This window comes from Bombina bombina, chromosome 6, assembly GCF_027579735.1.
Source record: "Bombina bombina isolate aBomBom1 chromosome 6, aBomBom1.pri, whole genome shotgun sequence".
NCBI lineage: Eukaryota > Metazoa > Chordata > Amphibia > Anura > Bombinatoridae > Bombina > Bombina bombina.
The window spans coordinates 405094276-405382633 of NC_069504.1; positions in this window are offsets into that span (position 1 = coordinate 405094276).

Genomic DNA, 288358 nt, shown 5'->3' on the forward strand with positions numbered 1-288358 from the left:
AATATAGATTAATGTAATATAGGACATATAAAAACAGACTGGGAACAGAAAATTATTAAAAGATACATATATAGATCATGTAGTGTATTATGATATATATATGTGTCCTTATATCTGTGTTAAATTAAGGTGTTCAGATCAAAAGAACTATTAAGTCCTTGTGGATATAGGGTTCTAAAGCAAAAAATGAGTTCTGCTTCTATTTTTAAGAAATATTTTTTCCATATTTACTCCCCTTATATTAGGATGGATTTTTAGGATGCCCCAGAAGTTGAAACATTTTATGTCACCTAAATGTATATCTGTAAAATGTTGATATAGTGCAGTCTTATTTGTTTTGTGTTCTATATTCCAGATGTGTTCTCTGATCTTGTCTCTCAGAATTAGGCTCGTTTGTCCTATATATAATAAATCACAGGAACATTTTATACAATATATAACATTAGAATCACTGCACTTAATAATTTCTTTAATCGAAAAGGTGTTTTGTTTATTTTACTGCTTGATTTACATGATTTACAGGTATGGCACGGGAAAAAAAACTTGTTAGGTTCTTGTTATCTAGGTCAATATCAATTAAACTGCTCTTTGATTTTTTAAACTCACTAGGGGACAGATAACTTTTTAATTTTTTTGCTCTTTAAAAAATAAGATTGGGATGTTTTTTGACTTTTTTTCCCAAAATGGGATCTTGTTGGATGTAGTGCCAATGTTTATTTAGAATGTTTTTTATTTCTTTATGTTGGTAACTATATTCTGTAATAAATGGAACTGTAATAGAGTCATCTTTAGATAAAGAGTTGGTGTTAAAAGACTTATTCAGATTTCTTATTTTATTAGGTCTATCTTTATTAAGTAGGGTTTTTCTATCAATAGTTCTTATTGCATCTTTAGTTTCCAAAACTTTTTTTAAATTATAACCCTTCTCTTTACACCGATTGACCAATACATCTGACTGTGAGGCCTAGCTATCAAGCTCCGAACGGAGCTTGAAGGGCCGTGTTTCTGGCGAGTCTTCCGACTTATGAAGCTCTGATGATGCGGACAGGAATCGCCCGAATTCAATCCGATCGAATACGATCGGGTTGATTGACACTCCCCTGCTGGCGGCCGATTGCTGGTGCAATGCTGAATACAGAGAGCGTATTGCTCTCCCCATTCAGCGAGGTCTTGTGGACCTGATCTGCACTGTCGGATCAGGTCTGCAAGACCTTTAATAAATTGGCCTCTCTATGTCATAAGATTCAATATCAGTACAGTTTTTTCTCACTCTCAAAAATTGACTTTTAGGAATATTGGATTTCCATCTGTTGGTGACAGCTGTTATAGTGAATGTAGTTATTTGAGTCAATCGGTTTAAAGTAAGTTCTTGTTTTTAGTTGATTGTTATCAATTTCTATTTCTATATCCAAAAAATGTATTAATCTAGTGCTCATTTCGTGTGAAAAAGTTAATCCTAAATTATTCATATTCAGACAAAATGCAAGGATTTCTGGATCTCCCTTCCAGATCAGGAAGACGTCATCTATATAGCTTTTATAGAGCACAAGGTTTGCTCCCCATTGATCTCAAGTGAAGAAATTCTCTTAAACAAACATAAAAAAAAATAAAGAGATTTGCATAATCTACCATGGCAATATCTGATATTATTCAATCATAGGCACCATTTATTTTTGTCTTGTGAATGTTCAGTATATTTTTCTGCTATTTTTAAATAAAGGTCTAAAAAAAAGAAGAGGACAAAGAAGATGAGACTGTTTGTGAGAGGAGTTGAACAGAGGATAGAAAAAAGCAGAGTGGGGAGTTAGAAGATAGGTTTAAAGAGAAAACTGTGTAAATATTAGAGATGTGTGTGAGAGCATGGAATGAGTAGTAATGGTGGTATTATTATGAAAAGGTATATATAAGATTTAAAAAAAAAATGCAAAGGAATCAATTCCAAGTAGCAGTGTAATAAGTTCTTGTTCTGAAACTAGACCTACAGAAGGAGTTTTGAATATGCACCAGCATTCCTAGCTCTAATCTAGTCAGATAAACTTTGGATATTAAAAGAGACAAACAGCAGAAGGAGCCTCATGGTGTAGCAATAAAATGTACAAAACGAGAACAAGACCAAATTACAAATGGAAACTCACAAACGTTGCAGCACTTTCACATGCCGGATAAGACAGGCAGAGCACTACCAGTGGACCAACTCATTGATCTCCTTGTAACTGGATCATGAATTATACAGTAGGCTCCATGTGATTGTTAAACAATTGTATTAATCCATGACAAGGGTACCCAAGACAGAGGTGTCAATAAACTCGATCGGGTTAATTGTGGCGATTCCTGTCCGCCTGCTCAGAGCAGGTGGACAGGGTTATGGAGCAGCGGTCTTTAGACAGCTGCTTCATAACTGCTGTTTCTGGCGAGTCTGAAGACTCGCCAGGAACACAGGCCTACAAGCTCCATACGGAGCTTGATAAATGGGCCTCATAGGGTCTACCCTTGTAAACAATACTGTGCAACTGCAACATATTTCTCAGCTGTTCATCAAATCATCAGGCATATATACAACTGAGCATATGGGTTCTTTAAACGTCTATTACAATATATCAGTAAAATGTAAACATCATTAAGGCCGAAATGCTGCTCTGAGCTTAACACACACATACACATAATAAACCCTTGTAACTTTAATAAGTCTATAACTCTAATAAAAACTACTACTTATAATGATTTACATGAACAAATCACACAGTACCTAATCACCTAACTATGTAAAAATACTGCTTATCTGTTTGCACGTCAAGTGTGCACCAACTGTACTGTACACAGTCACAATTTTAATCTCTATCCCTATTAAAATAAAACTGCTTAAAACCATATACATCATGTGAACACAAATCACATATTGCTTCAGCCCCTAAAATACTGAAAACTATACTTATATGACAAATAAAAAGCATCTGCTCTTTATTACAAATATTCATTGTGGTGCATTTTTTTAAAAAACTTTTTATTGACCAACAAAAGGTACATTCACAGTGGCGGCTCGTGGTTTATTCAAATGGGGATTCACAATACATGAACTGTGGTTAAATACCACCTAGCAAGTATTTTATAATTAATGCATGATATAAATGGAGCTTGTGAAACGAATAAAAGAAAATGATTTGTTTTGTTCTTAGAACTTTCTATTTTAGTTGATGCTATTTAGATGGTTGGAGCAGTGCAGGTGGTGGGTGACTATAAAGGTATCATGGAAGAGGGGACCCTGCCCCTGCAATGCAGCAGAGTAGCATGTCCATCTATTTGTTGCTTACATGACAGTTATATATATGTATATATCTTTTTTGTTAAGGCAAATAAGGTTGGGGAGAGTTAGAAAGTAGAAGAGAGAAGAGAGAAAAGTACTCAGCATTACAAATGTTTCTGACAGTCTATAACCTCCAGGAGCAAAGAGGTTAAAAAAAAAGCCTTTGTTCTGCTGTGAGCTGGAGGGTGGGAGCAATGACGATAAACAGACCCTCTTACATGGTTCAGTTAGTTGTAGAAAAAGCTGCACACAGTGTGCCTTCTGAAGCATGAGGCTAAGCACCGCACTAGGAAGGGAGAAGGGGGAGCTGCTACTAATAACCCATGTGCCGACATTCAGAAGAGTTATACACAAACATAGCATGAGACTAAGCACAGCGCTGGGGAGGGAGAAGGCGGAGCAGGGAGCTGCTACTAATAATTCACAACTTATTCAGCTAAGAGCTGGAAAAGGAAAGAGTACAAATATAGCACTCATAATGTTTGATTTATGTTATTCTAGTAAGCAAAGTATGGACAAATTAATAAATTTGTCCATACTTTGCTTACTAGAATAACATAAATCAAATGTTATGAGTGCTATATTTGTACTCCCTCTTTTTCCAGCTCTTAGTTGAATAAGTTGTGAATTTCAAAGCCAAGTACAAGCACCGTAGTACAGAATATATTTTGATTACCCTCCTCCTCCTCCTGACTGGCGTCCTCACTCACTGTCAGCTGAGCCACACAGGGCAAGTTTAGGCTAGAGTTCCCGCACAGTAAAAGAGCAGCAGTAAGTGGAAATAATAGTATAGCGCACCCTACAGTTCCCAATTTGCACCTCCCACACACACAGGTCTCAGTGTGCGAGTGTCACGTGACATAACAGCTTGCTCTCACTCGCACACTGAGAGCTATGCGATTAGCAAGGCTATGGGCTGGGTTTTGGGAGGCGCTGCAGGCACTGCTGACAGAAATGGGAAAGTGCTTTTCCCTATACTTCTATCTATCACACATGCAGTGCTGTGCGATAGCAGTAAACATGGAAATTTTTTATTTTTTTTACAAAACTGCAGTGGAGCCTGGATTAAAAATGATGTAATTAGATTTATTAAGCCAATAAGATTTATTTATTTATTTGTTAATCTTTTTATTTTTTTATTTCTTATTCTTTGGGGGGCTCTGGGGGTTCAGGGCTCTGTGGGGGTTCACGTGCGGCTGTGATCCTGTGGAGAAGCCTCCACTGTACATTCATACAATAGTACAGGGTAAAGCAAAACATAAGAGACATTGTCAAAATCTGTAAACATTGTTACAATAATTACAAGGCAAAATATAATAAAGAGCAAAGTATCCCAAAGTAAAATCAGCAAGACAAACATCTTTTATCTAAATTTATTTGAAAATTCATTACAAGTCTGTTATTGTGGGTTAAGACTTTAATACCCAAAAGTAATTACAGGTATACCTCACTTTACAGCGCTTCACTTTGCAGCACTTCGCTAATACAGCACTTTGTGGAGCTGAAGTTGAACCTCCAAGGAATTTGAAACTGCTGTAATCTTCATGAGATTGCGAGAAAAGTGACTGGCCCCCTTTTGTAATGCAAAGTTCACTCTGTTTACAGCATTACAGTGCAATCTGTGTTTCAGTGTTATAGTCTGGCAAATTTTACTACAGTAATTGTCACTATTTTACAGGTACAGTATTTATTAAATACTGTGCTGTGCTAGTGTTAAAGGGCCATTAAAGGGACAAGAAACCCAATTTTTTTTCTTTCATGATTTAGAAAAAGCGTGTAATTTTAAACTTTCTAATTGACTTTTATTATCTAATTTGCGTCATTCTCTTGATATACTTTGCTGAAAAGCATATCTAGATAGGCTCAGTAGCTGCTGATTGGTTGCTGAACATAGATGCCTTGTGTGATTGGCTCACACACGTATAAAAAATGTTATATATAGCCTGTATAACAAATGTCCCATATATACCTATTGTTGGAGTTTTTACTGTTATGGTGAAAACTAAACAACATAACAGAACAGAGAGAAAAAAAGAAGAAAAAAAAGACCCCCTCAAGGTTCTAAATCTCTCCCCCTCCAATCTCACAATACTGTATTACAGAATATTTTTCCACTCCACAGGATACCAATCGGTTGCTAGGATTGCTAGGATAAATTCTATTGAATGTCTCATAGGGTAGAGGGTTTGTATTTGAAATGTTAATGGGAAGGATATGAGAAACCTATCCCATTTATCTAGGAAATGTTTAACTTTGCTCTCAGGGGGGATTAAAGCATTGTATTGCTCCACCGATATTTGGAATCTAATTTCCTTTAAAAAAGCTTTGATACTGGGGCTATACTTATCCTTCCAAGATTTAAGGATGAGTTATCTAGCAATTAGAATAGCTGTATTAATTATCTTTCTGTTCTGGATGCTCACACTGTTACACACAAAAAAAAAAAATTGATATTTATTCAGGATAATTTTAGTGTCTAGAAATGTATTCAACCAGAATCCTATTCGGGACCATAGTTTTTGAAGCTTAGCACATTTCCAGAAACATTGAAGAAGATCCACTTCCTATGAGTGGCATCTAGAGCATGAAATTCTATCAGTAGGATTCCATTTTGACCTCATAAGAGGAGTAATGTATACTCTGTTTATTAATTTCATATGTGCCTACTTCCAGTTCATTGATGTTGTATATTTGTTAATTCTAGTGAAGACATCTTTGAAATAATGTAATTGCAAGTTTTCTAAGTCAATAGCCCATTTAGAGAATAGCGTACTCATAACCTTTTTACCCTGGTTTGATATATATGTTTTGTAAAGGAGGGCAGTGAAGTGTACACCTGATTTATATAGTTTGATTATCATATCCAGTACTCCCAGAAAGAGCGTTTCTTTTCTACAGATCTTCTTGGCTGAGAGAAAATGAAGATATGCAAATAAATCTTTTTTTCTCAGACCAAAATCTTGAGCTAGATGTTCAAATAGTTTAATCCAATTTGTTTCTTCATTCAGGAGTTGAATCAGAAACCTGAGACCCTTCTGAGCCCACTTGTGAAAAAGTCTGGAGTCTAATCAGGGCTCAAATTCTGGGTTCCCTTGAATGGGCAGGAGGGTAGAAAATGAGTTATCTATATTAAGCCCTGTACACATTTTATTCCAGGCCTTTACTGTATTAAGAAAGGTAAACTGAGGAATATTAATTTTTAGACGGTCAATTTTGGGAATGTGCAAAAGTGCTTTAAGAGAATACATATTTTCTCTTCCACTTGGGAGCTTGTAATATAGTCCACCCCTGTTAAAAAATCTAGTGCAATTTTGGCCATACTTGACCAATTGTATACTTTAATCTCAGGCAGTGCCATGCCTCCATCCTCTTTAGCATGGGACAGCCTATAGGTAGAGATACTCGGTTTTCCTTTACCTCCAAAAAAATTCGAACAATATGAATTTTTTTTTAATATCTTTACTATGAATGAACACTGGTATATTCTATATAAGAATGTTTTTTTAGGGAATAGTATTATTTTAATCAGATAAGTTTTGGCAGAGAGAGACAGAGGGAGTCTCGACCAGTCACTTAGAGAGGATAATATATTTACCATAACTGGGGGTAGTTCAATTCATACTATCGGTTAGGGTCTTTAGCGAGCACTATTCAGAGATACTTTATCTTCTGTGTTGCTAAAGAAAAAAGGTTTTGCAGTGAGGCTAAAAAGCTATTCTTATGTTTAATAATCCATAATAGTTCTGACATATTGGAATTAATTTTGTATCCTGTAAAGGAGCTATGTTTCCAAGATCTCTAATAATTTTGGTATGGAGACCTTTGCATTTCTCATGTATAATAAAATGTCATCCGCATGCAGAGATGGTACATGGTCCCTGACCCCGATTGAGACTTCTGCTAGTCTATTTCTGCAAGATACTGCCAAAGGTTCTAGGGAGATATTGAATAAAGGTGGAGAAAATGGACAACCCTGTCTGAAGATATATGTTTGGTGAATTAATATTGTTTAAAGTAAGGGAAGATGCAGGATTTCAATAGATTAATTTAATAAAGCTTAAGGAGTGTTTTTCGAGGGAGGTAAACAGGTGATCCCATGAAATTGAATCAAACGCCTTTTTGGCATCTAAGTAATCAACTTGAAAACCCCTGCTTTCTGATTTTTACCTTCCTGTTTATGGAATTTCTTCCAATAGTACTCTATAAGCCTCAAGACTGTTCTTATATTTTTCATTGATGTTTTCCCCTGCATGAAGCCCGTCTGGTCATGATGTATAAGAGGGTCTAGGACTTTTTTATGGTGATTCGCTATAATAGAAGCAAGAAGTTTATTGTCAACATTAAGGAGAGAGATAGAGCGATAGGAATCCATTGACTCAGGATCCTTCTCCTTTTTTAAGATTAAGACTATCACCTAGATTCCGAGTTTTGCGTTCGTGTTTAAACGCTGAAAAAATGGTAATTTCAGCGTTAAAACAGCACTGCAGCCATTACAAGTCTTGTCAGTATAGCTGTACCACAAGCCTTTCAGCCTGTAACGCAACATCAGTCCCGCACACGTAAAAAAAAATATTTTTTCATGGGACTTTCATAGCACTGCCATTACAAGTTTTGAGGTGAGGCTAAAAAGTTTGCGTTGCAGCCTACACCGACAAGATCCGTACCGCCATCTGAGAGCAGTAGTTATGAGTTTTAGGCTACAAAACTGTTACATAAAACTCATAACTAAACTGTCGCAAAGTACACTAACACCCATAAACTACCTATTAACCCCTAAATCGAGGCCCTCCCGCATCGTAGAAACTATACTACATTTATTAAACCCTAATCTGCTGCTTCCGACATCGCTGTCACTAATGAAAATTATTAACTCCTATTCCGCCATTCCCCGACATCGACACCACTATACTAAACTTATTAACCACTAAACCGCCGCCCTCCCACATCACAAACACTATTTAAATATTATTAACCCCTAATCTGCCGTCCACCCACATCGCCCCACTATACTAAAGTTATTAACCCCTAATTCCGCCGCCACTATAATAAACCTATTAACCCCTAAAACAAAATCCCCCAACAACAAAATATACTAAATAAACTTATTAAACCCTAAACCAAAAGCCCCCCACATCGCAATAAACTAATTTAAACTAGTAACCCCTAAACCTAATGCCCCCTAACTTCATTTTAAAATTACAATTTCCTTATCGTATATTAAATTAAAACTTACCTGTCAAATTTAAAAAACTAAGTTTAAACTAACAATTAAACTAATATGACTTACTTCCGGTGGGCGGGCCGTAAGAACGGACGCATGGAGATTGAGCTCCGGGATCGTTCCATCTATAACAGTGGATTCTGTCAACCAAGCCCGATCCGATATCAACCTTGAGCAATGCAGACGTGTACTAACTCGGTAAAGAACGAGGAGGGAGCGAGAAACCTGTTCCACCACCGGAGGGTAAAGTTATTAACAGCGCGATTATAGCGCAGCGTGGCCTACTCACGGGGCCGACAAATAATACAGCACAGCAAGTTTGGGTGCCGGGCAGGAACCCTAAATTACTTTTTTAAGTAGCGGATGGTCCATAGCTACTAAAGCGGCATTAGAAAAAGTTACAGACCGCGCCATTAGCCACCGCCATGTGGCTTTTCAGTTTCAAGCTGCGAAAATGTAACAGCCGAAAATAGGCAGTAAATGGTCACTGGGCACTCATAAGCTTGCAAAAATATAAGCAAAAGTACTAAGACATTCCAACAATGCTAATATCTAAAATGCATAAGAGAGACATTGAATGAGTGCAGTAAGATGACAAGGTATCTCCCTCACCTGACGCAATTCAAACAGGCCTGGTGGTATAGGAAGTAGTGGGCCATACACATGAAACACAGAGGACCTATGTGGGGTGTATCCATTCAATAACAAGTATATAACGTTTACACCATTAAAGCTACGGTCACCCTAAAAGAGACTGGCAAACATAAAGAGAGTGTTATGGGGATGTGGTGAGGCCATCTTTTTCTTTCTAATTATAACATAGAAAAGAGTAGCGGTGACTCACTAAGTAAACAGCAACCTATTATACGGAAGAATTATATTTAGAGCACACAGATTGGTTCAACCCTGGGGTTTTTTTCTGTACGAATTCACTGCATGCAGTGGTATTATTGTAGCTTTCAAAAGGCTACAAGTACTATGGCGGCCAGAAATAAACAAACTGATAGAAAAACTAAACATCAGGCAGAGCTGCAGGCAGCGGCGGGAGGTGGTGAGGCTGAGCAAGATATCATAAACCCAGACCCACATCCTATAGTTACACAGCTCTCGGCCTTATTTCTGCCAAAGATGGAGCAGTTACAGACCGGCCTAGATGCAATGGCGGCAGATCTGAGGCAGATGGCCAACAGAATCACCAGAACAGAACATCGTGTGGCAGGGGTGGAAGATCTGCAAAGATCACAAGCTACAAGCATTACATCGCTGCAAAAACAAAACACAATATTGTCAGAGAAAATAGATGATCTAAATAAATCACAAAGTAACAACCTCCGTATAGTGGGGCTCCCAGAAACGGTTGCCAGTTCCACCCTCATAGACTTTGCAGAAAAAATACTGCCTGAGATACTAAAACTACCAAGTACCTCGCTCCCATTTTGTGTGGAAAGAGCACACAGGGTGGGGATTCCAGGTGGAAACAGAGATCAGACAAAATTCCCGAGACAAGTAATGATCAAGTATTTAAATTTTCAACACAAGGTTGCTATCCTTAGAGCATACAGACAGAATGGTCCTATACAGTTCGAGGGAAGGAAATTACTGATCTTTCAGGATTATTCCATTGAAGTCACCAGGAGAAGACGAGAATTTGCACCATATTGCAAAACACCCATAGAAAGAGGAAGACAAGTATCATTGTTGTACCCAGCGAAGTTGAGGATCCACACACCAACAGGACATAAACTCTTTGATTCTACCAGACAGCTGCAGAAATTCCTGGAGGAAGAAGAGAAAGATCAAGCTGCAAAAGAAAATGCTCCTGATTCAATATATGAGAGTCTGAGATTCATTCTCGTAGCACCCCTTGGGGAGCGGTGATTTTGTTCTTTAAGTGACAACTTGTTGGAATGGGGAGTTCATTCTCAGTACATTACACCTATCATCTGTATAAGGGTTGTGGACATATAGCCCTTGGGGTAAGGGTGAGAATCCTCGATACATATCTGAAATAATAGGAGATAAAGGGAATTTTATATCGTGTGTAAAAATAGAGGTTGGGGCCTAGCTATGATTGTTATGATTGTTACAAAATTTGTTCTAATAATTATCTCATAGGTGAGGGAGATATAGGTTAAAAGCTGTCAGTATCCTTAGATACTCAAAAACAGGAGAAAATGTTGGCTTTGTTGGATATGTTAACCTTATTATTTTTTTGTATTGTGTATTATAATTTTGTTAGTTATATTTTTGTTTTTGAACATGCTGTACAAGTAATTTTATGTAACAGTACATTTATATTGTGTGGACATTACAAGGTGAAATATGACAAGCACTTAATTCGTTATGTCGACACTGTTTTTAACCAAATGCTCACTATTGCAGATAAGAATGAGACAATTTACCATAAGACTGGTCTGATTGGGACTACTAATGACATTACGATACGATATAAGAAATACAAACACGGTAAGATACTTCTTTCTCAAAAATGTGTAAAGTTATGGAGCATCTAAATATTATTGCATGGAATGTGGGGGGCATTACGTCTCCCATCAAATGCAAAGCAATTCTAAAACACCTTAGAACTATTAAAGCAGACATAGCTATATTAGAGGAGACTCACTTATCTCAGGTAGAACACTGAAAGCTGAGGCAGGGTTGGGTGGCAGAGGTAGTTTATACCCCATATGAACTACGAAGAGCTAGGGGAATAGCTGTGCTTTTTAGAAAAGGCCTCCCATAGAAAATTATCAATACAGTAATAGATGCAGAGGGGCGTTTCATCATTCTGCAACTTAAGATACACAAATTTACTCTAGTGCTGTGTGGAATATATGGGCCACCAAACCGGAAGCAGGAGTTCTGGACCATGATACACAATAAACTGCTACCATTCATACACCTTCCACTGGCGATGGGGGGAGACTTTAACATCGCTCCGCAGACACCCCTAGATAGATTTAAATATCCCGCATGGCAGGGAACTACCCCAGGCAACACCAGTTATGCAAAAATAGAGGCCCGCATTATGACTAAACTCCGAAACACATTGGGACTTAGAGATATCTGGAGAGATAGGAACCCAGAGGAAAAAAACTATACTTGCGTATCCACCTCGAAGCATACCTTATCTCGAATAGATTACTTCTTAATATCTACATCATTGATACCAAAAGTGGAGAACACAAAAATATTAGATATAACTTTGTCAGATCACATGTCTATCCTGATGAGTATGTATGTATGTGTATGTATGTATGTGTATGTATATATATATATATATATGTATGTATGTATATGTATGTGTATGTATATATATATATATATATATATGTGTATGTGTGTGTATATATATATATATTATATATATTATGTTATATGGGTAATTTGAATCTCACATATTAAGCATATTGAGGGTAACTTTAAATCTTGTATCAAATGTTTATAAAGCAGCATTCCACAAGTTTCTTTTTGTATAAGTTGTAACATATGTTTCTAATATAAGTTCCTCTCTACAAATGGATATGGGCATATTCTGTTATGTGCTATAACAACATTCTTATTTCCTGTGGGCCCCTTATGCAGATGTGAAGTTAACTACGTTTTTTATATATTTCCTGTGACCTCATGTATGACGTATACATTCCTATAAATTCTTTGTGTGTTCTTCAAATAAACGGGACTTTTGTGAAAACACTCAGTTGCATGTGTGTGTGATTTCAGTGGTCACCCCAGGGCCCTGAAGAAAACGTGTGCCGCACCCTTATCAGCCAGAGCAGAGCTAAGGAACAAAAGAAGTGACCCTACAAAACTGGCGTCAGAAGTGGGATGAAACAGGGAACTCTCAGAAGGTAAGCTGAACAAAGAGTCTTTTTATTCTGACCTTTTTTCTCTTACCACGAGACCCCTTAAGTTTCATTTTACATAGGAATAGTTGGGGAATATATATATATGTGAATCTTTGGTAGATTCTAAAAGAGGAATAGTAGATTTTTTTGGTAAAAATCAGGTTAAATATATATATGAATCTTTGGTAGATTCTAATCAAATCTTAAAAAAAAATAAAAAAATAAAAAATAAAAAGGGAATAAGATTTCTTTGGTAGAAATCAGGTTATATAAAGTCTGGCTGAAGGGTTAAAACACACGTTTTCTTACTGCTTGCTTTTGAAATATTGATGTAGGCTAACATTGCTTTAAAGTTAAAAGATAAATACTGTATTGTTTATATGAATTCTTATGCTGCTTGTTTTTAAATATGCTGTATGGCAAAATACTGTTTATTTGTATAAAGTGTTAAGGAAGTAAAATACTGCTTATTGTTTAAAGTATTAAGAAAGTAAACTGTTGCTTATATGTATTGCTGTTTCTGAATGTTAGTTAAAATGCTACATTTTTTCTGGTGAAGGGTGACCTTTGACCTAGAGATAATTAATGCCAGAAACTACTGAAAGAATCAGCATAGTGATATTTTTTTTTTCTTTCTCTTGTTGTAAACTTAAGCATTAAGCACAATAACTGGTAACGGAGTACAACCATTCTAGTTAATGTGGTTTATGCAAAAAGATTCAATAATTAATTGCTCTTAAAGGTAAAGGTATTGTATTTTTTATTTTTATTATTTTTTATTATTTATTTATTTTTTTTGTATTGTATTATATTTTGTTGTAAATGTTTTAAAAGATAAGTTAGGAGTTGAGAATGGGCAAATCCCAGTCTAAACAATTTCCATCACCTAGGTAAGGAGAAACATTTAAAGATTATGTGAGAAAATATAGCAGAATGGACAGAAGCTATGAGAAGCTCTGATCCATTCCCCAGAGAGGGGGATAATGATACATTTCATATGAATATGGTAAAAGGGTTGTGTCTAGGTGATGAAGAGGCATTTCCATGGTATAAATATGGATTATATGAAAAAGGGTGGGGAAAATTGGCTGACTGTTGCTCCATACTGGCGATATATTGATATAGATGGGAATAAAAAGAAGGGTAAAAGTGAGAAGCAAAAACAGAAAGCATATTCACCCCCCCTGCCCCATATAATGCCCCTCACCTACCTTTGCCATCATATAACAGACTATATCCTAGCCTCCCATCCCCTAGTGACATAGATCTAGAGACTATTGCTATTGCCTCTGCTCAGGTACCCCAGGAATGGACCTTGCCAGGACCTTCTGTAACTCCCAGATACCAGGTCACTAAACCCCCAATTATGCCCAAACCCCCGATTAAGGTTGAACCAGTAACACCTTCCTACCCCCCTACAATAACCCCACAATATAAAAGAGGGAATGAAGAAGTAGAGGAGGAGGAGGCAGCTGTACCAGAAGCTAGTATGCCATTTCTTACTGTGGGAGACCAATTAATTATTAAACCTTTGTCCCCGGGTGAATTAAGGGAAATTACCAAGGGAGCCCCAAACCCCCGTCAACATCCATCAGCTTGTATTATGTATTTTAAAAGAATGTTACAAGGACAAAACATGACACAGACAGATATAAGAATTATTATTGATGCACTTCTAGACTATGACCCTGAATCAGGTTGGGAGTGGGGTAATGTAAAGAGTATTAGTAAATTGAGTCGAGATCCAACAATTAACTATGCCCTAAACACACGTGAAGGACTTGATGAAATGTGGACAGAATTAAGTATAGAAATGCATAGAATATGGAAGGATAAACAAAGTATGTCAATTGCACTAGCGTGCAAACAGAATACAAAGGAAACAGTAGTAGAATTTGTTAAGCGTTTTTATAAATGCTGGAAGGAAGAGGCTGGAATGGAATCAGGAGATGCAATGGGCTCTCTGAAGGTCCAGACTTGCATTAGTAATATGCAACCTCAGCTTTCTTTGTTGGTGAAACAACTTGTCTCTGATTGGCCAGAGTTGACTCCAGCAGAATTCTTGAAAAGAATTCATGAAAAAGAAGGGGCAGGTTGTTTTGACATCAGGAAATTAGAGGGAAAAAACGCTGCTTTTTATCAAAAGCAGAGTTTACAACATTGTGATCCATTCCAGGCCAGGGAAAGGGATAATACAGGGAGTAATAGAATGTATGTGAGAGGTAGAGGGAGAGCTAGAGGAAGAGCTAGAGGGAATTATACTTCAAACAGAACACATTGTTTTAACTGTGGGGAACAGGGACATTGGAAAAATGAATGCCCAAAACCCCCTAATAATTCTGCCCCCCCTTACAATCCCCGACAGTATAACAGACAGCCTTACATAGCCCCTGCACCCATGGAGGAACCCAAACACAACATACAATGGCCATAGGGGTGCCTAGAAGGTAGCACTCCAATTTTTCCAGTGGTGTCAGCAAGTTATCATGAGCAACCGTACTTAGTCCTAGAAGTAGAGGGAGAACCCCTACCATTTCTAGTAGACACAGGAGCTACATGCTCTGCCTTATGCTCAGATATGTATGATGGCATTACTGGAAAATCTGAACCTTCTCTAGGGATTAATGGAGTGCTGACTCAGACTCGCATCACACCGCCACTTGAAGTTAGGGTACCCTGTACTGGCCAACAACTTTTGCACCCATTTCGTATTATAACTGGGTGTCCCCTTAACCTTTTGGGTCGTGATCTTATGGGTCCCCTTGGTTTGAAAGTAGCTGTCACTAGACAGGGTGGGTTAGACGTGAGTCTAGGGTCCACTAACCTGTGTTTTTTTAATGACATATTGACAGATGTCCCATCCTCTGTTTGGGCATCTTCAAAACTTGACGTTGGTTTAGTTCAGTGTACCCCATATAAAGCCAGATTAAAACCTAATACTACTCCAGTGTTTATTAAACAATATCCATTGTCTAGAGAAAAGAAAGAAGGGATAAGACCCATGATAGAGGAATTCCTTAAACAAGGAATCCTCCGTCCAGTAGTTTCTCCCTATAATACCCCCATAAATCCGATCCCAAAGAAAGACAATGAATATAGGTTAGTACAAGACCTAAGGGCAATTAATGAAATAGTAATCCCAATTGCCCCAATTGTCCCAGATGTTACAACCTTACTCACAGCCATTCCACATGATGCCTGTATATTTACAGTCATTGATTTAGCTAACGCATTTTTTTCAGTCCGATTGGACCCTGAGACACAGCTACTTATGGCTTTTTATTATGATGGGCGTCAGCTTACCTGGACACGCCCCCCTCAAGGCTATGTGGCCTCACCTGCGGTCTACTCGCTGGTGCTCCAACGTACTTTGCGGTCATGGACTCCCAGCCACGGTTCCGTCCTCCTTCAGTACGTCGATGACCTACTGTTGTGTAGTCCTAACCAGGAGGCTAATACAGTAGATACAATAAGTCTGTTAAAACACCTTGCTGCTGAAGGTCATAAAATAGCAAAACATAAGCTACAAGTAGGAGTGACAAAAGTGGATTACCTTGGTTTTGTGCTTTCCCAAGGCCACCGGTCCATTAGTCCCAAACGAATCCAAGCGATTCAACAGATCCCAAAGCCAGTTACTAGAAAGGACATGCTCACCTTTCTAGGTATGATTAATTATTGCAGACAATGGATTCCTGAGTGCTCCCATCATGATTCCATTCTAAGGCAAGCCACAAAAGGGGATAGCCCTGAACATATACAATGGACCACAGACATGACTAAATCCTACATAGCTCTGAAGACTAGCATTATTAGTGCCCCTGCTTTAGGACTACCTGATTATTGTAAACCATTTCACTTGTATGCGAGGGACAACTGTAAAACCATGGCTGCTGTCTTTGCCCAAGAGCATGGTGGAGGCAATATGCGTCCTGTAGCTTTCTTTTCCAAAGTAGTTCCAATACCGGTACTAGGGATGCCGGCGTGTCTCCGAGCATTGGCGGCTTGCGCCATGGCTGTAGAGATGGTTGAAACAATCACATTAGGCCATCCAATAGTACTACACACTAGTCACCAAGTTTTACATCTTGTAAAAAATGTCACTACCCAACACATGACTTCTCAAAGACTTTCTGGTTATCAATGTATATTACTGAATAATACAAATCTGACTATTAAATATAGTAGTGTATCCTCAGGGCCAACTCAAATACTTAGTGCCTTACTTACAGGATCACCAGACTTTCCAACAGATCATGATTGTATAGAGGTAATACACCACATTACCACACCAAGACCTGACTTGATGGATAAACCTTTTGACCATGCTGATAATGTGTTTGTTGATGGTTCTTGTTCCCGACCTAGTGATGGTATTTATAAGACAGGCTATGTCGTTGTGCAACTACCAGACATTGTTCTAGATGCAGGCCCCATTCCTTATCCTTGTGCACAAGCTGCAGAATTAATAGCACTTACAAAAGCATGTAAATTGTTTGAAAATAAATCTGTTAACATTTACACTGACTCTCGCTATGCTTTTGGGGTTGTGCACGATTTTGGTATGATATGGAAACAACGTGGTTTTGTTTCAGCAGATGGCAAGACCATCTCTCATACAGACCTGATTAATGAACTTTTAGAGGCCATACAACTCCCAAAGGACATAGCGATCATACATTGCCGTGCACATACATACAAGCCTGACCCTATTTCCTTGGGTAATGCACTTGCAGATAAAATTGCTAAAGAGGCTGCTTATGTTTCTCATACACCCGGATCCACCATCCGTATGTATGCTGTTTTAGCCCCACCTTCATGTCCTACAGACCATATGCTTCTTGAACTCCAGGGACATGCCACTCCTAGTGACATATCTTTCTGGACTACTAATGGGTTAGCTTTAGATGAGAATGGTTTGTTTTCTAAAGAGGGGAAGGTGGGCATACCGGAAAGCAGTGCACCACTCTTTATAGCACAAGCCCATGGTGTTGGACACCTAGGTATAAAACCAACAACTAACTTGTTGAAGCAATCTTTCTACATTAGAGGTATAGGTGATCATTGCAAGGCATCTATTAATAGATGTGTATATTGCTTACAGACCAATGCAACCATCCCCAATAAAGCCCAGCATGACCACTTACCCCCACCTACAGCCCCATTCACACATCTACAAATTGATTTTACACATATTCCAAAAACTGGCACTAAACAATTATATCTGCTTGTAATAGTTGACCAATTTTCTAAGTGGCCAGAAGCTTTTGTTACCCAGAGGGAAGATGCAAAAACAGTCGCTAAAATTTTAGCCACTGAAATAATTCCCAGATTTGGTTGTCCGCTTCAGATTAATTCTGATAACGGTCCAGCGTTCATTAGTAAAATCACACATGAGTTAGTAGAATGGTTACAGATTAATTGGAACTTTCACATTCCCTACCATCCTCAAAGCTCAGGGATTGTAGAAAGAATGAATCGCAATATCAAGGAAAAACTTTTAAAGGCAACAGCAGGTACATGGGTTAAATGGCAAAACTATTTACCTGCGATTTTAGCAGAAATCAGAATGACCCCAAATAGGACAACCAGGTTGTCTCCATTTGAGGTCCTAATGGGTAGACCATTCCCAACTCCATGGGTAAAAGGCCCACTTATCATTAAAAATGGTGATTTAGATTGTATTAAGGAACAATATGTAAAACAATTGATTGATAAATTGAATGGCATCTATGGTGATGTGTCTTCCCATTTACCTCTTCCCTCACAGGAACCAACCCATCCTTTCAAGCCTGGAGATCTGGTCTGCATTCGCCAGCTGAATAAAGCAAAGAAAGGAGGTTTCCCGTTCAGCAAGCCAGTCACTGTGATCGCTGTAACCAGGACTGCCGTACTGACTGATGACAAGGACATCTGGATACACGCTTCACGAGTGAAACTCTGTCCAAAGAGAGGAGAAGCGGGTGACAAGCTATCGGTCACCCCTCACAAAGGAGAAGTGGGTGATAAGGTATCGATCACTCCTCACAAAGACCAGGATGACGATCTCAATCATGGATCCAAGACATTTCTGCAAGATCTTCCTTTTCCTAATGGGGATATTGATCTTTGTGTATATCCCAATAGTATTAATAACAGCATGTTATTACTCACTTGAAGATGCTGAACACTTTACACTTATTTGTTTACTATTATTAACATTGTTTAACTGTTACATGTCTTGTACTTTACGAAAGAAAATATCAGGTATGATACAAGATGCAGAAAAAGTTCAACTGCAAAATTTAATTAGAGGTAGACCCAGATAGTTTATATTGTAGGAACATTACAGATTATGTGATCACGATGTGATCAAAGAGGGGAATGATGAGTATGTATGTATGTGTATGTATGTATGTGTATGTATATATATATATATATATGTATGTATGTATATGTATGTGTATGTATATATATATATATATATATATATATATATATATATATGTGTATGTGTGTGTATATATATATATATATTATATATATTATGTTATATGGGTAATTTGAATCTCACATATTAAGCATATTGAGGGTAACTTTAAATCTTGTATCAAATGTTTATAAAGCAGCATTCCACAAGTTTCTTTTTGTATAAGTTGTAACATATGTTTCTAATATAAGTTCCTCTCTACAAATGGATATGGGCATATTCTGTTATGTGCTATAACAACATTCTTATTTCCTGTGGGCCCCTTATGCAGATGTGAAGTTAACTACGTTTTTTATATATTTCCTGTGACCTCATGTATGACGTATACATTCCTATAAATTCTTTGTGTGTTCTTCAAATAAACGGGACTTTTGTGAAAACACTCAGTTGCATGTGTGTGTGATTTCAGTGGTCACCCCAGGGCCCTGAAGAAAACGTGTGCCACACCCTTATCAGCCAGAGCAGAGCTAAGGAACAAAAGAAGTGACCCTACATATCCAGCTACATATAAACCTGAAGATACCAGGGTAGAAGGGAAATATCTGGAGATTCCCAGCGTACCTATACAAGGATGCTAGTTTTCATACCTTCCTGAACAAGGAATGGCAATATTATAGTGAGGCAAATCACACCCATAGGAGTCAGCCGATGCTATTTTGGGAGGCTGCAAAAGCGGTCCTGAGAGGTACAGTCACGTCTTATACGATAAAATTGAAAAAACAATATAAAGCAAAGGCAGACCTCCTCCTACGTCAGCTTAAAACTGCATATAATAAATATCTGAGGTGCCCCACATTACAAAATAGGAAAAGTTATTATACAGTCAAACAACAAAGAGATACCTATCTTTTAGACAATTCCCTACGAATTTTGAATAAAGCTTCAGGCCTTTTTTATCGACATGGTAACAAGACAGGTAGATATTTGGCAGCATTAACAAAAATTTTAAGACCTAACAATTTGATAACTAGTATAAAAGTGGGAGACTCCATAGAGAAAGACAATGATATGATAGCACAAGCCTTCAGGGAATATTACCAAACCCTCTATAACTCCACAGACATAGATATAGACATCAGAGAACAATTCTGGTCAGATTTACAATTACCCCGCCTATCTGATGCTGATTTCGAGATACTGAATTTACCCATAACCAAGGAAGAAATAAATATTAAAAGTTCTCCACAAGGGAAAATGCCAGGTTCTGATGGACTGCCAGGAGAATTTTATAAGATCTTACTCCCTAATGTTGTGGAAGATCTAGAAACACTATATAATGGCATACTGGCCGGTAAAATTGATATATCAAAGAGATTTGTAGAAGCTAACATAACTTTGATAGCTAAGCCAGGAAGAGACCCAACTCTGAGAGAGTCGTACAGATCTATATCGCTACTAAATAGCGACTATAAAATTCTGACCAAAATTCTAGCAAACAGGTTAACCAGAATCTTACAATCCCTTATACACAAAGACCAGACAGGGTTTGTCAAAGGCCGTTCCTCTGTCTCTAATATTAGAAAGCTTCAGATGATACTTTCCCATTATTGGGTTAATTATAACAAACTAGAAGTACCTTCTCCGCTTCCTGAGGCATGCCTTCTAGCCGTAGATGCAGAGAAGGCTTTTGATAAAGTCTTATGAGAACATCTATTTTACGCACTAGAGAAATTTGGAATCCGGGGAAATTTTCTGACCCCTTCAAACTAGGTAGAGGAACTAGACAGGGTTGCCCTCTATCACCACTTTTGTTTGACCTAGCATTAGAGCCATTGGCTGTAAAGATTAGAAAGACTGTACAGGGCCTTAGGATAGGGAACAAAAAAATAAATATGTCTCTGTATGCGGATGACATGATTTTAGTTGTCCCCAACCCGAGAGAAAATCTCCCATCTCTAGTCTCTTTGATAGAAAAATTTGGGGAAATCTCAGGTTATCAGATAAAAAATAGCAAGTCAGAGATTTTGTGGCTGAATCCCAAGTGGAGAGTGAAACTGCCTAACTTTCAATTTAAAATAGTAAAAGAAAGTTTTAAATACTTGGGGATTCAGTTGGGTATTAATCCACATAAATGGTATGATCTCAATTTTAGGCAACTGATTGGATCCATTGTATCTCAATTAAAATATTGGAGTGGCCTGTCTTTATCTCTATCAGGTAGGATCAGTTTGATTAAAATGTCCATCTTCCCTAGGATTTTGTATACTCTGCAGATGCTGCCACTTATGCTGACAAAAGTCGCATCTTAATACCCTTAATGGGGCGATCCTAGCTTTCGTCTGGAACAAAAAAAAACACAGGGTAAGCTTACAAAAACTAACAGCTACAAGAGGACAGGGAGGGTTCGGATTACCCAACATAAAAATGTATAACTGGGCTATGTCTGGAAAGATAGTGCTAGACTGGTTGATGGGAGATGGTTGTTTTACACATCCACAATTGGAACAGGCATTGATAGCCCCTATGTCGTTGGAAATGTTACCACATCTAACTAGAATGCAGGCAGAAAAGACAGTGGGTCTACACTTACCCCTTATTGAGCCATTGAGAGCCTGGCAAAAAATATTTAAATGGTTAAACATAGATTATTCATACTCTAAACATCTTCCCTTAAGAGGGAACCCTAACTTTATAGTGGGTTATTCTACCAGGCCTTTTCTGTTATGGTACGAAAGGGGCCAAAAGACAGTTAGTCAGATCTTAAAAATGGGAATGAGGGAAATTAAGTCATTTCAAGAGCTGCAGAGAGAATTTGATATACCTACTACGCATCACTATGCATACCTACAAACCAAGCATTATATCAATCAGATACTTAGAGATTCACAGTCTTTGGCGGGAAACCCAGGTTTAGAGGCTACTGTATCACTATTCAAAAATGGTACACATTCTATCTCTTTGTTTTACAGAACGTTACTATATGATATTGAGAAACATACTATAGACGAAATGGTTTCAAGATGATCAGCCACTCTCGACAGCGTGGTTACAGACCAGACGTTCATTGATAGCTTTAGGGAGATTAGCAGTGCCACCCTGGCCACAGATCTTAGGGAAGCACATACCAAAATGCTCCACCAGACTTACCTAATACCGAAGGTCCTTAGGAAATGGAATGTGGCAGTACACAATATATGCCCAAAATGGCAATTCCCAGATCCGGATATACTTCATTTTATATTCAGCTGTACACATATTAAAAAATACTGGGCTCAGATAGCATACTGGATTAAGGTCCTTACATCACATAACATTCTACTGAGAGAGGAACAAATCGTATTCCTTCGGCTAGATAATAATCCAGCAATATTAAAACGATTTATTGTTAATGTAATTATTTTGGCTAAAAACTAATCCTGAAGTATTGGCCCTCAAATAAAACTCTGAAATGAAATGAGTTGAAAAATCTCATCCTCTCACAACTCACTAAAGAAAAATGGGACACCTTAGAAGATCCAAATAAAAGAATAGCTAAATTTATTAAAAAGTGGGAACCTTTTATAATCTTGCTTGCCCGAGAGACACAGAAACAGATTATTTATCCACTTAGAAACACTATTTATATTTTAGAAAGACAGCTCACAGGACATTGGACTGACGGTAATGTGAGGTGAGGAACAAGGATACTCTGCTATAGATTGTAAACCATAAAACAACAGAGTGATGCATTAGGTATGATTAAGATTAAGATTGTTTATATAAATATTACAGTTGGAATGCCTAATTACAGCATGTTCGTTCTTCCCCTCCCCCCTTTTTTCTTTCCTTTCCTTATGTGTTGGTTTAATTAGGTTTTAGTTTAATTGAAGTTAATTGTGTTTATTATAAAAATGGCTCGGAAGAACGGATATAAATGGACTACATAGATTCTTGGTGTTTTTGGGCAGGAATGTATGGACTGTGAAACGAGTCTAATATTCTCGCAATTGTGGACTTTGAAATTTGCATCTTAGACCAATTGTTAATTACTTCAATGTATTTGTTTGTTCTGAAAAGCCGTAATAAAGAAAGATTATAAAAAAAAACAATTAAAACTAATATAACTATATAACTAATATTATACTAACTACCAATTAAATAAAACTAAAATACACATTAAAAATATCCTAACACTACTATAAAAATTAGAAACTATCTAATAAAAAAGGACTAAATTATAAAAAATAACAAACACTAAATTACGAAAAATAAAAAATGAAATTTTCAAAAATAAAAAATAATTACACCTAATCTAATAACCCTATCAAAATAAAAAAGCCCACCCAAAATAGAAGAAACCCTAGCCTAAAATAAACTACCAATATCCCTTAAAAGGGCCTTTTGTAGGGCATTGCCCTAAGTTAAACAGCTCTTTTACCTGTAAAAAAAAATACAAAGAGCCCCCCAACAGTAAAATCCACCACCCAACCAACCCTCTACATTAAAAAGCCTAACTCTGTCAAAAACCTAAGATAGCCATTGTCCTGAAAAGGGCATTTAGATCTTTTGCATTGCCCTGAAAAGGGCATTTAGCTCTTTTATGAAAAGCTCAAACCATAAACTAAAAAAAAAAACACCCCAAAAACTAACCCATGAAGATCCACTTACATTTTTTTAAGTCCCGCTTGAACGATCTTCATCCAGGCGGCGAGAAGTCTTCATCCAGACGTCCTCTTCTATCTTCATCCAGGCGGCGAAGTCCAAATCTAGGTGGAGAGAAGTCTTCATCCAGGCGGCCTCTTCTATCTCCATCCATCCTGAAGACATCCGGCGCGGAGCATCCTCTTCATACGGTCGCCGCCGTATACTGAATCTTCAATGCAAGGTACGCGATTTAAAATGGCATCCCTTGCATTCCTATTGGCTAATTTGATTTTGGAAATTCAAATCAGCCAATAGGATGAGAGCTACTGAAATTCTATTGGCTGATTTGAACGGCCAATAGAATTTCAAAAGCTCTCATCCTATTGGCTGTTTTGAACAGCCAATAGGATTTCAGTAGCTCTCATCCTATTGGCTGATTTGAATTTCCAAAATTTGGCTTTTCATAAAAGAGCTAATTGCCCTTTTCAGGGCAATGCAAAAGAGCTAAATGCCCTGCCCATACAAATGCCCTTTACAGGGCAATGGTTAGCTTAGGGTTTTTTTTAGGTTTTTAAGATATTTTTTTTTATTTTGTGGGCTTGGGGGTGGGGGTTTGTAATGTTAGTGGGACTTTGTATTTTTTTTTTCAGGTAAAAGAGCTGTTTAACTTAGGCCAATGCCTTACAAAAGGCACTTTTAAGGGCTATTGGTAGTTTATTTTAGATTATGTTTTTTTATTTTGGGGTGTTTTTTTTTTTTTTTTAAATGGGTATTATAATAGGAATAATTTTTATTATTTTTGATAATTTGTTTGTTATTTTGTGTAATGTATTTTTTTTAGTTTTGGGGTGGGTTTTAATTTTAGATTAGGGCTTGGGCATTTCATAAAAGAGCTAAATGCCCTTTTAAGGGCAGGAAAAAGAGCTAAATGCCCTTTCAAGGTCAATGCCCCAATTTATTTTCAGGGCAATGGGTAGATTAGGTTTTACTTTATTTTTATTGTGTGGGTTTGGGGGGTTGTATACTGTTAGGGGGTGTTTGTTTTGTAGCAAAAGAGCTGTTAACTTTGGCACAATGCCCTACAAAAGGGCTGCATTACGGAGCTTTTCTTTCTGCAATCACAGGTGTTCGGCTTTTTTCTCCCCATTGATGTCTATGGAGAATGCATGCATGAGCACGTCAAAACAGCGTTTGAATTGTGTGCGGTATGCAGCTTAAAACCACCATATCGCACGTACAAGCCGGCTGTTTGAAAACTTGTAATGGCTGCGCTATAGAGGGTTAAATAAGGCAACTTTTGTTAATTTCCCTATAGCGCGCATAACTTGTAATCTAGCTTTGTGTTAGATAGTGTAAAAAAATTAGATGACATCTCATTTTGTATATAATATTTATTATATGAAGATGAAAAAGTGGGTGTAATATGATCTGCTAGGATCTTATAGAACTCCGTTGGTAGCTGATCTGGATCTGGGCCTTTCAAGTTAGCAGAGCTCTTAATCACATGTAACATTTCATTCTGCTGAATTTCTCTATTCAGCTCTAATAGAAAATCTGTAGAGATCTTAGGGAGATTTAGTGAACACCAAAAAGCTTCCTTGTTAGTTAGAGATATTTGGTCCTGAGCGTATATCTTTTGAAAATACCAGAAAAATAATCATGGGTCTCTTTGGTATTAGTCAACTGCTGGTCACCAACTCTAATTACCTCAATAAGATTATTTTTTTCCTACCTTTCACAATATTATCCAAGAATTTGGAAGACTTGGGGCCATATTTGTTAAAAGTAGCTTTATTTTTTATCTCTGCTTTAACCATCTGCTGACTGAGAAAGGTTTCTCTTTCCAATTTAGCTTTTTGATATTCCTTGCAATTATCCTTGTTCTGATGTTGTATATACGTTATATATTTATTTCTAAGTTGATTTGCCAAATGGAGTTCTCTAGCTTTCCAATATCTTTTTTTTTTACCATATAGGCCTTAATTTCTCCTCTGAGCACTGCCTTGGCAGTCTCCCAGAATATCTCTGGTTTAGATTCATACTCCTGGTTGAAGTGTTTAAACTCTAGCCATTTGCCGGTCAGCCAATTCCTAAACCCTGTATCGTTTAGCAAAAATGTAGGGGAAAAAAAAGTTCCTACCGCCTTTTTCATGGGCCTTCTTAACTTTAATTGTCAATGTAATTGGTGCATGGTTCAAAATCAGTACCTCCTTGATATTGGCCTTAGTCTCATAGCGAGCCATACAGTCCCCAATTAAAAACACATCTATCCTAGAGAATGTAGGGTAGGATTTGGATTCACACGTATACTGTTTGGAGTCTGGGTTCTGTATTCACCAGATATTTTTAAGTTTTAATTTCTTAGTGAAATTTTGAAAAAAATTGGTTTCTCTATTATACCTATTAAGATTCTTTTTTCGGAGCCTATCTAGCAGTGGGTGGGCAGATACATTAAGGTATCCGGGCAATATCAAATTATCATCTACATATTGTAGCAGTTTCATATACAGTGTGTCCCAGAAATCCAATTGAAGAGTATTAGGGGCATAAATGTTACAAAGAATCAGACGGGTGTCTTGTACTAAAACTTCTAAAATTAAAAATCTCCATCTCTTTTGAAAGTGTTTGGTAATCTAATTTTTTATTAAAGAGACAAGCTACTCCTCTTTTTCTCTTGTATGCGGAGGAGGTGATCACTTCTCCAATCCAACCAAACTTAAGGATCCATCTCTCTTAAGTTAAGATGAGTCTTCTCTATCATAGCTATGTCTGGAGAGAGATACTTCAAATGATTAATATTTTTTTTCCTTTTGATTGGAGAGGAGATCCACCCCACATTTCAAGAGGTTAAGTCAATTGTGTCCTTCATAGCTTAAACTGGAGAATGGGAAAAAAACATAAAAACCATGGAGAGAGAAAGAAGGAAATAAAATGAAAAAACAAACAAACTCTAAAACAAACCAATCCAGACCCTCCATCTCTATCTAAATGGACTGATATGGTCAAAATAAATATATATTTTTTTAATCTATCTTGCTTTGATCATATTTGTTTTTAATATAATTTTTAATCTGCTGATGCTGCTCTGTTGATTGTCTTTGCGATGAAGTCTCTAGCATCCTGTGGTTTTTGTAGAACCAAAACCTTAGAGTCATACCATATTTTAAGTTTTGCTGGGTAGATAATAGATACTTGAATCTCCGGTTTTATAAGTTGGGTGCAATACGGGGCCATCTATTTTAGTTTATTTAAAGTGTCTGCTGAATAATCTTGGAAAATGACAATATGATTCCCCTTGATTGTAAGTGTATTTGTTTTACTATAAATATTAAGAATTAGGACTTTATCCTGAAAGTTCAGACCTCTAAAAATTATTGGTCTTTTAAGATTTGTTGTGTCATTCTGTGCTCTGATAGAACCCAGTCTATGGGCTTTTTCAATAGGAATAGGTATTTTATCAATAGGTAAACCTAGGGCCTGAGGGAGTATGTACAAGGCAAAGTATAATAGGTCATTATATTCTACAGTTTCAGGGAGGCCAAGGATTTCTAGGTTATTCCTACGCGATCTGTCTTCCAGATCATCTAAACGTTTTTAAATATGTTGAAGCTAGACTTGTGCATGGTCGAAAAATTTGTTTCTGTTCGGTTCGGATCGATTCGGATTTTTTTCAAATATCGGTTCGGATCTATTCGAATTCAGAAAAATTTGAATGAATTCATTTCGGATTTGTTTCGGATTCATTCGGATTCAAATAAATTCGGCTGGATTCGGTTCGGAAATTCGGAATTTTGGTATGTGTTAGGTGGGATGTGCTGTGTATTAGACTAGTATTATGTACTGTATATTAGGTGTAACCCATAGCAGAGTGATATAACCTAATATACTGTACAATACTAGTGTAATCCATGGCCATCTGAATTTACCGAATAAATCCAAACTAATTCGGAATTTATTCGGTAGATTCGGTACTACCGTAATTTGGAAATTCGAATTGATCCGAATCTCCAAATTTAACAAATTCATCCGAATTTTGGATTCGGAACGAATCGAAATGCACATGTCTAGTTGAAGCTTATCTTCTTGTTCTTTAATCACCTCCTGCTGAATATCATTAGTAACTTCGAGATCTGACACTCTGCCTTCTACTTCAGAGATTCTAATAGTAAATTGTTTTAGCTCAGCTGAAAGACTAATTATATCTTTTTTAATACCGTCAAATTGGGGAAGAACAATTTCTGATTAGTTATGTCGTGAACCTAAAAATTTCGGTTCGCGAATGGCGGACTCGAACTTCCGCAAATGTTTGCAAACGGGCAAACTGGGCTAACCGCCATTGACTTCAGTAGGCAGGCAAATTTTAAAACCAACAGGGACTCTTTCTGGCCACAATAGTGATGGAAAAGTTGTTTCAAGGGGACTAACACCTGGACTGTGGCATGCCGGAGGGGGATCAATGGCAAAACTCCCATGGAAAATTACATAGTTGATGCAGAGTCTGGTTTTAAGCCATAAAGGGCATAAATCACCTAACATTCCTAAATTGTTTGGAATAACGTGCTTTAAAACATCAAGTATGATGTTGTATTGATCAGGTAGTATAAGGGTTATGCCCGCTTCACAGTGACAGACCAAACTCCCCGTGTAACGCACTGCAAACAACCGCAAACAGTCCATCTGCACAACCACAAGATAGATAGATTTGATAGATAGATACATAGATTACATAGATCAATAGATGCAATATACATTTGATACATACGATTGATAGTTAGATAGATTTGATAGATAAATAGATAGACTTGATAAATATATAATTTCAAAGACAGAGAATTACAAGACGTGTGGTCTGAGACCCATGGTAAGGTTCCCAGAGGCAGTCGCGGCGCCAGAGGAGGTGTATATGGCATGGATTTTAGGAACCGGGAGATGGAAAAAGATGCTTGGTCGGTCCTCCTACTTCAAATTTGGGGCACTGCGCGTGCAATCTACTGTGCCACCAGATATGAGTGGTGTGTTAAGTAGTACTATTCCTATCAGTTTAATCCCTGTTATGTGCCTTTTTTTTTGTTTGGTTTTTGAAGCCACAGTGCAGCACCAGAGGCCAGAAAAATTAGGCATGTACACATGCCTGAAAAATTAGGTATTGTTGCTGTAGCAGCGGCCAGAAAAATTGATGTTTGTTTCCCAGGCAGAAAGTGCCCTAAAACATTGCGGCTTGAACCCTAGTTGGTGGCGGATAAGTCACGCAAGTCATCCGGCATTCAGAGATAAAATACAGCAGCGTGTGGACCATTTTTTGCCCAAGGCAGCTCATCTCATCAGGCCTTTTTTACTCTAATGTATCGCCCAATGTCAGTCCCTTTGGGATCCATACCTCATTCATTTTAATAAAGGTGAGGTAATCAAGACTTTTTTGACCTAGGCGTCTTCTCTTCTCAGTGACAATACCTCCTGCTGCACTGAAGGTCCTTTCTGACAGGGCACTTGAAGTGGGGCAGGCCAGAAGTTTGATTGCAAATTGGGATAGCTCAGGCCACAGGTCAAGCCTGCACACCCAGTAGTCAAGGGGTTCATCGCTACTCAGAGTGTCAAGATCCGCAGTTAATGCGAGGTAGTCTGCTACCTGTCGGTTGAGTTCTTCTCTGAGGCTGGATCCCGAAGGGCTGTGGCGATGCATAGGAGTTAAAAAGGTCTGCATGTCCTCCATCAACAACACGTCTGGAAAGCGTCCTGTCCTTGCCGGCGTGGTCGTGGGAGGAGGAGTATTACTTTCATCTCTTCCCCTGTTAGATTCCCGTTGTGCTGTGACATCACCCTTATGTGTAAAGCATACTTTTTATTTTATTTTTGAACTGCTCCATCCTTTCCGACTTGTGGGAATTTGGTAACATTTCAGTCACTTTATGCTTATACCGGGGGTCTAGTAACGTGGACACCCAGTACAGTTCGTTCTCCTTCAGCTTTTTTTATACGAGTGTCCCTCAACAGGCACGACAGCATGAAAGACCCCATTTGCACAAGGTTGGATGCCGAGCAAATCATGTCCCGTTCCTCATCCTCACTGATCTCACTGAAGGTATCTTCTTCCCCCCAGCCACGTACCACACCACGGGTACCAGATAGGTGACAACAACGAGCACCCTTGGATGCCTGTTGTGCTTGGTTTTCCTACTCCTTCTCGAAGCCACATTCCTCCTCTGACTCCTCTTCCTCACAATCCTCTTCCTGCGTTGCCGCTGGTCCAGCAAGCGATGCTGATAAGGCTGTTTCTGGTGGTGATGGAGACCACAACTCTTCCTCTTCACGCTCATCTACGGCCTGATCCAGCACTCTTCGCAGGGCATGCCCCAGGAAGAAAAAAAATGGTATGATGTAACTGATGGCGCCTTTGGTGCGACTGACAAGGTTTGTCACCTCCTCAAAAGGACGCATGAGCCTACAGGCATTGCGCATGAGCGTCCAGTAACGTGGCAAAAAAATCCCCAGCTCCCCAGAGGCTGTCCTAGCACCCTGGTTATACAAATACTCGTTAACAGCTTTTTCTTGTTGGAGCAGGCGGTCGAACATTAGGAGTGTTGAATTCCAACGTGTCGGGCTGTCGCAAATCAAGCGCCTCACTGGCAGGTTGTTTCGCCGCTGGATATCTGACAAGTGGCCAAGTAGGAATGCCGTATCCGGGATGTGGAATAGTACCTGGGGAGCTGGGGGGGTGCCTTTGATGTGGAGTAAGACGAAGCAGCAGAAGAGGACTCAGCCGAGGAGGTTATGGAAGAGGATGGAGTAGGAGGAGTAGAGGAGGTGGCAGCAGGCCTGCCTGCAAGTCGTGGCGGTGTCACCAACTCCTCTATAGGGCCACGCATTCCATGCTTGGCAGCCGTCAGCAGGTTTACCCAATGTAGGTGATATACCTGCCCTGACCATGCTTTGCAGACCAGCTATCAGTGGTCAGATGGACCCTTGCCCCAACGCTGTGTGCCAGACATGCCATTACTTCCTTTCGCACAATCGAGGACAATCGAGGACAGGTTGGGGATTGCCTTTTGTGCAAAGAAATTTCGCCCGGGTACCTTCCACTGCGGTGTCCCAATAGCTACAAATTTTTTGAACGCCTCAGACTCCACCAGCTTGTATGGTAAAAGCTGGCGGGCTAAGAGTTCAGACAAGCCAGCAGTCAGACGCAGGGCAAGGGGGTGACTTGGTGACATTGGCTTCTTACGCTCAAACATGTCCTTGACAAACACCTGACTGTGGGCAGATGAGCAGAAACTGCTCCAGAAGAGAGACAGATTGGCGGATGGTTGAGAGGGGGCAAGGAGCACAGCAGTGGTTGACGTGGCTGAAGATGCTGGACCAGGAGGAGGATGGCAGCTTTGAGTTTGTGTGCTGCTTGTCCTCATGTGTTCATCCCATAGGCGTTTGTGATGTGAGATCATATGCCTTCACAAAGTAGTTGTACCTAGGTGGGTGTTGGACTTCCCACGACTCAGTTTCTTTTGGCACAGGTTGCAAATGGCATTGCTGTTGTCAGAGGCAGACACATAAAAAAATGCCACACTGCTGAGCTCTGCGATGACGGCATTCTGGTGGTGGCAACAGCATGCGTTGATTGCTGTCTGGCTGACCCCGGGTGCCGATGCATGCTGTCTGACTGTGCCACTAGCTCCTTGCGACGACCTCCCCCTGCTTCCAACTCATCTCCTCCTCCTGCTCCTCTCTGTCTCCCCATCTGAACTTTCCACCTGTTCTTCTTCTCTTCTACCGGGCGCCCACGTGACATCCACGGACGCATCGTTATCATCAACCCCTTCACTTGTATCTGACAACTCAACAACGGAAGCAACGGCGGATACAACATCATCATCATCATCACACCGTGCGTCGTCCATGTCTGTAATGCTGCCTGACTGAGACATATCACAGTTATCTACATCCTCTGTCAATGATGGTTGCGCATCACTCATTTCTTCACACTGAGGTGTACATAACTCCTCTGACAGATCAAGTGAGGCGGCTGTGGTGCTAGTGTCAGTGGTGGCGGCAGGCGGGCAAGTGGTAAGTTGAGAGGTGCCCGAAGCTAAGCTAGAGGAGGAGGATGGTGCGTCAAGGTTACGAGCAGAAGCTGTAGAAGATTGGGTGTCCTGTGTTATAAAGTCAACTATTTCATCAGAACTTTTCGTGTTCATGGTACGTGGCCTAACATTGGGCATTATTCTATGGCCAAATGGAATCACAGCACCACGACGGCCCCTGCGGGTTGGCCTGCCTCTGCCTGTCATTTTTTTTTAATTAGTGCTACTATGCGTGCAAGCTACTGTGAGTGGGCACAGTATACGCTGTGAGCCTGACACAAAAAAGCAGACTGATGTTTCAAAGTCAAAATAGTTTTTTTATTTTTAAATGTACACTTACACTACTATTAAACAAGATATGAGTGGTGGCACTGGGCAAGTGAGCACAGTATACGCTGTGAGCTTGACACACACGCTGGCAGTGGCAGGCTGGCCTGGCAACTGCAATTAGATTACACTAGCAGACTGATGTAAAAGTTTTGTTTTAAAAAATTTACACTACTGTTACACCAGATATGACTGGTGGTGGCACTGAGGAAGAAGGCACAGTGTATGCTGTGAGCCTGACACACAGGCTGGCAGTGGCAGGCTGGCCTGGAAACTGAAATTAGATTACACTAGCAGACTGATGTAAAAGTTTTTTAAAAAAAAATTACACTAATGTTACAACAGATATGACTGGTGGTGCCACTGAGCAAGTAGGCACAGTATATGCTGTGAGCCTGACACACAGGCTGGCAGTGGCAGGCTGGCCTGGCAACTGAAATTAGATTACACTAGCAGACTGATGTAAAAGTTTTTTTTTTTAATTTACACTAATATTACACCAGATATGACTGGTGGCACTGAGCAAGTAGGCACAGTATATGCTGTGAGCCTGACACACAGGCTGGCAGTGGCAGGCTGGCCTGGCAACTGAAATTAGATTACACTAGCAGACTGATGTAAAAGTTTTTTTTTTAAATTTACACTAATGTTACAACAGATATGACTGGTGGAGGCACTGAGCAAGTAGGCACAGTATATGCTGTGAGCCTGACACACAGGCTGGCAGTGCCAGGCAGGCAACTGCTATTAGATTACAAAGAAAAAAACAAACAAAAAAAACGACTGATGTAGCCCTAAAAAGGGCTTTTTGGGGTGCTGTCCTTACAGCAGAGATCAGATGAGTCCTTCTGGACTGTAGTGTACACTGAATACACTAGTCTAGCTATCAATTTCCCTATAAAATCAGGAGCAGCTACACTATCCCTCCTCTCACTAAGAATGCAGGATCAGAATAAATCTAAAATGGCTGCTGCCCAGGAGCTGGGAGAGTCTGGGAGGGAGTCTCTGCTGCTGATTGGCTGTAATGTGTCTGCAGACTGTGAGATACAGGGTCAAAGTTTACTCAATGATGACGAATAGGGGGCGGACGGAACATCGCATATGTTCGCCCACCGCGGCGAACGTGAACAAGCTATGTTCGCTGGGAACTGTTCTCTGGCAAACTATTTGCGACATCACTATTTCTGATATTTGTTTCACAAGATTATTTGTATCTATCTGTAGTGTAGATTGAGGGTTATGATCAGTGTGCCCTTCTAAAGCTAGGTCTAGGCTGTTACGTGCTTTTCTGTCTTTATATTTGGGAGGCATTATTGGTGATTTAAGTTTATTAAAATGGAAATATTTATCCATATATATCGAAAGTGATAAATCCTGCAATAAACAGTGCGAATGTGTCTATATAACAGAACTGAAACAAAACAAAAAAAAAAGTGTCAATGCATCATTATCTGTACAACCAGATAAGAGTGAATATATCTTGTAGCTTTACCTAGAATATTTTAGTGATCCAGTGAAAAAATTATATAATTTAAAAAAAAATGTTTTAAAGAATTAAAAAGTGTTACAAATATCTTGTGTTTGTGAGTAAAAAGCTTCCCAGTTAACACAAAAACATATATCTTTGGACACGCGGCTAAGCCTAGAATAGAATATATATAATGGAGGAACGGTGCAATGTTTAGCATCACAAAATAGTAAATATTTCACAAATAAAGCATCTTAAAAAAATGTAATCAGTGAAAGTGCCCCTGTTTTGAAGACAAATTGTATTTACTGTGCATTACTGTGAATTTTAAATCACAGTTGTTGTCATCTATCTAAATCTTGTATCTAAATGACAACAACTGTGATTTAAAATTCACTAGTGAGCAGAACAGCACACATATACATTTTCTTGACATCACATTATCAAGCACAAATGAACACACTATTGAGACTAGTATTTACAGGAAGCCAACAGCTGGGAATACTATTTTCAAATTTAATTCATGTCACCCAAGACATGATGTTAAGGGTATCCCTAAAGGAGAGTACACAAGAATCAAAAGGAACTACAGCAATGAGGATGAGTATCAGATTAAATCACAAGAAGCGACAAGGAGATTTATTGATAGGGGCTATAGTGAGAAAATCTTACAGGAGGCAAAAAGTAGTGTAGATTCAATACCAAGACAAGATTTACTTAAATACAAAAATAAGCAGAGAGAAACATCTTATAACAAAAAGATCAAATTCATCACAACGTATAGTCTAGAGTACAATAAGGTATGTAACATTGTCAGAGATTCTATACCTATCCTTTATTCCGATTCTATTCTGAAAGAGATCCTAAAAGAGGGATGTGATTTTATCTCTAAACGAGTTAAGACATTGGGTCATTTTCTTTCTCCCTCAGATGTGAAATCTAAAAAACCATCAACCTGGCTAAAGCAAAGAAAAGGTTTCTTTAAGTGTAGGCTCCCAATTTGAACCACCTGTGAATATGTTAAAGAAGGTAAAGATTTTAAATCTACTGTCACCAACAAAACATATTAGATATACCACTATATCAATTGTTCAACTACTCATGTGGTCTACCTTCTTACATGTAAGATTTGTCAACAACAGTACACAGGGAAGACCAAAAGACCACTAAAAGAGAGATTTTTGGAGCACCTACGCTCTATAGAGGATGAGCATTCAGATACACTGATATTAAAACATTTTAAAATGTTACATAATGCAGATTCAACAGCTCTGACTATACAGGGAATTGATTTTATTCCCCGATGGAGACGAGGGGATGACAGAGAGATGTCGCTCAACAAAAGGGAAGTCATGTGGATGTTTAATCTACAGACCACCCATCCTCATGGGCTGAACATGAGAAGAGATTTAAATCTGTTCACCAAATAATAAACACTTTACTAAGGGTTTCTTTCTCAACATGCTTAAACAAGAAATTTTAGAATTGGGATAATTTCATATACATGTCTCTTGTCAGAGGCTCATTTTTAAAACTTTTTTCTCCACCTTATAAATATAATTAACTATTGAGTGTAGATGAGATTAAAACACTGTATAATTATGTTTCCCATAGACACTTACACTTAAAATGCTTAATTAGATTGATAAGGACTTTATAATCTAAAGGTATGTTTCTTGTCATAGGCTCATTTGAAACTTATACCAATATTTGCTCATATTTAAGCCATTTCTCTATCTTAAGTATATAATGAGAAGCATTTATTGATTATCCACGAAAATATACATGTCTTTTTCTTTATGTCCTCATATCAGGAGTATGCATAAGGCTATATACATCATGTCTCTAAGTTGTATTCAATTATATCATCTATAAAATTTTGCATGTATTTCTATTACATAAATTTTATGTATATGTAACAAAGGTTTCTTGTCATAGGCTCCCTTACTATGAACAGCAATTTACAAGTTTATACACATGTAATGTTACTTTAAGAGGAGAACAGAAAGGTGCATCAATTAGCAGTGATCAAGTGCGTGAAGCACGAAACATTTGCTGTTTTTTGCACAACTGTGCTGACCACTTTTTACAATTTTTGTATGCTTTTAATCATGTTGGAATAAAGCTGAACTTTTAACTTTTTTTCTGGGCTTGGAGCGCTGTTTTTGTTCCCTCTTTGGATCTCCTGTGATTAAGTGTGTGTGTGCAGACACACAGGGAACTATGGTTGCCGCCTGGAATCTACTATAAAAGATAGAGTTATCCCACTGTGGAAACTAACTTTATACCCTCTCTCTATTTTGTGCCTAACTTACACCTTTTTAAGAATCATCTAACTACCCCAAGGGCGCTCCGTTGTGCAGGTTTGTTTTTCACCGCTGACTTAAGCAGCGCTCGTATTGAAGTGCGGTATGGAGCACAATTTTGCTCTACGCTCACTTCTTGCCTTTTAACGGCGGGTTTGTAAAAAACCCATAATACCAGCGCTGTAGGTAAGTGAGCATTGAAAAAAACTGCTTCTTAGCACCGCACAGCTTATAACGCAAAACTCATAATCTAGGCAATAGGTAGGTAAGAAAAAAAAGTTAGATTTCTCTTACTGGTTTGTGGATAATGTAGTGATGAATATAAATAGTATATCTACCAGGGCTTGAAAGAAAATACTATTCTTAAGAAAAAAGCTAAAACAAGAGGTTAACCTAGTTTGGGTTAGTAAGAATCCTCAGAAGCTCAACAATGAATAAAATATAGTTGTTGTTGTATATTTATACAAATGTTCTGTTTATAGATTCATTCATGGGGGCAGATTTATCAAGCTCTCTAAATTTGTCTGCCTGCTCTGAGGCAGCGGTCAGAAATCAAACCCGATTGAATATGATTGGATTGATTGACACCCTCTGCTAGCAGCCGATTGGCCGCAAATCTGCAGGGGGCGGCATTGCAACAGCAGTTCACAAGATCTGCTAGTGCAATGAAAAACAGTGATCAAGTGCGGTGGTCCCGCATGAAACGCGTCTGCACTTTGCTGCCTTTTTTATGACCATTCTTTTGTTTTGCTGAATGGTCATACGCTTTTGTCCTTCTTTTAGTTTTTAGTGCACTTATTTATTTATTTATTAATAAACGTTTTTGGTCCATACATTTTACTTTGTTGGATAATTTCTTCTCAGTTAGCCGGAACCTTTGTTTGATTAAAATGCTGACAGCGCATTTATCGATGTGCAGCGGACATGATACGCTACATCGTATCATGTACGCTTGCACATTAATAAATATACCCCATGGTATACTCAGAATCTCAGAAAAATATATTGTTTTAGTTTTATTAGTTTTTTTTAAATGTTGCTTTCTTTAGTGCTATCTGGGTACTGTGTAATTAAGTATTCATATTTGTGGTGATAAAATGTAATGCAATGTTATGGTAGTCCAAATATATTAGTCTCCTGGTAAAATGAGTATCTATTTTTAAACAATGTACACTTTTGAATGCTGATACCTTTAGACCTATTCAATTCTGGTTTAAACTGAGTCTGTCATATAAAATGAATTAACATTTATGTGACACTATAAAAGTGCTGTGTATGACATTCCACTGTCACTGCATTGTATACTAAAAGCAATTTTACAGCATAGTGACAGAGGCTTGACGTAAGTTCTTCTGTCTTTCAAACTTGGTTAGTGGAAAATATTAGATTACAGAAGCCTAATCAACTCTTATAACTAAAGTGTCCAACCTTTTTAAATTAGGGCGTACAATGGAATATCTATCTATCTATCATCTATCTATCATCAATCTCTATATATCTATCTCTGTCTATGGGGCCTATTTATTAAGTGTCGGGCGGACATGATCCTCTATAGCGGATCATGTCCGCCCGACATCGAAAAATGCAGACAGCATACACTGTCGGCATGTATCATTGCACAAGCATTTCATGTGAAATGCTTGTGCAATGCGGTTCCCTGCACATTAACGGCCGATCGGGATGATTGCTGTCCACCACCTCAGAGGTGACGGTGAGTTAAGGAGCAGCAGAAAATCACACAAAATATCACAGGAAAGGTGGTTGAAAATGAAAAAAAAAAACTATGACACCCTCATTTAAAAAACAATTCACTTTTTTTGTTTTAGAATTTCATGGGAGCAAAACATTTGCAAAAGCAAAAGTAAAACAATGAATAACTGATACAATTGAGATAATGGGGCCTATATATCAAAGGTCTGGTGGACCTGATCTGACAGTGCGGATCAGGTCCGCCAGACCTTGCTGAATGCGGAGAGCAATACGCTCTCCATATTCAGCATTGCACCAGCAGCTCTTGTGAGCTGCTGGTGCAACGCTGCCCCCTGCAGATTCACGGCCAATCGGCCGCCAGCAGGGAGGTGTCAATCAACCCAATCGTACTCGATCGGGTTGAATTCCGGCGATCTCTGTCTGCCTGCTCAGAGCAGGCGGACAGGGTTATGGAGCAGCGGTCTTTAGACCATCCGGAGCTTGATAAATGGGCCCCAATGACTCCTAGTTTTTTTCTTTTTCACTCACCCATTAGTATCAATTCATGATGCTTGCATATAACTTTATGCCATTTTATAATTTACATTTTAAATGACAAAATATTTAATTGCAATCATAAATCGCCGGAAACAGGAGTTAAGAAGCAGCGGTCTTAAGACCGCTGGTCCTTAACTCGTCTGCCACCTCTGAGGTGGCAAACAGCAATCCGCCTGATCACATACGATTGGGTTGATTGATACCTCCTGCTGATTGGCCGTGAATCTGCAGGGGGCAGCAATGCACAAGCTGTTCACCAGATCTGCTTGCGTAATGTAAAATGCTGACTGCGAATGCAGTCGACATTTAGCGATGCAGGGCGGACATGATTCGCTATAGCGAAACATGTCCGCCCGGGTATGATAAATCTACCCCATGAAATGTATTTAGTGTTTAGTGTCCCTTTAACCCCTTAAGGACCACAACACTTTTCCATTTTCTGACCGTTTGGGACCAAGGCTATTTTTACATTTTTGCGGTGTTTGTGTTTAGCTGTAATTTTCCTCTTACTCTTTTACTGTACCCACACATATTATATACCGTTTTTCCTCACTATTAAATGGTCTTTCTAAAGATACCATTATTTTCATCACATCATATAATTTACTATACAAAAATTATAAAATATGATAAAAAATTGAAAAAACCCCACACTTTTTCAAACTTTGACCCCCAAAATTTGTACACATCTACAACCACTAAAAGACAACCAAAACAACCAAAATTTTGTCCTGAGTTTAGAAATACCCAATGTTTACATGTTATTTGCTTTTTTTGCAAGTTATAGGGCAATAAATACAAGTAGCACTTTGCTATTTCCAAACCATTATTTTTTTTCAAAATTAGCGATAGTTATGTTGTAACACTGATATCTGTCAAGAATCCCTGAATATCCCTTGACATGTATATATATTTTTAGTAAACAACCCAAAGTATTGATTTAAGCTCATTTTGGTATATTTCATGCCACCATTTTACCGCCAAATGCGATCAAATAAATAAAATCGTTCACTTTTTCACAAACTTTTTCATAAACTTTAGGTTTCTCACTGAAATTATTTACAAACAGCTTGTGCAATTATGGCACAAATGTTTTTAAATGCTTTTCTCGAAACCCCTTTGTTCAGAAATAGCAAACTTATATGGCTTTGGCATTGCTTTTTGGTATTTAGAAGGCCGCTAAATGCCACTGTGCACCACACTTGTATTATGCCCAGCAGTGAAGGGGTTAATAAGGGAGCATGTAGGGAGCTTGTAGGGCTAATTTTAGCTTTAGTGTAGTGTAGTAGACAACCAAAAGTATTGATCTAGGCCCATCTTGGTATATTTCATGCCACCATTTCACTGCAAAATGCGATCAAATAAAAAAAATTGTTATATTTTTCTCAATTTTAGGTTTCTCACTGAAGTTATTTGCAAACAGCTTGTGCAATTATGGCACAAATGGTTGTAAAACCTTCTCTGGGATCCCCTTTATTCTGAAATAGCAGGCATATATGGCTTTGGCATTGCTTTCTGGTAATAGGAAGGCCTCTAAATGCCTCTGCTCTCCACACTTGTATTATGTCCAGCAGTGACAGGGATAATTAGGTAGCTTGTAGGGTTAATTTTAGCTTTAGTGTAGAGATCAGCCTCCTACCTGACACATCCCCCCCTGATCCCTCCCTGACCCCCCTCAAACAGCTCTCTTCCCTCCCCCACCTCCTCACCACCTTCTTAAGTACTGGCAAAAAGTCTTGTATAAAATAATAGGTGGCACAAATTAATTTCTGTTCCTAAATATGTCCAATTAAAAATATATATATATATTTATACGTAATCCAATGTAATTTAGCGTTATTCATCTATCATAAAAATATATTTTGATATCTTTGTAGCATATACGATGTTGCTTAAAATTATAAAACACAAGATGTATATATATGTTTGTATCAAATCAATATTTATTATTACACACTTGGGTAATTACCCGTTGAATTTTATATCAATGTATATTAAAACAGATAAAAATATGTGACATACTGAAACAATATAAAACAAACACCGGTGTCTTACCTAAGCATATCTAATGCTAAATATCTAAAAAAGGTTTATAATTATAATGAAGATACTAATAATCACATTGATATACAATGTATCAATCCTATAAGTAATCAGGCTTGGTAAGTGAAGTAACCACAAATTGTAATCCAATCTTATGGACTGATGGATATGTCTTATTGTGATGTTATCAAGTGGGCTTACATGTATATATGTTTAGAGCTCATTATTATGCTATATTATTATGCTCATTATTATGCTATATTAGTGTGTCGATAAGTTCAAATAGTTTCCAAGTGATAAAACACATATGACTTGTGTGAATCTTCAGCCTAAGTGGCCTAATAGTACCTTAAGCGGATAGGAAGTAATACCGCTCTCCTCGCTGTCGGTTCAAAACCATTCAACAGCGCGCTGTTGTCAAGATGTCCTCTTGTCCTGTGGGTGAACTGGATTCTCCAGTTACCTTGTCGGACTGCTGGAATTATAACTGTCAAGTTACCAGATGGCTTCTTCATCCTTTCTAAGTCACAGGGCTCGATCTTTGTTCTCCTCCTGTGTCAGAGATAGATCCTCCACACATCCTGAGTAAGAGTATGTTTGCCCGCTCCGTATCCCGGGTATATAGCCTTCTTCCCTTCTGTTAGACCAGCAATTGGCTGGTGCGATTATCAGGTTCTTCGAGTTTCAGCTTACAGCCTTTTTCAAGATAAGAAAGTCTGCCAGTACTAAAATTAAAAGCATTTTTTTTTTTTTCAAATTGTTTTTTCCCAATTGATTCTGCAGTGTTGGATCCCCTCTTAGCCCCCAACCTCCCTAATCCCCCCTCCCCCATACAGCTCTGTAACCCTCCCCCTCTACCTATTTGCCACCATCTTGGGTACTGGTAGCTGTCTGCCAGTACCCAGTTTTCCCCCCAAAAGTGTTTTATTTTTTTTATTTCAATAAGATATTTTCTGTAGTGTAGCTGCCCCACTCAATATCCTACTTCCCTCCCCCTCCCTGATCCCTTGCCAAACATCCCAGCTAGCCCCATCATCGCCATCCAGAAAATGATGTGCAAATGTTAAACACAGGAACAGGAACCAGGGAAATCTATGGGCCGCTTACCTCCCTGCTGCTACTCCCACCCACCAACGATCAGCACCATCAATGCTTCTCTCTGTATCGGTGGCTAAAAAAAGGTATTACAGTGATGCCTCAATACCGAGGCATCACTGCAACACCTTGAAAGCAGTTGGAAGTGATCACGATCGCTTCCACCGCTTGAAACCCCTGAGGAGGTACAGGGTACGTCCTTGGTCACTAACTGACTGTTTATGTATGACGTACTCTGTACGTCCTTGGTCGTTAAGGGGTTAAATGAACAGCAAAATTAATCATTCATGATTCAGACAGAGCATATAATTTTAAACATCTTTCCAATTAACATATCAAACTTGCTTTGTTCTGCTAATGGCTTTTTGGCTCTTTTTCTGGCCTAAATGCCCACTTTTTGATTTTACATGACCCCAATGGCATGTTTTTGGTTCTTTCCTGTACTTCCAAATGTGTTTTCAGATCCTTGTTAAAAGCCCTATATTTCATGTGGGCTGAAAAGTTAACACTTTTTGAGGGCACATTTGACTTTTCAAATTTGACACCTCAAGGCACTTTACAAGTCCTTCGAAGGGCATTTTGGACATCTTGAAAACTATTTCATGGCTATTTAGAAGCAGTTTATTATCTTGCACATGTGCAAAACACTTTAAAATGTCCATAGGAGACATTGTAGTGGTGTATTAACTACATGGTATTGATTCATTAAAGATTAATTAATTCTTATTGAAGAGGCTATATATAATGGGCAGGGCAAAAAATAAATATTGTAAACAAAAATGCATGTCCCATTTAAAAGTGACCATATAGCTGTAGAAAAATTGTGCACAATCTGCCCATCATGAAAACCTGCAATATGCATTCAGATGGTTTATCAGTGGTGCTAATGGAAATGGATTACAATATATTCCTATGGGATTAAATTAAAAAATAAAAACATGTCATTTGTAGATGTTTGTATCCTGATGTGACTATTAAAGTATGCCCATTGTGTCAAAATAGATATTCATTCGTATGGTAATTAGTGTTGAGAATGGATTTGGATAACAATAGGTTAATGTAAATGCAAATGAGTATTTCCTTTACACAGTGAACAGAGGAGTTACATGAATAGAGCTTTACAGTAACCCAAAGTGGTGTGAATGAGCTAGTATTTCAATCAGTTCCGGCTGACCTTCTAGTTTCTATTTTGAGAACAGGTACTTCATATATAGGGGGGTAGTTATCAAGCCGTCTACTTTTCTGGCTTCGCCGGCCCAATACTCCCGCCTAAGCTCGCCTACCTTCGCCGCTGCGGACCTGAAAAAATACGCCTAAGTTATCAAATAAAGCTGTCAAAAAGCAGCGGGGCGATGAGCAGCGGACTGTGACAGTTATCACTCATCCGATCTCGCTGCCCTTCGGATTTTTCCCAGCTTTATTGTTAGCCTGTCACTAAGCACTCACACTAAACTACACTGCTCTACCCCCTATACCGGCGCCCCCGGAGCCTCCCGCAACTCAATAAAGTTACTAACCCCTAAACCGCCGCTCCTAGACCCCGCCGCAACTCTTATAAATGTATTAACCCCTAAACCGCTGCTCCTAGACCCTGCCGCAACTCTTATAAATGTATTAACCCCTAAACCGCCGCTCCCGGACACTGCTGCCACCTACAGTATACCTAGTAACCCCTATCCTGCCCCCCCTATACCGTCGCCCTCTATAATAAAATTATTAACCCCTATCCTGCTGATCCCGCACCTCTCCGCAACTAAATAAATAGTTTAACCCCTAAACCGCCGCTCCATGAACCCGCCGCAACCTATATTAAACCTATTAACCCCTATCCTGCCCCCCCTACACCGTCGCCACCTATAATAAATTTATTAACCCCTAATCTGCCCCCCCTACACCGTCGCCACCTATAATAAATTTATTAACCCATATCCTGCCCCCCACTACGCCGCCGCCACTGTCATAAAATTATTAACCCCTAAACCTAAGTCTAACCCTAACCCTAACGCCCCCCTAACTCAAATATTAATTAAATAAATCTAAATAAATTAACTCTTATTAAGTAAATGAATCCTATTTAAAACTAAATACTTACCTTTAAAATAAACCCTAATATAGCTACAATATAAATAATAATTATATTCTAGCTATCTTAGGATTTATTTTTATTTTACAGGTACCTTTCAATTTATTTTAACCATGTACAATAACTATTAAATAGTTATTAACTATTTAATAGCTTACCTAGCTAAAATAAAGATAAATGTACCTGTGAAATAAATCCTAACCTAAGTTACAATTACACCTAACACTACACTATACTTTAATAAATTATTCCTATTTAAAAATAAATACTTACCTGTAAAATAAATCCTAAGATAGCTACAATATAATTAATAATTATATTATAGCTATCTTAGGATTTATATTTATTTTACAGGTAACTTTGTATTTATTTTAGCTAGTTAGAATAGTTATTAAATAGTTATTAACTATTTAATAACTACATAGCTAAAAGAAATACAAAATTACCTGTAAAATAAATCCTAACTTAAGTTACAATTAAACCTAATACTACACTATCATTAAATTAATTAAATAAATTAACTACAAATAACTACAATTAAATACAATTACATAAACTAACTAAAGTACAAAAAATAAAAAAAGCTAAGTTACAAAAAATAAAAAAATAAGTTACAAACATGTTACAAATATTACAACAATTTTAAGCTACTTACACCTAATCTAAGCCCCCTAATAAAATAACAAACCCCCCCAAAATAAAAAAATGCCCTACCCTATTCTAAATTAAATAAATTTCAAAGCTCTTTTACCTTACCAGCCCTTAAAAGGGCCATTTGTGGGGGCATGCCCCAAAGAAAACAGCTCTTTTGCCTGTAAAAGAAAAATACAACCCCCCCCAACATTAAAACCCACCACCCACATACCCCTAATCTAACCCAAACCCCCCTTACAAAAACCTAACACTAATCCCCTGAAGATCATCCTACCTTGAGTCGTCTTCACTCAGCCGAGCCACCGATGGAACTGAAGAGGACATCCGGAGCGGAAGAAGTTAATCCTCCAAGCGGCGCTTTTTTTATTTTGGGGGGGGTTTGTTATTTTATTAGGGGGCTTAGATTAGGTGTAAGTAGCTTAAAATTGTTGTAATATTTGTAACATGTTTGTAACTTATTTTTTTATTTTTTGTAACTTAGCTTTTTTTATTTTTTGTACTTTAGTTAGTTTATGTAATTGTATTTAATTGTAGTTATTTGTAGTTAATTTATTTAATTAATTTAATGATAGTGTAGTATTAGGTTTAATTGTAACTTAAGTTAGGATTTATTTTACAGGTAAGTATTTATTTTTAAATAGGAATAATTTATTAAAGTATAGTGTAGTGTTAGGTGTAATTGTAACTTAGGTTAGGATTTATTTCACAGGTACATTTCTCTTTATTTTAGCTAGGTAAGCTATTAAATAGTTAATAACTATTTAATAGTTATTGTACATGGTTAAAATAAATTGAAAGGTACCTGTAAAATAAAAATAAATCCTAAGATAGCTAGAATATAATTATTATTTATATTGTAGCTATATTAGGGTTTATTTTAAAGGTAAGTATTTAGTTTTAAATAGGATTCATTTACTTAATAAGAGTTAATTTATTTAGATTTATTTAATTAATATTTAAGTTAGGGGGGGCGTTAGGGTTAGGGTTAGACTTAGGTTTAGGGGTTAATAATTTTATGACAGTGGCGGCGGCGTAGTGGGGGGCAGGATAGGGATTAATACATTTATTATAGGTGGCGACGGTGTAGGGGGGGCAGGATAGGGGTTAATACATTTAATATAGGTTGCGGCGGGTTCAGGGAGCGGCGGTTTAGGGGTTAATACATTTATTATAGTTGCGGTGGGCTCCGGGAGCGGCGGTTTAGGGGTTAATATGTATAGAGTAGCTTGCGGTGGGCTCCGGGAGCGGCGGTTTAGGGGGTAATAACTTTATTTAGTTGCGGCGGTGTAGGGGGGGTCAGATTAGTGGTGTTTAGACTCGGGGTACATGTTAGGGTGTTAGGTGTAGACAGCTCCCATAGAAATCAATGGGATGTCTGTCAGCAGCGAACTTGTACTTTCGCTATGGTCAGACTCCCATTGATTCCTATGGGATCCGCCGCCTCCAGGGGTGGCGGATTGAAAACCAGGTACGCTGGGCCGTAAAGTGCCGAGCGTACCTGCTAGTTTTTTGATAGCTAGCAAAAGTAGTGAGAATGTGCCGCACTTGTGTGCGGAACATCTGGAGTGACGTAAGAATCGATCTGTGTCGGACTGAGTCCGGCGGATCGATGCTTACGTCACAAAATTCTACTTTTGCCGGTCTCAAGCCTTTGATAACTAAGGCGAATCAGCCTCGCCACAAATACGCTGCGGAATTCCAGCGTATTTGAGGTTGACGGCTTGATAACTAGGCCCCAAAGCCTTTTCAGGAGCTTTACTGTTGAAAGGCGTTAACGGTTGCAGGCTTTTAATGAACAAATTGATTTTGTATTGTGACCACCCGAGAAATTTGACAACCAATTCAGCTGGAAAGCCAAAAGCCAATTTGGGAACAAATTACCAATAGATTGTAATAAAGTCCTTTATTTTATGTAACCTTGCTAGGCTGTTAGGAGTTTACAAATGTTCACAAGTTTTTAACATTTTATGGGAGACAGTAGTGTTTGCAACCATATAACATTGCTATGAACATTGTTGCAAACCCTGGCAGTCAGATGGCTAAAGACACATGCACACTCTTAAGATCACCTAGTATTACTATTTAAAAAAGACATAATACCCATATGCTAAATCACTTGAAAGTGGTGCAGCATAACTGTTTAAAGCTGACTAGAAAATATTAACTGAATATCTCTGTATAAAAAAGGAAGATATTTTACCTCAAAATTTTCTTCAGCTCACCAAAGTAAGTGCTTTGTGATCCAAAGCTACTCTTTTTACTGCCACCTGCATGTTGAAAAAACAAAAACAAAAAATCAGTGCCGATGTCACACTTTGCTTTACTGTGATCTCATGGGATTTCACAGAAATATTGTGAAATTTCAAAGTAAACTTCTTTAAACTGAGGAGGGAAATAACATTTTTGTGTCTGTATATGCCATAATGTACGCTCCTTTGCAACCTGATTGGATGTTTAAAGTCCCAATAGCTTGTGGCTTCTGAAGAAATTTTGAAGTGAAATATGTATTATTTTTATACAGAGATCATCATGTGATTTTTTATAGTCAACATTTTAGAGATATAGGGCTCTATGTAACAAGCTCCTTATGGAGCTTGATGGCCCCTGTTTCTGGCAGTTATGGAGCAGCGGTCACAAATACCGCTGCTCCATAACCTGTCCGCCTGCTCTGAGCAGGCGGACACACATTGCCGGAAATCAACCCGATCGAGTACGATCGGGTTGATTGATACCCCCTGCTGGCAGCCGATTGGCTGCAAGTCTGCAGGGGGCGGCGTTGCACCAGCAGCTCTTGTGAGCTGCTGGTGCAATGCTGAAAACGGAGAGCGTATTGCTCGCCGTATTCAGCGATGTCTGTCGGACCTGATCCGCACTGTCGGATCAGGTCCATAGTATGCTGCATCACTTTCAAGTGCTTTAATATTTGAATATCATGTCTTTTTAGCAAATAATACCAAGAAAACTAATCAAAATTGATCATACAAATACATTGCAAAGATATTTAAAATGTCAAGGTTTATTCAATCCATTTAAATTTAATTTTGACCTAACCCCTTAAGGACCGGGCATTTCAGACAAAGAGGCTAATTTAACAAATGTCTGTCGGACCTGATCCAACAGTGCGGATCAGGTCCGACAGACATCCCTGAATGCGGAGAGCAATATGCTCTCCATATTCAGCATTGCACCAGCAACTCACAAGAGCTGTAGACTCGCGGCCAATGGGCCGCCAGCAGGGGGGTGTCAATCAACCCGATCATACTCGATCAAGCTGAATTGTGGCGATTCCTGTCCGCCACATCAGAGCAGGTGGACAGGGTTATGGAGCAGCGGTCTTTAGAAACACGGGCATTCAAGCTCCTTTCGGAGCTTGATAGATAGGCCCAAAAAACCTCCCTAAAAGACCAGAGCATTTTTAGCATTTTTGTCATCACTACATTTAAACAGAAATAAAGCCTTTTTTATATTTACCTATGAAAACTATATATATTTTTTTTTAGCAGACAACCCAAAGTATTGATCTAGGTAGATTTTATTTCATGCCACCATTTCACCGCAAAATGTGATTAAATAAAAATAAACGTTAACTTTTTCACAATTTTTGGTTTCTCACTGAAATTATTTACAAACAGCTTGTGCAATTATGGCACAAATGGTTTTAAATGCTTCTCTGGGATCCCCTTTGTTCAGAAATAGCAGACACATATGACTTTGGCGTTGCTTTTTGCTAATTAGAAGGCCGCTAAATGCTGCTGCGCACCACACTTGCATTATGCCCAGTAGTGAAGGGGTTAATTAGGTAGCTTGTAGGGTTATTTTTAGCTTTAGTGTAGAGATCAGCCTCCCACCTGACATATCCCACCCCCTGATCCCTCCATGACCCCCCTCAAAAAGCTCTATTCCCTCCGCCACCTTACAATTGTTACCGCCATCTTAAGTACTGGCAGAAAATCTGCCAGTATGATATAAAAGCCTTTTTTTTATTAATATTTTTTTTAAATATATTTTCTGCAGTGTAGGTGCCCCCTAACCCCCCAACCTCCCTGATCTCCCTCAAAAAAGCTCTCCAACACTGTCTGCCAGTACCCAGTTTGCTGCAAAATTGGCAATTAAAAAAAATAAATAAAATATAAGTCTAATTTTTCCTGTAGTGTATCTGCCCCCCACTCAATACACTACCCCTCCCCCTCCCAGATCTCTTTCTGTTAACAGATCCCACATGGAATTCTCCTCATTGCCCCTACTCCCTCCTCCCTCCTCACCCTAAATGATGCAGTTTTTTTATTTATTTTGGGCTTCCTTGTAATGTGGCTGAGCAGTCCCACCTACTGCCGCCCTCTTCCCGCCTCCTCCAGTGATGGGCCGCCCACCCGTCTCCCTCATCACACTCCCTCCCACCAATTATCAGCACCTCCTCTGTGCAATGCAGAGAGGGCCACATTTTTTTACCATCCGAAAACATTTAGGGGCCGAATTATCATTGTGTGAGCGGACATGATCCGATATTGCAAATCATGTCACTGCACATCGATAAATGCCGATAGCACACGCTCTCCGCATTTATCATTGCACCAGCAGTTCTGGTGAACTGCAGATTTGCAGCCAATCGGCCGCTAGCCGGGGGTGTCAATCAACCCAATCATATTCGATTGGGTTGATTTCTGTCCGCCGCCTCAGAGTTGGAAGACAAGTTATGGAGCAGCTTTTTTTTTGACCGCTGCTTCATAACTTGTGTTTTCAGCGAGCCTGAAGGCTCGTCAAAAACACGGGGCATCAAGCTCCGTACGGAGTTTGATAAATATGCCCCTTAATGTGAACAGCTTAAAGGGACAGTCTACACCAGAATTTTTATTGTTTTAAAAGATAGATAATCCCTTTATTACCCATTTCCCAGTTTTGCATAACCAACACAGTTATATTAATATACTTTTAACCGTTGTGATTATCTTGTATATAAGCCTCTGCAAACTGCCCCTTTTTTCAGTTCTTTTGACAGACTTGCAGTCTAGCCAATCAGTGCCTGCTCCCAGATAACTTCACGTGCATGAGCACAGTGTTATCTATATGAAATATGTGAACTAACACCCTCTAGTGGTGAAAAACTGTTAAAATGCAATCTGAAAGATGTGGGCTTCAAGGTCTAAGAAATTAGCATATGAACCTCCTAGGTTAAGCTTTCAACTAAGAATACCAAGAGAACAAAGCAAAATTGGTGATAAAAGTAAATTGGAAAATTGTTTAAAAGGACATGCTCTATCTGAATCATGAAAGTTTATTTTGGCCTAGACTGTCCCTTTAATGTAAAAAGAGCTTAATATACCAAATTGTGCCTAAAAATCAATTAAAAAAAAAATCAATTGCCTTGAAACTTGGCGCAACCTCTGTTTCACTATCCAAGGCTATCCTAGATGTTTCATGGATTTTGGTTTCCTACAAGGTTTTTTTGGGGAACTTAATAAGGCTTAATGTACAAAAATGAACTTAGATGTTAACCAAATTCCCCTAAACCTCGCATAATACAATAATCTATTTATTCAAACATATTCTGAAAAATTCAAGACAATTGGTAAAACATACCAAAAGATATTTACAATTAACATTTTTTTTTACGATCCTAAAACATTTAATGTGAGCAGCTTAATGTAAAAAGAGCTTAATGTACCAAAATGTGCCTAAACATCATTTGCCTTGAAACTTTGCAAAACCTCAGTTTTTCACTATCCAAGCCTATCTTAGAAGTTTAATGGATGTTGGTATAGCACAATGCAAATGAGTGACATTACACTTTTTTGGGGGGAGCTTAATGCGGTTTAACATACAAAAAAGAACTTAGATGTTAACCAATTTCCACCAAACTTCACAATACAATAATCTATCCATTCAAACATATTCTGAAAATTTCAAGACAATTGGTAAAACATGCCAAAAGATATTCACATTTAACTATTTTTTTTACAATCCTAAAACATTTAGGGCCAGATTTACCAAGCAGTGGATGCTGCTGAATCTGCCCAAAGTTTCAGGTCCACCTGAAACTTAAAAAAATGTTAAAAAGTATCGGTCCTAAGATCGCTGCTCCTTAACTTGTCCGCCATTTTAAAGGTGGCGGACTGCAATCATACCGATCCAATACGATCTGGATGATTGACACCCCCTGCTGATTGGCCGCAAATGTGCAGGGGCGTGGAATTACAAGCATTACTTGTGAAATGCTTGTGCAATGTTAAATGCAGACAGTGTATGCTGTCGGCATTTGTTGATGCTGGGCGGACATGATTCACTACAGTGAATCATGTCTACTTGGCAAATGTTAAATAGACCCCTGTATGTGAACTGCTTAATGTAAAAAGAGCTTAATATAGTGCCTAAATATCAATCAATTGCCTTGAAACTTGACACAACCTCAGTTTTTCTTTATCCAAGCCTATCCTAGAATTTTAATGGATTTTGGTTTCCCACAAGGCAAATGAGTTACATTAAGCTTGTTTTTTGGGGAGCTTAATGTGGCTTAACATAGAAAAATGAACTTAGATGTTAACCAATTTCCTCAAAACCTCACATAATACAATAATATGTGTAGGTAGGTGGCGGTGACGTTGGGGGCGGCAGATTAGGGGTTAATAAATATAATATAGGGGTCGGCGGTGTAAGGGGCAGCAGATTAGGGGTACATAGGGATAACGTATGTGACGGCGGTTTACGGAGCGGCAGATTAGGGGTTTAGAAAAATATGCAGGGGTCAGTGATAGCGGGGGAGGCAGATTAGGGGGTGATAAGTGTAAGGCTAGGGGTGTGTAGACTCGGGGAACATTTTAGGGTGTTAGGTGCAGACTTAGAAGCTGTTTCCCCATAGGAAACAATGGGGCTGCATTAGGAACTGAACGCTGCTTTTTTTCAGGTGTTAGTTTTTTTTTCAGCTCATTGTTTCCTATGGGGGTATTGTGCACGAGCACGTTTTTGAAGCTGGCCGCGTCCGTAAGCACCGTTGGTATTTAGAGTTGCAGTGGTGGTAAATATGCTCTACGCTCCCTTTTTGGAGCCTAATGCAGCCCTTCTGTGAACTCTAAATACCAGCGGTATTTAAAAGGTGCGGGGGGGGGGGAAGCACGCGTAGCTAACGCACCCCTTTGGCCGCAGAACTCTAAATCTAGCAGTTAGATATTAACCAATTTCCACTAAACTTCACACAATACAATAATCTATATATTCAAACATATTCTAAACATTTCAAGACAATTGGTAAAGCATACCAAAAGATATTCACATTTAACTATTTTTTTAACAATCCCAAAACATTTAGGGGTAGATTTAACAATGGGCTGTAGCGAATCATGTCCGGTCGACCTCGCTACATGCCAACAGCATATGCTGTCAGCATTTAACATTGCACAAGCATTTCTGGTGAAAGGCTTGTACAAATCCACCCCATGCTCACTGGCGGCCAATCGTCCGCTAACAGGGGCTATCAATCATCCCGATCGTATCATATATACACAGGATTTTTTTTTATTGTTGAGGCACATCAAAATTCGTAGCAAAATTGTTCACCAAAAATCATATTTTATAAAAAAAAAAAAATTACATGTAAATTACACAAAAATAAATTGTATTAAATATGCACAGAATACATCATCATTTAAATACACTGAATGTGCAAAAAACACAAAGAAATACAAAATGCAAAGCATAATTGTTGTTGTTTTATTGTAAAATTGTCTGAACATGGGCGTTCTGTGGGCGTACATTAAATTTTCTCTTAAATCTCGGCATAATTATCTAAACATATGCATCCTACTGATCTCAATGTTTTTTTCTCGCAAACTAAAAGTTGGCAAGGTTGTGAATACACAAAAAATACTTAATACCATAGCAGAAAAACACTTGCATACTCAAATAGAGGCGATTGTAAGATGCTATACGCAGAAAGCAGAGCAATGTGTTTATTTTTTGATGCTGGATTTAATTTTTAAGTGATTTCTCTCTCACTGCCAATTTGGTCCCCTACACAGCGGTTTCCCTTTCCAGGGAGCTCCTCGTGACTTGTGTTAAAAATCATGTCAGAACCGGGGAAGTTTTGATACTGCAATAATATTACTAGACAAAGTGTTGGTAATGTTTTGTTTAGTTTATTGCACAGTGATAATAGTAGGATTGCATATTGTTTGCATAAATTGTATTTGCAAGATAAAGAGATATATATACCTTTAAGAATGTCTTGGTGCAAGGTTAGTTTCTGTTCAGTTGGAATACGAGTTAGAAAAGAATATTGCTATGTAATACAATAAGCAATTTATCAGTGCAGGATAGTATTAGAGTATTAGAAAATGTTTATATTAGCTGAAATGGTGCACTAGCAAATAAGCACTTAGATTACGAGTTTTAGGCTAGAGGCTATGCGGTGCTAACGAGCAGTTTTGTCTCACCGCTCACTTACCTACAGCGCTGGTATTACGAGTTTTCAGAAACCCGTCATTAAAAGACAAGAAGTGAGCGTTGAGCAAACTTTTGCTCATTACCACTCTCCGATACCAGCGGTGCTTAAGTCAGCGGTGAGCTGGTGTAACGTGCTTGTGCACGATTTCCCCATAGGTATCAAACGGGGAGAGCCAGCTGAAAAAAAGTCTAACACCTGCAAAAAAGCAGCGTAAAACTTAGTAAAGCAGCCCCATTGATTCCTATGGGGAAATAAACATGAACCCGAGTCTAAACACTCCTAATCTTACACTTAATAACCCCTTATTTCCGCCCCTGACATAGCCGCCACCTGCATTATACTTATTAACCCCTAATCTGCCGCTCCGGACAACCCCGCCACCTACATTATACTTATGAACCCCTAATCTGCTGCCCCCAACATTGCCTCCACCTACATTATATTTATTAACCCCTAATCTGCCACCCCCAATGTCGCCGCCACCTACCTACACTTATTAACCACTAATCTGCCGCCCCCAACATCGCTGCCACTATAATAAATATATTAACTCCTAAACGGCCTCACTCCCGCCTCGCAAACATTAGTTAAATATTATTAACCCCTAATCTGCCGTCCCTAACATCACTGCCACCTTCCTACATTTATTACCCCTAATCTGCCGCCCCCAACGTCGCTGCCACTATATTAAAGTTATTAACCCCTAAACCTAACACCCACTAACTAAAATATAATTTAAATAAATCTAAATAAATATTCCTATCATTAACTAAATAATTCCTATTTAAAACTAAATACTTACCTGTAAATTAAACCCTAAGCTAGCTACAATATAACTAATAGTTACATTGTATCTACCTTAGGATTTATTTTTATTTTACAAGCAAGTTTGTATTTATTTTAACTAGGTACAATAGTTATTAAATAGTTATTAACTATTTAATAACTACCTAGCTAAAATAAATACAAATTTACCTGAAAAAAAACCCTAACCTAAGTTAACTAACACCTAACACTACACTATAATTAAATAAATTAAATAAATTAAATACAATTACCTAAATTAAATTAAATTAGCTAAAGTACAACAAAAAAACAAACACTAAATTATAGAAAATAATAAACAAATTACAGAAATTTAAACTAATTACACCAAACCTAATAGCCCTATTAAAATAAAAAATAAATAAAAAAAAAATAAAAAAAAACCCTAGCCTAAACTAAACTACCAATAGCCCTTAAAGGGGCCTTTTGCGGGGCATTGACCCAAAGTAATCAGCTCTTTTACCTGTAAAAAAAAATACAAACACCCCCCCAACAGTAAAACCCACCACCCACACAACTACCCCCCCAAATCAAATACTATCTAAAAAAACCTAAGCTCCCCATTGCCCTGAAAAGGGCATTTGGATGGGCATTGCCCTTAAAAGGGCAGTTAGCTCTTTTGCTGCCCAAACCCTAATCTAAAAAATAAAACCCACCCAATAAACCCTTAAAAAAACCTAAGACTAACCCCCTGAAGATCGACTTACCGGGAGACGTCTTTATCCAAGCCGGGTGAAGTGGTTCTCCAAATGGGCAGAAGTCTTCATCCAAACCGGGCAGAAGTGGTCCTCCAGACGGGCAGAAGTCTTCATCCAGATGGCATCTTCTATCTTCATCCATCCGGTGCGGAGCGGGTCCATCTTCAAGACATCCGACGCAAAGCATCCTCTTCTGGCGACGACTAAAACAGAATGAAGGTACCTTTAAGTGACGTCATCCAAGATGGAGTCCCTTAGATTCCGATTGGATGATAGAATTCTATCAGCCAATCGGAATTAAGGTAGAAAAAATCCTATTGGCTGATGCAATCAGCAAATAGGATTGAAGTTCAATCCTATTTGCTGATGCAATCAGCTAATAGTATTGAGCCTGCATTCTATTGGCTGTTCCAATCAGCCAATAGAATGCAAGCTCAATCCTATTGGCTGATTGGATCAGCCAATAAGATTGAACTTCAATCCTATTGGCTGATTGCATCAGCCAATAGGATTTTTTCAACCTTAATTCCGATTGGCTGATAGAATTCTATCAGCCAATCGGAATCTAAGGGACGCCATCCTGGATGATGTCACTTAAAGGAAACTTCATTCTGTTTTAGTCGTTGCCAGAAGAGGATTCTCCGCGTCGGAAGTCTTGAAGATGGACCCGCTCCTCGCCGGATGGATGAAGATAGAAGATGCCGTCTGGATGAAGACTTCTGCCCATCTTGTGTACCACTTCTGCCCAGCTTGAATGAAGACTTCTGCCCGTCTGGAGGACCACTTCGCTCGGCTTGGATGAAGACTTCTCCAGGTAAGTCGATCTTCAGGGGGTTAGTGTTAGGTGTTTTTAAGGGTGTATTGGGTGGGTTTTATTTTTTAGATTAGGGTTTGGGCGGCAAAAGAGCTAACTGCCCTTTTAAGAGCAATGCCCATCCAAATGCCCTTTTCAGGGCAATGGGGAGCTTAGTTTTTTTAGATAGTATTTTATTTGGGAGGTTGGTTGTGTGGGTGGTGGGTTTTACTGTTGGGGGGGTTGTTTGTATTTTTTTTACAGGTACAAGAGCTGATTACTTTGGGGCAATGCCCCGCAAAAGGCCCTTTTGGGGGGGAAGCACGCGTAGCTAACACACCCCTTTGGCCGCAGAACTCTAAATCTAGCAGTTAGATATTAACCAATTTCCACTAAACTTCACACAATACAATAATCTATATATTCAAACATATTCTAAACATTTCAAGACAATTGGTAAAGCATACCAAAAGATATTCACATTTAACTATTTTTTTAACAATCCCAAAACATTTAGGGGTAGATTTAACAATGGGCTGTAGCGAATCATGTCCGGTCGACCTCGCTACATGCCAACAGCATATGCTGTCAGCATTTAACATTGCACAAGCATTTCTGGTGAAAGGCTTGTACAAATCCACCCCATGCTCACTGGCGGCCAATCATCCGCTAACAGGGGCTATCAATCATCCCGATCGTATCATATATACACAGGATTTTTTTTTATTGTTGAGGCACATCAAAATTCGTAGCAAAATTGTTCACCAAAAATCATATTTTATAAAAAAAAAAAAATTACATGTAAATTACACAAAAATAAATTGTATTAAATATGCACAGAATACATCATCATTTAAATACACTGAATGTGCAAAAAACACAAAGAAATACAAAATGCAAAGCATAATTGTTGTTGTTTTATTGTAAAATTGTCTGAACATGGGCGTTCTGTGGGCGTACATTAAATTTTCTCTTAAATCTCGGCATAATTATCTAAACATATGCATCCTACTGATCTCACTGTTTTTTTCTCGCAAACTAAAAGTTGGCAAGGTTGTGAATACACAAAAAATACTTAATACCATAGCAGAAAAACACTTGCATACTCAAATAGAGGCGATTGTAAGATGCTATACGCAGAAAGCAGAGCAATGTGTTTATTTTTTGATGCTGGATTTAATTTTTAAGTGATTTCTCTCTCACTGCCAATTTGGTCCCCTACACAGCGGTTTCCCTTTCCAGGGAGCTCCTCGTGACTTGTGTTAAAAATCATGTCAGAACCGGGGAAGTTTTGATACTGCAATAATATTACTAGACAAAGTGTTGGTAATGTTTTGTTTAGTTTATTGCACAGTGATAATAGTAGGATTGCATATTGTTTGCATAAATTGTATTTGCAAGATAAAGAGATATATATACCTTTAAGAATGTCTTGGTGCAAGGTTAGTTTCTGTTCAGTTGGAATACGAGTTAGAAAAGAATATTGCTATGTAATACAATAAGCAATTTATCAGTGCAGGATAGTATTAGAGTATTAGAAAATGTTTATATTAGCTGAAATGGTGCACTAGCAAATAAGCACTTAGATTACGAGTTTTAGGTTAGAGGCTATGCGGTGCTAACGAGCAGTTTTGTCTCACCGCTCACTTACCTACAGCGCTGGTATTACGAGTTTTCAGAAACCCGTCATTAAAAGACAAGAAGTGAGCGTTGAGCAAACTTTTGCTCATTACCACTCTCCGATACCAGCGGTGCTTAAGTCAGCGGTGAGCTGGTGTAAGGTGCTTGTGCACGATTTCCCCATAGGTATCAAACGGGGAGAGCCAGCTGAAAAAAAGTCTAACACCTGCAAAAAAGCAGCGTAAAACTTAGTAAAGCAGCCCCATTGATTCCTATGGGGAAATAAACATGAACCCGAGTCTAAACACTCCTAATCTTACACTTAATAACCCCTAATTTCCGCCCCTGACATAGCCGCCACCTGCATTATACTTATTAACCCCTAATCTGCCGCTCCGGACAACCCCGCCACCTACATTATACTTATGAACCCCTAATCTGCTGCCCCCAACATTGCCTCCACCTACATTATATTTATTAACCCCTAATCTCCTACCCCCAATGTCGCCGCCACCTACCTACACTTATTAACCACTAATCTGCCGCCCCCAACATCGCTGCCACTATAATAAATATATTAACTCCTAAACGGCCTCACTCCCGCCTCGCAAACATTAGTTAAATATTATTAACCCCTAATCTGCCGTCCCTAACATCACTGCCACCTTCCTACATTTATTACCCCTAATCTGCCGCCCCCAACGTCGCTGCCACTATATTAAAGTTATTAACCCCTAAACCTAACACCCACTAACTAAAATATAATTTAAATAAATCTAAATAAATATTCCTATCATTAACTAAATAATTCCTATTTAAAACTAAATACTTACCTGTAAATTAAACCCTAAGCTAGCTACAATATAACTAATAGTTACATTGTATCTACCTTAGGATTTATTTTTATTTTACAAGCAAGTTTGTATTTATTTTAACTAGGTACAATAGTTATTAAATAGTTATTAACTATTTAATAACTACCTAGCTAAAATAAATACAAATTTACCTGAAAAAAAAACCCTAACCTAAGTTAACTAACACCTAACACTACACTATAATTAAATAAATTAAATAAATTAAATACAATTACCTAAATTAAATTAAATTAGCTAAAGTACAACAAAAAAACAAACACTAAATTATAGAAAATAATAAACAAATTACAGAAATTTAAACTAATTACACCAAACCTAATAGCCCTATTAAAATAAAAAATAAATAAAAAAAAAATAAAAAAAACCCTAGCCTAAACTAAACTACCAATAGCCCTTAAAGGGGCCTTTTGTGGGGCATTGACCCAAAGTAATCAGCTCTTTTACCTGTAAAAAAAAATACAAACACCCCCCCCAACAGTAAAACCCACCACCCACACAACTACCCCCCCCAAATCAAATACTATCTAAAAAAACCTAAGCTCCCCATTGCCCTGAAAAGGGCATTTGGATGGGCATTGCCCTTAAAAGGGCAGTTAGCTCTTTTGCTGCCCAAACCCTAATCTAAAAAATAAAACCCACCCAATAAACCCTTAAAAAAACCTAAGACTAACCCCCTGAAGATCGACTTACCGGGAGACGTCTTTATCCAAGCCGGGTGAAGTGGTTCTCCAAATGGGCAGAAGTCTTCATCCAAACCGGGCAGAAGTGGTCCTCCAGACGGGCAGAAGTCTTCATCCAGATGGCATCTTCTATCTTCATCCATCCGGTGCGGAGCGGGTCCATCTTCAAGACATCCGACGCAAAGCATCCTCTTCTGGCGACGACTAAAACAGAATGAAGGTACCTTTAAGTGACGTCATCCAAGATGGAGTCCCTTAGATTCCGATTGGATGATAGAATTCTATCAGCCAATCGGAATTAAGGTAGAAAAAAATCCTATTGGCTGATGCAATCAGCAAATAGGATTGAAGTTCAATCCTATTTGCTGATGCAATCAGCTAATAGTATTGAGCCTGCATTCTATTGGCTGTTCCAATCAGCCAATAGAATGCAAGCTCAATCCTATTGGCTGATTGGATCAGCCAATAAGATTGAACTTCAATCCTATTGGCTGATTGCATCAGCCAATAGGATTTTTTCAACCTTAATTCCGATTGGCTGATAGAATTCTATCAGCCAATCGGAATCTAAGGGACGCCATCCTGGATGATGTCACTTAAAGGAAACTTCATTCTGTTTTAGTCGTTGCCAGAAGAGGATTCTCCGCGTCGGAAGTCTTGAAGATGGACCCGCTCCTCGCCGGATGGATGAAGATAGAAGATGCCGTCTGGATGAAGACTTCTGCCCATCTTGTGTACCACTTCTGCCCAGCTTGAATGAAGACTTCTGCCCGTCTGGAGGACCACTTCGCTCGGCTTGGATGAAGACTTCTCCAGGTAAGTCGATCTTCAGGGGGTTAGTGTTAGGTGTTTTTAAGGGTGTATTGGGTGGGTTTTATTTTTTAGATTAGGGTTTGGGCGGCAAAAGAGCTAACTGCCCTTTTAAGAGCAATACCCATCCAAATGCCCTTTTCAGGGCAATGGGGAGCTTAGTTTTTTTAGATAGTATTTTATTTGGGCGGTTGGTTGTGTGGGTGGTGGGTTTTACTGTTGGGGGGGGTTGTTTGTATTTTTTTTACAGGTACAAGAGCTGATTACTTTGGGGCAATGCCCCGCAAAAGGCCCTTTTAAGGCCTCTTGGTAGTTAGTTTAGGCTAGGTTTTTTTTGGGGGGGGGGGCTTTTTTATTTTAATTGGGCTATTAGATTAGGTGTAATTAGTTTAAATTTCTGTAATTTGTTTATTATTTTCTGTAATTTAGTGTTTGTTTGTTTTTGTACTTTAGCTAATTTAATTTAATTTAGATAATTGTATTTAATTTAGTTAATTTATTTAATTATAGTGTAGTTTTAGGTGTTAGTGTAACTTAGGTTAGGTTTTATTTTACAGGTAAATTTGTATTTATTTTAGCTAGGTAGTTATTAAATAGTTCATAACTATTTAATAACTATTCTACCTAGTTAAAATAAATACAAACTTGCCTGTAAAATAAAAATAAACCCTAAGCTAGCTACAAAGTAACTATTGTAGCTATCTTAGGTTTTATTTTACAGGTAAGTATTTAGTTTTAAAAAGGAATAATTTAGTTAATGATAGGAATATTTATTTAGATTTATTTAAATTATATTTTAATTAGTGGGTGTTAGGTTTAGGGTTAGACTTAGGTTTAGGGGTTAAAAATTTTATATATAGTGGCGGCAACGTTGGGGACGGAAGATTAGGAGTTAATAAAAGTAGGTAGGTGGCGGCAATGTTAGGGACGGCAGATTAGGGGTTAATAATATTTAACTAATTTTTGCAAGGCAGGAGTGCGGCGGTTTAGGGGTTAATATGTTATAGTGGCAGCGATGTTGGGGGCGGCAGATTAGGGGTTAATAAAATTTATTATAGTGTTTGCGAGTCGGGAGTACGGCGGTTTAGGAGTTAATACATTTATTATAGTGGATGCGATGTCTGGTCGGCAGATTAGGGGTTAATAATTGTAGGTAGGTGGTGGCGACATTGGGGGCGGCAGATTAGGGGTTAATAAATATAATGTAGGTGTCAGTGATGTTGAGGTTAGCAGATTAGGGGTTCATAAATATAATGTAGGTGGCGGTGGGTTCCGGAGCAGCAGATTAGGGGTTAAAATTTTTGTTTTAGTGTTTTCGATGCGGGAGGGCTTCGGTTTAGGGGTTAATAGGTCGTTTATGGGTGTTAGTGTACTTTTTAGCACTTTAGTTATGAGTTTTATGTTACGGCGTTGTACCATAAAACTCTTAACTACTGACTTTTAAATGCGTTAGGGATCTTGACAGGGTAGGGTGTACCGCTCACTTTTTGGACTCCCAGGACAGACTCGTAATACCGGCGCTACGGAAGTCCCATAGAAAAAAGTATTTTTGAAGTTTACGTAAGTCGTTTTGCTGTAAGGCCAAAGAAGTGTGCGGTGACCCTAAACCTTCAAGACTCTTAATACCAGCGGGCGTAAAAAAGCAGTGTTAGGACCTCTTAACGCTGCTTTTTTACCCTAATGCACAACTCGTAATCTAGCCAAAGGAATTTTATGCTGAAGTCTTAAAAATGATGGTGTAACAAATAAAATAACTAAAAATAGAAACAAGAAACAAGTTCTGTGCTCACACTTTCCATTATAACATTGGTAATACCATGATATTATCAGTAAAGGCCAGAGTAATCAAAGCTTAAAGAGATGGTAAATTCACTATCTTTACTACACAATATTTTAAAGTTTAATCAGCAAATTATACAGATATACTCACATTTCTTAGTAAAACAATATTTAAGTCAGAAATTAATAACCTATATTATTTATAGCGTTACCTTGTCCTTCTCCACCTCCAAGACAAAGACCTTTTTTTTCTGAAATTTGACTGGAAAATGTTGCAGCCAATAGGATATGGATCATACTCCCTATGCATTTTTTCATCAGCACACTCCCGAACAACTGATTTGAGGGCTCAGACTTAGCAATACACACTGCGCAAGTGTAGTTCTGCAAGTGTAGTTCAGGCGGCAAGGGACAAGATAATTCTTGAAATAAAATATGTTATTTATTCTGTCTCAAATATAGTTTTACTAAGAAATGAGAGTATACATGTATTATTTGTTGATTAAACGTTAAAATACTGAATTCTTGTTTTTAATTTTACAATATTTGTGTACTTGAGGGAGCACTTATCTCTTGCCATTTTCTATAGGCTTCAGCTTGAGTGAGGGCAATGAAGACCAACCTCTTTGCACATGGGGCAGCAGGTCAATATTTCAGAGGCCTTAGGGGCCACATAAATATGTATGGCTATTAAAACCCACAAATAGTCTCAATAAAGGCTGGATTAATTTTAGAAAATATACAACTCTGTCAAAGGAAACGTTTGAAAGAAATGCATTAAATGTGGAAAAAAAGTGTTAAGCAGAAAGTGAGGGGAGAGTGAAAGATTGGGAGGGGTAGACTGAAATAGCAATAAAGAAGGAGAGGAATAGAGATCAATAGAGACAGGAGGTAGAAAGAGAGATAGAGAGGGGAAGGGAGAGAAATATAAGGAGGGGGAGGCAGAGAGACATAGGGAGGGGAAGCTAGAGATAGAAAGAGATAAGGTGGAGAAAGTAGAGAAAGATAAGAAGGGGAAGTTAGAGAGAGGGAGACATATAGGGAGGATGGTAGAGAGGGAGAGAGAGATAAGGAACAGGAGGTAGAGAGAGAGAGATTAATAAAGAGGAAAAAAGAGAAAGACAGAAATAGAAGCAGAAGGTAAAAAGAAAGAGAGATAGGGGAAGTTAGAGATATAGCAGGAGGAAGGTAAAGAGAGTGGGATATAATAAGAAAGAAAGGGGAAATGGGGAGAGTTAAGGGCATATAGAGAAAGATAGGGAAGATGATGAGGGAAAATTTAAGGAAGAGAATACAGTAGCAAAAAAGTGACAAAACAAAGCAACGTGAAAGAGAAGAGTGAGTAGAGGGGATAGAAAGAAAGTATGGGGAGAAGGGAGAGATGCAGGAGAAAGTGGAGATATACTGTAGATTAAAAATGGGAAAGACAGATGGAAGGGAGTGACATATGGGAGGGAGAGGGGATAGACAGATGGGAGGGAGAGTATAGACAGAGAAAGAGAAGAGGTAAAGAAAGAGGGAGTTAGGGAGAGAGTAGATATACTTAGGAGGATGAGTCCATGAAAGACAAATTCCTGGGATGTACTTTAAATAAATTATACATTTCAGAATATAGAAAAAAACAAACATTATCCAGGCTTTAAATATCAGCTTTACTTCATTTGATGTTTTTGGATTTGCCCCATCTTAGAAAGTAAAGCTGATAATTAACGCCTGGAGTATACAATTTTCAATATTTTGAGATACACACACACAACTATATGTGTGTGCTTTGGGTTAGCTCCTAAACCTATAACAAATTATGTATACACCTGGCCATAACACTTATAAGACCTCAGTGGACATCCTATTCCAAAACCATGGGTATTAATATTATTATGGAGCTACCCCCCTCCACCCTTTGAAGCTAAAACCGCTGCTACTGTTCTGGGGAATCTTTCTACAAGGTTTTGGAGTGTGTCTGTGGGAATTTGTGCCCATTCAGCCAAAAGAGCATTTGTGAGGTCAGACACTGAGGTTAGACAATAAATTCTTGCTCCCTATCAGTGTTTCAGTTGATCCTAAAGTGGTTCAATGTTACACAAGCTTCTCCATACAAAACACAAGTTACACAAGCTTCGCCATACAAAACACATAAAACCATATCTTAATGGACTTCACCTTGTGCACAGGGTCACAGACATTCTGGAATAGGAAAAGACCTTCCCCAAACTGTTACCACAAAGTTGGAAGCTCCAAATTGTCTAAAATCTTTTGTATCCTGCAGCACTAAGAAGACCTTTCATTGGAACTAAGGGGCCTAGCCCAAACCCTGAAAAACAGACACAGACCATTATCCCTCCTCCATCAAATTTTTCAGTAGGCACCAGGCATGTAGGTAGTGTTCTTCCATTCTTCCACCAGACTGTCAGATATTGAAGCATGATTCATCAATTCAGAGAACATGTTTCCTCTTCTCAAACTCTAGTGGTGTTGCGCTTTACACCACTTCAGCCAACATTTGGTATTGAACATGTTGATGTGAGGCTTGTAGGCAGTTTCTCAGTCATGGAAACCCATTTAATGAAGCTCCCAATGCCCCTTGTGCTGATGTTGCTTCCAGAAGCATTTTGGAATTCTGTAGTAAAAGATGCCACAGATGAGTTTACATGCTAAGCACTTTAGCATGCAGTCCCCCGCATTATGAGTTTGCGTGGTCTACCACTCTGTGGTAATTAATAACAGTTGACCTGAGCAGAAATTTCATTAAATAAATTGGCAAAGGTGGTATGCTATGAGAGTGCCATGTTAAAAGTCACTGACCTCTTCAGTACAACCCATTATACTTCTAATGCATGTCTATGGAGATTTCATGGCTATATGCTGGATGTTATGAACCTGTTAGCAATGGGTGTGTCTGAAACACCACATACTTTTGGCCTTATAGGGGCCCATTTATAAAGATCCGGATGGAGCTTGAGGGCCCATGTTTCTGGCGAGCCTGCAGGCTCTCCAGAAACACCAGATATGAAGACGCTGCTTCATAACCCTGTCCGCCTGCTCTGAGCAGGCGGACAGACATCATCGCAATTCAACTCGATTGAGTATGATCAGGTTGATTGACACCCCCTGCTGGCAGCCGATTGGCCGCGATTCTGCAGGGGGCGGCATTGCACCAGCAGCTCACAAGAGCTGCTGGTGTAATGCTGAATGCGGAGAGCGTATTGCTCTCTGCATTCAGTGAGGTTTGTCGGACCTGATCCGCAATGTTGGATCAGGTCCAACAGACTTTTGTTTAATATGCCCCATAATGCATATATTTAAAATTGTTGCAAATTTATCATAGAAATACCTTGAACAAAACAAAGGGATTTATTTGTTCAGCATCTACAAAAAGGGAAAAAGCCAGGCAGCATGATCTTAAATTTACAGTAAACTCATGTATTGGTCACTGGCAGTGAACTCCTTAATGATGGAGATGTTTGCTGCACGAACACTCCTCACCCTGCCCCAATCAGCTTTGCAGCACAATTTTTCTAAATGCTGTACAAATAATTTCATGATAATGATTGAGTTCAAGTGTTTCAACACAACACCTATTGCTAACAGGAACATACAATCCATTCATTGGCAATTAAGTGTCCATAGACAAATAATGGCAGTTCAAATGGTTATACTGAAGACTTCAGGGACTTTTAATGTGGTACTGTCAAAGGATGTCGCCTTTGCCACAAGTAAATTCATAAAATATCTACCATACTTCCCTAGGTTCTTCCACACCTTAGTGCTTATCCTGGTGCTGGCAGGTGGAGGCGGGCTGCATGAATTGTTAAGTGTCCTTTTAAATGCTAACTTAAAATGAAAAAAATGAGGGATGATGATGAATGTAAAGACACAAAAGGTCAGCTTTTGTAAAGTATAATGGCCTGATCAGAACGTCCTCAGTTCAGACATAGAAAACCTTGCCAACCTGAGCATAATCTAAAAAAGGGCTGCTCCTGCAAGTTGTGAGATGCCTCTCATACGCCTAGATTTAGAGTTTTGTTGGTAACGACCCGCGTAGCTAACGCATGCTTTTTTTCTCCCGCACCTTTTAAATACCTGGTATTTAGAGTTCACAGAATGGCTGTGTTAGGCTCCAAAAAGGGAGGAATTTACTGCCACTGCAACTCTCAATACCAGCGGTGCTTACGGACGCGGTCAGCTTCAAAAACGTGCTCGTGCACGATTCCCCCATAGGAAACAATGGGGCAGTTTGAGCTGAAAAAAAACCAAACACCTGCAAAAAAGCAGCGTTCAGCTCCAAACGCAGCCTTATTGTTTCCTATGGGGAAACACTTCCTAAGTCTGCACCTAACACCCTAACATGAACCCCGAGTCTAAACACCCCTAATCTTACACTTATTAACCCCTAATCTGCCGCCCCCGCTATCGGTGACCCCTGCATATTATTATTAACCCCTAATCTGCCGCTCCGTACACTGCCGCAACCTACATTATACCTATGTACCCCTAATCTGCTGCCCCTAACACCGCCGACCCCTATATTATATTTATTAACCCCTAATCTGCCGCCCCCAACGTCGCCGCCACCTACCTACAATTATTAACCCCTAATCTGCCCACCGGACCTCACCGCTACTCTAATAAATGTATTAACCCCTAAAGCTAAGTCTAACCCTAACACTAACACCCCCCTAAGTTCAATATAATTTAAATCTAACAAAATAAATTAAATAAATCAATCCTATTTATAGCTAAATACTTACCTGTAAAATAAATCCTAATATAGCTACAATATAAATTATAATTATATTGTAGATATTTTAGGATTACTATTTATTTTGCAGGCAACTTTGTAATTATTTTAACTAGGTACAATAGCTATTAAATCGTTAATAACTATTTAATAGTTACCTAGTTAAAATAATTACAAAATTACCTGTAAAATAAATCCTAACCTAAGTTACAATCAAACCTAACACTACACTATCAATAAATAAATTAAATAAAATACCTACAAGTATCTACAATTAAACCTAACACTACACTATCAATAAATTAATTAAATACAATACCTACAAATAAATACAATTAAATAAACTAACTAAAGTACAAAAAATAAAAAAGAACTAAGCTACAAAAAAAAAAAATATTTACAAACATTAGAAAAATATTACAACAATTTTAAACTAATTACACCTACTCTAAGCCCCCTAATAAAATAACGAAGACCCCCAAAATAAAAAAATGCCCTACCCTATTCTAAAATTAAAATAGAAAGGCTCTTTTACCTTACCAGCCCTAAAAAGGGCCTTTTGCGGGGCATGCCCCAAATAATTCAGCTCTTTTTCCTGTAAAAAAAAAAAACATACAATACCCCCCCCAACATTACAACCCACCACCCACATACCCCTAATCTAACCCAAACCCCCCTTAAATAAACCTAACACTAAGCCCCTGAAGATCTTCCTACCTTGTCTTCACCATGCCAGGTATCACCGATCGCTCCAGGGTCCGAAGTCTTCATCCAAGCCCAAGCGGGGGCTGGAGATCCATCATCCGGCTGAAGTCTTATATCGAGTGGCGGCTGAAGAGGTCCAGAAGAGGCTCCAAAGTCTTCATCCTATCCGGGCAGAAGAGTAGATCCGGACCGGCAACCATCTTCTTCCAAGCGGTGACAAGCAGCATCCATCTTGAAGACCTCCGGCGCGGATCCATCCTCTTCTTGTGACGTCCTAAGTCCGAATGAAGGTTCCTTTAAATGACGTAATCCAAGATGGCATCCCTCGAATTCTGATTGGCTGATAGGATTCTATCAGCCAATCGGAATTAAGGTAGGAAAAATCTGATTGGCTGATGGAATCAGCCAATCAGATTCAAGTTCAATCCGATTGGCTGATCCGATCAGCCAATCAGATTGAGCTTGCATTCTATTGGCTGATCGGAACAGCCAATAGAATGTGAGCTCAATCTGATTGGCTGATCGGATCAGCCAATCGGATTGAACTTGAATCTGATTGGCTGATTCCATCAGCCAATCAGAATTTTACTACCTTAATTCCGATTGGCTGATAGAATCCTATCAGCCAATCGGAATTCGAGGGACGCCATCTTGGATGACGTCCCTTAAAGGAACCTTCATTCGTCGTTCAGTCGTCGGAAGAAGAGGATGGATCCGCGCCGTAGGTCTTCAAGATGGAGCCAGTCGTCATTGGATGGAAGAACATAGAAGATGCGGCTTGGATGAAGATGTTTGCCGGTCCGGATCGACTCTTCTGCCCAGATAGGATGAAGACTTCTGCCCGAAGATGGAATTCTTTAGCCGCCGCTTGGATCCAGACTTCAGCCAGAGGATGGACGTCACTCTTCAGCCCCTGCTTGGGCTTGGATGAAGATTTCGGGGGATCTTCTGGACCGATCGGGACCCGGTGTGGTGAAGACAAGGTAGGAAGATCTTCAGGGGCTTAATGTTAGGTTTATTTAAGGGGGGTTTGGGTTAGATTAGGGGTATGTGGGTGGTGGGTTGTAATGTTTGGGGGGGTATTGTATGTTTTTTTTCCAGACAAAAGAGCTGAATTCTTTGGGGCATGCCCCGCAAAAGGCCCTTTTCAGGGCTGGTAAGGTAAAAGAGCTTTTCTATTTTAATTTTAGAATAGGGTAGGGCATTTTTTTATTTTGGGAGGCTTTGTTATTTTATTAGGGGGCTTAGAGTAGGTGTAATTAGTTTAAAATTGTTGTAATATTTTTCTAATGTTTGTAAATATTTTTTTATTTTTTTTAACTTAGTTCTTTTTTATTTTTTGTACTTTAGTTAGCTTATTTAATTGTATTTATTTGTAGGTATTGTATTTAATTAATTTATTGATAGTGTAGTGTTAGGTTTAATTGTAGATAATTGTAGGTATTTTATTTAATTAATTTATTGATAGTGTAGTGTTAGGTTTAATTGTAACTTAGGTTAGGATTTATTTTACAGGTAATTTTGTAATTATTTTAACTAGGTAGCTATTAAATAGTTATTAACTATTTAATAGCTATTGTACCTGGTTAAAATAAATACAAAGTTGCCTGTAAAATAAATATTAAATCTAAAATAGCTACAATTTAATTATAATTTATATTGTAGCTATATTAGGATTTATTTTACAGGTAAGTATTTAGTTTTAAATAGGAATAATTTATTTAATAAGAGTTAATTTATTGCGTTAGATTTACATTATATTTAACTTAGGGGGGTGTTAGGGTTAGAATTAGCTTTAGGGGTTAAAAAATTTATTAGAGTAGTGTTCAGGTCCGGTCAGCAGATTAGGGGTTAATACTTGAAGTTAGGTGTCAGCAATGTTAGGGAGGGCAGATTAGGGGTTAATACTATTTATTATAGGGTTATTGAGGCGGGAGTGAGGCGGATTAGGGTTTAATACATTTATTATAGTGGCGGTGAGGTCCGGTCGACAGATTAGGGGATAATAATTGTAGGTAGGTGGAGGCAACATTAGGGGCGGCAGATTAGGGGTTAATAAATATAGGGGTCGACGGTGTTAGGGGCAGCAGATTAGGGTACATAGGGATAACGTAGCTGGCGGCGGTGTGCGTTTGGCAGATTAGGGGTTAAAAAATTTAAATAGAGTGGCGGCGATGTGGGGGGGCCTCGGTTTAGGGGTACATAGGTAGTTTATGGGTGTTAATGTACTTTAGAGCACAGTAGTTAAGAGCTTTATAAACCGGAGTTAGCCCAAAAAGCTCTTAACTACTGACTTTTTTCTGCGGCTGGAGTTTTGTCGTTAGATTTCTAACGCTCACTTCAACCAAGACTCTAAATACCGTAGTTAGAAAGATTGCATTGAAAAGATAGGATACGTAAATGGCATAGGGGGATCTGCGGTATTGAAAAGTCGCGGCTGGAAAGTGAGAGTTAGACCCTTTCCTGACTGACTCTAAATACCAGCGGTAGCCCAAAACCAGCGTTAGGAGCCTCTAACTCTGGTTTTGATGGCTAACGCCAAACTCTAAATCTAGCCGAAATTAATTGAACTGACTGAGTTACAAGATGCTTCCCATAGAAATCAATGGAATTTGCTGGAAAGCAGACTACCATGGGGGAGAAGGAGCTACACTTTAAAAATTAAATCTTGCTGCCAATACAAATAAGATGTATCTGCTTTCAGCAATAGTATCTTACAATAACCTCTTTCTACAGATGTTTGTGTTTTTCTATGAGGATAATAAGTGTTTTGCATATTTTGATATGATCTTGCCACCTTTAAGTTTTTAGGGAAAAACAGTGAGAACAGCAGGGGGAAATGTTTAGAGAATATGCTAGACCTTGCTGATACATTTTTAGCTACACCCATGGAACACCCCTCATCAGATCACTAGCAGTGGGCTCCTTAAATAGTTTTCTTGTGTGTCATTTCAAATTTAAATTTTTCCATACTTTTTTTTTCTAATAATAGCTTTGTTGTAATTAATAATGTAAGTGAACAAAACAATTTTTCACTGCATATTTTTTTTTAATGTTTCATTTATTAGTTTTATTTGAATATGAAAATAAGCTCTATTATAATATATTTATTGACTTCACATTCTTAAAATCAGGAAACGTCCTTTGTGAGATGCACTATTCTCAAAAAAAATTGTCTTTTAAGAATTATCACAGGGGCTTCAAAATTCTGACGATATTTCTTAGATAATTTCACAAGCTCAGAGAGCTTTAGATAATTGGGCCCTAAGCCTGTAAGATAATATTTATAATTTTTATACCCTTGTTTTTAAAAAAAAAACAAATTTCATTAAAGAAAATGATAGCCTTATATTAATGTAAAGTGGAAATTTAGGGGTAGATTTATCATAGTGCGAGCGGACATGATACGATGTAGCGTATCATGTCCTCTGCACATCGATAAATGCTGACAGCATAAGCTGTCGGCATTTATCATTGCACCAGCAGTTCTTCTGATCTGCTGGTGCAATGTCGCCCCCTGCAGATTCGCGGCCAATCAGCCGCTAGCAAGGGGCGTTAATCAACCCGATCATATTCAGTCGGGTTGATTTCTGTCCACGGCCCCTGAAGGCTCGCGTGGAATCAGAGGCATCAAGCTCCATACGGAACTTGATAAATCGGCCCCAGAGTGTCTTTGCATGTATTTACTTAGCTTATGAACTACATTTTTAATTCTCTGAAATCCATTGAAAAAAGATTTAAGAACAAAATAAAAGGAAAATAATTAAGCCAACAATAAGAACGAATGACAGCTTTTGCCTTTTCTATTGCAACAATTACATTGTCAGGAGATACTTATCATGTACTTAACAGTTTACATATCCATTTAATTTGAAGTCTTCTAACAACTATTTAGAGAATAATACATGCTAACATTGTTAGTCACATGATGGTCTTCTTTCTGTAATTGTTACTTTCAAAGTTATTATGTAACAATAACATGAAAGCATAATAGGTGCATGGAAGGTAGACAATTAAATATCAGCCTTTATTCAGATTTTTTTTTAGCAAGGTTAATTTGTTATTCAGGATAAAGATAAGTATTTATCTGGCATTCATTTTAGTTTCTTTTGCAGTATGTTTTCTTAGATGTGTTAATGTACCATTTAACATATGGTAAAGCTATACACATTAAAGGGACATTAAACACTTTGAGATGGTAATATAAAATGATAAATCATATATATATATATATATATATATATATATATATATATATATATATATATATATATATATATATATATATAAACAAATCTGCAATATACTTTCATTATGTATTTTGTACTCTTTGCCTGTAATTCTATTCTGAAATTGTGAGCTTTTCAGTTCCTGTTAGAAATGGAAGTGCAGAACACTGTTAAATCCAGCACAACCATTGGCTGCACACTCTAGTGACCTATGTATAACTGTCTCTAATTGGCCACAGCAGAGAAGGTAACACAAGTTACAACATGGCAGCTCCCAGTGTTTTATAGACACTAAAACTTTACACTTATTTTGTCACTTTTTAAACAACTAATGAAACTTTAAAAAATACATCTACATGTTACTCATGGACTAATCTTTTCTTTGAATGCATCATTCTATCTAGCATGTATTTAGTGTTTAATGTTCCTTTAATATACATATATTATTTATGTATGTACATAACCACAATAAAAAACAATTTTTGATATCCACAATTTGATATCTTCCATTTCAAGAGTAAAGGGACAGAAACCCCAAAATGTTGCTTTCATGATTCAGACAGAACACACAGCTTTATACAACTTTCCAATTTACTTCTTTTATCAAATTTTCTTTGTTTTCTAGTTATCCTTTATTGAAAAGCAGGTAAGTAAGCTCAGACGTGTGCACATGTATCTGCAGCAATAAATGGCAGCAGTTTTGCTACAATGTTATACTTTAGCAAGAGCACTAGATGGCAGCACTATTTCCTGTCATGTAGTGCTTCAGACATGTAAATTTGATAATAGAAATAAATTGGGAACTTTTTTAAATTGTATTCTCTGAGGCCCATTTATCAAGCTCCGTACGGAGCTTGAGGGCCTGTGTTTCTGGCGAGTCTGTAAAAACTGCTGATCCATAACCTGTCCGCCTGCTCTGATGAGGCGGACAGGAATCGCCACAAAACAACCCGATCGAGTACTATCGGGTTGATTGACGCCTCCCTGCTGGCGGCCCATTCGCCGTGAGTCTGCAGGGGGCGGCATAACACCAGCAACTCTTGTGAGCTGCTGGTGCAATGCTGAATACGGAGAGCGTATTGCTCTCCGCATTCAGCGATGTCTGTCGGACCTGATCCGCACTGTCAGATCAGGTCCGACAGACATATGATAATTTGGCCTCTATATCTGTTTAATAAATGAAAAAAATGGGTTTCATGTCCCTTTAAAGCAACAAAGTGTCTAACAGTCAAATCTTCAGTATTTAAAGGGACAGGCTAGTCAAAATTAAAGTTTCAGTATTCAGATAGGGCATGCAATTTTAAACAACTTTCCAATTTACTTTTATCATCAAATTTGCTTTGTTCCCTTGGTGATATTTTTGAAAAGCTAAACCTAGGTAGGCTCAAACAGATTTCTAAAACTGTTGAAAACATCCTCTTAGCTCAGAGCATTTTGAAAGTTTTTCACAGTTAGACAGTACTAGTACTAGTTCATGTGTGTCATGCGTGTCATATAGATAGCATTGTACTCACTCCTGTGGAGTTATTTAGCAGTCTGCACTGATTGGCTAAGCTGCATGTCTGTCAAAAGAGGTAAGGGGCAGTCTGCAGAGGCTTAGATACAAGGTAATCACAGAGGTGATATGTGTATTAATATAACAGTGTTAGTTATGCAAAACTGGGGAATGGGTAATAAAGAGATTATCTTTTTAAACAATACAAATTCTGGAGTAGACTGTTCCTTTGAGTGACCCAACTGGAAAACTTCTGTAGTCCAATTCCCTGTTTTAAGGTATACTAATTCATCGTGAAAGTATTTTTAAGTTTAATAGCCCCCAAGAAAAAAAAGTGTGAAAAAGCAGAAACAGCTATAATTATGAGACACAGGATTTTTTCAACTGCTACAAAATATACAGATAAAAAGAAACAACTACAATATCATTTTAAATCTATGTTTGAAAGCATATATCACAGTGTGTTCTAATATTTATGTTTGCTGATTTATTTCACATTTAAATTTTATTAATTCACATTGATTTACCTACAAATGCTTGAATTCCTATGAGGCACACAGAACACTTTTAAACAACTTTGATAAATAGATAATATTTTAAGAGCATAATTTAATATAACATTGTTGTACTTTCAGGTTCCTAGTATCAATACTTTTAGTTTCACATCTGCTTTCAGATTCAACGTTCTAAGCATTTGGGACCTGATACTTAATAACGTTGCTTACAATACTGGGAACCTCTAGTCTATAACCCATGTGGTACGGCCATTGGAATATGGGGACATTATGGGCTCCATTTATGAAGCAGCAGTTGCTGCTTTGGAGTCCCATCCTTTCAGGCTCGCCTGAAATGGAATTTAAAGGGACATGAAACCCAATTTGTTTTCTTTCATGATTTAGAAAGAGCATGCAATTTTAAACAACTTTCTAATTTATTTCTATTATCTAATTTGCTTCGTTCTCTTGATATTCTTTGCTGAAAGGCATATCTAGATAGGCTCAGTAGCTGCTGATTGGTGACTGCACATAGATGCCTCGTGATTGGCTCACCCATTTGCATTGCTATTTCTTCAACAAAGGATATCTAAAAAAAGGAAGCAAATTAGATTATAGAAGTAAATTTGAATGTTGTTTAAAATTGTATTCTCTACATGAATCATGAAAGAAAAATGTGGTGTTTAGTGTCCCTTTAAGAAGCAGCGGTCATAAGACCTCTGTTCCTTAACCTGTCCACCACTTTATAGGTGGCTAATGGAAATCACCCCAAAACCATACAATTGGGATTATTGACTGTCTCCGCTAGTGGCCGATTGGCCACCAGTGAGCAGGGTGTGGCATTGCACAAGCATTTCACTAAGCTGTCGGCATTTAGTGATGTCAATCAGACATGATACCCTATAGTAAATATACCTCTAAAAGTGTACAGTGTTTACCCCATAGTCTGACTCTGGTTATATAAAATGGTCATCATATTGAATGATTCCCATGAGGTGACAGCTCAAATAAATAGAATTGGCAACAAACATCTGAAGTTATAGGCATTGTTTAGTTTTCATCAGGCTTATGCCATATTTTAGCTTGGAATAGGTGGTGCTGGACATGATCTACTTGTAACCTCTTTTTTCTCTAATTTAATTTTTTAGATTACCGTACACTAGACCAATCCCTAATATATTCTTAACGGGATTTGTCTACAACCTTCTGACAATTTATATTAAACCTCTGAGCAGGAACTTTTATTTTAAATATATATATGTATATATATATATATATATATACTGTATATATATGTATATATATATATATATATATATATATATATATATATATTCGAAATTAAAGTAAGCACTCACTGGTCTTAGGACAACAAAGTCAACAACAAGTCTTTTTTATTGCGTGCTGTGATGTTTCGGGACCATGCACTGTCCCTTCTTCTGACAGTGTTACAGAGAAAAATGCAGCCTTATATAGGCCCTAAACAAACTCCCACAGACCACAAACCAATCAAAGGTCCTGTTACATACACACACCCCTATTAGCAAAAATGACAGATAAACACCTCCCCCGTGAGAATATAAAACTAGCGTGTGATATAAAACACTATATATAGAATACAAAGTATATTCCTCCTATCATTGGGTTCCAAAATCCTAGCCACAAATTGAACGATATGCCAAAGGTATCGTAAAATGAGGATTGTAGAGAAAACCGACCTCCTAAAAACGGAATCACTAGTCCAATCACAGCAACCACCTGATTGTCCAATGGCCATCTCTCATAGATATGATGCGGACAAACTCTGGCCATCAGTCACTACTTGAAAATAGTACCACGCTAGATCACCACTTCAGATCAAGGCACCACTATGTGAGACATAACAGATATGATTGCCAATTCAATATCAAACACTGCATCCTTTGCGGAGATAGGATCTACCTTAATCAGGGAATAGTGTGCGCTCATGTTCATGATCGTATCTTCCGTAGTTACCAAGACCATCCCCCATAGGGTAGTATCCGAGATCACATGTTCAATCCTAGCCATTTCCTGCATAATAACAAATATGTAAAATTAGTTCAGTCACTTTAACCCTTTAGCTGTGTGGAAACTGCTCCAGGATTACTGCAAAAATCCTCCAGATAATTTAGAACAAAAATAGCAGCAGCACCACTTTACCTTATCAACAAAATCTCTTTATTTCCACGTGATGGGAGCAAGATAAAACAGAAAACTGTTTCGGGCTATACACCCTTAGTCATGTTCATTTAATGTTAACAAAGCTTCATCACCTTAATTACCTACAGACAGGTAAAACCACACCTCTTTCACTTGATATCTAATTAAACAACTCCTGTTTGGTTCTACTGACTGTGCAATGTCACCACACTGACCTCTAGTGGTTTAACCCTATACCAATACAAACAATTCATTTTTCATTATTACATTTTCTAAAAACAAAAATACAGATGCAGTTGCAAAGATATTAATTACAGAATACAAAAGAGAGTGTTCAAAGAAAAAACTTGCATAAAATTTTATAGTATTTTTTACTTCTTTTCAAAGAAATACACTTAGATCTTATTCCCTATTCATTCCATTGGGGAATAATGTATCTAATTTATTAATCCAAAATGCCTCATGTTTTTGTAAGAGCAATTCTCTATTGCCCCCTCATCTAGGACTTTGTATGTGATCTATTATTTAAAACCACAGTTGTGCAATCGTATGATTTTTACTCAAAAAATGATGAGCCACTGACGCATTTAATTTTTTTGTTCTAATGTTGGATTTGTGCTGAACAATTCTATCCCTGGCCCTCTGTATCATCTCTCCAATATAAATTAACCCACAGGGACACTTAATTAAATAGATCACAAAATTTGCATTACATTTATAGTAACCTTTAATCCTAAATTTCTGTCCCATAAGGGGATGAATAAATGAATCTCCATTTATCATATTGTTACAACTAGAACAATTTAAGCAAGGGTAACAACCATTATTTTCTGAGGTAATAAATCCCAATTTAGATTTCTTCTTAGTGCCAACATCTGCTTTAATTAATCTATCCCTTAAACTAGGAAGTCTCGTACATGCTGGCATAGGGGGCTGTTGAAACGCCAAAACCTCTGAGTTGCATTTCCTAAGGACATGCCAATGTTTTCGAATAACCTTTTGTATTACTGTACTGTGGGCACTGAATTCTGAAACAAACACCATCCTGTCAGGATCCTTTCTCTTTTGAAAATTTTCATTATTGACCCTGTCCTTTGGTGATTGTAACACTTTATCAATGGTTTCTTGAATCATACTGTAAGGATACCCTCGCTCCACAAACCTAGAACCCATCTCCTTTAACCTCTTCAAAGCCAGAGTTTCATCTTTAAAAATACGCTTAACTCTAAGCATCTGGCTATAGGCTAATGATCTTACCAAAGCAGGTGCATGGGCACTAGTAAAATGTAAAATACTATTCCTATCTGTGTCTTTCCTGCATAAATCTGTTTTTAACAGGGAACCGTCTTTATACACTTTAGTATCAAGGAAATTAATAGATTCCTCACTCCAGGATATGGTAAATTTAATACACCTTGATGCTGCATTTAGTTCCAATACAAACTGATGCAGGGAGCCAAAGTCGCCCCACCAAATGCCAAATATATTGTCTATGTAACGAACACCAGGTTGCGCCACACTGAAGAAAAAGCTCATTCTCATATACAAATTTTTCGTCGAATATACTCATAAAAATATTGGCATAGGTTGGTGCGACGTTGGACCCCATAGCCGTACCCTGTTTTTGTACAAAATAGGAATCTTCAAAAAGAAAATAGTTGCAATATAATATAATCTCCATCAACTCAATTATAAATTGTTGTTGCATAATTGTAAATCTATTACTTCTTGCTATAACATATTTGATAGTATCTAGACCACTAGTGTGGGGTATGGCAGCATAAAGACTTACAATATCTAAGCTGTACAAAATACATTTATCCATATTACAGGGCAAACTCTCCATCTTAGTCAAAAAATCGTTAATATCTTTAATAAAAGACATTGCGTGTGGTACAAATGGTCTCAAGAGTTTGTCTAGGTAAATAAATATATTGGTGAAAATAGAATCAGTGCTCGCTACTATAGGGCTTCTTGGTGGGGCCCCCAAATTTTTGTGGACTTTTGGGAGTGTATAAAACACTGGAATGATATACTCATCTTTGATAAGAAAATTTCTAGTCTCACTGTCAATAAGCCCGTTCTGAAAAGCTCTCTGTACACATCTATTTACCTAGACATACTCTTGAGACCATATGTAGCACAAGCAATGTCTTTTATTAAAGATATTAATGATTTTTTGACTAAGATGGAGAGTTTGTCTAGGTAATATGGATAAATGTATTTTATACAGCTTAGATATTGTAAGTCTTTATACCGCCATACTAGTGGTCTAGATACTATCAAGTATGTTATAGCAAGAAGTAATATATTTACAATTATGCAACAACAATTTATAATTGAGTTGATGGAGATTATATTATATTGCAACTATTTTCTTTTTGAAGATTCCTATTTTGTACAAAAACAGGGTACGGCTATGGGGTCCAACGTCGCCCCAACCTATGCCAATATTTTTATGAGTATATTCAAAGAAAATTTTGTATATGAGAATGAGCTGTTTCTTCTGTGTGGCGCCACCTGGCAGCGTTACATAGACAATATATTTGGCATTTGGTGGGGCAACGTTGGCTCCCTGCATCAGTTTGTATTGGAACTTAATGCAGCATCAAGGTGTATTAAATTTACCATATCCTGGAGTGAGGAATCTATTAATTTCCTTGATACTAAAGTGTATAAAGACGGTTCACTCCCTAGTTTAAGGGATAGATTAATTAAAGCAGATGTTGGCAATAGGAAGAAATCTAAATAATGGTTGTTACCCTTGTTTAAATTGTTCTAGTTGTAACAATATGATAAAAGGAGATTAATTTATTCATCCCCTTACGGGACAGATATTTAGGATTAAAGGTTACTATAATTGTAATGCAAATTTTGTGATCTATTTAATTAAGTGTCCCTGTGGGTTAATTTATATTGGAGAGATGACACAGAGGGCCAGGGATAGGATTGTTCAGCACAAATCCAACATTAGAACAAAAAAATTGAATGCGCCAGTGGCTCATCATTTTTTGAGTAAAAATCATACGATTGCACAACTGTGATTTCAAATAATAGATCACATACAAAGTCCTAGATGAGGGGGCAAAAGAGAATTGCTCCTACAAAAACATGAGGCGTTTTGGATTAATAAATTAGATACATTATAAACCAATGGAATGAATAGGGAGTTGGATCTAAGTGTATTTCTTTGAAAAGAAGTAAAAAATACTATAAAATTTTATGCAAGCTTTTTCTTTGAACACTCTCTTTTGTATTCTGTAATTAATATCTTTGCAACTGCATCTGTATTTTTGTTTTTAGAAAATGTAATAATGAAAAATGAATTGTTTGTATTGGTATAGGGTTAAACCACTAGAGGTCAGTAGAACCAAACAGGAGTTGTTTAATTAGATATCAAGTGAAAGAGTTGTGGTTTTACTTGTCTGTAGTATTTAAGGTGATAAAGCTTTGTTAACATTAAATGAACATGACTAAGGGTGTATAGCCCAAAACGTTGTTCTGTTGTATCTTGCTCCCATCATGTGGAAATAAAAAGACTTTGTTGATAAGGTAAAATGGTGCTGCTGCTATTTTTGTTCTGCATAATAACAAACCCACATGTCTAGAGAATGTAAATAAACAACAAAGAACACGCTGCTCACGCAAATGCAGGAGAGAGCCACCTGTGCACTCCAAACACCAGTCCAACCCTGCTGCACATACGACCATATGTTCCATCACCACACATGTCCAGAAAACATAAATAAACAATAGAGAACACGCTGTTCTTGCAAATGTAGGAGAGAGCCACCTGTTCATTCCAAATACCAATCCAACCCTGCTGTATATCAGAACATATGTTCCCTCACCCCTTATACTGCAGACCATCAAAACGCCTGAAGATCTACCTTAACCAGGGAATCATATGCACACATATTTATTATCATATCTCCTGTTCTTACCAAGACACACCCTCATAGGTTAGTGTCAGTGATCCCTTGGTCAATCCTAGCCAATCCGTGCATAATAACCACCACATATGTCTAGAGAATATAAAAAACAATAGCAAACAATAGAAAACACTGCCAGCCTGTGAGTACATTGCGACCTCTAGGACTCAGTGTCCTTAGTTCATAAATCCACCTGGATACCTTCTGCAGCAAAAGTTTTGCTCTATCACCTCATCTTCTCAAATGTGGAACATGACCAATAATCCTGAATTTCAGTACATTCACACAATGCCCTGCCTCCAAAAAATGGCATGCAACTGGCTGATCCGATACCCCTTTCCTAATGGCTGTCCGAATGCTGGACCGATGGTTCGCCATCCTTATTCGCACATCATCAATCGTTTTCCCGGTATAGAATTTGCCACACGGGCAATTGAGAATATAAATCACAAATTTAGTTGTGCAAGTGAGGAAAAACTTTATCTCATATTTCTTCTTCCTATCAGGATGATTGAAATGAGAGCCAGTCAACATTCCATTACAGGTACCGCAACTAGGGCAACGATAACACCCCTTCCTGTCTGATTTTAACCAGTTCTGTTGAGCAGAGTTGGAACAGATATCTGTTTTCATCAATTCATCCCTCAAGCTGCGACCACATCTATAACCAATCCTCGTTTCCTTGAATGGAAGGGCCATGTCCATCTCCAGCAATTTCCATTCATTATTTACTGCCTGAGATATAAAATGGCACTCGGGGGGAAAAAGTGGTGATGAAAGTGAGTTGGGTATGGTGACTTGGTTCCTCATGTCAATTAGGAGTTTTTTCTTATATCCTCTGTCAAGGAAACGTCCAGTCATCTCATCTAATTGTTTAGTGCACAACTCACTATTTGTGTTATTCCGAATAAACCTTTGATATTGTGCTTTCGGAATGTTGTTGATCAAAAAGGGTTGATGACAACTTCGAGCATTTAACAGTGAGTTCCGATTGGTGTCTTTGTGGAACAGTGTTTGTAACTGCCTTGATGTCAGCTGCTTGGGGAATAACTGTATAAAGGCTCGATACGTTGAGTGTCACCAGCAGGTCAGAGGTACATATATTATCCAGTTTGGTAATCCGCTTGATGAAATCGTTTTAATCCTGAATGTAGGAGCCCATAGCATATAGGGGTGTGTGTATGTAACAGGACCTTTGATTGGTTTGTGGTCTGTGAGAGTGTGTTTAGGGCCTATATAAGGCTGCATTTTTCTCTGTAACACTGTCAGAAGAAGGGACTGTGCTTGGTCCCGAAACGTCACAGCATGCAATAAAAAATACTTTTTGGTGACTTTGTTGTCCTAAGACCAGTGAGTGCTTACTTTCATTTATATTATTACTACACTGTGAGCACCCTGGCAGTCGGCTGGAGATAGTGGGAGTGCATACACACGTTGTTTTCTAAAGATTTTTTTGTGCAGTGCACCCACATAGGAGTTGTCAATTGTACCCAGACATTTTTCTCCTTCTGCTCTACATACACTTTTGTGTTTCACCATATGACAGACAGTGTCAGCGGTGAAGAGGAGGTTATCATTACAACAAGATCTTAAATAAGTGTGCGTTTGATCTCATGCTTTTAGTCATTAGAGAAGTGGGCTGACTCCTTCAGCAGGTGAAAAGTGAGATACACTCCTTTGAACAAGACAAAATGGTGATTCTTACATCAGACCCTAACACTGATTGGATAACAAAACTTTTGACTCAAGTCAAGGCATAGAAACAAGAATGAATTGCCTTTAAAATAGGAAGTTACATACTGTGGCACAGGACTACATGTACAAATCCACCTACAGATGGATGATGGCACCTGAAGATAGGAGAGTGTCTAGACCCAGACGCGATAGGACATTTAGAAAAAAGGTGATCACAACAGTGGACATCAGTTCAGGTGATAGCTCTGATCCTGTAACCAGTATGGGCACAGAAAATATCCATACACATGGAGTGACTATGAGATCTAGGGTCAATCGTGGACATTGGAATACCTCAGAAAGTGGGATGGCATCATTACCACCATTGTCTACACATCCAGCTAGTGGCCATTTTTTAGGCCGGGGCACAGGCCACATTGAGTGACCTGCTGGTGACACTCAACGTATCGAGCCTTTATACAGTTATTCCCCAAGCAGCTGGCATCAAGGCAGTTACAAACACTCTACAGAGAGCAGCCTATATAGGACCATCTGAGGAGGTCCTAATTACTCTTCTCACGATCTGTATGACTGAACATTTCTTTTTGTTTAACAGCACATTTTATCAACAGATCTCAGGGACGGCGATGGGGTTAAATGTGGCCCCATCGTTAGCCAACCTCTATATGGTTGAATATGAAAAGACACTGATGCAGGTATATGACAATGGGAACATCAAATAATCAAATGATGATCTGTTCCTGATCTGGGGTGATGAAGAAGCTAATTTTAACAAGTGGATAGAAGTTCTCAATAAACTGGACAGCACTATCTGGTTTACTCACACTACAGATATCAATACAGTTGACTATCTAGATGTCAGGATCTTCAAAACTGATGAAGGCCTGGGGACAACTTTGTTCCGCAAAGACACCAATCGGAACTCACTGTTACATGCTCGAAGTTGTCACCAACCTTTTTTGATCAGCAACATTCCGAAAGCACAATATCAAAAGATTATTCGGAATAACACAAATAGTGAGTTGTGCACAAAACAATTAGATGAGATGACTGGACGTTTCCTGGACAGAGGATATAAGAAAAAAACTGACATGAGGAACCAAGTCACCATACCCTCGACAGGATGGACAAACAACTCACTTTTGTCTCCAGCAATGGAAATTGCTGGAGATGGACATGGCCCTTAAATTCAAGGGATGGCAAGTACCGAGGATTGGTTATAGACGTGGCCGCAGACCTGGTTAAAATCAGACAGGAAGGGGTGTTATCGTTGCCCTAGCTGCGGTACATTAATGGAATGTTGACTGGCTCTCATTTCAATCATCCTGATAGGAAGAAGAAATATGAGATAATGTTTTTCCTTACTTGCACAACTAAATTTGTGATTTATCTTCTCAATTGCCCATGTGGCAAATTCTATACTGGGAAAACGATTGATGATGTGCGAATAAGGATGGCGAACCATCGGTCCAGCATTCGGACAGCCATTAAGAAAGGGGTATCGGATCAGCTAGTTGCACGCCATTTTCTGTGAATGAACTGAGATTTAGGATTATTGATCATGTTCCACGTTTGAGAAGAGGAGGTTATAGAGCAAAACTTTTGCTGCAGAAGGAATCCAGGTGGATTTATGAACTGGGGACACTGAGTCCTAGAGGCCTCAATGTACACACAGGCTGGCAGTGTTTTCTAAAGATTTGATGAGGATCTATCTTCCATCGATAAATAATTTAAATCATGGGGGGGCATCCCCCCATACCATATTTATTATATATATGCAGTACTTGACCAGTTAATTCTGATCAGTGCCTATGAGAGTCCATGATCCACTAAGGGGGAGTCTGTTTTCTCAAATGGTGTCTTAATTAATTGTTGTTTGGCAAGATATTATCTATGGCTATGTGTTTCTTTTTATGGCTCTGTCTAACATATTGTGCTATATTTTGTTTTTAAATCTTGATTTAAGTTTTTAGGTCACTATATTCTTATGTTCCTGTCTCTTCTTCGGGGCCCAAAGTCCAGAGTCACATCTAATGACGGTTCCAACATATATATTCAAAGATGGCTGGTTGTACATACAACACTTGGGGTTGAGATTACATTGGCTTGTGGATATAGGTTTGTCACTGGGTGGTGCCAGTTGGCTATCCCGTAATGGGGTGGATTCTCAATTAAAAGAGATCTGTGTTGAGATATTTAAAGATACTCCTACTAAGTTGTCAGTGTCCCTAGAGTGTACCACTTATGGGTTTGGTTGAATTGGATCCACGGTAGTAACTCTTTAGTCGGCTAGATTCACACATTTTTTAGATCATACCACTTTGCACACCCAGGAGGATTTAACTTACTTGGCCATATGCTCTAGTACAGGGCAAGATTTGCTATTTGAGGGTAATAACATTTCATAATACTATGTATATACTTTGATGTGACTTCGGTGTTTGGGGATCTCTGTAATTTGATTTGGCATAATAATTATGTGTATGCGAGAAGTGAATACTTGCTGTTTCAGTTCAGGCGTGTTGATGCTCTGCATTATAAGGGGTGATGGTACATATGATCTGACATGCAGCAGGGTTGGAATGTATAGGTGACTCTCTCCTGTTTTTTGCATGAACAGCGTGTTCTTTATTGTTTATTTACGTTCTCTAGACATGTGTGGTAATGGAACAGACGATCGTATGTACAGTGGGGTTGAACTGGTATTTGGAATGAACAAGTGGCTCCTGCATTTGCTTGAACAGTGTGTTTGCTATTGTTTATTTATATTCTCTAGACATGTTCGGTGGTTATTATGCACGAATTGTCTAGGATTGACAAAGTGATCACTGACACTACCCTATGAGGGTGTGTCTCGGTAAGTACAGGAGATATGATCATAAATATGGTTAAGGTAGATCTTAAGGCGTTTTGATGGTCTGCAGTATAAGGGGTGAGGGAACATATTTTCTGATATACAGCAGGGTTGGATTGGTATTTTTAATGAACAGGTGGTGCTCTCCTGCATTTGGGAGAACAGTGTGTTCTCTATTGTTTATTTACTATTCTGGACATGTGTGGTGATGGAACATATGGTCGTATATGCAGCAGGGTTGGACTGGTGTTTGGAGTGCACAGGTGGCTCTCTCCTGCATTTGCGTGAGCAGCGTGTTCTTTGTTGTTTATTTACATTCTCTAGACATGTGGGTTTGTTATTATGCAGGGATTGGCTAGGATTGAACATGTGATCTTGGATACTACCCTATGGGGGTGGGTCTTGGTAACTACGGGAGATACAATCATGAAAATGAGCACACACTATTCCCTGGTTAAGGTAGATCCTATCTCTGCAATGGATGCGGTGTTTGATATTGAATTGGTAATCGTATCTGTGATGTCTCACATAGTGGTGCCTTGATCTGAAGTGGTGATGTAGCATGGTACTATTTTCAAGTAGTGACTGATGGCCAGAGTTTGTCCGCATCATATCTATGAGAGATGGCCATTGGACAACCAGGTGGTTACTGTGATTGGACAAGTGATTCCATTTTTAGGAGGTCGGTTTTCTCTGTAATCCTCATTTTACGATACCTTTGGCATATCGTTCAATTTGTGGCTGGGATTTTGGAACCCGATGATAGGAGGAATATATTTTGTATTTTACATATAGTATTTATTTTAACACATGCTAGTTTTATATTCTCACTGGGGAGGTGTTTATCTGTCATTTTTGCTAATAGGGGGGTGTGTATGTAACAGGACCTGTGGGAGTGTGTTTAGGGCCTATATAAGGCTGCATTTTTCTCTGTAACACTGTCAGAAGAAGGGGCTGTGCTTGGTCCCGATACATCACAGCACACAATAAAAAATACTTTTTGGTGACTTTGTTGTCCTAAGACCAGTGAGTACTTACTTTCATTTTGATTATTACTACACTGAGAGCACCCTGGCAGTCGACTGGAGATAGTGGGAGTGCATACACACGTTGTTGTTTTATATATATATATGCAACATTACTGTATTTCATAAACCAAATATAAATGTGTTCTTGTCTATTTTAAGTTGAACATAATATATAAATTGTTGCCGATGGATGAGATCATTACCCACATTCACAATTATATAGCAATTTTACAAACAATTGCTGTATTAAAAGATATGTATTAAAATATATTAATGCAAATGTAAATTTTATTATATAAGCAAGTAATAAAAAACAGTTTCTCTATAATTAAGGTCACAATGTGAACTCCATTAGAATATGCTTTTAACTAAAATTAATTATGCTATTGGCACACACTGTTAAAGAACATTGATAGCAGTTATCAACTAGTATTAACAGGGTTCAGGTAATCACTAATAGCATAATTAACTCAGTGGTAAATAACAGCTAACAGCATTAATTAATGAGTGGTAGGAGCTATTTTAAGAATTATGTTCATATACATGTGAGCAATGTGCAACAGATGAAACATTTAAAAAGTGTAAGTTTATTTGGGTACAGGAAGAAAAAAGCTATTGGTTGTGGGACAATGGTAACAGCTGATTCTTGTTTCAGTCCCTGAATTTTCCTTTTATCTTGATTAATGTTGGGAACAAGGGCAGAGGTAGGAAAAGGATTACTTGTTGGTCTGGAAAATTGTCAATGGTAATCAGATGTCTGTCCCACCTAGGTGTTTGAAGGTAGGCTGAAAATTACACAGAAGCCAGCTCACTCAGTCTGAAGTTACTGAGTCTTAAGTCTGAAGCCATTCATTGTGAAGATATCATTCACTATAGCTTAGATTCTAAAGTTGGCATAAATCATGAGGCCAGCACTACAAATGACACTGTTTATAGTGTTACAGTTTACCTGAATTGACATGGCTACAGAAAGGGTATAGTTGTCACACTCATAGGATTGGGTTCAGGAGTCTGGAGCTTATGCATTGAAGTGACAGACTTAGTCCCATCATGAGCAAGGGGCCAGTGGTATGGGATTATTAATGGAACTATATATTTTAGGCATAGCTGAAGAAACAGACAGTCAATGCAAGTTTATAGTACAGGACAATTAAGGATTGGATAATGGAAGCCGGATAGGCAAGCAGGTGCATCCACTGCAGGGCTGGAATCAGAGATAATGACCCTGAAAGGGCCAGGAACAGGAATTCTCACTTGATGCCAAAGACTGGAATGCCCACTTGAGGCCGAAGTCCGAAACAGGATACAGAAGCTGGGTGGGCACCCACTGCATAGTTTGAGTAAAATTGCTTGATAGTCGTATGTGGAAGATACACTCTGCAGAATTTGGGTAAAGGAACTGCAGACAGGAACTTGACAGACATCCTTTAAAGAGCTTGGATGCAGTAGCTGGAGACTGGAACTTGGCAGATACCCTCTGCAGAGCTTGGAATCAGGAACTGGAGACTGTAACTTGGCAGATAACATCTATAGAGCTAGGCTACAGGAACTGGATACAGGAACTTGACAGACACCCTCTGTAGAGCTTGGGCATAGTAACTGGATACAGGATCTTGACAAATACCCTCTGCAGAGCTTGGTTGCAGTAGCTGGAGACTGGCACTTGGCAGATACCCTCTGTAGAGCTAGAGATCAGGAACTGGATATAGGAACTGGAAAGACATCTTCTGCAGAACTTGGGTGCAGTATCTGAATACTGGTACTTTGCAAGTGCCATCTGCAGGGCTAGGACTGAAACAGGATATCAGTGCTTGACAGGCACCCTCTTCAGGACTTGAGTACAGGAGCAGGATACCAGAGATGGCTAGATAGTGACACAGGATAACAGTTAGCTGTCACAGGCTGGTAAAGACAGAATAGCCAGGAGACAAGCCGGGAGTCAGATACCTGAGAGCAGTCTGATAAGTCACGAAATACAGGGAGAATCCATTAGAGTACTCAGGAGTGAAAGACAAGTTTGGTGTACCAGAATAGCAGCCTGATCTTTCATAAAACAAAAGCGAAATCCAAGTGAGAATCTAGGAGGCAAGCTAAATTCAGGAACAAGAGGAAAAAAGCAAACTGGAACTCAGGCAAGGTCAGAGGCACTAACAGACAGGTAGAACCACAATATCAGGGCAGGGAGTGGTATGCAAGGCTGCCTTTTATAGCAGTGCTGATGAGGTAACTGCCTGCAACTGGCAGGCAGGTAGGGCTAAAGAACACAACCAGTACAGGCAACAGGTCTCCCAAAGCATCAGGCAAGCTTAATCCCTCTGGTGACACAGAAACTGAGCTACTTGCTGCAAATGAGGAGTCCTAGGTTCATTCCCGGGCAGGGCAATGACAATAGGTGCAGGAACCTATAAATTGTTTATGAAACTAAATATTCTTTTTTGAATATTCTGATTTTCAAGATTTCTGGTTTGATCTTGCACTTGCTGAATCATGATTTATCAAAAAGCTGAAAACAAACTGCAACACACTACCACTGTGTTGACTCTAGGGGGTGCAAAAATACCCAGAAGGGTGATATATGTATAGAATAGGGAGAAAGATCACTAATTCCCACAATCTAAATATATACTAACATATATATGTATATGTGTATATATATATGTATCAATATTAAATGATAACATACATTTTTTTTTAAAAACTTCAAAAAAATATAAAATATTAAAGAAAATAAAACAATCTGTAAAATAATATAAGCAAAAAAAGAACAATAATAAGCAATAAAGTCCAAATAGACACAAAAAATATAATGATCAAGACCACTAGAGGTCTTAATAGTTCTTATCTGTATCTGAAACTTTTCTTCAATAATTGTGAGTCAATCTCTATATGATGGTAGTCCCAAAGGAGGCAGATGATGATCTGTGAATCACACCCAATGTTGGAGTCTGCTGCTTTGTCAGGTAAACAGGATCTGGATACAAATATTCTCTGTGAAGTAAATCACAAAAACAAAGGCGCCTCCTAGTGTGATATAGTATGAGCAAACAGGTAATGTAGTAGTTGAAATGGTACTCATAAATGAAGCAGCACTCAGTTGTGCTAAATCAGGCAGACTGGGATCTTACAGTGTCCCAGCTCACTGTTACTGCCAGATAACTAGTAACTCCTTTGTCCAACAGGACCGAAATAAGCTCAGACTCTCAAGGTGAAGTAATAAAACCACAATTTAATGGCAAATAAAAATCAAAGTGTCGGCAATAACACTTAATATTAAAACAAATAAGCAAAAGGTTTCTCAGTCTGCTGTCTGTTTCATCAGGCTTCTGTTCAAACAATGAGAGTACTGGCTTAAATACATACAAGAGACCCTCCCTAATTAATTATCATACAAACAATTAACCAATTACAATTCATTGTCATACTAACAATAGACCAATCCAAATTCATTTCCCATTTACACCTATTCAGGTGTATATGTGAATAATTAATATACACCTAGATTTAGAGTTTTGCGGCCAAAGGGGTGCATTAGCTACGCGTCTTTTTTATAGCGCTTCTAAACAACGCTGGTATTGAGAGTTCTCTGAAGGGCTGCGTTAGGCTCTAAAAAGGGAGCGTAAAGGCATTTTTACCGCCACTTCAACTCTCAATACCAGCGGTGCTTACGGTAGCGGTAAGCTGGAAAAGCATGCTCGTGCACGATTCCCCCATAGGAAACAATAGGGCAGTTTGGGCTAAAAAAAAAACTAACACCTGCAAGAAAGCAGCGTTAAGTTCCTAACGCAGCCCCATTGTTTCCTATGGGGAAACATTTTCTAAGTCTGCACCTAACACCCTAACATGTACCCCGAGTCTAAACACCCCTATCCTTACACTTATTAACACCTAATCTGCCGCCCCTACTATCGCTGACACCCGGAATTATATTATTAACCCCTAATCTGCTGCTCCGGACACCTCCGCAACCTACATTATACCTATGTACCCCTAATCTGCTGCCTCTAACATTGTTGACACCTATATTATATTTATTAACCCCTAATCTGCCCCCCAACATTGCCGCTACCTTACCTACACTTATTAACCCCTAATCTGCTGACCGGACCTCGCTGCTACTCTAATAAATGTATTGACCCCTAAAGCTAAGTCTAACCCTAACCCTAACACCCGCCTAAGTTAATTATAATTTTATTCTAACAAAATAAATTAACTCTTATTAAATAAAGTATTCCTATTTAAAGATAAATACTTAACTGTAAAATAAACCCTAATATAGCTACAATATAACGAATAATTATATTTTAGCTATTTTAGGATTTATATTTATTTAACAGGCAACTTTGTATTTATTTTAACTAGGTACAATAGCTATTAAATAGTTATGTACTATTTAATAGCTACCTAGTTAAAATAATTACAAAATTACCTGTAAAATAAATTCTAACCTAAGTTACAATTAAACCTAACACTACACTATCAATAAATTAATTAAATAAATGAACTACAATTACATACAATTGGGGGGCGGAGCCAACTGCAGTGCTGGCCGGACGTGTCTTGGTGTAGCTCCCGGGCCCAAGATCCTAATTCAGGGGTCTATTCATGTATCACAGCATCCCTTTATTACCTAAACCTATGTGGATGGACCCAGGAACTGTTATCTTGCTCCTATTTACTTCTTAAGGACCCGGTGAGACTGCACTGAGTAACTGTGGCTGGCCTATACTGAGGTTCTATGAGGGGGAGCCGCCATATTGAGAACACTATTCTTTGGCCTTCTGACCATTTATCTAGCATGGCAATCGAAACTATACTTCCCACAGTTTCCTCCCCAGCTCGCAACATGAGAATATCGGCCTGCTTTTTAGAGAAGCTGCGGCTCTTACTTGAGCATCATCACGCTTCCTTGGCTGACAAGCTACATGCTGCACCTAGCAAAGATGGCGGTTACCAACTTCGGCAGCCCGACATCACTTAGCCTGTCCTGCTTGAATGTGGCGGGGGTGTCGCTAAGGGGCCCTGGCGCTCAACCCTGCCTGTAACACAGCTACGGTGGATCGGGATAGCGGCACAGCAAAAGAGCCAGGTCATCTTGGTTATCCAGAGGCTAGAAGGGAAGTAAATTCTAATGCGGCTATGGATGCCCCCCCACATACTAGTACAATCCCACCTGAAGCTCTTGCACCGGTCTTGGTGTCAGGACATGGCAGTGGGTCCCTGAAGCTACACAGTGCACCTCTAGATACAGTTCTAACATCTCCGCATGCTCTCCTCCATGCCTTGGGACAACTCTCACCGACTCCATTACAGTATGGCGCAACACTCTACATAATCCACTCCCTTTGGGACCCTGGTGGTAAGCCACAAGCTGTGAGGGTTTACATATATGCTAGCAGATGTCCATACCTGTGAATACATGCTTAAAGTGGAGAAGGCTAACTATCAACAAGCTCACGGCTCCTGGAGAGGTGTAAGAGACATAACACAAATAGCCCAGAATACCGAGGATCCTGCCATCACACTGGACTCTAAGGGCAAGGCATAGTTTTTGCTAATCATCTTTCCGTCTATGTCCCATAAGAAACACTTGTAGTGATAGGGAATAAAGAGACACTCTTTTTCAGTATGGCGAAAACTGGCTCTATCTGGGGACCCTGGCTTTAAGATGTGTTTCTTACAAACGGTACGGAATGTTGCAGATAGGAATTCAATCTGCCTAATGCTTTAATGTTTGCACTGCTGGCTCTCCCCATGGTAATTTACTTAAGAGATTTCAAGACATTCACTGCACTGTCTATGTGTTTAATTTCTAAGATTTCCCTTTACAGAGTTACAACTGTACTGTTTCACAATGTCTATTTAGAGATTGCATTGAGTCTATATGTTAAGCTACATATGAACCCCCATTATAGTCAATACACAGCTGTATCTTGGTTTACTGTAGCAGCCTGTATCGATACTCATTTATTTTATATTAGTGATGTAATAGATGTTTACTACCGTTTGCAAAATCTAGTCATCGTGGGAGCACACTGTACAGTCCACTTAAGAATATAGATTTTTGATCTAGTTATAGCTCTACTGATATGGGGATCATACATGTCTTTATACTTTAGCCTGTTTTAGTATGTAGCCTACACGAAACTAAGACACTGTTGTGGCCTAGCCATTTAAGTATTTGCCATATTAAGTTTTTGTGTTATGTCGTGTTGTATTTACTCTATCTTTTATCACTTGCAAGGAAGCCTTGTTCAGCTTATGTACCGTTTTATTTGCACCTACCTGGATGCTAATAGAATCTAGATTCAATGTTATTTTTATATGTCTATCCTAGAAGCTATATTTTATTTGGACATAGACATACCTATTCCTTATTTTTGCACTTATAGGGATGTTCTCCCATATCTAGCTTGTTGGTATTTAATGCGCTTCAATTCAAGTCCCATAAAACTATCCATTATTTACTTAGGTCAGCAGGACTGATCACTCATACTAGTCAGCTGAGTATGTACCCATCATACACACCCTGTCTTCTTTAAATATTAATCTTCGAAGTGTGTATGTTACTAGACCTAATGTTTCATTCCACTCCTGTATTAAACCTCTTGGCTAGCACCAATGAAATTGTTGTGTGGGGTTGGGCTGCCAGTGGCCGGGGCAGCAAAACCCTCTTTTCCACCGTCTTAGCCCATTATAACTACTGAATTAATAGATGCCAATCTCTAAAACGTGCTCGCTGTCTATTTATGTTATTTATTATACTCTAACTCCCACCTCCCCCCCATTCCCCCCCCCCCCCATAATAAGCCTCCCAATTTAGGAGAATTCACTATGCGGTTTTTCTTTCCCATACCGCACCATAAATTTCATACCATAACTCACTTCAATTTTACAGATCCATTCACTTTCCCACTTTCCTCCCCTATTGTAAGCATAGAAGGTGTCTTGATATTAGGTGAGGAAACTCATTTTGCTTAGAATATGTAAAAAACATAAAACAGAGGTTCTCCAACAAGGGCCCATGAGTGGTCCTGGCACATTAATGCCTACCTGCTTTTTACTATGTTACCGCTCCTTTAAGGTCCATAAATGACCGCCTATATCCTATAGTAGGCATTTTGTTTGAGTAGAGTTTATTTCTTATATTTAATGAGTGATGTGTTACTTAACTGTTGTGAATACTCATATAACCTTGTTTTGACAGCTTACTCTGTAATCGTATGCTCTTCTTTTTCTTATGTGTTGATAAGAATTAACTGTTTGTTTTGAATAAGAACCTCAATAAAAATTTATAAAACAATTACATACAATTAAATAAACTAAACTAAATTACCAAAAAACAAACAAACACTATTTTATTACAAAAAATAAAAAAAGATTACAAGAATTTTAAGCTAATTACACCTACTCTAAGCCCCCTAATAAAATAACAAAGCCCCCCAAAATAAAAAAAGTTCCCTACCCTAATCTAAATTGAAAAGTTAACAGCTCTATTACCTTACCAGCCCTTAAAATGGCTTTTTGTGGGGCATGCCCCAAAGAAATCAGCTATTTTGCCTGTAAAAAAAAAACACAATACCACCCCACAACATTACAACCCACCACCCACATACCCCTACTCTAACCCAAACCCCCTTTAAATAAACCTAACACTACCCCCCTGAAGATCTCCCTACCTTGAGCCGTGTTCACCCAGCCGGGCACGATGGACCAAAAGAAGACATCCAGAGCGGCAGAAGTATTCATCCTATCCGTGCAGAAGAGGACATCCGGACCGGCAGAGATCTTCATCCAAGCGGCATCTTCTATCTTCATCCATCCGACGAGGAGCAGCTCCATCTTCAAGACCTCCGGCGCGGAACATCCTTCTTCAACGACAAATACCCGACGAATGAAGGTTCCTTTAAGTGACATCATCCAAGATGATTGAATCAGCCAATCAGATTCAAGTTCAATCGGATTGGCTGATCTAATCAGCCAATCAGATTGAGCTCGCATTCTATTGGCTGTTCTGATCAGCCAATAGAATGAGCGCTCTATCTGATTGGCTGATTGACTAATGCATTAGTGACCACCAACCTACTGCTTATCTTAAGTGTGCTGTACATAGTATTTGGATGAAGGCGCTGATACCTGTCTTTTAACTGGTTTTCAAGAATAAAGAAAAAGATTTTACTACTGCACAGAGTGCCGAGTAATCCTTCATTCACCTTGTATCTATATCTATTAAATAGTACATAACTATTTAATAGCTATTGTACCTAGTTAAAATAAATACAAAGTTGCCTGTAAAATAATTATAAATCCTAAAATAGCTACAATATAATTATTCATTATATTGTAGCTATATTAGGGTTTATTTTACAGTTAAGTATTTAGCTTTAAATAGGAATACTTTATTTAATAAGAGTTAATTTATTTTGTTAGAATAAAATTATATTTAACTTAGGGGGGTGTTAGGGTTAGGGTTAGACTTAGCTTTAGGGGTTAATACATTTATTAGAGTAGCGGCGAGGTCTGGTCGGCAGATTAGGGGTTAATAAGTGTAGGTAAGGTAGCGGCGAAGTTGGGGGGGCAGATTAGGGGTTAATAAATATTATGTAGGTGTCGGCGATGTTAGGGGCAGCAGATTAGGGGTTCATAGGGATAATGTAGGTGGCGGCAATGTGCGGTCAGCAGATTAGGGGTTAAAAAAATGATTATAGTGGCGGCGATGTGGGGGGACCTCGGTTTAGGGGTACATAGGTAGTTTATGGGTGTTAGTGTACTTTAGAGCACAATAGTTAAGAGCTTTATGAACCGGCGTTAGCCCAGAAAGCTCTTAACTACTGACTTTTTTCTGCGGCTGGAGTCTTGTCGGTAGAGGGTCTACTGCTCACTTCAGCCAAGACTCTAAATACCGGCGTTAGGAAGATCCTATTGAAAAGATAGGCTACACAATTGGCGTAAGGGGATCTGCAGTATGGAAAAGTCACGGCTGGAAAGTGAGAGTTAGACCCTTTCCTGCCTGACTCTAAATACCAGCGGGCGGTAAAAAGCAGCGTTAGGACCCCTTAACGCTGCTTTTGACAGCTACCGCAGAACTCTAACTCTAGGCCAGAGCTTTCCAGACTTTTTATGTTGGCGACACACTTTTTAGACCTACATCATTTCGCGACACAGTAATTCAGTTGTACTGGCAAACAGGAGGTTTAACTGTTTTAAGAGATACGGACATGTACATAAATGGTATAATAATGAAATGTATTTACAAGTAACAGTAAGTATGTGCAAGAATTAAAAAAAGTTTAATAACACCAACAGCTACTTACTATTTTAATGGGATGTATGAGGTTAATGGGATGAACACAATTTCAGAATATTTGGTGGAATATTAGATAAAGACACTCGCATTTCATCATCAAGCATTTTTAAGCTTCCCCTTCCTATCCATATATCAAGAGCAGGAGCAGCAATGCACTACTGGGAGCTAGTTTCAAATAAAAAACCTCTGACTTCAGCTCAGCGTTTAAGCTGCCGCCCTCAGAGCTTGGTGAGTCCAATTAACTACTGCCCGCGCTGCAAGCACACTGCTGTCCCACTCACTGACTACACATGCAGTCACGAGCCAATTAAGGAGACTACACGTGCAGTCAGGAGCCAATGTGCCGCCAATGGGAATAGTTTCAGTTTCCACTGAGCTGCGCCAGTAGGTTAAGATGATCTGTGACCCCCTAGGTATCAATCACGTGTCAACCATGTGATATGCGAAGCAGGCAGGCGGAAAGTCAGAAACCAAAAAAAAAATGTAAAAAAAAATTAAATTTAAAAAAATTTGTGCTGAAGCAGGGACACACCTACACACTGCTGCCGACACACTAGTGTGTCCCGACACACAGTTTGGAAAGCACTGGTTAATATAGTGCATTCTGTCTGGCTAAACGATATGTAAAGTGTTAGACTAGTGGTACTAGTGTGTTGAAATGAAATAAATGAATTTTTATATAATATAACTAAATTAATTGAAAGGTGTATTGAATTACATCATAAAGGGGATATATAACTGTAAAAATTGTGTATTGAAATAATATCTCAAGGGGATATATAACTGTAAAAATTAGTGTATTGAAATAATGAAATAATAAAACGTGCAACTATGTGAAAAAATAAAGTTATTTGTATCTAATGCTCTCAATAGTGAACATATGTATAAATGTATATATATATATAAAAGGGAAAGATATATTGGTAACTATAGTGATTATAGTGGTGTGTTGAAAATTTTATGAACAAATACATAGTGATATTGTAATTTAAACTATGTGTAATAATAATATAATATAACCAAAGATTGGTGGTAAGCATCTAGTTTGCCAATGTGTATATCATGAGATATAACACTATATGAAATATGATATAGGGACCTAAAAATGAGTGTCTCATACAACCACCAATCAATCATACTATCAACACTCATGAATGCACTAAGTGAAGAAATACACGTGAATACACACTATCTATACTATCTGACAAATACAACTCTATTAGTAATTACACTAAATCAAATAACAGGCACACACATGGGCACTAATACTAGGAAGAGGCACACAGCAACACACACCATTTGTACTAACTCACATATCCATCACCACTCATAATTACACTAAAACCTTAGTCAGGCACATGCATGAAAAGCCCATTCATATATGCATACAGACTATCCTATTCATATATACTAAAATAACACAATACATATAAATCAAGTACACATTCTCTCAATAGATGTAATCTTGAAGAATAATATTATTAAATAGGTGGAACTATATATACTAATAAGGTAATAACTTCATCCGACTAGGCTAGTGTGTATACTCTATATAACAATAGACCTATCTGATCGCGTGTACCTGTAACATGCTAACCTATAAATGAGCAAACCAACAAAAGTAAATATACAATAAATATACAAACTGATGAAACTATCTGAAAGAGATTAACCGTAGGTGATAAATCAACTATATGAATCTAATGCTATAGATACATTATGATGTAAGTGATGAGTGTGTTATATGATATTATCTCATTATATATATATGTACCTTGATAAGCTCAAATTGGCCTTCTAGGCGGTGCATGTAAATATGGTAATAATATAACAGTTGTTCACAAGATGTACAATAATCAAAAATTAACTAAAATATACATAATTAGAATGCAGACATATCAATATTTCCATTTAAACCAGCTGGACATAGTGTGTTAAATTTATAAATCCAGTATGTCTCTCTCTGACAAAGATTTTTAAACCTATTAGTGCCTGGTTTATACTTGATCCTTTCCAGTGGTGTGATATGAAATCGACATTTATTGCCCACTTGGCATTGATTATGGTGTCTGGATACACTATGTTTTATACTTTTTGTTGACTATATTTCTATAGTGCTCCCCCCATCTACTTCTGACCTTTCTTATGGTCTTACCTAAGTACTGGGCCCCACATTCACAAGTGAGCAAATATATAACATAATTGGAGCCACAATCCAATCTTTCCTTAAGTTGGTAAGTGTATCCTGAAGTTGAGGAAGTAACGCTAGTAGTCCCATGGGTCACATATTTGCACATATTACAACGTTTTTTGCCACATCTATAGGATCCTTTTTTCCCATGACTATTGTTAACAACAGAGCTTATTTTAGATATTCTTTTTGACATTATTACTTTGCTTGGGGCTATTTTTGTTTAATAGTAGGTGCTCTTCTAAAAGTTATACTGGGTGTCTCATCTAATAGTCCTTTTAGGGTTGGGCCTTTTTTGAGAAGGTACCAGTGTTTGTTTAATATTTTCTTTATTACCTTATAATTAGAATTACAATTAGTAATGAATGAGGTTGTTTTCTTTTTATTGATTTTGTCAGGGTCCCCCTTTTTGGGTGGGGGATTCAATATATCTTCTCTCTCTAGCTCTCATATGACCCTCTTCTATAACTGAAAGTGGGTATCCTTTTTCAATTAATCTATTTTTCAAAATCAATGATTGTTCATCATATGTATCTAGATTAGAACAATTACGTTTTATGCGCCTGAATTGGCTATATGGAATATTCCTCTTCCAACTACCCAGATGGTTACTTTGGTAGTCTAAAAAGTTGTTGCTATCTACTAACTTGAAATAAGTTTTAGATTGAACCATATTATTGATGTCCCATGGCAGGACAATATCCAAATATTCAATTTCATCCGGATTTATTTTATGGGTGAAAGAATTATTGTTAAGTGTTTCAGCAAGGTACTTAGCTGAATACATAGACCCTTTCCATATGATGATTAGGTCATCTATGTATCTGCCATAGAAGACCAGGTTTGACTCCCATCGATCGCCATAGATATAAATATCTTCAAAACGTCCCATCACTAAGTTGGCGAAACTGGAAGCAAACCTGGTTCCCATGGCAGTACCTTTAGTTTGTATTTAGAAACAATCCAAATATTTAAAATAATTATGCTTCAATATAAATTCTATCAATTCTATGATGTATTCTTTCTGTATTCCTGGCATATATATATATCCTCATTCAGATATTGGGATACATAATGGACCCCTATTTCATGTGATATGTTAGAGTACAGTGCATTCACATCGCACGTCATCCATAAGTATTGTTCTCCTTTTTTAATTTAGGTCTGTAGTATCTCTTATATAAGAGGGAAGTTGTTTAACATATTTCTGCAAATAGAAATCAATATAAGCTGATAAATGGTCTGTAATGCTGTTCATGCCTGCTATAAAAGGCCTTCCGGGAGGCGTTTGTAAATCCTTATGGATTTTGGGCAAGTGATAAATACAGGGAGTGCAGAATTATTAGGCAAGTTGTATTTTTGAGGGTTAATTTTATTGTTGAAAAACAACCATGTTCTCAATGAACCCAAAAAACTCATTAATATCAAAGCTGAATATTTTTGGAAGTAGTTTTTAGTTTGTTTTTAGTTTTAGCTATTTTAGGGGGATATCTGTGTGTGCAGGTGACTATTACTGTGCATAATTATTAGGCAACTTAACAAAAAACAAATATATACCCATTTCAATTATTTATTTTTACCAGTGAAACCAATATAACATCTCAACATTCACAAATATACATTTCTGACATTCAAAAACAAAACAAAAACAAATCAGTGACCAATATAGCCACCTTTCTTTGCAAGGACACTCAAAAGCCTGCCATCCATGGATTCTGTCAGTGTTTTGATCTGTTCACCATCAACATTGCGTGCAGCAGCAACCACAGCCTCCCAGACACTGTTCAGAGAGGTGTACTGTTTTCCCTCCTTGTAAATCTCACATTTGATGATGGACCACAGGTTCTCAATGGGGTTCAGATCAGGTGAACAAGGAGGCCATGTCATTAGATTTTCTTCTTTTATACCCTTTCTTGCCAGCCACACTGTGGAGTACTTGGACGCGTGTGATGGAGCATTGTCCTGCATGAAAATCATGTTTTTCTTGAAGGATGCAGACTTCTTCCTGTACCACTGCTTGAAGAAGGTGTCTTCCAGAAACTGGCAGTAGGACTGGGAGTTGAGCTTGACTCCATCCTCAACCCGAAAAGGCCCCACAAGCTCATCTTTGATGATACCAGCCCAAACCAGTACTCCACCTCCACCTTGCTGGCGTCTGAGTCGGACTGGAGCTCTCTGCCCTTTACTAATCCAGCCACGGGCCCATGCATCTGGCCCATCATGACTCACTCTCATTTCATCAGTCCATAAAACCTTAGAAAAATCAGTCTTGAGATATTTCTTGGCCCAGTCTTGACGTTTCAGCTTGTGTGTCTTGTTCAGTGGTGGTCGTCTTTCAGCCTTTCTTACCTTGGCCATGTCTCTGAGTATTGCACACCAGTGCTTTTGGGCACTCCAGTGATGTTGCAGCTCTGAAATATGGCCAAACTGGTGGCAAGTGGCATCTTGGCAGCTGCACGCTTGACTTTTCTCAGTTCATGGGCAGTTATTTTGCGCCTTGGTTTTTCCACACGCTTCTTGCGACCCTGTTGACTATTTTGAATGAAACGCTTGATTGTTCGATGATCACGCTTCAGAAGCTTTGCAATTTTAAGAGTGCTGCATCCCTCTGCAAGATATCTCACTATTTTTGACTTTTCTGAGCCTGTCAAGTCCTTCTTTTGACCCATTTTGCCAAAGGAAAGGAAGTTGCCTAATAATTATGCACACCTGATATAGGGTGTTGATGTCATTAGACCACACCCCTTCTCATTACAGAGATGCACATCACCTAATATGCTTAATTGGTAGTAGGCTTTCGAGCCTATACAGCTTGGAGTAAGACAACATGCATAAAGAGGATGATGTGGTCAAAATACTCATTTGCCTATTAATTCTGCACTCCCTGTATATGGAATATTTGGATTTTTAGGTGTTAGAAATTGTTTTTCTTTCAAAGATAAAATACCCTCTTCATATCCAAATTTGATAAGGTAGTTCAATTTTTTAGTAAATAAAGTTGTGGGGTCATGATCTAAAGGTCTGTAGTATTGAATATCCTTTATTATTCTGTCTGCTTATTTAAGATAGTCTTGATAATCTTGTACCATTATACCACCACCTTTATCGGCCTGGCGTATTACTATTGAATTATTGGTTGATAGATTTGTAAGAGCTTTCCTTTCATTGGGCCATAGATTAGAACCACCTAATATATGTTTTGGAATATGAGCCAGATCATCCTGAACTAAATTTTGGAATAAATCAATTACAGATCCTTCCTCTCTAGGTGGCATAAAGAAGGATGGAGGATATTTATCTGAATGGATGAAACCATCATAAAGATGGTCCACTATATGGTTTACATCACTATGTATGAGCAACACTGGATGTCTTGTGGCCATGTCGTAAGTAAGGATAAGTGAACCTTCAATGTTTTTATTTTTCAATACTTTTTTTGCAAAATACTTCTGTAAGGATAATTTACGAGTAAATCTATTAAGATATGCAAACAAATTAAATGTATTGTGAGTGTTAGAAGGACAAAAGGACAGACCCTTACTAAGTACTCTGATCTCATCATCATCTAATGTGTGACTGGATAAATTAAATATACCTCTACTTAGTTTCTCCAATTTTGCCTTTTTTGAGGTGTGCCCTCTGCCTCTTCTCCCTCTTGGCCGAATGTTCTTTTTATCCCTTGATTGGGCCTTTGTGGTAGAGACTGTACATCTTTTCTCCATAGTGGTGCTGTGTAGGAATTGGTAATGCATGTTGTTGATAAGTATAAGAAGTTTTAGGGGCAATATTATTATGATCATTATAACCTTGATGTCTATTAGAATTAAAATGAGAAGTTCTATTGTAACCTCGATGTTGATTGTCCCAATTTCTATCAGGGATATGTTGTTGGTATTGTTGTCTGTTAGTATGCTTATAAGAGGAACTAGCTTGTTGTTCTTTATAAGAATTAGATGAATGATAATGTTGTTTCTGATTAGTATTATAAATATCTCCCTTTTTATAGTTAGTATTATTGTTGTTCTGAGTGGCTCTTGGCTTATCATGATTCTGATGCTCATAAGGTTTAGAATATCTATTAGGTTTATTCTGTCCATTAAATGTATACATTTCTCCTTTGGAGTAATATTCTTCATCTCTGACCCTTTTCTTTTCTAGCAATTATTTCATTTTGGAAATCATCAGTTATTTTAAGAGTATGTTCATTAAGTTTGTTATATTCAGGATGATTAGCTAAAGGTTCAAGCTCTTTTTGAATTTTCTCAATTTCGAGTCCTATTTCATCAACCAATTTCTTTCTATGTTCAATTAGTAGTTATATAAGTTTAAATGAACAGTTTTCCAAAATATCAAACCATTTTTTGTCAACTCTGTATCATTTTTGAAGGAACAATTTTTAAAGATACGTAAACCCCTAGGTATTTTACAAACCTCTTTATAATGTTTAAGGGCCTCAAGGTCCCACCAATGTCGATGTTCATCTTTAGTTAGATCCTCTAATTTATTAAATAATTGTTTGATATCATTAGCATGTTCTAAAGGTGGATCTGATATGGTAAAAACATTTTTATTATTACCTAACTGTAATCTTTTGTTGTTTCTTTCAAGAGTGGAAAGCATATTATGATAATACAAATATCCTTTTAGTAAACCCACTGATATGCTTCTCCCCTATTAAAAACTATCAATCAAAAAGCTGAAAACAAACTGCAACACACTACCACTGTGTTGACTCTAGGGGGCGCAAAATACCCAGAAGTGTGATATATGTATAGAATAGGGGGAAAGATCACTAATTCCCACAATCTACATATATACTAACATATATATGTATATGTGTATATATATGTATGAGCTGGAATGAGGCCTGCACCTTAATGCAGACTTGGGGACTGGCTTTGGTTACCTAAACAGCTTGGACCAAATACATTGTTACCTTGGAAAGAAAGAGATAGTAATCTAGACTTATATACCATGTCAGTACTCCAATATCTAAGCCACAAATCAATTTTGATGATATCAAAAAATGGCATCACAGATAAAATTATTAGCATGTTGAAGCAAGTGAGCAATGCTAGACATTCAGGATCTGTTTCCTGTTGCGCTAAGCTTTCCAACCAAAAAGTTGATCCAGCTGCAACATCAGCCATAGAAATGACAGGCCTGAGAAGATAGCCATAATATAAATAAGCTTTCCTTAGATAAGATTCAAGTTTCCTATCTAAAGGATTCTTAAAGGAAGTACTATCTTCCATAGGGATAGTAGCACGTTAGGTAAGAGCAGAAATAGCCCCATCAACTTGGGGATTTTTTCACAAAACTCCAATCTAACTGTTGGCAAAGGCTACAACTTTTTAAACCTAGAAGAAGGAAAAAGAAGTAGCAGGCCTATTCCATTCCTTTGAAATCATATCAGAAATTACATCAGGAACTGGAAAAACCTCTGGAGTAACCACAGGAGGTTTATAAACAGAAATTAAACATTTAAGTACTAGTACGTACTAGTTTAAGTATCAAGAGGACTAGTTTCCTCAATATCCAAAGTAATCAACATCTCTTTAACAAGGAACTAATATACTCCATCTTAAAGAGAAAAGTAGATTTGTCAGTGTCAATATCTGAGGTAGGATCTTCTGAAGCAGTTAGATCTTTATCAGAGGAGGATAATACAGTATGTTGTCGGTCATTTGAAATTTCATCAACTTTATGAGAAGTTTTAAAAGACCTTTTACGTTTATTAGAAGGCGAAATAGAAGACAAAGCCTTCTAAATTGCAATAAAATCTTTTATATTCACAGGGATATCATGTACAGTAGACGTTGTAGGAACAACAGGCTAGTACTGATGGATACACTCTCTGCATGTAAAAGCTTATCATGACAACTGTTACATACCACAGCTGTAGATATAATCTCCACTAACTTACGACAGATACACTTATCTTTTGTTGAACTATTATCATGCAGCAGGGTTCTAACAATGGTTTCTGAGACAGGATCAGATTGAGACATGCAAATGTAAGAGAAAAAAACAACATATAAAGCAAAATTATCAATTTCCTATATGGCAGTTTCAGGAATGGGAAAAAAATGCAAACAGCATAGCCCACTAAGCATAGAAAAAAAACAAGAAGCATATAGGAAGTGGGGTTTAAATAATTAAATTAGTATGACGCATAACGCAAAATGAAATTTTTTAGCACTAGCAACATCCGGAAATAACACAAATTGCGTCATGGCAGATGCAACCTTGTGCAAGGAAACCTGGCATCAACTAAGACGCTGGAAATTACAAATTTGTGACACACAAACGTACCTTCGCGCCCAAAAAATTATCACGCTAAAAATTACGCAATAAATATCAGGGTTTTGCGACCTCGCTGGCCTAATTTTGCCTACGAAAATTAAATGAAAAATAGTCAATTTAAAGAAAAAGACCAGGTAAGAAAAAATAACTTCCTAAAAATATTTTTCCCAATTTTGAAACTGATAGTCTGCAAAAGGAAATATACATAAACCTGACTCATGGCAAATATAAGTACAATACATATATTTAGAACCTTTATAATGAAACATAAAGTGCCAAACCATAGCTGACAGTAATGAAAACATACTTACCGAAAGACACCCATCCACATATAGCAGATAACAAAACCAGTACTGAAACAGACAGTAGAGGTAATGGAATATGAGACTATATCGTCGATCTGAAAAGGGAGGTAGGAGATCAATCTCTACGACCGATAACAGAGAACCTTTGAAAAGATTTCCCGCAAGGAAAACCATAAAATCAATAGGCAATACTCTCTTCACATCCCTCTGACATTCACTGTACTCTGAGAGTAATCAGGCTTCAAAATGCTGAGAAGCGCATATAACAGAAGAAAATCGAGCACAAACTTACTTCACCACCTCCATAGGGAGGCAAAGTTTGTAAAACTGAATTGTGAGTGTGGTGAGGGGTGTATTTATAGGCATTTTGAGGTTTGGGAAACTTTGCCCCTCCTGGTAGGATTGTATATCCCAAACGTCACTAGCTCATGGACTCTTGCCAATTACATGAAAGAAAAGCTCTTTGCGCTTTTCTTGTTGTGCTCATATTATAAGTTGAAAATAAACTGTTTTCAATCATGCGCTAACCTGGCGAGCACAAAAAGCCAATCTTTGAATATTGTGTGCGTGTTCATATATTCCCACATAAAAGTCAATGGAGAAAAAAAGTGTGGGGGGAAACTAACTCCACGCGCAAACCCTGATCCCATATTCTCATGTGCATTAAAGTGAATGTAAATTTTGATGATAAAGTGCCCGGTTTTAAAAAATTTGATTAAAAACAGGGGCACTTTAATTCATCAAAATTTACATTTCACTCGTGTTGTGAAAATACTAACCATTTAATCTTCACAGCTGCTCAGGCTTCCCCCGGTCGTCGCAAGCCTCTTCCAACATCAGAAATGACGGATCAGTCATCCTCCAATAACAGCTTCCACAATGCTGTGATTGGAGGAAGCTGGATTCCTTATTTTTGACCCAGGAAGAGGCTTTGCGATGGGTGGAGGAAGCGATGCAGTGGCTGTCAAGATTAAAAGGTAAGTATTTTTACAACACAAGTGAAATGTAAATTTTGATGAATTAAATTGCCCCTGTTTTTAATAAAAATTTTAAAAACCAGGCACTTTATCATCAAAATTTACATTCACTTTAACCTGACATAAATATATAAATATTCTCTCCTTTAGGGCGCAGCTTGATGGAGTTTCCAGCATGCGTGCCCAGCGTAGCCAGTGAGGGAAGTGGGGAATGGTTATCCCCGCCCCTTCATTACACTGAACCGCCGTCGAGGAGGTAGAAAAAACATGTTAGTGTACAGTAATTTTTTCAGTGTCATATTTTTTTCTTAGCTTTGTCTGGCTGTGTATGTATATGAAGCGCAACAATTGGAATGAGTTCTCCTATTTGGACAATCTAAATTAATCAGAAGCTTTTCGGTATAGGGTCAAGGAAAATTAAACTTTCATGATTTAGATAGGGCATTTAATTTTTTACTTTATTTATAACCAACAGGTGGTACAATAAACAGAAACAAATGGCAGTAGATTAGTATAATACATTATACCTTTGACAAATATTAGAGCTAATTGCTCGACACATATTTGTTACTTTGAACATTTCTTTTACCACAATGTTGGAGATTTTAAACATAAGCTAAAACAAAAGAAAATGCTTACAATACTGATCACAAATATAATCTAATAATTATCACAACACAAAGGGGGAAAGGGAGGGGGGGTCCTCTCACCTCTTCCCCCTTCCTCTCCCCCTCTCCCATTCTTCTTCTCCCCCTCCTCCTAAATATTTTCCTTCCATTTCTTTTTTTTTCTTTAATTAAGGAAGGTAATAATGCTGAATATATTAAAGTGGTAAGTTCATACAGCCAACAATTGACATAAACCAGTTTTATTGGAGATACAACTCCAATATTACAAAGTATGTGTCTACCATGCTTTATCATACAATTGAAAAACCCAAGAAGCAAAAAAAAAAAAAGGGGGGGGATAATGAGGGGGAAAGGGGGCGATGATGGAGTAATAAGTTTACCAAATACCTAATAATACCATCTCAGAATTCCTGAAAGGATATATCAAATAATCAATTTCTTGGGGCGGAAATATTTTAATAAAAGCTGACCATTTTTAAAAAAAAAAAGAATTATGTCTCGGTCTTAATTTAAATCAGTATCTGATTGTTCAATAATGCATTGTTTTTTAAGATTTTTTTTAATTTCATTAATGCTAGGAGTATTTCTGTCCTTCCATTTCCTAAAAATTAAATTCCTGAAAGCCAGAATTATTAAAGGGACAGTATACTGTAAAATAGTTTTTCTCTTACTGTGTTTACAATTGCTTTTCTTACCAACTGCAGAGTAAAAAATACATGAAAAATAGCTTTTTAAGACTTATTTGTGTATATTAAAGCTCTGATTTTGTGTTTTGAAGCCACAACCTAATAAAATGGGTTGAGCTTGTAGGTATAATCAGATCTCATTACTATATCACATTGTGCACATATACCTGCTTCTTTATCTTATATCTGTCCTTAAAACAATCACCAGTACTTTGAGAGAACAATGGAAAATCAACATTGTATTACCTTATCTCTGCTATATCCCACTGGGAGTGTAATTTCTTCTACTGGCTGTGTTTACAAAGCTTATCTATAGCTGGTACGCGCGGCCACAAACTTTCAGAATAGGTGGGGATACCACATGCTAAATCAACAATTTCAAATGCCAATATAAGGGTAAAGGAGCTACTTGCAAACAATTTAATACACTCCAGCAGGTAAAGTGGATAATTGGGAACAAATTAAAGGGGAGAACATTTTTGAGTAAACTGTCCCTTTAAATTAAGAATTTTGTTGTCCTCTGGAGTCTGAAGTTCTTCTATGAAAATTTTTTATTTTACACAGTGTGAACTGACTAAATTTGATTTTAAGAGTGTTAAGTGCCCAGAATTCTATTTTCTTCCAAAATTGATTAATTTTAGGGCAAGACCAAACCATATGGATTAAATCTGCCGCTGTCAAAGCACATTTAGGGCATTTATTAAATAGACGGTTATGCCACTTAAGCCCTTTCTCTGGAGTATAATAAGTATGATCTAACAATTTTACTTGAGACTCCCTCCAATTTGCAGATAAAGTGGTATAAGCAACCTTTGCAATCGATCTCTTTACATAGTCCAATGTAATAGAACAGTCATGAGTTAATCCCGCCCATTTTTGAGCCATATCCGTTAGATTCAGGTCATCCCTTTGAGATACCAAATGATCATACCATGTTGAGATAGAAAATAAACCACTCTTGGCGAGTAGTGGCCAACCATCTATTTTGCCCCAAGACCAGACCTGGTGAAATTCCTCAATAGCTTGGAAACATAATGTCTAACTTGACATTAAACTCCTGTTTAAATTCTTCGAAGGTTTTCATATTCTGCGTAGTTTGATCTATAAACTGTGTGACGAAAAACAAGCCATTTCTTTGCCAGTTCTTGAATACCCGAGATTGCACACCTTCCTGAAACTCTGGATTCCCTAAAATTGTCTGGTATTTCGGTATATTCATATCTGTTTTCGAGAGTAATCTGATTTTTTTCCAAGCCTGGATTACATTGCAAATCATTTTTAATTGTTTCACTTGTTTTGGGATTGTATGGATCGGACAATGTATGAAAGAGTTGGGAAGAAACGGAAGTGTCATATTTATTTCTAGGCTATTATTGGTAAAATAGTCCGAGGTCATAATCCAGTCAATGGCAATACATCCTAAAAAAACAAATTGTATACTCTTAGGTCTGGAAGGGTCAAGCCACCACATGATTTAGGAAGGAACAGTTTTTTCAAAGAAATTCTAGGCCTTTTGTTTTGCCATATGAAATAGCGAAGTGCCATGTTGAGGCCTTTAATGTCCTTACTTTTTAACAACACAGGAACGTTTTGTATAACATATAAAATTTTGGGCAAGAGGACCATTTTAAATAGGGCAATTCAGCCTGAGATGGAAAGAGGTAAATTTTGCCAATTCTTCATATATTCTTTGGTCTGTCTAATACTAGCAAGATATTAAGGTGGTACCAATTATGGGGGTCTGATGAAACGTTAATCCCAAGATATCTAAATGAGTTAGAAACTATTTGAAAGGGGATCTCTAGGAAGAGATCATTCAATTCTCTGATCCATAAAAGTTCTGATTTTGTGGGGTTAATTTTATAACCCAAAAATAAGCTGAACATATGTGTCAATTTAATTATAATCGGGATGTTAACTGCAGTATTAGATAGGTATACCAAGGGATCATCAGCATACAGCACCACTTTTATTTCTTTATTCCCTATTCTTATTCCTTCAGTTTGAGACCTAGGGGGGTAGTTATCAAGCCGTCAACCTCAAATACACTGGAATTCCGCAGTGTATTTGTGGCGAAGCTGATTCGCCTTAGTTATCAAGCCCTAGATACCGGTAAAAGTAGAATTTTGTGACGTAAGCTTCGATCTGCCGGACTCAGTCTGACACAGATCAATTCTTACGTCACTCCAGATGTTCCGCACACAAGTGCGGCACAATCTGACTACTTTTGCTAGTTATCAAAAAACTAGCAGGTACGCTCTGCACTTTTCCGGGCCAGCGTACCTGGTTTTCAATCCGCCGCCCTGGAGGCAGCGGATCCCATAGGAATCAGTGGGAGTCTGACCATAGTGAAAGTTCATGTTCGCTGCTGACAGACATCCCATTGATTCCTATGGGAGCTGTCTACACCTAACACCCTAACATGTACCCCGAGTCTAAACACCCCTAATCTGTCCCCCCTACACCGCCGCAACTAAATAAAGTGTTTACCCCGTAAGCCGCCGCTCCCGGAGCCCACCGCAAGCTATAATAAACATGTTAATCCCTAAACCGCCGCTCCCTGCCCCCTACGCAACTATAATATATGTATTAACCCCTAAACCGCCGCTCCCAGACCCCGCCGCAACCTATATTAAATTTATAAACCCCTATCCTGCCCCCCCTACACCGTCGCCACCTATAATAAATTTATTAACCCCTATCCTGCCCCCCCCTACACCGTCGCCACCTATAATAAATTTATTAACCCCTATCCTGCCCCCCACTACGTCGCCGCCACTGTAATAAAATTATTAACCCCTAAACCTAAGTCTAACACTAACCCTAACACCCCCTAACTTAAATATTAATTAAATAATATTTCTATTATGAACCAAATTAATCCTATTTAAAACTAAATACTTACCTTTAAAATAAACCCTAATATAGCTACAATATAAATAATAATTATATTGTAGCTATGTTAGGATTTATTTAGTTTTAAACAGGAATAATTTATTAAAGTATAGTGTAGTGTTAGGTGTAATTGTAACTTAGGTTAGTTTTTATTTTACACTATAATTTCTCTTTATTTTAGCTAGGTACCTAGTTAAAATAAATAGAAATTTGCCTGTAAAATAAAAATAAATCCTAACAAAGCTACAATATAATTATTATTTATATTGTAGCTATATTAGGGTTTATTTTTTATTTTACAGGCAAATTTCTATTTATTTTAACTAGGTACCTAGCTAAAATAAAGAGAAATTATCCTGTAAAATAAAAATTAGCCTAAGTTACAATTACACCTAACACTACACTATACTTTAATAAATTATTCCTATTTAAAACTAAATTCTTACCTGTAAAATAAACCCTAAGATAGCTACAATATAATTAATAATTACATTGTAGCTATCTTAGGATTTATATTTATTTTACAAGTAACTTTGTATTTATTTTAGCTAGTTAGAATAGTTATTAAATAGTTATTAACTATTTAATAACTACCTAGCTAAAAGAAATACAAAATTAACTGTAAAATAAATCCTAACCTAAGTTACAATTAAAACTAACACTACACTATCATTACATTAATTAAATAAATTAACTACAAATAACTACAATTAAATACAATTACATAAACTAACTAAAGTACAAAAATTAAAAAGCTAAGTTACAAAAAATAAAAAAAATAAGTTACAAACATTTTAAAAATATTACAACAATTTTAAGCTACTAACCCTAATCTAAGCCCCCTAATAAAATAACAAAGCCCCCCAAAATAAAAAAATGCCCTACCCTATTCTAAATTAAAAAAGTTCAAAGCTCTTTTACCTTACAAGCCCTTAAAAACTCCTTTCGTGGGGCATGCCCCAAAGAATTCAGCTCTTTTGCCTGTAAAAGAAAAATGCAACCCCCCCAACATTAAAACCCACCACCCACATACCCCTAATCTAACCAAAACCCCCCTTTAAAAAACCTAACACTACCCCCCCTGAAGATCATCCTACCTTGAGTCATCTTCACTCAGCCAAGCAGTGATGGAACCGAAGAGGAGATCTGGAGCGGCAGAAGTTATCCTCCAAGTGGCGCTGAAGAAGTCTTCCATCCAATGAAGTGATCCTCCAAGCGGCGCTGAAGAAGTCTCCGATCTGGGCGATGTCATCCACCAAGCGGGGTCTTCAATCTTCTTCTTCAGGATCCATCTTCATTCCGCCAACGCGGAACATCCTTCTTTCCCGACGGACTACCGACGAATGAAGGCTCCTTTAAGGGACGTCACCCAAGATGGAGTCCCTTCAATTCCAATTGGCTGATAGGATTCGATCAGCCAATTGGAATTAAGGTAGGAAAAATCTGATTGGCTGATTGATTCAGCCAATCAGATTGAAGTTCAATCCGATTGGCTGATCCAATCAGCCAATCAGATTGAGCTCGCATTCTATTGGCTGTTCTGATCAGCCAATAGAATGCGAGCTCAATCTGTTTGGCTGATTCAATCAGCCAATCAGATTTTTCCTACCTTAATTCCGATTGGCTGATAGAATCCTATCAGCCAATCGGAATTGAAGGGACGCCATCTTGGATGATGAGCCTTCATTCGTCGGTAGTCCGTCGGGAAAGAAGGATGTTCCGCGTCGGCGGAATGAAGATGGATCCTGAAGAAGAAGATTGAAGACCCCGCTTGAAAGATGACATCGCCCGGATCGAAGACTTCTTCAGCGCCGCTTGGAGGATCACTTCATCAGATGGAAGACTTCTTCAGCGCCGCTTGGAGGATCACTTCATCGGATGGAAGATTTCTTCATCGCCCCTTGAAGGATAACTTCTGCCGCTCCGGATCTCCTCTTCGGTTCCATCGCTGCTCGGCTGAGTGAAGACGACTCAAGGTAGGATGATCTTCAGGGGGGTAGTGTTAGGTTTTTTAAAGGGGGGTTTGGGTTAGATTAGGGGTATGTGGGTGGTGGGTTTTAATGTTGGGGGGGTTGTATTTTTCTTTCACAGGCAAAAGAGATTAATTCTTTGGGGCATGCCCCACAAAAGGCCCTTTTAAGGGCTGGTAAGGTAAAAGAGCTTTGAACTTTTTGAATTTAGAATAGGGTAGGGCATTTTTTTATTTTGGGGTGTTTGTTATTTTATTAGGGGGCTTAGATTAGGTGTAAGTAGCTTAAAATTGTTGTAATATTTTTAAAATGTTTGTAACTTATTTTTTTTATTTTTTGTAACTTAGCTTTTTTATTTTTTGTACTTTAGTTAGTTTATGTAATTGTATTTAATTGTAGTTATTTGTAGTTAATTTATTTAATTAATTTAATGATAGTGTAGTGTTAGGTTTAATTGTAACTTAGGTTAGGATTTATTTTACAGGTAATTTTGTATTTCTTTTAGCTAGGTAGTTATTAAATAGTTAATAACTATTTAATAACTATTCTAACTAGCTAAAATAAATACAAAGTTACCTGTAAAATAAATATAAATCCTAAGATAGCTACAATGTAATTATTAATTATATTGTAGCTATCTTAGGGTTTATTTTACAGGTAAGTATTTAGTTTTAAATAGGAATAATTTATTAAAGTATAGTGTAGTGTTAGGTGTAATTGTAACTTAGGTTAGTTTTTATTTTACAGGTAAATTTCTCTTTATTTTAGCTAGGTAAGCTATTAAATAGTTAATAACTATTTAATAGCTATTGTACCTAGTTAAAATAAATTGAAATTTGCCTGTAAAATAAAAATAAATCCTAACATAGCTACAATATAATTATTATTTATATTGTAGTTATATTAGGGTTTATTTTAAAGGTATTTAGTTTTAAATAGGATTAATTTAGTTCATAATAGAAATATTATTTAGATTTATTTAATTAATATTTAAGTTAGGGGGTGTTAGGGTTAGACTTAGCTTTAGGGGTTAATAATTTTATTACAGTGGCGGCGACGTAGTGGGGGGCAGGATAGGGGTTAATAAATTTATTATAGGTGGCGACGGTGTAGGGGGGCAGGATAGGGGTTAATACATTTAATATAGGTTGCGGCGGGGTCCGGGAGCGGCGGTTTAGGGGTTAATACATATATTATAGTTGCAGCGGGTCAGGGAGCGGCGGTTTAGGGGTTAAACTATTTATTTAGTTGTGGCGAGGTGCGGGATCAGCAGGATAGGGGTTAATAACTTTATTATAGAGGGCGACGGTATAGGGGGGGCAGGATAGGGGTTACTAGGTATAATGTAGGTTGCGGCGGTGTCCAGGAGCGGCGGTTTAGGGGTTAATACATTTATAAGAGTTGCGGCGGGGTCTAGGAGCGGCGGTTTAGGGGTTACTAACTTTATTTAGTTGCGGGGGGCTCCAGGGGCACCGGTATAGGGGGTAGAACAGTGTAGTTTAGTGTGGGTGCTTAGTGACAGGCTAGCAAGAAAGCTGTAAAAAAGCCGAAGAGCAGCGAGATCGGTTGAGTGATAACTCTCACAGTCCGCTGCTCATCGCCACGTACTTGGTGCGCGGCTTTTTGACAGCTTTTTTATAACTTATGCAAATTTTTGCAGGTCCGCGTCGGCGATGTGAGGCGAGCTTAGGCGGGTGTATTGGGCCGGCGAAGGCAGGAAAAGTAGACGTGTTGCTAACTACCCCCCCTAATCTTCATGGCTAGTGGCTCAATGGCCAGGTCAATAGTGGAGAAAGAGGGCAGCCTTGACGTGTGCCTCTATTAAGATTAATGATAGGAGTTTCTGTATTATTAATAAGCAACTTGGTAGATGAATGCTTGTACAAATTATTAACAAGACTTAACAGAATGTTCCTAAAACCAAAATGATACAATGTATCCAGCAAGTGATCATGGTGTATGCAATCAAAAGCTTTTTCCGCATCAATAGCAACAATTGCAGCATTGTAGTCTGCATTATTGCTAGTCTCTACATTGTTAAAGTAATCAATAATTAAAAGAGTTCTCTCTAATTTTAGCAACCGAGTTCTGCCTAAGTAAGAAACCAGCTTGATCTTTATGGATGATATCAGGGATGAATTGTTGTAGTCTGTTTGCTAAAATGGAAGTGATAATTTTATAATCCACATTAAGCAGTGCAATAGGCCTATAAGATTATTTTTTTAGGAGATCTTTCCCCTGTTAGGGAATTAGTGTAGTCAAAAAGGCTGCAAAATTCTGGGGGATTTGACCTTCCTCTATAAAAAAGTAATTAAACAGTCTAGTTAAATGTAGAGAAATATTAGGGGCCAGTATTTTCTAAAATTAATTTGGTAATGCATCCGGAGCTTTTTCTGTTTTCAACTTTTTTATACATAGTATAATTTCAGATTCAGAGATAGGAGCATTAATTGCTGCATTTGAAGTACTGCTAATAGATGGGACTGTCATGTCTTTCCAGAATTCTTCTCTGGCTATATCATTCGAATTCTTAAAATAATATAAATTCTTATAATATTCATAAAATAACTCCCGAATTTCTTCCGTAGAATAGATTCTATTCCCTTTCTCATCAATTGATTCAATTGTTGTAGATTTTCTACTAGTTTTTACTAGTCTAGCTAGTAATCTCCCTGCCTTGTTACCGTGTTTATAAAATTTAGCCTGAGATTTTAAATCTGCTTGTGTTGTGCGGTATAATAAAAAAGTGTCCCGTTATTTTTTTGCTCTGGAATACCTTAACCAGTTTTCCTCAGTGGAGCAGTGTAAATAATGATTTTAGGTTTTTACCACTGCATTTGTAAGTTCTGTTTCTCTAAACCTGAGTTTCTTCCTCAGGGTTGTGGTATAGGCTAAAATCTCACCTCTGAGTACAGCTTTTTCAGCTTCCCAGAAGGTAGATGGGTTGTCTACAGAGTTTTAGTTAAGACTGGTATATTCATCCATTATCCCCTTTAACCAATTTTTAAATTTAAGATTTTTTGCTAAATATTTAGGAAAAAAGAAGCAAAACGGTGAGAGGTATGATTTGAGGATTGGAATATCAAGCAGAATTGGTGCATGATCTGAAATACATATTTGGGTTATAGAGGATTTAACCCCCAGCTTGTACAGACTATCGCTAATCAGCATCAAGTCAATTCTAGAGAGAGTTCTGAAGGTTTTTGAACAACAGGTATACTCCCTGATATCAGGATTATGTACTCTCCGCAAGATTTCTAAAAATTGATCTGAACATTTTAGATTCCAGGGCGTCTTTTTTAGTCTTGTTTTTATTTGTACTACTCCTTAATCTATCTATAGGATATTGAGGAGACATGTTAAAGTCACCTGCTGTTATAAGATGGCCTTCCATATTAGTCAGAATCTTTGATTGGAGAGAGTCCCAAAATGTTAGATCAAGATTTTTTGGGGCATACAAATTACACGGAGTAAATATATGATTCGCTATTTTTATCTTAACTATCAAGTACCAAATTCTAGGTCTACTATGGTTAGGATCGTTTCATATACTAGGTTTTTGCCCATCAAAATTGCAACCCCCCTTTTCCTAGTTATGCTAGGAGCAACAAATGCCTCCCCCACCCAAGAAGTCTTCAGTTTCAGAGATTCTTCTAAATTCAAATGTGTTTCCTGTATAAATGCAATATTAGTATTCAGTTTTCTGAGATGAGAAATTATTGTTTTATGTTTAATCGGGGATGTGATACCACCGACATTCCATGATGAAATTGTAAGATTCTTTAAATTATGCATAACAAGGTTTTAGGTAGGATACACCTGTCTTGAATACTTGACCGAGGGGGAGGGGAGAAGAGGAGAGAGAAAAAAAAAAGAGTGGGAGGGAGGAGGAAAACCCCCCTGGAAAGAGAAATAACATACTGAATTTTATACATTTTTTTTTTAACCATCAACCCCTATGGGGAGTCACCATCAACAACTTTAACATTTTGAAGAAATGAAAAAAAAGGGGGTAGCCAAAGTATTACTTTATATTTTGACATTTTTCTGCAAATTTTTTCTCCGCCTCTGCGGTGGAGTAAAAAAAAATAAGTTTGATCTTCAAAAACTGCTCTAAGTCTGGCTGGGTAAATTATCATGGCCTAGAGTCCTGCTTTAATCATCCTACTACAAACTGGGGAGAGCTCCCTTCTCCTCATAGATGTTTCAAAGGAAAAATCTTTGAAGAGTAAAATTTTTGCTTCTCCAACAAGTATCGGTTGATTTTTCAGAAAATACTGTAAAAATCTTATTTTAGCCTGCAAATTCAGGAATTTGGCAATAACAAGCCTAGGTTTAAAAGATCAATGAGAGGATGAGGGAGGCCTTCCCAGCCTGTGAACCCTTTTGATTATAACTGGGGAGGTCAAGGTAGGTATTTTTAAAAGCTGGGGAAGTGTATGTGACATGAAAGTTACCAGATCCTCCTGTTGCTTATTTTCGGGAAGACCTATGATTCTGATGTTATTTCTCCTTGACCTGTTCTCGAGATCTTCTAATCTGTTCTGTAACTTGACCAGATCATTATGATTGCTTTCTATTTTAGACTCATGAGATTCAGTTAGATTCTCCAAGTCTGAAATTCTTTGTTCTACTTCTTGCATTCTTGTGGAGAATTGTCTAACTACTTTTATTAAGGAAATTAGGTCTTGTTTAATCTCTAATCTCAGTGAATCAAACTTGGGAGACAGTGCTTTAATTATACTGTCAACAAGCGGTTGAGAATCAGCGTGTTTTGGAATATTGCTCGTGTCAGGGTGGATTTCGACTAGGATTTCTGAGGAGTTTTTATTCCTCCTTTCTCTGTGCTTAGCCGCCATTGCTGGATTCAGATTTAAGGGTTGTGAAGGTGATGTGAGAAATTTATCCATAAACCGTGAATTTTAGTGACACAATTGATTTGTGAGTTTGTGAAAGAAAAAAAAAACACACAAGGAGAAAAAAAAGGGGGGGTGAGGGGGAAAGGGATAGGGTGGGGATGTGAAGGGGGTTGCGTGAAGGTGAGGGAAAGTGAGGGAAGATAAAAGTGAATGATTTATTAGTTTATGATATGCGTAATCACCTCAATGAAAGTGAGAGGGAAATAAAAAAAAAATTAAAAAAAGAATTTTAAGAAAAAATAAAAAGTTGAACAGTGAAGAAGACCAGTCTTGGCAGATGATAAGAGAGAAAAAAAAAAGAAAAAAGGGTAGGAGAACTCCACTTTAGAAGGATATTTTGTTAGAAATGATAATCCTATGGCCTCCCCCCCCCCTGACAGTTTTTGTCCTAAATAGGTCTGATATGTAAGAAGATTCACGGAATAAATACCCAGTGTCACCGAGTAGATTATGCTTCAGGAACCTACCTATTTTAGCTTAATTTAGTCTAGGATTCAGTAGCTAAAATTGCTAGAGAGCCTGAAATTACTTTCGCTTTATGGTGGGATATTCTACCCTATACCTGAGACTAAAGAATTTATTCTGTTTTATATAAAAAAAAAAGTGAGAAAAAAAAACCTAGAGTGACAAATACTTCATCACAGCCCCTTGCTTAGGAGGTCTAAGGTTTTTTCCCTGTTTTCACCTGTTTTTCACCTTTTCTGCACAATCAGTAACAAAAAAAATCAATATAGTAGTAAATAGAAAAAAATTCTATGGCTTAACTTTAAATAGTACAAATTGAGTAGCATCAAGGCCTATAACTTGCCAGATGGGGGGTAACCAGTAGAGGTTCCTGGAGTCACAATCAGGCTCCGATAACAGTCTCATCCATCAGGTCCAGAACTCCATAAGTCCCCAAACCAAGTAGTGAGGGAGCCAAATATAACTTAAACAACAAGTACTTTCAGTTCACCAAACTCTCCTATATATAGAGCACAATGGACCTTTCACCTTCTCTTACATGCTCATTTGCAGAGCTTCTGTGAATACAGAGGGGAATAACCTGCCACAGGCAGCCTCTGCCGGGTTCAGGGATTATTGCACTTGCCTTGGTAATGTGAATTCCAGGGTGAAAACAGAACCCTAGTTCCTTTAAGTGGGTAGCAAGATTGCACCCCCTCAAGTAACTTCAGTGTGGGGGAAGAAACGGCTGGTAGTACCACTAATAAGAAAAAAAATGACCTCAGGAAAACGGAGCTTACCAGAAATTTCAGCATATGAGACACTGAGGGCCGTTAGTCGGAGACTCAGCCGCTCCACACTGGGTTATCTGCTCATCTCCCTTGAATACCAAGATGTGACGCCTAATATAGGTTACTTCCGCAAGGCTCAGAGATTGTCAATTTTACTCCAACGGAGTAGGATTCCAGAAATACTCAGCCACAGGCGATCCAGAACACTGTTCCCCCTCACACAGCACCGGTGGGAGGGGGGAACCATCTGGAAGCTGGAAATGCTGTTAGTGCAGAGTTCCCAGGACAACAGGGTAAGTCTGGAGGTGATCACCGTTGATTCCCACGGTGCTTTGTGTTGCCTCTAGGACCCAGCGTCTCCCTGTTCTGCTCCATCTCCAGACCTCTGTCAGCTGCTTCACCTCTGTCGACCCGGAAAAGATAACCCGCAGCACAGGACCCCCCGAACAGTAAAACTATCATCGGTGGCAGGTGAGTTCAAAGTCAGCCTTATTGAGATGGGCTTCCGAGACCAAGCCTCCAGCAGTTTACAGGGGTAAATAGTCCCCCTCGTGCAGCACCGGTGGGAGGGGGAAACAATCAGGAGGCTGTAAAAGTTGTTGGTGGGTGATACCCAAAACAAACGGAGAATACCTGCAGAAAGACTCCAATGTTATCAGCGCTGTTTCAAAGGCACTTTTTGAGATCCGGTGGCAATAGGCACTGACTCTTCTCCGCCTGAACCCCTCAGGCTGCCGGGCGCGAGTCGGAATATCCTCCGCCAACGGCTCAGGACTGGGAATCTTGCAAGTCAGGCGTGGTGCAGCTAAACATCTGACTCCTCCCCCAGAACTCCTCAAGCTAGAGCCTAGGGCATATAATTTTAAACAACTTTCCAATTTACTTTTATCATCAAATTTGCTTTGTTAAAGATCGCCTCCTAGCTCAGTGCATTTTGAAAGTTTTTCACAGTTAGAAAGTACTAGTTCATGTGTGTTATATAGATACCATTGTGCTCACTCCAATGGAGTTATTTAGGAGTCTGCACTGGTTGGCTAAACTGCATGTCTGTCAAAAGCACTGAGATAAGGGGGCAGTCTGCAGATGCTTAGATACAAGGTAATCACAGAGGTAACAATTATATTAAAATAAATGTGTTGTTTATGCAATACTGGGTAATGGGTAATACAGGGATTATCTATCTTTTTAAACAATACAAATTCTGGGGTAGACTGTCCCTTTAAACACCAGTTGGCAAGCTGAAAAGTTAATTGAGAACTTAATTTCAGCATGTCTGGCTGTTCCTATAATTTGTGGTTTCTAAAATAATATAATAATAATTTGAGAATCATGCTCTGCTTCAGTATGTCACAGTACATGTTGGCATTCATGGTTCCCTCAATGAACTGTAGCTCCCCCAGTGTCAGCAGCACTCATGCAGGTCCAGACCATGACACTTGCAACACCATGCTTGACTGTAGGCAAGACACACTTGTTTTTGCACTCCTCACCTGGTTGTCGCCACACACGCTTGACACCATCTGAACTGAATAAGTTTATCTTGGTCCCATCAGACTGTTTGCGGGCTTTCTTGTGCATCATCTTTAGAAGAGGCTTCCTTCTAGGATGACAGGCATGCAGACAGTGACGTGCAGTGATAGGAGGCAGGGGAGGCACTGCCTCCCCTGTCAAATCAGAGAAAATAAGTTTTTATTTCAGATTAAAAATTAAAAAAAAATATATTTTTCTTTTTTTTTTGGCCACTCCCCTCCACGTACTACCCCTCCCCTCCCCCCCAGCACCACCCGATGCTGTGATTAAAAAAAAAAATTCCAACACTGGCAAACTGACATCCATGTTGCGCAATAAGGAGGCAGTGAGCCGTACCGCTGCCCTCCATTATTGCGCAACCTGGATGCTGAAATATGTTCTCAGCTCACTTTGAGCTAAGCGCCATCCAGTGGTTGCTCACCGGGCCCCATACATACTCTAATAGAGGTGGATCTCAAAACCGCCTCTATATGATAGCACTACATTTCATCCAATCAGCAGCATCAGCGCTGCAGAGGAGGCGTGCCTGCTGCCTGCTGGTATTGGGCTGACTGACTCGGCGGGCTTAGTGAGTGACGTCACACACGCAGGAAGAGCAGACTGTGGAGGGAGCTGCTGCTGCGTGCGCCGTAGGAGCTAGCTAGGAGCCAGCCATGTGGACTCACTCTGTCACTGTCCATGAGTCCTGGCTGTCACTGTCACACACACTATGATCCAGCAGAGCGAGCCTCAAGGAGCCGGAGGAGTATCCTTTCCAGGGCCAGGCCAGCAAAGTATAGTTTCAACTTTCTCTGTAAGTCAGTCATATCCCTTCCCTTTATGTTCCTGTTAATTGTTCAGTAAAATAATAACTTGTACTGTCTTGTTCCGGGGTTAAAGCAATTAGCAATAAGTGTGAAAAACTGAAAATCAAAGATCTATTGGCTTATGTTGTACTCTTCCTGGGTTAGTTGGCTGCCTGAACTGTGCATGATTGAAAATTTGAAGCAGGCGCTAACTGTGAATGTTTATTACTGAGGGATAACGGTTACTGGCTGGCAAAAAAAGAAAACTGTGCAAATGCAGCTGCCTGTACAGTGTGTTAATCCAGATGAAGATCATGACATTATTTATTATTCTAATGCTCTGCAGAAACTGAATTTATATGTGCATGATATAAATTTAGTTTCTGCAACAGCATTAAAATAATCAATAGTGTCATGATCTTCATCTGGATTAACACACTGTACAGGCAGCTGCATTTGCACAGTTTTCTTTTTTGCAAGCTGATAAGTTAGGAGCAACGTCTTTGGCCAGGACACTATACCCCATGTGGATTTTCCTAAACCTGTCACAGAGAGCTGCACTGTCTGAAATCCCCTCCCCCTTCTTTCTGCTTGAGAGCCATGCTGACTCTGAGTGTCTCACAGCAGAACGGCAAGGATTTAAACACAGACAAAGATCAGAGGTAAGAGGACCAGAGGTTATCTATTTTTTGTTAATGTCAGATGATTTTAGTGAAGTCTGTGTTTAAATCGTTCTTCTGTGAGACCCTCAGCATGGATGGATCTGATTCTCTGATGTGCTGGCCTGGGCAAGTGCTGTCAGTCTCCCTCTCTGCAGCTTACACAATTGCTCAGTTTATGTAATCAATTTGCTCCCACAGGTTATGAGCAAATTTAAATAAAAGGCAATATTTGTGTGTAAAATGTACAGTGTCCTATATATATATGTAGCAAGTGACTGTTCCTGTGTTTTTTTTATTTATTTACAGAGCATTTATATTTTAAGTTTTGTATTTAATTATTTTAACTGCCCTGAAACTATTGCCCATGATATACATGCTATAAACCAGTCCCCATATCTCTTAAACTGCTCAAACATATTTTTTATTTAACTTTATTCCTTCTTTGTATCCACTGCATGGAAAGCAAATGGGGAAACTCACTTAAGTAAATTCTCAAAAGATAAAATAAATTTAAAAAAACATAATTGTTATTTATTTTTTGTTTAAAACTCTTCTGTTATGGTGTAAAATAAAAGATAAGAAAGCTAACATTTCCTGTTTCTTTGAGATATACTGTATATACACCAAGAAACCAGGAAATGTGTGTTATCTTACTTTTACAATAGTATGTAAAATAGACTAGCACTGCCTTGGAGTACTGTTGTAGCTGATACACCTCCTTGCTTCCTATACATAAAATCAGAAATTTGTGAGACAAACTTTTAATAATCAAAGAATATGTAATCTGTTAACATTATGTTCTCAGTAACTGCCTACATAATGTTAACACATTATGCAGTCTTTCATTATCAAGAACCTGTCTCACAAATAATTGAATTTTATGTGCCACAGTTTAATCACCCCCAAATGCATCCCTCCCTTTTACTCTTCCTCCCTCCTCTCTTCTTTCTTCCTCCTAATTTACTTTGGAAAACCCATTACATTATCTATATCTATCTATCGATCTATCTATCTATCTATCTATCTATCTATCTATCTATCTATCTATCTATCTATCTATATATATATATATAAAATTATGGCTAAGAAATGGGGGGTGGGGTATACTGTATACTTTTATATACTTCCTCTCCCCCTCCCTCTCTTTCTCTCTCCCCCCTCTCTCTCTCTCTCCCCCCTCTCTCTCTCTCTCTCTCCCCCTCTCTCTCTCTCTCCCCCTCTCTCTCTCTCTCCCCCTCCTTCTCTCTCTCTCTCTCCCTCCTTCTCTCTCTCTCCCCTCCCTTTCTCTCTCCCCCTCCCTCTCTCCCCCTTCCCTCTCTCTCTCCCCCCTTTCATCTCTCCCTCCCCCCCTCCCTCTCTCCCCCCCTCCCCTCTCTCCCCCCTCCCTCTCTCTCTCCCCCCTCCCTCTCTCTCTCCCCCCTCCCTCTCTCTCTCTCCCTCTCTCTCTCCACTCCCTCTCTCTACCCCCCCTCTCTATCCCTCTCTCTCCCCCCTCCCTTTCTCTTAACTACCCCCTCTCTCTTTCTATCTCTCCCTCTCCCCCCCCTCTCTCTCTCTCCCAATCTCTCTCTCTTTCTCTCTCCCTCCCTTTCTGTCTCTCTCCCCCTCCCTCCCTCTCTCCCCTCCCCCTTTCTCTCTCCCCCTCACTCTCTCTCTTTCTCTCCCTCTTATTCCCTCTCTCCCCCTCCCTGTCTCTCTCCCTCCCTGTTTTCCTCTCTCTCGCCCCCCCCTCTCTCCCCCCCCTATATGTTCTTTTCAGGAGTATCATAGCCAGCACCTCACCAGCCTGTGACCTCACCGCACGTCACTCCATGCAGACCAATTTGATGCAGTGTGCGGTGTATGGTCTGAGCACTGACAGGTTGACCCCCCCACCCCTTCAACCTCTGCAGCAATGCTGGCAGCACTCATACGTCTATTTCTCAAAGACAACCTCTGGATATGACGCTGAGCACGTGCACTTAACTTCTTTGGTCGACCATTGTGTGGCCTGTTCTGAGTGGAACCTGTCCTGTGAAACCACATGTATATGTATGTATCTCAGTATTAAATCCTTTTTTTTCCCCTCACACCTGAGACGTTTATGCGCCACTCATAATCTGGCCCATTATGGGCTAGATTAGAAGTGAGGTGCTATCTTAACGTAAACCCGTAAAAGGGAAAATTTGCCCCTTTACGGGCGCACATTAAATAACTAGCAATTACAAGTGGCTGATAAATGCGACCGCAAGTTTGCATTTTCCCTTTACGATAAGGCAATAAACCACAGGTCAGACCTCTGGTTAAAAATAAAAAGTTGCCCCAATTTTCCTCAAAACAAAGAAGACACAAAGCACAAAGCAGTTATAAGGGGTTAAAGTAAGGGGATGTGGGGTGTTAAAAAAATGACACCTAAAGTGCCTTTACTTAGGAGTCAATGGGGAACTGTATTTTCTCCACATTTTCTCTACATTTATGTAGATGCTTATATACATATACATTTATTTGTTTATGTGTGTAAATACACATATAAACACAAATATATATGTAAATATTCATATACATTTATTTATTGTTTCCCAACACTGTGCGAGTTGCCCCCTGTTTGTGTGCATCTTGCTGCATAAAAACGAGGCTCTCTTTGAAGCCTATAGAATCATGCTCCCATGATCGCTTGGCTTCCAGCAATTCGAACACCAGCTCGCGTTCGCATTGCGCCTTACTTGTAATACCAGCGAACATGTACATGCGGTAGTATTGCCAAGTTAAGCGCACATATCGTGCTTGTGTAAGTGCAAATTTGCGCTTAACTTATAATTTAGCCCTATATGTATTTGAGAACATATGCAATAAATTATTGAAAACATTATTTTTATAAAAAAAGTAGTTAAATGGTTAGTGAACAATGCATATCTTAAAAGAATATTTATTGAGTGGTCTGTAATCCAGTTTAAATATCATTTTATATTCTTGATAAGTGTTTCACAAGGACACAAAAACATAGCATTGAAGATTAATATTTCTGCATAACGATGAAAACATCAATGCTTCATTATTATTTGTTATTAACCTTGTGAAGGATTTATATTAGCGCAATGAAATGCTAATGCTGATTAAATAAATTGATTGGCTGTTCAATGATGAAGTCTGTAAAATATATTTAATTTGCATAAATTAATCTACTTAATATCCATGGTGTTTATTGGGACACAGAGACAACTGTAACACAGAGGGCACATTAAATTGAAGGTATATGAAAGCCATTTTTTTTCTTTCTTTCATGATTCAGATAGAGCATGCAATTTTAAGCAACTTTCTAATTTACTCATATTATCAAATGTTCTTAGTTCTCTTGGTATATTTATTTGAAAAAGCAGGAATGTGAGCTTAGCAGACGTTTTTGGTTCAGCTTATAGGGACAGTCTACACCAGAATATTTATTGCTTTAAAAGAGATAATCCCTTTATTACCTAGTTTTGCATAACCAACCTCTGCAGACTGCCCCTTATCTCAGTGCTTTTTATAGACTTGCATTTTAGATAATCAGTGCTGTCTCCTAGGAACTCCATGTGCGTGAGCACAGTGTTATCTATATGAAACAAATTAACTAAAACCCTCTAGTGGTGAAAAACTGTCAAAATGCCCTGAGATGAGAGGCGGCCTTCAAGGTCTTAGAAATTAGCATATGAACCTCCTCGGTTTAGCATTCAACTAAGAATACCAAAAGAACAAAGCAAAATTGGTGATAGATGTAAATTTGAAAATTGTTTGGATTAGACTGTCCCTTTAATCTTACAATCCTGTATTTCAAATAAAGATACCAAGAGAACAAAGAAAAATTGATGATAGGAGTAAATTAGAAAATTGCATAAAATTGCATGCTCTATCTGAATCATTAGAAAAAAGAAATTGGGTTTCATATCCCTTTAACCCCTTTAACAACCAAGGACGTGCCAGGTACGTCCTCCAAAAAACTACCCTTAACGACCAAGGACGTGTCTGGAATGTCTTCTGGGATTTGAAGCGCTGGAAGCGATCGTGATTGCTTCCAACCATTTCCAGGTTATTGTAGTGATGCCTCAATATTGAGGCATCACTGCAATACCCTTTTAAACCACCGATGCAGAGAGGGCCACTCTGTAGCCCTCCCTGCATCGGCCATTGATGGTGCCGATCATTGGTGAGTGGGAGCAGCTGCAAGGAGGCGGGTGGGCACCCCATCAATTGGTGGTTCCTGTGCACACCGATGTGTGCATGTTCACTCGCGGCCGTGGCAGGGTGGATAGGGGGGCATGCGTGTGCCACATTTACACATTAAATTCAAGAATGGACATGAAGGAGGCAGATGGAGGGAGAGGGGATATTAAATATTGGCCAAGGGATCTGGGGGGGGGGGTATTAAAGGGGGACAGCTACACTACAGAAAAAAACTTTATTTTTAATATAAAATAAAAAAAAAAAACTATTTTGTTTGGGCAACCTGGATACTGGCAGACAATTGTGGGGTTGGGGAGGGAAGAGAGCTGTTTGGGAGGGATCAGGGGATGAGATGTGTCAGGTGGGAAGTTGATCTCTACACTAAAGCTAAAATTAACCCTACAAGATCCCTACAAGCTACCTAATTAACCCCCTCACTGCTGGGCATAATACAAGTGTGGTACGCAGCAGCATTTAGTTGCCTTATAATTACCAAAAAGCAACGCCAAAGCCATATATGTCTGCTATTTCTGAACAAAGGGTATCCCAGAGACATATATACAACCATTTGTGCCATGATTGCACTAAATGTTTGTAAATAATTTCAGTGAGAAACCTAAAATTGTGAAAAAGTTAATTATTTTTTTTCTTTGATCACATTTGGCAGTGAGTGTTAGAAATAAGAGAGTGGTAACTTGCGCTAATTGTAAAAAAGCTAGGATAACACTACCAATAGAGTTAATGTATTAATAACTTACGGCTGTCCGTTAAGTGAGAGAGGAATAAAGATGGGTGAATCGTGGAAAATAATCTTACAGGGAGAACAGAATTATTAGGCAAGTTGTATTTTTGAGGATTAATTGTATTATTGAACAACAACCATGTTCTCAATGAACGCAAAAAACTCATTAATATCAAAGCTGAATAGTTTTGGAAGTAGTTTTTAGTTTGTTTTTAGTTATAGCTATTTTAGGGGGATATCTGTGTGTGCAGGTGACTATTACTGTGCATAATTATTAGGCAACTTAACAAATATAAACCCATTTCAATTATTTATTTTTACCAGTGAAACCAATATAACATCTCAACATTCACAAATATACATTTTTGACATTCAAAAACAAAACAAAAACAAATCAGTGACCAATATAGCCACCTTTCTTTGCAAGGACACTCACAAGCCTGCCATCCATGGATTCTGTCAGTGTTTTGATCTGTTCACTATCAACATTGCGTGCAGCAGCAACCACAGCCTCCCAGACACTGTTCAGAGAGGTGTACTGTTTTCCCTCCTTAAAAGTGTAAGCAGGGATAGAGGCGCCAATGGTGCAGGTAAATGGTGGTACAGATAGCAATAATAGCCCAATATACACAGAGTACTCACATTTATTGAAGGCACTCACTTGTACCTATAGAGACGGGCTGGATTTTAACAGCAATCCAGCTGGCTGATCCAGGGTGAAATGGCTGGTTTGTGGGTGTCAGAGTGCAGATACTCTAAAGTAGCATAGCAAGGCAGTACCATACATAACACTGAGAGTGGATTTATATAAAAAAATGGATTTATTTAAAACATATAAAAAGGTTTACCACTCATCACAGTGTTAAAAAAGTAATTAGTACATCAGGAATACATGCGACGCGTTTCTCAGTTAAAACTGTTTCCTCAGGCATGTTTCTAAACAAATCTTTACTCCTTATATAGGGCTATGCTACTGAAAAACACCCACACCCCACCCCCAACAATTGGCATGACACAGACCAATCAGTATCCCTCATTCGAAATGGATCCACCCCTGTGGTGATATAATCATATAGATACTTAGATAAGGATGTAGTTACTTATAATATATATAGATGACCTTACTGCTTCTTAGATTGTGTGTATGTGTATATAAATATTTCGCAGTGGCATAGTATTTTTGTGGCCAACATTTGATGATTACGAATGTTCGTCAATTCTGTGTTCTAATTGGATGTCGTCAATCATAGTGTATTAATAGGACCTGTGCTGATTGCTTAGGATTCATCCATATGGCCGTCAATCAAAACTACTTGTCAGTTGTTACTAGTAAGTGGAGCTTCCAATAGAAAAGCTAATATCGGGCGTGCCCCTACTTTTGCTGTCATCGATAGTGCACTACAATAGATGCCCATCAAGGAAATATATTGGTTGCTCCGTGGTGATTGTAAACAGTGTATCCCATTGGTCCTACTGCCGGATGTTATATTGGAGCGGGGATCACTATTGGTCAGCAGAAAATGTAAACAAAGTGCCCTATTGGTCAGGATCCCGGGTAATATCGGTATCAGAAAGAGCGATCGCTCTACAAAGTGATGTTATTAAATCTGTGAATGGATGTGAATAGGTAAAAATATAAATAAAGATAAACAATCTGATGATCAATATTATTTAAATGGTGAATTTCAAAAGTGTTATTTGAAACGTGATGTCATTTCATATAAAGTGATGTTAGTGTCAATGAATAGCGCAATATATTTGCTCATTTAAATACATCCACTAAATGAATAAATATAAATTGATGTATGTGTGAATAAATAGCGCAATAAATTTGCTCATTTTAGTGCATCCAAAACATGGATAGATACGAAGTGGGTGAAATTAAAGTATAAGTGATAGGTGAACCTCATACTCGTATAAGTGTAGCCACCACATAATTAATAAAAAGCCTAGAATAAGAATAGAATCTATGTGATATAAAAACCCAAAGTGGGTTGTGCTAATATAATTAAATCATACCTATGAAGGTACTTATGTTCTATCTTGAAATAGAAATGTGTGAATAAAAATGATGATTAATGTATAAGTAAAGTGTACCATTAGGAACCTATTGCATGGTCTATCAGACATAAACACTAGTAAGTGTAAAGTATGATATTAAGATTAAGGACATGGTGAATGAAAAAAGCACTAATGGGTGTTTTCTCCTGAAAAACAATATCTAATTAAACTTGTCAGTTAATATGTAGATGTGTGACTGGTTACCATGATATACAGAGAAGTGTTTAAACAATTACTTAAAGAACCTTATACATGTGATTACAAAGTATGTTAATATGATACATTTATCCGATCTGAACACGAGATAAACCATATATCTCAGGTGTCCAGTCTATGGGTCATGAGGCATATTAGTATGATACATTTATCCGATCTGAACACGAGATAAACCAAATATCTCAGGTGTCCAGTCTGTGGGTCATAGGGCTCATAAGTCTACTAAGATATACCCCTATATAGGGCGACCCTCCCTAAAGGGGTGGCAGAACTAACTGTGGGGACTACACTATTCCAGTCTCTATTGGGATAAATGTAAGCTAAACGTCTACCATAAAGCTAAACAAAAGCTATAGAATCTATAACTTCATTTAGCCCTGTGGGGAAGAGTGTTTGGAATTTAAAAATCCAATATGTTTCCCTTTGTCTCAGACGCGTGAATCTATTATAATGATGACTATTGGGAATACTCTCCAAAGGTGTAATACTGAATTGGCATTTGCCTGTCCTACTTTTAATGCAATAGTGCCTTGATACACTATGTTTAGATGAATGTTTGATTATATTCCGTTTGTGTTCCCCCCACCTGAGGCGTACCTTCCTAGAGGTGCGTCCAATGTACTGGATCCCACATGCACAAGTGAGTGCATAGATTACATAACCAGAGTTACATGTCAGATGTTCTCTGATCTGGTGTTCTTCCCCTGTTGCATGTGATATTATGGATTTTCTTCCATGTGTGATGAATTTACACATATGGCACCATCTATGTCCACATCTATAGGTCCCAATGTTGTTACTAATCCTCCCATTCGTGTGATCCTGACTTCTAGGCCCATTCTTATTGCATTTAATGTGCTTCTTTGTCATGACTACCTTACTAGGTGCTAGTTTTTGTTTCAGGGTTGGCGCCCTCCTATACACTATCCTAGGTTGGGGGGCCAGCACTTTTTTTAGTACGGGATCTCTGAGAAAGATGTGCCAGTGTTTCTTTATGATTCTATTAACTGCTTTAAAGTTGGAATTATATTGTGTGACAAATAAAGGTTGTCCCTGATGGCCTGTATTTTCTGTCCCTTTTTTAGTCTTGCAGGATAATAACGAACTTCTGTCTAGTGATCTTGCTCTATTGTAGCCATATTCTATTAAGCCCTTTGGATAGCCTTTTTCCCTAAATCTGTCCTTCAATATACAAGACTGTTCATCATACATATTAATAGAACTACAATTACGCCTAATGCGGCAAAATTGGCTGTAAGGAATATTGATTTTCCAGTTATTATAATGGTTACTGGAGTAATGTAAGAAATTATTACAGTCTACTGACTTGAAGTAAGTAGAAGTACAAACAGTACCATTAGGCCCCCACGTTAGCAATAAATCCAAAAATTCTATTGTTTGTATCTGTATATTGGATGTGAAGTCTATACCCATATTGTTGTTATTTAGGAAGTTTACAAATTCTTGTGCTTCTCCAATAGGGCCCTCAAAAATGAATAGTAGATCATCTATGTAACGGCCATAGAACACCAGATTGCCCCTCCACTTTGTATTGTAGATGTAAGTTTCTTCGAAGATCCCCATGAAGAGATTAGCAAAGCTAGGGGCAAATCTGGTGCCCATGGCCGTTCCCTTGGTCTGTAGGTAAAACTGGTCCAAAAATTGAAAGTAGTTATGTTTGAGTATGAAATCTATCAAAGTTATGAGATATTCTTTTTGTTTATCAGGCATGTATATGTCTCTATTCAAAAAAATCGAGGTAGTTTTTAACCCCCATTCATGTGAGATATTAGAATATAGGGCTCCTACATCGCAGGACAGCCATATATAATTGTTTTTATACTGTATATTTGTGAGTTTTTGTAACAAATCTGTAGTATCTTTAATGAATGAGGGGAGGTGTTGGACATATTTTTGCAAGAACGTGTCTACGTATTCACTTAACCTATCGGTTATGCTGTTAATACCCGCTATAATGGGTCGTCCCGGTGGTTTAAGGGCATCTTTATGCAATTTTGGGAGATGGTAGTAATAGGGTACACTAGGATGGTCCGGAAGTAAGTATCTTTTTTCTCTCTTGCTTAGAATGCCCATTTTACTACCATCTTCCAAAATTTGAACCAGTTTTTTAGAAAATATTGATGTGGGATCCTGGGCTAATTTCCTGTAATAATTGGTATCATGAATTATACGTTCCGCTTCTCCAGTATAATCAGAATAATTCTGGATAACTAAAGCCCCACCCTTATCTGCCTGGCGGATGACAATGTTTTTGTCACCCGTCAGACGTCTGAGGGCTTTCTCCTCGTTTGGCCAAATTCTCTTATTGCCACTGATGTGATTGGGAATAGTCTCCCAATCATCCAATACTAATTGCTGGAATAAATCTATGTATGAAACATCCTCTTTAGGCGGATTAAATGTCGACATAGGTGCAAGTGAGGTGTGAATGACAGAGTCAAATAGTTCCTCAGTGAGCTGTTCAGGTTCACAATATATAATGGGAGATACATTCCTATTGGGTAGGTTGTCTATAAGTATAGGTGTGCCCTCTATGTTGTTTTTCCTGAGTGACTTTAAGGCAAAATATCTTTGTAATGCTAGTTTCCTCATGTATTTATTGAGGTCTACAAAGAGATGGAATAGGTTATGTGTATTAGGCGGGCAATAGGATAAGCCCCTACCCAGGATCCTTATCTCGTCATTAGATAGGACATGTGAGGAAAGATTATATATTCCCTTATTTCAAGATAGAACATAAGTACCTTCATAGGTATGATTTAATTATATTAGCACAACCCACTTTGGGTTTTTATATCACATAGATTCTATTCTTATTCTAGGCTTTTTATTAATTATGTGGTGGCTACACTTATACGAGTATGAGGTTCACCTATCACTTATACTTTAATTTCACCCACTTCGTATCTATCCATGTTTTGGATGCACTAAAATGAGCAAATTTATTGAGCTATTTATTCACACATACATCAATTTATATTTATTCATGTAGTGGATGTATTTAAATGAGCAAATATATTGCGTTATTCATTGACACTAACATCACTTTATATGAAATGACATCACGTTTCAAATAACACTTTTGAAATTCACCATTTAAATAATATTGATCATCAGATTGTTTATCTTTATTTATATTTTTACCTATTCACATCCATTCACAGATTTAATAACATCACTTTGTAGAGCGATCGCTCTTTCTGATACCGATATTACCCGGGGTCCTGACCAATAGGGCACTTTGTTTACATTTTCTGCTGACCAATAGTGATCCCCGCTCCAATATAACATCCGGCAGTAGGACCAATGGGATACACTGTTTACAATCACCACGGAGCAACCAATATATTTCCTTGATGGGCATCTATTGTAGTGCACTATCGATGACAGCAAAAGTAGGGGCACGCCCGATATTAGCTTTTCTATTGGAAGCTCCACTTACTAGTAACAACTGACAAGTAGTTTTGATTGACGGCCATATGGACGAATCCTAAGCAATCAGCACAGGTCCTATTAATACACTATGATTGACGGCTAGGACATCCAATTAGAACACAGAATTGACGAACATTCGTAATCATCAAATGTTGGCCACAAAAATACTATGCCACTGCGAAATATTTATATACACATACACACAATCTAAGAAGCAGTAAGGTCATCTATATATATTATAAGTAACTACATCCTTATCTAAGTATCTATATGATTATATCACCACAGGGGTGGATCCATTTCGAATGAGGGATACTGATTGGTCTGTGTCATGCCAATTGTTGGGGGTGGGGTGTGGGTGTTTTTCAGTAGCATAGCCCTATATAAGGAGTAAAGATTTGTTTAGAAACATGCCTGAGGAAACAGTTTTAACTGAGAAACGCGTCGCATGTATTCCTGATGTACTAATTACTTTTTTAACACTGTGATGAGTGGTAAACCTTTTTATATGTTTTAAATAAATCCATTTTTTTATATAAATCCACTCTCAGTGTTATGTATGGTACTGCCTTGCTATGCTACTTTAGAGTATCTGCACTCTGACACCCACGAACCAGCCATTTCACCCTGGATCAGCCAGCTGGATTGCTGTTAAAATCCAGCCCGTCTCTATAGGTACAAGTGAGTGCCTTCAATAAATGTGAGTACTCTGTGTATATTGGGCTATTATTGCTATCTGTACCACCATTTACCTGCACCATTGGCGCCTCTATCCCTGCTTACACTTTTTAGATTTCCTCCTATTGGATGCTGATAGAGAGCTGCTTCCTTGTTCAGCCAGCTGGATTGCTGTTAAAACCCAGCCTGTGTCTACCGGCACAACTGAGTGCCTCCTCTTATTGTGAGTACCTAGTGTTCACATACGTTTGGTATACCAAAACCTCCATTGATCTGCACCATTGGCGCCTCTTTCTTGTTGCTTTTTCTTAACAGATGTTTTCCCTCCTTGTAAATCTCACATTTGATGATGGACCACAGGTTCTCAATGGGGTTCAGATCAGGTGAACAAGGAGGCCATGTCATTAGATTTTCTTCTTTTATACCCTTTCTTGCCAGCCACGCTGTGGAGTACTTGGGCGCGTGTTATGGAGCATTGTCCTGCATGAAAATCATGTTTTTCTTGAAGGATGCAGACTTCTTCCTGTACCACTGCTTGAAGAAGGTGTCTTCCAGAAACTGGCAGTAGGACTGGGAGTTGAGCTTGACTCCATCCTCAACCCGAAAAGGCCCCACAAGCTCATCTTTGATGATACCAGCCCAAACCAGTACTCCACCTCCACCTTGCTGGCGTCTGAGTCGGACTGGAGCTCTCTGCCCTTTACCAATCCAGCCACGGGCCCATCCATCTGGCCCATCAAGACTCACTCTCATTTCATCAGTCCATAAAACCTTAGAAAAATCAGTCTTGAGATATTTCTTGGCCCAGTCTTGACGTTTCAGCTTGTGTGTCTTGTTCAGTGGTGGTCGTCTTTCAGCCTTTCTTACCTTGGCCATGTCTCTGAGTATTGCACACCTTGTGCTTTTGGGCACTCCAGTGATGTTGCAGCTCTGAAATATGGCCAAACTGGTGGCAAGTGGCATCTTGGCAGCTGCACGCTTGACTTTTCTCAGTTCATGGGCAGTTATTTTGCGCCTTGGTTTTTCCACACACTTCTTGCGACCTTGTTGACTATTTTGAATGAAACGCTTGATTGTTCGATGATCACGCTTCAGAAGCTTTGCAATTTTAAGAGTGCTGCATGCCTCTGCAAGATATCTCACTATTTTTGACTTTTCTGAGCCTGTCAAGTCCTTCTTTTGACCCATTTTGCCAAAGGAAAGGAAGTTGCCTAATAATTATGCACACCTGATATAGGGTGTTGATGTCATTAGACCACACCCCTTCTCATTACAGAGATGCACATCACTTAATATGCTTAATTGGTAGTAGGCTTTCGAGCCTATACAGCTTGGAGTAAGACAACATGCATAAAGAGGATGATGTGGTCAAAATACTAATTTGCCTAATAATTCTGCACTCCCTGTAAGTGCTCTAGTAGGAACTAAGTGTATAATACTGATATCCTAATATTGTCCTTCTTACTCTATTTAGTTAACTAAAAACATATGAAAACAGTGTATCAATTCCTATTTGGATATAGTGACAGCGTGTTAAAAATCATAAATTGTGATAAAGTATTCACCTACTTAACATCGTTAATACTGATGTTGATTGACAATAAGAAAATGTTACGTGTATACGTATAAGATATATGTGTATATAAATATATTAAGTATCTTCTTAAATGTTGCAAGCAATTGAGGTCTAGATAGGTGGATAATAAGTGGCAATGATCAAATAATAAATCTCTCTGGCAATGAATCTATATAAAATATTTAATCTTTATAAAAGAAATCAATAAAACATCAATAAACGTAAATTTGTGAAAAATTTTTTTTAAAACACTAGGGACGTCTCCCTTAGAATCAGTTGTTCTTGTCGACAATAGTTTGCTCAGCAGTGGTTAACTGAACATCGTGGGTAGTATATACTCAAATGTTACTGCAGGAAATAAAAGTCACAATGGCATAAATGGTAAGGTACCTTACTGATATCTGTGTAGTAGAAGCTGGTGGACAGGCCGTGTGTTGATTCCTTTCGCCTCTATTCGGCGTCTGAGTATAGCAGGGTATTTCGCGGCTTAAAAACCAAACCGCTCGCTTTTTGTGGTGATTGGTGGTTTAGGTCACACACCCCTTCTCTGATAGGTCTGATGGATAACGTTACGTGGAGGTATATCGGCCAATTTATTAGTTGATAGATCTTTCTTCTTGCTGGAATGATGCTTGCTGAACTTGAGTCAGACAGTTTGTGCCTGTTAAAGCCGTATTCAGAAACGGTAATGGTTGTTATACAAGTATCAAAAATGATGATGGTATAAAAGCGGTGGAATATTATTTACACAATGACAAAACATTACAAAAAGAGCATGCAAAATTTATTTTAGATGGTATAACTTTCATTCTCAATCAGAACTACTTTTCCTTCAATGGGAAATTTTATTTACCGTTAACAGGTACAGCAATGGGCACAAGGTTTGCGCCAAGTTATGCCAATTTATTCATGGGCAACTGGGAACAAAATTTCATCCAGAATCACGAGCTTGGCGCAAACCTCGTGCTATATAAAAGGTATATAGATGATATTATAATGATTTGGAACGGGGATATTGTATATTTAGATCAATTTCTAGCAGATATGAATTGCAATACTCTAGGTTTAAAATTCACTAACGATATAAGTAAAGAAAAAATAGTCTTCCTTGATCTAGAAATTGAAATAGTAGAGAACTCATTGAACACGAAAACACACTTTAAGCAAGTAGATGCTAATAACCTGATACACTCAGAGAGCTGCCATCTAAGAAGATGGAAAGAGAATTTACCGAAGGGACAATGCATCCGTTTGCGTAGAAATTTTTCAAAAAATACAGACTATTTGGAACAAACTGATTTTTTGGAAAGAAAGTTCCTAGAGAAGGGGTACAACAAAGATCTAGTAACTAAAGCTAAAAAGGAAATTGAATCTGTTGATAGGAAAGAATTTTTGAAGTATAAAGATAAATCAAACACATTCGCTCCAGATAGTAATAGCATCAATGTATCACTTATCACTAATTACAATGAAGACTATAAGACTCTGAAAAAAATAATGAAAAAAACACTGGCATTTAGTACAGAATGACCCAATTATTGGAAATAAAGTTTCTCCATACCCGAATATCATCTATAGAAAGGCCAGAAATCTTAAAACAATTCTAGCTCCTAGTGAGTTCAAAAATGAATCAAACAAGACAATACAAACTAGCCTATCAGGAGAAAATATAAATGGATTCTTTCCATGTATAAACTGCAAGTCATGTCAGTATATTTGTAAAACAAAGGAATATAAGTCCACACAAACAGGAAAAGTATACAAAATTGATAGTACCATCAGATGCCAAGACAAAGGGATAGTATATATGATCCAGTGCACATGTAATAAACAATACAATGGGGAGACAACTAGAACCCTTAGAGAAAGGATCCGTGAGCATCTCTGGACAATCGAAAAAGGAAAAAACGATACATATTTATATCAACACTTCAAAGAGAAGCATAATAACAATTTGGCAGATTTTAGATTTTGGGGATTCAAAAAAGTAACCAGAAACTGGAGAGGGGGCAATTTAGAAGTAGAATTACTCAAAGTTGAATCAGAGACTATATATACCTTACAAACATTACAACCCTAGGGACTTAATTCAGAACTAGAAATATCCCTTTTTTTATAATTATATTACTATACAGATCTATAATATATAAGAATAATATCCTTCAATATTTCCTTTCTGGCACTTTTTTCAAGTTGATTACATAACTACCTTAGCTCATTTATAACATAAATCTCTAATCATAGTAGCTCAATATTCCAAACATACTACACATGTGATGTAGAGTATTAACATTTGAACTCCATATACCTATATATAGAGATTTACATTAGAATCGTCCACTCCTAGTTTTTATATTTATTTTATATATTCTAAGTTTAGGGAATACTCTGGACCAACAGCCCTATATTTGTAGTTAAAAATTCTAGTGTTCTGATTTGCCAATCAAAATCATTTCTAATATATAGATACATGTTATTTATAGGATGTCAGTTTAAGACATCATATGAATAGGTTAGTAGGTTCTCCTCTCCATTTAGATCACCCAAAGCATTTTGTATATATTTTTTACTTTAAGACGATACTTAATATATTTACATACACATATATCTTATACGTATACATGTAACATTTTCTTATTGTCATCAACATCAGTATTAACCATGTTAAGTAGGTGAATACTTTATCACAATTTATGATTTTTAACACGCTGTCACTATATCCAAATAGGAATTGATACACTGTTTTCATATGTTTTTAGTTAACTAAATAGAGTAAGAAGGACAATATTAGGATATCAGTATTATACACTTAGTTCTTACTAGAGCACTTAAGATTATTTTCCACGATTCACCCATCTTTATTCCTCTCTCACTTAACGGACAGCCTTGAATTATTAATACATTAACTCAATTGGTAGTGTTATCCTAGCTTTTTTACAATTAGCGCCAGTTACCACTCTCTTATTTCTAGCACTCACAATTTTCCAAACTACTGAGGAGGAGTAGTTTTTTAACTAGGCATTTAGGATAACAGTTAGCGCCAACTCTCATTCCCAACACTTATTCACATTTGGCAGTGAAATGGTGGCATGAAATATACCAAAATGGACCTAGATCAATACTTTGGGTTGTCTGCTACTGAACAAAGGGGATCCCAGAGAAGCATTTCCAACCACTTGTGCCATATTTGCATAAGCGGTTTGTAAATAATTTCAGTGAGAAACCTAAAGTTTGTGAAAATGTTTGTTAAAAATTTAACAATTTTTTTTTATTTGATCGTATATGGCGATGAAATGGTGGCATGAAACATACCAAAATGGGCCTAAATCAATACTTTGGGTTGTCTACTACACTAAAGGTAAAATTAACCCTATAAGCTCCATACAAGCTCCCAAATTAACCCCTTCACTGCTAGGCATAATACACGTGTGGTGTGCCGCGGCATTTAGCGGCCTTCTAATTACCAAAAAGCAATGCCAAATATAAGTCTGCTATTTCTGAACAAAGGGGATTCCAGATAAGCATTTACAACCATTTGTGTCATAATTGCACAAGTGGTTTGTAAATAATTTCAGAGAGAAACCTAAAGTTTGTGAAAATGTTTGTGAAAAAATGAACAATTTTTTTTATATAATCGCATTTGGCGATGATATGGTGGCACGAAAAATACCAAAATGGGCCTAGATCAGTACTTTGGGTTGTCTACTAAAATAAATATATACATGTGAAGGGTTATTCAGGGATTCCTGACAGATATCAGTGAACATTGGGTATTTCTAAACTCAGGACAAAATTTGGAAACTATTTAGCATGGGTGTTTTTTGATGGTTGTAGATGTGTAACAGATTTTGGGGGTCAAATTTAGAATAAGTGTGTTTTTTTTCATTTTTTAACATATTTTATATATTTTTTTATAGTAAATTATAAGATTTGATAAAAATAATGGTATTTTTAGATAGTCCATTTAATGGCGAGAAAACGTTATATAATATGTGTGGGTACAGTAAATGAGTAAGAGGGACATTACAGCTAAACACAAACACTGCAGAAATGTAAAAAATAGCCCTTGTCCCAAACGGTCAACAAATAGAAAAGTGGTCTGGTCACTAAGGGGTTAAGTGATTTTGTTACTTTATATTTAAGACAATTAATTCCTTAAATTTGAAAAGTGTCTTAAAACAAACTAAAAAAAATCCACCAACCCAGAGGTATGAAAATTTAATTTAGTTTAGAAAAATAAAGAGCTCCGTCTAGATAAGCTACTTTTTGTCATACTATTTATATCACTGCTTGTGAACAATATTGTCCCATTTATACACTTTCCTACACTGCCCATCTTTCTATGAAAAAGGGAGTAAACAAAATCTTACTTTTAACTCTTATCTATATAGCATTAACATTTCACTTTTTCATAACTGGAAATAAGCACTGAGAGTGTGTGTAATATAACAAAAATAAAAAATAAAACAGAAAGTAAAGATACTGAAGTGAGCAGAAACACAGGCACTCTCTAGACAACATACTAGTTTCACCATATAGCTCCATTACTTCATTGGACGCAATCTAATCTCCCACTCTAATAAATGAATCATTGCAGAGGGGCATCTTCAGATCCTTTAATTAATTAAAGAATACAGAAATACATACACTAAAGAGCCAAATTTGTGTTAATAAATCATAGTTATTTTTATTATTATTATTATTATTATACTTTATTTATGAAGTGCCAACATATTCTGCAGCGCTGTCCATGGATACAAATCATTTAAATAAAACAATACAAGACTTGTAAGATACAGGACAAAATTTACAAACACATACAGGAGGGATTGAGGGCCCTATTCCCGTGGGAACTTACAATCTAGAAGGGCAGGAGGTTGAGAAATAGGAGGCGAGGACTGCAAGACTGAGAAAGATGTTAATACAGAGTTAGATGAGGGAAATGTTAGGTAAGTGAAATTAATTTATTATTGAGTTGGGTGGTAGGCTTCCCTGAACAGAAAAGTCTTCAGGGAACATTTAAAGGAAGAAAGATTAGGGCAAAGACTGACAGGATGAGGGAGAGTGTTCCAGAGGGTAGGTGCTGCACGACAGAAGTCCTGCAGTCTAGCATGAGAGGAGGTGATAGTCACAGATGCAAGGAGCAGGTCATTGTTGGATCTTAGTGGGCGGGCTGGAGTATACTTGTTTATTAGAGAGGATAGGTAGAGGGGTGCGACATTGGTAAGAGCTTTGTATGTAAGGGTGAGAATTCTGAATTTAATTCTGCTGTTAATGGGGAGCCAATGAAGGGACTCACAGAGAGGTGCAGCAGATACAGAGTGATGGGAAAGGTGGATTAGCCTGGCAGAGGCATTTAGGATGGATTTAAGGGGGGAGAGGCGGGAAAGAGGAAGGCCAGCAAGTAGGTTATTGCAGTAGTTAAGTCAGGAAATAACAAGGGAGTGGATTATTTGCTTTGTGGTGTCAGCGCTCAGAAAAGGGTGAATCTTGGAAATATTGTGTAGATGGTTGGGGCAGGATGTAGAAAGCAATTGGACGAAGAATAGATTTGAGTCAAGTGTAACTCCGAGGCAGCGGACTTGGGGCGATGGAGAAATGGTGATGCCGTCAACAGGGATAGAGAAGTCAGAAGTCGGCGTAGAGCTAGAGGGGGGATAAGAAGGAGCTCAGTCTTGGACATGTTCATCTTTAGGTGGTAAGAGGCCATCCAATAAGAAATACCAGATAAGCAGTCGCTGACATGAGAAAGGACAGAGGGAGAGAGAGCAGGGGTGGAGAGGTAGATCTGGGTGTCATCAGCATAGAGGTGATATTTGAAGCCATAACTGTTGATAAGTTTACCCAGTGAATAAGTATAGATGGAGAAGAGTAGAGGACCCAGAACAGATCCTTGAGGTACTCCAACTGACAGAGGCATAGGAGAGGAGGAGTCACCGGCAAATGACACAGAAAAAGACCTGTGAGAAAGATAGGAGTGAATCCAGGAAAAAGCAGTGCCACCGAGGCCAAAAGAGCTAAGGGTCTGTAGGATGAGGGGGTGGTCAACTGTGTCGAAGGCAGCTGAGAAGTCAAGTAAGATGAGTATAGAGTAGTGGCCAATATTTTTAGCAGAGAGAAGATTGTTAGTAACCTTGGTAAGGGCAATCTCTGTTGAGTGTTTGTGGCAGAATTCAGATTGCTGGGGGGCAAGCAAAGAGTTGGTGGACAGGAAGTGGGTTAGGCGATTGTAAACTAGTTTTTCAAGGAGTTTTGATGTTAGTGGAAGCAGTGATATGGGACGGTAGCTTTCAGGAGAATTAGGGTCGAGGGAGGCTTTTATGAGTATGGGAGTGACTTTTGCGTGCTTAAAAGATGGGAATGAGCAGGTAGAGAGAGATAGGTTGAAGATGTTAGTAAGAGCAGGAGTGAGGGTGGAAGACAGGGAGGGTATTGGATGGGAAGGGATAGGATCGAGCGGGCAGGTAGTGAGGCATGAGGAAGATAGTAAGGAAGAAACTTCATTCTCAGTGGCTGGATGGAAGATGCAGAGTTTTAATGATTTTAATGGTTTGACAGTCATTTCTATGTACAAGTCTAGAAATAATAAAGAACACTTTCTAAACCTGTTACTTCAGGTTTGTGTTCAAGATGTCACTAATAATTGAACTTGCTAATACTTGTAGATCTTATATTTTATTAAATACCTAATAATCTGTCAGTATTTCCATTTTTCAATTTGAATTATGTTCAACACTATTTTATTAGTTAATATTAGTGTATAGACAAATGTGGGCCTATATTTATATTAAATATATATCTGCAGTATTATTTTTTTATTTTTAAAATAACAGGCAGAATAAGCTTGAGCCACCCAGCCTTATTGAGTCATGCAAGGTAGAATGCATCAGATACTTTATATCATCATGACCTTAGGGTCATGAGGCAGAATCATGAAGTCAGATATGAGCTGCCTTTTCTAAAAAGTAATGAAGCTACCTAGAATGCTAAATTTCACACGGGAGAGTGAGGATAAAAGTGTATCACCTAACACTTCTCAGTTTTAAGCAAATACAAGTTAATCTGAAATGTTTTCACTACAGTTTACCCTGTATTATTTCCCTCTTTGTATACATCACTTTTGCAAGTGACCTTTGAGCAAGATAAATCAGTGAGACCTGCAAGTGGAAAATCATCTAGGTGACAACTTTAAAAACTTTGTAATTAAAACAAGATTGAGACACAAGATGAAAAACTGTCTCTTTTAAAATTCCATATTCTGGGTCTTGTTTTTTTAAAGAAAAAGTTGTAACAAGTCTCTAGAACACCTCCAAACACCATGGAATGTCCACAATAATGTGCAGCGATAATGTGCCATTCATGTCTATGAGATTGCCAGGACAAATAGTATTTTAAAAGCAACTACATTAAATTAACAAAGCAGAAATATGAATATTAACTAAATATTCACATTTTAATAACCTATTTTATCAAATGTGTTTTTTAGATGTTGTGGTCATGATTTATGTTTTGCCATTTTTCTATCTGTTTTCATTTGCTGTGCGAGATGTCTTGCTTTGGGCCACTTAAAGGGACAGTCTAGTACAAAATAAACTTTCAAGATTCAGATAGGGCATGTAATTTTAAACAATTTTCCAATTTACTTTTATCAGCAATTTTGCATTGTTCTCTTGGTATTCTTAGATGAAAGCTAAACCTAGGAGGTTCATATGCTAAATTGAAATTCTTAGACCTTGAAGGATGCCTCTTATGTGAATGCATTTTGACAGTTTTTCACCACTAGAGGGTGTTAGTTCCAGTGTGTCAAATAGATAACACTGTGCTCAGGCACGTGGAGTTACCTAGGAGCCAGCACTTATTGGCTAAAATGCAAGTCTGTCAAAAAACTGAAATAAGGGGGCAGTTTGCAGAGACTTAGATACAAGATAATCACAGATGAAAAAAAGTGTATTAATATAACTGTATTGCTTATGCAAAACTAGGGAATGGGTAATAAAGGGATTATTTATCTTTTAAATAAATAAAGATTCTGGTGTAGACTGTCCCTTTAAAGGAACATAAAGCCCAAAATGTTTATTTCACGATTCAAATAGTGAATACAATTTTAATTTTCAATTATATTTATTAATAAACCAACTCAGTGTACAAAAAAGAAAAAAATAAGATTCAACATGTTCTTTTACATGACTAGAAAGTAAACAGATAATTACTTAAATAGACAATTTAAGAATTTACATAAATATTGTACTTGAATATATTTTATATCTTGGTATAAAATATATATCCCCTTTGAATACAAAAATACCTAGCAAAAAGTACACTATATACCAGACCTAACATCGCATTCCACCAATTATACATTACTTGCTTAGGCCAAAGAAAAAATAAAACAACAGAAAAAGAGCAAGATCCTGTTTTCATATCACAGTCGCTGGCATAACATCTTAATTTATCCCTGAGTGGAAATTTCTCCCCCCCCTCCCCTTCCCTGCCTCCCTGGGGGCCCACTGGACAGACATCCCAGAACCAACCAAAACCAATTCAGAAAAAAAAGGGACACAGACATCTCTCCCCCCTTCCTCCCTCTCCTCTCCACTGTTTCCTGACTATATTACCATAAACCTAACAGGACTAATTTTTAAATGGGAAAATCAGATAATCTATTTCCATGGGTGAGAGTGTTTTGATGAATATCGACCATTTACTAAAGAATTGTCTAATGTCTGTCTCACTATCTATATTGGCCTCTCTTTGTTCTAATAAACACTGCTTCTTCAAACAATTCCTGACTTCCAGAATACTTGGAATTGAACGCATTTTTAATTTTTTAAAAATTAGGTATCTAGATGCTAAAATGGACAAGGTTGTTAGTTTTTCGCTGGACTGATCATCCGCTTTGTTTTCCAGAGAATACAATTTTAAACAACTTTCCCATTTCCCAGGTGAAGTGAGATCCAATTAATCTAGAAAATTGATTTCTAACTTCATCTAGTATGGCATTAAGTAATTTCAAGTTTTTTTGTCCATAAACAAAATTAATGTTCCATTTAAAAACATCTTGGGGTAATAAGTTGGAAAGGGCATTTCTGAACTTTAACAATCTTTTGCAGTGTTGAATTTGATAAGTGAAACATGGCCCCAAAAATATATTATAAAAAAGTATCCAGAAATTGGATTCTGATCACCTAAAACAAGACTATTCAATATTAGCCATATATCAATTTCTCAATGATTTCATAATACATTATTTGTGTCAAAAACAATGGAAAATGAACATTGAAAAGTGATCACCAGGCAGCTGTGTTGATGCCAATAATTATAAAAAAAAAAAAAATAGATTGTAACTGACCTCATAGTTATATGTAAGAAACATTAAAGCATTTTGTTTTTGCATTTTTATGTCCCTTTAACTCCTAACATGTCATGCCCCTCATTGGGTGTACTGTCTTCTTATAATGCCCATCTTTCACATATATACTTCAGCTGTTGTAAAATGCTGCCACTACATTAAAACTTTCCCATGATTAATAAACCCATGCTCGTTAACTTAGGCCTTGACAGCTGCAAAGAGTCATATTAGATGGTGGACTCCTTAGGTGCTTTATAGGAGTGTGGTTTTCACTAAGACATCATGGAGGACTGGTTCATTTAGTACTACTGAAATTTGAACCTTTATTGTTGAATAATTTATTCTAGAAATGCCACATTTTCTGTTTTTCAGTATTATTTTAAGAATGATTAAACTTTATTGACAATTTCTTATAATATAAATTACAATTGCTAAAGTGATTTTATGAAATTGTTAACAGAAAAGAAATATTAATAAAAGGCACACTAAATATCTAGTTGTTTAAATCTTCAATGTGTAAATATAAATACTGTAAAACCAGATGTGGATAATGTCGAATGTGTTCAATAGCTTATATGGTGACATTATTAATTAACTGCAAAATCTCCATATGATAGCCCAAGAGACACAGATACAAAATATCTACAAATGCCAAATTTTATACTTTATATAAAATGTGAAAGACCTACTAATTAGAGAAAACATATGTCCAGAAATCTATCTCTGCCTCTTATATTTTATTGTTATCTAACTCATGTTAACATAATGCTACAATAGGAAAACAGAATTATTACCATTGTAAAAAATAGTTTTCTTTCAAATGATTCTAAAAGTTTACAATATTATCACTGATCCCCATCCACCAGGAGGAGGCAAATCACCAATATGTTATCTAATCTATGGGTAGTCTTCTCCTTCTGGAGTGGTAGCTATCTTTATTACTGGCAATTTGCCATTTGCACATTATTTGAGAGCTGTATTGAAGGTGGTTAACTGCTTAGTTTATGGATGTGCTATATGTTATTCAAAACTTAATTATTTATTGTATTATTTCCCTCACACTTCTAGGGTTTTATCACATGTAGTTGTTCATGTAGTGCCATACTTGCTTTCTTCTCTTATATTTTCTTCAATATGGAACAATTTAGTGTTACTCAGGTCTCTGGACCATCTGCTGAGGGTGAGGGCAGACTTGATGGCTTAGTCTACCCTGACTCTATTTTATTATTGTGCAAAGCTTTCCCTGTGTAAGTAGAATCTCACCTGTGCAATTAGTATGCTGTTCTGTTTTTCTAATTCCAGTCTAGGGGCTCCATTTCTTAAAAACTGGGAAGGCAAGGCTGCTCGTGTGAACCTGTCTGCCTAGCTTTGTGGCTGGGGGCGTACTTTTAACATTGTACAAGCAGTGTCTGTCAATCATCTTGATCAGATCAGATTGGGCTGATTTAACTCCTAGAAAAAATATATAGAGATCTGACTTTAATACATAATCATACACCTGTTATCCAAAACAATATACCTCCTATCTAGATCTACAAAAATACAAAGAGCAAAACACTGTAGGAAGCACCAACTGTCTTAGGTGTATGTGGATAGATATATCAATCAGCAACAAACATACAAGATGTAACAAAATGTATTAATAAGATAAGATAAATAATAGAAAATAATCTAATAAAATTATCTAACATATATGCACATGTTTTGCAACAAGATCTCTATAACATTCAGACAATGCACTTAAAATAATAAAAAAAACACGATAAGTGAAAAGAAATCTGAAAACTAAGAATCCAATTAAATAATATGTTATGTGATGATAACGTGTCCAAAAAATCTAAAAAAGTTAAGTCATAGTTTACTTCCAGACCGTGATATCGTCTAAAGAAAAAATAGTCTAAGTGATCCTATAAATAAATCGTCCAAAGTGATCCTAAAGATAAAATTTTTTATACATAGTGCACACTGTATTAGTATCATAAATTATGGTACTAATACAAGAAGCTTACAGGACATAGATCATGGAGAACTTGAGCAATTTGAATCAACTTGTTTCAGCTCTCCTATGAGCCTTTGTCAAGACTAGCGATTGCTCTATACATTTGGTCTTATATACTTTAATATAACCAATCATAGACCCTTTCCATTTTTGGAATTTAGCCGATACATCACTTCCTGTTATTTGTTTGCATCTTGCTGATACGTTATTTCCAGTCTACTAAAAGTGACATAACTTTCAGCCGTAGCATACATGGTCATCCTCCTTTACAAACATCATGAGAAATGTAGTTCTTGGATAATTGCTCAAGTCCTTCATATAACATCACAATATCATTTAATAAACAATAAAGTATGCAAATACATATATTGATAGGATAAAATAAAAATAAAATCAATAATAAAAATAAAAGATTACAAATATTTTAATACTTTAGAGGTAAAACACTTCACCCAATAAGGGTCTAGATTAGATTAGTGAGGCGCAAACGGTTTTGCACTAGCGTAATCAAGTTTTTGTGATCCATTTTCATTGTGCTAATATTGCAAAATCCCGATTGAACTAGTGCAATTTCTATTCTATCCTTACCACAATCTCAGCACTCTGGTTAACTGGGTTTTTTTTTTTAAATTGTTGCACAAAACACTTCAATAATACATTACAAAGTACAGTTACACTCATATTAACAATGTCTAATAAAAATATTTTAAAAGACTATTGCACAAAAAAGTTATAATGGCTCAAACATAGAAGATCTTGGGTTTTAGAAAAAAAAAAAGATAGGCAAATGGCTTTAACATTGAGACACATACATCGTCTAAAGCTGTATTTGTATGTATTTGTATATACAGTATATACTGTATATATACAGTATATATATATATATATATATATATATACTGTATATATATACTGTGTATATATATATATATATATATATATATATATATACTGTATGTATATACTGTGTGTGTATATATATATATATATATATATATACTGTATGTATATACTGTGTGTGTATATATATATATATATATATACTATATATATATATATATATATATATATATATATGTGTGTATGTGTGTATGTACATATATATTAATGACTTTTATATGTGTATATATGTATTTACAGTCATATATATGCATATAAAACATTAATATATTTGTACACATTTATTGACATATATAAGTGCATTATTGCTCTTTTCCATTAAAGGGACAGTTAACACCAGAACTTTTGTTGTTTAAATAGATAGATAATCCCTTTATTACCCATTCCCCAGTTTTGCATAACCAGCACAGTTAAAATAATACATGTTTTACCTCTGTAATTGCCTTGTATCTAAGCCTCTGCAAACTGCCCCCTTATTTCAGTTCTTTTGACAGACTTGCATTTTAGTCAATCAGTGCTGACTCCTAGGAAAATCATCTTACCTTACCACCTACTCCTGAATAATTAAATTATAACTCAAAATGAGATGGAAAAGGAGATAGGAGCCCCATTAAACTTTTGGATGACTTACTTAAAAGTCTGCAATTTTATAAATTATAACTCAAATACTGCAAATTTTATTTCAGACACACAATTTATTGTCCAATATTTAGTATCAGTTTAATTTCACAAAAAAAGAAAAATGCATGGTTTTATATCTCATGGTTCAATTAAATTAACAATTAAAAAAAAGAAAATAAATTGTCACTATTCCCCATCTTGCAAATTATGCAGAAAATAAGTAGATACAAAATATCTAAGCATAAAAAAATGCCTCTTAAAAAAGAATAAGAACCCCTAAAATAGAACCAAAGTTGAGAGGTATTAACTTAAAAAGAGGGGTCGCTTGTCTTGTGGTAGTGCACATTTTGGGGTGCAAGGGCTCCTTTTATAGCTCAGAGGACTGTAAAATGTACCACATATACAGGTGATTGCTATTTCTATGGCAATTACCTGAAATTTAAAGGGACATTAGCCCACTATTTTGATTATGGGCAATCCCCTCTTTAACATGAGGGGCATTGTGTGCTTATGTCTTTAGGAGATGGGAGCATCTTTGTGGCAACTGTCCCCATACAATATTAATATTAGGTAAGTTATTGGTAATTACCTACTAATTACAGGAGACCCCATACTGGAAAGTGGGGGTTCCCTTCTTTATCTGGGGGTCTCATAACCCTTTGTGTTTTATGGAAGGGAATGGGGGCTCTAAAAGTTTCCCCAACATAGTATGCTGTCTACTTGAGGCAGGTGAAGATCATTACAATAGTGATCATCTTAAAATTAGAGAGGGTTTTGACCCCTCATTTGATGAAAATTCCCTCTTTCACATCAGGGGTTTCATACACATCTAGCTAAAACAAATGGGGAGATAAGGGGCTCTAAATTAGCCCCCTTTCCCACACAAAAAGAAATTACTTTGTTTCTAGAGGAACAGCAGACCACAATTTTTAAAGGGCCACTGTAAGTAAATATTTTCTATGCCTGTTACTAACTAACTACCCCAAATACGCTTTTTATCAATAGCATTTCATTAACATATCTCTACCGTATATCAGAAATCTTGTCTGCAAATTTAATTGTTTTCCAAACCCACTCCGTGGGTATCCTTTGCTCTGTACCAATCCGTTTACAATACCTAGGTTTCAAAATGGCGCTTTAAACACAAAGTTATTGGTTTAAGTATTTTGAACATGCAGTGCTGAAAATAGTGGGCAGGATAACGTGACATCATTGGCGAATAAAAGATATAACTTTTAGAACGTTATGAAACTTCGTTTTGGAGAAAATATAGGTCAGTAGGTTTTAATTAATGTTTATTAACTTTAATATGTTAGTTGTTTAGCTTAAAAATTATAACAGAAACTAATCCTTTAATGGTGATCAGCTACATCCTAGGGGAGCAAGTGAATCCTAATTTGAAAGAGGGGAGCATGAACTCCACGCCCTGAAGTTAAATAGCATTTTAAATCCTGTTGCAGGTTTTTTCCATTTTTCACTAATCACCTGCAACTCATTAGAGCATGTGAGAGGGCAGACACCCCTCTTTCATATGAGGGCTCACTTGACCCTCTAGCCCACACAGGAAGGGCGATAGAACTCTGCTAGAGTTCACTCCCCCTCAGGTTAAACAGTATTTTAAATTCTTCTGCAGGTTATCACTATTTTTAATACAATCACCTCCAACTTATTTATCTTTTAAATAAGGCAAATGATGAGTCACTTGTTTTTGTAAGTGGCCGGGTGTCTGACATATGCGCTTCCAAAGACCTATTCCAAAGCCCCCTGGGTAGCTGTCTCACAATGCCTAATTCAGCAGGTAGCTCTATCCCCTTCACATTGGTGGTGACATCACAAGTCCTGCAGGGAACTGACAGCAATGGGCAAAAGAACTGCTATCTCCTTTCCCCATCTTTAGTGCAGGGATCCCCAGCATCTTAATCAGAAGGCGCACCCCCCCCCCCCAGATGATGAACCTGTTTTCATCATCTGCACTGAAGGAGAAATATGAAGCCTTTTCATGCACATCTAAGAGGTTCAGAAGCTGTATCCATCAATAGAAATGAATAAGGGAAATATATATCTCTTATATATAAGCTACTTAGAGCGGTAATATTTTAATTTAAAGCCTTCATGTGTAACTCAATGGGAAAATGAATAAGATAAAAGTATAGAAGAGGAACTTGCTCTTTACTGACCTTTACCTTCTAGTACCATTCAAGGCATTTATTTTGTTTCTTTAATAATCATATATCAGAGCTAAAATTGAACTGTCCTAAAAATACGAACAGATCTGCAGATGATTTTGTGTTTATTTTAGGGACCAAAAAAATGTGCAGTGATGATACTAATTTCTATAGGGAGGATTGCTTGTTTTGTTAATGATGGACTTCACACAAAAGTTTAAATAGTGCATGAGTCAAATATAGCAATTAAACCTAAAAGGCAGATGTAGAATTCTGTACATATGTTTTTATCTAATTAGTTGGCCTTTCACATTTACTAAAAATGTAGTGTGCTATTGCTATATTACATTTCAAACCATATACGTCATTTAAAGTGCATTTTAAGCTTATACAGAGATAATCAAAACATTCAAAGAGACTTACAGCTTATGTAGTGTAAATGTGTGGTTTATAATTAGAGAAAAATATTGGTGTACTGTTGGCTTCAGTATTAATAAATGACAAATAAAAAAGTTTATAACTACTTTCCAATGCAGCACATGTGATTAAGTGCATGTTTTTAAATGTACTTTAAAAACAATTAGTTCATTGTTAAAGCTTAAATGGGCATTAAACAAAAAAAAATCCTGATATAAATTTCAATTAAAAAAACTTTGAAATGCATTTTCATTATTTGTTTTGCCTGTTTTCCCTGTAATTCATCTCTTGAAAAAGCCTTTCCACTCCCTCTTAAAGGCTGTAGTGCATTCTGTAGAATAGAAAACCATGATAGTGATGCATAGTGATTGGCTTATACACTGATCAGCCACAACAATAAAACCACCTGCCTAATATTGTGTAGGTCCCCCTCGTGCTGCCAAAACAGCTCTGATGCATCAAGGAATGGACTACACAAGACCTCTGAACATGTCCTGTGGTATCAGGCACCAAGATATTAGCAGCAGATCCTTTACGTTCTGAAAGTTACGGACATACAGACAATTTAGGAGAATTAGAAGAAACTGTTCCACCATCTAGGATTATGATGAGCAAGCCAAAGTAATTGGCAATAGGTTTAGAGAGAAAGGTTATCCTGTAACTCTGATGGATAAGAACTTCCAAAAAGTCAGAGAGGAGGACAGAGAGAAATACTTTATGAAAAATAAGGCTAAGGCAACAAAGAATCTAATCTCCCTCTATTCATTACCAAATATAACTCAAACTATAGGGAAATTCATAAGATTTTATGTAAACACTGGTCTGTATTAACAAATGACCCTATACTTCGAGAGATAGTTGGCCTTAAGCCAAAGGTGGTATACAGAAGGGATCCTACCCTGAAAACCACATTGGCTCAGAGTAAGATTGTGAGAGACAAAAAACCTAATACGATCACATCCTTCTTTAAGGGTTTAAATAAAAATGCTAATAGGAACAAAGTATCTAAATGTTTAAAAAAAACATTGTGGCATGTGCAAGTACATAGCACATGGGACATCATCCTTTAGATCACACACAACAGATGAACCTTTTTTAATCAAGAGTCATATGACGTGTGAATCCACTTTTATGGTGTATTTAATCTTTTGCTATGTGGGGCATGTGGGGTCCAATATGTTGGGCACACCTGTAGAAAGGGGAAAACGAGGTGGAGTGAACACGCATATAATATTAAGAAAAAATTACATCTCACAGTGTGTCCAGACACTGTGCGCATGTACATAAAGGGAACAGAAATGAGAATAAGATGAAAATTATCCCTATTGAACAAATTAATAGATCATTACCCAATGCCCTTATCACACTTAGACGTAGGGAATCTTTTTGGATTACTAAGTTGAGAACCCTTCAACCTGAAGGACTCAATGAGAATCTAGATATGGCCGCTTTCGTATAGGACTCCATCACCATTAACGTCATATATGGTGTCAACATATAACTTTATTCTTCTGTATCTCTGAGGTACATCACTCAGTTAATGACATGAGTATATAGTTCACTCCTTGCTCAAATAGTCATAATAACATTCTCATAACTAAATAACTAATACCAGTTTTCATCACACTACCTTCTATTTATGATGAATTGTTGTTTTATATTATTACCAAATTGAATTGGCAATATATCAACATACAATAATAGTATTCCTCCATGTAATGACATACATATTTAGCATTTATTATATATCTTTACAGCTCACACTTGGATACATAGATTAGGACTATAACGTAAATACGTAACATGCCATATTTATATACACTTACTTTTATCACATAGTCTAGGGGACATCACATATTAATAACACAATATTTGTACTGCCAGTATTTGTTATATTAGTTAGGATCATCGGTACACGTGTATATGCACACATTCATATATACCTTACACCATTATTATCACCGCACACACTGGCTGTATGATTTGTTGGCAGTATATATTTATTGTATCATTCATATCTTCTAGTATCTCTATTTTATCACTGTAGTTGAATCACATACCCCACTTAGTACAATATTATCCCATAGTATATGGGATTCCTTATCTACACATATCACTCCTGCACAATCTCATTAGGAGTTATACCCTTATAGTATTGTATACCAAGAGGTAAGGTTATTTTCATTTCAGTTTTTTTACACTATAGTTTTATAATTAATTACTATTCCACTTTAATTTAACCATATGGATTATTAGATTTATACATTTATAGTACATTTCCAGCACATTGGTATTTATATATTACTTAGTGCAGAGTAGGATTGATTTACTAATTTGTATTAATAAGTTATGTATTGAGCATTTATTTTACTAAAATTTGGTTAATTAACAAGGTTACATGTAGTTTCTACTACGCTAATCTAATGCTGAACAACAAATAAGGCTCTTTGTGATTCAATTGTGGTTCTAATCTGTGCTTACAAAATACAGGCTATCAATATTTTGACTGGTTTGCGTCATTTGACAAACAAATGTGGGCAGTTATCAGGATACCCGGATGTCGGTTAAACAGCTGTTTCACTCACGATCATTGTCAGGTGAAATCTTCCGTGAACACATACGGTAGAATATTTTAGTGCACTGATCTGTGACAGAAAAATAGAATGGAAAGGATAAAGGTGCCCTCAAAGTTAAATGTACCGTGATAGTATTGTATAACATGTATATGGATTCGGTCTGGTTACGGTCTGAGAAGGAGGGGGTGGGTCACTATGCACCAATAGGAGCTTATAATTACTTTATCACACTACCTGTATTATGATTGATTTATATTTATATGTAAGTACACTTATGTGGGATTAATTTGCAATGCATTATGCACACATGCGGGATATCCACTGTGTTACACTTTTGATACAATATATCTTAAGCATGAATATATTTATATCGTATGGTTCACATAAGATTGGATTACTGTTTAGTTTACAGCATGTTAATTAAATAGGACACACATGTTACTAATTAACATTGAACCTATCAGCTTTTATCATGTGTCTTATATAGCAAGTGTATGTTCTGGGCTGGGCGGCTGAGAAGCTCCAGCCTGTGGGTAATGCACCTGGTGGGGCTTTGAAATACGTACGTGTGTTTACTCTTTACACACATACAATTGTACAAAACTGTGCTGGGCTATGTTGGCTCTGTATCTCCACCTCTAGGAACACCGTTGAACCCCACAGGTGAGGAACCATTCCTGGATATCCGCCTGCGCTCATCCAGTTTGCTGGGCAACTGTGAGGTTCTGCTTCTTTGCACCTTAAGGGGCAGTCTGATTGTGAGTAGTTTTTTTACTATTCTTTTTTCACTGTGGTCTTTGTAGTATTAGGCCATTGGGCGCCTCTGTGTTCTGCAAGTTGCGAGGTGGGGCCTCCATGGATCGGATTTGTTGTTCCAGCACCTCCCACAGATTGGATTGAGATCTGGGGAATTTGGAGGTCAAGGAAGCACTTTTAACTTGTCATGTTCCTTAAACCATTTCTGAACAATTTTTGCAGTGTGGCATGATGCATTATCCTGCTGAAAGAGGCGACTACTATCAGGGAATACCATTGCCATGAAGGGGTTACATGGCTTGCAACAACATTTAGGTACGTGGTATGTGTCAAAGTAGCATCCATATGAATGCCATGACCCAAGGTTTCCCAGCAGAACATTGCCCAGAGCATAACACTGCCTCCACCAGCCTGCCTTCTTCCCATAGTGTATCCTGCTGCCATATCTTCCCCATGTAAATGACGCACACGCACACGACTATTTACCTGATCTAAAAGAAAATGTGATTAATCAGACTAGGCAACTTTCTTCCATTGCTCCATGGACCAGTTCTGATGCTCACCTCGCCATTGAAGGAGCTTTCGGCAGTGGACAGGGGTTATCATGGGCACTCTGACTGGTCTGCAGCTATGCACCCCATATGCAGCAACATGTGATGCAGTGTGTGTTCTGACACCTTTCTATCTTTGCCAGCCATCATTTTTTCAGAAATTTCAGCTACACTAGCTCTTCTGTGTGATCAGACCAGACAGGCTAGCCTTCGCTCCCGTCTTGCATCTATGAGCCTTGGGCACCCATGACCCTGATACCAGTTCACTGGTTGTCTTTCCTTGCACCACTTTTGGTAGGTACTAACCACTGCATACCGGGAACACCCCACAATACTTGCCGTTTTGGAAATGCTCCGACCCAGTCATCTAGCCATCACTATTTAGCCCATCAAAGTCACTCACGCCTAGATTTAGAGTTTTGCGGCCAAAGGGGTGCGTAGCTAACGCTGGCTTTTTTCTGGTCGCACCTTTTAAATACCGCTGGTATTGAGAGTTCACAGAATGGCTGCGTTAGGCTCCAAAAAAGGAGCGTAGAGCATATTTAACGCAAATTCAACTCTCGATACCAGCGGTACTTACGGACGTGGCCAGCTTCAAAAACGTGCTTGTGCACGATTCCCCCATAGAAAACAATGGGGCTGTTTGAGCTGAAAAAAAAACCTAACACCTGCAAAAAAGCCGCGTTCAGCTCCTAACGCAGCCCCATTGTTTGCTATGGGGAAACACTTCCTACGTCTGCACCTAACACTCTAACATGTACCCCGAGTCTAAACACCCCTAACCTTACACTTATTAACCCCTAATCTGCCGCCCCCGCTATCGCTGACCCCTGCATATTATTATTAACCCATAATCTGCCGCTCCGTAAACCGCCGCTACTTACATTATCCCTATGTACCCCTAATCTGCTGCCCCTAACACAGCCGACCCCTACATTATATTTATTAACCCCTAATCTGCCCCCCACAACATCGCCTCCACCTGCTTACACTTATTAACCCCTAATATGCCGAGCGGACCGCACCGCTATTATAATAAAGTTATTAACCCCTAATCCGCCTCACTAACCCTATAATAAATAGTATTAACCCCTAATCTGCCCTCCCTAACATCGCCGACACCAAACTTCAAACATTAACCCCTAATCTGCCGATTGGAGCTCACCACTATTCTAATAAATGTATTAACCCCTAAAGCTAAGTCTAACCCTAACACTAACACCCCCCTAAGTTAAATATAATTTAAAACTAACTAAATAAATTAACTCTTATTAAATAAATTATTCCTATTTAAAGCTAAATACTTACCTGTAAAATAAACCCTAATATAGCTACAATATAAATTATAATTATATTGTAGCTATTTTAGGATTAATATTTATTTTACAGGCAACTTTGTAATTATTTTAACCAGGTACAATAGCTATTAAATAGTTAATAACTATTTAATAGCTACCTAGTTAAAATAATTACAAAATTACCTGTAAAATAAATCCTAACCTAAGTTACAATTAAACCTAACACTACACCATCAATAAATTAATTAAATAAAATACCTACAATTACCTACAATTAAACCTAACACTACACTATCAATACATTAATTAAATACAATATCTACAAATAAATACAATGAAATAAACTAACTAAAGTACAAAAAATAAAAAAGAACTAAGTTACAAAAATAAAAAAATATTTACAAACATCAGAAAAATATTACCACAATTTTAAACTAATTACACCTACTCTAAGCCCCCTAATAAAATAACAAAGACCCCCAAAATAAAAAAATGCCCTACCCTATTCTAAATTACAAAAGTTCAAAGCTCTTTTACCTTACCAGCCCTGAACAGGGCCCTTTGTGGGGCATGCCCCAAAGAATTCAGCTCTTTTGCCTGTAAAAAAAACACATACAATACCCCCCCACAACATTACAACCCACCACCCACATACCCCTAATCTAACCCAAACCCCCTTAAATAAACCTAACACTAAGCCCCTGAAGATCTTACTACCTTATCTTCACCATACCAGGTTCACCGATCGATCCAGAAGAGCTCCTCCGATGTCTTGATCCAAGCCCAAGCGGGGGGCTGAAGATGTCCATGATCCGGCTGAAGTCTTCATCCAAGCGGGAGCTGAAGAGGTCCATGATCCGGCTGAAGTCTTCATCCAAGCGGGAGCTGAAGAGGTCCATGATCCGGCTGAAGTCTTCTATCAACGGCATCTTCAATTTTCTTTCTTCCGGATCCATGTTCATCCCGCCGACGCGGAACATTCATCTTCACCGACGACTTCCCGACGAATGACGGTTCCTTTAAGGGACGTCATCCAAGATGGCGATCAGCCAATCGGAATTAAGGTAGGAAAATTCCATCAGCCAATCAGAATCAAGTTCAATCCGATTGGCTGATTCAATCAGCCAATCAGATTGAGCTCACATTCTATTGGCTGTTCCAATCAGCCAATAGAATGCAAGCTCAATCTGATTGGCTGATTGGATCAGCCAATCGGATTGAACTTGATTCTGATTGGCTGATTCCATCAGCCAATCAGAATTTTCCTACCTTAATTTCGATTGGCTGATAGAATCCTATCAGCCAATCGGAATTCAAGGGACGCCATCTTGGATGACGTCCCTTAAAGGAATCGTCATTCGTCGGGTAGTCATCGGTGAAGATGGATGTTCCGCGTCGGCGGGATGAACATGGATCCGGAAGAAAGAAGATTGAAGATGCCGTTGATAGAAGACTTCAGCCGGATCATGGACCTCTTCAGCTCCCGCTTGGATGAAGACTTCAGCCGGATCATGGACCTCTTCAGCTCCCGCTTGGATGAAGACTTCAGCCGGATCATGGACATCTTCAGCCCCCCGCTTGGGCTTGGATCAAGACATCGGAGGAGCTCTTCTGGATCGATCGGTGAACCTGGTATGGTGAAGATAAGGTAGGAAGATCTTCAGGGGCTTAGTGTTAGGTTTATTTAAGGGGGGTTTGGGTTAGATTAGGGGTATGTGGGTGGTGGGTTGTAATGTTGGGGGGGTATTGTATGTGTTTTTTTACAGACAAAAGAGCTGAATTCTTTGGGGCATGCCCCGCAAAGGGCCCTGTTCAGGGCTGGTAAGGTAAAAGAGCTTTGAACTTTTGTAATTTAGAATAGGGTAGGGCATTTTTTTATTTTGGGGGTCTTTGTTATTTTATTAGGGGGCTTAGAGTAGGTGTAATTAGTTTAAAATTGTTGTAATATTTTTCTGATGTTTATAAATATTTTTTTATTTTTTGTAACTTAGTTCTATTTTATTTTTTGTACTTTAGTTAGTTTATTTCATTGTAGTTATTTGTAGATATTGTATTTAATTAATGTATTGATAGTGTAGTGTTAGGTTTAATTGTAGGTAATTGTAGGTATTTTATTTAATTAATTTATTGATAGTGTAGTGTTAGGTTTAATTGTAACTTAGGTTAGGATTTATTTTACAGGTAATTTTGTAATACATTTATTAGAATAGCGGTGAGCTCCAGTCGGCAGATTAGGGGTTAATGTTTGAAGTTAGGTGTCGGCGATGTTAGGGAGGGCAGATTAGGGGTTAATACTATTTATTATAGGGTTAGTGAGGCGGATTAGGGGTAAATAACTTTATTATAATAGCGGTGCGGTCCGCTCGGCAGATTAGGGGTTAATAAGTGTAGGCAGGTGGAGGCGACGTTGTGGGGGGCAGATTAAGGGTTAATAAATATAATATAGGGGTCAGCGGTGTTAGGGACAGCAGATTAGGGTTACATAGGGATAACGTAGGTGGCGGTCGGCAGATTAGGGGTTAATTATTGTAGGTAGCTGGCGGCGACGTTGCGGGGGGCAGGTTAGGGGTTAGTAAATATAATATAGGGGTCGGCGGTGTTAGGGGCAGCAGATTAGGGGTACATAAGGATAACGTAGGTGGCGGTTGGCAGATTAGGGGTTCAAAAATTTAATAGAGTGGCGGCGGTGTGGGGGGGCCTCGGTTTAGGGTACATAGGTAGTTTATGGGTGTTAGTGTACTTTAGAGTACAGTAGTTAAGAGCTTTATAAACCGGCGTTAGCCCAGAAAGCTCTTAACTACTGACTTTTTTCTGCGGCTGGAGTTTTGTCGTTAGATTTCTAACGCTCACTTCAGCCACAACTCTAAATACCGGAGTTAGAAAGATCCCATTGAAAAGATAGGATACGCAATTGACGTAAGGGGATCTGCGGTATGGAAAAGTCGCGGATGAAAAGTGAGCGTTAGACCCTTTAATGACTGACTCCAAATACCAGAGGGCGGTAAAAACCAGCGTTAGGAGCCTCTAACGCTGGTTTTGACGGCTACCGCCAAACTCTAAATCTAGGCCTCAGATTTTTTTGCTTGCCCATTTTTCCTGCTTCCAACACATGAAATTAAAGGACTGACTTTTCACTTGCTGCCTAATATATCCCCCCCCCCCCCCAACTTAAAGGTGCCATTGTGACAATATAATCAATATTATTTATTTCACCTGTCAGTTGTTTTAATGTTGTGGCTGATTAGTGTATGTGTAAAAACTTGTTTATACCTGTCTCTAACTGACAACAGTAAAGGAAGAATATACAAGCAGTGTGTCTCACACTAGCAAACAAAATTAAATACTTATATATGCAACTAGGGAATATGTATTAAATATATAATTGTTGAGCTCAAAACTGACAAAAATTAAAGGGCAAAACAGATTTGTGTTTACCATACCTAAACATCTTTTTTTCTTAGATAAATTACATTTATTTTAAGAATTTTAAGGTGATTTCCCCAAAGAAGCTGGCTTGAGTGGTGCAACCATATTCTCAATTTCTGTCTCCTAGGGAATAGAAACCAAGCTGTTCTTCAAAACTTGCTAGACCTTTAAAAACCTACTGACCTAGGCACAGACCTATTTGGCCAAGACTAAAATACTACCAATCCCATTGTTAAATGTAATTTCAAACCTCCTAAAACATTAACCCTGTAGGTACCAGAAATGTAATGGATCCATCTTTTTTTTTGCCAACCTTGTATTATTTGCCCCATCTATTAACTCCATAGCTGAAAACCACACAACACTAATAATTAGTGACTCTCAGACCTCCCACCTACAAAACAAAGAGATATGATCTTATACTGGAGGGTGATAGATTCAGGAGTGATTTCCATAAACACTTATTTACAGAAAGGGTGGGTAATTAATGGAATTGACTTACAATAGTGTTAGGGTATGGACGAAAACTTTAAGTGAATTAAAGAAAAGTTAGGATATGAATAAGGCTATCCTGAGAACTAGTTAATCAGACAATTCCATCAAAATTAATGTTTTTGCCCCAGATCTAAATGATCACTACCCCTAAACAAACCCCTTGCCCCACTGACCATTCAAGTACATGAACAATTAATGTAGCATTTAGCTATTTAATCTTTACTGTAACTTTAACACTTTATGGATCCTTACTGTAACCCCTGTACTTTAACCATTACCATGAACCTCCAACCCTATAAACCCAACAACTTTAAAATATGCACAAGTCCCTCAAAACCACTAATCCTCTCTCACACAAACAAAGGCCCTAACACCTAAAGTACCCCACCTGCATTACCTCCTTCAGTGCAACCCACATCACACAATGGCTACCACCAACATAAATTTACCTATCTGACTTCTTCTAACCTAAGCAACCTACTGTCACGGTCCGAAGACATACCAGTCTGGAAGCAGATATAAATAACTGAAAACAGGTTAGAACAAGTTCCAGAACAAGACTAAAGAGAACATTGTGGGTGTTGACAACAATTAATTTAGAAGGAGTTTCAAATACAAGATCAAGGCTGTAGAAAACAGATTTCGTGTTGACACATAGTATAGGAGCTGCAAAGTGAAGTTCAAGCACAGATGATTAGAATGCAGGCTAGATACAGAGCATACGAGTAGTAACATTTAAACTGAAGGAGTCATGAAAATATAATACAACAGTTAATAGGGAGGTGAGACAAGTTGTATGTCTAATAGAAATTCTTTTTTTGCAGAGTAATACAAGCAACTATTGCAGCAATTCACAAGGAGTGTGATATATTGCAGAGCTGATAAATATCTACTTGTATAGCTAGGAAGTAGCACATGATGCAGATGAGAAGTTAGAACAGAAACAGGTAATCTAACAGGAAACAAGTAGTTGTAATCAAAGTGATAGTTAGATGAATTATCCAGAGCAGACTAAGTATTAATATACATGGGAAGGCTGTAAAAAAACAGAAAAGGGTTCACATTTTGGCAGTTGCACAGACAATGTTAACATATGCTAATGCAATGAACAAAGCCCTGAACAATCCTTATACAGATTCATGTAAAACCAATTAGTCAGACATCACAGCAGTGAATGGAGCTCCCAAAAAAGCGAGGCTGCCTCTACATCATTCACTTATATCCACAATGTATCTTTCATATTGAGTTTTGTTTTGTTATTTGTCAGCACATATGCCCTGTTAATAGGGTTTATTGTGTACATATGTTTTCGCAATCAATGACTGTGCTGAACACTAACAACAAAATCCCAACCTGGCATTGGCTAATTAGTTAGAGGTGGAGTTTGGATAACCAATAATATTTTAGGCAGTACTTTTTAAACCGAAGTGTATTACAAAATGACAGGCTATGACTACGGCTATATGCTGAAACGCGTAAGCCAATTTTTCTACACTTGATCTAACTAATTACAGGGTACTGCTGTCCTGTAACATTTTTTAACCTTTTGAAATAAAGAATTTTGCTTTACTTAACGGCGTTGGTGCTCTCTTGTTCTTTGAAAATTGCCTCTTAAAGACACATAATATTGAACAAAAGGTCTTGCAAAAAGGAGCTTCTTAAAGAGACAGCAACACTGGTAAGACAGGCAAGACATGACAATTCCCCCTCCTCAAAGGCAACCTCCGGAAACCAATGAAATTAAGAGAAAAGGACATCCCGTATATGCATGGAGATTTATAGATCCCATCAGTGATCAAGAATGGTAGGTGAGAGATTTATTGCTAAAGTAACAGAAAGAAATCAAGACCTCTTGTAACAGGAGTAATACAGGCGTTGGAAGCATAGAGACCAAAGTTTTCACCAAACCAGAGATTATTCAGTGGTAAGTAGATTTGCATATTCTACTAAAATGGTTTAATAGAAGGGATGTGCAATACATGATTTACGAGACAAAAGTAAGGAGTAGGACTTGTGGTAGTTATAGAGACAAGATCTATAAACCTCATTACATAACCATGGTCCAATGTGTGCTTTTCAAGAATAATCTCAGGAGTAAGGATCATGGTTACCTTGTGTCTGAACAATACACAGAACTAGGGAAAGGACCAAACCCATGTCCAGACAGATTTCTTATTGAAGATCTGGTGATGAGGACTGGAATGGTAAAGGAAAAATAAAACTGACCAACTTTGGAGTCAAGAACCATGCTCACTTTAGAGCAGATGGCAAGTCTTTCCTCAGTGATCACATGTGGCATATTTACAAAAACCACCTTTGTGACATGAACCATGCTTGCTTCTGAGCATAGGGCAGGGCTATCTTCAGGGTCTGTAAATAAAATATCCAAGAAACAACTTTAGAGCCAATAATCATACTCACTTCTGAGCAGAGGGCAGGTTATCTTCAGGGTTAGGTATAGTTATATTCACCACAGTGCTAAACAAAAGAATACCCACACTGTGGTCATAAACAAAAGTGCCCAATTCATGGTTAAAAAAGGAGTGTCCACCTCTGGGCCATGTTTAATAGCGTCTTCAAAGCAATCAGGAACAGGAATGCCTTCACTGGTACAAGATTCAGAGATATCATCAGCACATTGTTTGGGGTCAGGAATGCCCTCTTGGGGGACAGATATAGAGACATCGGCACAGGTTTGGGGGGTCAGGAATGCCCATTTGGGGGCCAAGTTCAAAAATATCTTCACAGGGTTCAGGATCAGCAATGCCCCTCAGAGGCGGTTCATAAATATCCTCACATGTTTTTTTGCATCTGAAATGACCACTCATGGGTCAGGTTCAAAGATATCCTCATAGGGTTCAGCATCAGGAATGCCAATCGGGTGCCAGGTTTAGAAATATTGTCACAAGGTTTAGAATCAGGAATGACCATTCATGGACCAGGTTTAGAAGTAGGAAAGTCTGCAAGGAAGTGTAAGGCAATAGTTTCCACACTGTAAATGGAGGCTGGAGTTTTTACTGAATGAAATGACTGGTTCTAAATAGCAGCTAAAGAAAATCTCTTTCTGGACAGAGTGAGGTTAGATTACAGACTTTGGGATAAAATGAATTTTACTCAGGGATTATTTTTTCAGGCTGAAGAGCAGGGATAGTTACATGAGTTACTCTTAGGATGATACTCATGGTCTTCAGACTTACATACCAATTCAATAAATGAGTATGTCACAGTGAGGTTAACCCAGGATGAGTGAATAAACTTAACATTTAATAATAAAAATTAAGAAGTAGATAAATACTACTAATGTAGGTGTATATAAAACTCCTAAAACGAGCGCCTGATGCGCATTTCCCCAAACAAATGGCTTTCTCAAAGACTAACCCGACTTGGGAAAGCCTCACTGCTTAAACGTTATAATAGACCAATCATGGGTGAGAATTCTTACACACCCATTTGAGAAGCCAATGTGGTTAGTCCTCTTATCATTGGATAAGCGTCAATCACATGACCAAGAATACGGTGACGAAGAAGGGGGCGGGACAATATCCAATTTTGCCACTTTAGAAGATTATACCTTCATTACACTTTCGCTTGAGAATCGACAATCCTATATGTTTATATGTAATGGGTATCAGGGAAATGAAGTTGATAAAAATAGCGCTGACAAAATACCTGAACCTCATTATAATAGTGTATCCTAATAAAATTGAATGGCATATCTGAACCAATATTCCTATGTGATATCCAAGAATTATGAGAAACTGTATAAGATCATTATATTGTTAGTCTCATTTAAGTTGATCATAGATCATTTATTGTATAATTTATACCATTTATTTGCAAGTATCTACACAAAAATTGCAAAATGCATCTTATCAAGCTCTAAGCAAGAGGTACGATATACTGAAATTTTATTGAGGCAAATAACATTGCATCAAAAGAAAAATAAATAAACACATAGTTAAGACTTGGTTCTAATGATAAATGCTAATAATAACATATAGGCTTTAGAGAGACATCCCATAATTAATCTCTTACGGGATCCTTTACAATATATTTCTATATAATATTCAAAGTCATGAACACCTATATCGAACCTTTATATTAATACAAGGAAACAATAACATATGAACGTATCCAGGTATGCATCTGAAGTTTTACAGTTGCGTTACCTAGTATGGGCATTAGCATATACGTGGTGTACATTTCCATCTGATATCTATCTGTGTTTGTCTAGATCATATGGCAAACTGAGTATGTGTTCATAAATTAAATGCAGATATTATTATTCAGACCAATATTCAAAGAGCATGTATGATAACATATGCACATATAAAGATGATGATCATCCCATAATACATCTCATTATTAGATACAGCTAGCTGTTACGCTCATTATGTAATTTACTAGAGTTCTTTCGCAATTATCTGCGTTAGATATGCTCGGTCATATCCTTTAAAAATCTGGGGAGGAGGTTAAAATTAGCAACAAATATAGCTTACTCATTTTATTAAAGCAGCTAAAATTGCAACGGCAGTATGGATAAGATGAGACATACTTTAGGTCTATCTGGGTGGGAAATATCTTATATTGGTTGATATTGGAACTCTGAGGGGGCTCGCACCGCTCCAGTATTGCACTAGTAATAGTTACATTTGTTTGAGGACAATCCTCTTTTTAGATATCTCCTCTGTGCAATCCGCGAGCATTTTTTGTGTGCATCACTGCCAGACAATTCCATATACTTGTGGTTTACTACGGACATTACATTTGTATGGTTGTTTACCTGTGCAAGCCTGCTTTCTCTGTATTTTTATGAGTTTTACATACACCTACATTAGTAGTATTTATCTACTTCTTAAATTTTATTATTCTATGTAAAGTTTTAATATTCACTCATCCTGGGTTAACCTCACTGTGACATACTCATCTATTGTATTTGACTGAGTGCTCTGGACTATCCACTTTCCCTCCTTTTACCAGGATAGTGGGCACCCCCCATATTTTATTGGCATGGGAATATTACCCACAGAGTATACAGCCAGTTGTCTCTGACTATATACTATACTAGTGACATATTTGGGGTTTATAATTGATAATTTGTTCTATTTCCCTTTCCCTTGATATACTACAATTACATACCAATTCAGCTTGAGTCTCAGTATAGATTGCTTCCATTTCAATTTCAGTCTTGTCATCAATTTCTTCAGATTTTCTAAATGTTAGCTCTTAAGTAGAAATTATTTGAGCTACTGGAGAATTAAAATAAAAAGCTAAATCATATCCTCCTTCTTGACAGGGATATTTCAGAAGTGAAGCAGAAGCTAAAGAAGCCAATGACTAGGGAGCTAGTGGAGGCATTACAGTTGGAGAGTTAGGACAAGACCTCAAGCTTAAAGTGGTTAGATATAGGCTCATATGCTAATTTCTATGCCCTTAAAGGCCACCTCTTATGTCATGGTATTTTGACAGTTTTTCACAGTTTGACAGCACTAGTTCATGTGTACCATATAGATAACATTTTGCTCATTCCCGTGATGTTAATTGTGAGTTAGCACTGATTGGCTAAAATACCAGTCTGTCTAAATAACTGAAATAAGGGGGCAGTCTGCAGAGACTTAAATACAAGGTAATCACAGAGGTAAAAAGTATATTCATATAACATTGTTGGTTATGCAAAACTGGGGAATGGATAATAAAGAGATTATCTATCTATTTTAAACAATAATAAATATGGTGTAGACTGTCCCTTTAAATGTTTATGATTCAGATAGAACAAGCAATTAAAAAAAAAAAAAAAGTTTCCAGTTTGCTTCTGTTTCAAAATGTATTCTGTTCTCTTGGTATCCTTGGTATCACTCAGTGCCAACAGTTCTCCGTCAATGTTTGCAACGTTATACACTTAGAGCACTAGATTTCATCAGTGTTTACAACAATGCACACAATTGTCACCAACACTGTTGCAAAACTGCTGCAATATAGCACTCCACAGGCTCCTGAGTGTACCTAGGTAAGCTATTCAAAAAAGGATACCAAGAGAACAAGGTGAATTTGAAAATAGAAGTAAATTAATATGTTTTATGTTTTAAATTGCCTCCTCTATTCGAATCATGAAAGTTTAATTTTGAGTTGAATTTCCCTTTAAATGGACACTAAACCCAAAATCTTTCTTTCATGATTCAGATAGAACATTCAAATTTAAACAACATTACAATTTACTTCTATTATTTATTTTGCTTCATTTTTTAGATATCCTTATTTGAAGAAAAAGCAATGCACATGGATGAGCCAATCACATGAGGCTTCTATGTGCAGCAACCAATCAGCAGATACTGAGCATATCTAGATATGCTTTTCAGCAAGGAATATCAAGAGAATAAAACAAATTAGATAATAGAAGTAACTTAGAAAGATGTTTAAAATTGCATTCTCTTTCTAAATAATGAAAGAAAAAATGTGGGTTTCCCTTTAAGTTTAATGCCCCTTAAAATACACAATATACTCTAGCGTTGATCACAATCCTTTAGAAAAATAAATCAAATGATTTAGCTACCCCATACTTCCTATAGACTTTAATTGCGTTTTTCTGTTGAAATCTTTAGATAATATATATATATATATATATATATAAACCGAGATCAAAAGAAAAGGCACTCCATAAATAATAGCAGCTCCCAGGGTGCACTTCAAAAAATATCAAAAAATCTCCAGCATAAAAAGGCACTCACTGGTTAGGTAAAACATAACATTTAATTAGTTACATTTAAAAGACATGACGTTTCGGAAGCATTTCGCCCCCTTTATCAAATGTATGATACAGCTTGAAAGTGTTACAAAAGCAGTATATCCCCTCATTAATCCCATCACCTTATATACCCATGTGTTGTTCCATTAGACGCCGAGCCACAAGTGCGGCCCGTGTGCCATGCCAGGCGGAAGTGACGTCATCAGCGTGAGTTACGCTCAGACGTCCGTTGCCTAGGGGATATACAGACGCGGTGAGAACGGCCAATAGCATGGCTCAGATACCTGTTAGTAAATAAAAATATAACCATCAGTTTAGGTGCCGCATTAGATCTGTATATACCCGGTGGCGCATAATGGACACAAACATTAAAAACATATACGATTTACAATGTAAAATTAAGAATTTAAAACAGATCAATCGATCCAACTATACAAATGGAGGACAGAAACAGGATATGAATAGGTTGACGTGTACTCTGTCATCAAATAACAATTATTGCTGGAATTAAAGCTAGCATGTCTAATATAGCATATACAACATATTCAGCTATGAGACAATAAATATGCATAGCTGCTCCACTAGTACACATCCACAATAGTCATGTATCCCAAAGTATGGCAGAAACCTTGATACCAAAGGACATGTATCAGAGACCTATAGGACATATCAATTTGAGGCATACAGTAAGCACGGTTATAGGCATCAGGTCAGTGTCAGAAGTCCAAAGTCACATTAATGGGACATTTAAGATTCCATATAAAATGGTGAAAAATCCAGCATGGTGTTCAACCCCTTCGGTGCCAGGGTATCCAGCATGTAAATCCACCTGGTCTCCAGTCTGAGCAGTCGATTGCCCCTATTGCCCCCCCTTTTTGTCAATGGTGGCACATGGTCTATAAGCATAGTTCTAAGACTTGAGACACTATGCTTGCAACGGGCAAAGTGGCGCGCAACTGGCTGATCGGAGTTACCCTTATCGAGGGCATCTCTAATCGCACAGCGGTGATTGGCCATCCGTTCCCGAAAAGTAGTGACCGTTTTGCCTATATAAACAAGGGAGCATGGGCAAATCAACATGTAAATTACATAAGTGCTCATACACGACAGTCTATAGTTGATTTTATATCGCTTGTTGGTATGTGGGTGTTGGAATGTTTCTCCTTTCAACATGCTGTCACAGGTTACACAGTCCCCACATTTAAAGCAACCCTTCTTATTTGATTTCAACCAGGTGGTCCCTTCATAACACCTAATGGGGTCAGTTTTAACCAATAGGTCTCTCAAATTTTTTGCTCGACGATACACAACCCTAGGGGGCTGTTTATGCAAAAATGGTAATGTTTTATCAGTGTTAATCAAGTCCCAGTGTTTGGAAACCATATTTTTTACATCTTGGTGCATAGGATCAAAGGTGGTGATAAAATTTAGACTCTCATCTGGTATGGTATTGTTCTTCATAGTGACTACTGCACCCTCTGAGCGTTTCACCACTTTCTCCTTAATCTCCTTAACCAGCTCATCATCATATCCGCGTGCAATTAGCTTATTTGACATCTCGTCCAATTGTGTCTCTCTATAGCATGCCTCGGTATTGTTGCGTAGGACTCGAGTGAGCTGAGAGGCGATTATCCCATTTTTTTGATGTGTTGGGTGGTAGCTATGAGCTTCCAATAGGGAGTTTCTGTCCGTAGGCTTGGTATATAAAGATGTACCAAATCTACAGACCCCTTCACTGGTCACTTTGAAGATGTTGAGGTCCAAAAAATGGACCAAATCAACATCATATTCCATTTTAAATTTGATTGGAAGTGTCAAGCTATTAAGTCCATCCACCCAAGATCTCAAACTGTCAGCAGTGCCCCGCCAGATAAGGAAAACATCATCTATATATCTGGTGTAATATGCCACCTCTACCATGTCCTGGGGTCGCATAACAAACCGTTCGTACCAGGACATGTACAGGTTGGCATATGTAGGGGCCATATTAGACCCCATAGCGGTCCCTGAGATCTGCAGGTAAAAATCCTTTTCAAATTTAAAATAATTTTTCTCCAAACAAATTTGTAAGAGTTCCAAAAGAAACTCAATGGGGGAGGTTGGCGACATCCTGGTTACCATGGATGTTGACAGTCTGTATACCTCCATTCCTCATGTGGGAGGTGTGCAGGCTGTCAGGTCTATGGTGGTGGGATCCCAGCATTATGATGGCCCCCCCATTGAGTTTCTTTTGGAACTCTTACAAATTTGTTTGGAGAAAAATTATTTTAAATTTGAAAAGGATTTTTACCTGCAGATCTCAGGGACCGCTATGGGGTCTAATATGGCCCCTACATATGCCAACCTGTACATGTCCTGGTACGAACGGTTTGTTATGCGACCCCAGGACATGGTAGAGGTGGCATATTACACCAGATATATAGATGATGTTTTCCTTATCTGGCGGGGCACTGCTGACAGTTTGAGATCTTGGGTGGATGGACTTAATAGCTTGACACTTCCAATCAAATTTAAAATGGAATATGATGTTGATTTGGTCCATTTTTTGGACCTCAACATCTTCAAAGTGACCAGTGAAGGGGTCTGTAGATTTGGTACATCTTTATATACCAAGCCTACGGACAGAAACTCCCTATTGGAAGCTCATAGCTACCACCCAACACATCAAAAAAATGGGATAATCGCCTCTCAGCTCACTCGAGTCCTACGCAACAATACCGAGGCATGCTATAGAGAGACACAATTGGACGAGATGTCAAATAAGCTAATTGCACGCGGATATGATGATGAGCTGGTTAAGGAGATTAAGGAGAAAGTGGTGAAACGCTCAGAGGGTGCAGTAGTCACTATGAAGAACAATACCATACCAGATGAGAGTCTAAATTTTATCACCACCTTTGATCCTATGCACCAAGATGTAAAAAATATGGTTTCCAAACACTGGGACTTGATTAACACTGATAAAACATTACCATTTTTGCATAAACAGCCCCCTAGGGTTGTGTATCGTCGAGCAAAAAATTTGAGAGACCTATTGGTTAAAACTGACCCCATTAGGTGTTATGAAGGGACCACCTGGTTGAAATCAAATAAGAAGGGTTGCTTTAAATGTGGGGACTGTGTAACCTGTGACAGCATGTTGAAAGGAGAAACATTCCAACACCCACATACCAACAAGCGATATAAAATCAACTATAGACTGTCGTGTATGAGCACTTATGTAATTTACATGTTGATTTGCCCATGCTCCCTTGTTTATATAGGCAAAACGGTCACTACTTTTCGGGAACGGATGGCCAATCACCGCTGTGCGATTAGAGATGCCCTCGATAAGGGTAACTCCGATCAGCCAGTTGCGCGCCACTTTGCCCGTTGCAAGCATAGTGTCTCAAGTCTTAGAACTATGCTTATAGACCATGTGCCACCATTGACAAGGGGGGGCAATAGGGGCAATCGACTGCTCAGACTGGAGACCAGGTGGATTTACATGCTGGATACCCTGGCACCGAAGGGGTTGAACACCATGCTGGATTTTTCACCATTTTATATGGAATCTTAAATGTCCCATTAATGTGACTTTGGACTTCTGACACTGACCTGATGCCTATAACCGTGCTTACTGTATGCCTCAAATTGATATGTCCTATAGGTCTCTGATACATGTCCTTTGGTATCAAGGTTTCTGCCATACTTTGGGATACATGACTATTGTGGATGTGTACTAGTGGAGCAGCTATGCATATTTATTGTCTCATAGCTGAATATGTTGTATATGCTATATTAGACATGCTAGCTTTAATTCCAGCAATAATTGTTATTTGATGACAGAGTACACGTCAACCTATTCATATCCTGTTTCTGTCCTCCATTTGTATAGTTGGATCGATTGATCTGTTTTAAATTCTTAATTTTACATTGTAAATCGTATATGTTTTTAATGTTTGTGTCCATTATGCGCCACCGGGTATATACAGATCTAATGCGGCACCTAAACTGATGGTTATATTTTTATTTACTAACAGGTATCTGAGCCATGCTATTGGCCGTTCTCACCGCGTCTGTATATCCCCTAGGCAACGGACGTCTGAGCGTAACTCACGCTGATGACGTCACTTCCGCCTGGCATGGCACACGGGCCGCACTTGTGGCTCGGCGTCTAATGGAACAACACATGGGTATATAAGGTGATGGGATTAATGAGGGGATATACTGCTTTTGTAACACTTTCAAGCTGTATCATACATTTGATAAAGGGGGCGAAATGCTTCCGAAACGTCATGTCTTTTAAATGTAACTAATTAAATGTTATGTTTTACCTAACCAGTGAGTGCCTTTTTATGCTGGAGATTTTTTTATATATATATATATATATATATATATATATATATATATATATATATATATATATATATATATATATATATATATATATATATATAAATAAAAAAATGTAATATATGCATGATTATGTTTGCAAATGAGAACATTTTTAAGAAGCTATAAAACAACTTAAGAAGCAAATATATTTGAAAACTTTTAGGCAGTATTGCTATATACAATATATATCAGTAAATAGAAAAACAAAGACAAACAGGATTATGGGTACTCTTCTAAGGCCTGCCATATCATTAACTAAATTATGGCATTTGTTCATAAAAGTCTAAATAGATCAAGTCATTTTTATTCTGCAATGTTTCATGGATCTTGAGCAGAGACTCTGATCTGTTGGTAATTCCATTATTTTGCAATGCAAGCAATGATCAAATGTTATATAAAAGCGTTAAGCTGTGCAGTGAGCACACTGATTCTGTACTGTTGCCAGAGGGGTATGCAACACATTGCAGTACAATGTGTTCCAGGCACATCCAGTAGCTAAAATGTTACCAAAAAATATGCATCCTGAACTGTCCCTTAGCATAGAACCTTGTAGCCATAATAATAAAGCTACTTTCCAAAAATGATTTTATTTTAAATCATAGATGAAAAGTCCTTGAAAGTTCCCAGGGGCTATAAGCATCTCATTATAACAAATAAAAGCAGATAAGGAATGGGTAATTGAACCTATTTCTCTGAAGCATTTGCTTTTCAAATAAGCTGTTTAAAAATACTGTATAAAAGTACTTTACATACACAAAGATTGTTGATTTGGTAGTTTTATCAGTAAATAATATCATGCAGCAGTAAATAATCACATGCTGCCAGTCTTCCTTTTTTATTTTAAATTACCTTACATTTTGTATGCACCAGATTATGTTGCAGCAAATTAAATAAATGATAATGATATCTAATTGAATACTTGTTTTAAAAAGTAAATTGTCCTTATGTCTTGAGTAAGTGTAGAAGTGAAGTTTTTTTAACCAAGGTCAGACCTCATGAGGTGGGTGTCATAATTTGTATAGCATTTTCTAAACGATGCATCTGTAAAATTTGCCACATTTGTCTGTGTTTAGAAATGTTATGAAAACTGTACAGTTTATGTATTGTGAGGTCTGCCACAGAGACAGAAATGAAGAATATAAGAAATAACAGTTCACTTGTCCTGAACTGCACTTCCAATAAAAGTAAGTAACACAAAACACAGCGAAACACAATATTTCTGTGGGTTTGTATAGTTTTTGTTTATAGTTTTTGACAAATTATCCACACATTCTGAGTAGCATTTTTCAAGGTACAGTTACTGCGGTCAGGTGCCAGGCATCCCCCTCATGATTTCCCAGTTCCCGTTTAGAGAGACAGCACAGCAGTGAGTGACTCCACTGCTCCACACGTCACTGAGCAGTGAGCACAGATAGGCAGACAGGTTTAGGCTAGCAGTCCCCAGTCCCACTAATGTTCACAAATGCCTGCCCCTCTAATAAAAAAAATTCTATGCATCTCTACATGTATTTCTTTGAATTTCAATAAAATTAAAAAAAAAAATGTGGTGACAACCCCTAGAGGGTGTCACCCAGGTGCGGCCCGCACCCCCCGCACCCCCTAGTGACGCCACTGGTACAGGATGCTTAAAAAACAACCATGATGGTACCTTTATGCTAGCTATTTGTAGACCACAGATTAGTAGTCCGCCCTGAAAGGCTACATCAGAGTTTCTATACTAGATCAATGCCCTATAGTCCCTTTAGGCTAGTTAACGACGGCGTGATGACGTCACAGGAAGCCACTTCCGGGTTTCAGGTTGGCGCTCACCCGTGGGAGCCATCAGCGTACGGACATCCAGCCTTATAAATAGTTAATGTAGGTAAGTTCACAGACTATTGTTTTGTTCACTTGTCTGATGATGGGGTTACTCCCTGAAAACGTTAACAATGCGGATTAAAACACTTTGATTCACATGCAACACACAGACATATAAACACAAATACATATACACCCACACACACATATACACACATACACATATATACAAACACTCACACATTTATACAAACACACACAAATATACACATACAGTACACACACACACACACATATACACATACATATATGCAAACACATATACACGCACATATATACAAACAAACACATACACCCACACGCACATACGCATACACATATATATATACATATATATATATATATATATATATATATATATATATATATATATATATATACATAAACACTCGTACACATATAAACACACAAATAGTATATGCAAATACACAGACATATAAACACACATACACAAAGATATATACAAATACACACACATATACACCCACACACACATACACACACATGTATACAAACACACACACATATACACACACATACACACATATGCACCCACACACACACACAAATATACAAACACACACGCAAATTTATACAAACACACACAAATATATACATATATACATAAACACCTACATATACACAAACACATACAAACAGAAACACATACAAACACACACACATATACACGCACACACACATACGCACACACACATTCATCTAAACAATAAACCCAGATGAACATACATGCACACATAAGAATTTAAACTGCTTCCTTTCCAATGACAACCTTATTAACCTGCTAGAGCACAGCCCTTCCAATTCCACTAACCTTGAATGGAAGTAGAATCTCATCCATTCACCAACACATCAGCTTCATGTGAAGTCAAGCAGGTGCTTAGAGAGCAAATACCAGTGTGAAGCAATGGAGCACACTATGGAACAGCACCATCTGCTGGCCTCTAATAGAAAATTGTATGCAATTCTTTCATTCTGATTCAGTTTAGCTCCTGGTAGTCTGTGCCTCACATTTGTCTTTCTGACTGTTGATTACGAGCACTGTATGTTACTGTCACATCAGCCAGTCTGGCTCTGCTCTCAGGGGGAGCAATTGCCCTGTTGCACCGCCCCCCATCCACCACTGTCTCTCAATGGGCCAGATAATCCTAAGGTTGCTGATTGATTGTGATAATTGTAAGGGTATGCCTTTTGCTTAGTAAATGTGCTGTCACTTTTAGCTATACTGATTTTGAATATTTTCAATTATAATTATGCAGATGTTTACAAAAAAAATCATTTGTTGCAATGGGTCACAAAGTATGTTTCAATTCTCTATTTTTTCTAATTGAATTTTGTAATAGAAGTTGTGTGTGTTTATAATTTTGACACAATACTAAAGTTTTAACTTAGCAAGCTTTCATAAAACAATATTTGGTGGATGTCCGAGCCTTGGATTGAACCTGGGACTCTTAATTTGCAGCCTGTAGCCCTGTCTCTGCACCACCATAAGGATTTAGCTTATGCTGATGATTCAATAGATCTGTTGCCTGCACTGCTTGTGCTTTTTAGCTCCACCTGTCTTCCAGCTGCAGCCAGTTACCTAATCATCACTGCTATAAAAGGAAGCCTCTCAGATGACTCCCTGCCCTGCTGACGTGGTTCTACCAGTGCCTCTGACCTTACCTGACAATACAGATATAATATCAAACATAGAAGTTAAAGAACATTTGGGTAACAGTGATCATAACATGGTCACATTTGAAATCTCTTTTCATATGCAGTGTTTTAAAGGCTTAACTAAGACTTTTAATTTCAAGAAAGCAAAATTCAACGATTTAAGGAAATCATTAAATAATATAAATTGGGACAATGTATTTTCTAATAAAAATACAGAGGATAAATGGATAATATTTAAAAATTTGTTAAATAAATATACATATCAATACATACCATATGGTTATAAAAATAAAAATAAAAAAACTAAGCCGTTATGGCTAAATAAAAATGTGTTAAAAGAAATTAGGAAAAAACGTAGGGCATTTAAATTATTAAAAGAAAATAGTACAGACTCAGCATACAATATTTATAAGGAATGTAACAAAGCATGCAAAAAAGCAATCAAATTAGCCAAAATTGAAAATGAAAAATTAATTGCCAAGGATTCTAAGTCTAACCCTAAAAGGTTCTTTAAGTACATAAATAGCAAAAAGTCTAAGAAGGATAATATAGGTACATTAAAATGTGTGGAGGGTAGCATGATAAATAATGACAGGGAGAAGGCTGAGGTACTAAACCAGTTTTTTTCTTCAGTATACACAAGAGAGGAACCATTGAATGATACTTTGGAACAGAATAGAACATGCCAGTCCATACCACTAACTGGGTTTTGTTTAGAGGATATCAGGAAAAAACTAAAAAATATTAAGGTAAATAAAACTCCAGGCCCAGATGGAATACACCCAAGGGTGTTAAGGGAACTTAGCACTGTTATAGACAAACCTTTACTCTTAATTTTTCAAGACTCATTATCCTCAGGCATGGTACCCCAGGATTGGCGTAAAGCTGATGTGGTGCCACTCTTCAAAAAGGGAAGCAGGGATGATCCAGGAAGCTATAGACCAGTTAGTCTGACATCAATAGTGGGGAAGATATTTGAAGGGATTATAAGGGATTATATTGATGAGCATATTCGTGTAAACAAGATTATGAGTTCTAATCAGCATGGCTTTAGGAGAAATAGATCATGTCAAACTAATCTAATTAGATTCTACGAGGAAGTAAGTAAAAATATAGATAAAGGGGAATCAGTTGATGTGATATACTTAGATTTTGCAAAGGCATTTGATACAGTGCCACATGAGAGATTAATGCACAAAATTAAGGGACTGGGAATAGCTGAAAATGTTAGCTCATGGATAAATAACTGGATAAAAGATAGGGAGCAACGAGTAGCAGTAAATGGATCATACTCAGATTGGACAAAGGTAATCAGTGGCGTCCCCCAGGGATCAGTACTGGGCCCTGTTCTTTTTAATATTTTTATAAATGACTTGGAGCAAGGATTAAATAGCGACATCTCTATTTTTGCAGATGATACTAAGTTAAGTAAGGTCATTAGGTCAGAGCAGGATGAACTCTCTTTGCAAAGGGATTTGCTAAAATTAGAACTATGGGCAAGTGAATGGAAAATGAGATTTAATACGGAAAAATGTAAGGTTCTACATTTTGGAAGTAAAAATAAGCAGGCTATGTATTTTTTAAATGGGACAAGACTTAGCCAAACACAGGAGGAAAGGGATTTGGGAGTAGTAATAGATAACAAGCTAAAGATGAGTGCACAATGCAGGGCAGCGGCTTCAAAGGCTAATAAGATACTAGCATGTATTAAAAGAGGCATTGATTCAAGGGAGGAAAGCATAATTCTGTCATTATATAAAGCCCTGGTAAGACCTCACCTTGAGTTTGGAGTGCAGTTCTGGGGACCGATTGCTAAAAAAGATATTGCAGAACTAGAAAAAGTTCAGAGAAGGGCCACAAAGCTAATAAGGGGATTGGAGAAATTAACCTATGAGGAGAGGCTAGCCAAACTGGGTCTGTTCTCTTTAGAAAAAAGGCGCTTGAGAGGTGACATGATTACTTTATATAAATATATTCAAGGCCCATATACAGAGATGGCAGAAGCTCTTTTTATTCCAAGAAAATTGGTTCTGACAAGAGGTCATAATTTAAGGTTGGAGGAAAGGAGATTTAATCTCCTGCAACGGAAACGTTTTTTCACTGTAAGAGCAATAAAATTGTGGAACTCATTACCAAAGGAGGTAGTGAATGCCAATACCATAGATACATTTAAAAATAGTCTGGATAAATTTCTGTATATAAACAAAATTCATGGATATGATTGCTAGTATTAAATGGGTCACATTTTAATGGGGTTATTTAAGCTTAACTGGAGCTTTTTGTAAGTATTTTAGATTTGCATAGGTTGAACTCGATGGACTTCAGTCTTTTTTCAACCTTATCTACTATGTTACTATGTTACCAGTGCCTCTGACCTTACCTGATTTCCTGTTTTTTTCCCCTCTGGTTCCAGAATTCAACTTGCCTCCTGACTTCCCCTTTTGTTTGATGAAATCTCAGACTGCTATTCTGATATATCGAACTTGGCCTTGTTTCATGACTACTCTAACAGTTTCTCCCTGTATGTGGTGACTTATTTGACTGCTCTCAGCTATCTGACTCTCAGCGTGTCTCCTGGCTATTCTCTCATCACCAGCCTGTCAATGCTACCTGTTATCCTGTGTCATCATCCTGCCTTCTACTATATCATGCTCCTGTACCCAAGTCCTGCAAAGGAAGCCTGCCAAGCACTGGTATCCTGTGGTATGCTCGTGGGATACTCCCCTATCAGACCGAACTCGGCCAGTAGTTTTGTTATCCCAGAAAGATAGGGAATATCCCAGAGTAGAGAAAGTTAGCAAGATGAGGGAAGCAGCACTCACCACAGGCAGGGTAGTCTTCAGTGGCAATGGTAGAGCAGTCCAAGGTAAACCATTAGAATGGTCAGACAGGCAGGGTTTTGGCAACGGTAAAGTAGTCCAAGGTTAAACCACTAGAATGGTCTGGCAGGAGGGTTTGGCAACAGTATAGCAGTCCAAGGGCAAACCACTAGAATGGTCTGGCAGGCAGGGTTTGGAAACAGAGAGGCAATCCAGAATAATAGGGGTTAATAGGCAGAGTAGTCAGGCAAGCAAAGTTCAGCAGCATTATATCAATCCAGGAATTCAGGGGTATAACAGGCAGAGTAGTCAGACAAGCAGAGTTCAGCAGCAGAGTATCAGTCCGGCAATTTAGGGGTTAAACAGGTAGAGTAGTCAGACAGGCAGGGTTCAAACACAATAAGGCAATATAGCAGTAATGATCTATCACACCAGGAGCACACAAAGTAACACCTATACTTGGGCAGTGATAGGTCGTTAATGTGGACTTACATAGGTGCAAGATTCTCGCCACAGGAATCCAGACCGGCATGGACAGAGGAGCGTGCGGCAATGATATTAGTGCCGCACGCATCTGGACCTGACACAGCCCCTGACAACGAGCAGGGAAGGAGACGCCGCACCCCTACCAACAGTTAGAGCGGCAAGGCGTGACATAGCCCCCTTCTCAAGGGTTCCCTCTGGGAACCAGAGTTGACTTCAAAGGAGGAGCAACATGGCATCTGGAGACTAAAGATGGAGCATGTACATCACAGGCAGGAACCCAGGAACAATCTGCCACAGAATAACCCTTCCAATGTACAAGATACTGCAGTTGTCTGCGCCTGTATCTGGAGTCCAGGGTCTTAGCAACCACATATGCAGGGTCGCCATGGACCAGGAGTGGAGGAGGAGGAGTTCTGAGTTGGGTATATTTATTCCTGATGTAAGGCTTGAGTAGAGAGATGTCGAAGACTGGGTGTATGCATAGGGTTTTTGGCAAGGCTACTTTGTAGGCAACAGGAAACAGTCGCTTTAGGATTTTGCAAGGACCGATAAACCTAGGCCCTAATTTGTGACAGGGTTGACGTAGACGAATATGTTGAGTAGAGACCCAAACACATTCACCTACCGAGAAGACACATACAGAGGCTCTATGAAGATCAGCAAACTTCTTATATCTAGAGACAACTGAACGTAGTTGAGAGCAAATACGTCGCCAACGAGTGGTGAGTTCAGTAACATGTCGGTCTGCAGCAGGAACCCCAGTGGACTGAGCAGAAAGAGGGAAGACGCAAGGTTGATACCCTGCTGTGGCTTGAAATGGAGAAAGTCGTAGAGAAGAGTGCCAATGAGTGTTTCTTGCCAGCTTGGCTAAGGGCAGCAAGTCAGACCAATTGGCATGAAAAGAATTGACACAGGCTCTAAGGTAGGCCTTGAGATCCTGGTTTACTCTCTCAGTAAGTCCATTGGTTTGAGGATGGTAGCCAGAAGACAAGGAGACAGTGGTTCCAATCCACTTGCAAAAGGGTCTCCAAAAGGTAGAGATGAATTGTGGACCTCTGTCGGAAACAATATTCATAGGAATGCCATGAAGTCGTACTACATGCAAGAGAAAAACATACGATAATTCTTGGGCCGATGGCAGTTTCGTTAAGGGTACAAAATGAGCCAGTCTGGAGAACCGATCCACCACAACCCAAATAACTGCATGGTGGTCATAAGGTGGGAGATCCACAATTAAGTCCATAGTTATGTGTGTAAATGGTTGTTTGGGAATGGACAATGGTTGGAGCAAGCCAGGAGGCAAGGATAGGGGAGTTTTGTTGGCAGCACAAGTTGTGCAGGCTTTCACATAATCCTGAGTGTCAGACTTCATAGTAGGCCACCATACATGTTGGGAAAGACGCTTGAATGTCCTAGTCAAACCAGGATGTCCTGAGAGTTTACTATCATGAGCCCAGGATAGCACTGGGGTGCCTAGGTTTAGAGGCACAAAGATGATATCAGAGGCCACAGGGGCTCCAAGAGGTTTTACTGGACTGGGCACGTTGCAGTCTTTGTAGAAGGGTGGTGTTTAGTTGAGCAACCACACAGGAGGGAGGTATGATGTGTTCAATAGGGGCTTCAGAGGAACCACTTGAGTGAGGGAACTGACTTGTTCTTGGTCCCAGGAAGATAAGAGACCACAAAGTTAAAATGGGAAAAGAAAAAGACCCACCTGGCCTGTTGAAGGTTGAGTTGATGAGCAGTCTCTAGGTAAGTCAGATTCTTGTGGTCGGTGAGCATCTGAATGGGATTGGCGGTGCCCTCTAACCAATGACGCCATTCAGTCAAAGCCATCTTAATGGCTAAGAATTCATGATTACCCACATCGTAATTCCTCTCTGCAGGAGCAAAGCATTTAGAGAAAAAGGCTACAGGGTGTTACTTGGAAGTCAAACGATCCCTTTGAGTTAGACCTGCTCCAGCCTTTATCTCGGAGGCATCAACCTCTAAAGTGAACTGTAGGTCAGGATCAGGATGGCAGAGCACAGGAGCAGAACAAAAAGCCTTTTTCATGCAAGAGAAGGCATGTATGGCTTCAGAAGGCCAATGTTTACAGTCTTTGTTCCATTTTTTCACGTCAGTGAGTGGAGCGACTGTTTGAGAAAAGTTCTTTATAAACTTGCGGTAATAATTGCAGAACCCCAATAACCTTTGTAATTCCTTTAATGAAGTAGGTTGAGGCCATTCTAGAACTGCGGTGAGTTTAGCAGGATCAATGGCAAAACCCTCCTTCGAGATGACATAACCAAAGAATTGGATCTGAACTTGATTAAACTTACATTTTTCTAGCTTGGCTACCAAATAATTGTCTCTGAGACGTAGAAGTACCTGTCTCACGTGTTTATGATGTTCCTCCAAAGTGGAAGAGAAAACAAGGATGTCATCCAGATAGATGATGAAAGTGCAGTTGAAGAGGTAATGGAAGACATCGCTGACAAATGCCTGGAAGACGGCAGGGGCATTACACAGCCCAAAAGGCATTACAAGGTATTCGTAATGCCCAGATCTTGTGTTCAAGACGGTCTTCCATTCGTGGCCTGGGACGATACGAAGCAGATTGTATGCTCCACGTAAGTCCAGCTTGTTGAAGAAGCAAGCATCCTGGAGTGAATCATACAGTTCGGTGATCAAAGGAATAGGATAGCGATTCTTGAAAGTTATGTTGTTCAAGTCCCTGTATTTGATGCAGGGTCTGAGCCCACCATCCTTCTTACTGACAAAAAAGAAGCCTGCCCCAGCAGGAGAGGAGGAAGGGCAAATGAAACCTTTAGCTAGGTTCTCTTAGATGTACTCTTCCATGGATTTTTTGGAGAGTGGATAAGTCCTCCCTTTAGGAAGTTGGGCTCCGGGAAAGAGGTTAATCTTGCAGTCATAAGGACAGTGGGGTGGCAGCACGTTGGCTGCTTTTTTCTCAAACACATCTGCGAAATCCGCATATACTGAGGGAAGGACCCTCCTAGTTCTGTCTCTTTCGGCTTATCTCTCCTGGAAGTGAGAGTCCAGACTGATGCAAAGCATATAAAGTCATTCAAAGAAGAAGGAACATCACGATAAGTGAGTTCATCTTTGATGCATTCATGCAGACCCCTCCTCAAGGCCACCTTGAGAGCACTGCCATTCTAAGTGGTTTCAAGTGCCAAGGTGTGAAACTCGATGGCGAATTGTGCCACCGTTCTATTGCCCTGGCGGAGGTCCAGGAGAAAATTCTGCAGCAGAGGTATGGCCAGAAGTCCCAAACACAGAAGATAATACAGACATGAAATCATCAGCATCATGCAGGAGTGGAGTGTTCTGTTCCAAAAGGGGAGAGACCCAGTCTAGGGCCTTTTCCTTCAGTAAGGAAATGATAAAGGTGACTCTTGACTGGTGAGACTGAAAGGTGTGAGGATCATTGCGGAAGTGCAGCCTGCACTGGTTAAGAAAACCCCTGCAATCAGTAGTACCTTCATACTTGTCAGTCAATGGTAATTGGGGGTATACTTCCAGAAGCAGAGGAAGAAGCCGCGGTACTAGGAGTAGAGACTGGCGGTACAACAACAGGAGCAGTATTCCTCGCTGTAACTAGTAAGGAGAGTTGAGCGGTAATAGCCTCTAGCTTGGAATCCATATTCTGCAACTGTGTGGTATAGATTCCCAACATCTGTCCCTGAAGATAAACCGCTCGTGCCACGTCATCTGGCTCCATCGCCCAAGTATAATGTTATGCTCGTGGGATACTCCTCTATCAGACCACAGGCAGGGTAGACTTCAGCGGCAATGGTAGAGCAGTCCAAGGTAAACCACTAGAATGGTCAGGCAGGCAGGGTTTTGGCAACGGTAAAGCAGTCCAAGGGTAAACCACTAGAATGGTCAGGCAGGCAGGGTTTGGCAATGGTAAAGCAGTCCAAGGGCAAACCACGTGAATGGTCAGACAGGCAGGGTTTGGCAACTGAGAGGCAATCCAGTATAATAAGGGTTAATAGGCAGAGTAGTCAGGCAAGCAGAGTTCAGAAGCAGTATATCAATCAAGCAATTCAGGGGTATAACAGGCAGAGTAGTCAGACAAGCAGAGATCAGCAGCAGAGTATCAGTCCGGCAATTTAGGGGTTAAACAGGTAGAGTAGTCAGACAGGCAGGGTTCAAACACAATAAGGCAATATAGCAGTAATGATCTATCACACCCAGGAGCACACAAAGTAACACCTATACTTGGGCAGTGATAGGTCATTAATGTGAACTTACAGAGGCGCAGGATTCACGCCACAGGAATCCCGACCGGCATGGACAGAGGAGCGTGCAGCGATGACGTCAGTGCTTCATGCAATCGACCTGACACAGCCCCTGACAACGAGCAGGGAAGGAGACGCCTCACCCCTAGCAATGGCTGGAGCAGCGTGGCGTGACATCCTGTTTCAGTGCCTAGCCCTGCAGAGGGTGTTTGCGAAGTTACAGTCTTCAGATACTGTACTCAAACTCTGCAGAGGGTATCTGTCAAGTTCCTGTATCCAATTCCTGAACCCAAGCTCTGCTGAGGGTGTAGGTCAAGTTCCTGTATCCAGCTACTGTACCCTAACTCTACAGAGGGTATCTGCCTAGTGACAGTCTCAAGTAAATGCTTCCAAGCTCTGCACAGGGTATCTGCCAAGTGCTAGTCTCCAGTTCCTGTTTCCAAGCTTTGCACAAGGTATATGCTAAATGCCAATCTCCAACTACTGCACTCAAGCTCTGCAGAGGTTATCTGCACAAGTGTCAGTCTCTAGCTACTGCACTCAAGCTCTGCAAAGGGTTTCTGTCAAGTTCCTGTATCCAGTTCTTGTACCCTAGCTCTACATAGGGTTTCTGCCAAGTGCCAGTCTGCATTTCCTGCTTTCAAGTTCTGCAAAGGTATCTGCCACATACCAGTATTCATCTATTGTACTTAAACTATGCAGTGGGTTTGCAGCCAGCTTTTGCATTTGCTTCCAGTCTTCAACCTCAAATGGGCATTCCAGACTTTGGCCTCAAGTAGGCATTCCAGTCTTTGGCCTCAAATGAAAATTCCTGTCTTCAGTCTCAAGTGGGCACTTCAGTCTTGGTCTTAGATTGGGCATTCCTGTTTCTTGCCCTATTGTGGACATTACCTTTTTTTCCAGCTCTGGAATGGGTACACCTGCTCACCTATCCTGCTTCCAATAAAAAAGAGGAGAGAGTCAGCACACTCCATGCAGGGAAACCTTTAATATAGACAGCAACGTTACAGGGCTTTTGCCCCTTTCTCAAGCTTGAGAAATGGGCAGGAGCCCCAAAACGTTGCTCTCTTTATTAAAGATTTCCTGCATGGAGAGTGCTATCTCTCTCCTCTTTTTTTGTATCTTACTATTTGGGTGCCTTGAGGGGGATCCCTGAGGTACAGCACTCCTATTTTTTTACTATAAACACAGAAAAGGACCTTTGTCTAGAGGTGCTGGTCCTTTACTTGTTGTATACTATCCTGCTTCCAGTTTCGGATCCTTCAGTGTCCTGTACAATAAACTTGCATTAACTTGCATTAGTTATGCCTAAAAGGGGTACTTCTGTTAAGAAGTCCATCTCACTTGCCCCTAAGTCTGACACCTCCACACATGAGCTCCAAACCCCTGAACCTGCTCTGTAGAGCATGACAGTGAAATAAAACTTATTTTCACTCACAGTTTTCATGTGTCTTGTCATGTTTTCCACCAGTCTTTCATATTGATGTTGGGTGACTTTATGTTACTCCTGGCACAAACATTTGAGCAGCTTGACTTTATTTAATGGCATGTCAACATCCACCTTCCTCTTGATCAAATTCCAGACATTTTCAATGAGGTTCAGGTATGGAGATTGAGCTGGCCAGTCTTGAACCAATCTGAGGTTTTAGAGAGAAAACTGCACCAAATAAAAGTTAAAACCTTTTATTCTCTCAGGTTAAAAAAACATGCAACACCATTCTCAGACATGCAGGTTCGTTTCATCAGGCATACTAAAACAATGCAGTGTCTCTATTTATTGACAATATAATGAACCATTTTCATGGTAACTCCCACCCAGTATCATTGTTTAGCTGGACAGATAGCTCAGCATGCTAATGCACTGTGGCTGAGCTCTGTAGCAACTTGAGGATTGCAGGTTTGATCCCCGGCGAGGTCCACTCAGCCTTTCATCCTTTTGAGGTTGATAAAATGAGTAGTGCTTTGAGACCCTTACGGGTGATTAGCCATGCTTTACAAGTACCCAATACATACATACATGTAGCTGTGGGTAATAGCATAGTGATCGGTACAGCTGCACTCATTATCATGACAGTTCTTATTTTAAAATCTACAAGACAAGGCAATATACATACCTAAAAGTGTGAATGGTCTGAAGCCATTCCATCTAAACCATGTTGGTACAGATACATATAACACACAAACCACAAAACATTACATAATTAATTCTTAATCCATTCATATGTTAGTTCCAATGTTAGGGTGGACTCCCAGCTTAAAAGGGCTACGATTGGTCCACTCGCCATCATGTGTAATATGTCACATGACTGTTGGGCACAACATGATGATGGGAATTGTAGTTTGTATGGGATCTATATTGTCTGTGAATCAAAAGATAGTCATATGGCAGGCCCCAGCTCTGTATTAGGACTATACAAATGTGTTACTATATTATACCTAATTCTGATTGGATCATTATCTGAATCGTTATTCTGAAATGCTTAGTTAATTCAAAGTGCCCCTGTTGGGTGCAAAACAGATTGGAAATCTATATGATTCTATAATATATAACTAAAATGAAGGTTAATAAGGTGAAAGCAATGAGACAAAATAGTAGTATTACATGTTATTATCAATAAATACGCTAAGGAATTGTATTATTAGCGTCACTTTTATAAAATAAAGCGTGAATGTGAATAAATAAAACAATGTCAATAGAATAAAACAATTAGTGAATAACCTCAATGGGAGAATGTAAAAGTATAAAACATGTTGGAAAAATTTGGTATGTGTGAGTGTAAGTGAATGTAGATGATTCTATTGGTTGCTGTTGAAGGGATGTGAGTGAGATTTGAATGTGCGCTATAAAGCAATAAATGCTATTGGCTGAGTGAATAGAGTGTGAATTGCACTATGAAGCAATAAGTGCTGTGTTTTTAGCTAAGTGATTGTGTGTTTGTAAATGTTTGATTAAGTACTGAAGTAAAAAAGAAAGAAGAATAATATTTGTGCCAACATCTCAAAATGTTGTGTTTACTGGTATAATGTATATAGGGTGGATGAAATGTATATCTGGGAAACTCAGGCCTAGATTTAGAGTTCGGCGTTAGCCGTGAAAACCAGCGTTAGAGGCTCCTAACGCTGGTTTTAGGCTACCGCCGGTATTTGGAGTCACTCAAAATAGGGTCTAACGCTCACTTTTCAGCCGCGACTTTTCCATACCGCAGATCCCCTTACGTCAATTGCGTATCATATCTTTTCAATGGGATCTTCCTAACGAGGGTATTTAGAGTCGTTTCTGAAGTGAGCGTTAGAGCTCTAACGACAAAACTCCAGCTGCAGGAAAAAAGCAGGAGTTAAGAGCTTTCTGGCCTAACGCCGGTTCATAAAGCTCTTAACTACTGTACCCTAAAGTACACTAACACCCATAAACTACCTATGTACCCCTAAACTGAGGTCCCCCCACATCGCCGCAACTCGATTAAATTTTTTTAACCCCTAATCTGCCGACCGCCACCTACGTTATACTTATGTACCCCTAATCTGCTGCCCCTAACACCGCCGACCCCTGTATTATATTTATTAACCCCTAACCTGCCCCCCTCAACGTCGCCGCCAGCTACTTACAATAATTAACCCCTAATCTGCCGACCGCAAAGCGCCGCCACCTACGTTATCCTTATGTACCCCTAATCTGCTGCCCCTAACACCGCCGACCCCTATATTATATTTATTAACCCCTAATCTGCCCCCCTCAACGTCGCCTCCACCTGCCTACACTTATTAACCCCTAATCTGCCGACCGGACCTGAGCGCTACTATAATAAAGTTATTAACCCCTAATCCGCCTCACTAACCCTATCATAAATAGTATTAACCCCTAATCTGCCCTCCCTAACATCGCCAACACCTAACTTCAAACATTAACCCCTAATCTGACGACCGGAGCTCACCGCTACTATAATAAATGGATTAACCCCTAAAGCTAAGTCTAACCCTAACACTAACACCCCCCTAACTTAAATATAATTTACATCTAACGAAATTAATTAACTCTTATTAAATAAATTATTCCTATTTAAAGCTAAATACTTACCTGTTAAATAAATCCTAATATAGCTACAATATAAATTATAATTATATTATAGCTATTTTAGGATTAATATTTATTTTACAGGCAACTTTGTAATTATTTTAACCAGGTACAATAGCTATTAAATAGTTAAGAACTATTTAATAGTTACCTAGTTAAAATAATAACAAAATTACCTGTAAAATAAATCCTAACCTAAGTTATAATTAAACCTAACACTACCCTATCAATAAATTACTTAAATAAAATACCTACAATTACCTACAATAAAACCTAACACTACACTATCAATAAATAAATTAAATACAATTTCTACAAATAACTACAATTACATAAACTAACTAAAGTACAAAAAATAAAAAAGAACTAAGTTACAAAAAATAAAAAAATATTTACAAACATAAGAAAAATATTACAACAATTTTAAACTAATAACACCTACTCTAAGCCCCCTAATAAAATAACAAAGACCCCCAAAATAAAAAAATGCCCTACCCTATTCTAAATTAATAAATTTAAAAGCTCTTTTACCTTACCAGCCCTGAACAGGGTCCTTTGCGGGGCATGCCCCAAGAAAATCAGCTCTTTTGCCTGTAAAAAAAAACATACAATACCCCCCCCCAACATTACAACCCACCACCCACATACCCCTAATCTAACCCAAACCCCCCTTAAATAAACCTAACACTAAGCCCCTGAAGATCTTCCTACCTTGTCTTCACCTCACTGGGTATCACCGATCGGTCCTGGCTCCGATATCTTCATCCAACCCAAGCGGGGGCTAGACATCCACTGAAGAAGTCCAGAAGAGGGTCCAAAGTCTTCCTCCTATCCGGCAAGAAGAGGACATCCGGACCGGCAAACATCTTCATCCAAGCGGCATCTTCGATCTTCTTCTATCCGGTGCGGAGCGGGTCCATGTTGAAGCAGCCGACGCGGATCCATCCTCTTCTTCCGGCGTGTCCCGACGAATGACGGTTCCTTTAAGGGACGTCATCCAAGATGTGGTCCCTCGAATTCTGATTGGCTGATAGGATTCTATCAGCCAATCGGAATTAAGGTAGGAATATTCTGATTGGCTGATGGAATCAGCCAATCAGAATCAAGTTCAATGCGATTGGCTGATCCAATCAGCCAATCATATTGAGCTCGCATTCTATTGGCTGTTCCGATCAGCCAATAGAATGCGAGCTCAATCTGATTGGCTGATTGGATCAGCCAATCGGATTGAACTTGATTCTGATTGGCTGATTCCATCAGCCAATCAGAATATTCCTACCTTAATTCCGATTGGCTGATAGAATCCTATCAGCCAATCGGAATTCGAGGGACGCCATCTTGGATGACGTCATTTAAAGGAACCGTCATTCGTCGTTCAGTCGTCGGCCAGGATGGATGTTCCGCGGTGGAGGTCTTCAGGATGCTGCCGCTTCGCTCCGGATGGATGCCGCTTGGATGAAGACTTCAATCGGATGGAAGAACTCTTCTGCCCCGCTTGGATGAAGACTTCAGCTGGATCATGGACCTCTTCAGCCCCCCGCTTGGGCTTGGATCAGGACATCGGAGGAGCTCTCCTGGACCGATCGGTGAACCTGGTATGGTGAAGACAAGGTAGGATGATCTTCAGGGGCTTAGTGTTAGGTTTATTTAAGGGGGGTTTGGGTTAGATTAGGGGTATGTGGGTGGTGGGTTGTAATGTTGGGGGGTTTTGGGTATTGTATGTTTTTTTTACAGGCAAAAGAGCTGTATTTCTTGGGGCATGCCCTGCAAAGGGCCCTGTTCAGGGCTGGTAAGGTAAAAGAGCTTTGAACTGTAGTAATTTAGAATAGGGTAGGGCATTTTTTTATTTTGGGGGGCTTTGTTATTTTATTAGGGGGCTTAGAGTAGGTGTAATTAGTTTAAAATTGTTGTAATATTTTTTATTATGTTTGTAAATATTTTTTTATTTTTTGTAACTTAGTTCATTTTTATTTTTTGTACTTTAGCTAGTTTATTTAATTGTATTTATTTGTAGCAATTGTATTTAATTAATTTATTGATAGTGTAGTGTTAGGTTAATTGTAGGTAATTGTAGGTAGTTTATTTAATTAATTTATTGATAGTGTAGTGTTAGGTTTATTTGTAACTTAGGTTAGGATTTCTTTTACAGGTAAATTTGTAATTATTTTAACTATTTTAGCTATTAAATAGTTCTTAACTATTTAATAGCTATTGTACCTGGTTAAAATAAATACAAAGTTACCTGTAAAATAAATATAAATCCTAAAATAGCTATAATATAATTATAATTTATATTGTAGCTATATTAGGATTTATTTTACAGGTAAGTATTTAGCTTTAAATAGGAATAATTTATTTAATAAGAGTTAATTAATTTCGTTAGATTTAAATTATATTTAACTTAGGGGGGTGTTAGTGTTAGGGTTAGACTTAGCTTTAGGGGTTAATACATTTATTAGAATAGCGGTGAGCTCCGGTCGGCAGATTAGGGGTTAATAATTGAAGTTAGGTGTCGGCGATGTTAGGGAGGGCAGATTAGGGGTTAATACTATTTATTATAGGGTTAGTGAGGCGGATTAGGGGTTAATAACTTTATTATAATAGCGCTCAGGTCCGCTCGGCAGATTAGGGGTTAATAAGTGTAGGCAGGTGGAGGCGACGTTGTGGGGGGCAGATTAGGGGTTAATAAATATAATATAGGGGTCGGCGGTGTTAGGGGCAGCAGATTAGGGGTACATAGGGATAATGTAGGTGGCGGTCGGCAGATTAGGGGTTAAAAAAATTTAATCGAGTGGCGGCGATGTGGGGGGACCTCGGTTTAGGGGTACATAGGTAGTTTATGGGTGTTAGTGTACTTTAGAGCACAGTAGTTAAGAGCTTTATGAACCGGCGTTAGCCCAGAAAGCTCTTAACTACTGACTTTTTTCCTGCGGCTGGAGTTTTGTCGTTAGATGTCTAACGCTCACTTCAGAAACGACTCTAAATACCGGAGTTAGAAAGATCCCATTGAAAAGATAGGTTATGCAATTGACGTAAGGGGATCTGCGGTATGGAAAAGTCGCGGCTGAAAAGTGAGCGTTAGACCCTATTTTGAGTGACTCTAAATACCGGCGGTAGCCTAAAACCAGCGTTAGGAGCCTCTAACGCTGGTTTTCACGGCTACCGCCAAACTCCAAATCTAGGTCACTGTGTTTTAAAAAGCCTTTAGTCACATTACGGCAATGTTCTCTCCATCTAGTGTGGAGTCTGGAGTCTATACTGTATTCTGCAGAAACATTTGATCAAATATACAACATAAACTGACTTGCAAGTCAGAAAGTCTTGGATCTCAAATTGTTGTCCAGTAATTTTAGAAATAAATTCATTTTTGTACTTTACATTAAGTTGGACACATGTGTGGCATGTACTTCTTCCACATCTGTAAACACCCTTAAAATTGAAGGGATTCCTGATTTTCTTTTTGACTGCAAATGAGCCTTTGCTGTTTTTTATATGAAATTTGACCACTTGGGGCCAATTTGCTTCATATTGTAGGAGCTCTTTTAAAGGTGACTCTTGGAATATCATCAATCATAGATTTAAGAATGGGATCTTTTTGAATGATGGGACAATGTTTATATAGAATGTTTTTAATCCTTATTATATGTTGTTGTAAATGCAGGAATAGAGAGTTCATCTTGCTTATTTGTAGAAGAATTTATTCTGTTAGTACAGTTTTTCTAATTAAGGATATGTTGCCTATCTAGATTCCTAGCTTTGGTACAGCTACTCTCAATCAAATCCTGAGGGTAACATTTTTCTTGGAATTTGTTCATTAAAGGGCCATGATATCCAAATGTTGAAACACTTGAAAGTAATGTAGCATAGCTGTAAAATGCTGACTATAAAATATCACCCGAACATCTCTATGTAAAAAAGAAAGATATTTTACCTCAAAATGTCCTAAGTATTCACACTAAATTCTAAATGACTTTAAGCAGCAAATCAGTATGCCTGTACCGGGACTAGTAAGGGAGTGAGCCTCATGCACACTTGTGTTGTTTCCATATTCAGTTTAAGGAAGTTTACTACTAATCTTAAGTGAAATTTCATGAGATCACAGTAAAAGAGTTAATGACCTTAGCACTGTTAATGCTGATTGGCTGCAGTTCATTTCTTCATTTTTGTAATTGTTTCACCTGCAGCAAGACAGCAGCTGAAGTATAACTTTTTACACAGGACTTACTCTGGTGAGCTGAGGAAATTGTGAGGTAAAATATCTTCCTTTTTTACATAGAGATGCTCAGGTGATATTTTCCTGTCTGCTTTTTACAGTTATACTGCATCAGTTTCAAGTGATTTAGCATATGAGTATTATGTCCCTTTAATATAACAGATTATTCATCAAAGTCTATCATAGAGGTACAGTTCTTTCTGATTAGCATAAATTGGTTAAGGTAAATCCAGATTGCTCAATTAGCACTTATCCATAGTGCTTTATTCATTGTGATTACCCTAAGGGCTAAACCCCCATTGGACATTTATCTAATAGAATTCCCCCACCCCCCTAACCTGAAAAATTACACAGACACGAAAATTGGGTTAAGACCGGTCATGGTCACTTTAATTTAATAATTTAACTTTATTAACTATAGACTTCGCAGAAGTCTATCATCATCACCAAGTGGCGGCATAACGAGCAAACTGCTAACCCCAAACACCAAGAGGACAAGGCTGGAGAGGAATATTGGTTTAGCGTGCCTTTGCTAGGCCACGCCCATGCAGAGCAGCGAAACGCCCTAGAGGAGTACGGTCAGCAGGCCCGCGGGGTGAAGCACCCCATGGTCGGCACCTAGGGACATACGCTCCACCCACTAGCTTTACCGTCCCCCCTTTCAGGCTTACGCCCTTAGATGAAGCCTTGACCTCCCGTTTCCAGGGGATAATTTTCTAACCTAACCTGAGCTATGGGAAATTGCCCAGAAAGCCATCCAGCAAACTAGAACTAGGGGATGGGAAATTAGCGCTGAGGTCTTACCGGAGAGAGTTCAACTAATCAGACTCCATCCTCCGGGACTAGAGCTTAACACCTTTTCCATTGCTACCATTATCACATTCTTTTCAAAATTATATCCATAAAAGGGGAGGGAGGGAGGGGAAAAACCGCTTGAACGATCTGGAACAAAGAGGATGAAGCCCTGCCCCACAGTGGTATTGAGCGAGCTGCAGCAGCCATCGAAACCGCTTCCAGCATGCGACGCACCTTGTCCTCAGGCAAGCGGCATAGCTGAGCACTAGAATCAATCTCAATGCCCAGAAAGGTGAGCCTTGTGCAAGGGCCTTGGGTTTTATCCTCCGCTAGAGGAACCCCAAATTTACTCCTTCAAGATTCCCATTGCCCGAACACATGCCTCTGACCCTGTATCCCCTACCAGCAAAAAATCATCCAGGTAGTGCGCAACAGAGCCCCCACCCGTCGCCGTCTCAACTGCCCAATGCAAAAATGTACTAAACATTTTGAAGTATGCACAAGAAACAGAGCAGCCCATCGGCAAACACCTATCGACATAATACTGTCCCTTAAATTTAATGCCCATCAGCCTAAAAGAAGAAGGATGAATGGGAAGCAAGCGAAAAGCCGATTCAATATCTAGCTTCGCCATCAAACACTGATATCCCACTGCCTTCACCAAGCCAAGTGCCTCATCAAAAGACTGATAGTGAACCGAACTGACTGCCGGATCAATCGCGTCATTCACCGACTGTCCTTTGGGGTAAGATAGGTGTTGGATAAGGCAAAATTTACCTGGTTCCTTCTTTGGCACCACCCCCAAAGGGAATACTACCAAGTCAGGAAAAGGCAACTTGGATAATGGCCCCGCAATGTGCCCCAAGGCCAACTCCTTTCCCAATTTATCATGGACCACTGAAGGATAGTCAATGGCAGACTTCAGATTACGGTGCCGTGGAGACCCCTGAACCACTGATGACACTGGGATAATAAACCCGTCCCTAAGTCCCGTGAACAACGTTGCAGCTGCCTCCCTGTCCAGGTAAGCATCCAGCCACAACTTAATTGCGGCCAGCTTCAGGGGTGTTGGGCCCCTTGTTTGCAGGGGACCCTCTGCCAAGCCCCTTGGACCCCCCTGTGTCTCTTTTTCTGGAACAGTCAATCCCTGGGTGAGGTCCACTGCAGTACAGACAGACGTGCCGAAAGGAACATCCGCTCCCTTTGTCGCACTGTTTGTCATTAAACTTCCAGCACTCCCTCCCTTTACGCCGAACACCCTGCAAGGTCCGCCCCACTGCAAGGCATGGGGCCTCTGGCTGAGCCAGCGGTTGCTCAGGACCCAGCCTCGCCCAGAGGTGCATGTCCATAGCCATAGTATGTTAACACGGGGTTACCGGACAGCTTGCGACGGAACTCCATATCGTAGCTACGCCACAAACCTTCCTCGTACCTGGCATGAACATAATCTATTGTGTCCATGAACTTTATAATGTCTATGGCCCTCTTAGGGTGCTGCTCAATATAGCAAGAGGCCAAGACCCTAAAACATCGCAGCCATTCGAGGTAACTGTCCGGGCGCTTAACATTCTTGGGCCCCTTTCCATCCTCAATGCGCTCCTTATCCCTGTGAGCCTCCAGGGATAGTTCAAATACGTTAACGTATCTGGTATCCCTGATCTTAGCAACCACTTTGTATTATAAAGTATTATTCAAGTCCTTGCTGCAACCATCAAATGATGGTTGATGGTTGCAGCACGGACTTGAATAATACTTTATCAAGCATAACGAACCTAAAAGAAAAAAGGATTACAAAGGATTATACTGGCACTTCTTTCTCTCCTAAAATTTACAGATACGCTCTGCGCAGAGTTGAAGCTTCCCTCACTGGGACACATCTACTTTCCAAAGAAGACGGAATAGCGTGTGACGTCACCCACTATCCGTGGGGCTGCAAAGTTACCTGTGCCGAACGGTGAGTGGATGACACATACCCACAAACGGACATACAGGCACTGAGAGTTAAAGTAGCCGATAGTGAGAGTGCAACACACAACCCATCTTTAAACCAATATGTCTTGGTAAAACTGAACACTGTATGAACGGTAAATATACAGAGTAGAGATCGCGGATATACATACACTGAGGATAACCAGCCAGAGTATTGGGAAAAGCCTTTTTCAACACGGGTTTAATACGATACATTTTCCCATATCCTGACTTTGTTAAGACTTTTTGTGCAAGTAATATACGCACATGATACCAACGGAATATCTATATATAAGGTGGATTGGTGATATACTCTATCAGGTTTCCTATATTCCCTCATTGGTGCACCGCTTGTATTTCTGTCACTATTATATATCTGTGGCATTAGATATAGTAACACTACGTTTTTACCTATTGCATTGATTACACATAGGTTTTTATAAAAATTTTATTGCATTTACCAATTATGAATTTGCTTATCTTCATGTAAAGTTTTTAAATATATACAATTTGACCAGTCAGATATTTGTATAATTGAATTAATTGTGTTTAGGATAATAAATGTTTATATTTTAATTATTGTTTGATGGATGACTTTGCACCTTGTTTCTAGTTAAACACTTACCTTTCGTACTAACAGTCGCCTAGATTTAGAGTTTTGCGGCCAAAGGGGTGCGTTAGCTACGCATGCTTTTTTTCTGGCCGCACCTTTTAAATACCGCTGGTATTTAGAGTTCACAGAATGGCTGCGTTAGGCTCCAAAAAAGGAGCGTAGAGCATATTTACCGCAACTTCAACTCTCGATACCAGCGGTGCTTACAGACGCGGCCAGCTTCAAAAACGTGCTTGTGCACGATTCCCCCATAGAAAACAATGGGGCTGTTTGAGCTGAAAAAAAAACTAACACCTGCAAAAAAGCCGCGTTCAGCTCCTAACGCAGCCCCATTGTTTGCTATGGGGAAACACTTCCTACGTCTGCACCTAACACTCTAACATGTACCCCGAGTCTAAACACCCCTAACCTTACACTTATTAACCCCTAATCTGCCACCCCCGCTATCGCTGACCCCTGCATATTATTTTTAACCCATAATCTGCCGCTCCGTACACCCCCGCCACCTACATTATCCCTATGTACCCCTAATCTGCTGCCCTAACATTGCCGACCCCTATATTATATTTATTAATCCCTAATCTGCCGCCCCCAACGTCGCCTCCACCTAACTACACTTATTAACCCCTAATCTGCCTACCGGACCTGAGCGCTACTATAATAAATGTATTAACCCCTAATCCGCCTCATTATTTTAACCAGGTACAATAGCTATTAAATAGTTAAGAACTATTTAATAGTTACCTAGTTAAAATAATTACAAAATTACCTGTAAAATAAATCCTAACCTAAGTTACAATTAAACCTAACACTACACTATCAATAAATAAATTAAATAAACTACCTACAATTATCTACAATTAACCCTTACACTACAGTATCAATAAATAAATTAAATACAATTCCTACAAATAAATACAATTAAATAAACTAACTAAAGTACAAAAAATAAGAAAGAACTAAGCTACAAAAAATAAAAAAATATTTACAAACATTAGAAAAAAATTACAACAATTTTAAACTAATTACACCTACTCTAAGCCCCCTAATAAAATAACAAAGACCCCCAAAATAAAAAAATGCCCTACCCTATTCTAAATTACAAAAGTTCAAAGCTCTTTTACCTTACCAGCCCTTAAAAGGACCTTTTGTGGGGCATGGCCCAAAGAATTCAGCTCTTTTGCCTGTAAAAAAAACCATACAATACCCCCCCAACATTACAAGTCACCACCCACATACCCCTAATCTAACCCAAACCCCCCTTAAATAAACCTAACACTAAGCCCCTGAATATCTTCCTACCTTATCTTCACCTCGTCGGGTATCACACCGATCCGTCCTGGCTCCGATGTCTTGATCCAAGCCCAAGCGGGGGGCTGAAGATGTCCATGATTCGGCTGAAGTCTTCATCCAAGCGGGAGCTGAAGAGGTCCATGATCCGACTGAAGTATTCTATCAACGGCATCTTCAATCTTCTTTCTTCCGGATCCATGTTCATCCCGCCGACGCGGAACATCCATCTTCACCGACGACTTCCCAACGAATGACGGTTCCAATCAGCCAATCAGATTGAGCTCGCATTCTATTGGCTGTTTCGATCAGCCAATAGAATGCGAGCTCAATCTGATTGGCTGATCGGATCAGCCAATCGGATTGAACTTGATTCTCATTGACTGATTCCATCAGCCAATCAGAATTTTCCTACCTTAATTCCGATTGGCTGATAGAATCCTATCAGCCAATCGGAATTCGAGGGACGCCATCTTGGATGACGTCCCTTAAAGGAACCGTCATTCGTCGGGAAGTCGTCGGAAGAAGAAGATGGGTCCACGGTGGAGGTCTTCATGATGGAGCCGGTCGTCATCGGATGAAGATAGAAGATGCCGCTTGGATCAAGATGGTTGCCGGACCGGATCGCCTCTTCTTCCCGGATAGGATGAAGACTTTTCGAGCCTCTTCTGGACCTCTTCAGCCGCCGGATGATGGATGTCTAGCCCCCGCTTGGGCTTGGATGAAGATTTCGGAGCCTTGAACGATCGGTGATTCCTGGCATGGTGAAGACAAGGTAGGAAGATCTTCAGGGGCTTAGTGTTAGGTTTATTTAAGGGGGGTTTGTGTTAGATTAGGGGTATGTGGGTGGTGGGTTGTAATGTTGGGGGGGGTATTGTATGTTTTTACAGGCAAAAGAGCTGAATTCTTTGGGGCATGCCCCACAAAAGGTCCTTTTAAGGGCTGGTAAGGTAAAAGAGCTTTGAACTTTTGTAATTTAGAATAGGGTAGGGCTTTTTTTATTTTGGGGGTCTTTGTTATTTTATTAGGGGGGCTTAGAGTAGGTGTAATTAGTTTAAAATTGTTGTAATTTTTTTCTAATGTTTGTAAATATTTTTTTATTTTTTGTAACTTAGTTCTTTTTTATTTTTTGTACTTTAGTTAGTTTATTTAATTGTATTTATTTGTAGGAATTGTATTTAATTTATTTATTGATAGTGTAGTGTTAGGTTTAATTGTAGATAATTGTAGGTAGTTTATTTAATTTATTTATTGATAGTGTAGTGTTAGGTTTAATTGTAACTTAGGTTAGGATTTATTTTACAGGTAATTTTGTAATTATTTTAACTAGGTAACTATTAAATAGTTCTTAACTATTTAATAGCTATTGTACCTGGTTAAAATAATTACAAAGTTACCTGTAAAATAAATATTATTCCTAAAATAGCTACAATATAATTATAATTTATATTGTAGCTATATTAGGGTTTATTTTACAGGTAAGTATTTAGCTTTAAATAGGAATAATTTTTTTAATAAGAGTTAATTTATTTCGTTAGAATAAAATTATATTTAACTTAGGGGGGTGTTAGGGTTAGAATTAGCTTTAGGGGTTAAAAAATTTATTAGAATAGCGGTGAGCTCCGGTCGGCAGATTAGGGGTTAATGTTTGAAGTTAGGTGTCGGCGATGTTAGGGAGGGCAGATTAGGGGTTAATACTATTTATTATAGGGTTATTGAGGTGGGAGTGAGGCGGATTAGGGGTTAATAACTTTAATATAGTAGCGGTGCAGTCCGCTCGGCAGATTAGGGGTTAATAAGTGTAGGTAGGCGGCGGCGATGTTGTGGGGGGCAGATTAGGGGTTAATAAATATAATATAGGGGTCGGCGGTGTTAGGGGCAGCAGATTAGGGGTACATAAGGATAACGCAGGTGGCGGTTGGCAGATTAGGGGTTAAAAAAAATTAATCGAGTGGCGGCAATGTGGGGGGACCTCGGTTTAGGGGTACATAGGTAGTTTATGGGTGTTAGTGTGCTTTAGAGTACAGTAGTTAAGAGCTTTATGAACCGGCGTTAGCCCAAAAAGCTCTTAACTACTGACTTTTTTCTGCGGCTGGAGTCTTGTCGTTAGATTTCTAACGCTCACTTCAGCCACGACTCTAAATACCGGCGTTAGAAAGATCCCATTGAAAAGATAGGATACGCAATTGACGTAAGGGGATCTGCGGTATGGAAAAGTCGCGGCTGGAAAGTGAGCGTTATACCCTTTCCTGACTGACTCCAAATACCGGCGGTAGCCCAAAACCAGCGTTAGGAGCCTCTAACGCTGGTTTTCACAGCTACCGCCCAACTCTAAATCTAGGCCATAGTAATCCCCTGTTGCTGGCAGCGCACTCACACCAAACTATAACATATTTCAAGTTTACTTAAATACTATATTTTATAAATATTGTTTTCTTTAATGACGGCGACTTAAATCCTATTGGCTGTTTAAATTAGCCAATAGGATGAGAGCAAGTGAAATTTTATTAGCTATTCAAATCAGCCAATATAATTTCCCTTTCTCTCATGCTATTGGCTAATTTAAATAGCCAATAGGATTTGAGTAGCTTTCATCCTATTGGCTGATTTGAATTGGAAAAATCAAATCAGCCAATAGGAATTCAAGGGACGCCATCTTTAATTGCGTACCTTGAATTCACTATTCAGTGTACAGCGGAGATCGTGCAAAGAGGATCCTCCGCACTCCCTGGCTCCACGGTTGCCTGTCTTCAGTTCCAGAGTCGCCGGTCTTCTGCTCCGCTCCGCGCAGGATGTTCCTGAAGAAGAAGAGGTTGCACTTGGAAGAAGACTTCACCTCCTGGAACAGGACCTTCTCCGCCGGATTTTAGGAACCGTGAGTACCAACCTGGGGGTTAGATTTAGGGTTTTTTAAGGTTTTTTTGGGGGGATTTGTTTTATTTAGATTTGGATGGGCAGAAAAATAACTAAATGCCCTTTTAAGGGCAATGCCCAAACAAATGCCCTTATCAGGGCAATGGGTAGTTTAGGTTTTTTAGTGTTAGGTTATTTTATTTGGGGGGTTTGGTAGGTGGGGGGGTTTACTGTTAGGGGGGCTTTCTGTATTTTCTTGAAAAAGAGCTGATTATCTTGGGGCAATGCCCTGCAAAAAGCCCTTTTAAGGGCTACTGGTAGTTTATTCTTAGAGTAGGGGGTGTTTTTATTTTGGGGGGGGTCTTTTTTATTTTCATAGGGATTAGGTTTCATTTTGTTAAATTTGGTAATTTGATTTTTTATTTTCTGTAATGTTAGCCTTTTTTATTTTTTGTAAACTGATTTTTTTTTTTTGTAACTTTAGAATATATTAGTTTAGGCAATTTGGGTTTATTTAATGGGGTGTTAGGTTAGGGGTTATTTGGTTAGGGGTTGTTAGGTTACGGGGTGTTAGGTTAGTGTACTGTACTTAGATATTTAAATAGTTATTTGCGTTGTGGGTTTTGGCAGTTTAAAGGGTTAATAAGTTAAATTGGTTTGTTGTGATGTAGGGGTTTTGCAGTTTAGGGGTTAATAGGGTAAATAGGTTTATTGCGATGTAGGGGTTTTGTGGTTTAGGGGTTAATAGGGCAAATATATTTATTGCGATGTAGGGATTTTGCGGTTTAGGGGTTAATACGTTAAATAGGTTTATTGTGATGTGGGGGTTTTGCGGTTTAGGAGTTAATATTTCGTATAGGATTATTTTATATATATATTTCATGCGGGCGGTGTTTTTTTTTAATACTTTTTTAAAAAAATACTTTAATGTGGGCGATTAGGTGTTGCTTTTGTAATGCTCCGTTTGCCTTCGCTGCATCCACCGGGATGCATCTTACGCTGCACCTTGGCAGATTCCGAAAATGGCAGGGTGGTGAAAGAATCCATTTAAATTTACATTAAAAAATAATCTGCCATTTTCGGAATTCTGTTGTCCTTGCGCTGCCAACATTCCATTGACGATGCGTGCCCAGCTGCCGATGGCGACGGACATTACAAACGCAATTATAGTATAAATTGTTTATTTACTCTATATATTTAACATTCCAATGTTCTTCACTTTTAAGATAATGTAATTTGTATTGTAAATACATTTTCTATATATCTATATATACCTATATTTACATATCTATTCCTACAGATATATAGGTATAGATATCTATTTTATATTAACATTATCAGATATATATATATAGAACTATATATTTAATAATTTAAATTACATTATTTTCTTTGTGAAGAACATATATATATATATATATATATATATATATACATACACATATATACATATATACATACATATATAGACAGTATATTTATTTTTATATATATATATATATATATATATATATATATATATATATATATATATATATATATATATATATATACATACATACACATATTTACACATGTGTATATATACAATATATCCTTTTGCAGTCATACACTTTGTCATATACCATATACATTTGAGCCCTTATAACTTTTTTTATTAACTATAGAACTATTTTTTATCATGTAGTGTTTATATGGGTATAACTGTAAAATGTGATTGTGCTCTCGCGATCACATTTACTTTCAACTTGTAATACGTTACACGCAAAAAGCTGATATCGCTTGCGTGCATACAAAGTGATCACAGCAAAGAAGATAAGATACAGAAGAAGCTTTTCGAGGGGTATATTCCTGAATGGAAAAACAATGCAATGCTTCTTAACACAATTACAGTTTCAAATGCTATATGTGTAGGACCTTACTGTTCCCTTAAGACATTTGTAGAAATAATAATGACTTAAGATAGCATATTAAAATTGAATTTACTTTGTAAAGATTAGAAAAATTTAGCCCACAAGCAAGTCATTAAAACTAACCCATCACTAACTGAATAAGAATAAAACAGGTATAGATTGCAGTCTGCAGGTATCCTTTAAAAAAAATACAAATTTCATATATAAAGTATCCCTATCTCTCTCTCACATTTAAATTTACATTAAAAAATAATAATTTAAGTTATCTACTGGTAATATCTGTGCATTATAATAAGTGTAAAATATATATGATTTTAATCTATATGCTTAAAGGGACAGGAACACAATATTTTTTTCTTTCGTGATTTAGAAAGAACATTCAATTTTAAACAACTTTTCAATTTATTTCTATTATCTAATTAGCTTCAGTCTCTTGATTTTCTTTGCTGAAAAGCATATCTAGATATGCTCAGTAGCTGCTGATTGGTGGCTGCACATAGATGCCTCGTGATTGCTCACTCATGTGCATTGCTATTTTGTCAACAAAGGATATCTAATGAATGAAGCAAATTAGATAATAGAAGTAAATTGGAATGATGTTTAAAATTGCATTCTCTATCAGAATCATGAAAGAAAAATGTTGGGTTTAGTGTCCCTTTAAGCATGAATTTTTATGTGAAATAAATAGTAATTGGTCAAATGCAGAACTATAACCAGTTAATAGCTGGACAATAAGCCAAGGTGATCTCTCAGCTAGTCTCACAATATTTATGTTATAGAAATTATTTTTAAAATGTCTTACAATTTCACACAGGGAGCGATCAGACATATTTTATGTTAGTTTTCACTGTACCGTATTTGTTTCAAATTATTTGCTCTGTTGTCATAATTATACAGAAACATTCTTGTCAAAAATGAAGTTAACAATGCATTTCAATTTCAATGAGATTTTTTTTTGCATTTACCAAAATGCTTCTAGTAATATCTTGTATTGCACCTGTGACCTGAGAAACATAATGCCGGAGGTCTTTTGGACTCACCTTCTGTGATTTCCTGTGCTTTAAAAACTGGTGATGGAGCATTATAGTTTACTGTAACATATAGATGTATGCTCCACAAGTTGAGAGTACATTTTTTAAAATAAAAGAAAGTTGCACAGTTGTTTTTAATTAATGTATTGATCTTCATACAAATTTTGACTAAACACTCACTTTAATTGTATTTACAGTATGTTGTATTTGGGGCAGTAATGTTTGCAGTTATCCAATAGGGTATCATTTTATCTAATAAAAAATATTTTATTCTTGATTCCTGTTTTTTTATTTATATAAATAGTTGCCAAAGAAGACACATGACCACAGGTCTATTAAGACACAACATCATTAAACATTCTGTGTAGTCATTTATTTGCTAATTATTTGCCACACATCCTTACAAGCTTGTTCCCTTTAAGACTAGTTTATAAATTACACACTACCGCTCGTTTGATTAAAAATAAATTACTGTTCACATTGGAGCTAATATTTCTTATCCAATAAACTAATTGAGTAAATGTTTTACATAACATGGTATAATTTATACATTAGAGTGTGGATAATAATCATAACAATTATAAATGTGTTTCTATTCTTTCACTTGACAGTGTGTTTTTATACATAATTAATTAAACGTGTTTACAACATTTTATTTCACTTTATATGAAACACTTGACACTTTTCTTGACTGCAAAAAAAACTGTTTCTAGTTCAAATAAGGATCAAGTACCTTAAGCACTTGCATTCAAGAATTATTATTGTATCTCATTTGATATTCTATTTTTGTACTGAAAGATATGACCCCAAGCACTCTGAGAAAAAAATGGCTAATAATATAGAGGAGTTTAATTCAGATAAATATGCTGGTTGCTGATGGACCATAATGTGCACTAATCCCATTAAATACAGATAATTTGACAATTCTAATTCGTTACTCTACATGTTTTTATAATTTCATTTTGTAATGCAAATGACCACTTTAGTTTACCAGCTTTTTGGTGTTTTATTGAAACCAAAGATTAATTTCCATTCTAAATACTCCATATGACATGGATATGAATCAAAGTTTTTCTTTTTTTTTTTCATAGGGACTAGACATGTGCATTCGCTTTTGGAAGAATCATTCACCTAGATTACGAGTTCTGCGTTACGGTTTTAACGCTGAAAAAATGGCAATTTCAGCGTAAAAACAGTAACGCAGCCTTTATGAGTCATGTCAGTATAGCTATACCACAAGCATTTTAGTCTGTAACGCAACGTTAATCCCGCACTCAAAAAAAAAAGACATTTTGTGTGGGATTTCCATAGCGCCGGTATTACAGGTTGTGCGGTGAGGCTAAAATGCTTGTGCTACAGCCTATACCGACACAATTCATACCGCCATCTGAGAGCAGTATTTTATGGATTTTGTGTAACAAAAATGTTTCACAAAATTCATAACTAAACTGTTACAAAGTACACTAACAACCATAAACTACATTTTAACCCCTAAACCAAGGCCGCCCGCATCGCAAACACTATATTAAACTTATTAACCCCTAATCTGCCACCCACCAACATCCCCGCTACTATAATATAGTTATTAACCCCTATTCTGCCTCTCCCCGACACTGCCACCACTAACTAAATCTATTAACCCCTAAACAGACAGCCCCACACATCGCCACTACTAAATAAACCTATTAACCCTTAAACCGCCAGCCCCCCACATCGCCACTTATAAATTAAACTATTAACCCCTAAACATATCACTCCCTAATTTTAAATTAAAATTACAATATCCCCATCTTAAAATAAATAAAAACTTACCTGTGAAATTACAAAAAGTTTAATAACTATTATACTAAACTACTATACTAAAATTAAAATAACTACCAATTACAAAAACTAAATTACACATTAAAAAAAACTAACACTACTAATAAAAATAAGTCTAAAATTACAAAAAATAAAAAAATACTAAATTAAAAAAAATAACAAATGAAATTATCAAAAATAAAAACGATTACACCTAATCTAAGCCCCATAAAAATAAAAAAGCCCCCCAAAAATAAAAAACCCTAGCCTACAATAAACTACCAATAGCCCTTAAAAGGGCCTTTTATAGGGCATTGCCCTAAAGAAATCAGCTCTTTTAGCTGGAAAAAGACCCCCCAACAGTAAAACCCACCACCCAAACAACCCCCAAAATAAAAAAACCTAACTCTAACAAAAACCTAAGCTACCCAATGCCCTGAAAAAGGCATCCAGCTCTTTTACATTGCCCTGAAAAGGGCATTCAGCTCTTTCACCTAAGGCCCAAAACACTAATCTAAAAAAAATACCCACCCAAAAAGATTTAAAAAAAACTAACACTAACCCCCAAAGTTCCACTCACAGTTTCTGAAGTCTGGACATCAATCCTCATCTAAGCGGCGAGATGTCTTCATTCAGGCAGCGTCTTCTATCCTTATCCCGGCGGCACGGAGCAAATCCATTCGGCGCGGAGCATCCTCTTCATACGGTCACCGCCGTACACTAGATCTTCAATGCAAGGGAGCCTTTTCAAAATGGCGTCCCTTGCATTCCTATTGGTTGATTTGATTCTTGAAATTCAAATCAGCCAATAGGATGAGAGCTACTGAAATCCTATTGGTTGTTCAAAACAGCCAATAGGATGAGAGCTAATGAAATTCTATTGGCTATTCAAATCAGCCAATAGAATTTCAGTAGCTCTCATCTTAAAAAAAACTAACACCTAAAGTGTAGAGTGAAAAATCTCTGTAACGCAACCCCATTGATGACTATGAGGAGAAAAAAGTTACCCCAAGTCTAAAAACCCCTAATCCTCCGACATCACCAACACCTAAATAAAGTTATTAACCCCTAATCTGCCGCTTCCGACATTGCTGACACTAATAAAAGCTATTAACCACTAATCCGCCGCTCCCCGACATCACCGCCACTAAATAAAATGATTAACCCCTAAACCACCGCTCCCGACATCGCCACCACTAAATTAAATTATTAACCCCTAATCTGCCAATCCCCGACATCGCCACCACTATAATAAAGTTAATAACCCTTAATCCGCCACTCCCCGACATCCCTGCCACTATAATAAAGTTATTAACCCCTATATCCTACACTCCATGACATTGCCACCACTATAATAAAGTTATTACCCCTAAACACCCCCCTAACTTTAAATTAAAATTACAATATAACTATCTTAAAATAAATAAAAACTTACCTGTGAAATAAAAAAAAGTTTAAAGTATAAATTAACCTAACATAACTACTCTAATAAAATTAAAAAAACTACCAACTAAAAAATCTAAATTACAAATTTAAAAATTCCTAACTCTACGAACAAAAAGAAAAAAATCGAAAATTACAAAAAATAATAAACACTAAATTACGAAAAATAAAAAATACTAAACTTACAAAAAAATAATAAACTAAATTATCAAGTCCCCCCAACAATAAAAACCTAACTCTAAAAAAAACTTAAGCTACCCATTGCCCCTAAAGGGGCATTTGTATGGGCATTGCCCTTAAAAGGGCATTCAGCTCTTTTTAATTGCCCTTAAAAGGACATTCAGCTCTTTTTAAAAAGCCAAAAGCCCTAATCTAAAAAAAAAACCCACCCAAAAAAAAAAACCTAACACTAACCCCAGAATATCTAATCACGGTTCCTGAAGCCCGGACATCTATTTCCATCCAGGCAGCGAGAAGTCTTCATCCAGGTGGTGATATCTTCATCCATCCCGGGGGCGTCTTCTATCTTCATCCTGGCGGCGTGGAGCAGAGCCATCCTGGAAGCCAAAGACATCTTGTGCGGAGCGTCCTCTTCATACTGTCACCGCAGTACACTGAAGTTGAATGCAAGATAGCTGTTCAAAATGGTGTACCTTGCATTCCTATTGGCTGATTTGATTCTTCAAATTCAAATCAGCCAATAGGATGAGAGCTACTGAAATCCTATTGGCTGTTCAAATCAGCCAATAGAATTTCAGTAGATCTCATCCTATTGGCTGTTGTGGGGGGTTGGTGGATTAGGGTTAATAGTTTTAATAGGTACTTTGTGATGTGGATTAATGGTGGATTATGGGTTAATACGTTTATTAGTTAGTTTGTGATGATGGGGTTGGCGGATGTAGGGGTTAATACTTTTATTAGTAGATTGCGATGTGGGTGAATGGCGGATTAGGGGTTAATAATTTAATTAGGCATATTGTGTTGTGGGGGGTTGTCGGTTTAGGGGTTAAAGGGACAGTCTAGTCCAAAATAAACTTTCATGATTCAGATAGGGCATGTAATTTTTTTTTTTTAAATACATTTTTTATTGAGGTATTGAGTAAATACAATAAAACAAAAAATATGTCCAGGCACAAATCAGAAGTAATAAAGACATTTAAACATTTCACATATAGGAAGTAAACGTAGGCTTAAACATTGGTGTACTAGCGTAACAGTTAGTATCGCAATATCCAACCAAAAGTAATGCTATGAATATATATATAAATAAGAGCCGGTGTCATGGCTCTAGTCATTAGTAGGAGAATAACAGTTGACATGAGTTATAGCACCACTTCTGACACCATGAACCTAAAATGGAAAACAATATATATAGGAAACACGGGTGACCGGAACATATAGCAATGACATTTTTATATTATATAACTAATGATCTCTACCCCGAGGTAAAAGGTAATCTATAGACTAGAAATGGTGAGAGGCAGGGAGTTGGCTTTTGTTTGGCCTCACGTAGGCCTGAATGGATGGGGGGGGGAGATGCAGCTAGTGATGTCGCAAACTGTTCGCTGGAGAACAGTTCCCGGCGAACATAGCTTGTTCACGTTCGCCGCTGCGGGCGAACATATGCGATGTTCGATCTGCCCCCTATGTGTCATCATTGAGGAAACTTTGACCCTGTATCTCACATCCTTCTGACACATTTGAGCCAATCAGCAGCAGACACTCCCTCACAGAACCTCCCAGCTCCTTGGCAGCAGCCATTTTAGATTCATTACGATCTTGCTTTCTTAGTGAGAGGAGCTTTAGTGTTGCTGCTGCTGACATTATAGGGAAATAGATAGCTAGGCTAGTGTATTTAGTGTCCACTACAGTCCTGAAGGACTCATCTAATCTCTGATGTAAGGACAGCACCCCAAAAAGCCCTTTTTAGGGCTATAACTTCAGTTGTTTTTTTATTATTATTATTTGTAATTTTATTTGCATTTGCCTGGCTTTCAGCCTGTGTGTGTGGCTCACAGCATATACTGTGATTAGTGCCACCACTGATATCTGCTTAACATTAGTGTAAATTTAACCAACAAAACTTTTAAATAATTTTGCTAGTGTAATCTAATTTAATTTTCTATCAGGCCTGTGTGTTTCTGGCTTACACAGCATACTGTGGTTAATTGCTGTCCTAGCAGCCACCACTCATATCTGCTTAACATTATTTTAAATAAAAAAAAACCTTTTAAATCATTTTGCTAGTGTAATCTAATTTCATTTTCTATCAGGCCTGTGTGTTTCTGGCTTACACAGCATACTGTGGTTAATTGCTGTCCTAGCAGCCACCACTCATATCTGCTTAACATTATATTAAATAAAAAATAAAAAAAATTTAAATAATTTTGCTAGTGTAATCTAATTTAATTTTCTATCAGGCCTGTGTGTTTCTGGCTTACACAGCATACTGTGGTTAATTGCTGTGCTAGCAGCCACCACTCATATCTGCTTAACATTATTTTACATTTTTTTTTAAAAAAATTAAATTATTTTGCTAGTGTAATCCAATTTCCTTTTCTATCAGGCCTGTGTGTTTATGGCTTACACAGCATACTGTGGTTAATTGCTGTGCTAGCAGCCACCACTCATATCTGCTTAACATTATTTTAAATTTAAAAAAAAACTTTTAAATCTTTTTGCTAGTGTAATCTAATTTCATTTTCTATCAGGCCTGTGTGTTTCTGGCTTACACAGCATACTGTGGTTAATTGCTGTGCTAGCAGCCACCACTCATATCTGCTTAACATTATTTTAAATAAAAAAAAACAACTTTTAATTCATTTTGCTAGTGTAATCTAATTTCATTTTCTATCAGGCCTGTGTGTTTCTGGCTTACACAGCATACTGTGGTTAATTGCTGTGTTAGCAGCCACCACTCATATCTGCTTAACATTATTTAAATTTTTTTTTTAAAAATTTAAATTATTTTGCTAGTGTAATCTAATTTAATTTTCTATCAGGCCTGTGTGTCAGGCTTACACAGAAAAAAACGTTGTTTAATTGGTGCGCCAGCAGCCACCACTCATATCTGCTTAACATTATTTTAAATAAAAAAAAAACTTTTAAATCATTTTGCTAGTGTAATCTAATTTCATTTTCTATCAGGCCTGTGTGTCAGGCTTACACAGCATACAACGTTGTTTAATTGATGTGCCAGCAGCCACCACTCATATCTGCTTAACATTATTTAAAATTTAAAAAAAAAAACTTTTAAATCATTTTGCTAGTGTAATCTAATTTCATTTTCTATCAGGCCTGTGTGTTTCTGGCTTACACAGCATACTTTGGTTAATTGCTGTACTAGCAGCCACCACTCATATCTGCTTAACATTATTTTAAATAAAAAAAAAAACTTTTAATTCATTTTGCTAGTATAATCTAATTTCAATTTCTATTCGGCCTGTGTGTCAGGCTTACACAGAATACAAAGTTGTTTAATTGGTGTGCCAGCAGCCACCACTCATATCTGCTTAACATTATTTTAAATTTAAAAAAAACAACTTTTAAATCATTTTGCTAGTGTAATCTAATTTCATTTTCTATCAGGCCTGTGTGTTTCTGGCTTACACAGCATACTGCGGTTAATTGCTGTGCTAGCAGCCACCACTCATATCTGCTTAACATTATTTTAATTTAAAAAAAAACTTTTAAATCATTTTGCTAGTGTAATTTAATTAATTTCATTTTCTATCAGGCCTGTGTGTTTCTGGCTTACACAGCATACTGTGGTTAATTGCTGTCCTAGCAGCCACCACTCATATCTGCTTAACATTATTTTAAATTAAAAAAAAAACTTTTAAATCATTTTGCTAGTGTCATCTAATTTCCTTTTCTATCAGGCCTGTGTGTTTCTGGCTTACACAGCATACTGTGGTTAATTGCTGTGTTAGCAGCCACCACTCATATCTGCTTAACATTATTTTAAATTTTTTAAAAAACTTTTAAATCATTTTGCTAGTGTAATCTAATTTCATTTTCTATCAGGCCTGTGTGTCAGGCTTACACAGAATACAACGTTGTTTAACACAGAATAAAACGTTGTTTAATTGGTGTGCCAGCAGCCACCACTCATATCTGCTTAACATTATTTTAAATTTTAAAAAAAAACTTTTAAATCATTATGCTAGTGTAATCTAATTTCATTTTCTATCAGGCCTGTGTGTTTCTGTCTTACACAGCATACTGTGGTTAATTGCTGTGCTAGCAGCCACCACTCATATCTGCTTAACATTATTTTAAATTAAAAAAAAACTTTTAATTCATTTTGCTAGTGTAATCTAATTTCATTTTCTATCAGGCCTGTGTGTCAGGCTTACACAGAATACAACGTTGTTTAATTGGTGTGCCAGCAGCCACCACTCATATCTGCTTAACATTATTTTAAATTTAAAAAAAAAACTTTAAAATCATTTTTCTAGTGTAATCTAATTTCATTTTCTATCAGGCCTGTGTGTCAGGCTTACACAGCATACAACATTGTTTAATTGCTGTGCCAGCAGCTACCACTGATATCTGCTTAACATTATTTAAAATGTAAAAAAAAAACTTTTAAATAATTTTGCTAGTGTAATCTAATTTCATTTTCTATCAGGCCTGTGTGTTTCTGGCTTACACAGCATACTGTGGTTAATTGCTGTGCTAGCAGCCACCACTCATATCTGCTTAACATTATTTTAAATTAAAAAAAAAAAATTTTAATTCATTTTGCTAGTGTAATCTAATTTCATTTTCTATCAGGCCTGTGTGTTTCTGGCTTACACAGCATACTGTGGTTAATTGCTGTGTTAGAAGCTACCACTCATATCTGCTTAACATTATTTTAATTTTTTTTTAAAAAAATGTAAATTATTTTGCTAGTGTAATCTAATTTCATTTTCTATCAGGCCTGTGTGTCAGGCTTACACAGAATAAAACGTTGTTTAATTGGTGTGCCAGCAGCCACCACTCATATCTGCTTAACATTATTTTAAATTAAAAAAAAATTTTAAAATCATTTGGCTAGTGTAATCTAATTTCATTTTCTATCAGGCCTGTGTGTCAGGCTTACACAGCATACAACATTGTTTAATTGATGTGCCAGCAGCCACCACTCATATCTGCTTAACATTATTTAAAATTTTAAAAAAAAACCTTTTAAATCATTTTGCTAGTGTAATCTAATTTCATTTTCTATCAGGTCTGTGTGTTTCTGGCTTACACAGCATACTGTGGTTAATTGCTGTGCTAGCAGCCACCACTCATATCTGCTTAACATTATTTTAAATTAAAAAAAAAACTTTTAAATCATTTTGCTAATGTAATCTAATTTCATTTTCTATCAGGCCTGTGTGTTTCTGGCTTACACAGCATACTTTGGTTAATTGCTGTACTAGCAGCCACCACTCATATCTGCTTAACATTATTTTAAATAAAAAAAAACTTTTAATTCATTTTGCTAGTATAATCTAATTTCAATTTCTATCCGGCCTGTGTGTCAGGCTTACACAGAATACAACGTTGTTTAATTGGTGTGCCAGCAGCCACCACTCATATATGCTTAACATTATTTTAAATTTAAAAAAAAAAACTTTTAAATCATTTTGCTAGTGTAATGTAATTTCATTTTCTATCAGACCTGTGTGTTTCTGGCTTACACAGCATACTGGGGTTAATTGCTGTGCTAGCAGCCACCACTCATATCTGCTTAACATTATTTTAAATTTAAAAAAAAACTTTTAAATCATTTTGCTAGTGTAATCTAATTTCATTTTCTATCAGGCCTGTGTGTTTCTGGCTTACACAGCATACTGTGGTTAATTGCTGTGCTAGCAGCCACCATTCATATCTGCTTAACATTATTTTAAATTTTTTAAAAAAAACTTTTAATTCATTTTGCTAGTGTAATCTAATTTCATTTTCTATCAGGCCTGTGTGTTTCTGGCTTACATAGCATACTGTGGTTAATTGCTGTGTTAGCAGCCACCACTCATATCTGCTTAACATTATTTTAAATTTTTAAAAAAACTTTTAAATCATTTTGCTAGTGTAATCTAATTTCATTTTCTATCAGGCCTGTGTGTCAGGCTTACACAAAATACAACGTTGTTTAATTGGTGTGCCAGCAGCCACCACTCATATCTGCTTAACATTATTTTAATTTTTTTTAAAAAACTTTTAAATCATTATGCTAGTGTAATCTAATTTCATTTTCTATCAGGCCTGTGTGTTTCTGTCTTACACAGCATACTGTGGTTAATTGCTGTGCTAGCAGCCACCACTCATATCTGCTTAACATTATTTTAAATTAAAAAAAAACTTTTAATTCATTTTGCTAGTGTAATCTAATTTCATTTTCTATCCGGCCTGTGTGTCAGGCTTACACAGAATACGTTGTTTAATTGGTGTGCCAGCAGCCACCACTCATATCTTCTTAACATTATTTTAAATTTAAAAAAAAAACTTTAAAATCATTTTTCTAGTGTAATCTAATTTCATTTTCTATCAGGCCTGTGTGTCAGGCTTACACAGCATACAACATTGTTTAATTGCTGTGCCAGCAGCTACCACTGATATCTGCTTAACATTATTTAAAATGTAAAAAAAACTTTTAAATAATTTTGCTAGTGTAATCTAATTTCATTTTCTATCAGGCCTGTGTGTTTCTGGCTTACACAGCATACTGTGGTTAATTGCTGTGCTAGCAGCCACCACTCATATCTGCTTAACATTATTTTAAATTAAAAAAAAAACTTTTAATTCATTTTGCTAGTGTAATCTAATTTCATTTTCTATCAGGCCTGTGTGTTTCTGGCTTACACAGCATACTGTGGTTAATTGCTGTGTTAGAAGCCACCACTCATATCTGCTTAGCATTATTTTAATTTTTTTTTAAAAAATGTAAATTATTTTGCTAGTGTAATCTAATTTCATTTTCTATCAGGCCTGTGTGTCAGGCTTACACAGAATAAAATGTTGTTTAATTGGTGTGCCAGCAGCCACCACTCATATCTGCTTAACATTATTTTAAATTAAAAAAAAAATTTAAATCATTTTGCTAGTGTAATCTAATTTCATTTTCTATCAGGCCTGTGTGTCAGGCTTACACAGCATACAACGTTGTTTAATTGATGTGCCAGCAGCCACCACTCATATCTGCTTAACATTATTTAAAATTTTAAAAAAAAACCTTTTAAATCATTTTGCTAGTGTAATCTAATTTCATTTTCTATCAGGTCTGTGTGTTTCTGGCTTACACAGCATACTGTGGTTAATTGCTGTGCTAGCAGCCACCACTCATATCTGCTTAACATTATTTTAAATTAAAAAAAACTTTTAATTCATTTTGTTAGTATAATCTAATTTCAATTTCTATCCGGCCTGTGTGTCAGGCTTACACAGAATACAACGTTGTTTAATTGGTGTGCCAGCAGCCACCACTCATATATGCTTAACATTATTTTAAATTTTTTAAAAAAAACTTTTAAATCATTTTGCTAGTGTAATGTAATTTCATTTTCTATCAGGCCTGTGTGTTTCTGGCTTACACAACATACTGGGGTTAATTGCTGTGCTAGCAGCCACCACTCATATCTGCTTAACATTATTTTAAATTTTAAAAAAAAACTTTTAAATCATTTTGCTAGTGTCATCTAATTTAATTTTCTATCAGGCCTGTGTGTTTCTGGCTTACACAGCACACTGTTGCTAATTGCTGTCCTAGCAGCCACCACTCATATCTGCTTAACATTATTTTAAATTAAAAAAAAAAAACTTTTAATTAATTTTGCTAGTGTAATCTAATTTCATTTTCTATCAGGCCTGTGTGTTTCTGGCTCACACAGCATACTGTGGTTAATTGCTGTGCTAGCAGCCACCACTCATATCTGCTTAACATTATTTTAAATTTTTTAAAAAAAACTTTTAATTCATTTTGCTAGTGTAATCTAATTTCATTTTCTATCAGGCCTGTGTGTTTCTGTCTTACACAGCATACTGTGGTTAATTGCTGTGTTAGCAGCCACTTAAAAAAAAAAAATTTAAATCATTTTGCTAGTGTAATCTAATTTCATTTTCTGTCAGGCCTGTGTGTTTCTGGCTTACACAGCATACTGTGGTAATTGCTGTGCTCGCCACCACTCCAGCCACCACTCATAAACATTATTGTAAATTTAAAAAAAAAAAAAAAATTAAATAATTTTGCTAGTGTAATCTAATTTCATTTTCCATCAGGCCTGTGTGTCTGGCCCACATCATATAGTGTGATTAATAGCTCTTTTTTCCACCACTTATATCTGGTGTAACATTACTGTAAATTTTTTAAAAATATATTTTTTACATCAGTCCTCTTCTAGTGTTATTTAATATTAGTTGCCAGGCCAGCCTGGCTGCCATTAGTGTCAGCCTGTGTGTCAGGCTGACAGCATATACTGTGCCTACTTCCATCCTCAGTGCCAGTCCACGACTCCTATCTGGTGTAACATTAGTTTAAATGTTGTAAAAAAAAGCCACTGCTGCCACTATTGCTAGCCTGTGTGTCAGTCTGCCAGCACATACTGTGCCTACTTCTATCCTGAGTGCCATCACTCCTATCTGTTGTAACATTAGTGTAACTTTTTTTAAAAACAAACTGTTACATCAGTCTGCTATTGTTATTTAATTGCAGTTGCCTGTCTGCCAGCATGTGTGCCAGGCCCACTTTCCAACTAGTGCCACAAATCATATTTGTTATAACAGTAGTGTAAATATTTAAAATAAAAACTTATTTGACTGTGAATCATCAATCTGCTAGTGCAATTGAATTGCAGTTGCCTGCCTCCCAGCGTGTGTGCCAGGCCCACTTGCCAACTAGTGCCACCAATCATATTTGTTATAAAAGTAGTGTAAATATTTAAAAAATATATTTTTTGACTGTGAAAGATCAGTCTGCTAGTGTAATCTAATTGCAGTTGCCTGCCTGCCAGCGTGTGTGCCAGGCACACACGCTATTGCCACCAATCATATTTGAAAATATTTTAAATCAAAACTTTTTTGACTGTGAATCATCAGTCTGCTAGTGCCATTGAATTGCAGTTGCCTGCCTGCCAGCGTGTGTGCCAGGCCCACTTGCCAACTAGTTACACCAATCATATTTGTTCTAACAGTATTGTAAATATTTAAAATAAATAATTCTTAGACTGTGAATCATCAGTCTGCTAGTGCAATTGAATTGCAGCTGCCTGCCTGCCAGCGTGTGTGCCAGGCCCACTTGCCAACTAGTTACACCAATCATATTTGTTCTAACAGTATTGTAAATATTTAAAATTAATAATTCTTAGACAGTGAATCATCACTCTGCTAGTGCAATTGAATAGCAGTTTCCTGCCTGCCAGAGTGTGTGCCAGGCCAACTAGCCAACTAGTGCCACCAATCATATTTGTTGTAACAGTATTGTAAATATTTAAAATAAAAACTTTTTTGACTGTGAATCATCAGTCTGCTAGTGCCATTGAATTGCAGTTGCCTACCTGCCAGTGTGTGTGTGCCAGGCCCACTTGCCAATTAGTTACACCAATCATATTTGTTCTAACAATATTGTAAATATTTAAAATAAAAAAATCTTAGACTGTGAATCATCAGTCTGCTAGTGCAATTGAATTGCAGTTTCCTGCCTGCCAGCGTGTGTGCCAGGCCCACTAGCCAACTAGTGCCACCAATCATATTTGTTGTAACAGTATTGTAAATATTTAAAATAAAAACTTTTTTGACTGTGAATCATCAGTCTGCTAGTGCCATTGAATTGCAGTTGCCTGCCTGCCAGCGTGTGTGCCAGGCTCACTTGTTGCCAACTTCTGCCACCAATCATATTTGTTATAACAGTATTGTCAATTTTTTAAATAAAAACTTTCTTGACTGTGAAACATCAGTCATCTAGTGTAATCTAATTGCAGTTGCCTTCCTCCCAGCGTGTGTGCCAGGCCCACTTGCCAAGCCAACTAGTGCCACCAATCATATTTGTTCTAACAGGTTTGAAAATATTTAAAATAATTTTTTTTTTACTGTGAATCATCAGTCTGCTAGGGCCATTGAAATGCAGTTGCCTGCCTGCCAGCGTGTGTGCCAGGCCCACTTGCCATTTCCAACTAGTGCCACCAATCATATTTGTTCTAACAGTATTGTAAAAAAATTAAAAAAACATTTTTTGACCTTGAAACATCAGTCTGTTTTTTGGTGTCAGGCTCACAGCGTATACTGTGCCCACTTGCCCAGTGCCACCACTCATAATTTGTTTAATAGTATTGTAAGTGTAAATTTTAAAAAAAATGACAGGCAGAGGCAGGCCACCCCGCAGGTGCCGTCGTGGTCGTGGTGCTGTGATTCCTTTAGACCCTACAAATATACACATTGTTCAGAGGCCAGGTGCCAGGGGGGATGCGAAAAGTTCTGAGGAGGAGCTCCTATTCTTCCTAACCTTGACGCACCATCCACCTCCAGCTGTGCTTTGGGCACCTCTCAAGTGACCAGTGCCACTCTCCCACCTGTCGCTACCACCAACACTAGCACCACAGCCGCTTCACTTGATCTGTCAGAGGAGTTATTGACGCATCAGTTGGAAGAAATGAGTGATGTGCAACCATCATTGACAGAGGATGTAGATAACAGTGATATGTCTCAGTCAGGCAGCATTACAGACATGGAGGTACGGTGTGATGATGATGATGATGATGTTGTACCCGCTGCTGCTTCCTTTGTTGATGTGTCAGATACAAGTAAAGCGGTTGATGATGATGTGTCGGTGGATGTCACGTGGGTGCCTGCTAGAAGAGAAGAAGAGGGGAAAAGTTCAGATGGGGAGACAGAGAGGAGGAGGAGGAGACGAGTTGGAAGCAGGGGGAGGTTGTCACTAGGAGCTAGTGGCACAGTCAGACAGCATGCATCGGCACCCGGTGTCAGCCAGACAGCACGCCGACGCCAATCAACGCATGCTGTTGCCACCACCAGAATGCCGTCATCGCAGAGCTCAGCAGTGTGGCATTTTTTTGTGTGTCTGCCTCTGACAACAGTGATGTCATTTGCAACCTGTGCCAAAAGAAACTGAGTCGTGGGAAGTCCAACACCCACCTAGGTACAACTGCTTTGCAAATGCACATGGTCTCACATCACAAACACCGATGGGAAGAACACATGAGTAGAAGCAGCACACAAACTCAAAGCCGCCATCCTCCTCCTGCTCCAGCATCTTCAGCCATGTCAATCACTGCTGTCCTCCTTGCCCCCTCTCAACCATCCTCCACTCAGTCTCTCTTATGTAGCAGTTCCTGGTCATCTGCCCACAGTCAGGTGTCTGTCAAGGACATGTTTGAGCTTAAGAATCCAATTTCTCAAAGTCACCCCCTTGCCCGGCGTCTGACAGCTGGCTTGTATGAACTCTTAGCCCGCCAGCTTTTACCATACAAGCTGGTGGAGTCTGATGCTTTAAAAAAATTTGTATCTATTGGGACACCGCAGTGGAAGGTACCTGGAAGAAATTTCTTTTCACAAAAGGCAATCCCAAACCTGTACTCTATTGTGCTAAAGGAAGTAATGGCATATCTGGCACACAGCATTGGGGCAAGGGTCCATATTACCACTGATAGCTGGTCTGCAAAGCATGGTCAGGGCAGGTATATCACCTACACTGCGCATTGGGTAAACCTGCTGACGTCTGACAAGCATGGAATGCATGGCTCTGCAGAGGAGTTGGTGGCACTGCCACAACTTGAAGGCAGGCCTGCTGCTACCTCCTCTGCTCCTTTTACTCCATCCTCTTCCATAACCTATTCCTCGGCTGAGTCCTATTCTGCTTCTGTGTCTTGCTCTACATCAACGGCACCCCCACAGCTCCCCAGGTACTATTCAACATCCCGGATACGGCAGTGTCACGCCATCTTGGGGTTGACTTGCCTGAAAGCGGAGAGTCACACCGCACCAGCACTCCTGTCCGCCCTGAACACACAGGTGGATCAGTGGCTGACTCCGCACCAACTGGAGATTGGCAAGGTTGTTTCTGACAATGGAAGTAATTTGGTGGTGGCATTGAAATTGGGCAAGTTGACACATGTGCCGTGCATGGCACATGTGTGTAATCTGATTGTACAAAGCTTTGTACATAAGTACCCAGGCTTACAGGACATCCTGAAGCAGGCCAGGAAGGTGTGTGGCCATTTCAGGCATTCCTACAGTGAGGACGAGGAACAGGACATGATTAGCTCGGCATCCAACCTTGTGCAAATGGGGTCTTTCATGCTGTCGTGCCTGTTGAGGGATCCTCGTATAAAAAAGCTGAAGGAGAATGACCTGTACTGGGTGTCCACGCTACTAGACTCCCGGTATAAGCATAAAGTGCCTGAAATGTTACCAAATTCCCGCAAGTCGGAAAGGATGGAGCAGTTCAAAAATAAATTAAAAACTATGCTTTACACAGCGTATAAGGGTGATGTCACAGCACAACGGGAATCTAACAGTGGAAGAGATGAAAGTAATCCTCCTCCTCCTCCCACGAACACGGCGGCAAGGACAGGACGCTTTCCTGACATGTTGTTGATGGAGGACATGCGGACCTTTTTAACTCCTATGCATCGCCAGAGCCTTTCGGGATCCAGCCTCAGAGAAAGACTCAACCGACAGGTAGCAGACTACCTAGCATTAACTGCGGATCTCGACACTCTAAGAAGCGATGGACCCCTTGACTACTGGGTGTGCAGGCTTGACCTGTAGCCTGAGCTATCCCAATTTGCAAATCAAATTCTGGCCTGTCCCGCTTCAAGTGTCCTGTCAGAAAGGACCTTCAGTGCAGCAGGAGGTTTTGTCACTGAGAAGAGAAGTCGCCTAGGTCAAAAAAGTCTTGATTATCTCACCTTTATTAAAATGAATGAGGGATGGATCCCGAAGGGACTGACATTGGGCGATACATTTGAGTAAAAAAGGCCTGATGATGAGATGAGCTGCCTTGGGCTACAAATGGTACACACGCTGGCTTTTTTTTTCTTATAATGCAGGATGACTTGTGTGACTTATCCGCCAACAACTAGTGTTCAAGCCGTCAGGTTTAAGGGCAGTTTCTAACTGTTTTACAAACATCAATTTTTCTGTCCGCTGCTACAGCAGCGGCTGCAACAATACCGAATTTTTAAGGTATTTGTACATGCCTAATTTTTCTGTCCTCTGCTGCTGCACTGTGGCTACAAAACTCAAAGCAAAAAAAAAGGCACATAAAAAGGCACATAACAGTGATTAAACTGTTAAGAATAGTACTACTTAACACACCACTCATATCTGGTGGCACAGTACATTGCACGCGCAGTGCCCCAAATTTGAAGTAGGAGGACCGACCAAGCATCTTTTTCCATCTCACGGTTCCGAAAAATGATCTACGGGTTCCATCGATGCCATACCTGTACTCTATTGTTCAAAAGGATGGCATATGTGGTGTTTCATGCTGTTGTGCCAGTTGAGGGTCATGGGCCATTGTATAAAAAGGCTGAAGGAGAACGACCTGTACTGGGTGTCCAAGCACGTTTTTTGTTCAATATTCCCGGTTCCTCTAAATTATCTCCGGGTTCCTCAAATCAATGCCATACCTGTACTCTATTGTGCAAAAGGATGGCATATGTGGTGTTTCATGCTGTTGTGCCTGTTTTGGGTTGTGTGCCATCGTATAAAAAGGCTGAAGGAGAACGACCTGTACTGGGTGTCCAAGCATGTTTTTTGTTCAATATTCCTGGTTCCTCTAAATTATCTCCGGGTTCCTCAAATCAATGCCATACCTGTACTCTATTGTGCAAAAGGATGGTATATGTGGTGTTTCATTCTGTTATGCCTATTGAGGGTTGTGGGCCATCGTATAAAAAGGCCGAAGGAGAACGACCTGTACTGGGTGTCCAAGCATCTTTTTCCATCTCCCGGTTCCTCTAAATTATCTCCGGGTTCCTCAAATCAATGCCATACCTGTATTCTATTGTGCAAAAGGATGGCATATGTGGTGTTTCATGCGGTTGTAACTGTTGAGGTTTGTGGGCCATCGTATAAAAAGGCTGAAGGAGAATGACCTGTACTGGGTGTCCAAGCATCTTTTTCCATCTCCCGGTTCCTCCAAATTATCTCCGGGTTCCTCAAATCAATGCCATACCTGTACTCTATTGTGCAAAAGGATGGCATATGTGGTGTTTCATGCTGTTGTGCCTGTTGAGGGTCGTGGGCCATCGTATAAAAAGGCTGAAGGAGAACGACCTGTACTGGGTGTCTAAGCACATTTTTTGTTTAATATTCCCGGTTCCTAAAAATTATCTCCAGGTTCCTAAAATCGATGCCATACCTGTAATCTATCATGCAAAAGGATGGCATAGGTGGTGTTTCCTACTGTTGTGTCTGTGGAGGGTCCTGGACCCTCGTCTACAAAGGCGGAAGGAGAACGACCTGTACTGGGTGCCCAAGCATGTTTTTTGTTCAATATTCACGGTTCCTCTAAATTATCTCTGGGTTCCTCAAATCAATGCCATACCTGTACTCTATTGTGCAAAAGGATGGCATATGTGGTGTTTCATGCTGTTGTGCCTGTGAGGGTCGTGGGCCATCGTATAAAACGGCTGAAGGAGAACGACCTGTACTGCCTTGCTGCTCCTTTTAGGCAGGCCAGCTCTTTGTATACAGGCCCACAGACTCTGTAACAGATCCCTCTTTTAGGGAGAGGTGCAGCCATAATGCAGGGTCAGAACCTCTGTCTGCAACTGGTATACTTGATTGTGCAAAAGGAAGTAACCTTACCATGGTTCCCTGACCGCACGTCTTGTTGTTATATTTGGTGAGGGTAATCAGTCAGGCCGTATAGACCTCCCCCGACAGGGGGAGTAAAAGGGATTAAAGTGCTAAGAATAGTACAACTTAACAAAAACCTAGTTACCATGGGTCCCAGACCGCATGTCTTGTTGTTATATGTGGTGAGGGTAATCAGGCAGGCCGTATAGACCTCCCCCGATATGGGGAGTTACAGGGATTAGAGTGCTAAGTATAGTACTAATATAAACACAACCTAGTTACCATGGGCAGGGCCGCCATCAGGGGGTGACAGGGTTGACTCCTGTCAGTGGCCCAATGGGCCAGGGGGGCCCCATGAGGAATGAAGTGCGTATATGTTTTAGTCACTTGGTCAAAAATTGCACATGTCAAAGGGGAGGGGGGGAGTGTGTCTGTGTGTTTGTAACTATCTTTACAACATTTCCAAGTTTAAATAGGCACTTAAGAATAAAGTGCATATACGTTTTAGTCACTTGGTCAAAAATTGCACATGTCAAGGGGGGGAGCCTGATCAATGGTTAAGTCAGGGGCCCCAAAATTTCTAGTGGCGGCCTGACACCCACCCTCATAGAGGCATCCAGATAAAATACACAAAGACAAACATACACACACCCTCACAGAGACACCCATAGAAAAAGCACAAAGACATATGCACACACCCTCACAGACATCCACAGAAAATGCACAGACATACACACCCACCCTCACAGAGAGACCCACAGAATAAAAATACATACACACTCATAGAGACACAAACCAAAGCACAAAGACATAAACACAGACACCCACAAAAACACTCACAGGGGGAAACATTTATGCACCTTGCATCCCCTAAATCAACAGTGCGTGACATGCATGATAAAAAAAATGCAGAAATTAAGAGATCACTTTTTAAAGAATCATATTTGTAAATGTGCAAACAAAAATAATTCTGTGAATTCAAAATAGTACATTAATGATCTGGGTAGATGGCTAGATAAAGAAAAGTACTTTTAAAAAGGTTGACAGTTTGTTTTTTCCCCATTTTCCCCAACCAAGAGCACAACTTCAAATATAGTGTACAAATGTTCCCATCTGTCAGCTGTACTTATGGATTTTGAAAATGCTGTACTCTATATGGTCTTGGAGGAACCATAAGCTGTTGGACTCATACCATTAGATCTGGTTAAATGCAGGATTTAGGCTTGTTGGTATGTTTTTCAAAATTAAGCCAGCTGTGGAGTTAACCTGTCTCATTTCAAATTAAAAAAATGCATATCTGCCAAAAGGGCACCTACCATTTGTGTATTGAGGAGGAAACATTTCTGCATGGCTTTAAATATATAATTTCTACAGCATTGTCAAATAATCATAAATACACTGTTGCTAAAAAAAATTGTGTTTATGGGCCCCTGGCCCCACCATACAACTACTACCACACTGAAGTTACAATCCGAAATTGCACAAAGAAATAAAAAACATTTGCTAAGTAAGTCCTACCTCCTCTGCAAATGAAAGTGATCAGCCGTCTGACTCAGGCACACACTGTACAAACAAAGTGCCAAGTCTGTCTCAACCTGTGCATAGTGGTTTAGTGCACACTTAGAAATCCTCTCAAATGCTAATACTTTACACCTTGTAATAACATTTCCCATCCTCAATTAGCACTTTGCTGTAGTACCCACTGGTGGGAACACACTGTACAAACAAAGTGCCAAGTCTGTCTTAACCTGTGCATAGTGGTTTAGTGCACACTTAGAAATCATCTCAAATGCTAATACTTTACTCCTTGTAATAACATTTCCCATCCTCAATTAGCACTCTGCTGTAGTACCCACTGGTGGCTACCAAAATTAAAAAAAAAAAAATTTTTTTTTTTTTTTTTTTTTTTTTTAGTTCTTGCCTCATGGGGCCCCCCTGGCCAATTGGGCCCCTGACAGGAGTCACCCCTGTCACCCCCTGATGGCGGCCCAAGACTCGTAATCTAGGCGAGTGCCTGCTCCCAGATAACTTCACGTGCACGAGCACAGTGTTATCTATACGAAACACATGAACTAACACCCTCTAGTGGTGAAAAACTGGTAAAATGCATTCTGAAAAGTGGTGGCTTTCATGGTCTAAGAAATTAGCCTATGAACCTCCTAGGTTAAGCTTTCAACTAAGAATACCAAGAGAACAAAGCAAAATTGGTGATAAAAGTAAATTGGAACATTGTCTAAAATTACATGCCCTTTCTGAATCATGAAAGTTTATTTTGGCCTAGACTGTCCCTTAACTACAAATGGCTCCAATGCACTTCTATATATGTCTATATAATGTATGTACTGTATATGTGTTAATATGTGTATATAAGTCTGTAAATACATTTATACACATTTTAATTTATTCACACACACACACACACACACATATATTTATTTATGTATATACAGTATCTCACAAAAGTGAGAACACCCCTAAAAAAATAATAATATTTTATTATATATGTTCATATGAAGAAATGACTCTTTGCTACAATGTAAATTAGTAAGTGTACAGCCTGTACAGCCTGTTATTTGCTGTCCACTCAAAATAACTCAACACACTGCCATTAATGGCAACAAAAGTGAGTACACCCCTAAGTGAAAATGTCCAAATTGGGCCCAGTTAGCCATTTTTCCTCCCAAGTGTCATGTGACTCATTAGTGTTACAAGGTATCAGGTGTGAATGGCGAGCAGGTGTGTTAAATTTGGTGTTATCGCTCTCACACTGCATGGTCTGTCGTCCTAAAAGGAAGCCTTTTCTAAAGATGATGCACAAGAAAGCCCACAAACAGTTTGCTTAAGAAAAGCAGACTAAGGACATGGACTACTGTAACCATGTCTTGAGCTCCAATGAGACCAAGATAAACTTATTTGGTTCAGATGGTGTCAAGCGTGTGTGGCGGCAACCAGGTGAAGAGTACAAAGACAAGTGTTTCTTGCCTACTTTCAAGCATGGTGGTGGGAGTGTCATTGACTGCACCTGCATGTATGCTGATGACACTGGGGAGCTACAGCTCATTGAGGGAACCATAAATGCCAACATGTACTGTGACATACTAAAGCAGAGCATGATCCCCTACCTTCGGAGATGACCCTAAACACACCTCCAAGACGACCACTGCCTTGCTAAAAAAGCTGAGGGAAAAGGTGATGGACTGGCTACACATGTCTCCAGACCTAAACCCTATTGAGCATCTGTGGGGCATCCCCCAGCTCAGTGATGTCGTCATGGAGAAATGGAAGAGGACTCCAGTGGCAACCTTTGAAGCTCCAGTAAACTCCATGCCCAAGAGGGTTAAGGAAGTGCTGGAAAATAACGGTGACCAGACAAAATATTGAAACTTTGGGCCCAATTTGGACATTTCCACTTATGGGTGTACTCATATTTGTTGCCAACGGTTTACAAATTAATGGCTGTGTGTTGAGTTATTTTGAGGGGACAGCAAAGGTACACTGTTATACAGGCTGTACACTCACTACTTTACATTGTAGCAAAGTGTCATTTCTTCAGTGTTGTCACATGAAAATATATACAAAAGTGTGAGGGTGTACTCAATTTTTTGAGATACTGTATATATATATATATATATATATATATATATATATATAAAGATTGATTGATAGATAGATAGATAGATATACATATCCATATTTAGACATGTACTGTATATGTATGTATCTCAGTGTTAAAACCCTTTGCCTGCCTTTTTTTCTAACACCTGAGACCTCATATCTGTGAGCCCTTATAACTTTTGTGCGCAATATATTTTTAAAACAATTTTCATTAGATGTGTTATTATTATTGTAACTATACTTTGTAATATATCTTTGATGTGTTTTGTCCAACTTTTATGTTTTGCAAATCAGTTAACCAGAGCTCTGCAGTCGCAGTTATCATTCTAGCGTAAATCGCTATTGTGCTCAATATATCGCATTTATTTTTAACCTGTAATACCAGTAGTAAGCCTGACAAGTGCAAAACCCCCTGATAAACAACGTATTGCTCGGGCACAAATGTTTGTGCTCCACTTGGAATCTGGCCTATTATCTGTTATTGATATTATAATAATCTAATTACCTTATATATTATAGCTGTACACAAGTCCGAATGAGCGTTCTCTGTTAAAACTTGTGCAAAGCCAATAGGTGCCCAGTGTCTGTAGGGAGCAAATACAAGCTGGTGACAGATTTATCATGGTTGATGTTCATATGTAGCGACTCTGGCAAGTGAGAAGTGTACGTATCCCAGCCAATGTCAGAGTCTGTAGATGGCAACTAGATCTGATAACATGGTGAAGTTACAATACACAGTAATATGGAGTTGAGTACAGAGCTGAATATAAATTTTCAGTTGTTAAAAGGCTTCAGGATTAAATTACTCCCATTAACCCTTCCGTTACTTAACCATTATAAATAAATCAGACAAACAACAGATTAGGAAAAGGCTGGTTTGTATTTATTGAATTAACACAGTAAATACAGGCAGCAACATTGTCCAGATGGTGAGTGGCTATTGTCATTTAACTCTCCTTCTTCCATTCTTGAGACCTCATCTTTCACCATCTTCCTGGATTTGAAATATCTGTACCTGCAGAGAAGTATGAGGATGTTATTGTTTTTATAGAGCGATTTCTATTAAAAAAATACTAAAATTTCCTTATATAATTTATTTATTCACCCGTTTCTGAGCACTGACACCACAAAGCAAATAACTCACTCCCATGTAATTTCCCAACTTGACTACTGCAATAACCTTCTCACTGGCCTTCCTCTCTCCCGTCTCTCTCCCTGCAATCCATCCTAAATGCCTCTGCCAGGCTAATCCACCTTTCCTATTGCTCTGTATCTGCTGTCCCTTCACAAAAGGTCCACAAGTCACTCACTGATGTCCGGGGAAGACCCATAGTTAGTGGGATTGGTTCTCTTTCCGAGAAGCTATCCATGTGGCTTGATGAGGTCTTGCAACCATTGGTCAAGAACTTACCCAGCTACCTCCGTGACTCAAAACATGTCCTGAGGATGATGGGGGATGTCAAGTGGGAAGCCAACAGCAGTTGTCTTACCGTTGATGTCAGCTCATTATATTCATTTATCAGACTTGGGTCTCAAAGCACTGGATTTTTTCCTCTGTAATTATACAGATTATTCCTCCAATTTTCAGGAATATGTCCTGGAGGTTGCGAATTTCCTGTTAACACACAACTTTTTTAGCTTCGATGGCAAGGTGTATCTGCAGAGATGTGAGACAGCCATGGGAGCTAAGTTTGCCCTATCTTATGCGAACATCTTCATGGGATGGTGGGAGCTCTCCCACATCTTTGCAGATACTAATCCATTTAGGGAGCATATTAGTGTGTACAAACGCTATATTGATGACCTGCTCTTGGTCTGGCAGGGAGATGAATTATCTGCTCTTCAATTTGTGGATTGGCTCAATAGCAATGAGATGGGCCTCCAGTTCACACATGAATACCATCAAAATATCATCAATTTCCTCGATCTCAGATTGAGAGGATTGTCTGATGGAAGTATTGAGACAAGTGTGTACAGGAAGCCCATTTCTGTCAATTCCTTACTAAGTGCTAAAAGTTGTCACCCCTCCCATGTGCCACATGCTGTGGCGAAGGGGCAATTTATTCGCACTAAAAGAAATTGCTCCAATAATGCTCTTTATGAAAAAGAGGCAGATCTGCTCTGTCATCGCTTGAGAGATAGAGGTTACAAGAAACATGTGATACATAGAGCTAGACAGGGGGTTACGGATTTGGATAGAGACCTCCTGCTGGAGGATAAGGTTGATTTATCTAAAACTAAATTTGATGGAGTCACTTTTTTTACTAACTATAGTGCACACTATAACCAGGTGTGTAATATAGTGTGTAAACATTTCAGGATGTTAACTGCAGATGATCGGTTGGTTTCTGTGGTTTACAAAGGTATGAGGTGTGCATACAGAAAGGCTAAATCGATAGGGAATTTAGTGGCACCCTCTGAGGTTATCAAACAAAAACCTACGGTCTCTTCCTGGTTACAACACAAAGGCATGTTCAAATGTGGTTAATCCAGGTGTAAACCTTGTGAACATGCACTTGTGGGTACACATTTTGGATCTGCAGTGACAGGAGAAACCTTTGCTATACGCAATTGCCTTAATTGCACCAATAACTTTGTGGTCTTGCTGATCACCTGTACGGTTTGTTCCCTACAATACGTAGGGCTCACGACTAGAGACGTGAACTCTCGTATTAGGGAACATTTTTCTACCATACAAATTGGCAATGCAAAAACACCCCTAGTACAACATTTTCTTTATCATCATAATAAGAGCATTGATACTTTCGCTTGGAACATCATAGAGAGAATACCACTAGTGGGTAGAGGTGGAGACCGTACAAAAAGGCTTGAACGTCAGGAAATGTTCTGGATTTTTAGGCTAAAAACTAGATTGCCTTTAGGACTCAACTCAGAGTTCGATTTGATTAATTTTTGGCAGTAACTGGTTTACTAGGGACCTTGATTTTAGTGTACCACAGTTCATTTCCTTTTATTTTCCCATCCAGTCTATTATTTAGTAGCTTTGGGCATGTTAGTGGTCCTTAAAAGGATACCTGTCCTCCATTACACTATGTATTCATTCATTTATTTATTATTTTATCTATCTATTTTTGTTTACCTTAATATTGATTTTGGATACCATTGTCATATTTAACACTGAAATTACATGTATGCAGTTTGCTGGGTTTTGATGATATATATCTACAGACATTATAGTGTAAGCTATTTGTACCCCAGTTAACAATTATAGGTGCTGCTTATAACATGTCTTTATTGCTTTCATTCTTTATTCCTTATTTTGTACAGTCTTTTTTGTATTTTCATTTTGTACATTTTATGTCAGGTTTTTTGGTGAGATTCGGTATGTTTTTCTGTATTATTGATTCTCCATATATGTTTCTGCATTTACTGATGTTGCATTATATTTACTTAGATATTATGTCATCTATTCAGCTTTAAGAGTAAGATAATATTAGGCACGGTATCCTATCTCACTATTTGGTTACTGGCCATTTAAGTACTGTTTAACTTTCCCAGGTGTGTTTATGCAAATTTTGCTACATTTGTTATTAACCAATCAGTGCACGTTTTAAGAATTTAAAAAGGTGCCGTGTGTCAGGTTGTTTAGGCTATGATTACAGCTCATGCCGAAACGCGTAACCCAATCTGACACACAACACCTTGGATAAGGACCTTGGCTCTGAAGATTTTACACTTATGTGTTGAATAAAAGTTACGTTTTATTTTTCATCCACATCCAGACTGATCGCCTCTTTTTCCTAGTTGTCCCTTCACAAAACCCTTACCAATTCCGCTCCCCACTACCTATCCTCACTAATCATCAAATATACTCCTACCCACCCACTAACCCGCCCACTATAATCCAATAATGATCTACTCCATGCATCTTCTGCCATCACCTCTTCCCATGCTAAACAGCAGGACTTCTCTCATGTGGCACCTACCCTCTGGAGAGCACTCTCTCAAACTGTAAGACTTTTCCCTAATCTGCCTTCTTTAAAATGCTCGCTAAAGACATTTTTGTTCAGGGACACCTTTCACCCAACTCAGTAACAAATGAATCCCACTTACCTAATCATTGCCCTCATCTAACTCTCTATTTACATCACTCTCACTCTTTCAGTCCTCACCTCCTCTTTTCACCCTCCTACCCTTCTAGATTGTAAGTTCCCTCAGGAATAGGGCCCCCAATACCTCCTGGATTGGTTTGTCAAAATTTGTCATGTCTCTTACAAGTTTTGCATAATTGTTTTATGTAAACAAATTGTACCCATGGGCAGTACTGCACTTTATAAATAAAGTATTATAATAATAATAAGAAGCATTCTTAATTTGGCTTCAAAGTATAGCTTTAACTTACCCAAATTATATTCCTAACACAATTACTCCTATGACGATGATAATGGGAAGAGAGAAAGAGAAGTATGGGGCATACCTATCTGACCTATCTATTGGTAGTGTAGGTCAATCTTCAAAAGCAACAAGTCAATGCTAGGCGTCACTGTAAGTAAAAAACTATGTAACGTGTATGGCAGTAGTCCCGGTGCGTACAATGATGGTATGCAAAGTTCAAAATAATATAATACAGATTCCTCACCTCACTTCAAGACCAATCCAGGCTGGCCCCAATATCCTTAGTCGGTGTGGTTACTTCAGGTGGAACCGCCGGCTTAAGAGACTGTCACAGCTCCACAAATGTGTGACCGCTCCAACGCTTCCACAGCGTGGCCATTGGCAGGTTCAAACACCACTCGACAGACCACGCGATTACCCTCTGTTTGCAGGGACGAAGAAGGAGGTGACGTCAGTGATGACGAATCGGCATACCGTTGTCCAATTCGGGTACGTGGGATGAAGGTGTGTCACCGTATCTGCGGCAGGATTGGATATCCGTCCAAAATCCCACTTGATACTGCAAGTAAGAAACTTTACAGGACGCCAATGTAATCAGTACAGCATTGGCAATGGACAGTCCTTAGCTGGTGTTAATATCAATGAAGCAGGAAGTTCGGACAGTCCATAATGTTAAAACAAAATATTTATTTAAATTGATTAAAAATATAATATATTACAGGAACAAGCTGGTAAAGATAGAGTAGGTATATCACCTAAACAGGCTTACGCGTTTCGGCGTTTGCCGTAGTCATAGCCATAGGTGTAGGGTGTCTCCCCAGCCTTAATAGCACATGTTAAAATCCCATTGGTTGTTGGATAATTAGTAAAAAAGAAAAAAGAAACTATAATATGCCTACTCTAATACATGTGACCTGTCATAGTATACAAAATAATGATACAGAAGATAATAATATTTGGACAAAGTTAGAAAGTCTTGGGAAACATGGTTAGATGGTAAAAGAAACGATAAGTACAAAATGGAAAGAATATATAACCTATACACTAATTCATAAAGAATATTTAACACATATAAGTCATCCTATGATATCCCTGATATAAAAAATACAAAAATCTACATACAAAAGATATATACAAAGAAGGGACAGATCAGGTATTATTCATACATTGATATTAAATTGCTAACAATACGACGTTAACTTACTGCACAAATATCACATAGTTAATTTAGTATGCCATCAAATATATGTTTTTTACTATCACAAAGAAATGGCACATTCATCATTACATATTATGTCTAACCTAAAAATAGCCTGACCTGATTACTAATTATGGGCTATTTAGAATGAATGACCAAACTGCCGCTAATATGAAAATATATGCTAAACATAATGGAAATTCCAGGACATAATATGTTTATGTTAGTAATATGACATTCAACTAGTGCACAATAGTATTCTGTACCTAGATAGTAAACAATGTATTGTAATGATAGACAAAACCAAGGAACATGGTAATTCATGGCTAAGTGGGGAGATGCACTGGATAATAAAGAGAACTCAAGGACAGCAGAATATTTGTAGTACACAATTATTCCCAAAAATTGATAAGATCATATTTAGAGTTTAGACCTTTGGGGATTCTTGTCTCTAACTTGAAAATCCAGTACATCTCCCGCTTCGCCAGAATTTTGTCCCTGTCACCACTCCTCTTAGGTAGTACTATTTTCTCAATGATACACCATCTAAGGGAGTTAATACTTTTGTTGTGTCTGGTAGCAAAGTGTAGCACTAACGGTGTAGCTGCTTTCCCTAATGAAAGAGTAGAAAGATGTTCTCTAATTCTAGAATTTGCATCCCTTCTCTTAAGACCTACATACTGTTCATTACATGAAGTGCACTCTAATAGATAGATGATACACTCAGCTGTACAGTTTAGGCAGGAATTGATGTCAAAACTCTCTCCTGTCACACAAGACCTAAACTTAGTAGTTACAGAAGCAAACTCACAGGGCCTGCACTTTTTATGCCCACATCTAAACATTCCCGGGTGATTAAGCCAGGAAGAGTTAGGATTATCAATTGAGTGGGTGCCAACCTAGTACCCAGTGTATAGCTTTTACGGTAAGAACATTTTAGACCCTTCTTTGCAGTTTTTTTGTAGGGCATCATCTGCAGCTAAAACTGCAAAATGATTTTTAAAAACATCGTCCCTGCAAACAGAGGGTAATCGCGCGGTCTGTTGAGTGGTGTTTGAACCTGCCAATGGCCACGCTGTGGAAGCGTTGGAGCGGTCACACGTTTGTGGAGCTGTGACAGTCTTTTAAGCTGGCGGTTCCACCTGAAGTAACCGCACCGACTAAGGATATTGGGGCCAGCCTGGATTGGTCTTGAAGTGAGGTGAGGAATCTGTATTATATTATTTTGAACTTTGCATACCATCATTGTACGCACCAGGACTACTGCCATACACGTTACATAGTTTTTTACTTACAGTGATGCCTAGCATTGACTTGTTGCTTTTGAAGATTGACCTACACTATCAATAGATAGGTCAGATAGGTATGCCCCATACTTCTCTTTCTCTATTGTCTAATTATTGATACTACTGGTGGTATCAAAGGGGCTACCTATTAACCCTTATCAGTACAGCATGGAAGGAACACAGCAGGTAACACAACAACAACAATTTTTTGCATTGAGACCTGATGCAGTATGTTATAAAGATACTACAGACTGTGACCTTATATTTTCTGAGGACAGAGGTGCCCTTACTCTAGGATCTCTCTTTGACCAAATGGAGACCTTACTACTAAAGGAATTAAAAGCACAGTGGGATGTCTGGACATTCGAGAGCTACATGAAAGCCAAAATGATACCCAGGGGGCTACAAGTGTACAAATTTCCTACCTTTGAAATTGACTTAAATGACAAGGACTTTATCAATACTTGGAATGATATCCTATCTGAGTGCTCCTCCAGGTTAATGCTTATGTTAATTAAATATAGGTCACAGGATTTGAATAAGGTTAGAAATGAGATTAATGAATTGTAAGTGGAGTTAAACAAGAGATGTTTTGAGCCCAATTTTGTGAAATATGATAAGATTCTACAGCATACTGTGGCACAAGGAAAGTCGCAGATCATGGAAAACAAACATCTAAAATTTATGAGGGACAAAGCAGATTATGACTCAGGTTCTGTTTATATTTGTAATAGGAAAGTCAGAAATGAATATAGACGGAATCAACCTAGGTAAAAAAATAACAAAAATAAAAAGGGCAGAAAGAATAGAAGAGGTAGTAAATCTGTAACTTTTTCAGATTCAGATTCAGGCACAGTTAATCCATCTATGCCAGCAGTTAACATTGACAATACTCCCAATATTGCAGATAATGGCAATTTGACAGGGGTTGCAACCTCTGAGTCTATTATTGATAGTCACCAAAAAGAGATGCCAGAGGGATCTAAGGATCCAAACATTATACATAATGATTCACCTATTTCCACATTACACTCTTACACAACATCATTAGAAATAGAGCAGGTTTTTCCCCAGGCACATTTAAAAACAGGGGAAGGTACGCACCAATCCAGACCTCCAAACCAGGAGAGATATCAGCTAAGGGGAAATCGTCCCCAAAGCAAGTACAAATAAAAGCTACAAATAATGTAATTAATTTATCTAGTACTAAATTAAGCAATGATCAAGAATATGTACTAGGTTTGGGATTAGGCTTCTCACCAACATCTGATTTCAATGTTTTTCTAACTTTAATAGATGTAAACCGATTAGTTAGAAATCTAACTTTAAAAAAGTACTTTCATGCCTCTAATGATGTACAGAATGGACCTGGCCTACAGACTATCTAATCCAGTACGTGCCACCAATTATACATTCAATTTTTCAGAGTCTTGTGACATGGTCGCATTACAAATGCTGGAGTCTGAGGCCAGAACTGATTCTAATATCATTAATAGTGGACCAAAATTCAAAAGCAAATCTGCTTTCTATCCAGTGCAATCCAGGGGAACTGTCCTGGAGACCTTTCATTCTAGGGTGGAAAAGGATCTAGTAGCCCTAGGCATTAGTATTAAAAATGATCGGTCCAAAAGGAAGTTCAATCTAACACGCCCTCAAAGGGAAGCATTAGTGTCACTGGAGCAAAACAGCTCATTGGTCATCCGTCCAGCGGATAAAGGCGGATCTGTTGTGCTTTTATATAGGACTATGTATGTTTCAGAAGCCTATAGACAACTACATAATACAGATGAGTACTCTAGACTGTCTACCTTCAAATTTAAGCAGGATCTGATAAGCCTTTTGGATGATGGAATGCATGAGGGGTTTATGGATCAACAAACAGTTGATTATATCATAGTTGATCATCCGAAGACCCCATGGTTCCATCATCTACCAAAGGTGCATAAGTCCCTTACCAATGTGCAGGGTAGACCCATTATAAGTGGCATAGACTCACTTTTGGAGCATGCCTCTGAATGGTTAGACGCCCTGCTACAACCACTGGTTACTTCACTTCATTCTTATATTCAAGACACTAAATATGTCTTAAATATAATACAAGATATCACATGGGATAAGGATAATTTTTGGCTTACAATAGATGCAGTGTCACTGTACTCCTCCATACCTCATGGCATGGGTTTGAATTTTTTCTTTTTCACTTTACCAACTACTCTGAGGATTTTCAAAAGTTTGTGTTGGAAATGACTAGCTTTTTGCTAACCCACAACTTTTTTCGCTTTGAGGGGGATTTCTTTCTCCAAAGACGTGGCACGGCCATGGGTGCCAAATTCCCACCATCCTATGCCAATTTGGTTTTAGGGTGGTGGGAAATGGTGCACGTCTTTGGAGAGGGAAACCCCTATCAACTGTACATCAAAACATACAGACGTTTCATTGATGATCTACTGTTGATTTGGTGTGGTCCTGAGCATCTTATTGGAGACTTTGTAGGGTATTTGAATAACAATAGTGATGGCTTGCGGTTCACATTTGAATACAATTCAGTGTCCATTATTTTTTTAGATTTGACACTAATTGGAAATGAGAATGGTAAAATTGATTCTACTGTTTACCGCAAACCAATATCAGGTAATACCCTTCTCCATGCCACCAGTAGTCACCCTGAGCATGTGAGGTATGCTGTAGCTAAGGGTCAATTTACGAGACTTAAGTGCAACTGTAGCAACCCCAAAGATTATCGGGAGGCAGCTGATGATCTTCAAAGAAGGCTGAAAGAAAGAAAATTTACCAACAGAGACATCCTTAGAGCTAGGAGGGAGGTGGATGTCATTGATAGACAAACTTTGATTTCTAATGATAAATCACATAATGGGCCTACTGGTACTGAAGGTGTTTATTTTGTGACGGGATACAGTTCCCAATACTCACAAATTTGTGCTATCATTAAAAAACATTTTGCAGTTTTAGCTGCAGATGATGCCCTACAAGAAACTGCAAAGAAGGGTTTAAAATGTTCTTACCGTAAAAGCTATACACTGGGTACTAGGTTGGCACCCACTCAATTGAAACAGATTGATAATCCTAACTCTTCCTGGCTTAATCACCCGGGAATGTTTAGATGTGGGCATAAAAAGTGCAGGCCCTGTGAGTTTGCTTCTGTAACTACTAAGTTTAGGTCTTGTGTGACAGGAGAGAGTTTTGACATCAATTCCTGCCTAAACTGTACAGCTGAGTGTATCATCTATCTATTAGAGAGCACTTCATGTAATGAACAGTATGTAGGTCTTATGGGAAGGGATGCAAATTCTAGAATTAGAGAACATCTTTCTACTCTTTCATTAGGGAAAGCAGCTACACTGTTAGTGCAACACTTTGCTACCAGACACAACAAAAGTATTAACTCCCTTAGATGGTGTATCATTGAGAAAATAGTACTACCTAAGAGGGGTGGTGACAGGAACAAAATTCTGGTGAAGCGGGAGATGTACTGGATTTTCAAGTTAGAGACAAGAATCCCCAAAGGTCTAAACTCTAAATATGATCTTATCAATTTTTGGGAATAATTGTGTACTACAAATATTCTGCTGTCCTTGAGTTCTCTTTATTATCCAGTGCATCTCCCCACTTAGCCATGAATTACCATGTTCCTTGGTTTTGTCTATCATTACAATACATTGTTTACTATCTAGGTACAGAATACTATTGTGCACTAGTTGAATGTCATATTACTAACATAAACATATTATGTCCTGGAATTTCCATTATGTTTAGCATATATTTTCATATTAGCGGCAGTTTGGTCATTCATTCTAAATAGCCCATAATTAGTAATCAGGTCAGGCTATTTTTAGGTTAGACATAATATGTAATGATGAATGTGCCATTTCTTTGTGATAGTAAAAAACATATATTTGATGGCATACTAAATCAACTATGTGATATTTGTGCAGTAAGTTAACGTCGTATTGTTAGCAATTTAATATCAATGTATGAATAATACCTGATCTGTCTCTTCTTTGTATATATCTTTTGTATATAGATTTTTGTATTTTTTATATCAGGGATATCATAGGATGACTTATATGTGTTAAATTTTCTTTATGAATTAGTGTATAGGTTATATATTCTTTCCATTTTGTACTTATCGTTTCTTTTACCATCTAACCATGTTTCCCAAGACTTTCTAACTTTGTCCAAATATTATTATCTTCTGTATCATTATTTTGTATACTATGACAGGTCACATGTATTAGAGTAGGCATATTATAGTTTCTTTTTTCTTTTTTACTAATTATCCAACAACCAATGGGATTTTAACATGTGCTATTTAAGGCTGGGGAGACACCCTACACCTATGGCTATGACTACGGCAAACGCCGAAACGCGTAAGCCTGTTTAGGTGATATACCTACTCTATCTTTACCAGCTTGTTCCTGTAATATATTATATTTTTAATCAATTTAAATAAATATTTTGTTTTAACATTATGGACTTTCCGAACTTCCTGCTTCATTGATGATAATGGGAAGTCCATAAGAAACCAGTAATAAGTTTATCCTGGAACCTTTCTTCAATTGATGGTAAAGTTTTACCAAAGGAAAGTAATCTGGGGTCAGAACATCACCGTTATCTGGTTGTCTGGCCCTGGACTCCAATTGTTTACTTTCCATTTGTTCTTTGATGTCATCATCTGTAAAGTTCTCATGAAGTTCTGCAGCAGAAACAAAGATTGTTAGATTAAATAACCCTGCAGGGTACCTGACTTTCCCTCTATACAACACATAATGAGATTATTAGAAAAAGTCCAAGTTTAAAGGCCCATGAAACTCAACATTTTTCCTTCATGATTTAGATTAAAGGAACATTTTTAAAACGTTTCCATTTATCTCTATGATCAAATTTACTTCTCTCTGAAACTTTTGTTGAATTATATATATAAAGTTGTAAATTTCACTTTTTGTGTGTAAAAATCATACTTCTAATGGAGTTAGCACTTGAGCAGGTGCCTTAAATACTGCTTCACTTGTAATCTGGCCCAAAATCAGGTATTTGTTAGATATTTGAATGCACAGATGTTTCATGTATCTATGTTCGCTTGCTGATTTTTTTCTTTTTAAATAGTGTGGATTAGTGCGCGCTAAAGGATGGTATTGCTAAACACTACTCTAAAGATACAATCTCTGCTTGTGTCAGACACAAGTTAATACCCAATAGCGAAGCCTAAGATTCAAGAAAGAGAGAGTGTGCTAACAAGCTAAAAGTATACACACCATATAAAGATTGATGTTAAAATTTAATAAACACATAAAACAAATTACAAATGAAATATATAAACACTGAATATAGGGACGTCTCCCTGTAAAGTAAATGGAACTAGAATAAAAAGTCCTAATTAAAAAAGCAGGTTAAGACCTATGAGTGGAGCAAATATTTGCAGATACCAATTGTTAATTATTGACATCAAAAAGATGTTAAAATGTGTGGCAAGACAATGATATTAAAAAATATGGCATAACACTGATATAATAAAATATAACTTAAAAGCGAGGATTTAATGATAAAGACAAGCACCAAGTTCATATGTAAAGTCACAGTGCAGGTGGCCTATGCAAATGAGCATCAGTATTGGAACAATGGTAAGAAAATGACGGCTTGGATTCAAATATAAAAACTTGTACCACAAATAGATACAGTTTACTGTACCGTGAGTCAAGAGAGTGTTCAGAGGGTGTTACCGAGGAGAAGAGATCCTTCGGTCAGGACTCGGACCGCGGCTGCAGTAACTGCCGTTCCTGGAGATAGAAGTGTGCAAACCTCTGCACATGTGAGTCGGCATCTGACGTCACAGACTTCTCATCGGCTCCTCTCAGGTTGTTGTTCGCTGCTCCAGCAGCGTGGAAGAAAAACAGCTGATTGCTGTGTCCTGATGGGAACTTGCTGTAAAGGCAGACTTGACTGCTGTGGATATACTTTTTGATCCGGTAGAGTGGTGGGGCACAAGTTATCCCTCACCCTGGGATATATAAAGATGCTGGTAACCCGGGTTAAAGTTGCAGTACAAGCTGTACTGGAATATCCCTTAGTGTATCAAAGTCACAGTGTCACAGTGTCAAAAATGCAAGCGACGCGTTTCGCCCTCCCTTGGGCTTTATCAAGATGCATGTGACAGGTAACTGTGAGCCTTTTTAAGTAATCCATTCGCTTGTGATTGGTTAGTGGATTCAGTTGTAAAGGTAACACCCTCCAGGTAATTAAGGTGATATCTCTTTTGCTTTCACCTTTGAGATCATTCTTCTTTAGTTGCTAAGGTAACACCCTCCAGGTAGTTAAGGTGGTATATGTTTGATTTAGTCATTATAGACTCTTTGTGCTGGTCTAACACCAAAATACATAAAAACATTTCCATAAAAAATTATCTATGCAGTACGTAATCACTATCAGTGGTGTCATAACAATAAAGCCATACTGAATCTATTGGATAGATCGCTATAGATATAATTCTAAACCAAAAAAAATATATATATTTTTTTTAATTTATTTTTTTAAATATTGAGTACCTACTATGAGCGAATATATGTGTTAAAGGGATATATTTGCAGCGAGTTATGTAAAAACATTTTAAAAATAAATGGGTGCATAATATTTTGGAAGTAAGTGAATGAATGAATATATAATAATGTATTAACAATTACAAGGCTAAAAGTGAACCTATCAAAACAGTTGTTACAATTATAGTGGAACAAATTACAATTAAAAATATGAAAAGTGCCTATGCAAGTGAATGTAAGGTGCTACTGGGTTAATCTATTCAAATAAAAATGGGGAGAGGTCCAATTCTGAGTTTAGGCCCTTTGGGAACTTGTGCCCCACCACTCTACTGGATCAAGAAGTATATCCACAGCAGTCAAGTCTGCCTTTACAGCAAGTTCCCATCAGGACACAGCAATCAGCTGTTTTTCTTCCACGCTGCTGGAGCAGCGAACAACAACCTGAGAGGAGCTGATGAGAAGTCTGTGACGTCAGACGCCAACTCACATGTGCAGAGGTTTGCACACTTCTATCTCCAGGAACGGCAGTTACTGCAACCGCGGTCCGAGTCCTGACCGAAGGATCTCTTCTCCTCGGTAACACCCTCTAAACACTATCTTGACTCACGGTACAGTAAACTGTATCTATTTGTGGTACAAGTTTTTATATTTGAATCCAAGCCGTCATTTTCTTACCATTGTTCAAATACTGATGCTCATTTGCATACGGCCACCTGCGCTGTGACTATACATATGAACTTGGTGCTTGTCTTTATCATTAAATCCTCGCTTTTAAGTTATGATTTTTTTCTTGTCAGAGACATTTTTACTATAAACTATTTTATAGATTCCCATAGAGCAAATATATAGAGATAGTGTTTGTCCTGTATGTGACACATTTTATGTGTTTTGTTGCTTATTATCTGTATTATATCGTGCAGCCACTGCTAGTACTGTAAAGCAAGGTATAATTATTACATGTATGTCAGTGCCTAACTGTGCCCCCACACTGAGATTTCCCTGATTAGCTTTTTCTTTTAATGTTTGTCCATCTGACACTGAAATGACTGAATTAAATAAATAAACTATATACATTTGGCACTAATGAGAATATAGATAGCAGAACAGCATTAGTGTCAAATCCATATTTGTATTAGTTTCCTGCATAAAGCTTATAATTTATAATAAAACTAACATGTATTACTGTAAATCTCCTAATCCATATAAAATAATCTGATAATTTGTTAATTATCTTAATAATTGCATCTCTAGAACTTACCTTCATGTAGAACTTTAAGGGTGGCATTTAATGATCCTATAAAAGGTACCTCATCGGCAATAATACGCACCCCATAAGTGCCTGAATCATTGAGGTACACAGGATCAATCACCAGAGAGCAGTTGCCAGCAATAAGTAGAGACTCAAACACATGAGCTCTTTCATTGGGTGTCATCATCTGCTCCGCCCTGGTGGCATATAGTATCAGAACTGGTGTGGAGATGTTACTGTCCTCTGGGGTAAATTCCCATGCCACAAACATAGATTTGGGCAGTTCAGATGGGTTGTTCATGGAAAATGAACAAGGGATCATAATCCCTGATCCAGATTGAACTACCATCTCTGTCTGCTGCAGGGTCAGGTTTGTAATCACCAGCGCTAGAAGAAAGAACAAACAGGGCATTTACAAGGTGTGCAGGTTAACTCTGAGTGTTTGTGTTTTAAGTTTTAGAAAAAAAAATAAACTTTATTACTTTTTACCCTTTTATTAGCTCAGATAAAAATACCAATATTGGGTTAAATAACGAGTGCTGCGGTTTTAAGCTATATTTCTAATGTTTTTAACCAATCCTGCCATAAAGGGCCAATTGTCACTAAACAGACCGAAAAGATTGATATATAAATGTGTAAGGCAATTGTGTATCTGATAGTCACTATGGTCACAATTGCTTTATACATTAATATAACAATCTTTTTAGTCTGTTTAGTGGCAATTGGCCCTTTATAGCAGGATTGGATTAAAACATTGGCAATATAGCTTAAAACCGGAGCAGTCATTAGAATCCACGCTATTGAGCAAAGAATGTACTAACATAGTATTTCTTTGTACTGTCATTATATTTGAGTCTTTCTTTTGCCTCCCCCTGAAAAAAAAAGCCCAATGGAAACCAGTAATAGCTCCAAGCGACTTACCTGATGCCAGCTGCACACACAGAAGTCCATAAAAGACCATGAACATTGTAGCAAATCTCTGAAGCATTCGTCTCCTAGACTATAACTAGATTCACAGTAAAATCAACTCTTCCCAAACAGGAAAAAACAAGAATAAGGAGCTTCTGTGTGTTGTCCCAGTTAAAATATAGAGTCACTGTGATGTCATCATTATGATGTCATAATACACCAGATAAGGTGTATAGAATGTTCAGTAAAAGAAACATGTTTCTTTGCTTTTTAGCTGTTAATGTAATAGTTCAGTAAGATGTGTAGTCATACATGAAAGAGTATGCGTTAGCACAAAATGAATACTGCTGTATTCATGTCCAGTCACTGTTAGGAACAACTCACTTAGCAAAACTGCTGGGAGGGGAAAATATTCTACAAGGATAACTTTTAGTTATATTGTAGCTAGCTTAGGGTTTATTTTATAGGTAAATATTTAGTTTTAAATAGGATTAATTTATTTAAATGTAGTAATTTTATTTAGATTATTTTAAATTATATTTAAATTAGGGGGGTTAGGGTTAGACTTAGGTTTAGGGGTTAATAACTTTATTATAGTGGCGGCGACGGGGTTAATAAAATTTTACTAGTGTTTGTGAGGTGGGAGTGCGGCGGTTTAGGGGTTAATATATTTATTAAAGTGGCCGCGATGTCCGGTCGGCAGATTAGGGGTTAGAAATGTTATTTAAGTGTTTGCAATGTGGGGGGGGGGGGGGCTCGGTTTAGGGGTTAATAGGTAGTTTATGGGTGTTAGTGTACTTTTTAGCACTTTAGTTAAGAGTTTTATGCTATGGCGTTAGCCCATAAAACTCTTAACTACTGATTTTTAAATGCGGTAGGAGTCTTGCCAGGAGAGGGTGTACCGCTCACTTTTTCCAAGACTCGTAATACCGGCGTTAGGAATATCCCATTGAAAGTATGGGATACACAATTGACGTAAGTGGATTTGCGGTATTTTCGAGTCACGGAAAAAAAGTGAGCCAGTGGGCGTTAAAAAGCAGCGTTGGGACCTCTCAACGCTGCTTTTTAAGGCTAATGCAAGACTCCCAGATAACTTCACGTGCACGAGCACAGTGTTATCTATACGAAACACATAAACTAACACCCTCTAGTGGTGAAAAACTGTTAAAATGCATTCTGAAAAGAGGTGGCCTTCAAGGTCTAAGAAATTAGCCTATGAACCTCCTAATTTAAGCTTTCAACTAAGAATACCAAGAGAACAAAGCAAAATTGGTGATAAAGTAAATTGGAAAATTGTCTAAAATTACATGCCCTATCTGAATCATGAAAGTTTATTTTGGCCTAGACTGTCCCTTAACTACAAATGGCTCCAATGCACTTCTATATATGTCTATATACTGTATGTACTGTATATGTGTTTATATGTGTATATAAGTCTGTAAATACATTTATACACATTTTAATTTATTCACACACACACACACACACATATATTTATTTATGTATATACAATATCTCACAAAAGTGAGAACACCCCTAAAAAAATAATATTTTATTATATATGTTCATGTGAAGAAATGACTCTTTGCTGCAATGTAAATTAGTGAGTGTACAGCCTGTACAGCCTGTTATTTGCTGTCCACTCAAAATAACTCAACACACAGCCATTAATGGCAACAAAAGTGAGTACACCCCTAAGTGGAAATGTCCAAATTGGGCCCAGTTAGCCATTTTTCCTCCCCAGTGTCATGTGACTCATTAGTGTTACAAGGTATCAGGTGTGAATGGGGAGCAGGTGTGTTAAATTTGGTGTTATCGCTCTCACACTGCATGGTCTGTCGTCCTAAAAGGAAGCCTTTTCTAAAGATGATGCACAAGAAAGCCCACAAACAGTTTGCTTAAGAAAAGCAGACTAAGGACATGGACTACTGTAACCATGTCTTGAGCTCCAATGAGACCAAGATAAACTTATTTGGTTCAGATGGTGTCAAGCGTGTGTGGCGGCAACCAGATGAAGAGTACAAAGACAAGTGTTTCTTGCCTACTTTCAAGCATGGTGGTGGGAGTGTCATTGACTGCACCTGCATGTATGCTGATGACACTGGGGAGCTACAGCTCATTGAGGGAACCATGAATGCCAACATGTACTGTGACATATTAAAGCAGAGCATGATCCCCTACCTTAGGAGACTGGCCGCAGGGCATTATTCCAACATGATAATGACCCTAAACACACCTCCAAGACGACCACTGCATTGCTAAAGAAGCTGAGGGAAAAGGTGATGGACTGGCTACACATGTCTCCAGACCTAAACCCTATTGAGCATCTCTTTGGGGCATCCCCCAGCTCAGTGATGTCATCATGGAGAAATGGAAGAGGACTCCAGTGGAAAACTTTGAAGCTCCAGTAAACTCCATGCCCAAGAGGGTTAAGGCAGTGCTGGAAAATGACGGTGGCCACACAAAATATTGAAACTTTGGGCCCAATTTGGACATTTCCACTTATGGGTGTACTCATATTTGTTGCCAACGGTTTACAAATTAATGGCTGTGTGTTGAGTTATTTCGAGGGGACAGCAAATTTACACTGTTATACAGGCTGTACACTCACTACTTTACATTGTAGCAAAGTGTCATTTCTTCAGTGTTGTCACATGAAAAGATATAATAAAATAGTTACAAAAGTGTGAGGGTGTACTCAATTTTTTGAGATACCATATATATATATATATATATATATATATATATATATATATATATATATATATATAAAGATTGATAGATAGATATACATATCCATATTTAGACATGTACTGTATATGTATGTATCTCAGTGTTAAAACCCTTTGCCTGCCTATGTTTTTCTAACACCTGAGACCTCATATCTGTGAGCCCTTATAACTTTTTTAAAACAATTTTCATTAGATGGTGTTATTATTATTGTAACTATACTTTGTAATATATCTTTGATGTGTTTTGTCCAACTTTTATGTTTTGCAAATCAGTTAAACAGAGCTCTGCAGTCGCAGTTATCATGCTAGCGTAAATCGCTATTGTGCTCAATAGATCGCGTTTATTTTTAACCTGTAATACCAGTAGTAATTACTGGAGAAAACAAAGAGTTGCAACCGCACTACACAGGTAAATGGGGACTGCCAATTTTTACCCACATTCAATTTCAAAGTGGATATCGGCTGGAGTGCTTATGCAAGAATCAACGATTCAGAACAAAATAGAGCCAAAAATATATTTTATGGCTCAAAAGAAGAATGCATTTGTTTAGCACTTCCTATCCCATGTATAAAGTATGGAACCAAAAATTGGAATGAAATGCGGGTGGGGCAGCGTGTGGCTTTGATTAAAATTTAACTTTTATTTCAACACTTAAAAAATACAAAAATGTCACATACACTTTAAAAACACAATTTAGCATAGAACTTAGGGATTGAGACTGGATTGTAATAGTGATTGAGCACTTCTGGGAGAGCCCACAATTGAAACAGTATAAGTATGTTAATGCTAAGATACCTAATTGTAATGGTCTCTAGATATTGGATATATATATATCCTTTATTTACCAATTAAATATATTGATGTATCTGGCTATACATACATATGTGGTTGTGTCACTATTGTATCTCTTGAACGGGATTTGTTGTACCAAGAAATTCCCCCGTTAAGTATAAATACTAAGTGAAGGTGATGATAGATTTTGTTGAATTAGATAGAAAAGAGACTAAAATTATATTATTGCTCTGTACATATGAAATTATTAGGGGTATAGTGTACAGATATACAGATGGTTCTTCTATATATCTTTAGATTATGATATCTAAAAGTAAGATTAATAATGACTGAGATCAACTACAAAACTGTCAGCCTGTAGATATTACTCTCCTGTTATTTGCATTGAGTATTATACAGTATTTATTTTGTAATACCTGGACAAATATTATAATCTTACTCAGAGGTGTAGAACAGTATGTGATATCAAAAAGTAAGATTAATGATAACTGAGATCAACTGCAGAACTATCAGCCTGTAGATATTACTCTCTTGTTATTGGCATTAAGTACTCTACCGTATTTATTTTATAATAACTTGACAATTATTATAATTTTGCTTAGGAGTGTAAAACAGTATAAATTTGCATTATAAAAGAGTTTTCTTAAATATCTCCTGATTTTAATCTCAATAATACAGAGCAATTATTGAAAGTAGTATAAACTTTATGTTTTTCTGGATTTTTTTGCTCTGGATACTATAAAGAGTACAGAGTGAAGTAACCTTATTTCTAAGGCACTGCTGATCTTGCGAGTGGTTTTGCGAGTGTTTTTATTTTATTGCTCTTAATAATTTAGAGTACATGGCATAGGTATATTGATGCCTCACTACTGAAAGAATAAATCCAAGTATACAAAATAAAAAATAAAAGTGATTCACTTGTGTATTGCTGTGTATAAATACTGTATGTATTATCTGTCACACTAAGTCTTGATCCATGAACGATTTCACCTGGATCAAAAGTATAAGATCTTTTGTTGGGCTGCTGCTTTGCATGAAACAAAGTTTATTGTTATTGGTATTGATACACCCAATTGGTAGAGGTGGTTTGGGATTATATTAATTAATATATATACATAAATGTTATCTCAATATTAATATAGTAATATGTATAACCCAGTTATTATTCTGCTGCTTATTGAGCGTATTATAAGATTGAATGTAAATATTTGCTGGATATAAGGATTGCAATTTGCAATCAAATTAAATATCGATTCTACTTATTGAAAAATGACATTAGTATTAAGGTGGATATTATTATCCCCTTAATAAATATCTTAACTTAGAGTTCAGTACAGTTTGTGTGACTCAATTTTAGATTTCATATATGCCAGTATAGTTCTTGAATTTTTAGCAATAGTCTTAACAATCTGTATTAGTTTCTATTCATGGATAATGCTGCTGGCTATGTTCTAGCATAAGAGTTTTGTATACTTTAATCTTAACAGTTTGCTTGAACGATCACGCTCATATTCTGCTTTGCTTAGGTTCTCAGAAACTATTAGTAGCTATATTAATATGGAGACCGTGTAAGCCTGGGTCTTAGTATATTAGCTATAAAATATAACGTCTGAGATACATTAAGGTTAGCTTGTATTCTTAAAGAATGATACTAGAGAGCTGATATATTGTAGCGTGGCACTCTTGTATGTCTAAGTCTTGTTCAACTGTATCCGATATACTAGGATACAATTTGATCAAAAAGTAGTGATACTTCTGTTGCATCAATTGTTTGTTAAGTTCTAAGCCTCTATCTGTGAATTCTCACCACACTAGTATATTGCTAATGCACAAACATTGACTTTTGACTTCCCAAATTATTCTAAGTTATTTCCCAATCTCAATTCATGTATTTGTTTAATTGAATACTCATATTCAGCGGTCTAAGTTCTATGTTATTTTGCAATTTAAAAAACACTAAATAGGTTGAGATTAAAGTGTCAACCTTTCCCTAACTTGTTTCGCCGTTTAAAAGCCGGAATTTTTTATCAATTGAAGTTTTTTTTTAAAAATTATATAAACTTAAGGTGATTAAATTAATCCTAAATTCTCTCTACACAATGTGTACTTAGTGTATTGTGGCAGGGAACTATGTGAATTAAATGTGAAATTTTTAACCTAAAATCCGTGTGTTCGTGCTGTTATATCAAAGTGTATATTACCCCTATATTAATGGGTGTAAGTGAAAAGATGACCAGTATATAAAGTCAGGATACACCATCCAGGATTAATTCCAATTTATTATCTTAAAAAATTATATTAATAATAAAGTACTTGTTAAAATTTAAAACTCTTATATAATTCAATAAGACTGTTTACATACTCTTCTAAAATAAACTGTGGGACGTCTCCCAAATACATAAAACAATATATATTAAACCTTGAGATCAGTGTGTATATTACGTGACAATTACTGAGTTTAAACGTTATTAACAGTAAAATAACAAAGAAGCTAGCTATGAACCTTTTAAATTGTTACTTTGTCTAAGCTAACCTTTGATCTTTACTTAACAGAATTTCAACACTTATCAACCTTTCATTTGGGTGTTAAGATATAGTAAAAGCTCACAACCTTATCTCTACTTTACAGGATTAAACAATTGTTGGTCTTGCAAATCATTTCCTTAAAATATAAGCAGTTCTTATTTTGTACAGTTCGTGTCTTTGTATTAGACAGGCTTTTCTGTGTGAGACTGCTCCTAGTGCCTTGCACGCAGTCAGAGTCTTTACATATATCAGCGTATGGTAATGCAAATAGAATAGAAATGTTAGTACACACTATTTTGGGGGTTTACTTGCTTTCTTGTAACAGTACTCACAGATCCTTTTGATTTGGGCCGCTGTGTTTGTCAGATCGGCTTGTGAATTCTGACTGTAGTCCTTCCCGCTTTGCCGCCTCTGTTCGGCGTCTGACGTCACACTCCCCTAAAGGAGGATACTTTCCCAAGACACCACTACCTGTTCAGATAAAATATTTTCAATAAAAGATACCATAAGATGTTCCACAAAAAATGTTATCTATATACTAAAATGCTCCTGTAATTTATTTTACATTGGAGAGACCAAAAGAATGGTCAAAGATCGTATTAGAGAACATCTAAATAACATAAAAAACGGTATAGATAATACTCATCTCTATAAACATTTTAAAACAGTGCACAAAAGCAATACAAAGGATTTGACATACTGGGGAATCAAAAAGGTACATAAACATTGGCGGGGAGGAAACATAGAAAAGAAACTGCAAATAAAAGAAGCGGAGTTGATATACAAATATAATACTTTATTTCCATATGGACTCAACTCAGAATTAGATCTCTCCCCTTTTCTCTTTGAATAAAGAATGCCTACATAATAAGATCATTGTTTTTCAATATGACAAATCTTATTTCTTTTTCAATTTAAAATTCTTAAAAAAATTTTTTTATGTAATGGTTTAACAAAATAATATATCCTGCAATTAGTTTAAATAATATTTAGCTTTTATAGAAATTATTATTATAATCCTCCACTATGGGAATAATTAATTATTTTTCCGTATAAAAACAAAAAAACACCTTCCAGAGAGACTCCAAAAATAGAAAGATATTATTGTGATTTTTTTGACTTCTATGAATTAGTTAACACCGATAAGAAAGATCTGTTACTTCCTATAGAAATTTATGAAACCTAGGTTTATGTTAAATAATGATTGATGTAATATGATTCTATTAGCTCTTTTTTAATGGTTAATATACTGTTATAATATTATAGACAATTATTATGTTAGATCTGAGGTCTATAAGGACACATGGAAACTAAGTGAAATCAACCTATAAAGAAGATATTGGAAATTTAGACACACTACTGGGGAAATAAAAAAGTGACTATCACTATGAATGGAGATGGATATAAAAAATCCACCTTAAAAGAGGAAAGAAGGAAATTTAGACATACTATGGGGGTTACTAAGAAATAGAAAATTTCCACCTTTATTGGCAATTAAGGAAGGACCAAGAGAAAACATGCAAGATATTTAAATAGAAGAAACTACTAGTCACCAGCATCTTGATAAAGCTCTGAACAGAGCGAAACGCGTCGAGCTGGGTGACTTATACACAGACTGAGGAACATTACTAACTACAAAGAAGAATTGTAAAGATTCGTATACATAACCTGGGTTGTGCACTTTCCTATTGGCATTGCCATATCATCTCTAAATTACCACCTTTTAAATCCACCTTAAAGAACTGCATGCAAAGCACTAAGTGCAGTTCCATCTCTAACATTTCCCAACGGAGCTACTAACGGAGACACAGGTAGCGGTGTCTTGGGAAAGTATCCTCCTTTAGGGGAGTGTGACGTCAGACGCCGAACAGAGGCGGCAAAGCGGGAAGGACTACAGTCAGAATTCACAAGCCGATCTGACAAACACAGCGGCCCAAATCAAAAGGATCTGTGAGTACCGTTACAAGAAAGCAAGTAAACCCCCAAAATAGTGTGTACTAACATTTCTATTCTATTTGCATTACCATAGGCTGATATATGTAAAGACTCTGACTGCGTGCAAGGCACTAGGAGCAGTCTCACACAGAAAAGCCTGTCTAATACAAAGACACGAACTGTACAAAATAAGAACTGCTTATATTTTAAGGAAATGATTTGCAAGACCAACAATTGTTTAATCCTGTAAAGTAGAGATAAGGTTGTGAGCTTTTACTATATGTTAACACCCAAATGAAAGGTTGATAAGTGTTGAAATTCTGTTAAGTAAAGATCAAAGGTCAGCTCAGACAAAGTAACAATTTAAAAGGTTCATAGCTAGCTTCTTTGTTATTTTACTGTTAATAACGTTTAAACTCAGTAATTGTCACGTAATATACACACTGATCTCAAGGTTTAATATATATTGTTTTATGTATTTGGGAGACGTCCCACAGTTTATTTTAGAAGAGTATGTAAACAGTCTTATTGAATTATATAAGAGTTTTAAATTTTAACAAGTACTTTATTATTAATATAATTTTTTAAGATAATAAATTGGAATTAATCCTGGATGGTGTATCCTGACTTTATATACTGGTCATCTTTTCACTTACACCCATTAATATAGGGGTAATATACACTTTGATATAACAGCACAAACACACGGATTTTAGGTTAAAAATTTCACATTTAATTCACATAGTTCCCTGCCACAATACACTAAGTACACACTGTGTAGAGAGAATTTAGGATTAATTTAATCACCTTAAGTTTATATAATTTTTAAAAAAAACTTCAATTGATAAAATATTGTCACTTTAATTTTCACCTTTTAAAATATTATTATATATACTATATCACCATATTAGGAAAATACAAGGTTACATAGCCACGTAGATCCCTTAAGCTGGTAACAACGCCCTTATATACCTCCCTATCTAGACAATCTCACTTATAAGACCGAAGGATCTTATATCAATAGGGTGTTTGGGATCTTTTATAGTTCCAGCGCTCTACTCATTCACACCAATAAAAAAAAAATAAAAAAAATGTCCCTTCACAAAACCCTTACCAATTCCGCTCCCCACTACCTATCCTCACTAATCATCAAATATACTCCTACCCGCCCACTATAATCCAATAATGATCTACTCCATGCATCTTCTGCCATCACCTCTTCCCATGATAAACAGCAGGACTTCTCTCATGTGGCACCTACCCTCTGGAGAGCACTCCCTCAAACTGAAAGACTTTCCCTAATCTGCCTTCTTTAAAACGCTCCCTAAAGACATTTTTGTTCAGGGACACCTTTCACCCAACTCAGTAACAAATGAATCCCACTTACCTAATCATTGCCCTCATCTAACGCTCTATTAACATCACTCTCACTCTTTCAGTCCTCACCTCCTCTTTTCACCCTCCTTCCCTTCTAGATTGTAAGTTCCCACAGGAATAGGGCCCCCAATACCTCCTGGATTGGTTTGTCAAAATTTGTCTTGTCTCTTACAAGTTTTGCATAATTGTTTTATGTAAACAAATTGTACCCATGGGCAGTACTGCACTTTATAAATAAAGTATTATTATACTAATAAGAAGCATTCTTAATTTGGCTTCAATGTATAGCTTTAAGTTACCCAAAATATATTCCTAACACAATTACTCCTATGACGATGATAATGGGAAGTCCATAAGAAACCAGTAATAAGTTTATCCTGGAAGCTTTCTTCAATTGATGGTAAAGTTTTACCAAAGGAAAGTAATCTGGGGTCAGAACATCACCGTTATCTGGCTGTCTGGCCCTGAACTCCACTTGTTTACTTTCCATTTGTTCTTTGATGTCATCGTCTGTAAAGTTCTCATGAAGTTCTGCATCAGAAACAAAGATTGTTAGGTTAAATAACCCTGCAGGGTACCTGACTTTCTCTATACAACGCATAATGAGATTATTAGAAAAAGTACAAATTTAAAGGCCCATGAAACTCAACATTTTTCCTTCATGATTTAGATTAAAGGAACAATTTTAAAACCTTTCCATTTATCTCTATGATCAAATGTACTTGTTCTCTCTGAAACCTTTGTTGAATTATATATATAAGTTGTAAATTTCACTTTTTGTGTGTAAAAATCATACTTCTAATGGAGTTAGCACTTGAGCAGGTGCCTTAAATACTGCTTCATTTGTAATCTGGCCCAAAATCAGGTATTTGTTAGATATTTGAATGCACAGATGTTTCATGTATCTATGTTCACTTGCTGATTTTTTTCTTGTCAGAGACATTTTTACTATAAACTATTTTATAGATTCCCATAGAGCAAATATATACAGATAGTGTTTGTCCTGTATGTGACACATTTTATGTGTTTTGTTGCTTATTATCTGTATTATATCGTGCAGCCACTGCTAGTACTGTAAAGCAAGGTATAATTATTACATGTATGTCATTGCCTAACTGTGCCCCCATACTGAGATTTCCCTGATTAGCTTTTTCTTTTAATGTTTGTCAATCTGATACTGAAATGACTGAATTAAATAAATAAAAGATATAGATTTGGCACTAATGAGAATATAAATAGCAGAACAGCATTAGTGTCAAATCCATATTTGTATTAGTGTCCTGCATAAAGCCTATAATTTGTAATAAAACTAACATGTATTACTTTAAATCCACTAATCCATATAAAATAATCTGGTAATTTGTTAATTATCTTAATAATTGCATCTCTAGAACTTACCTTCATGTAGAATTTTAAGGGTGGCATTTAATGATCCCATAAAAGGTACCTCATCGGCAATAACACGCACCCCATAAGTGCCTGAATCATTGAGGTACACAGGATCAATCACCAGAGAGCAGTTGCCAGCAATAAGTAGAGACTCAAACACATGAGCTCTTTCATTGGGTGTCATCATCTGCTCCGCCCTGTTGGCATATAGTATCAGAACTGGTGTGGAGATGTTACTGTCCTCTGGGGTAAATTCCCATGCCACAAACATAGATTTGGGCAGTTCAGCTGGGTTGTTCATGGAAAATGAACAAGGGATCATAATCCCTGATCCAGATTGAACTACCATCTCTTTCTGCTGCAGGGTCAGGTTTGTAATCACCAGCGCTAGAAGAAAGAACAAACAGGGCATTTACAAGGTGTGCAGGTTAACTATGAGTGTTTGTGTTTTAAGTTTTAGAAAAAAATCAAACTTTATTACTTTTTACCCTTTTATCAGCTCAGATAAAAATACCAATATTGGATTAAATAAAGAGTGCTGCGATTTTAAGATATATTTCTAATGTTTTAAACCAATCCTGCTATAAAGGGCCAATTGCCACTAAACAGACCGAAAAGATTGATATATAAATGTGTAAGGCAATTGTGTATCTGATAGTCACTATGGTCACAATTGCTTTATACATTAATATAACAATCTTTTCAGTCTGTTTAGTGGCAATTGGCCCTTTAAAGCAGGATTGGATTAAACATTGGCAATATAGCTTAAAACCGCAGCAGTCATTAGAATCCACGCTATTGAGCAAAGAATGTACTAACATAGTATTTCTTTGTACTGTCATTATTTTATTTGAGTCTTTCTTTTGCCTCCCCCTGAAAAAAAAAGCCCATCGGAAACCAGTAATAGCTCCAAGCGACTTACCTGATGCCAGCTGCACACACAGAAGTCCATAAAAGACCATGAACATTGTAGCAAATCTCTGAAGCATTCTTCTCCTAGACTATAACTAGACTCACAGTAAAATCAACTCTTCCCAAGCAGGAAAAAACAAGAATAAGGAGCTTCTGTGTGTTGTCCCAGTTATAATATAGAGTCACTGTGATGTCATTATTATGATGTCATAATGCAACAGCTATGGTGTATAGAATGTTCAGTAAAAGAAACATAGCTGTTAATGTAATAGTTCAGTAAGATGTGTAGTCATACGTGAAAGAGTATGCGTTAGCACAAAATGAATACTGCTGTATTCATGTTCAGCCACTGCTAGGAACAACTCACTTAGCAAAACTGCTGGGAGGGGAAAATATTCTACAAGGATAACTATAAAAATATTAATTACTCCAGTACATGAACATTTAAAAAAATAAAAATAAAATAAAAATATTATTTCCATCGGCCCGGATTACAAGTTGTGCCGTATGGCTATACCGCTGAAAAATTGGCCTTTGCATGTGGAATGGTGACCTATTCGGTATTACAAGTCGTGCGGTACAGCTATTCTGCTAGCGTTATAGCCTTTACCGCAACTATGCATTTCGCAATCAAAGACCAGTAGTTATGGATTTTGCAAAACAAAAATGTTTCACAAAACTCATAACAAAAATGTTACAAAGTAAACTAACATCCATAAACTACCTTTTAACCACTAAACTGCCATTCCCCCGCATCACAACTAATAAACCTATTAACCCCTATTCTGCCACCAACCCACATTGATAACATGAAAATAAACCTATTTACCCCTAATCTGCCGCTCACCCACATCAGCAACACAAAAAGAAACTTATTAACCCCTAATCCACCACCCAACACTAAAATAAATTATTAACCCTTAATCCGCCGCCCACCCACATCAGCAACACTTAAATAAGTATTTACCCCTATTCCACCACCCACCCACATCGGCATAACTAAAATAAAGTATTAAGCCTTAATCCGCCAACCACCCTCATTGCAAATACAAAAGTAAAATGAATAACCCCTAAACCGCCAACCCCCCACATCGCAAATGAACTATTAACACTATTAACCCATAAACCGCCAACCCGCCACATCGAAAAGTATTAATCTAATAACTAAGCCCCCTAACCTAATGACCCTAAATTAACCCCAATTAAACTACAATTACATAAAATAAAAAAAGATTAACCACATTTAAAAATAATAAACATTTAGCAAAATTAAAAAACTACCCTATCATTACTGAAAATAAAAAAAACTACACTTAAACCCTTAACGACTGAGGACGTGCCAGGCACGCCCTGCAAAAAATGGTCGTTAACGACCAAGGACGGGTTTTAAGCGCTGGAAGTGATCGTGATCGCTTAAAGCCATTTTCAGGGTATTGCAGCGATGCCTCGATATTGAGGCATTGTGCAATAACATCTGGAAAGCAATCGATGCAGAGAGTGCAATATTGGCATGGGAGGGATAGGAGGGAGGTGGGTGTGCGGCCCATCACTGGAGGGGGCAGGAGGAGGGCGGGAGCGGGTGGGACTGCTATGCTACAGAAAAAGTTTAGTGAGTGGGAAGAAGGGAAAAGGAGGATAAGTGTTTTGGGAAAGGGATCTGGGAGGGGCAGGGGGTAAGGTATTGAGGGGGGCAGCTACACTACAGAAAACATTGTTGTTTTTTAATTTTAAAAAGTGTCTAATTTTCAGCAAACTGGGTACTGGCAGACAGCTGTTTGGGGGGGGGGGGGGTCAGGGAAGTTGAGGGGGTAAGGGGGGATCCTACAATGCAGATAATATATTAAAAAAAATATTATAAAAAACAAACTTTTATTTTCATGCTGACAGACTTTCTGCCAGTATTTAAGATGAGCTTTTTGAGATGGATCGGGGGTGGGATGTGTCAAGTGGGATGGTAATCTATACACTAAAGCTAAAATTAACTCTACAAGCTACCTAAATAACCCCTTCACTGCTAGGCATAATACAAGTGCGGTGCTCAGCGGCATTTAGCAGCATTCTAATTACCAAAAAGCAATGCCAAAAACCATATATGTCTGCTATTTCTGAACAAAGGGGACCCCAGAGAAGCATTTACAACTATTTGTGCCATAATTGCACAAGCTATATACATGTGAAGGGTTATTCAGGAATTCCTGACAGATATCAGTGTTACAATGTAACTATTGCCAATTTTTTTAAAAAAATGGTTTCGAAATAGCAAAGTGCTACTTGTACTTATTGCCCTATAACTTGCAAAGAACATGTAAACATTGGGTATTTCTAAACTCAGGATAACATTTATAAACTATTTAGCATGCATGTTTTTTGGTGGTTGTAGATGCGTAAGGGAGATCAAAGTTAGAAAAAGTGTGTTTTTCATCATATTTTATAATTTTTTATAATAAGTTATATGATATGATGAAAATAATGGAATCTTTAGAAAGTCCATTTAATGGCGAGAAAAATGGTATATAATATTTGTAGGTACAGTAAATGAGTAAGAGGAAAATTACAGCTAAACACAAACACCGCAGAAATATAAAAACAGTTCTGGTCCTTAATCCCATAACTATCAGCGCCGTACCCTCTACGAAGCTGTTCGTTATGCTCTTAAGGACCAGCCAATCGGATTGAACTTGAATCTGATTTGATCTGATCAGATTTTCTTACCTTAATTCCGATTGGCTGATAGAATCTTATCAGCCAATCGGAATTCGACGGACGCCATCTTGGATGACGTCATTTAAAGGAAACTTCATTCTTCATTCAGTCATCGGGCCAGCTGGATGTTCCGTGTCGGAGGGCTGAAAAAAGAAGATTGAAGATGCCGCTTGGAGGAAAACTTTGCCCCGATGGAGGACCTCTTCTTTGCCACTTGGATGAAGACATCGCCGGATGGAAGACTTCTTCTTTGCCGCTTGGATGAAGACATCACCGGATGGAAGACTTCTTCTTTGCCGCTTTGATGAAGACATCGCCCGGATTGGATGAAGAGTTCGGCCTGGCTGGGTGAAGACGACTCAAGGTAGGGAGATCTTCTGGGGCTTAGTGTTAGGTTTTTTAAGGGGGGTTTGGGTGGATTTAGAGTAGGGGTATGTGGTTGGTGGGTTTTAATGTTCGGGGTGGTATTGTGGGTTTTTTTACAGGCAAAAGAGCTGTTTACTTTGGGGCATGCCCCGCAAAAAGCCCTTTTAAGGGCTGGTAAAAGAGCTGGTTAATTTTTAATTTAGAATAGGGTAGGGCATTTTTTTATTTTGGGGGGCTTTATAATTTTATTAGGGGGCTTAGAATAGGTGTAATTAGCTTAAAATTCTTGTAATCTTTTTTAATTTTTTTGTAATTTAGTGGTTTTTTTTTGGTCATTTAGTTTAGTGTATTTAATTGTATTTTAGTTTAGAGATTTGTAGTTTATTTAATTTATTGATAGTGTAGGTGTATTTCTAAGTTAGGTTAGGATTTATTTTACAGGTAAATTGGTAATTATTTTAACTAGGTAGCTATTAAATAGTTATTAACTATTTAATAGCTATTGTACCTAGTTAAAATAAATACCAAGTTACCTGTAAAATAAATATAAACCCTAAAATAGCTACAATGTAATTATTAATTATATTGTAGCTATCTTAGGGTTTATTTTATAGGTAAGTATTTAGATTTAAATAGGAATATTTTAATTAATAATATTAATATTAATTAGATTTATTTTAATAAGAATTTAGTTAGGGGTGTTAGAGTTATATAGGGTTATTATACTTAATATAAATATAATATAATAACTATATTAACTATATTAACCCTAATATAATTAGGGTTAATATAGTTAATATATATAATATAACTATCGCCTAGATTTAGAGTTTGGCGTTAGCCGACAAAACCAGCTTATAGGGCTTCTAACACTGGTTTTGGCCGCCCGCTGGTATTTAGAGTTTACTTACCGACACTCCAAAATCTCCGAATGCACAAATCTCTACTGACAGCTCACACCCAGGAGTTAACATCTACCGACAAAATAACCATCCACGAATCACAAAACAAATATTACACATAGTACACTTATACTCATACAAACACTACCCTTTATTTATTTTTCATTTTTATTATTTTTTCATCAAAATAGAAAGGATCAAAGTTGCGAGATCTCGGGTGTTAGAAAAAAAAACAACACAAATCCATTCTGCCATTGACTTACATTGGCAGACGGGAAAAGACACTCATATAGCTACATCTAACTAATAATATTATCACAAACATACACTCATCAATGCATACAAAAAATATACACCACATTACATACACAAAAAAGTTATTTATTACAAAATGAACACGATTTAGCTACTTTTTCACACAAGACTATGACGTCACTCACTTTACGCTCAAAACCTTGTCTTGGATTTTATTTACACACACATTTTGAGCCTCCATTGACTTCTATGGGGAAGACGTGCTCGTGCACGCTACAGACAGATTTCCCTAATGCACGCAAAAAGCGTAGACAAAAAAACTCTAAATACCAGTGCTAGAATTCAGAAAATAACTCATGTTTTTCTGCGTTAGACCCAGCTATGACAAATAGATCAAGAAATGGCTATTTCCCTATGGTGGACTTATGGAGTTTAGTTATGGGAAATTCACAACAACATTAAGTTGTATGATACTTTTACATTACATCAACTACAAATCACCATCACTATTAACAAACAGTTTCAACAATTACATCACATTTAAACGGACACAAAAATAATTGAAACATTTCAGGATTCACAAACAGTAGACAATGGGAAACACCTCTCGTTTACCTTTATTATTGCATTTAATTTAATCAACTCATATGCTTGCAGCAACAGCATATCTACATAGGCTTAACACATGATCAGTCATGGATGCACATACTTTACTTTTATCATTCACTCATACATGTGCATTCAAATGATGGGGGGAAAACACATTACATTCTCTCTAGGAATCACAAAACAGAAAATAGGGATTTTACTGTACTTTTAGCATCATGATTCGATCACAATATACCATTAGGAATTACGTACAATAAGAACATCATTACAACAGATAACAGCTGTCACTTTATGGTAAGGAACAATAATTCGAGACCGCTATATAGAAGTCAGCATATGTGGGACACAAACACAATATATACGTATATGTACATAACACGTATCACGCAACCACAAAGCACACATTTATATTTTATTCAGCACACAATAACAATGTAGTCAAATACAACAACACAATGAGGATTTCATAACTACATAGGCAGGTTAATAATATGATGACGTCATTAGAAGATTCAACCATACACATTACAGCTTTACGACTGTACCGCCCCTTTCAGAACTTTACCACTCAATACTACAATACAACATATACGTAAACAACAGTTTGGAACATCATTAATATGCCGATTTGAAAGGGACGCATATAATATTGACATCTCGGCAATCACTTATATATACAATACTACAGATGACAGCCGGAAGTTCTTCAGTATTAGTGCGATTTTAAAGGGACGCATACAATATTGACATCTCGGCAATCACTTATATATACAATACTACAGATGACAGCCGGAATTTCTTCAGTATTAGTGCGATTTGAAAGGGACGCATACAATATTGACATCTCGGCAATCACTTATATATACAATACTACAGATGACAGCCGGAAGTTCTTCAGTATTAGTGCGATTTTAAAGGGACGCATACAATATTGACATCTCAGCAATCACTTATATATACAATACTACAGATGACAGCCGGAAGTTCTTCAGTATTAGTGCAATTTTAAAGGGACGCATACAATATTTACAGCTCTCCAATCACTTATATATACAATACTACAGATGACAGCCGGAAGTTATTCAGTATTAGTGCGATTTGAAAGGGACGCATACAATATTGTCAGCTCGCAAATCCCTTATATATACAATACTACAGATGGCAGCAGGAAGATCTTCAGTATTAGAGCAATTTTAAAGGGACGCATACAATATTGACATCTCGGCAATCACTTATATATACAATACTACAGATGACAGCCGGAAGTTCTTCAGTATTAGTGCGATTTTAAAGGGACGCATACAATATTTACAGCTCGCCAATCACTTATATATACATTACTACAGATGACAGCCGGAAGTTATTCAGTATTAGTGCGATTTGAAAGGGACTCATACAATATTGTCAGCTCGCAAATCACTTATATATACAATACTACAGATGGCAGCTGTTACTTTATCGTTTACAAACAATATTGCAGCAACATTGGTCGATCACATTCTATGCCATTATACACAAGTATGCACTTTCATTCATGTTAGCGTGGACGTGTGCTTTTAACTATAAGATCGCGTTTAATAAATATTTATTACGCATATGAACAAACATTACAAACATGCACTGTATGTGTGATATTTTACACTTTCACATTGAAATTCATTGTGGGAAAACAACATTTCAGCAAACACCGAAAAAAACACCCACTTTGAAAGCATTCGCGCCGCTCACATACAAACAAGTGAATTCAATTAGCAATCATTACAAACTCACTACCATTGGACTAATTGTACTATAAATCCCCCAAACAACATGGCCAAAGCGTCCATGGTGATCGACATTGTATCAATTCGCTTCTGTGTTTTTGCATACCTTGTTACTCCTTGCGCTGTGTTTGCTCTGCTGTTTGGCTTCGTGCTCCTAAGCTTGGCAAATATGGATGACGATGATCTGGTAGACGCTGCTGGTGCTGCGGTTGGCCAAGTAGCGGTTGATAGAATCAGGCAGCCTCTGCGGCTCCAAGTGAGACAAAGGGGTCGTCTGGTTCGAGGTCCTCGTGTATACAGGGTAAGACACACCTTGGAAAACATGAGCGACTTCGAGGTTTATGACAAGTATCAGCTCAATCGCGAACAGCTCATTGGCCTTTACGATGTTCTTAGACCTCATCTGGAGCCACGTATAAGAATAAGGACTGCTGTCCCCGGCATCACTAAGATGCTAAGTTGTATATACGTCCTGGCCTCCGGGAGTTTTCAAGCAGGAGAGATGTACATGCATGGCCTGTCCCAAGGTACATTCTCTGGGGTGTTTGATAACTTTCTGGACGCCATGGTACGTGTCAGTAAGCATTACATAGGATTCCCACAGAATGATGGTAATTGGAGGCGCCTGAAGTGGGAATTCTTTGCTATTGCTGAATTGCCCAATGTCTTGGGAGCGATTGATTGTACCCACATTGGGCTGCGTGCTCCAGCTGATGACTTGCCCTTCAGAAATCGCAAACATTTTCATAGCCTCAACGTGCAGTATGTTTGTGACACACGGATGAGGATTATGCATGTGTTTGCGAATTTTGGGGGGGCTTGTCATGATGCCCGCATCCTCCCTCTGTCCTCCGTGTGGCGGCAGTTTGAGGAAAGACAAATGCCCCCTGGGTATCTCGTTGGTGAGTATTTGTGCACAACATGGTTAATTAGTTTGACAATTGCCACTGTACTCTTAAACTGTTAATGTAATGTGCAGCTATAGGATGTAATCTAACCATTTATTTCTATTTCCGCAAATGTCTACTTTTAGTTTAAAACAGATATGTAGCATGTCTTACCTTAAATGCTCAGATAGAGAATGCAATTTAACCATTTAGTTTGTATTTTAGACAAGGTCTGGTTTATGCAAAATACGCATATGTAGCATGTCTTAGCTGAAATGGGAAGATAGCAAATGCAAATTAACCATGTCATTGTCTGTTTCTGCAAATGTCTAGTTTTAGTTCAATGCAGATATGTAGCATGTCTTACCTTAAATGCTCAGATAGAGAATGCAATTTAACCATTTAGTTTGTATTTTAGACAAGGTCTGGTTTATGCAAAATACGCATATGTAGCATGTCTTAGCTGAAATGGGAAGATAGCAAATGCAATTTAACCATGTCATTGTCTGTTTCCGCAAATGTCTAGTTTTAGTTCAATGCAGATATGTAGCATGTCTTACCTTAAATGCTCAGATAGAGAATGCAATTTAACCATTTAGTTTGTATTTTAGACAAGGTCTGGTTTATGCAAAATACGCATATGTAGCATGTCTTAGCTGAAATGGGAAGATATCAAATGCAATTTAACCATGTCATTGTCTGTTTCCGCAAATGTCTAGTTTTAGTTCAATGCAGATATGTAGCATGTCTTACCTTAAATGCTCAGATAGAGAATGCAATTTAACCATTTAGTTTGTATTTTAGACAAGCTCTGGTTTATGCAAAATACGCATATGTAGCATGTCTTAGCTGAAATGGGAAGATAGAGAATAAGATTGAACTAGATTATTCTTTTTAAATTTAAACATTTGTTAGTGGATTATCGTGTACACAAATAAATTTGTTTCAGATAATTAAATTTTTGTGGATTATATTTTAATTTTGTTCTGTTCATAATTTATAGGTGATTCTGGTTACATGAGCCGGCCTTGGCTCATTACGCCGTTACGTAACCCTACTGATGAGGCTCAGGAGCGCTACAATAGGGCGCACAAGAGAACTAGGGCTGTGGTTGAGAGGATGTTTGGGATCCTCAAAATGAGATTCTGGTGCCTTGACAGGTCGGGAGGAGCCCTCCAGTACAGCCCTCAGAAGGTGGCTAAGATCGTTATAGCCTGTAGCATCCTGCATAATATTGCACAGCGGGCTGGGATGCTGCAGGCCGTCCAGGCGCCCCGATGCCTTCTCCAAGATGAGGAGGACGAGCCTGTTCTAGAGGGGCCATTCCGGGACGAGGGGCTCAATGTCAGAGAAGACATCATCAACCGCCACTTAAGACGGTAAATAATAGAAGTTAGATTGGAGTATTGTCAATAGATGTGAACTCTAGGGAAATGACAAGTAGAGAATTGTGCAAACATGATAGGATTGTTCATCAAATGCTAACAATTTGTTTCATTTATTAATATAGGTGATGCTCTGGTCATTGGGTCCTGTAGCGAGTCTTTGCCACCTGGTTTTTAAAGACAACATCAGCTGGTAAGTATAAATGTATGGACTGTGGCTGGCAGGAATTTTACACAAATACATCATATGGCATACATTTTCAAAACTAGTATTTAGTTTACACATTACTTAAAATGTAAATACTCAGAAAGGGATCCTCTAGCATGACTATGGTTCAAAGTCACACATTAGAGGCTCGTTCTGCTCAATATGACTCATCTTCACACTTTTATAGAACATAACACAAGATGCTACACATGCTTAGTAAGCTAGTGACAGAAATTATTTCAGAAATGGGGGGTGGGAGAGGGGTAGCGAACTGATTTACACACTTGTAGTAATAATTTTATCACACTTGTTCTGCCATTAGGGAGATGACTTCATCTAAAGACTGAAAGTGAAGAATTCGAAGACTGAAAGTGAAGAATTCCCAGACTGAAAGTGAAAAATCCAAGATTGAAAGTGAAGAATACCAATGGAATCATGTCTGGCATTGTCTTTCAAATGTGCTGACCTTGAAAACCATACAAATACATGTTCACATGGTAAGTGGCAACTATTTGATGGAATAAGGCTGTGGAGGCATCCTATTGGAGACACTTAGATTATTTTTTTATTTTTAGATGGTATTTCAGTCATCTATTTTGGAAATGATAAATAAGACACCTATTGAAGATAAACTGTTTTCTAGAGAATTAACTTTTAAAGACCATGCATAATAAGATACATGTCCTATATTAGAATATTTTTAGCTTACAGACATAACCCCTACTTTGTTCATAATTGGATTTTTCTGTATCACAATCAGACAAAGGAATACATATTATAGTTGATAGAGGTATTTGAATGGACATGAAATATTACATTTATGTTCAGCATACATATATGTATTTTTGATTATTTAAATGTGATATGCATTATTATGTATAATTTTAAATGCTGATATTTAAATGTAATTTTGATTACACAATATAATGGTATTTTCAATGATGTATAGATTTTATGTTTGTGTTTTAGATTCCTAAATATCTTGATAAAATGTTGCACAAAGTTAGAGCATAGACACAAGATGATTTTAAATTTATTTTATTTAATGAATATTTTACAACGTGTGTATTAAATAACTTTTTTGTTGTTGTTTTTTTTTCAGATTTTCATATGTGATGACTTACAGTTGTTTTATTTTTTTGGTTTAAAAAAAAACAAAAAACTTTTATATTAAAATTTGGTAATAATAAACCTTTTATTTTTATTAAAGACCATCTTTTGAACAGATTATAATAAATATCCATATAATCTGTCATTAAAAAAATATTTGACTCCCATGACTGGTAGTTGTCTATTTGACAAGCACATGCATAAGATCAAATTAGGCATCATGTATTGCATTAATTTTTGAAAATCCACTGATTCAGAGAATGTTAAAGTCAAGTAGCTTTTTTCAATTAATTTGGGAGTGAAATCCATCAATGCTTTTATTGTGTAATTTTTAGATGTTAAAATTTAACAATATTTTCGGATATGTATTAAGAATTTGACATAACTTTCTTCTTTTCACTTTTAAGAAGGGAAAGTGGTTAACTTACATTAAAGTGACAGTGTGGTTGAATGTAGAATTTGTTTTATAAGATCTTGTATCTTCTTTAGGTATACAAAAACATTAATTTCATAAATCTAGCTTGAAAAATCATTAAAATGGTAAGTCACTTAACTTCATATTTCGCACAAGCTAGTTATTGGATGACATATTAATTGATTTTCTGGTGTAGTGGAGTCATTTAAAGGGTCATTTAACTATAGTTATTAATATAATTTAATAATAATCTTATCTCTTGGTTAGACATCACATATCTATATGTATTTTTATTCCCCTTTAGTTTATTTCTACAATGTTAAATCAACATATTCCGAATGGTTTGGTTCTTAAAAGGGACATTCCAAAAATATATTGTGTATTGAATTTTAAACAATCCAAAAAAAAAAATGTAAAATATTTTGAATGTACTATTTAATTACATTCAGTCTTTAAATATACTTAGAAAAATATTTACCAATGCACATGTCTTAGACAATGACATAAGGCATCTATGTGCAACCAACAATCAGCATCAACATAGCCTATATAGCTATGTTTTTAATCCAAGAATATATATAATTAAAAGCTAATGAGAGAATAAAAAAAATATTAAGTTGTTTAAATTTTCGATTATTCTTGAAAATACATAAATAACATATAGCTTAATGTCCCTCTAAGCTGAAGACGGCGAAATACAGCCATTACAATATATATTTCATTCACAGTGGGGAAAACAATCCAGAAGGTAATCTAAATATGCTTTAGTCACATGTTATATTAATTTTGAGAAAGGAAGGTGCCTAGGTTTATGATCTTTCCAGCATTATTGGGAAATGTCTCCTTAAAGGGACATGAACTCAAAATATCCTTAAAGGGAGACTGATCAAAAATTAAATATTTTGTAATTCTGAACGAGTATGCAATTTTAAGCAACTTTCTAATTTACTCATATTATCAATTTTTCTCGTTATGTTGCTATCATTAAATGAAAAATAAGGCATTATATTTATATTTTTTTTGCTTCAGTACTCTGGACAGCACTTTTTTATTGGTGGATTAATTTATCCAACAATCAGCAAGGACAACCCAGGTTGTTCTCCAAAAAAGGTCTGTAATATATAATTAGATTTTTACCAAGAGAATTATTAAAAAAGTTGCTTAAAATTTCATGCTCACCTCACTTGGTCTAGGCCCAATCCCCCCTCTTCCCTCTCTTTTTTTTTTTTTTTTTTCTCTTTCCCTATCGGTCTCTTCCATCACGTCCCTCGCCGACGATGGCGGCAAGGCAAAGAGATAGAAGAGCTAAAAACACCGCAGATGCCCTGACCGAACCTCAAATTCCGGCCACATTACCTCCACCAGCTGACACCTTTAACATGAAAATCTTGATTACTAAAATCTCAGAGGCCCTGACACCTAATTTCGATGCACTTAAGACTGAGATCAAGCAAGATATCACCTTATTGTCACAAGAAGTTAGGCATTTTGCCAATAGAATCAACGAGGTCGAACAAAGGGTCTCAGACTTGGAAGACCTCACTACATCACACAGTGCAGACCTAGAGGCAGCCAATTCATCTATTACTATCTTGCAGGCCAAATTAGAAGATTTAGAGAACCGTGCCCGTAGAAACAATATATGCATAATTGGAATTCCTGAGGATGGGACCCATGAGAACTTAAATGTGTTCATTTCAGAAACATTGCCGCAACTACTTAAAATGCCACCTAACTACCCTAAAATCATAGTTGAAAGAGCACACAGGCTAGGGAAACCTTGGACAGATAACAAAGGGAATCACAGGCCAAGACCTGTGATTGCCAAGCTTCTTAATTTTCAAGATAAAATTACGCTGCTACAATTTTTCCGTAAAAATCAACCCACACTGTTAGGAGAATCCAAAATCCTTCTCTTTCAGGATTTCTCAATTGAGACATCCTCCAAGAGAAGAGCTTTAGCCCCAATCTGTTCCAAATTAATTCAACAAGGCCATCAAGCCACCATCATCTATCCAGCAAAATTGAAAATTACAGACGGTGTAAACACTCGGGTTTTTAATTCTACTTTGGAGGTAGACCAATATTTAAAAGAATCTAACTTGCTAGCCAGACAATCGCCAGGTCAAAGATAGGACATCAAGGTCTCCTAATTTATCCCTACTTTGTCTGCTGCAAAGCTTTTTTTTATGCTCTCCCTCTCTTTTCTTTTCTTCTCCACCTTATGGGACATCCTAGCCAGGATGCTGTGACAGAGGGGAAACTTGGAAAGCCCCTGCTCTTCTTCTCTCTCCTTCCCTGTCCCCTCTTTTTTTTTCCTCTTCTTTTTTTTTTTTTTTTCTTCTTCTCCTTCCTCTTTTCCTCCTCCCTCCCACCCTGTGGGACACTATTTCTCACCCTTAGATGGAAAACCTTAAAATAGTATCTTGGAATGTGGGCGGGATCTCCACCCCTATCAAAAGAAAATCTATCCTCACGTGCCTAAGAAAATTAAGCACTAACATAGCATTCATACAAGAGACTCACTTATCCCCAGAAGAGTCTCTAAAACTTAAGGCTACATGGGTCAAATAATTTTTTTTCTCACCAGGTGTGGGAAGGAAAAGAGGGGTAGCCATCTTGTTAGGAAAAAAAATAAATCTGGAGGTCAGCTATAGTGAAGCAAATATGCAGGGCAGATTTGTACTGATAAAGGTAAAAATCGACAAAGAGATTTACACCCTATGTAACATCTATGCCCCCAACAAGCTTGACCCGGTCTTCTGGTCCAAAATACAGACCAAGATTCTTGCTCTCCAAGAGGGACATCTGGTTCTCGGTGGAGACTTTAATATGGCTCCTAATTCCCCACTGGACAGATTTAGACTCACGACTAAACCAAACAAGCAAAAAAGAGATAACTTAGAAGCCAAATTGCTGAAATCATTTATGCAGAACTTGGAAATTAAGGATATATGGAGACTTCAGAATCCTGATGCCAGGGACTTTACTTGCTTATCTAAGGCCCACAAGACACTATCCAGGATTGACTTACTCCTTATTAACAACAGGGTGTCTGGGTTAGAGGTAAAGTCGGGTATCCTTCACATTTTTCTCTCAGACCATGGTCCAATTTATGTAGAGTTTCAAACTAATCAGTTTAAAAACAGAGCATCACATTTTATTTTTCCCCTATTTCTTGCATCAGACCTGAAGTTTAAGAGCTGGCTTAAACTTAAGTTTGCCAAGTATGTATCTCATAATCAACTCCATATAGCGTCACCTTTGCTTTTCTGGGAGGCCGCGAAGGCTGTGCTTCGGGGCGAAATAATAGCCTACACCGCCATGAGAATGAGGAAAATAAGACTAAGAGAAAAGGAAGTTACTAATTCAGTAATTAACTCTTATAACTCCTATCTCTTGGAAAATTCTCCAAGAAACTGGGCGAAATATATCAGAGCTAAGAATGTCAGGGATACCTTCATGGTCTTCCAGGAAACACAGAGAGATTTAAAACTGCAAGCCAGACTATATAGGTTTGGGAATAAATCCGGCAAACTTCTTGCTAACTTGGTCAAAAAAGAAAAAAAAACGTCTTTTATTGAGCATATACAACAGGATGGAGCTTCCCTAGAAAAACCTGAAGAGATTGCACAAGCATTTGCTAGTTACTATCAAGATCTTTATTCCTATAGAAGTTCGGATTTGATACAGAAAAGGCAATTTTGGGATGAAATTTCCCACCCTAAAATTTCAGATGACCTGGCTCAAACGCTCAACACCCCAATTCTAGAGAATGAGATTACAAAGGCCACCTCAGATCTCCCAGCTAACAAATCACCAGGCCCAGATTGCATGCCGAATGAATTCTACAAAATTATGAACATGGAGATAGTACCTTATCTTAATAACGTATATAACAGCATTTATTCTAAGGGAGAGCCAGTAGCCACTTCCTTCTCTGCTTCTAACACAATCCTGATCTTAAAGGGCGGGAAGGACCCCACACTAAAGGAGTCTTATAGACCAATAGCTCTCCTAAATGTGGACTACAAGGTTCTGTGTTCTATTCTTGCCAGGCGCTTACAGCTATCATTGGCCAAGATAATTCACCCAGATCAGGCAGGGTTTCTGTTTAAAAGAAACTCCTCCGCAAAAATCAGAGAAGCCCTGATTATAACAGAATATTTTGAGCCAGCGTCGAGGAGCCGGGGGAGGGGGATGCATTGTTTCAATAGATGCAGAAAAAGCCTTTGATTTAATTCACTTCGACCACCTTTTTACATCCTTAGACAAATTTGGTTTTAGGGGAGAATTTTTGAGATTTATCACCAACTTATATAAAGAACCATACACAAGTCTGATTGTCAACAACATCATTTCACCACAGATAACCCTCAGAAGAGGGACCAGGCAGGGCTGCCCTCTCTCCCCCCTGCTCTTCGACGTTTCAATAGAACCCCTGGCAATAATGATCAGACACTCTCTCCTGGGTATTAAAATTGGAAATCAGATTATAAAAATAGCCCTTTATGCGGACGATGTCCTACTATATCTATCAGACACTCAAACCAGCATACCAAAATTTTTGGACATTGCCGCTAGATTCGGATCTTTCTCAGGCTATAAAATCAACCAAGCAAAATCTGAACTACTTTGGCTCAGAAAAAAACAATAATTCTCCTGCCAATATTCCTTTTAGCCTGGCAATAAATTATTTTAAATATTTAGGAATTTTTATATCTTCTAATCCTGCAGAGCTGTATGATCTTAACATCACTCCAATCTTGAAAACCATAAGAGAGAAACTGAAAAATTGGCAGGGCTTTCCAATATCTATCTCTGGCCGGATAGCTTTATTTAAAATGGTATTGCTACCAAAACTTCTCTATGTACTTCAGAATACCCCATTAATTATACTGGAAAAAGACATCCGTTCACTTAATAGCGCACTCAGCAAATTCATATGGCAAGAGAGAAGACCAAGGATCTCGTTAAAGAAATGATCTCTCTCAAAGGAGTACGGAGGCCTTGCCCTACCTAACATTTGCTTTTATAATTATGATTGGATCTTTCGGAGTAACTATGTAACAAATAACCTATTAGAAGAATCCTTATCTCACCCCTATACTCCATCAGCACTAATTCATTGCCCACCTAAAGAATTACCAAGGGAAATCAAACTTTGTAAAACTCTTATGAGCCCACTGAAGGCATGGTTGAAGGTAGGCGAACTTCTTTCCCTAAATTGTAAAGTTTCGCAATTTCTGCCTCTTCTGGGAAATCTGAAATTTCCGGCAGGGCTAAAATCTCCACTTTTTAAGACCTGGTATACCCAGGGATTGGAAAGGGCGATATAGCTGGTCGATCATGAGAGAAAATGTATTAAAGCTTTTGAAGATTTAAAAAGAGAATTCAAAATTAATAACAAAGATTTCTATGCATACTTGCAAAGTAGACACTTCGTTACAGAGCTTATGAAAGAAACAGATTGGTCGTGGTCCCTGGGCAAATTGGAAAGCTGGTTAAAACTCTTTGATAATGGTCAGAGGTCAATCTCTTTATGCTATCAACTGATCAACTCTGGCAAAGGGAATTTGGAGCTAGAAAGAATCACCCTACTATGGAACCAGATGATCCCTCACTTTAATATTGACACTAAATTTATTCAATCATCAATACAGAAAGTGGCCCAGGCTACTTTGTCAGCCACCTGGCGAGAATCGCATATCAGACTAATACATAATTCTTATTTTACCCCCAAAAAAGGTAGTAAAATCTGCAACCATGGCTTTAGCCACCGCCCAAAATGTTTATTGCCGGCAGCAGATCTAATGCACATGCTATGGGAGTGTCCCAAAATAAGACACTTTTGGTGGAAGCTAGAATTCTGGCTCACTAAAACACTCAAAATTCCGCTACCAGCAATAACACGCCTACAAATAATATTTGGGATAACGAATCAAGATCCATATCAAATAAACGATAAGTTAATTCTCCTGTCCATACTGGCATCTAGATATATTATCTTTAAAAATTGGAAGCTTAAGACACCACCATCTATTCCAGGGATTAAACATTGTTTAAAGAAACAATGTCTGTTAGAACAAAGAGACACTAATTTAGATAACAAAGAGGATATTAGACAATTTTTCAGTAAATGGTCAGTATTTATCAAATCTCTGCCAGATATGGAGATAAATGATATAATTTTCCCGTTCAGAAAATTATTTTTTTTCTCTTCTTTTTTTTTTTTTGTTGTTGTTATTTTTCTTTTTCTTCTCCTTTCTTTTTTTTTTTTTCTTTATCTGGTAATTGCTTATTAACTATACAGAATACTGGGAATCAGTATAAGGAAGTGTATAAAACTGGAAAAACCCAGCAGAATTTGCAGTATATTTTGGATGTTTTATAGTGCATTCCTTAGCCATACTGTTTAAAATGGGCTTGTCTTACTTTTAAATTGATTTTTTTTTTCTCTTTTCCCTTCTGTATGGTTGACTAATATGCAATTAACAGCCCTGCGAGGCACAAAACATGTATCTGAAATTCAATGTATCCTCTGCTGGATATAGATAAACAATTAAAAAAAAAAAAAATTCATGCTCAATCTGAATCACGAACAAAAAATTTTGTGTACAGTGTCCCTTTAACAGATTTAAAGAGCGTATTTACTTCTCTTATCTCATTATCTTGACATACTTTGCTTGAAAAGCATATCGAGATAGGCTCAGTAGATGAAGATAGGTGGATGCACAGAGATGCCTTATGTGATTTGCTCAACCATGTGCATTGAAATTTCTTCTGTTAAGGATATCTAAATAAAAAGATAAATTGACTTACATTTTAAAGTCTAAACATTTTTGATATCTACAGATCATTTGATACAATTGTTTTGTTGTAATGTCTGTTTAAAAATAAAGACGCCATTGCACAATAACATATATGAGCAGTTCAGACAAATACAAGCTCGAGGTTTATTTAATAATAACAAACAAACCTGTAGTTTAACATTTATAAACAGATTATCCAAGTTACGGACATTAGAACCAGAAATTGCACATTCTGAAATGTTGCGTGGGAAACGTATCTTGCAACATGAGATTTGCATCTTTAAACAATCTAGACGAATGTCATGCAATAGTACACAATCAATGTGCATTATAAATACATTTAATAGAGCAATGTCAATACTTCACAATAAGTCACGGAATTGATTTTATGAACAATAAATACATACATGTTAAATGTGTATTAATCCAACGTATTTGTATTAAAGAAACAGACCGATATTAAACAGAGAAATGTCTACAACATTTAATAATGTGACAGTATTAGATTTTAACGATAATTTAAGCATTAATATTTAACGGATCACGTATATTAAATTTGCGTCACACATATCCGCATGACAGGCCCATGAGTTACAAATAAGTCTACATGAAAAATGAAGTAACAGCACCACCAGGAGGTATGTGTATGGAAGTTACTAAGATATGAAACATTAAGGAACGGCCAATCAGAGTTCATCACACAAACACAACTTGAGTCAGGATGGTCTCACAGACATGATAACAAAATTTCAAAGTTTTATCCAATCAGATGTACAGATAACATGTCACATGGTGCATCTCATGTTTACTTCACCATATAAAAGTCCATTACACGTTGCCATCTTTGTCAGTTCTCTAATGCCTGCAGGCAGTTTATATTATTATTAGTCTTATAATATATTCAACAACCCAGCAGGCATGAAACCTCCCAGGTTCACCAAGCAGGAGAGCGCTGCACTGGTCCACGCCGTCCAGGACTTTTATCCCCAGATGTTTGGGAACAAGAGGAGGTCGACAGATGCGCATTTTAAGAAGGCCCTCTGGGAGTCTATCACCAATGCGGTTCAATTGGTGTTGGGCATCCAGAGGAGCCAGGATCAGATCATGCGGAGATTCGGAGATATGAGGTTGCGCTTGTCCAAAAAAGTCGACCTCATAAGGGAGTGGGTACAAGCCCGTAAAAGAGGGGGCAAAAGAAAGGCCCCATGGAAACTCTACCTACCCCCTTATGAGGTGACTTTATGTCAGCTCCTCAGTCTCCGGGTCCCCAAAAGATTTAGATCCTCTCCATCCTCGGCCTCCTCTTCTTCCCTCCCAGCTGCTGGATCTGAAAGTCCTGACCCGGGGGCCAGTGCAGCTGCTTCTCCGTCCGGTTGCCTGGGAGGAGCATAAGGAGAATCTGAACCAGGTAACTATCCAACTTCATATAATATATTAATATTTGATTAGACTTTTAAGAAATGTGCATATAGTCAGATACTAAACCTATATAGATATCGCAACATACGCTACATATGATGTTTAGATATCTGATTTTAGATTAGTCACACATGAAATAGGAATGATGTTTCTTGCGCTCTACAGAATATGCGTCACAGAGCGAAAATGGAATTGCGCATCCGTGAAATCACTATCATCCACCATTTCATACATTAACTATTGAATCCTAAGACAGTTAGATATATTCTTTCTTCTTGTTCAATATTAACAAATATACTATTTTCATATCATAATACACCCAATTGCAAATATAATTGAAGCCTTTATGAAATGATACTCATCACACTACTTTATCCAAATTTATTTCACGGATGCCTAATTCCGCTTGGAATCATTGCGCAATGAACCCGATAAATAGAATAGCGCACACACCTGAACATGGGTTTGCTGTAAATGGCATCGCTTTACACATGTTGGTCAAATGTAAATGTGAATTATTATATATGTGAAGAATGCAGTATTCTTATTTTAAATCTTATACATAATAAAAAATATACTAGCAGAATCAAAATAAACAATGAACTATGTCCATCAATTGATGAGAATGAAATAACACAACAAATTAATTAAAGCTACGGTCAACAACATAACTGATTGAAAATAAGAGTGTATTTATGATGAAATTAATTGAGGAAACAATTAACTCATGGGAATAAAAAAAGATTATTAGTTTGTCAGTGATTTTGTACTAATTTAAAGTTTTTAAACATGGCATGATTTGTATTAATGATATCCAATCCTCATTTAATATTTTACAGATCGGGATGTTGGTGCTGGAACCTCAAGCCAGGGCTTGTCACAGTATGGTATGTCTCATTTTAATTGACATTTGTCTTAGAAACATGGACAGAACATTACATAATACATCCACATTGTTCGATATTTATATGGATCCTCTAATTCGATTTAAAAAATTTAAAAATAAGAATAAAAAAACAAATTTTGGATTATTAATAAAAATGTAATATTAATCTTACAATTGGACGTTTTTAAGATATTCCATCTATTCTTGATATCTTCATTTTACTGTAAGATTCTTTGAATGGCCAATTTATATTCTTCCCCTGTGTATTGCTTGATATTATTGGGATACATTTTGACCACATTCACACGGTTTTGCATATGTTTTGAATTTAAAAATATACATTACATATTTTTAATTTATCGAGTCATTTAAGGGACATGACAACTAAATTTTACATTGAATGATTTCGACACGTGATTTTCTTGTTTTGTATAAACATTTGATTAGCTAAATTGGTTCAGTCTATTGTTTTCATTATTCTAAAAACATATTGAGTTCGGTTTAGGTTAAGCAATGCATTACTGGGATTAACCGGCTGTTTTTTTATGCAGAAATTGGCCTATTTTCATATGTTCAAATCATGTGTTCAGATAACAGTAGTACATAGTTGCAAAAAGTATCCAATTACACATTTGGAGCTTCATGTCCCTTTAAGAGAGGATAATTAAAGATTCTTGAGGATATCCTTAACTAACATATTAGATTGTAATTGCATGCTCCATCCCATTCATTACATCAACATATGGACTAGAGAATTCATTAACAGCGACATTGTCAAATCAATATCTTTTTCTATTAAAGGGACACTGAGCAAAAATTATTACTGTTGTCATTCAGATAGAGCATGCAATATTAATAAAATTTTACATTTAATACTATAATCATATTTTCAATATTCTCTTGATAAATGTATTTTAAAATCAAGAATGTAAGTTTATCTGCAGCTCCATTTTTGTTGACCAACCTGGGTTGTTATTGATGATTGGTGGATACCTTCAACAAACAATATTTATTGATTAAAAAATTGCTTATCTGCCTTTAAGATTAAAATGTTGCAAAATAAATATTATAATAGGAGTCAATGTAAAATAATTTGTAACAGTTTGAACAGTGAAATCACTGATTGAAAATATTCATGTCAGTATCCCTTTAATAAACAATAGATTAATTAATCCTTACATTCTTTGGATTAAACAATATTGATATATAATTCACATATTCACTGTTGGAGTTACTTTATAGATATAAGCATACTCTAACAGCACCATGATTACATATTTGTACAAATCAATTTGGTTTGGTATTGTGATCAATATGTGTTGTGTCCTAAACAAGATTACTGTACATTGCACAAATGGCTCGATGTGCCACATGTCTTGGTTTATATTTGTCAACAGCTGTTATTCCAAATGTGGTTTGTGTGTATTCTTTGAAGAACATTGATCAATGGGTATATTTAGATATGCAATAACATCATATGAGATGAATTTGATGTCTAATATAGTTAGAAATTATACATATGTTAAATACATCATTTTATTCATAATCCCCTTGATTCAATCAAGCATTTTTTCTTCTAATGACTGCTCTATTCTTCACATTTCGAAGTTGATTATTCTTATAAATCGATACAGATGTGATTTAGTGATATCCAAACTGTTTTCACTAATATATATCTATATCATTCATAGAGAGAGTTGTTGTGGGGAGCCCAGAGGGATCCAGCCCTGACACAGAGCTGCCTTTTAAGTCTTCTGGTAAGTCCATTGACTAATTTTATATGTCATTGAAGGTGTATTGGTAATCAATATTATGAGCATGATTCTGATGAAGCATGACATTTGAATCAAACATTTAATTTACTCCTCTGATTATATATCAATTTTATTTTAATATTGAAAGATTAAGATCTCAAAGTTTCTTAGTCTACACCTTTGTTATTCAGAAGATGGATAGCATATGTTTGTTTATATTTTCAATTTTGACAACAATCATCAAGTGATACACACATGAGAAATCTTAAATGTTCAATGTACTATGCTTTTATGATTTGTAAAATAATAAAGACAATAAATAGAAAATCTGAATCATTGAGAATAACAAATCTAATGTCATTTGTATGCTCCATCAAAATGATGTAAATCATAACTTTGGGTGTGTATATCTTTAACCCCTTAATTACCGGACCATTTTTCAATTTTCTTACCCTTAATGACAATGGCTATTTTTACATTTCTGCAGTGTTTGTGTTTAGCTGTAATTTCCCTCTTACTCATTTACTGTACCCACACATATTATATACCATTTTTCTCACCATTAAATGGACTTTCTAAAGATACCATTATTTTCATCATGTCTTATAATTTACTAAAAAAAAAAAAATATGAGGAAAAAATGGAAAAAAACACACTTTTTCTAACTTTGACCCCCAAAATCTGTTACACATCTACAACCACCAAAAAACACCCATGCTAAATAGTTTCTATATTTTGTCCTGAGTTTAGAAATACCCAATGTTTACATGTTCTTTGCTTTTTTTGCAAGTTATGGGGCAATAAATACAAGTAGCACTTCGATATTTCCAAACCACTTTTTTTCAAAATTAGCGCTAGTTACATTGGAACCCTGATATCTGTCAGGAATACCTGAATATCCCTTGACATGTATATATTTTTTTTTAGAAGACAACCCAAAGTATTGATCTAGGCCCATTTTGGTATATTTCATGCCACCATTTCACCACTAAATGCGATAAAAAAAAAAGTTCACTTTTTCACAAAATTTGTCACAAACTTTAGGTTTCCCACTGAAATTATTTACAAACAGCTTCTGCAATTATGGCACAAATGGTTGTAAATGCTTCTCTGGGATCCCCTTTTTTCAGAAATAGCAGACTTATATGGCTTTGGGGTTGCTTTTTGGTAATTAGAAGGCCGCTAAATGCCGCTGCGCACCACACATGTTATATGCCCAGGAGTGAAGGGGTTAATTAGGGAGCTTGTAGGGAGCTTGTAGGGTTAATTTTAGCTTTAGTGTAGTGTATTAGACAACCCCAAGTATTGATCTAGGCCCATTTTGGTATATTTTATGCCACCATTTCACCGCCAAATGCGAGCAAATAAAAAAAAAAACTTAACATTTTTCACAATTTTAGGTTTCTCACTGAAATTATTTACAAACAGCTTGTGCAATTATGGCAGAAATTGTTGTAAAAGCTTCTCTGGGATCCCCTTTGTTCAGAAATAGCAGACTTATATGGCTTTGGCGTTGCTTTTTGGTAATTAGAAGGCCGCTAAATGCTGAAAGTCTGCCAGTACTAAATAAAAGAGGTTTTTTTTTTTTTAAATAAAAATAATAAAGTATTTTAGCTGTGATGGACCCCTGCCTTAGCCCCAACCTCCCTGATCCCCCCTCCAGCTCTCTAACCCTCTCCCCTACCTAATTACCACCATCTTGGGTACTGGCAGCTGTCTGCCAGTACCCAGTTTGGCCCCAAAAAAACCCCAAAAAGTATTTGTATTTTATTTTTTACTTAAAAAACTATTTCTGTAGTGTAGCAGCCCCCCACAATACCCCCACCCCCACCCCCTCCCAGATCCTTTTATATTTTTTTAAAAAAAAATTCCCTTTTTTTTCCCCTTTCTGCCCTCATTCATTGGTGTCAGTGTGGCTAATGGGTGCACGTGCATGCGCGTGCACATGCACGCGCCCCCGTGCACATGCACGCTCACGTGCACACTCGTGCATCGTGCACGCGCACGCGCATCGTGCACCCGGCGGACACTGGCACTATCGCTACCGGTGCAGAGAGGGCCACAGAGTGGCTCTCTCTGCATCGGAGGCTTGTAAAGTGGTATTGCAGGATGCCTCCATATCGAGGCATCACTGCAATACCCTCAGAGCTGCTGGAAGCATTTGTGATCGCTTCCAGCACTCTGTTTGACAACTGACATACCAGGTACGTCCATTGTCATTAACTGCTTGTTAATGCATGACGTACCTGGTACGTCAGTTGTCATTAAGGGGTTAATGCAACATTGATGTGTGTCTTTGAGCAACAGTAACATATGTTATAATATCTGATCTTAACGTGTACACAACATGTTATGTTTTACAGAGATTGATTTAACATGTGGGACGGAGGAGGAAGAGGCTTCCTTGGAGTCTGATGGTATGTGAAATATATCTAACATGTATCCAACATGTTTTTTTATTGTAAAACATTTTATTGAAGACATTCAAAGTCTTCAGCTTCTGCACTTTAAAAAGGAATATTCTTTTTCTTTTCAAATACACTACTGCCCCCTTTCTATATCAGGAAGCATGAACATATGCTTTGATTATTCTTTCATTTTTGTCTGATTTGTAATTCATACCATCATGATGTCACGTGCATATTCCAGGCCAAACCACAATAATCATTTTTGAATAGTACAGACAGCCATTGCTATTAATCTGAGTGCCTATATGCATACCATATCCTTATGTCATCATTGTTTAGAAATTCAAACACACTTCTAAGTATATTGAAAACATAATCAAGTTGAAATGCCTTGATTTGATATCATGATGTATGAGATGTTAATATATTTTTATTATTTATTTCAGATGGATCCTCCACTTCTGGGCATCATTTTTCTGCCCCTGCCCAGTCCCCTGCCCCTTCCCAGGCCCCTGCCCAGTCCCCTGCCCCTTCACAGGCCCCTGCCCCTTCCCAGGCCCCTCCACAGACCCAAGACCCTCCCGGCCCTTCACATTTTGCCTGTCCTGTCCCTCCCAAAAAACGCCCCTTAGCCCCCCTTTGCCGCTCTCCACGTATTTTGGCCCGTACAGCTACCCCACCTGCCCAGCCCCCAACTCACCACTCCCCAGCTGTACGGGCTACCCCAGAGCGGCAGCCCATCCCTCCCCAACCCAATCCCATCCCTCCCCAACACAATCCCATCCCTTCCCCCTGTCTCAACCTTCATTGTCCTGGGTGTCAGATTGTCCTTCCCAGGCACAGCTGTAAGTATCATTCCAAATCAACATTATAAAATATTTAAAGGTACACTGAAGGCAAATTGTTTCTATTGTAATTCAAATAGAGCATGCAATGTTAATCAAATTTATAATTTACTACTCTTATCAATTCTTCTTCGTTCTCTTGCTATCTTTATTTAAACAAAGAAATGCATATAATTTATTTTTTTAAAAAAGAAGTCTAGACATAATTTCTTTATTGTTGGATGAATGTATCCATCAATCAGCAGGGACAACCAAGGTTGATCACCAAAAATGGCCTGCCCTATAAACTTACATTCTTGCATTTAAAATATAGCTATAGCATTATAACATTTCAAGAATAGGAGTAAATTAAAAAGTTGATTTAAATGTCATGCTCTATCTGAATCACAAAATAAAATATTTTGGTTCAGTGTCCCTTTAATTTGATATCACTACATATAGCAATCACCACTACTTGGATCCAAACATTTATGTAAAAATGTTCATACATTATATATTGTATAACCCAGTGGGAATGTAATTTCTTCTGGTTGCTATGTTTACACAGCTTGGGCTCAATGCCAAAATGTTTAAGGATAGGTGTGGATACCACAGTATAACTAAAATCTTAAAATTGCCAATGTAAGTACAATGGAATTCCTTTTACAAGATTTTATACACTCAAGATGTAAAAGTGGATCATAGAAAACCAATTAAAGGGGACAACATGTTTGAGTAAACTGTCCCTTTAATGGTTTATGTCTGTCTGAATAACATATTTAATGTGTAATAATAATTTCAACAAATTAATTTAAAGAATGATTTGTCTTTATGATGACAATGTATCTTTGCTTATTTTTTATTATGTTGTGTAATTATCATTAATATTTTATTTATTCTTTATTTTAGGCTGTGACTCAACATGGCTCACACTAGAAGCTCTAGCACGCGTAGAGCAGGCCGTGTTGAGGAACGCAGTTGGCCTGAGAGGGATTAACAACACCATGCATGCCCTGCTACAGGTTCAGCGTTTGACTCTACAACGTATGATGCTATTTGAGTCAATGCTTGAATCTGTAGCTGGACAGGCACAGGACGATGAAGGGGATGCCCAAAAAGTGGAGGATCTGGAGATGCTTGAACGGCGCAGATAAGAATCTTCCGTCCACATGTTGATTTTCTGTTTTTTATTGTTGCCATTTGGCCTTTTTTTTATTATTGTTGTTCCTGTTGCACTCTTTTACCTTGTCAAATGGCTCCAATGGGGCTGTGCTGGCCTTTGTTGGCCCTTCTCAACTCCCTCCAAGGAATGTGATGCACTCTTTTACCTTGTCAAATGGCTCCAATGGGGCTGTGCTGACCCTTGTTAACTCTCTTCATGTACTGTGATACACTCTTTTACCTTGTCAAATGGCTCCAATGGGGCTGTGCCGGCTTTTGCCAACTCTCTTCATGGACTGTGATGCACTCTTTTACCTTGTCAAATGGCTCCAATGGGGCTGTGCTGGCCCTTGTCAACTCTCTTCATGGACTGTGATGCACTCTTTTACCTTGTCAAATGGCTCCAATGGGGCTGTGCTGGCCCTTGCCAACTCTCTTCATGGACTGTGATGCACTCTTTTACCTTGTCAAATGGCTCCAATGGGGCTGTGCTGGCCCTTGCCAACTCTCTTCATGGACTGTGATGCACTCTTTTACCTTGTCAAATGGCTCCAATGGGGCTGTGCTGGCCCTTGTCAACTCTCTTCATGGACTGTGATGCACTCTTTTACCTTGTCAAATGGCTCCAATGGGGCTGTGCTGGCCTTTGTTGGCCCTTGCCAACTCTCTTCATGGACTGTGATGCACTCTTTTACCTTGTCAAATGGCTCCAATGGGGCTCTGCTGGCCTTTATTGGCCCTTGTCAACTCCCTCCAAGGACTGTGATGCACTCTTGTACCTTGTCAAATGGCTCCAATGGGGCTGTGCTGGCCCTTGTTAACTCTCTTCATGGACTGTGATGCACTCTTTTACCTTGTCAAATGGCTCCAATGGGGCTGTGCTGGACCTTGCCAACTCTCTTCATGGACTGTGATGCACTCTTTTACCTTGTCAAATGGCTCCAATGGGGCTGTGCTGGCCCTTGTCATCTCTCTTCATGGACTGTGATGCACTCTTTTACCTTGTCAAATGGCTCCAATGGGGCTGTGCTGGCCCTTGCCAACTCTCTTCATGGGCTGTGATGCACTCGTTTACCTTGTCAAATGGCTCCAATGGGGCTGTGCTGGCCCTTGCCAACTCTCTTCATGGACTGTGATGCACTCTTTTACCTTGTCAAATGGCTCCAATGGGGCTGTGCTGGCCCTTGTCAATTCTCTTCATGGACTGTGATGCACTCTTTTACCTTGTCAAATGGCTCCAATGGGGCTGTGATGGCCTTTGTTGGACCTTGTCAACTCCCTCCAAGGACTGTGATGCACTCTTTTACTTTGTCAAATGGCTCCAATGGGGCTGTGCTGGCCTTTGTTGGCCCTTGTCAACTCCCTCCAAGGACTGTGATGCACTCTTTTTACCTTGTCAAATGGCTCCAATGGGGCTGTGCTGGCCCTTGTCAACTCTCTTCATGGACTGTGATGCACTCTTTTACCTTGTGAAATGGCTCCAATGGGGCTGTGCTGGCCCTTGCCAACTCTCTTCATAGACTGTGATGCACTCTTTTACCTTGTCAAATGGCTCCAATGGGGCTGTGGTGGCCCTTGTCAACTCTCTTCATGGACTGTGATGCACTATTTTACCTTATCAAATGGCTCCAATGGGGCTGTGCTGGCCCTTGCCAACTCTCTTCATGGACTGTGATGCACTCTTTTACCTTGTCAAATGGCTCCAATGGGGCTGTGCTGGCCCTTGCCAACTCTCTTCATGAACTGTGATGCACTCTTTTACCTTGTCAAATGGATCCAATGGGGCTGTGCTGGCCCTTGTCAACTCTCCTCATGGACTGTGATGCACTCTTTTACCTTGTCAAATGGCTCCAATGGGGCTGTGCTGGCCCTTGCCAACTCTCTTCATGGACTGGGATGCACTCTTTTACCTTGTCAAATGGCTCTAATGGGGCTGTGCTGTCCTTTGTTGGCCCTTGTCAACTCCCTCCAAGGACTGTGATGGAGTACAATGGAATTCCTTTTACAAGATTTTATACACTCAAGATGTAAAAGTGGATCATAGAAAACCAATTAAAGGGGACAACATGTTTGAGTAAACTGTCCCTTTAATGGTTTATGTCTGTCTGAATAACATATTTAATGTGTAAATAATCAATTTCAACAAATTAATTTAAAGAATGATTTGTCTTTATGATGACAATGTATCTTTGCTTATTTTTTATTATGTTGTGTAATTATCATTAATATTTTATTTATTCTTTATTTTAGGCTGTGACTCAACATGGCTCACACTAGAAGCTCTAGCACGTGTAGAACAGGCCGTGTTGAGGAACGCAGTTGGCCTGAGAGGGATTAACAACACCATGCATGCCCAGCTACAGGTTCAGCGTTTGACTCTACAACGTATGATGCTATTTGAGTCAATTCTTGAATCTGTAGCTGGACAGGCACAGGACGATGAAGGGGATGCCCAAAAAGTGGAGGATCTGGAGATGCTTGAACGGCGCAGATAAGAATCTTCCGTCCACATGTTGATTTTCTGTTTTTTATTGTTGCCATTAGGCCTTTTTTTTATTATTGTTGTTCCTGTTGCACTCTTTTACCTTGTCAAATGTCTCCAATGGGGCTGTGCTGGCCTTTGTTGGCCCTTGTCAACTCCCTCCAAGGACTGTGATGCACTCTTTTACCTTGTCAAATGGCTCCAATGGGGCTGTGCTGACCCTTGTTAACTCTCTTCATGTACTGTGATACACTCTTTTACCTTGTCAAATGGCTCCAATGGGGCTGTGCCGGCTTTTGCCAACTCTCTTCATGGACTGTGATGCACTCTTTTACATTGTCAAATGGCTCCAATGGGGCTGTGCTGGCCCTTTTCAACTCTCTTCATGGACTGTGATGCACTCTTTTACCTTGTCAAATGGCTCCAATGGGGCTGTGCTGGCCCTTGCCAACTCTCTTCATGGACTGTGATGCACTCTTTTACCTTGTCAAATGGCTCCAATGGGGCTGTGATGGCCCTTGCCAACTCTCTTCATGGACTGTGATGCACTCTTTTACCTTGTCAAATGGCTGCAATGGGGCTGTGCTGGACCTTGTCAACTCTCTTCATGGACTGTGATGCACTCTTTTACCTTGTCAAATGGCTCCAATGGGGCTGTGCTGGCCTTTGTTGGCCCTTGTCAACTCCCTCCAAGGACTGTGATGCACTCTTGTACCTTGTCAAATGGCTCCAATGGGGCTGTGCTGGCCCTTGCCAACTCTCTTCATGGACTGTGATGCACTCTTTTACCTTGTCAAATGGCTCCAATGGGGCTGTGCTGGCCCTTGTCAACTCTCTTCATGGACTGTGATGCACTCTTTTACCTTGTCAAATGGCTCCAATGGGGCTGTGCTGGCCCTTGCCAACTCTCTTCATGGGCTGTGATGCACTCTTTTACCTTGTCAAATGGCTCCAATGGGGCTGTGCTGGCCCTTGCCAACTCTCTTCATGGACTGTGATGCACTCTTTTACCTTGTCAAATGGCTCCAATGGGGCTGTGCTGGCCCTTGTCAACTCTCTTCATGGACTGTCATGCACTCTTTTACCTTGTCAAATGGCTCCAATGGGGCTGTGATGGCCTTTGTTGGACCTTGTCAACTCCCTCCAAGGACTGTGATGCACTCTTTTACTTTGTCAAATGGCTCCAATGGGGCTGTGCTGGCCTTTGTTGGCCTTTTCAACTCCCTCCAAGGACTGTGATGCACTCTTTTTACCTTGTCAAATGGCTCCAATGGGGCTGTGCTGGCCCTTGTCAACTCTCTTCATGGACTGTGATGCACTCTTTTACCTTGTGAAATGGCTCCAATGGGGCTGTGCTGGCCCTTTCCAACTCTCTTCATAGACTGTGATGCACTCTTTTACCTTGTCAAATGGCTCCAATGAGGCTGTGCTGGCCCTTGCCGCCTCTCTTCATGAACTGTGATGCACTCTTTTACCTTGTCAAATGGCTCCAATGGGGCTGTGCTGGCCCTTGCCAACTCTCTTCATGGACTGTGATGCACTCTTTTACCTTGTCAAATGGCTCCAATGGGGCTGTGCTGGCCCTTGCCAACTCTCTTCATGGACTGTGATGTACTCTTTTACCTTGTCAAATGGCTCCAATGGGGCTCTGCTGGCCTTTGTTGGCCCTTGTCAACTCCCTCCAAGGACTGTGATGCACTCTTGTACCTTGTCAAATGGCTCCAATGGGGCTGTGCTGGCCCTTGTTAACTCTCTTCATGGACTGTGATCCACTCTTTTACCTTGTCAAATGGCTCCAATGGGGCTGTGCTGGCCCTTGTCAACTCTCTTCATGGACTGTGATGCACTCTTTTACCTTGTCAAATGGCTCCAATGGGGCTGTGCTGGCCCTTGCCAACTCTCTTCATGGGCTGTGATGCACTCTTTTACCTTGTCAAATGGCTCCAATGGGGATGTGCTGGCCCTTGCCAACTCTCTTCATGGACTGTGATGCACTCTTTTACCTTGTCAAATGGCTCCAATGGGGCTGTGCTGGCCCTTGTCAATTCTCTTCATGGACTGTGATGCACTCTTTTACCTTGTCAAATGGCTCCAATGGGGCTGTGATGGCCTTTGTTGGACCTTGTCAACTCCCTCCAAGGACTGTGATGCACTCTTTTACTTTGTCAAATGGCTCCAATGGGGCTGTGCTGGCCTTTGTTGGCCCTTGTCAACTCCCTCCAAGGACTGTGATGCTCTCTTTTTACCTTGTCAAATGGCTCCAATGGGGCTGTGCTGGCCCTTGTCAACTCTCTTCATGGACTGTGATGCACTCTTTTACCTTGTGAAATGGCTCCAATGGGGCTGTGCTGGCCCTTGCCAACTCTCTTCATAGACTGTGATGCACTCTTTTACCTTGTCAAATGGCTCCAATGAGGCTTTGCTGGCCCTTGCCGACTCTCTTCATGAACTGTGATGCACTCTTTTACCTTGTCAAATGGCTCCAATGGGGCTGTGCTGGCCCTTGCCAACTCTCTTCATGAACTGTGATGCACTCTTTTACCTTGTCAAATGGCTCCAATGGGGCTGTGCTGGCCCTTGCCAACTCTCTTCATGGACTGTGATGCACTCTTTTACCTTGTCAAATGGCTCCAATGGGGCTGTGCTGGCCCTTGCCAACTCTCTTCATGGACTGTGATGTACTCTTTTACCTTGTCAAATGGCTCCAATGGGGCTCTGCTGGCCTTTGTTGGCCCTTGTCAACTCCCTCCAAGGACTGTGATGCACTCTTGTACCTTGTCAAATGGCTCCAATGGGGCTGTGCTGGCCCTTGTTAACTCTCTTCATGGACTGTGATGCACTCTTTTACCTTGTCAAATGGCTCCAATGGGCCTGTGCTGGACCTTGCCAACTCTCTTCATGGACTGTGATCCACTCTTTTACCTTGTCAAATGGCTCCAATGGGGCTGTGCTGGCCCTTGTCAACTCTCTTCATGGACTGTGATGCACTCTTTTACCTTGTCAAATGGCTCCAATGGGGCTGTGCTGGCCCTTGCCAACTCTCTTCATGGACTGTGATGCACTCTTTTACCTTGTCAAATGGCTCCAATGGGGCTGTGCTGGCCCTTTTCAATTCTCTTCATGGACTGTGATGCACTCTTTTACCTTGTCAAATGGCTCCAATGGGGCTGTTATGGCCTTTGTTGGACCTTGTCAACTCCCTCCAAGGACTGTGATGCACTCTTTTACTTTGTCAAATGGCTCCAATGGGGCTGTGCTGGCCTTTGTTGGCCCTTGTCAACTCCCTCCAAGGACTGTGATGCTCTCTTTTTACCTTGTCAAATGGCTCCAATGGGGCTGTGCTGGCCCTTGTCAACTCTCTTCATGGACTGTGATGCACTCTTTTACCTTGTGAAATGGCTCCAATGGGGCTGTGCTGGCCCTTGCCAACTCTCTTCATAGACTGTGATGCACTCTTTTACCTTGTCAAATGGCTCCAATGAGGCTGTGCTGGCCCTTGCCGCCTCTCTTCATGAACTGTGATGCACTCTTTTACCTTGTCAAATGGCTCCAATGGGGCTGTGCTGGCCCTTGCCAACTCTCTTCATGGACTGTGATGCACTCTTTTACCTTGTCAAATGGCTCCAATGGGGCTGTGGTGGCCCTTGTCAACTCTCTTCATGGACTGTGATGCACTATTTTACCTTGTCAAATGGCTCCAATGGGGCTGTGCTGGCCCTTGCCAACTCTCTTCATGGACTGTGATGCACTCTTTTACCTTGTCAAATGGCTCCAATGGGGCTGTGCTGGCCCTTGCCAACTCTCTTCATGAACTGTGATGCACTCTTTTACCTTGTCAAATGGATCCAATGGGGCTGTGCTGGCCCTTGTCAACTCTCCTCATGGACTGTGATGCACTCTTTTACCTTGTCAAATGGCTCCAATGGGGCTGTGCTGGCCCTTGCCAACTCTCTTCATGGACTGTGATGCACTCTTTTACCTTGTCAAATGGCTCTAATGGGGCTGTGCTGGCCTTTGTTGGCCCTTGTCAACTCCCTCCAAGGACTGTGATGGAGTACAATGGAATTCCTTTTACAAGATTTTATACACTCAAGATGTAAAAGTGGATCATAGAAAACCAATTAAAGGGGACAACATGTTTGAGTAAACTGTCCCTTTAATGATTTATGTCTGTCTGAATAACATATTTAATGTGTAAATAATCAATTTCAACAAATTAATTTAAAGAATGATTTGTCTATATGATGACAATGTATCTTTGCTTATTTTTTTATTATGTTGTGTAATTATCATTAATATTTTATTTATTCTTTATTTTAGGCTGTGACTCAACATGGCTCACACTAGAAGCTCTAGCACGTGTAGAACAGGCCGTGTTGAGGAACGCAGTTGGCCTGAGAGGGATTAACAACACCATGCATGCCCAGCTACAGGTTCAGCGTTTGACTCTACAACGTATGATGCTATTTGAGTCAATTCTTGAATCTGTAGCTGGACAGGCACAGGACGATGAAGGGGATGCCCAAAAAGTGGAGGATCTGGAGATGCTTGAACGGCGCAGATAAGAATCTTCCGTCCACATGTTGATTTTCTGGTTTTTATTGTTGCCATTTGGCCTTTTTTTTATTATTGTTGTTCCTGTTGCAATCTTTTACCTTGTCAAATGTCTCCAATGGGGCTGTGCTGGCCTTTGTTGGCCCTTGTCAACTCCCTCCAAGGACTGTGATGCACTCTTTTACCTTGTCAAATGGCTCCAATGGGGCTGTGCTGACCCTTGTTAACTCTCTTCATGTACTGTGATACACTCTTTTACCTTGTCAAATGGCTCCAATGGGGCTGTGCCGGCTTTTGCCAACTCTCTTCATGGACTGTGATGCACTCTTTTACATTGTCAAATGGCTCCAATGGGGCTGTGCTGGCCCTTGTCAACTCTCTTCATGGACTGTGATGCACTCTTTTACCTTGTCAAATGGCTCCAATGGGGATGTGCTGGCCCTTGCCAACTCTCTTCATGGACTGTGATGCACTCTTTTACCTTGTCAAATGGCTCCAATGGGGCTGTGCTGGCCCTTGCCAACTCTCTTCATGGACTGTGATGCACTCTTTTACCTTGTCAAATGGCTCCAATGGGGCTGTGCTGGACCTTGTCAACTCTCTTCATGGACTGTGATGCACTCTTTTACCTTGTCAAATGGCTCCAATGGGGCTGTGCTGGCCTTTGTTGGCCCTTGTCAACTCCCTCCAAGGACTGTGATGCACTCTTGTACCTTGTCAAATGGCTCCAATGGGGCTGTGCTGGCCCTTGTTAACTCTCTTCATGGACTGTGATGCACTCTTTTACCTTGTCAAATGGCTCCAATGGGGCTGTGCTGGCCCTTGCCACTCTCTTCATGGACTGTGATGCACTCTTTAACCTTGTCAAATGGCTCCAATGGGGCTGTGCTGGCCCTTGTCAACTCTCTTCATGGACTGTGATGCACTCTTTTACCTTGTCAAATGGTTCCAATGGGGCTGTGCTGGCCCTTGCCAACTCTCTTCATGGGCTGTGATGCACTCTTTTACCTTGTCAAATGGCTCCAATGGGGCTGTGCTGGCCCTTGCCAACTCTCTTCATGGACTGTGATGCACTCTTTTACCTTGTCAAATGGCTCCAATGGGGCTGTGCTGGCCCTTGTCAACTCTCTTCATGGACTGTCATGCACTCTTTTACCTTGTCAAATGGCTCCAATGGGGCTGTGATGGCCTTTGTTGGACCTTGTCAACTCCCTCCAAGGACTGTGATGCACTCTTTTACTTTGTCAAATGGCTCCAATGGGGCTGTGCTGGCCTTTGTTGGCCTTTTCAACTCCCTCCAAGGACTGTGATGCACTCTTTTTACCTTGTCAAATGGCTCCAATGGGGCTGTGCTGGCCCTTGTCAACTCTCTTCATGGACTGTGATGCACTCTTTTACCTTGTGAAATGGCTCCAATGTGGCTGTGCTGGCCCTTTCCAACTCTCTTCATAGACTGTGATGCACTCTTTTACCTTGTCAAATGGCTCCAATGAGGCTGTGCTGGCCCTTGCCAACTCTCTTCATGAACTGTGATGCACTCTTTTACCTTGTCAAATGGCTCCAATGGGGCTGTGCTGGCCCTTGCCAACTCTCTTCATGGACTGTGATGCACTCTTTTACCTTGTCAAATGGCTCCAATGGGGCTGTGCTGGCCCTTGTCAACTCTTTTCATGGACTGTGATGCACTCTTTTACCTTGTCAAATGGCTCCAATGGGGCTGTGCTGGCCCTTGCCAACTCTCTTCATGTACTGTGATGCACTCTTTTACCTTGTCAAATGGCTCCAATGGGGCTGTGCTGGCCCTTGCCAACTCTCTTCATGGACTGTGATGCACTCTTTTACCTTGTCAAATGGATCCAATGGGGCTGTGCTGGCCCTTGTCAACTCTCCTCATGGACTGTGATGCACTCTTTTACCTTGTCAAATGGCTCCAATGGGGCTGTGCTGGCCCTTGCCAACTCTCTTCATGGACTGTGATGCACTCTTTTACCTTGTCAAATGGCTCTAATGGGGCTGTGCTGGCCTTTGTTGGCCCTTGTCAACTCCCTCCAAGGACTGTGATGCACTCTTTTACCTTGTCAAATGGCTCCAATTGTCCTGATCTTTAAAAAATTATTTAGAAACGTTGTTGATGCTTTCTGACATACTAATAAAAAACATGTCATTCCACGATTTTTTGTCCTCTTTATTCATGTCATTGATTGAAATCTTTAGTTTATGTGGTTAATCCTTAAAGGGACCTTAAACAAAATAATGGTCTTTCCTAAATCATATATGTAATACAATTGTAAATGACTTTAATATTTACATCTCCAATTTAATTTTATTAATTTTCTTTATATAGTTTTCGTAAAGCTTTATCATTGCATGATTATGATTAGCACAGTAATAATTTTATATATATATATATATATATATATATATATATATATACATATATATATATATATATATATCTTTATGTTTGTATATATATATATATATATATATATATATATGTATATTTTAAATTCCACATCCATGTGTTCATTTGTAAACTCTGAGTGAATTGATGCACCTTTAACAAATGATCCCAGGATTGATACAATGAGATAATCTCTGTAAAGTGTTATTTTTATGGAAATCGTATTCTATCTGTGGATCCTCTTTTTTTATTTGGTATTTCATGTCCCTTTAAGTGATGCTGACCACAATTGTTAATGAATGGATTTCCATTTCTAAAGCGTTTTGACCCTTTTTACATGAACAAGGACATATAATCTTATTAACAAATAATCTTATTGTAATGTTGACAGCACATGTATTTCAATTTCAATTCTATCTTATTGTAGTAGTGTAACCAAATCAATCACTGTGTGTAATGCGCATATTTTAGATGAGGAATATCTTTATATAAATATTTTTAAAAAATACTTCTCCTCCCATGTATGGCTATAGGTAGGCTGACCATATTTCAACTTGAATAAGTGACACATTTGTTCAATACATGTGTCATTATTGTTATTCCAAAACAATCTAAACATATCTGAAAACATCAATGCATTATGTATTTCTCATGTGTATCTTTTAAATGTTAAAGATGTACACCATAGCTATAGTTAAAGGGACAGTCAAGTCCAAAAAGATGATTCATGATTTAAATAGGGCATGCGAGTTGAACCAACTTCCTAATTTGCTTTTATTCACCATTTAGCTTTGTTCTCTTGTTATTCTTATTTGAAAGCTAAACAGAGGAGGTTCATGTAACAGGCTTTCATTAACTCTGTGATATACCTGTGCTTGTAAATGTAATTTTTAGTTAACAATGCATAGCTTTGCAAATAAACTTTGTTTATAGCATGCTTGTCTCAATGAAAGCTGCTATGTAATGTTAGATTGCAAATTAATATTGCTATTTCACTTGATAAATATGCCAACAGTAAGAAATACATTCTTTCAGCAAGACACTTATAACTAACTATAAATGATAGATTTCTTTTAAATCTATCATGTACAGCTTCTATACATAAAGACTGTACCTTGTTATAAGAGCCTGTTCACATAAATTGTGAAAAATATAATCTTTAATATGCTTATTTTGCAATATATGTATGATTATATTCAAATATATGTTTAAATGATGTACAATATGTACAATGTATAACTGAATACTTTTATATGTTTAAACAAAAGTCTTTTACAATATAAAAGGTTTTTATTATCTGTCTGCTAACATACTAACCAGCTAACTAGTCTTAACATAAGATGTTATATGATTTAAAATGGAGGTTGATTCAACCTTGAATTTATAGCTCTAAAATGGATGCTCCTTGCAATTTAAAGTTCGTATGTCTAAACTCTTGTATAACAGATTATCAAGGCCACATAGTTGAAGATAGAAAAAGCTAGACAAGTTTTGTTGATGTTAAAATGATGCTAAAAATACATATAAAAAGAAAACAATAAATGATGACGTCATCCAAATAAAAAACTATAAAAACACCTTGTTGTAAACATGAGGCAGGTGACTCTGACAGGATATTATAGAGCATTTCTAAGGATAAGATTTGGTTGCAAAGAAGTCATTTCGAGTGGTATGTAACAATTGTTATTGAAAGCAAGTTTAAACTAAATGGTCTTTTAACTCTGTGTGTATATTGGATTTAAATTAATTTAATTTTATATTACTTCTGTAAGCTGATTTTTCTGTATAATAAAAATTTATTTTTAAACAATGTTAACTTCTCAAGTACCATTTCTTTATTGTACTCAAAACTTTATTTTTAAGAAATGAGACCTGTTTCACTGATATAATATTTAAAGTTCAGTGCTTGGAATTTATATTTCAATATAACTATGCTTTAAGACCTTATAAGTGAATTAGGTGTGAACCACTACAATTGGCGTCCCTGGGTGTTTTGAGAGATAATATATGTTTTATAATAATTATTATAATTTTACCTGGGTCCCCTCACACGTGAGGGAAGGTGCTAAAATATCATGGCTAATCAGGATTTGCAGAATCTTTTAAAACTCAATTATGTGTTTAAAATGCAGAATGGTAGAGTCATTGGAAATTATGAGGTTATTGCTTTGGAGATACAGTTATGGTTTAATTCATTTAAACTTTGCTAATGATGCTGGAGTAGTTTTGCAACAACCTATATATCACACTATAGATGCAGATTTTGATCCTGCAACAAATAGAAATACAAATGTTTCTTATGATGGTATAGTAGAGATTTTAGGCAGACCTCCTGTTATTGCTACAGGAATACAAAGACATTGACCTAAAAGCTTTAGCCTGAATTGAGATGTGGGGTGCTCCTAGATCTAGTTTGTACAGTCCAGTAAAGGGAAAATAAATAATACCAGCTGCAGAATATGAGCAAGCTGAGAGGGAAAACCTTTTTAATGTGATACAATGTTTAGGTTATATGTAAGCTCAGGTTTTAAATAGTGAAAATGTCTGGAGTGTCCGGCATATAGCAAGTTTTTTTTGTTTTTTTTTGCTGAAGCTGCAGGAATTCCTAAATGTAATATAAAAACAACAATTGGAGTGATGCCACGCAATCCGAAGGACATAGCTTTGTGGTTAAATGACAGAGTTCATGCATTAGCTGGAGTTTATCCAACTTATTATCTTCCACAAAATAGAACATTAGTTAATGCTATTTTATTCTCTGGTTTGTGTGTTTTTATATTTGAGGCAAGGAAGTGGAATTCAGTGATTTATGCATATCATGTAAAGACACAAGGTAAAGATACTTTGGCTTCACTTGCTGATATTTTAGGAATGATGAATATAAATAGTGGAATTGTAGCAGCATATTTATTAGAGCTGAGATTTACAATTAAAATAATCACGACATGGTTGTTTAAAGCCAAATGTTAAAGGACAAGGCTTAATTTTGGATATAGAGAGACAAATACTCTCTGTACCTATAGCAGAGAGACCTAAATAAATGCCTGATATATATTAAGACATACTTATACACTTGTAGGTAAGGACCTGACTGGAGATGCACTAGTAACTTCGAATAGCAGAGAAAAGGAAAGGAGAAAAGATTTTCCAGCAAAAGAATAACAGAGCTCAGTTTGTAAAAAAGAATGCAAGAGAACAATATCCACAGAAACAAACTAAATTTAACCCTCCACTACCTTACTCCCAAGCACCTCCATCTTACACCAATGAAAATCAGTTTATTACTATTTAGAGCAAATCTTCAGATTTGCCTTATGAGGAATTTCCTCGCAGGACATTGAGACCATTTAAAAAAAAAAAAAAGAGGCTCCAGATCGGTATGGATTTGGAGATGGTAGTGTAAGATATAGAGGAAAAGGTACAGGGGTCAGGATAGATATCAGGAGCGTGAGATTCATTCTACTGAAGGGGGTGAAATTTCAGTTGCCGCAGCTAATACTAAAAAAGTAGGGCAAATAGAGAAATCACTACCAGACATCCCAGAAGAGTCTGAAGTTGAATGAAGTAAATTAACAGTAGAATATGGGGGAGAGACTTATGAGGGGTATTTAGATACACAAGCATAAATATCTTTAGTACAATCAGACATGTTAAAAGAAGATGTATTAGCAAATATAACTATACAGACTTTAAAAGTTGAAGGTACTTATCCCTCATGTAATACACAGGTAAAAATAAATGGTAAAAGAGTGCACTAAGAATTAGTTCAGCATCCTAAGCTTGATTCTGATTTTCTTATAGCTTATAAGGATGTAGCACATTTTATTTCATTGCAGCTGGAAGATGAACTTCCTTTAACTACTAGAGTTGATATAGCAGCATTTATGAAAATGCAATTGGATAATACTGCAGTATCTGATGTTAGAAACTTAGATTTTTGCTTAAAGAAAAGTGTTAAAATATTTCAGAAGTGGGAAAATCAGGTTGGGCATCGTAAAGGTATCAGTCATCATATTGCTACAGGCATAGTAGTTCCTAAGAAACAGGCACAGTATAAAATCAATAGTGTAGCCATTCCCTATATACAGAAAGTCATTGATGATTTACTTAAACAAGGAGTACTAAAAGAACAGTACAGTCAAATGAACTCAGCAGTCTGCCCTGTTCCCAAACCGGTTGGTTCTTGGCGAATGGTATTAGACTATAGAGAAGCTAACAGAGTTACACCACGGGTTGCAATCAAAATACACATGCACCTTTTATTTTACACAATTTGCAAAGGAAAACTTTTAAGACAAAGTTAGACTTGGCAAATGGTTTTTGGAGTCATCCTATTACTCTAGATAGTTACTGGATAACAGGTTTTACTTGGAGAGGCAAAACTTTGGTATTTACCCGATTACCTCAGGGATTTTTGAATTCAAGTGCATTATTTACTTCAGATGTAGTAAATTTATTATCTAAATTTCCAGAAGTGGAGGTATATGTGGATGACATATTTTTCACATGATAGTGAGGAGTAACACATAGCATAGCAGTGTTGGATCAGGTTTTGACTATATTATATGCTGCAGGTTATGTAGTATCTCTTAAGAAATCTCAAATTGCAGGACATATTGTTACTTTCTTGGGATTTGAAATTTCTGAAAGGGGGAGAGGATTATATGATAATTATAAAGACATAATAGCAGCTTTAACACATCCACATTCTCTAAAACAATTAGGTAGTATAATTTGTTTACTTAATTATGCAATGTTTTTCATACCTGATTTCAATGTGTTAATTGCACCTTTGCATGCTACAGTCTCAAGGGAGATAAAATCTAAAACAAAAAGACCAAGGATACTTTTTAAGTGGACGACTCAGGAAGAGGCACTAAATGCATTATTAAATGCATTATTAGAGGCAGTAAATAGAACAGAGTATTTAGCTCAAAGAGATAGTACTAAGGATCTATTAGATTACATAAATATATCGCCGAATGCAAGCTATATAAGGTTATATAACGTAAATGAGACAATTCCAATAGCACTTCTATCTTATGTATATTCAAAAACAGAGATAAAGTTTACTATGATAGAGAAGCTTTTGGTAGCTGTTAATATAGCACTGTTAAAGTCAAGACAGATTGCACAGGGGAAAGATATATATGTACATACATCAGGAGCCTCACTTGATAACCTACAAAAGCAAACTATACCAGACAAGAAAGCACTAAAGAGTAGATGGATAAAATGGTTTTCTTTTTGGAAGACCCACAGATACATTTTATTCATGATAAGAATCTGACACCTCTAGATGATTTACCAGCTCCAAAGCAACCCTCAAGTTGGAATTTACAAACTTATCCAAATAATCGTTATTCTGCTATTTTTTTATACTGATGGTTCTGCAGTAATTTCTAGTAAAGAAAAAGTAAATAAATCTGCTGGAGCAGGAATTGCAAAATATTCTCCCACTCTGACTTTGATGCGTTCATGGCAAATCCCTTTAAGGGATCATTCAGCTTAATTTGCAGAAATTTCTGCATAAGCATTTGCTATGAAGGAAGCATTGTTAGATAAAGGACCAGTGTTGCTTGTAACTGATTCTGCATACCTGGCAAGATCTGTATTCCAGGATTTACGAATCTGGAAATCTAATGGTTTTTTAACTGCAAAGAAAAACCATTAAAGCATATTGTCAAATGGAAAGCAATTGCTGCTTATTTGGATCTAAAGCCTGATATTGAAGTAGTACATGAACCAGCTCATAGAAAGCTAGGTTCTTCTTTGCATACAGAAGGCAATATATTTGCAGATACTCTTGCACAAAGTGTAAGTAAAAATATGCAGTAAATGCAGTTAAAACTCGAATGACAGCAACCAGTAATCTTGACACAGAGTTAAATCCTTGCTTGGATAAAACCAGACCTAATCCACCTGGTTATCCTAAAAAATATCTTTATGAATTAAAAGACAAACATTGTATGGTTAAGATTGGAGACTAACAATTGATTATTCCCCCTGTCATAGACAGATGGAACATAACAGAGATGGCCTATTCTAGTATTGGACATCCTCATTTAGGGCGAGATAAAGTCTTATTTACCCTAAAGTCAAAATATTGGTGGCCTAATATGAAGGAAACGGTCATAAGAGTTATAGGGAGTTGTAAAGCATGTCTCCTTGTTAATAATCCAAATCACTATAAACAACCATACATTGTTAAAGAAATTCATAATAAGCCATTTGATCTGATTTATTTAGATCACATAGGGCCTTTACCTACTTCACATGGGTATAAATATGTGTTAGTATATGTTGATGCTTGTACAAGGTTCATATGGTTATACCCTGTTAAAAGTGCCACGGCTAGTACCACGCTTGATAGTCTCAATTCCTTAGTAAGTATTGGTAAACCTAAAGCCCTACACTCAGATGCTGGATCAGCTTTAACATCTACTCAAGCACAAGAGTGGGCTAAGTCTTTTGATATAAAATGGGAAATCAGTGCACCTTATCATCCCCAAAGTAGTGGGGTTGTTGAAAGGAAAAATACTGAGGTAAAACGATTGTTAACCAAGTTACTAACTAACCGCCCAAGAACAGTGGTATCCCCTGTTAACTTATGTACAAGTAGGTTTAAACAATATACCTTCTGTTATTTCTGGGAAAACACCTTATAAATTGTTATATGGTATACCTATGAATACAATGTTTAATACTGAGTACCTTTCTGCACCAGGGAGATTAGAGCAATTATCTATTTTACAAGAAATACGTGATTGTTTTGCACAACCTGCTTTTACACCTAACCTTTTATGAGCTTGGACACCACAGGTTGGTCAGTTTGTCCAGGAAAGAGTTCAAGCAGCGAAACCTTTATGGCCAAAATGGAAACCTACAAAGGTAAAACATGTCATTAACCTAAGGACTTTGATTATAGAAGACAAACAAGGAAAAGACAGAATTGTCAGCATTGATAACTTAAAACCAGCTTCTAAATTTGAGTTAGAAGATGACAAACCCTCTGACTTACTCTCAGTGGGTTACTCTGAATGAAGCAAACCGGATTAATAATCAATTTCAAATGATGCCATTTTCTTCAAATCCAGAGACTATAACACCTTTTTTTATTATGATATTGAAGAAGGTGATCAAATAACTGAAGTAGATTCATTTGATACACCAACACCAGTTACAAGATCTAATCCTGTTTTACCTATCATAAATACTATGCTATCAGTACAAACACTGATACAACAACAAGGACTAAAAATGTTAAAGAACTTGTTCAGTTATAAAAATCTTAAAATATTGGGATATACAGTACTGATACTTTTTATACTTCTCCTTATCTTGATATCAACCTGCATGTTAGTTTTTCGTCTACAGTGGAATAGTCTTGCAAAGAGACCTGGAGCTGTTCTGGCATGGAATCAAACAAAAGCTCGAGATGATGCTGTAACAACAATATCAAGACTAAAAAGAGCTGTACATTACAATCTGCAACCTGTAGAAATAAAGATGAATTGGCTACTGCAAGGAATTTATTGGAAACCATTTCCAAAACCTATAATACAAAAGCAAAAAGTATTAGGAATATCTCAAGTCATATTGATAGATTCAACAGTAATATCAAAGAAAGCAAAGATCACAACTCAAATGGGAAGAAAATTGCTATAAAAGATCACATAAATGGGCAAATGGAAATGATACAAGCAAAGACTTTGGAATATGATTTGCCTTTGCAAGAATACTGGAAACAAAAGACATACAGAGAAAAAATGTGTTTTTCAACATTTGCACATTGCTATTTTGTGGACTTTCAAGGGACAAGG